General features: G+C 44.9%; 17 protein-coding genes, 2 long non-coding RNA genes and 1 other non-coding gene across 42 annotated transcripts; 8 read left to right on the forward strand and 12 right to left on the reverse strand.

Moving 5' to 3' along the window:
• The first annotated feature begins 535 nt into the window (after positions 1-535).
• SLC25A43 (solute carrier family 25 member 43) lies at positions 536-19,255 on the forward strand. Its single transcript, XM_057425161.1, has 5 exons — positions 536-837; positions 3,753-3,994; positions 4,967-5,139; positions 17,295-17,429; positions 18,656-19,255. The coding sequence occupies exons 1-5, from the start codon at positions 566-568 to the stop codon at positions 18,857-18,859; spliced, it is 1,026 nt and encodes a 341-aa protein (XP_057281144.1). The 5' UTR covers positions 536-565; the 3' UTR covers positions 18,860-19,255.
• A 1,876-nt stretch (positions 19,256-21,131) lies between these two features.
• On the forward strand, positions 21,132-23,521 carry SLC25A5 (solute carrier family 25 member 5). The gene is given in 10 exon segments (XM_057425152.1): positions 21,132-21,245; positions 21,247-21,300; positions 21,303-21,362; positions 21,364-21,571; positions 21,574-21,669; positions 21,672-21,709; positions 21,800-22,287; positions 22,391-22,527; positions 23,128-23,193; positions 23,196-23,521. Coding segments are annotated over 10 exon segments (1,350 nt in total). The 3' UTR covers positions 23,285-23,521.
• A 4,865-nt stretch (positions 23,522-28,386) lies between these two features.
• On the reverse strand, positions 28,387-31,822 carry STEEP1 (STING1 ER exit protein 1). Its single transcript, XM_057425163.1, has 7 exons — positions 31,619-31,822; positions 31,382-31,499; positions 31,199-31,240; positions 30,453-30,591; positions 29,860-29,949; positions 29,619-29,711; positions 28,387-28,849 (listed from the first exon to the last, which is right to left on the reverse strand). Exons 1-7 carry the CDS (start codon positions 31,740-31,742, stop codon positions 28,787-28,789), a joined length of 669 nt encoding a protein of 222 aa, XP_057281146.1. The 5' UTR covers positions 31,743-31,822; the 3' UTR covers positions 28,387-28,786.
• Positions 31,823-32,870: 1,048 nt separating this feature from the next.
• Positions 32,871-40,638, forward strand: UBE2A (ubiquitin conjugating enzyme E2 A). The gene is made up of 6 exons (XM_057425134.1): positions 32,871-33,078; positions 33,363-33,443; positions 33,563-33,588; positions 38,866-38,955; positions 39,944-40,032; positions 40,450-40,638. Exons 1-6 carry the CDS (start codon positions 33,035-33,037, stop codon positions 40,576-40,578), a joined length of 459 nt encoding a protein of 152 aa, XP_057281117.1. The 5' UTR covers positions 32,871-33,034; the 3' UTR covers positions 40,579-40,638.
• On the reverse strand, positions 35,525-40,527 carry LOC130607748 (uncharacterized). The gene is made up of 2 exons (XR_008974324.1): positions 39,800-40,527; positions 35,525-36,109 (listed from the first exon to the last, which is right to left on the reverse strand). It is a non-coding gene; the product is annotated as an uncharacterized LOC130607748 (long non-coding RNA).
• A 4,027-nt stretch (positions 40,639-44,665) lies between the features above and the next one.
• Positions 44,666-52,810, reverse strand: NKRF (NFKB repressing factor). Its single transcript, XM_057425153.1, has 3 exons — positions 52,555-52,810; positions 49,134-49,255; positions 44,666-47,025 (listed from the first exon to the last, which is right to left on the reverse strand). Exons 1-3 carry the CDS (start codon positions 52,746-52,748, stop codon positions 45,038-45,040), a joined length of 2,304 nt encoding a protein of 767 aa, XP_057281136.1. The 5' UTR covers positions 52,749-52,810; the 3' UTR covers positions 44,666-45,037.
• A 1,383-nt stretch (positions 52,811-54,193) lies between these two features.
• Positions 54,194-80,876, reverse strand: SEPTIN6 (septin 6). 11 transcript variants are annotated; one of them, XM_057425103.1, is made up of 11 exons: positions 80,714-80,875; positions 74,193-74,307; positions 66,872-67,067; positions 65,784-65,970; positions 65,400-65,561; positions 62,936-63,032; positions 62,513-62,681; positions 61,888-62,020; positions 61,044-61,234; positions 59,199-59,242; positions 54,194-54,288 (listed from the first exon to the last, which is right to left on the reverse strand). In XM_057425103.1, exons 1-10 carry the CDS (start codon positions 80,738-80,740, stop codon positions 59,239-59,241), a joined length of 1,281 nt encoding a protein of 426 aa, XP_057281086.1. In that variant the 5' UTR covers positions 80,741-80,875; the 3' UTR covers positions 54,194-54,288; positions 59,199-59,238. The 11 variants fall into 11 exon arrangements, with proteins under 11 accessions (XP_057281086.1, XP_057281084.1, XP_057281087.1 ...); XM_057425104.1 differs by lacking the exon at positions 54,194-54,288 and adding an exon at positions 55,607-55,829; XM_057425096.1 differs by lacking the exons at positions 54,194-54,288; positions 59,199-59,242 and adding exons at positions 55,885-56,930; positions 57,762-57,817 and having other exon boundaries at positions 80,714-80,876.
• Positions 80,877-82,362: 1,486 nt separating this feature from the next.
• SOWAHD (sosondowah ankyrin repeat domain family member D) lies at positions 82,363-84,177 on the forward strand. Its single transcript, XM_057425219.1, has one exon. It carries the CDS (start codon positions 82,794-82,796, stop codon positions 83,796-83,798), a length of 1,005 nt encoding a protein of 334 aa, XP_057281202.1. The 5' UTR covers positions 82,363-82,793; the 3' UTR covers positions 83,799-84,177.
• A 3,952-nt stretch (positions 84,178-88,129) lies between these two features.
• Positions 88,130-157,744, forward strand: ATP1B4 (ATPase Na+/K+ transporting family member beta 4). 3 transcript variants are annotated; one of them, XM_057425196.1, is made up of 9 exons: positions 88,130-88,139; positions 148,002-148,162; positions 150,778-150,940; positions 153,519-153,647; positions 154,470-154,574; positions 154,820-155,016; positions 155,208-155,264; positions 155,915-156,010; positions 157,353-157,744. In XM_057425196.1, exons 2-9 carry the CDS (start codon positions 148,100-148,102, stop codon positions 157,512-157,514), a joined length of 972 nt encoding a protein of 323 aa, XP_057281179.1. In that variant the 5' UTR covers positions 88,130-88,139; positions 148,002-148,099; the 3' UTR covers positions 157,515-157,744. The 3 variants fall into 3 exon arrangements, with proteins under 3 accessions (XP_057281179.1, XP_057281181.1, XP_057281180.1); XM_057425198.1 differs by lacking the exon at positions 88,130-88,139 and adding an exon at positions 147,815-147,902 and having other exon boundaries at positions 148,098-148,162; XM_057425197.1 differs by lacking the exons at positions 88,130-88,139; positions 148,002-148,162 and adding an exon at positions 150,474-150,577.
• LOC130607789 (60S ribosomal protein L39) lies at positions 88,585-99,545 on the reverse strand. 4 transcript variants are annotated; one of them, XM_057425190.1, is made up of 10 exons: positions 99,260-99,533; positions 98,978-99,084; positions 98,767-98,873; positions 97,163-97,261; positions 96,167-96,277; positions 95,480-95,523; positions 94,638-94,826; positions 93,996-94,147; positions 92,995-93,307; positions 91,116-92,150 (listed from the first exon to the last, which is right to left on the reverse strand). In XM_057425190.1, exons 1-10 carry the CDS (start codon positions 99,437-99,439, stop codon positions 92,004-92,006), a joined length of 1,449 nt encoding a protein of 482 aa, XP_057281173.1. In that variant the 5' UTR covers positions 99,440-99,533; the 3' UTR covers positions 91,116-92,003. The 4 variants fall into 4 exon arrangements, with proteins under 4 accessions (XP_057281175.1, XP_057281176.1, XP_057281173.1 ...); XM_057425192.1 differs by lacking the exons at positions 91,116-92,150; positions 92,995-93,307; positions 93,996-94,147 and adding exons at positions 88,585-88,930; positions 90,570-90,673 and having other exon boundaries at positions 99,260-99,545; XM_057425191.1 differs by lacking the exon at positions 92,995-93,307 and having other exon boundaries at positions 99,260-99,545.
• LOC130607825 (small nucleolar RNA SNORA69) lies at positions 89,372-89,504 on the reverse strand. Its single transcript, XR_008974370.1, has one exon. It is a non-coding gene; the product is annotated as a small nucleolar RNA SNORA69 (small nucleolar RNA).
• Positions 99,600-100,430, forward strand: NDUFA1 (NADH:ubiquinone oxidoreductase subunit A1). Its single transcript, XM_057425199.1, has 3 exons — positions 99,600-99,780; positions 99,994-100,083; positions 100,333-100,430. The coding sequence occupies exons 1-3, from the start codon at positions 99,679-99,681 to the stop codon at positions 100,351-100,353; spliced, it is 213 nt and encodes a 70-aa protein (XP_057281182.1). The 5' UTR covers positions 99,600-99,678; the 3' UTR covers positions 100,354-100,430.
• Positions 101,512-106,387, reverse strand: NKAP (NFKB activating protein). Its single transcript, XM_057425200.1, has 9 exons — positions 106,125-106,387; positions 105,492-105,572; positions 105,000-105,073; positions 104,662-104,778; positions 103,886-103,928; positions 103,354-103,469; positions 103,159-103,234; positions 102,582-102,731; positions 101,512-101,894 (listed from the first exon to the last, which is right to left on the reverse strand). Exons 1-9 carry the CDS (start codon positions 106,370-106,372, stop codon positions 101,720-101,722), a joined length of 1,080 nt encoding a protein of 359 aa, XP_057281183.1. The 5' UTR covers positions 106,373-106,387; the 3' UTR covers positions 101,512-101,719.
• ZBTB33 (zinc finger and BTB domain containing 33) lies at positions 106,462-113,781 on the forward strand. Of its 3 annotated transcripts, none has more exons than XM_057425186.1 (2): positions 106,462-106,536; positions 111,318-113,781. In XM_057425186.1, the coding sequence occupies exons 1-2, from the start codon at positions 106,509-106,511 to the stop codon at positions 113,348-113,350; spliced, it is 2,061 nt and encodes a 686-aa protein (XP_057281169.1). In that variant the 5' UTR covers positions 106,462-106,508; the 3' UTR covers positions 113,351-113,781. The 3 variants fall into 3 exon arrangements, with proteins under 3 accessions (XP_057281169.1, XP_057281172.1, XP_057281171.1); XM_057425189.1 differs by lacking the exon at positions 106,462-106,536 and adding an exon at positions 110,237-110,258; XM_057425188.1 differs by lacking the exon at positions 106,462-106,536 and adding an exon at positions 110,436-110,545.
• Positions 119,511-145,469, reverse strand: TMEM255A (transmembrane protein 255A). Of its 2 annotated transcripts, none has more exons than XM_057425195.1 (9): positions 145,307-145,469; positions 140,885-141,027; positions 136,602-136,664; positions 130,562-130,651; positions 128,629-128,691; positions 127,693-127,781; positions 124,977-125,136; positions 123,550-123,693; positions 119,511-119,979 (listed from the first exon to the last, which is right to left on the reverse strand). In XM_057425195.1, the coding sequence occupies exons 1-9, from the start codon at positions 145,362-145,364 to the stop codon at positions 119,821-119,823; spliced, it is 969 nt and encodes a 322-aa protein (XP_057281178.1). In that variant the 5' UTR covers positions 145,365-145,469; the 3' UTR covers positions 119,511-119,820. The 2 variants fall into 2 exon arrangements, with proteins under 2 accessions (XP_057281178.1, XP_057281177.1); XM_057425194.1 differs by having other exon boundaries at positions 124,977-125,139.
• Positions 157,745-161,365: 3,621 nt separating the features above from the next.
• On the reverse strand, positions 161,366-175,149 carry LAMP2 (lysosomal associated membrane protein 2). 2 transcript variants are annotated; one of them, XM_057425093.1, is made up of 9 exons: positions 175,017-175,149; positions 173,880-173,998; positions 173,145-173,358; positions 172,345-172,506; positions 171,367-171,584; positions 170,722-170,841; positions 170,370-170,448; positions 169,244-169,411; positions 161,366-162,102 (listed from the first exon to the last, which is right to left on the reverse strand). In XM_057425093.1, the coding sequence occupies exons 1-9, from the start codon at positions 175,120-175,122 to the stop codon at positions 161,960-161,962; spliced, it is 1,329 nt and encodes a 442-aa protein (XP_057281076.1). In that variant the 5' UTR covers positions 175,123-175,149; the 3' UTR covers positions 161,366-161,959. The 2 variants fall into 2 exon arrangements, with proteins under 2 accessions (XP_057281076.1, XP_057281077.1); XM_057425094.1 differs by lacking the exon at positions 161,366-162,102 and adding an exon at positions 166,602-168,075.
• Positions 175,150-182,744: 7,595 nt separating this feature from the next.
• On the reverse strand, positions 182,745-208,457 carry CUL4B (cullin 4B). 2 transcript variants are annotated; one of them, XM_057425249.1, is made up of 20 exons: positions 207,452-208,456; positions 204,736-204,851; positions 200,186-200,289; positions 199,215-199,284; positions 198,652-198,725; positions 197,217-197,379; positions 197,027-197,116; positions 196,661-196,743; positions 195,497-195,564; positions 194,340-194,458; positions 193,347-193,539; positions 192,214-192,318; positions 191,864-191,974; positions 191,064-191,149; positions 190,170-190,277; positions 189,804-189,917; positions 188,726-188,831; positions 188,478-188,650; positions 187,799-187,951; positions 182,745-186,524 (listed from the first exon to the last, which is right to left on the reverse strand). In XM_057425249.1, exons 1-20 carry the CDS (start codon positions 207,981-207,983, stop codon positions 186,429-186,431), a joined length of 2,664 nt encoding a protein of 887 aa, XP_057281232.1. In that variant the 5' UTR covers positions 207,984-208,456; the 3' UTR covers positions 182,745-186,428. The 2 variants fall into 2 exon arrangements, with proteins under 2 accessions (XP_057281232.1, XP_057281233.1); XM_057425250.1 differs by lacking the exons at positions 199,215-199,284; positions 200,186-200,289 and having other exon boundaries at positions 207,452-208,457.
• A 2,545-nt stretch (positions 208,458-211,002) lies between these two features.
• On the reverse strand, positions 211,003-211,640 carry LOC130607765 (uncharacterized). Its single transcript, XR_008974332.1, has 2 exons — positions 211,307-211,640; positions 211,003-211,182 (listed from the first exon to the last, which is right to left on the reverse strand). It is a non-coding gene; the product is annotated as an uncharacterized LOC130607765 (long non-coding RNA).
• Positions 211,641-211,926: 286 nt separating this feature from the next.
• MCTS1 (MCTS1 re-initiation and release factor) lies at positions 211,927-219,174 on the forward strand. The gene is made up of 6 exons (XM_057425154.1): positions 211,927-212,083; positions 212,778-212,930; positions 213,628-213,725; positions 214,799-214,932; positions 215,933-216,000; positions 218,073-219,174. Exons 1-6 carry the CDS (start codon positions 212,073-212,075, stop codon positions 218,152-218,154), a joined length of 546 nt encoding a protein of 181 aa, XP_057281137.1. The 5' UTR covers positions 211,927-212,072; the 3' UTR covers positions 218,155-219,174.
• A 2,031-nt stretch (positions 219,175-221,205) lies between these two features.
• C1GALT1C1 (C1GALT1 specific chaperone 1) lies at positions 221,206-223,652 on the reverse strand. Of its 3 annotated transcripts, XM_057425164.1 has the most exons (3): positions 223,037-223,083; positions 222,920-223,006; positions 221,206-222,497 (listed from the first exon to the last, which is right to left on the reverse strand). In XM_057425164.1, exon 3 carries the CDS (start codon positions 222,490-222,492, stop codon positions 221,536-221,538), a length of 957 nt encoding a protein of 318 aa, XP_057281147.1. In that variant the 5' UTR covers positions 222,493-222,497; positions 222,920-223,006; positions 223,037-223,083; the 3' UTR covers positions 221,206-221,535. The 3 variants fall into 3 exon arrangements, with proteins under 3 accessions (XP_057281147.1, XP_057281149.1, XP_057281148.1); XM_057425166.1 differs by lacking the exons at positions 222,920-223,006; positions 223,037-223,083 and adding an exon at positions 223,537-223,652; XM_057425165.1 differs by lacking the exon at positions 222,920-223,006 and having other exon boundaries at positions 223,062-223,187.
• Between the last annotated feature and the right edge of the window lie 56,806 nt (positions 223,653-280,458).

A 280,458-nucleotide genomic window follows, 5' to 3' on the forward strand; every position in this document is an offset into this window, starting at 1 on the left:
CAGTATTAATGTATACGGAAGTTTACACCCATTCACTGTTGAAGTTTATATCCATTTACTGCTGTTTTGAAATATTCCTTTAAACAGTTTTTTCTCCTCCATGGCGATTAACCGTTTTCTTCCCACCAAGCAAATACGTCATTTCCAACCCAAACCATTCTACGATTGTACGATGGTGTAATACTGTGTGAGTCTGAATACACGCAGGAGCAGCGAGCACTGCGGCTCTCCTCCATGCTGCTACGGCCCAGGCCCGAGGCTCGCCGGCCCCTAGCACCGTGCCAGTGGCAGCTGTGTGCCCGGCTGCAAGCCGCCCCTAACGCCGGGGCGCTCCCGGGCGGCAGCGCTGGGCCAAACGAAGCGATGCCAGCACCGCCCGCCTTTCCCTTCCGCCTCCAGACAGACAGCGCGCCCTGGGCGGGGCCTCCCCGCACAGCACCCGAGCTGCGGGTACCGCCCCCCGCTCTGGCCGCGCCCGCCGGGCCGGGCCGGGCCGGGAGCCGCCGCCGCGCCGAGCGGAGCGGCTCCGGTGCGGTCTGGGGGTGCGCGGCGCGGCCCGCGGGCCATGGCCACCTGGCGGCGGGACGCGCGGGTGACGGCCGTGCAGCGCCTGGGCTGCGCCGCGCTGGCGGGCGCGCTGAGCCTCAGCCTGACGGCGCCGCTGGAGCTGCTGACGGTGCTGGCGCAGGTGGGCACCTGGCACTGCCGGCGGGGGCTGCGCAGCGCCGGGCCGAGCCTGTGCCGGGCCGAGGGCGTGCGGGCGCTCTGGAAGGGGAACCTCACCGCCTGCCTGCGCCTCTTCCCCTACAGCGCGCTGCAGCTCGCCGCTTCCCGCCGGTAAGCGAGGGGTCTCGGACCCGGCCCCGCCTGCGCTCTCTCGCCTTTCGTGTCTGTTGCAGAAGAGGGGTTGGAAAACGGAGAGCTTCGTCCGTAGGGGCTCTTACATGTCTTAAGGTTGGCTGACTGGCTGTGTGTGCTCTCACCCTAGGACAGGTACTCTGGATAATGACGTGTTTAGTTTATTCAGCACGCAGCAACTCTTAGGGCCTGGTCAGCAACTGCTTATAAAGTCATAGGTGTTCTTCAGAAGGTGAAAGGTGGTTAGATAGTCTGTTGTCAGATTCCTTCAGAAATGAAGTTACAGTGCTACCTACAACTGACTGTGGTGGCTGCTCTTTGCAACACTTTAATATGCTCTCAAGTATTTATATTGTCTGTATCAAAGAAAATAACGAAACCATTATTTAAATCTTCTTCCCAGTTATGCAGGGGCTGTTATGCAAATTTGACTTGGTTTGAAGTTCATACGTGGCATTATTTTCTTTTAAGACCTTGTTTTCAATAATACACAGGCAAATTAGGGTAAACACTGGGAGGAATGCGGCAGGATCAACATAGAGCAGTGCTGGCTGAGCTCTGCCAGCCCGTGCTGTTTCCTAGGATTCCCTGTTGCTGCCAGTATCTTTTGATCTGTGAAAGGAGTGCCCGGCTGTTGGCACGCACCAGCGTGTTTTGCCACTTCTTGTTTTGTTTCGGTTTGAATTCAGGCCAGCCGTGTGTACGGAATGCACTTGACATTTCTGCCCAGCTGGGCGATGCTGGGCCGTGCTGGGTGGGAAGAAGCATGGTCTCAGCCTGTGCTGGCCAATCCGGCGCGCTGCGGCTGCCACCCAGGCTGACGCTGTGGGTTTGTCATTCATCTGCCTGAGCAGGAGTTGTCCTCCCCGCTCTGCCAGTGCCTCTCGGGAAGTGACAGATGGATGAAGCAGCCCTGGAACTGGGCAGCTTTGTTGTGTCCTGCCTGTAATGGGTGCAGTAGTCACACGAGGGAGGGGGCATCGTGGCAGTGGGGGGCAGAAACAGTGATTTAAAGTTCCCATAAGAGCCAGGGTGATGTACGTTTATAAACCAGTTGATCTTGAGCGAAATAGCTTACTTTATTCAGCTTGAAACAGTTTCACAAGGCTATAGTTTATCTCTGGTTTGCACTGAGTGTTCTTTTGAAAAACAAATGGAAGTAGGTTACCAGAAAATTAAATAAAAGCCACCTAGGCATATTGTTCGTATATTATTTGTGGATTTTTGAGGGGCTGTATTTTCTAGTGAGAAAGCGGTGTATGTAAAGGCAGAAAACACAGAGAAATGTTACATGGCAACTTCAATAAAGAGTAGTGGCACTTGCAGAAGGACCTGGGCTGAGCACAATGGCAGGCCCAGGCACAGCAGTGGGGTTTAGCTGGCTGCACTCCCTCTATGGTTACTGTGCACATACTCCCTCTTCCCATGGCAGTCTTCAGTGTTACCTGGGTAGTGCCCAGAGACACCCCAGCACCCTCCCCATGCATCTGTGCACACACAGGAAAATCAGGCTGTGTTGCGTTAGGGACTGTACAAGACACAAAGAGAAAAGGTTTATGCCCTATCGCTTCTGCTCGGCTGGTCTTTCTGTGCTGGGCTGTCTCCAGGGCACGAGACAAGTAGATGCAGGGACCTGTCATGCGGTAGAAAGAAAATGTGCGATCATGTGAGAAAACATCAACTGAACAAGCAGTGACTTGTAAATGTTTGCAGATTACTTTGGATGTGGTAACGTTGTGTAGTTTAAACGTAAATCTGCTGTTCAAGCAATTCATGCTTCTAAAATAGAATAATAAGTTTCTTTACCTCCAGCTAAGATTGTCCTCTCAAATCTTTTTACTTGCTTCTTGCCGCCCCCCGTGACACTTCTCCCTGATGTAGGAGTGCACTGTGTACACAGGAAAGTCCTGGGTGTCACAAACGTGTGAGTTGTAGGTTAGTCTTTAAAACTCTGTGCTCTGTGAAGTCCTGGGTGTCGCAAACGTGTGAGTTGTATGTTAGTCTTTAAAACTCTGTGCTTCAATTTAAAAATTTCAGATTTAGATTTAACCTCCTGAGCATAATAGTGCCATGACAGATGTCTTCTCTAGTGATGTATCCCTGTGGACCTTTCTGTCCCAAAGTAAGCAACAGAGAAAGGTTCAATTGCTCTCAGAAGGCCTGTGATGATGTTATCTGTGTATTTCTTCATACATGATAGCTTTGCCTGGGTGTGTGTACCGATGTCTCTGATGATCAAACGATTTCTTGCAGACATGCTTTAAGTCATGGTAATTTTCATCCTGTGGATGGAAATATAAATGAGGATTCTGAGGTCAAAAATTACTGTAAAAGTCTCTTGCGAAGCAAACAAGTTCTATCTTTGAAGGTCTTTCTCATTGTTGAATTGGTGCTCTGGGCCTCCAGCATGGCTCCACAGCTCAAACTGTGGGAGCTTCATCTGTGCTGAGAAGTGTGGTGTAGGTAGAGCTATGCAAGCTGCTTCTGAAAAAGCTCTTTCAGGTACTGAAAGTATTTTAGCTCAGTAAAACCAAAGCAGATTGCTTTTGCTGAGTTATATATTCCAGTCCCTGACTTTGTTATTAACTGTACCTTTTTCATTTCTGCACTTCAGTGCAGCATGGACTTACCCAAGTTCTCTCTGGGCTCTGAGACACATTTTTTAGACTGCTTATGCTTGTCCACTCACATATTCTGTTTCACAGAGGTTCTGATGTTTGTGTGGGGTTATATATAGCAAGGTCTTGGATGAAACACATGTTAAAGTTTCAACTCCTGCTGCTGAAGGGGCTTGTGGGCAGAAGAACAATTACATCAAGAATAATCTACCTTAATTTTTCACGTGTTGTGTTCATACTGTCACTAACAGTACCTCTTCTTTGTGTTCACTCGAGACTTGTTATACTTTTTACTGATGAGTTGGGTCATATTTCCCACTGGAGAGCCATCATGGCAGGAAGCCTGGCTGGCATGGTTGCAACCATCGTGACTTACCCCACGGATGTGATTAAAACACGGCTCATTGTGCAGAACCGACTGGAGCCATCTTATGAAGGAATTGTTCATGCTTTTTACAAAATTTATCATCAAGAGGGACTCCTTGCACTCTACCGTGGCGTTTCACCAGCTATATTAGGTAAAATAATACTGGGGAAGGATCACCTCATTGCACAGTGTTTAGTGCAGTGTGTACTGTGTTCATTTGCTCACTTGATTTCAAAAGCAAATAGTAATGTTTTTCTGTAGCCTTCAGAAGAAAGGTTTGCAAGCACAACAACAGTGATTGCTGCAGCTTTATTACTTCTAATTATGACCAAGTGCATAGCATTTTATTTATGGTTAAGTATTCAACAAAATATTCTTTTCCTTCTTCTCTAGATGATCTAGTTGTGCTCTGATGCAAGGTTTGCACCATTCAACTCTTAAATAAATAAACACACACAATGTTCCTAATTCTTGTCTGTGTGTGACAGTGTTCCCTGATTGTTCAGTGAAACCAGTATGAGCAGTGATGTATAACTGATGTGAAAAGTGATGATTAGTGATATCCCCTCTTCATATTACTTTTCACTCTTCATAGCTTTTAAAAATGCCATTTAATTTTGAGTCCACATTTCCACACTGTGATATTATAAAATAATAATAACATCAACAACAATAATGTATCATTCCACTACAAAATTGATGAGACCATGAAACAAGCAGAAGAGGAGAGAAGTATCCCTGATCAGCTTTGACTGAAGAGGCCACTTTGTGTACCTGTACAGCTGCCAGGGTTGGGATGGACTGGAGTAAGAGCTTGTCCCAAAAGAGAAACCTGGTGAAAGAGCTGACCTGTCATGAGACTAAAGCAGTTAATAATTCTGGCAACATTTGCATTTTACTATGTAAATGTATGCCCCTGTCAGCACATCTGTGTGCTACATGGGTGTTTGGTGGTAAAGCAGTGACTAAAAAGTAAAGTTCTTCAAAAATACTCATCGTGTTTGAGCAATGTGGGGTGCAAACTGTCAGCAAATTTATCCTGTCTTTCTAGATTATGTGATGAGCAGCTCTGTTTTTTTAGTGTACAGTGTGTTGCTATAAACCTGTCTGGTTTGCTTTCTAGGTGCTGTCCCATTTTCTGCTGGCTCATTCTTTGTTTACATCAATCTGGACAAAATCTGGCAAGAACCCATCGTTCATTTCACTCCTCTTCAGAACTTCATCAATGGCTGTGTAGCAGCTGCTGTGGCACAGACACTTTCCTTCCCCTTTGAGACTGTCAAGAGGAAGATGCAGGTATAGAGCATTCGTGTTTCTAGTACTTTGTTACAGGTGTTTGTTCCAGACGCTTTGGACAAGACTAGCCAGATGACCATGAGTGCCACTGTATTTCTCAGTGGGCTACAGAGACTTTGGTTTAGGTTGATTGTATTTTACTTTGGTTTTGGTTTGGTTTGGTTTAGTTTAGGTCTGAAAATCATTGTTACACTTTTAAGGTGGGCTCAAGTACTGTCATTGGATATATGTATACTCTCAGGCTCTGTGTCTTCAGCTTTATTTAATTTCTTTTTCATAGCAATTCCATTAAATTCTCACAGTTCATAATTGGCAAACCTTTAATCAAATACAGGAATTCAGTCCCGGTAGTGGTAGGCAGGATGAATAAGATCCATATCATTTCCAAAGCCTTTGTGTTGCCATTTATGCCTGACTTATGTACTGGCAGTCGCAAGAACAAGCACAGCATGTATTAAGTCTGAAGGATCAGAACTATCCTTTTCTTATTTCTAACTCCTCTTGTTAACAAGTGACTTCCCAGTTGCTGGTGATGCTGCTTTCCTGGAGCATCAGCAACATGAGAGTTACCATATCATTTTGTATTATCAGCGAATAGCTGTTATCATCTGGTGGCTCTCTGGTTGGGGCATACGAGTTTGCTCTTTCAGCCTAGTTCATGGGACTGCAGATTTGTGGGAAGCTTTTGTGATCTTACTAAAAACAAACAAAACCCAATAAACAGACAACAAAAAACCCAAGCAAAAAACACAACAACCAAAAAAAAAACCCCAGTCATTTGGTGTGGCAGCATTATATAGGTCCCTGTCCCCTTTGTCAAGTAGGGCCTGGTTTGTAAATCACAAGCTAGCAAAAGGTCAGTGAAACTGAATTCCACTCTTCTGCTTCCCAGGTTGCCTTTTTCAGACAGGGTTCAGATCTAGTGACACAGGAGGCTTCATTGCACTCTCTCAATCTTGTAACAGAGGACCTCAGCTGGAGAAGTAATGTCTTTTATCAGACCAGCTCACGTGAAACCTTAATCTGAGCCCTTTCATCAGGTATCTCATAAAATGTCTCAGGTGAAAAAGAGATTGTCAGCATGAAAATTTGATCATTTTTTCCAGCTGTATCAGTGGGTCTAAGAAAACCAATTGCCCCTTACAAGTCCTCTTTTTCTTTATATCCTTAAGCTCACACCAATACTGTTGCCCTAAAAAAATAAAGGAAGACAGGGATTTGTTGTTCTGTTTCCCCTTTAATATTTTCTGTCAGTGTATCAGTTAGTGGAACATTCAGGTTTTGTAATCCATTCAGAAGTAACTTTCATTTGTAACTGGTGTAATGTCAAGTTCTGTGTCATGCTTTGTCTCGCCAGGCAAGTAGAGAAGTGGAACAGGGGCCCATCTTTCATTTTCCTGCCACTAGGCTGTACTCTTTCACCAAAGAGATGCTTAAAGTATTGGCACTTCTAGAAATAAGAAGCAAACTGGATTTATTGTCTAAATATGTAGGAAGTGGATATACTAAAAATACTTGGGGTGGAAAAAGGCCCAGCAACAGAGAGGATTTTTTTCTCATAGGTGCATTGAAACAACTGAACAGTAATTTTGCAAGCTCAGGGAAACACCTGTTCAGTGATTTATTCTGAAGGCATGGGAGAAGGCAAAGGTGTTTCAGAAGAACTAGCTGCCTAGTGTGAAAGCCCATAATCTGTTTGGGTCCTGAACATAAGTCACAGGAGCTTTTCCAAAAAAGAGACCTGTTGATCACACCCAAGCTGATAATTAAGAGCTCACTGGAACTCATGTAAGATCATCCAAGAAGTTTGTTTTTCATAGTTAGCACCAGGGTAGGGCCCAGCTTTGTAGGGATCAGTTCTGCTTTGTGCTTACTTGCTGGCCTGTTCAGTTTGCAGGGTGGTGGTCAGAAGAGATAGCACCACCAGGAAAGGTATCATGCAAAGGGACCTAAGAAAGGGGGAGAATAAAGAAGGGGAAAAAATAGCTTCAGGACATTTTAGTGTTCTGTAGGAAAAAGGGAAGCAGATATTTTCGATCACAGTTTTTCTCAGACGTCATATTCTGATCAGTCTCCATTCAGTAATTCAACTTTCTAGCTGATAGAAAGAGGAGAGCACCAAAGCCTCAGCTGCCCCAGGGCTGCTCTGAGTGCTCTGCAGTGTGTGTAGGGAAATAACTGGCTTTGTTTTGAAGCAGTGAACAATGGTTTCATGTATGAGGAGGAACCCAGCACATTGCAGAGGTCAGTATCGGATTCCTTTTCCTTCCCTTCTGTCACACTGATCTGACAGATGAAGGTGGTAGTATATTGCCGGAGAGGACTTTTCCAGTGAACCCATTGGTGATGGGGAACCAGGGAGTTGTAAAGTGGTCTTAGGAGCTTCAAAAACTGAGAAACTAGGACGTAAGCTGTCTTCTGATTCTGCGATGAAGTACAAGCCTGAGACCAGAACATCCAGTTCAGACCTGACATGCTAGGCAGTCTTGGAAGAATTAGCTCCATATATCTTCTCATCTAGCCAATGCTTAAATTGTTCTCACAGGGAGGAAGGATAAGGTTAATTTCAGTTGTAATAATGTTGATTCATCATTTCTCATTTTACATCTCTGAATTCTACGATTCTGACATGGGCAGCTTCTGTCACTGACATCTGTGGGGGTAGGAATTGTCAGTGAATGATGCTTCCTCTGTGTTTCAGTGAAGATTTTGATGCCAGATTTGCTCTGTAACCATGGCTTCTTCCCCCTCTGCTATTAGAATTATCTTTATCACGTTTATCTTGTTGTTTTTTTAACAAAGATGCTGTGTTTGCTGAATATACTTGATTTTTTGTAATGTTTTTCTTACAAGAAATGTTAATTAATATGAGTGAATCTTAACTGAATATGTGAGTCCTCTATGTTCTGCTTATCCTAATTTTATTCCTTTATCTTCCTTTTCTCACTTTGCTCCTGATGGGTATGTTAGAGAATTAAGAGGTACTGTATGCATGTTTCAGCATGGAAATACGGCTTTTGTTGTGCATCTGTAGAAGGGGGTTAGTGAAGGAGAGGGTTATTTAGAGAGATATCTATATCAAATGCTTTCCTGACTCACTCTTGTGCTACATCAATTTCTGAACAAAGACTTACTGATCCTTATTCATATCTTGACTGTTATTCTTGGCTTTCCTTCCTTACCTCATAATCCTTGTAATATCATATTCTTTGTTAGAGCCAGTATTGAAGCAACAGTACTGTACTTTTACCTTGCAGACTTGCATACAAGAACACTTCATTCTTTTACTTTAAACATGGAAATACCTGCAATGAATGAGCCTGGTTCTAAGGGAAGCACTGGTAATATGTTTCCACTTCCCACATCTTTTTTGCCTATGATGTCCTTCATATATGCATATTGGACTGAGCTCTGGCGTTTCAGTAAGGGAAGATTAATTTAGAGCTGTTATATGCCATATGGAAGATTATTATTAGAATGACACTGATCCCAGGCTATGTGTAGAATTGAAAACCTACAAACATGGAAACGGTCGGAGCAAACGTAGTACCCAAGTTTGACGCTTCCCTCTGTGCACATGACCCTCAGAGGCAGGCTCAGAGACTCCTGGCTGGCACTTCTCAGCCTTCCTTCCAAATTAACCTGTGACTTCAGCAGTTTTGTTAGGAAAAATGCACAAAGATGACCCTAAAGTTTCACAGCTCCTCCATCGATGTACAGTTACTCCTCCTGCTTACATGAACAAACTTTGCATGGTTTGCACAAGTTTGTAAATTATACCATATTTTGATGGTATAATTTAATTTCTGTAACTAAAACTAGTCTGAAACTCTCATTCATCAATAAATGCTACTAAGGTGTAACTTTACCATCAACTCCTTGTAATACAGGATAAGCATACTTTTAGTATACTGCAGGATTCAGCACAGTTTTGGTGTTGACTGCGCAGCATCCTCGAGTTGTGAGGATATCTCTCTGGGGAAAGCATTGCTTAGTAGTGATCCTTTTGTTTTAAAATCCAGGCTTTGAATTCGCTGCACTGCCATAAGCAAACAGACTCGCTGTTCTTGGGTAGTGTAGACTGTTGCCATGCATTAGCCACGAAGTGGCCTCTTTTCAGTGACAAAAGTGAATGGATTAGGCCTCAGCTGCCTATAACTCTGCAGTGTATTTTGGGGGTCTTGTTGGAGGGGTTTCTTTTGGTTCTTTGGAACACAAGATGCTCTGCAAGTGTAAAATCTGTTGTAAATAGTGTAAATGCTATGACTTCTTAGTGACCTGGAGAAAACTAAGCAGTCATTCCCTTTGTGAGGTAGCCTGTTTAAAGTAAATGCAATTTTATGCCCTATTGGCACATTTCTAGTCTGAAGTCAGTTAAAGGAGATACAGAAGTCTCTTTTTAAAAGTAGTACTGTTACACAAGTATTTATTTAGAAGTCATCCGCTATGCTCCTCACATGTGAAAGTCAGTCTAACAAGAGCCCTGTGGCTGGGTTATAAACAAAGCTTTGGAAAGGAAAATGCTAGATGTTCTTTAGAACAACTCCCTGCTGAAAGGAGGAGACAGTGCTTCTGTGTTATTTAAACAGGAGTCATTTGCAAAGAGCATTCTGTCATTGGAGATGGCCAGTAGGGCTGGCATGGCAGTCTCTGAGAACTCTCAAGCTGTGGTGTTGCTGCTGTTTGTCAGATCTGTGTTCTTGTCAGCTGGGAATATGAAAGTTATTGGAGTCATGACCCGGTTTAAAAATAAGAAATGCTTTTTGGGTCATGTGGTCCACACGACATCTCAAAAGCAGACGTGCTCTGAGACTTTGTGCACGGAGACCCTTGAACAGTGAGCAGCATGGGAGCCTGAGCCTTGAAAATTGTCAGACACTGAGCTGTTTGACCACAGACTGGCAAATTCCATAGTGTGGAAGCAAATAAGGAGCTTCTACTTCTAGCCTGGTTTCTTGTGGAAGTAAGGTTTATGTTGTTGCTATCTATTCTGTCCTTGCCTTTTTAGCATTCTTAGTTCTCCCTGTGATCTCACGCTCCCCTTCTTCTTGCCGTTGCTATTCAGGCATCAGACAGGACCCCATGCCCTGGTGGTACTTATTAGCGACTAGGTAATAGGTGTCATATTCTGGGTTTGGTAAAATCCCTTCCTTCCTTCTTTTTTCCCTATGCCTAAATGCTCTGAGCTACCAGCAATTTCTATTGTTTTGTTGATGTTGCTATAAAGATATTTTATACCACTTTCTCAGGCTATTGCAGAAGAGTGCCCTGATGCTTTGAGAAGTATTTGGTCCAGTAAATGGTTGAGACAATGCCTGAAAAAAAGGTGTTGAGCGTAACATGAGCTTCGCCTTCTATAACAGCTTTGATCAGCAATCTGGATGATTTTTTGTCTAAACATTGAAGTGGCCACCATGCTCCTAGTCCTAAAACTTGGCAGTACCAGCTGCCATCGGCCTCTTGCAGCCTCCACAGCCCTTGAGCAGTGTAGTGTGAGCGAGAGCTCTTTCATCTGCTTTAGGGCAAATCAGGTTAACTCAGCTCACCTCTTTACACTCTAAACTGGCCCAGCTAATGGCCTGACACAGGTTAGGGTGTGCTGCTGTGCACACAACTGCTGCAGCTGTAATTTTCATCAGGGAGACTGTAATGTCTCAGAGTGACAGCTATCCCTGTTATCTCTAACATGAGTGCTTTTGATCAGTTGTACAGGAGAGCCTTATATCCATTTGACTGTGCTTAGAATGATGTGCCTGTGACATGTAAGGTGATGAATTATGCAAAATATTCCATAAACAGGAGCTAAAACTTCATGGTCACTCTTCCTTTATGTATTTTTTTGATTTGATGTAATTCCTTACTTCATCTGCATAAGGCCAATGGAAAGATGATCTCTGTCAAGTCACAGTCCTATAAAACATTAATTTTCTCCTCAGTTCCTCTACAGACAGCAGGAGATCCTAGTGTTGCTATTCACTGTGTGAAATGCAGGACCAAGCTAGTCTGCTCAAGGGTTTGCGTTAAATAAACAAGTGCTAATGTGCATGAAAATGGTGCAGCCGTTTGTAGGGATTGAGCTGACCCATTGGGAGGGATTCAGAAACCATCCAGAGGTGCCCGTGTAAGGGGTTTGCTCTACCTTGAAGAAAAGGCCTCTCTGTGCCATAGCAAAGATTTTTTCATACCGCAGGTGTTAAAAGCAGGGAAAACTTAGCAGCAGAGGAGGGATTCTGCAACCTACCATGAAGCCTCAGGGTACAGCAGCCTGGCAATAACACATTTCGAGCCATGTCAACCTTCTGAGCAAGCAGTAAACAGTTTGGTTCTTTGGTGTCACTGATCTCAGAAAGACGAGATGCTTTGGCCCCAGTTCAGGCACAGAGGAAAGGACAACGTGTTCCTAGAGTGCAGGAAGCTGGAGGTCAGCTGTGCTGCAGTGCTGTTCTGGAACTGGTTGCATCCTCACAGCCTGTGATCGTTACCTTCCTACATACCTCTGGGAGACCTTTGGGTGGACTTTAGCCAGGGGTAAAATCAGCTTTACCAAACCACTGACACAAAGATGACTACCAAGTAAGGCTGTCCTCCAGAGGAAGGAGTGATTAGCCCAAGTGAATACATGCTTTTCTCCCCAGTATTAGCACTTATTTACATTTTAATCCTTTCTTGTGAGTGAAATTAAATACTCCTTCAAGCATTCAGCCTTCACTTGAGCAAAATTTCTGTTGACTGTTAGTGGCATTAGCTTGAATGTAAACTCCAGTCCTTGTCCTTCAGTTTCCTTTGACCTACAGTTACGCTTGCGTGTTGAATGTGTCCTTATTAACCCAGACAGCAAAGACTTCTTATTTTAGCTTCCAGATTAAGAGTGTGAACTCTTGAACTGTGTTGTAAAGTGCCTTCCTGTACTCGTTGTTTTTAATTGGTCAGAAGTCTAGGACACCTGAATCTGTTGAAAATACATAAATAACAGGCAATTTTACTGTACCTTCCATCAGGGTAGCGTACCACCCATGGAAGCCATTCACTGTTAGTCGATTTTCATACTTTGTGCCAACAGTAGAGCATGCTCAAAAAATTAATAAATAGGAAGGCTTTTTACAACAAACTTTAGGATCAGGGAATTTGGGGAAAGTACATGAATTATATAAAGGGCTGAGAAAGTTTGGGCTCTGACGGAGTCCTGTTGTTCTCAGGCTCTCCTGTTTCAGCATATTTTCCCAAGGGAAACAGCTCAGGTGTTTTTTAGACACGAACACGAGGAAATAAAACCGGGTTCATAGGGAACTGAACAGGTATTGCTCACCTCAAAATGATTTGGACCCATTTGGTTGAGGAGCATGTCCTGCTTCAGACTGAGGCTTTGAGCTTTGCTAGTGTCAGAGATGCGGAAACCCAGCTCGACTGGACGAACGCAGAAGACTTCCAGAGAACACGTTCCACACCTGCTTTTTGCAAATCAGCTCAGATGGTCAAACCATCTCGAGACAATCCACAGCTCTTACCCGATGGGAAAGTTCACAGCTCCTTCCCCGAGGGTGATCGAGTGAATGACTCGGCTGGGACATGGTTATGGGTATTCAGTGCCTTCTGCTACTGCAAACCTACCAGGGAGTTTGGCACTGAAATCCAGGAATTCCTTAGTGGCATCCTCACTGATGAACTTATTTTTCAAAAAGGAGTTTAAAGTCCCTTTAATCCTTTATTTCCATGCTGAAGTATCAGAGTAGTTGCCACTAGGGTTGGTGCTAGTAAATTACTCCGTGCGTATTTTGTTTACGGTGCCAACTATCAAGGAAGTAATGCCTGTACTGTAGCTGTCCACTGGGGTAGAGACTAGAGGCAAAAGTTACCATTGTTATTTTAGTTATGGGTTTACTTTTAAGGCCTCGAATTAGCAAAGCGTTTAAGGAAAAAGTTTACTCATCCAAGCGTTTTAGCATATACTCATGTGTCTAGCCAGTGACAACAGGTAATGTCCTTGGATTTTTGTTGCAAGTTACTTGGCTGAGGAATACTCGAGCTCTTCTAGCCCCCAGTAATTCATCCAAATAGGGAAAATGCAATTTTCAGTTGGACTAAACCCCAAGACATTCAATAGTTTTGAATTTAGAAGAAAAACGTGGATACTGTCAAGTTGAAATGTTTATTCTTGATTTTATTAAATATCAGTACAGATTGATATTTGATAAAAGGAGCACATTGCATTTTAATTGTGAACATTTCAGCTCAAATTTGTTTTGGATTAAAAATCCTGAATTTGGACTAGAAGATGGTGAAGGGAAATGTTCAACTTTATTCTCGGTTGTAAAAGTTCAAAGTCATTGTTATTATTTGCTAAGTTGCTTCAAAACTTAAATCTGTCACAGCTCCTTCCTTCAGTCCTAAGAGGATGAAAGGGGCTTGGGGAGGTCATTAAAGTGGAAACCTTTATAAGGGTCTGTGAGATTGGTTCCCAAAATGTTGTTCTAGCGGTCACCTTGTGATGGAGACAATGGGGGAGATGGTGTCTACAGAGTCTTCAGATAACAATTAACTTCAGTTTTATCATGACACTTCACCCTTGTTTAAATAATTTGTTTATATAAAAAAGTGAGTGAAGGTAATTGTGGGGTTTGGGTTTTTTTATACCCATTTCTCTATTGGGTTTCTATTATAGAAATAGAACAATGCTAGCTGGGGGTGTATCACTGACTTGGTAGACTTGGTGGCCTCTGCATACTTTAAAATCGTGTTTGTGGGAGAGCATATGGAGCTGATTCTGCATTTGATGTGCTTTAATCATTTAGAGAAGCCATCTTCCATCAGCGGTAAAAAGATTAGCAGCTTAGTCCCACTACCACTCTGAGTAACAGCTTGGCCCTCTTAGCAGCGCAGTGAGCTGTACTGTGTCTCCAGCCTTCTGCAGCATGAGACAGCCTTAACTAAGGGGAGGTGGGCAGGAAGTCTTTAGAAATGTTCTTAACAAACAGGTTTCCATGCAGCAGCCCATAGTGTCAAGGGGTGTCAAAAGAAAGGAATTCAAGCTGTTTTGATGGTGCGTGGCATGCAGTGTCTCTCAAGCCTGATATTTTTGGTACGAGATTAGCTGTTTCAATTGTGTTGTAGTAGGTTTCTGCAGGAAAGTTAGAGAAACCGGTTTGATCTGTTTTGTTATTCCATTTTCTGGCTCTGGTGCCACAGGGCGGTTAGGAGGATTGCAGTGTTGTAGACATGCTTAGATGATGCAGAACCACCCACAGCTATTTGTTTATTTTTCCATTAAAAACAGTGCTAGATGAAACACTTTCCTGTTGTTTCCATTAATACATTTTAACTTTCGCTGTGCTCCAAAATACTGAAGTTTTAACTAAACACTGATAGAGTTTTCAGTTTTCCTTTTGCAGTAGGTGATTCTGAGACTCTGCAGATAATTGTTACTGAAAGAGTGTGCATAGGGTCCTAGAAACACAGGTAAAGCAGAAAGACTGGCAAAGCAAACTGCACCCCTCAGACTGAAGCCTTGAAAATGGCTGTTATCTGTGGTGAATGTTACTCTAAATAATCCTTCAGTAAATCTCTTGAAGAGGTCAGTGTCTGTGGGCAAATTAGAAATCTGGGGTTTGCATTATCTGTTCCTTTTCAACTGTCTTCTGGATGTGTTTACTGCATGTAGAATCTTACTGAAACCTGCAGCATGCTTGTGGCCTGTCTTGGTGTTATAGACAGGAGAACTGTCATCAAAACCCCCTGATATGTGTCTTTGCAAGTTACACAGTAATGAAGGAGATTAAGTCAAACATGCAGTTAATTCTGTCAATGCCCTGTCTAACCACAAAGGGACTTAAAAGGAGGGGAATTGCATGTTAACAGCATTCCTGCTTTCCTGAAGCATTTTAGAAACCTGTCCCTCTTCACTGCTTGGCTATCTATTACTTCCTTTTCCAAAAAAAGCCCGTGGAAACTGGCTAAGAGTCCAGAAAGCAGAACAGGGTTTTGAATCCAACTCTCCTATAACTGCTGTTCTAAGCATCGCTGGTGCTAATACCACTATTCTTAGTGGAACTGGTCCCTGAAGTCTCAGTTGCAGCACTCAGTATCTTCTGCAGTACGGTCATGAGAGTCTTTGTGCAGTGGTTTCTCAAGTACTGTGGGTTAAGGCTTGAAAAGTTATTTCTCTCCTTGTCACTGTTGGATTTAGCTATTGCTTTTTAAAACTATACATCCTTTAAGTAACAGAGCCAAGCAGATAGCTGAGCTTCCTTCTAGCAGTGAGCATTAAGTGAAGATGTACATGACCCTGGGCTACCGGACTACTTCTGTTACCTTGAACTACCTGCAAAGGCAGGGCTCCAAATACTGTAAAATCACAACAGTTAAATCCCATAACGTCAGCCTCTCTGCATCTTAAAACAGGAAACCATGGGAGCTTGCACCACAGTTAGGAAACAGCTGTAGCCCCATGGAGTTAGCAAGGCCAACAAAGACATAAAGGGGATGAGCAAGTAGAGCAGTTGAAATACTTTCTCCCCCACAAATGTGATCCCTCTCTTACAAATCAGGTGCACTGTTGAGAAAGTTAAGAGAGAAGCAAAAGCTTCTGTTCTCTCCTGCTTAAAGTGTAAAACACTATGGATTAAATCCTCAGCCCTACTCTCTTCTGGGGTAAAAGAGCCAGGACATGTTAAAGAAGATCCAGAAGACAACAAATTAAGATGTAGTGGAAGCCTATTGCCTTCTTTCTCAGTGCAGACTGCTGCTTTCCCAAAATCACCTCCAAAAGTCCTGTCCATATAGGAAATTACATGGTTTTAGCTGTTACCCACCATCAGAAGTATTTCACATGCATTTCAATCATGCACAAAAAAAAGTGAGGGAAAAAATCATAATATGTTACTTTATTTGTAGCTAAAGAAGACTGTGCAGTTAGCGTGAGGAGTGTTTAGGGCATGGCGTTTTTTGTTAGCTTCTCTAGTGTAGCAGAAAACTTGTCAGTAATGGAAGAGGATGCAATAGCATTAAAACTATTTGATTAGCAACTTCCCTTATTTACTTGGAGTATGAGTTTTGATCTGTTCCCATTTCCAGCACCTAAGTTGCCAAGTATTTTAAATGCTGTGGCTGAGGCATCTAGAAAATGTCATCACCGCTTGTTAATTTATGAGAGGCTCTGAGAAGCTGCAGGGCAGTCTGGCCAAGGAGGGAAAAAATGCTCCACCACATGGTGTTCCAGATCAATGATGGTATAATGATATCTGTATTCACCGATCAGTGAACTGTACAGGTCCCATTTTATCAAACTTCTGCCCTGTGGTGATCAGCTTGTACATAGTGATCAATCTGTGTGCTGGGGTCCCCACACACTCCTAACTAAGAGGTGTCATTTGCCATGTGTTTGAGTGAAACCCTGATTTCCCAATGCAAAGTAAACCCACGACTGCATGTGCACAGACGGATGAGGGTGGGATTATTCAAGGTAAGGTTATCCTGTCTGTGCTAACACAGTAGGAGACTAATGAAGGAAGGATTTTACTGTTAAAAATGACACACTACACTTCTGTGTGCACAAATACTGCGTGTACTGCCGTTGGAAATGTAGTTGCAGTCCTTCAGGATGTTCCCAAGCTAACTAACTAGTATGGATCAACTGACCATGCAGCAAAGATAACAGCACAGGCATCAACTGCTCACCTACAGCCCTTAGTGTACTTTCTACTGTGCTGTTGCTGCTCAACCTGTACTGCAGTTACCCTTCTCACTGCAGTGTAGATGCAGCCTCAGCAGCCAGTGCCAAGTCCTCACACTCTTCTGTTTTGATCAGAATTACAGGAAGGCAGAGTGGCATCTGGGGCCAGCCCCAATCTTCCCCCTCATAGGTGCTCCCCTCCCAGTGATGTCAAATACCTCATTTCAGTGGTGACATGGCACAAAAGGAAGTGCTGTGTGAAATTACTGCTCTCTTTCTCTTTTGTACGTATCAGAGAATGAATTCCCTTCCTTGTTAGTTTGCATTTCAAGGCAAAATAGCTGACTCTTTTGGGTTGATGGAAGAATCCAGATCAGTCTGGTGAAACCTGGCATTAAGTATTCCTTATGTACCAGAATGGAGAAAATTATTTTAATTACTTTGGTTTTCCTTTGCTTGTTCTAAATCCCCCTGCATGTCTCTTGAACAGGCCCAGAGCCCTTGGCTTCCCCACTATGGAGCAGTTGATGTCTATTTTACTGGCATGGCTGACTGCTTCCGGCAAACTGTGAAGAACAAAGGTGTGCTTGGACTTTGGAGAGGGCTCACACCCAGTCTGCTCAAGGTGAGGTTTTGCTTTCATCCTGAAGAAATCAAGATACACATTTGGGCACTTGGGTTTTAAAGTTTATGGTATGCCTCTGTACTTGTTAGCAGTTTATAGATGAGAGGTATAACCTCAGGCAGTCTATAAACTAGCTTTGGAATTCAGACTGAGTCATATTTCCCCCAGTGTAAGCTTGGTTTCTAGATGTCACTACTTCCAAGTTCATTTGCATGTCCTCAGAGAAGTGAGTGCTGCTAACATACAAGGTAGGGTACAGATGGAGGATTCCAAATGAACCACTTACAACAGCTAAACAAGTTTTACTTCTCAGGTGAGCTCCAGTAATTTGACATGTTGGACTAAGCTGTAAATAAAATTGCCCTTGTGTAAGCCATTTCCCCAGAAGTCAAAAGTAGTACTTTGGATCAGCTGTTTCAGGACATTGATCGCTTGAGATTGACCTAGGAGATGACAGTCTTGTTCAAAAACATCCTGAATGACCAAGCAGCCTTTTTTCCAACTGGATTTGCCTATCCCACATTGCCCTCTTAGTCATCATTGCGCTTGTAGTAAGTGTGGGTAAAGCTCTTCCCGAATCTTCATTCGCGAAACCGAGCCATCGATGAGTCAACTGGTTACTACAGTCCTTGATGAGTTGAAACCATAAAATAAAACATGATAGCTTAAACAGAAGGTCATTTATTTTACATAAATACATTTTCTAGTGCTGTGCTGAGGATTGCCTACACGGGGCACTACAGGTCAGCTACTGAGTGTTAATTGAATGAGTGTGATTGATTGTAATGGCCTGCATGTGCCTGGCCCTACCTCAGCTGGTGTAAAGCCACATGGCAGCAGAGCTGCTCATCCTGCAAAGGGCAAAAGAAAATTGTACACTCTGCTTATGTAGAATAAATCCCACATTTCCTACTGGGATTTGCTGAGGTTGCTTAGGATTTGCTTAGGTATTTGACAAGTTGTGATAAGCTAGCACAGACCTTGTTCCTCCCAAATCTGTTATAATTAGTTATGTACCAATAATAGAACTACTTTTAGCATGCTGCAGGTGCCAGCCTAGTTTCACGTGAGAGTGACTATATAAATAAGTACAGCTCTGTTAGCAAATCAGATTTGAAGTCCTAGAAGTTTCCTGTTTTAAAACATCTCAGCTAAAAACGCTACTAGTGAGTCTCATCTTGCCTCTTTTTTAATCTTACGTTGCTTTTTTGTCATTATTTTATCAGATTGTCCCATACTTCGGTGTTATGTTTAGCACCTTTGAGTTCTGCAAGCGGGTCTGTCTGTACAGAAATGGTTATATTGAGTCTCCTTTAAATTACAAGCTAACCCCTGGCGTGGACCAGAGTTTACAGCCACAAGAACTGAGAGAGTTAAAGCGCCTCCGGAGGGAAAGTTTTGAGCCAAGGAAATCAGCTCTTGAAAACTGACATCAGAGTGTCTGTTGGAGATACACACACTGCCTTTTTTAAGGAACTTTGGAAGACAGGCACGCTCAGCCACAGGTACCAGAGTTTCAGCGGACTGTGTGGTTTTAATACCACGAACGAGTAAATCTTGTCTCTCATTTGCTGAACAGACACAAGCGATATGAATAGCAAGCACAGACTGAAGAGGAGAGGTGCAACTAGTCTGAAAACACTGTGCTATTGGAACTTGAACTTACATTACTCGAGGTGCTTTACAATACAGAATAGCCATTTTGAGATAAAACCACTTGCAGAAAGGCAAGATAACTGAGGTGAGAGTAGAGACTGCATCTTAAAAGTAGTTAGAAAATTTAAATGGATATTTTTTAAGTAATCTGAAATACTGAGTCGGCCAAAAATTATGTACAACATGCAGGAATTTCTACTGAAATCTTTTTTTTTATAATACTGTGTAGATATGGCATTCTGTGGATGCAGAATTAGAGTCAGCTGTCACACTCCAGAATCCCCTCTTCAGTTTCTGAGACTTAGTCAAAGATAATAATTTTGAATGAATTTTTGGCTGAAAATATGCTGCAGCAACTGGGCTTTTGCTAAGAGAGAACTGTAATGTGCAAACAAACTGTAATAATCCGGAATGACAATCTTGAAAACTTAAGTGCATACTAGAAAATCTCCCTCCCTTTCTCCTGTGTTTTTACTGTGCATATGTGATTGTTTCAGGCTTTGAAAAACAGTTTTCCTGAAGCTCTCTATTTCCTGAAAATGTACATGTGTTGGGTATTTCAGAGCCATGAGCCTTGTCACGTTGTTTTGGTATTCTGAAAGCTCTATTTTTATATTGAACTACTTTTGAGTTCCTGCGCACAGACCCAGGCCTGCTTTGCTGCTCAGAACTTGTCAGCAGGATAGCACTGTGAACACAAGTTGTGGTTTTTCCAGTTTAACTGCTGCGATCCAGGAGCCACAGATGGTTTCTGCAGGCAGCAACCTCTCTGCAAGACCACTGGGTTATTGCCAGCACTGATGCAATTGATGATAGGCCTCTGAGCAGTCTAGTGAGCTTTTGGACAGTAAAAGATCATCTTGGTATTATAGCTGAAGACCTCCAGTTCCTTTGTAGAAGTACAGCTATGGAACAGCCCCGTCCTAGCGCCTTCTGGTAGAAAACCTTAAACCCTGTGTCTACGTGGGAAGGCTGTGACATGCCCACTTGCCAGGCTGTGGCAAGGTGTGAATTACAGCTGTTGTGTTCCTGCCCTGGCTGCAGCAGCCTGGGCTCACACAGGATTTGCCTGCTGATTGGTGTGTGGTTTTGTACTCTTTATGTCCCTGCTGGGTGGAAATGAGTAAATCTCAGAAACTGCTTGGTTAGACCAGGTCACAGCAGGGTGAGGTAATGGAGATTGATGCAGGAACAGCCTGTGACCATGGCGTGAGATGTGCAGAAGGATTTATGATAACTAAGGCCTGGCTTGCACCTAGAACCTGACACTGATGTACCCTACAGCTAAGGTCTTGCAGTATCTCCCTTAAAGAGCCTGCTCAGTTCTGCTTCAGAATGCTTCATATTTGTTTTCTTCTCAGAGAAGAAATGCAAACATTGATAGCAAAAAATTAAGATGGTAGAGAGCAGATCTGGTGGCTCATGCATCACACTGTACATGCTTTTGGCTCTGTAGTCAACCTGCCTACTGACTGTGTTTATCTGGACCTCAGTTTCCCCAGCTGCACAGTGCAGGTGATAATGGTGAGACTTATTTGAGATGCGTGAATAAGGAGATGTGACTTGTGTTGGGGATGATCAGCTTTCTGTAGAGCCCCCTTGCCTTGTTCAGGCATACCTGTATGTTTTTTACTAACGTTGTATTTCTAAATAGATTTCAAAGATTGGGTGATGGGTGCGTGTGAATTTCTGATCAGCTCTTCAAACTTGCTAAGAGTCAAGTGAGTCCAGAAGGTACCTCTAATTTGTTTTGGATATGCTGATAAACACCTTTGTATTGTAATGTACTCCTAGGACCTATAAATCACTGACTAACATTTTCCCAACGAAGCCTCTGCTTTGCATAATCACATCTGTGCAAGAGAAATCCCAAAAAGAGAACACTAAAATATTTAGGACAGCATTGAAACAAAGCGCTTTAGCAGTGGGTCACTGATGTGTAAAACGGTGTGTGATCACCAAGAACCAGCTGTCGCAGGGACAGCCGTTGGGCAGGTGAACTGTAGCTCAGGTGATGTTTGGGTGCAGTGGAGGTTGGAGGGGTGCATGGTGGGGTACAGGTCTGAGCACCTCATCACAGCTGGGCTCAGGGAATACGTACAGTGCCTGGAGGTCCGTGACTCCCTGAGCATCCGGTGTGCAGGTGACAGTACCGGCAGAGGGGTCGGGGTGGGGGTCACCCAGGGTGACACTAGTAGAGTTCTCTCAGTGGGGTCTGAGCCGCAGCGGTGCTGGGCTGTCTTCATGACAGCGCTCAGGCGGTGCAGATGGGCTCGGGGGGGACGCAAGGCCCCGCAGGGGCAGCCCAGCCAGCGCTCCCATGCTGGGCATTGGCGGTTCGCGCCCCACCTGAGGTTGCCAAGCCAGCACTGTCCCCCTCCCACAGTAGATGAGCGGGACGCGGCGGTGCATACCACCCAATGTGTCCGCCGCCACCCCCTATATAAGGCGGCCATTTCATCCTCCGCTGCAGTGCCGCCTCTCACCTCACCTCGCCTTCCACCGCCTCTCGCCATGACAGATGCGGCCCTGTCCTTCACTAAGGATTTCCTCACCGGTGGGGTGGCGGCCACCATCTCCAAGACCCCGTCGCCCTTATCGAGAGGGTGAAGGGGCTGCTACAGGTAAGGGCTGGGGCTGCAGCACGGACGCGGGTGCCGGGGTCGGGGGGCTGTGGGGCAGTGGTGCTGATGGCTGTGTCTCGCCCTCCGCAGGTGAAGCACGCCAGCAAGCAGTTCTCACCCAATACGCACTAAAAGGGCACCGTCAATTGCATGGTGTGCATCCCCTGGGAGCAGGGCATCCTCTCCTTCTGGTGTGGCAACCTGGCCAGTGTGATCGGGAACTTCCCCAGCCAGGCCCTCAACTTTGCCTTCAGGGATAAGTAGAAGCAGATCTTCCTGGATGGTGTGGACAAGCAAATCCAGTTCTGGCGGTACTTTGCTGGTGACCTGGTGTCCGGGGGTGCTGCCGGTGCTACCTCCCTCTGCATCATCTGCTCACTTGACTTTGCCTCAACCCACCTGGGAGCAGATGTGGGCAAAGCCAAGGCTGACCAGGAGTTCAGTGGGCTCAGCGACTGCCTGCTCAGTGTCTTCCGGTCGATGGCCTCAAGGGCCATACAGGGCTTCAGTGTCTCTCTCCAGGGTATCATCATCTACAGAGCTGCCTACTTTGGCATCTATGACACTGTGAAGGGTAGGTTGACCAAAATGGCACTAAAAAGGGGATCCTGGGCTGCATCAGGCCTGTAGTGATGTCCTGGTGGCTCACCAGCCATTCTCATCAAAACCTCTCTCCCACAGGCTCCCAGACCCAAGCAACACCCCCATCATTGTCAACTGGATGATCGCTCAGACCGTCACTGCTGTCGCTGGTTTCACATCATGCCCTTTTGATACTGTCCGTCATCGCACGATGATGCAGTCTGGTTGGAAAGGAGGTAAGTTTCTTCTTCCTTGCATAGAAAGTATCAGGCATCCCTGAATCAACAGTTGGTGGTGGAGCTGAGGTGAAGGCAGAGTGGCTTGGCTTTCACCAAGCTGTGTAGGTATCTTCACCCCTTGTAAGCTGGGGGTGTGAGAAAGGCTGCAGAAGTGGATTACAGACAGGGTGCATGAATGGCTTAATCTCCACAGCATACCTGTAAGGTGGTGTGCACAAGTCAGGTATATGTTCAGTGGGTAGGAACAGCAGAACTTGCCCAGGGATGTTGCAAACTAGTGTCTCTGGGCCAAGGGGAGCCATTCCTGGGAGCAGGCGTGGCCTGGCTGATTGTGCAATGGCTTTGGGGTCTGGAAATGTTGGTGTCAAAGTAAACAGCAGCTGCCTTCTGCTCAGACTGTTCCTTCCCGTGTCTCCTAGGGGTTATGTAGCAGCAGTGTATCTCCTGGGCAATCTTGTGCTCTTATGTGCTAATACTGGAGAAAGTCAAGAAATGGGCTGCACTTGAGTTTATGAAGCTGGAGGATCTTAGGCCATGTTGAACCTGGATGTCATGTGTCATGGGCATCCGATTCCTGATGCTGTCTGTCTCCTGCAGCTGACGTTATGTACATGGGCACCCTTGACTGCTGCTGGAAGATTGCCCAGGACGAGGGCTCCAAGGTGTTTTCAAAGGTGCATGGTCAACTGTACTTCGAGGAATGGGTGGTGCTTTTGTCTTGGTCCTCTGTGATGAAATCAAGAAGTACACATAAGTTGCCTTCTGTTGTGAACTGGCATGTTGTTACATATAGTCCACGACCGTTCATGGACTTGTGTGAAAACCATCTAGTTACTAAACAGCAATGGCTGATGTTTATACAGGTTGGCATGGGGCAGGAGCAACTGCCTGCCCTGCCTTTATCAAATTGTTCTCCCTGATGGGACTCACCATGGTTTCTATTTCAGTCACTCCTGCTTAAAGAGTACAAAGAAATAAAAATCTGAAACCAGCTTTCCTCATCTCATGTTTGTTCTTACAGCATGAGGGGGGTGGGAGACTGCAGTGACTATAGAGAAGGAGGAGAAGGAACCACGTCAATCCTGCATGCCTCGCTACCTGCTAACTACCTCCAGCAGGTAAACACAGGGCTGTCTGCCAGAGCTCTGCAGTGTTTCCTGCCCAGTGGTTCCCTGCCCAGGTGTGGGCTGGGGTGGCCCATGTGTGCTGGCTCTGTGCCACCGGTCCTGTCTCAGGCCTCTCTGCTCCCTGAAGGGGATGAAGCCTTGTTTTGAAGGTGCCAAGTGTCCAAGTCTTCTTCTGCAAAGCACAGCCTTCCCCATGGTGCTGGATGCCTGGGAGGCTGGAGGGAGGTATTTGTTGCTGTCTGGAGGAGCAGAGCTGGCATCATGTACTCTAGCTTAGAAACTGTGCTGTCTACTCAGGCATGCTAAAACCCAGCCAGAGAACCTAAGTGCAGATAATTGCTGCTCGTCTGTGGGCCTGCTTTGCGCACGCATGGGATGTTGTGCTTTGGGGGTGTAGAACTGGCCATAGCCAGCCAGCTCCTGAGGCAGAGCTGCGCTTGCCAGGCAAGGAGTCACATCCCCAGGCTCATCTCTTACCACTAGAAGTTAAGCTTGTCGCAGCCCCAAATTCTGGGGCAAGGGGGAAATTCCTTCATGCTTCTGGGGCGATGTGGGGCAAACACTGCAAGGCTGGGCAATGCGTGTGGCTCAGCCTTTACCCAGAGATCTCTGTGGGTCTGCGAGCATGCCACAGTGCAGCTGCCGGGTTTCTGACTGGGGAGCTGGTGTGGTGAGTGGATGGTCTGGTCCTCTGACCTTCAGATGAGTGAGTCTTCTCGCTGCCTCCATGCCTTTGGTCCTTTGGCTGTCCAGGCCTGCTCAAAGCAGTTGATCGCAATCACTGACACCAGGCTCAACCACTGCTGAAACAGCTAAACAATCTCTTGTGTTGCAAAGTGTAGTAATTGTTCTTATTGCTGAAATCCAAATGGAGCAGCTGGGCATGAGTGTGCAGCACTGTCCCACTGAAGGCGGCGGGACATGTGACCCTGTGAATGGCCATGTGTGTTCATGATGGGGAATATCTGCATGTTGAGATTGCCACGCTGCTGAGCCAAAAGCCTTTGCTGATGCTTTTCAATTGCCCCTGGGCTCCTGGTGAGATCCCCCACTGCCTGTGATCCATGGAGCAATGCCACACATGGCGGGCAGCGTGCTGAGGGCTGAGGAGAGCAGGCAGCAGGCTGACAGAGGGTTGCGCCATGGGGCAGCATTACCAGGAGCCCTCTCCTTCTGCACAAATGCTAGCTGATTAACGAAGGGCTCTTGGGTCTTACTGCTCCTGCTGCTAACATGTTCCAGATTTCAAGGGCTGCTCTGAAATGCTGCTGGTTGCTGAGCATGGCGCATCCTTTCCTCTCCCTTCTACAGTGGATGTGTGGCTGGTCCGTTGGCACACAGGGGTAAGTGCATCATTTCTTCTTCCACACGGTGGTGGGTGACCGAGATGCTGAGCCAGGCTATTGTGTTGGGCTGCAAAGGAGCTGAGTTAGGGGACACATTAAGTCCTCAGCCCTACAGCATTTTGCACTGGGCTTGGGGTGCAGGGCTGGCACTGAGTGAAATGAGTTGTAACTACCCAGGTTAGTTACTGCATTTGGGACTTGGGAAACAAGCACTGGGGCATGGGAGATGAGGGGTAGAGCCCTCAATGGGTTTTCCCTGCGCTGTGCTGCTGGGAGCATGGGCTGGCAGACCCCTCTGGCCTGGGGCTCCCATGGGATTTAACCTCCCTCTCCCGGCAGCTCCGCAGGAGGTTTTATCTGGGGAAGCAGGCTGGGGATTCAGCTGCTGTGTTTGCCTGGCACAGAAAGATATTACAGAGGGATTAAGGACTTTGTTCTTGTGGGGAAACGGAGGACGGGAAGGGGCCTGGTGCCAGCTAGTGGCAAAGCACTGAGACCAGGCTGTGCTGCCCTAAGATGGCAGGGTGGGTTTTCCTTTTGAATACAGTTCTCCCGTGGGTAGTGCTGAACATCTCATAGTTCAGAGTTTCCTCCACAGGAGCCATGCCCACCCTGGCGTACTGGCCCCATTGCTGGCAGGGAAGGGTGGGCAAGCGCCTGTATCGCTGCTTTCATCTTGGCCCCTCGTCTGGTGGCCATAAATCCCAGGCTTAGGAGCTGTTGATACAGCACGGCTGCACATGGGATTTGTGTGGAGCACTTGTCAGTGGCCGGGACAGGTGATGAATGGCGCTGGGTGTCTGGCCTTGCCCCTTGCCAGCTGTCTGCCACTGGGACCTCTCTGCCTGGGTTTGAGGCTGTGGGATCAGCCTTCATCTGGAGTGCCAGGAAAGGCAAGGCAAGGGCTGCCACCCTCTTGCTAGTGGGATTTGGGAGGTGCTAATGGCAGCAGAGATGGGAACAAGGCTCTGGGACTTGTCCCATATGCAGGAGTGATGGCTGAGCTTCCTTCCTCTCTCTGCTGGTGATGGGTGCAGGGCCAGGCAGTGACTGGGAGGACTGTGTGGGGTTTTTTTTGCAGGTTATGAGGAACAAGGCATAACCTTGTAGAGCTACTCTGACACAGTAATTCATACTAGGTTCTTGCGAAGGTGTCTGGAAACTGGACTGGACTAAGCCATGAAACATGTAAAGGTAAGTCTGGCCATGTGTGGCATTATTATTGGAATAGATCCCCTCTTCTACTTCACTTTCACTCACTGCTTTGCTTTGGAATACCTCTGCATCCAGACAAGTTCTTACATACAGTATAGTGCTCGGTTACACAAACAAATCTATCACTTGCCTGTATCTACAGATTTATAAAAACTAATGCTGGCTTTCACAGTAACAGAAAATCTTGGCTCTTCTTTGCTCTGAACACTGCTGCAGATCACCCAGCTGCTGCCAGGATGTGGGAAGCTCTGCAGAACGGTTAGTTTTATCTATTATAATAGACATTTAATCAAGCATTTGAACTAGGTGCCCCTGCTTCCTGTTGATACAGTCAACTACCATCTTTTAGTTCATTTAGATCTAGAAATGAAAAACCCAACTTGATTTAAATTGTTGTGAACTAGATCTGGTCAGGATAAGTAATACATAATAATGTATTGGATCAGAGTCTCTGTGGAGATGCTTCAGCTGTTGACTGCATAACTAGAGTGTGTTAAAACTATCTCAGGGACTGCCAGTGGACGGACTACGTACTCCCCTTTCTGACTGAGTCCCTGAGCAAGTCCTGAGCCAACTAGGCAGATCTTTAATGACAGGAATGAAAACCACTGAACATGGCCTGGTCTAAAAGCCAGAATGGAGGAGTGCTTTTACCATGAACACTGCCTCCAGGCTCAAGGTGTGCAACTGAGGAAGTTGATGGCAGTTGGTAATGGCTACTTTGGACAACTTGTGCTGAGCTCTGCACTCCCCAAATCTACTTTGTGCTTCAAAAACCTACAGATAGCCCCAGCCCCCCTGGCAGCCCCTTCACAGCTCACATCAGCTGAAGCTGTGTTTTGTCACTCCCAACCTTAATCCTAACTGTAAATCACTTTCCCTGAGCTTTTGTCTGGGTGTCACTTGAAGTGGGATTGTACTTCATCCTTTATGACAACTGAAGTCTGCATCCCAGCTGGCCTCGCAGGGTTCAATACCCATTTTCAAATTTCAGTCTTTGACTCCTGCTTGGAAAAAACTTCTTAATGTAGAGACCAGCCTGTGGTTATTTGGTGCTTGGGCAGCTCCCCAGGGAAAAAACAGAGGCTTTGACCTGGCTGGACTCTGCCACCACACTTGGAAAAGGTGTTTGTGTAACAAAGTTGTACCCACTCATTGCTCCTACCCTTCCTAAGTATCCTGTCACTGGACACAGGCTTCTGGAAATAGGCTTCAGATTAACAGATGATCAGCAGTGAACTAGATCAGCGCTGCTCAGGTTAACCGTCACATGCATTTACCCAGCTTGGCATCACATTGTCACACGACCAAGGGACACATCCTGTCTGCCAGCTCTGGGGCAGAACTCACTGCCTCCCCCCAAAAAAAAAAGGTACATCCTTAGGCTAAGCAGAGCCATTTTCCCGGTCAGGGTTATAAAACCTTATAAATCTTTATTGATTATGAAGTCTTCCATAATAATTGTGGGGGATGAAGCATCGTGGTCACTGTTCAGGTTATTTTATAATATCTTGGTAGAGTAAGAACATCCTAGGAAAAGTATTTCAGTTCAAATCCGTAACATATTTAATCCCAAGTAAAGCAACAAGGACTATAGAGCACTGTTACTACATCACACAAGAGACACAAAATACTATTTCCCAAACAAGGTCCTTTATGCTCCCATTCTTAACGTTGTCTTCATCCAAGTCCTTAGTGGTCAGCGCATTCAGAACAATTTTTCCTTCCCCTTCACATTTTACATCTCGAAGTACTGATTCTGGTTTACAGAATGGGTTAGTTCACACAGTGCAGTTATATTCTACTTTAAAGGATTGTACAAGTAACCTCCAACTGCCTATCTGTACTCATACGATTATTGTATAACAGGCAGGAAGGTTTTGGTTTCAGTAGTTCAAAACAGGGTTGGATTTCATTCTCTTGTACCAGGCAGTTGTCTGTTGGGAGTGCAATTCTGTCAAACTGCAGCTTTCCAACGTTCAACAGGAGCTGAGGATTAAGAGCTGCAGCCAAGCCTCTGACAGCCTGTCTGCTGCTCAGGGTGAGCAGCAGCACTGTCCCCAGCCTGGCACCCAGTCTTCTCAGACTGTGTGTGAATGGCACATGTCTCCACCTGCTGCACATTTTGGACACATTTAAAATAACAAAATGAACAACAGGCACAGAGCTTACTTTTGTAGCCATTTCTTTGTTGTACAGTTGACCTATAGCTCTAATACACTTATGCAAACCTTACACATTTGAAAACTACCAAAATAAAAAGGTGGGTATTTGAACTCAGGAAGGCACCCAGTGAAGATTTTCCAAAAGTAAATATTCTGGAGGAGCAGCTTGCTCCTAACACTGCATCTGTAGAGAACTGCAGCTTCAGCAAAGTCTCCAGTGCTGTTGGAGTTACTAAAATTGGTACCAGAGTATCAGTTATGAGAGAGAGTTACTCATCCTCCAAGCTGGCTGGATGCAGCACACTGCCCTTGAACACTGTCTGTTATTTCTGCTCTGTTGACAGATCTCTGATAGCTCCTGGTAGCCTTCTGCTCTCTGAATACTCAGCAGATGTGCAGCATTTCACTTGAACTGGTTATCAATCAGGGTTCCTTTCATCTTGGCTTTCTTGGCTTCCAACTCAGCCTGATTAAGAAAATTAAGACAGAATGAAATAAAGGCTGGATATGTTTCCCTTCCGTGCTCCAGTGAGGTTTGGTCATCTTGTCTGACCACTGGGCAAGCTTTCTCACACCAGGAGCAAGAGTAGCTCAAGTTCTTTCTGGCTCCCTCTTCCCCTGATGTACAGGACAATGACCACCTTTAAAACCACAAAAAGTCCAAAACTAACTGCACAGGAGACAATTTCATCCCTTCTGTCTTCAGGTGGAAGCTACAAATTTCCCCCCTCCCCTGCCATACTATACTGTCACAGCAGGGAAGATCAGCTGTGATGTTCTTCCCATTAATTCTTCAAGTGACCCTTTAGGTAACAGCTGAGCTGGCAGCTCCTCCAGCAAGGAGGAGCTTGGCCTCAGCTTGCCTGACATCTCCTGGCAGAGACCTGCTCTGGCAAACAGGCTTGACAGCACAGCATTAGGGGGTGCTCTAGTTGGCAAAGCCATGGCCTGGTTTTCCCTTTCCTTGTTCCTTGACCAACACGGAAAGCCTCCTGGCAAAAGCTCTGCTAGGTGCTCTTCAGTCAGTTCTGTTCAACTCCATACAATTTTAAGTTCAGAAGGACTAGCAGAACATCTCTATAAAACCTGTAAAGGAAAGGTCATCCTCACAATGCTACAAGTTAGCTAGGACTGTACAAGGATCTTTAGTCCAATCTGCAAGACAGCTTTTTTTTTTTTACAATGACAACAGATCTCAGGAATTCGCATTGAACACCAAAAAAAAAACCACTCACCAACTCCTGTAGCCGCCTTTTGCTCATGCCTTTGCGTTCCAGCTGTTTCTCAATCACTTTTGCATTCTGTGCATAGGAGTCTGCAATCTCCCTCTGAAACACACACAGTGTCACTTTGCAACAGCAAACCCCAAAGTAACACCACCTCATCCAAATGGTGAGGTGATCACTGGCTCTTATCAGTGTTCAGAACAGCTGCTAGGTTCAGATGCAACTGCCACCAAGGACAGACAAAACTCACCGCTTCAATCTCCTCCTCCTCTTCATCAATTGTGGAGACTGTGACAGAACTGAACTTGCCCATGTCTTTGGTCCGTTTGGTCATCATCACCTAGGTGAGAAGTGGAATATTTCCTTAAACCTTGGCAACAGCTCTGCCACTAGGGATCACTCCCCCTCCGATGCTTTTAAGGCTTCTTATGCAATTTGTTAGGATTACCTAAACTCTGTGGGTGGCAAAGGAGAATTATCCCCAGTGATTTCAGGGGATAGAGCTGTCATTATCAGAAGCAAACTCACTGATACGTAACAGATGTGTCATATTTTGAGAATCGCTGTGCAGACCTAATCACAATGGAAACTTTCTGGCAACTGAGCCTAAATGTAAGGCACAATCTAGATTTCCCAGGTTATTTTGCTTTCCTGTAGTGCTACAACTCCAAGATGCAGTTACCTCTGTAAAGGAAAACTTAAGGCAGACAGAACACACCAAACTGAGCTGTTGTTTCGAGGTCCTTTCTTTTTCTCCCCTTTGCGCCTGCCATTAAGTGGTTTTACTCACCACACCTTATTGAAAAGCAGAGATAACCTTTTTACTTATCTAAAGCTGATTACCTTTTTGGGAGGTTCTTGTTTCTGAGTATATATGTTTGTTTTCCCAAAACCCTGGCCAAATTTGACCACAGCACCGTCAACAATGAACGTCACAGGAGCATTTTTCTGTTGGTGTTGGTAAAAGAGCAGCAGTCCACACCTGGAAACAGAAGCATAGCTAGCTGTGAGAAAACACAGATTCTGGAGTAAGGTCTTCAGCTTGGGCTCCCAGAATGTGAAGGCTGTGGACCTGTTGGAACAAGTCCAGAGGAAGCCACGGAGATGCTCTGAGGGCTGGAACAGCTCTGCGCTGGAGCCAGGCTGAGTAAGCTGGGCTTGTTCAGCCTGGAAGAGAGGATACTCTGGGGAGACCTAAGAGCAGCTCCCAGTGCCTAAAGGGGCTACAAGAAACCTGGAGAGGGGCTTTTTACAAGGACATTTAGGGATAGGACAAGGGGGACTAGCTTTAAACTGAAAGAGGGTAGAATTAGAGATTGGGAAGAAGCTCTTCACTGGGGAGAGGCACTGGGACAGGCTGTGCAGAGAAGGCGTGGCTGCCCCATCCCTAGCAGTGTTCAAGGCCAGGAAGGACAGGGCTTGGAGCAACCTGGTCTAGTGGAAGGTGTCCCTGCCCATGGCAGGGGGTTGGAACTGGATGCGCTTTAGGGTCCATCCCTTCCAACCCAAACCAGTCTGGGATTCTGGATTCCTACGTTACCGCAAAGCCAGGCTGTCAAAGTCACTAAAGAGCCAACACGGTCACTCACTTGCCACACTTCTTCCTGAACTGCCGCTCTATGCCTTCGGGTCTGGGGGAAGAAGGAAGAGGTTAAGAGGAGCGTGCAGACAGCAGGCACGGTGCCCTGCTGAGGGACCCCATCAGGGTGAGAGCACAAGGCCAGAGCAGGGCGGCCCTTCCGCGGGCCTCGGGAGGCAGAGCCGCGGCCCACCTGCGCAGGAAAACGCTCTCCTCCTCCTCCGCGTTGCAGAACTTATGGGCGTGCTTGGCGGCGTCCATCACCCGGGCGCGGTCCCGCGGCCGCATCGGCAGCTTCTCCAGCTGGCAGTCTGCGGAGAGCGGCGGGGCCTGGCTGGCGGCGGAGCCGGCACCGGCGCCCCAACCCCTGCCCCCCGCGCCCCGCCGCCTCCCTGGCCCTCAGCGCTGCGCGCCCACCGCCGCGGCTCACCCAGCACCAGCACCATCTGCCCGCACAGGCAGTAGTAAACGTGAAGCGGCTTCTCCCCATCGTCGTACTCCTCGCGGTCGCGGGTGTCGGAGCACACGACGGACCTAGACACCACCTTGGGCATGGCGGCGGCTCGGAGCGGCCTCCTCACACCGCCCAGGCCCTGCTTCCCCGCCTCAGGCCCGGCCTCCCCGCGGCTCCGCCCGCTGAGTGTGAGCTCGCCAAGGTCTTCGGAAAAACAGCGTCTGCTTCCGGGCTTCCCGCGGTGTTTAACTTCCACACGTTCCCAAGGCACGGTGGACTCTCCCCAGAGGAGAGACGGGTGTGCGGCGGAGGGTGAGGCACAGTCAGGGCAGCACCAGACCTGCGTTAAACGTGCGCTGCAGCGGCAGATTTGAGACCTTGGGTCATTTCACAAACTGGCCTGAGCTTGGCACGGGAGCGGGAGACGGTGACCCCGTCCCTTCGCACACTGTGCCAGCTCTGTCCGACTGCACCCCCCGGGAGCTCCTGCAAGTGGGGATCTCTTGTGAACTGGATCTTTTGTGAGCACAGGTCCTTGTGTAACCAAAAGCAAAGCACTTAGTGGAGCCCCTTTCGGACAAGCCCCAGAAGCTGATGCATTTCTTACTGCACAGGCTGCGTCAGGGCAGGGATGGGAGGTTTTCAATGCAGCCAGGACAGCAGTGGTTTTGTTAACTTCTGTTAAAATAAAGGCAGAGTCTCCTCTGAAGCCAGCTCCCCAGATGGCTGTATTACATCGTTATAAGTGACAATCAGCTGGATAAACAGGGCCTATCCTGTCTGTTCCAGACAACTGCAGAGAGGAATTCTTAACTCCCAAAGGCTATTGAAAAGAGGTAGAAAAGAGATTATTTTCCCTTGGAAAGCTTTCAGAGGAAGCAGGAAATGCAGTGTAACAGGAGAAGGAACGGGAGCGATGGCGTCACTGTTGTGGAGCTCTGCTGTCCTGGGGATGGCTGAAGTGAATTAATTCCGTGCTTGGCTTTGCTGCACCCATTGAACTGCCTTTATCTCACTCCCACCCTCCCGCTCCCTCCCCGTTCTCTCCCAGGGGCACTGGGAACGAACCGCGGTGTGAGCCGAACCACAGCGCAAACGCGGGAAGGGTCACGCAGACTGCCGCCGCGACCGGACCGCTCTCGTGACGTCACAGGTCAAGCGATATCCGGCTCCGCCTTCTTTCCCCGCGCCGTTGGTACGTTCCGGGATCGGCCGGCAGCCGGCGCAGGAATCGGTGCAGCCCGGGCCCCCCTGCGTCCGCCTCAGTGGTAGAGGCCGCGATCGTTCCTGTTCGTCAGCGCTGCCGCTGCCTCAGTTGGAGCTCGTCGCCGTCTCCGGGCGCCCCGTGCTCCCTCTGGCATTGTATGAGTGATCTATAACCCTGAGCCCGCCATGTCCACTCCGGCCCGTAGGCGCCTCATGCGGGACTTCAAGAGGTACAGAGGCCGCCGGCTGAAGGGAAAGGGGAGGGCGGGCGGGAGGAGGACGAAGGGCCCCGCTCTGCTGGGAGAGAAGGGGGGCAGCACAACATGGCGGCGGGGTAGGGCGCGCTCCGCTGATTGCGTAGCGTCGGTCGGCGCCGTCTGTCTGCGGGTTACGCTGTTTGCGCAGGGGCGTGTAGTTACCTGCCTGGGTTACGCGAAGTGCGCAGAGGCGGCCGCCGGGGGAAAGCACTGGAGGGGTAATGGGTCCGGCGCATCAGCGCTCCCTGTGCCCGCAGGTTGCAGGAGGATCCCCCGGCCGGGGTGAGCGGGGCCCCGTCCGAGAACAACATCATGGTGTGGAACGCCGTCATCTTTGGGTAAGTCGGGTGGGGGCCGGGGGCGGCAGGCGCGGGGGCCGCTGCCTCTGTGTCTCCCGGCGGGGGACAGGGCCGGAAGCCCACGGGTGACACTGTGCTCTGCTTCTTCCCTTTTCTAGGCCTGAGGGGACCCCTTTTGAGGACGGTAAGTGCGGCGTGCGGGCCTGGGGTTTGGCTTTGTCGGGGTTAGCTGCAGTTTGACATGGCCTCGGTGTGCGCTGCCCTGACTGGGCAACAGGTGGGGGCTTGGGGACGAGAAGGATGTGGGTGCACGCACCTGCGTGCTGTGCTTGTATAAACACTATTTCTTTTCCCCTACTCCAAGATGTTGCTCTAGATTGCCGTGTTGATTTACAGAAACATACAAAGTAGCTTGTAGGTGCTTGCTTGTAATCACTAAATCTGACTATGCTAAGCCTGATTTACTGTACCATTTCAAGGATCTCCAAGCTTTTCTTTTGAATCCTGGATCATGTTTTTAGGGACACTCATATTTGGAGAACCATCAAAAACCTGGTACAGAAGTGTTGTCATTTGTTTTGAGCTGTTTTTTCTGATGCTGGAAGTGTTTTGCGAGTAAGTTCCAGTGTGAGTCAGCTGTAGTAGGAAATGGGCCGATTGCTTGAGGAAGCTCAGAACAGATATTTTGTTGGGGGTTTTGTCTTGGCTTCTGCTTCACTCTGCTGCAATCAGTATCGTTCAGGGTTAAAGATTAAAAGTTTCTGAATGTTAAAAGGTGACTAAATAAGTCCTTGTAACATACCTATGTCCTGGTAGTTTACACCTGGTCTCGTTGTCTTCTGCCTTTGCTGGTGCTGTCCGAATACTTCAGCACCCCTGTGAAAACTTGTTCGACATGAAATACTGTCTAACTGAAATCAGTGATGCAGTTTTTTATTATTATTTAAGATACTTTCAGTGCAGGCTATAATTAATTCTAGATCTGCATGACTCATGGCAAAAGCATAGGAAAAATTCCTTCACTCTTATGTTGTTCTTGGCTCACTTCTTTGTCTCTGTTTATCCTTGGAGGTAGCACCTGTGGGCATGCCTGTAAAGTGCAGGTTATTTTGATTTTTCCTCCTGTGAAGATTTTGAAGATTTTAAATGTTTCAGTCCTAAGAAAACTCCCAAGACCCCAAAATTCTTCTAATGTATTTGATCTCTTAAAAACTTGCTATAGTAGCTGCTTCAGAATTCTGATGTTTCAAACTTGAATATTCTGTATCATTGCATAATAGAACAGATTGACTAAATGTATTCTGTTATGTCATCTTGTAAACCTAAAAGAAGGGCTCCCTTAAAGTTCTGTTAGGGTTGCTAGATCTGCTTAGTTTCTTGGTGCATTGCCACTAATAGTGATTCACTGGTGGAGCAGAAAGCCACCTCCTTCCAGTGTGCTAAAATGTAGGTTGTTTCCACGTTCAGGCTGTTCCAGCTCGGTGTGAGGTTAACAGATGCTATAAGGGCTTTTTTCCATACATTTCCATTTAGTTGATGGAGGTTGGAGTCTGCTTTTGAGAGCTTTGACATATTGATTTTCTCCCTGCTTTCCACTGTGGCAGCATTGTGTCTTTATCTGGGGTACTTAGGACGTGTTGTGTTTGCAGCAGTTTGAAGTTCAGACATGCTTGAGTCTGCTGCTGCTGTCCTGCTGCTGTGGCTGGTCTCATAATATGATCTTGGTGTGTGATGGATTGCTCTTTCCATAGCAAAGTGTGTGTGCTTTCACAGTGTGTGCTCAGGAGAACAGCGATGTCCTGTGTTGCAGGATCTGCTTATCTCCTTCGCGCTGAGACATATCTTAAATTGTGCTAGATAACAAAATACTAAGCAGTGCCTGTGTATATATAAAGGTATATTGGTGCCTCAGCTGTGCTTTTCTATTGAGCAGGGTAGCACAGTTCAGATGCGGTTTAGCTTAATGTAGGTAAAATTAAGGGAATTCTTTATTTAACAGTATTGAGTTGTTACTTTGGGTTCTTTATAACTGTGCAGGTCCTTGTGAGTCAGGTACACTGGAGCTCTGTAATCCCTCTCATGAAGCCTTTGCAGGGCAGCATTCCTCATAAGTCACTTTGTATTTTTGTTCTTAGGCTTTGTCACTTTCTGGTGATAATGTAAGACTTCAGATACCTTAGTTCTTGTGAAGGTAGCCCATGAAGTTCATGTATTTATTTGTTGAACTAGAGGTGTAATCATGTCAACATTGTGAGAATTACTGTTCTTTATCCTCCTTCTGGTGAGGCTCTTCTCCAGTCTCAGCTTCCAAGGTTTCTTAGCTTTGTCTGAACTGAAAACCTGAAGTTCAGACACGTTTGTTTACCTGCTGTGCAGCATAATGCAGCTGAAACCCTCCTGCCCCTCCACCTCCAGACTTCAGAGGGTGTTTTCACAGCTCAGTGTGCAGGCTGGCTTGCCCTAGGAGCAACTACTAATTTAGAACAGCAGCATAACTTCCATCTTCTGGTTGAAGAGGATTTGATTGCAGGTGTCTGCAGTAGGACCCTGGGGATATTATCCTGCCCTTCACCATATTTCTAAGAATCTCTGTGTGTGGCATCTCAAGTGGTAGTGCTGTCCCCATGATGGAAACCCAGCTCTCCCAGTCCTTCAGACCCATTTCTCTGAAACTGGATGATGATTTTGTGGTTAGTGCAGGATTCCTGGGTAGGAGAGAGTTAAAAATAGCACAGCTATTGTAGTATCCTGCCTTGCTGCTGTCAGAGAAAGCAAGGCAGCAAGGTGTTTGCCTTCTGTGTGGTTTGTTCCTTGTTTATGGGATATGGGTTCTGTATCCTTATGTGGGAGGGGAGGAGATCCTCCCTCTTTTATGGTCAGTGGAATAGAGGGGGCTGCTCTTGCTCCCTGCAGCAGGAAGGGCCTGCCAGGAACATGGGTGCTCCTCTGGCAGGGGTTAATGGGGGCAGTGTACAGTCATGGAGAAACCTCCCTGTTAGCCATGGTAGAGTCTCATGTCCTGAGGTAGGAGAGACAGATGGAAAAGGTAGGAGAAAAGAGAACGTTCTCCTAAGATCAGTGATGGTCCTAATATGTCATAATAATGACAATGAATATGATATTTTATGTTTTAAAACTGGCTGTCCAGGCTAGGTTGCAAAGAATATCAGTTGAAAGCTTTGAAATTACTGGTAGAAGAGTCTAGACACTGAGGGCTTTGTCCCAAGCAATGTGTCATGATACCTGCTTGACTTATGTGGCCTTTCCGTGTGAGTGACCCTTGGACATTGGTTCATCAACTCTCTGGACTTGTCCTTTATTAAAGCTCAGCAATGAGCTGTTGGGTGCTGTGGAGCTCTGTCAAAGAGCTATTGGTACCCTAGGTTTTTGACTAGGAGATGTGAGTAGGTAGATGCTGCAGCTGGATACTGTCTGACCACTTGCTCAGGTTTGTTTTCAAAGTGATGCTCTGGTGGGGCAGATGGCTTCCCTTGCTCTCAGTAGTTTTAAATGGATTCTAAGATCAAACTGCCCCTGTTACTGATTTTTGGCCATTTTATCTGTTCCCTCTGCTCCCACTTCAGTCAGTGTTCTAGAATAGCATTCATTTTCTCAAGTATGCTTGTTGAAATCTACTGTTTGATGGTTTGTGCTCAGTTTACAGCCTACTGCTTGCTTAGTCACTCTTCCACAGAAGAAAGTGCCTGCTTTCCTGCTTTGTAAGGAGGCTGCTGAGAACCAGAACTGGGGCAGGGAGAGCTGGGAAGTTCTAAAATTTAGAATAAAATCCCAAAGGATTTGATTCCAGAGGGCCAATACTGCTTGGGATTGTCATCATGTAGGGAAGGAAGGGTAGACCTGAGCTGAGGTTCACAGCTGGTGGAAGTTGCTATTAACTTTCCAGTGCTGGATTCAAGCTGATCTCAGATCTGGCTCTCTGCTTCTGGATTAGCTGCAGTGAAGCTTGGAAGTCTCCACTGCACACTTCTGCTGATTTGAATGATCTTAGCTATCCGACCCCTGTTCCTTTTGTTTTGCAGTGAGATAGCACACTGCTGGCTCTCTGCTCTTTGGATGTTAGGCTGCTAATAAAAGCCAAACATGCAAAACCTTATTTTTAGGATGTTTAGACTTCCCACTGCTGTACAGATAGCTCTGAAGCATCTGTACTGTGTCTTCATATGCAAACTGGAATGTCAAAGCAATGACCTTCATTTATTGCAACTCGATGTTACAATTTATCTCCTTATAAAGGAAGGAGTCCCTGGGAAATCCCGCAGGTCCCCCCTGATCTGGAAAAAGGAAAGGGACTGAAAATTCTGTTCTCTGGCTACCAGTTGTTGGCACATGTTTGTCAGCCAAACGAAGGAATACATTAATGATATTAGTGCTGGAAAGCTTCCTCACAGTAGGAAGCAAGGTTGAGCTTTACATCTGAGCCCCTGAGTTTTAATTTGGGCAGTGAGTGTTGGGGGGGATGGACCTGTCACAGATACATGAGGATGCCCTTTCAGAAAAGGTAATGTGTCTGCCCTGGCAGGTTGTTCCAGTTGTTACTGTAAGGCATGTTCCTCTTACAGGAGAGCTGTATTTTGATATGAAGGTGCTTCCGATGGATGGATCTCTCTGAGTGTACCCATAAACCGCCTCCCAGATGGGTTGCTGAGGTGATAGCATGGCAAGAGCAGCTTGGAGTGTCTAGAGGTCCTCAGTTACTGCTCTGACTCACTAGCAGTGCTCAGTCCCTTGGAACCACATTTATGCAAATTTAATAGACAGACTTCTTATTCTCAGACTGTCACAGCCTGAGAAGGGCTAAAATCACTTGTGTTGGTGCAGGCTGGTAAAGCGATTGGGTTAATTGCAGAGCTTTCTCTTCTTAGTCTTTCTCGGATGAAGACTAGTTAGTCTGAAATAACTAATCAGGGTTTTCAAGTGTCTCATTTGGATGCTGCTTTCAATATTACTTTTCTGCAATAGGATGTGATTACTTACAGTTGTTGATAAAAATGTATTTTCTTGAAATTGAAACAGGAAATAACTAAGCAGGTCCTTGTCATGATGCATATTCCCACCTCTAGGACTTACTAAATCATAGCCTGTTGCACAGATGGTTATACACCCACTTGTGCTGTTTTTACAGTGCGCTGAGATTAGGCTTTGTGAAAGGAAAACTAAAGGGAAGATTTATTTCCTAACACAAACCCTTTGACTGGGGTAGTGGGTTTGGCAATAAAAGTAATTCACAGGAGATACTCTTGTACCAGTGTTGGCTGAAGTCAATGATTAACTCCAAAGAGAGTAGGAGAATTGTTGTAGGACTGAGCAATCTGTATTCCCTCTCCAGCATGTACATACCAGCACAATAGCACCAGTTTGTGCTTGTAGAGGGATGCTACTTATTCATCCCTTGTGTAAATTCATTCTGAGTAAAGGTTACTTATCTCTCTTTCAACTCTAGGAACTTTCAAACTTACAATAGAATTCACAGAAGAATATCCGAATAAGCCACCCACTGTTAGATTTGTCTCTAAAATGTTTCATCCAAATGGTAAGTACTTACACAATACTGCTTATTTTCAAGTTCTAGCTTTTTATAGTGTTGTAGAAAAAGGTCTATTTATTATCAAAGTTTCCACTGTTTAGTAAGTAAGCAACATTCCAGTGTGGTTCTGTGTAGGTTTAGTAAGGATGAATACGTGAGCAGTGATCAGGCTTGACATGAAAGGGGCAATAAATAGAGCCTCTGACCTTTCAGGTATTACAGCACAGTATCAAGACACTTCTCTCTCAACTGCCTGTTGTTAAACCTTATAGTATAGGTTTAAGTATAATATATTCTTAAAGAGCAGTGCCTTGGTATTCTATTCGTATGTACTGTATATACAGCAGTATGTATGGACACTGAATGTTTGATGCTGTTGACTGCAGTTGTCTTTTATCACTTCTCCAAAATGCCAGTAAGAATGACATACCTCAAAATGTGGTGCTGGTTACCAGCTACAGGGAGTGACAGATCATTTAATTAACCCCCTTCTCTGGTAATTAAAAGTTGTAGCTATATTCCTTGTCTCCAAGTACTAGCTTTGTGAAGGAATACTAGAAACTTTCAAATGTAGCAGGGTAAGTGAAGTGCCCTGAGGGAAGGTTCTTCTAAAGCTGCTGTGAGCTTCAGAATACAAGTCCCTGACTGTTGGAGATACTTTCTGGGGAAGCCTTACCTATAAACAGCTCTTGGCTTGTGTTCTTTATTTGGTTCACTTGTGGGTAGCTTAATTTTTTTTTGTCTTAAAATCTATTAATGGTAGTTGCAATGTCACAGAGAAGCTTGATGCTAAAGAAAAAGCAGGGGTTGAGTTTAAATACCACAGGCAGCTGTTGGTGATGAGCTTCACCTGTTACTTCCTACAGGCTTGTTTGCTGTCAGATGCTATTGTAGTGTTTGTCAGTACACAGGTTTTTCAGGAGCAGGCAATACTAGGACAAACTGAGTGCTGTACAACTTCTGTGTTAAGCCATTCTTCTTGAACCTTTTCTAGTCTATGCAGATGGTAGTATATGTCTGGATATTCTTCAGAATCGTTGGAGTCCTACTTATGATGTCTCTTCCATCTTAACATCCATACAGGTAAAATGAACCCTGCATGAAAAGGCAGAATGAAATTAGGATGCTTTGACAAAAACAGCTCAGGAAACACTTTGTTTTGCCTCCTGCTAGCCAGTATAGCATCTATACCTTGATATGTGCTAAGGTATGAGTACTTCCCAGGTATAAGCTAACAGTGACATCAGGTGGTCACTGAAGGGGCCTGTCCTGTGATCACATTGCTTGGGTATTGCTGCTTGGCTGTCAAGTTGCAGTGGCACCTGCACTGCTGTAAGAGTGACAGCAAGTGCTTCCAGTAACTTACAGCTGGAATAATGCCATGTGCATGACTGTATGTAATTAACCTCTGCACTCTTATCAGTATGGATAGTTTTATGGAGTATGTTGGAAAACCATGCATACTCTCCAGTGCCTAAGAATCTCTTTCTCTTTGCGCAGTCTCTATTGGATGAGCCAAACCCCAACAGCCCAGCAAACAGCCAGGCAGCTCAGCTATACCAAGAGAATAAGCGGGAATATGAAAAACGGGTTTCTGCAATAGTAGAACAGAGCTGGCGTGACTGTTGACCCAGGATGATGCAAATGAACACTCTGTTGATGAGGAAAATAAACAAAGTGTCTGAGTCATCTTTTTCCTCCTAGCATTTACTTTGAAAGCAGAATAGCTGTTGTGCTGTTGCCACCCTCCCTTGCTGAAGCTTCTTCTCCTTGGACATCAGAAAACACCCACTTTGAAGTCAAGTGTTCTGTACTTGGGTTACTTGCAAAAGAGTTACTGATGCTGAATCCATTTCCTGTGCCCCCTCTCCAGTCTTAGGGCAGTATTGTGCATTTCTGTAGTGTACACTAAGCTTTTAATTGTAATTGTGTTATACACAGTGATGCTTATGTGTAGCTTGATAAAGGGATGTTTATATACATACACATTTTTTAACTGGTATTAACTAAAGTGCTGATGTGTCCAGGCTGGTCATTTACCTCTACTACTGGTTTAGACCCCACTGTATTTGTACGTACAGAGTGAAGAAATAACCTCGTTTCCCTTCTGTATTGGTTTCAACTCCTTACTCGTGGTAAAAAACAAAACCCAAACAAATTGATTTCAATTCAAATACTTAGGCTGTGGACTGCTAGTTACTTCTGCACTTCACACGCAGGATTTATGTACAAGTATACATAAATCACTACAGCTGTGGTACTCTGACCTTTGCTTAGGGTGACAAACACCCCCCCTTTTTATTTTAAAGGACATGCCTACAGCGAGCGCTTCACTAATTTCTATAGTCCTGTCACTGAGGCATTACTGGACAAGCCCAGGTAGAGCTGTGGTACTCTGAGAGAAAGACCTTCCACATTAAGGAAGAGATAAAACCTGAAGTATTCCAGCAGTGGAATTACTCCCTCAAGTGTCTTTCACCTGTCCCTTACCTTTAGCTGAGAAAGACAAGTCCTTGGGGAGCCAACTTTGCCTTGTGGAAAGTGTGAATAAAGTACGGGTGGGCACTTGAGTCTCTGCAGTTTCTGCTCTTCATAGATGATTGTGGTTTGTGTGAGCTGCTGCTGCATGCTTGAGTTTCCCTTCAGTTTCATGGAAGTATTTTTTCAACTCTGAAAAAAAAACCAAACAACAAACCAACATTTGTAAGTCCAGACTCACTTTTTTGGTAGGGCTGAGTTTGTACGTTTGGATACAGTACCTTAAGCAGCAGGGTGGGACGGAGCTTACAACTGTGTTGTCCACTGTTCCCGTGTCCTTTGTGTGCACATTGGTCTGTTAGTTGAGAAGTACAACTTTGCACAAGTAACCCATGTAAGAAACTGTACATTTTTCAAAAGTTGTAAATAAAGTGTAACCTTAGTGCTTATTGTATAAATAGGCAAGAGGTGTATAGCTGTGGTTCTTTTAATGGGGCTGTAGGAGGCTGCTGCGGGACTGAGCTCCAGGGTAGACCCTTAGGGCAGGGCTGAGGAGCAGCAGTGCGATGAGCACTGTGCCAGCTCTAGTGCAGGGATTGGGACTTGCCCTTCCAGCACAGAAATGAGCAAACGCCAGCCACAGCATAAAAAACACTTGCAGGAAGCTCAATGCCTGTGAATGAGCCATTGACAAAGATGATCATGAGTTGGTTTCAGCAACTGAACAGGCTCAATAATGAACGGATACAGGAATCATACTTTCCTCCCATCTTACAAGGGGGAGAACAGGATTTAAAATGACTGACACATACCAAAAACTGGTGCTGCTTTGCTCTGCAATTAAGATAGAAGCTGCCAGGTTCTTTCAAAAAGGGAAGTGAGGATTATTTGTACCTGCTGTGACACAGCTCATTCCACTGAACAGCCTTTTGCCATTGAAGTACCTGAGGTACACATACTCCTCCTAATGGACAGTGTCTTAACTGTCATCACAGCTGCATCAGGTGTGTATGGAATGAATCTACTTCAAGTAAGTGTTTTTTTTAAGCAGTCCCTGTGCAAAACTTCCCTAAGGCAGAGCCAGTCAAGCAGCAAAGCCCTTTGTTACACCAGGTTATAGAACAGTGCAAAAACCACCCCAAAACACCAACCCAACCCCTACTTGCACCAACAGGGGTGACTGAAGCCAACCACACGTCCCTTAACCATGGCCCCTGGCCTAGCCAGAAGGATTCCTGCATGCTATTGCCAGCAAAACCTTTCTGAATGGCCCAAGTCCTCATGGTGCAGAAGCCCCCGTATCAGCACCTCCAGTTTTGTATTTGTCTTGACAGCCACTAAAAACAAATGAAAACCCAACCACCACACCAAACAGCATGGAGTGGGACTCCTAAAGCAGGAGGAAACAAGCAGCACAGAGCTGCAAGAAGAAACAAACCCTGACCTTTATACCCCTTTTAGCATGGCCTTCATTCACCAATTTAATTCTCAAGCAGGTCCTGGCTCTCCTGCCAAGCTTACAGTGCTATAAACACATCAGCGACAGAGGTTCAGCTCCAACAGTAACACCCAGACAAGTCTACAGCCACTAACAAGACAGAACAGCAACAGGCGGTCCTGCCGATGGAACTGCACTCAGCAGTGAACAGGGGTTGGAGCTGAATGATCTTTAAGGTCCCTTCCAGTCCAAACCATTCTGTAGCTGTGCTAAGATGGGTAGCCAAGTCTCAGCAACAGGTAGAGCAAGGCCCTGGACAGCTGCCCCTGCTGAGGAACTGTTACATTTCGCCTGCTCCTGCTCCCCCAGACAGGCATTTCTCATCCCAAATCTTGCAGCGGGGCTCTTGCTGTCTGTCTCAGTATCACCAAGCCTACAAGACCTGCAGCATATCCAAGCTAGGGAGGGGGAGCAGCACGCCTGCCTGCTGCAGGAATATCTGCCTAGAAAGTACCACTCCTACATCACCATCTGCTTCAACCCAGCGTTCTGAGAATTCAGCAGTACAGAGGGAATAACACATACAATACCCCAAACACCACCAAAACCCAACATACATTCAGAATTAACTGCCACATTATTTTGCAGCAGCAGCAGCACGTTCCTGTTTCATCAGTCCCAGCCAGTGGACGCTGTGCTGCAGCCATCCAGGCAGCTCATGCCCTTCCCAAGACAGGCTTACCTGCCTGCTTCCTGCTCACACTGCGGGGCTGGAAGTGCCTCTGACTGCATGTCACCAGGATATTCTGCTGCATCAGTGGAGGTCAGTCACGCTCTCCTCTGTGCTGTGAGGATCCAAAGAGAAAACAGGAGGTGGGGAAAAAAGCTAGAGGAGGATGTAAAAAGAGGGAGAGGCAGAAAAACAAAAGAGAGAGCTGAGACACAAGGCAACAGACAAAAAAATACTTCATTAGGACTGGGTTTGTGCTCCTGATGACAGAAAAAACAGCATCTCACTCGTAGCTCTTCCAAGGTCAACGCCTAACCTCTGTTTTGCAAGCATGAAGCAAGCAGTCCTCCAGAGCTCATGAAGTGCCATGTCCTGTGGTAGAGGCAGAGATCAGCCTGCTTTCCGGCCCCCTGCATCCTAGAGAGACACCACGCTCGCACCACATGGCAGAGCTACACCGGAGTTCAGCTGTGACTCGCCCCTGACACACACCGGCACAGGTACAGTAACAGAGCAGAGGAATCCTCAGACACAGCTTTGGTTTTGCTCTGGATTAAAGAGCTCATATTCAAAGTAAAAAACTCAGTTGCATAACAGTGCCCACGAGCCGCCCGGAGCGTGGGCTCTGCAGTTACCTCCACTTGTGCTTCACACCTCACATGGTATTTCATCTGCACACGTCAAGCAGAGCTCCAAGGTAAAAATGCCCCTGGATTATCTCAGTCTGACATGCTGCTGATGAAAGTGCATTTGGGAACTCACTCTAAGGATGGGAGACTCAAGGTAGAAAGCTATGAATTAAAACTGTGGTTAAACTGGTTCAGGACATCTCCATACAAACATACACAGCAGAGACAAGACCTTGGTATATATAGATATATATATATGTATATATTTCTCAAGAATAAACACAGATTTCACACATTATTTTTGTTCTTTACAAAGTGTGACAAATCCTGGGCTTTTTTTTCCAGAAATAAACCTTTATTTTCATTAATGCCAACTTGACATACAGGCTTTATTCCCCCAGACTGCATTTCCTTTGCTTTTTGCAATTTTCTTTTTTATTTTTATTTTTTTTAAAAAAAGGGCTTTTTTTTTTTTTTTACTTCCTTGGTCAAGAAGAAGGGAACCAGAATTTTAAATGATGTCAAATTCCTCCTCGTTGGACATGTGGTTTTGCTATTACAAAACTATTAAAACGTGAAGGAACAAGTAATATCAAAGACACATACAGTGACAGCACTACTGCTTTTGGGCTGTGCTAAGATACTTGGAACAGAACTCGGTCAGTTCTAAATGTCTAACAATGTTTTAGAAATGATAGTAACAAAGTGAAGGACTTTTAACATTGATGTAGCCCATGACAGGAAAAATGCAGCATCTCTTTCTCTCACCGAGTATCCGGGCAGCTCAGTCTCTAGTCAAAGGGACACATCCCCTCAGTTTGCCTGTGGCATAATCAGCTCATAGTGCCCAACCTGGCCCTCCTGTTTCAGCTGGTCCAACAGATCCTCCTTGCGCCGCTTCCTGCTCACCACCAAGTACCTGTTGTGCCCCTGCCCATGAGATTTACTTTTAAGACCATATTTTTGGGCTATCTGATGGATCTGCTTCCTCTCATCCATGGTCAGTTCTCTAGAGAAAGTCAAGTCAATGTGGCTCTCTGAGCGTGCATAGTTCCGAATGATCTCTTCAATATCTCTTTTAGCGATTTTGTTGACCCTTTCCACATCAAGCCCAAGTCCTTCCCTTTTAAACTGCTCCTTCACTGAAATAGGCTCTCTAATTCCTTCCCCGGCTTTCCCCAGGCCACCGCCTGTCCACCCCATTTTCCTTAATATTTGATTCCCAATGTTGTCTTCTTTGATCTTCTGTTTGAAAGCCTCTTCAGCTGACCGACCCCGGATCTCGTTTCGGGAGATGACGTCTTCGACGGTGCCTTTCTTCAGGTTATTGACAACAGTTGGCTGAGTCTTTTTGAGGATTTTCACAGCTTCCTCTGCTGCCTCATGCTTGACAGATTTCTTCACTCCAACTGCTTCTGCGATGAATTCGTCTTCAAGCAGCACCTTGCACTTCCATCGCATGCCAGTCATCCTTTCAAAGACATACTCCACCGTCATCTTGTTGAACTGGGCAGTGTCATTCAGCGTGCACACCGGGTTACTGGAGTTCTCATAAACCACGAGGTCCTTCAGGTCCTTCTTCCTTCCAGAGCCCCGTGATGAGCAGCCCACCTTCTGAACCTGGGTCACTTTGATGGCTGCTATGTTTGACTGCATCTTCTGCAGGATCTTCAGTGCCTCCTCAGCGGCTGCGTGCTTGCTGGTCTTTTTAGTGCCAAATCCCTCGGCGAGGCAGTGGTCCTGCAGATACACCTGGCAGCGCCACGAGCGGTTGGGCATTAATTCATATTTATATTCCACAGACATTTTGTTATATGAGGCAGAATTGTTAAGGATTCCTATTGCGTCACTGGCGTTCTCGGTGAGGACGAAACTAGTCCAGTGTTTGTTGGTATTAGCAGAACCTTTCATGGATTCAGTACCGGGCTGCATCGGGACACAGTCCCTGTTGGCAGCTACAAACTCCTCGTGGGGTTTGAGAGCAGGAGGGAAATCCGGGCGACTCACGCCTGCCTCGCACACCACCAGGTCTTCGTGGTAGGTGTGCTTGAACTTCCGCTGCACAACTCTCACTTCCACAGCCTTCTTCAGCAGCTTGACCGCCAGCTCCGCCGCTCGATCCCGGGACCCGTTTTTGCTGCCGGCGTACCCGGTGGCCAGGTAGACGTTCTGACACCGCACCTCGCAAGCGAAGCCATCCGTTAGGAGCTTCTTGCTCTTGGGGAGGTCAGCGGGGGCGATTTCTTTCAGAGGAACATAAATATATTCGGGATTTGTCTTGCAGGCCTGAATTGAACGTGTCAAAAGATAGGTGAAGTTAATTTTGTCAGTCCCCGTGCTCGCATCTGGGTTAGCAAGATTTTTCCAGACAGCTGCTGACAGTTTCTCAATAAAACTCTGCTTCAGCATTATAGCTGATGGAGGGAAAGTCTCTGACACAGGTTGGACGGTCGAAGGAGAAACAGAAACCTGCAACGTGCTGTTTGTGGTAGAGTCCATGCTATTCACAGCCTTCTTGGCTGCTGCTGCCGGGCCTGTAAAGCCAAGCCCGGCAGAGTTGGAGAGCTGTGGATCTACATCCCGTGCACTCACAAAGGAATTGGTGCAGTTTTCAGCTGGCTGTGCTATGCTGTTTGTGTTTGCCTCCTGGTTCACCTCCTGCATTTGGTTATCCAGAGACTCTTCCCTCCTGTCATCCTTCTCAGCACTAGTAACAAAGTGTATGGGTTCAAAGCGTGGTCGCACCCGGAACCTGGGGGCCATCTTTTTGGGCGGCTCAGGAACCTCTTCCAGCTCTGGACCTACAGGGAGGAAGACAACGACAAGATTACCAATACATGCTGTGACAGGGAGACAGTGTTTTCAGAGAGTGATCTCCAGGAGGAGCCTGCAGGCTCTGAAACCAGGATTCCCTCTTCTTAGCCACAAACAAAAAGGCTTCCTTCTGAACACATTCACAACTGAACAAGTAAGACCACATGTTCTTGTGCAGGTCACTATGCTGCTATTTCCAGCTCCACAAGCTACCGTACAAAAACGTTTAGCTACATGGATTTTAGGTCCAAATCACTTGGTCTGCCCCACAGCATTGCCCACTGAACCCATCCAGTCAGTTCTGAAGCTCATCATTCAAAGCTACTACACCAAGTAAAAACCATGGCCAGTAAGACAGAACACCAGAGCAGGACAGGAGCCTCAGCTCTGCAGGGCTGTGGAGTGATCTCAGATAAACTACTTCATCTTCAGGTGTTCTCATTTGACGGAGGAGCACAGTGATACTGAACCCTCCCTTTCAAAACACGCAGGGCTCTTAATGACTGTTAATAGAACTGTTTTCTGGAGTTATAACTACTGTTAGCTAAAGGACACCAAACACAGAGAAGTCTGCCCCAGCCTCAGCTGACAGCTGCAGTGGCTGGGGGGGGGACCATTACACATTACTGGTAAACCTCTTGTTTCTTAACCAGATGAAATTCAAATGAGGCAGAATGCCCTGACATGCAAAGCTACTGCAGAAAGTAAGAATGGAATAGCTGGTGAGTTACATCTAGAAGATGGTTATACAAGACTTCTCCTGTGAAAGACTTGGCCCACAGCCACTGAAGTGGTACATGTATGTAATTTCATCAAGGTTCAAAAAGCCACCTCAGTGCCTTGGAATGAGCTGCCTAATGCAGTGCCAATGTGTGCGACTGCAATATAGGTCAGACAACACATCTGTCTGGACATCACACTACCACAGTGTAGTTATCACAGCCTAGTTCACTGCAGGTAAAAAACCCACATTAGATGCAGCATAAACAGACCTTCCTGTTTCAATCAGGTGACAGAGCTCTTACACACAAGTTAAGTCCTTCACTCGTCAGTTTTAAAGAACTATGGCAAGGTTTACATTTCTTGCTCAGTTTGGTATTTAGATGATTGCACTGCAGCAGCATCTAAAGGCTGTCGGCAGGAGAACAGCTCTTTATGCTGCCTGTGCAACGTGCAATCCAGAACCCTTCCTGCAGAGCTGCTGCCTGACAGACAGACAAACATGGAGCATTCTTCTCAGTTTTGCGGCCTGTCCATGGAAGCACAGGAAGACTGCTGAGTGTCAAAGCAAGGGAAGAAACCTTGGCAGAGCCAGGGGTTATACCCAAGCCCAGAGGAGCCTGTGCTGCCTGACCATTTTGGCTTTAAACAGCCAAACTGCCTGACGCTGCTCACAACACCAGGGCCTGCCCACTCACATCCATGGCCTGCACATGGGAACAGTTCCTCTGCCCTCCCTCCAGAGAGGGCAGGGAGCTCCGAGGGACTGGAGAGGAGCTAGTGGCAGCAGTTGAACTGCAGCCCTCTCTGCCTGCTACATTTCCACCCCTGGAAAAGCTACAGCTAGAACATGGATCCCTGGGACCATGGGGCCGAGCTGGCTGTGCAGGACCCTTCCAGGTCCATAGAGAGGGAAAAAATACATTAACCCCAGCCTTCACCCCCAGTGCTCTAGGCAGGTCATAACTCAAAATCAATAAGCTGAGTTTCCCATCTCCATGCAGGTGTACAACCCCTTCTCAGCTGGAACATGACCCCTCACCGCAGTAAAGAAGGGCAGACATATTTCATTACACAGATTCCCTAACACTAGCACTTGGGAAAATCAATTACCTGGCAATTTCAATGAAAAATTGTATTTTCTTAAGCAAAAAGAGAATTCTGCCTTAATTACTTACACCCACAACATGGCAGACGAGGGAAGCTGCTGCAGTCCAGCAGAGTACATCATGGCTGCTTTCCTTCTGTTTGCGGAGCCGGCTCTCTTGAGGCAGCCCCATGGCACACTGCTCTCCCCTCACTCCCACTGGTGCTCATCACACAGTGGCAGGGAAGAGTGTCTCCTTCAGTGCACAAGCAGATAAGATATACTCACTGTCAGATGGAGAGTGGCATCTTTTTAGCTTCCTGCTAGGAACCAACTCGTATGTTCTCATCTCCCCGATGTCGATGCCTTCAGCCATCTTGAGAACCTTCTCCATGACCTGCATGCCGTATCTGTGTGGATTCAACAGCAGAGTGGTTAGAACTTGTCCCACAGAGGCAACATGGACACACACACAACCATTTATTACGCAAAACGAGAAGGAAAGCTGCCTAAGACACAGTACCTGATGCAAGAGAGATACTTCCCAATTTTGCTGGAGTATTAACACAGGACCAGGACCAGCCTTGTGCCACAGCTAGCTCAGTGCTGGCACACAGCCTGCACAGCATCTCGTAAGCCACCTGGCTCTAAGTGAGCCCATTTGTGAACAACGAGCCACCAAACTGACAGGGTTTTAAACTTCAGTACATTACCTGTCAAAATACACCATTTGGCAGAGCTACTGGGAACACCGAGGAGGACAGGGGTGCGCACAAGGAGTCTGTGGGCATCGCAGTTTCAGTGCACAGGAGCAAGTGAAGCTTTGTGGGGTCAGCAGCTGTCAGACAGCACATCACCAATCCTGCCACTGTGGATGGCAGATGACAAAGGCTCTGCTCAGCCCCTATCGACCACTCTTTAAAAGGCCACACTGATTTCTAGCATTGTGGCTGTAACTGAAATGTCGCCAAGCCCTCAGCATGACAGAGGTGAGGTGGCTGTGAGGAGCTCTGTATAAACCCTGACCCTGCTGCAGCACGCCAGCAGTTCCACAGGCAGCACACACACTGTACATCCCCCACCAGACACGTTTTCCATTGCTCTGGGGGGATCTCTCGTATGTTTCTGAGCCATGTGCACACTGAAGCTGAGCAAGAAAAAGCCCAAACCTTTCTAACTAAGGAGAACCTACAAACATGACCTGAAACTAACCTCTGACAGCTTCACACTGCGGTTCAGAAAGAAGAAAAAGCAATCTTGCATGTGTTCCATGGTGTGCTCACCTTCAAATGTCAAGAAGCATCAGGTCACAGCACACGGACAGGAGCCCACAACTGTCCCAGCAGAGAGTGCTGCAATAACTTGCACAAGTTTTTAAATACTACTGTTCCAAGGGCTCTAGAAATCCACTCAAGAGATGCCCCTCCTGTTCCTGATTTAGAGAGCTAGGCAGAAACCAGATCCGTTTCAATTACTGGGTGAGAACTCTGAACACACGCTACTGCGGTCCCTGCTTCACCTGCAGGTACACAGCACAGCTCAGCCCCAGCAGAGGCAGTGGAAATGTGCACAGGAAGAAAACGCCAAGAGTGATCAAAGGGAAGCGGACAGTGGTGATACTTTCTCCTGCAGCCAGGAGAGAAGGGTGGGAATTTCCTTTCTTCTCTGGTTTTCAAGGAGAAGGGTGCATTACCTGTGATGGGAACATGAAGGACAATGCCCTTTTCCAGCAGCATGCAAGAACAGCATTAGATTTGACATGAGTGTGTCACTCTTCTTCACAAAGGACACAGATGTTTTGAGCTCAGATTTCTGCCCAGGGGAGATCAACCTGTCCCAACATGTGTCTCTCTAACCTGGCCTTAGAAATATCTGGCTGTGGAGACTGAATATGGAGGCATGGATCCCATACCTCCAACACCCAGAGACTGGTGTGACTGAAATATGTTACCTCTTATCCTGATCCCAGTAGCTCTGGAGCACAGTGCTCCTCCTCCTCACCCTCCTTTAACACATCTTAGAACATACACATCTCCCCTCATCCACCCCTGGACTAAATGAATCCTGTTACTTAACTCCTTCCTCACAGACTGTGATTTCTAAGCCTTCTGGACACTCTCCAGAGCATGCCCAGCAGAACACTCCCTCAGAGTTCACCAGCAAAGGCTCCGATTTGTATGTACCCTGACAACAGGTTGTCTTCAGCGAGCAAGTGTCAACATAAAAAACACCACCAAACCCCCACAAAAAGCTTAAAAAACTTCACCAAACCAAACCCCAAACAACAACTTGAGAGAAAACTACAAAAACCCCACAAGCTTTGAAGCTGTTAACTTGACACAGCAACAGCAGCTCTTCCCCAGCAGCAAAAGGCAGTTCCAGAGAGAGCTGTGGGTCCCCACCCTTCCCCAGGGAGCTCTCAGTAAAGCCGCCAATGCTTTTCAACAGTGCAGCACATTCACTGTGCCCGTGTCGTGTGTCCACACTCATGCACAACACAAGCTTTGGGGGAACATCCTCCCCATCCCAGCTCTGGACCACATTATGCCTACATCTACCACTCATGTCTCCCCTAAGAGCTCCCGCAGAGACGTTCAATCAGGGAAAGTGCGTGCACAAACAGGCTTTAACTGCATCATTTTTTAAGGACTTGAGATCTTGCCATGCAGCTCCTCACTTCTGCTATCAGCACCCTGTAACTACGTTATCGCACTGGCTCCTCAAAGCACTCTCACGAAGAAGACCCTCCATTAAGTCAGCACATAAACACATTAAGATGAGCTAATGGACCAAAGAGAAGACATGCTCAACTTTAACATACTACTCAGACTCGGGAATTTGAAGCTGTTTCAAAACTATGTTCAATGCTGGTGCTTGCAGAGCAGAACGGTTTAGCACTTGGACCAGAAAGAGCTAAGAAAACATGCAGAGCTGCACTCGAACATGTTGCTTTGGCTCTATACAATAAAACATTCCCCAAAATAGCTTCGGGATAGTAACATTAACAACCGCCAAACTATTTGCCCTTCAGTGGTTACAGGCCCTGCTGCCCTTGCGCTGCTGAAGTTGGCGGCTCAGCAGTTGCTTCTGTCTTTAAAGCCTTACGTCTGGTTAAAAATAATCACCCATCAGAAGTGTCAGTCAGGACGCGGTGACGCTCCCGCTGCTGCTGGTTACGGTATAGCGATTCCTGTGTGTCAACAGTGATCCTGAACGAGTGAAACCTCTTCCTTCCCGCAGCCTGCTTCCCTCAGAAAACCTGAGCTCTCAGAGGACTCTTCAGGCTGCTTCATGCTTACAGGGATGCTTTTTTCCTAGCTTGAATTACAAAGCGCAATGCCAGACGGTATTGTCCCAGGGCTGGGACACCAAGAACTACTCTCAAAGCACATACACTTTGTCGGCAGCTCGCTCCCCCCTGCGTTCAAACACATATTGGAGCAAAGACAACTGCCCAGGAACCGAAGTTCTCCGGCCCCGGCTCTCCCGCGGTTACTTTTGGATACAGTTGGGCCGACGCTCAGCCCAGCAGCACCGGCACCGCCGCAGCCCCTCCTCCCCGCCAGGCCCTCCTCCGTCCGGCAGCTTCCAGCTTCTCCCCCAACTCCTCCAGCAGCCCGCGGTGTCCGGGACCCCCTGACAGGCCGGGGCACCCCCGCCTGACCGCGGCAACAGGCCCCGGCCTCAGCCCCGCCGCACCCCGCCTCACCTGCAGCCCATGAAGATGTGGTTGGTCCAGAGCACGGAGAGCGACAGCAGCTGGTCGATGGCCGCGCCGGGATAGCCGCTGAGGTGGCGGAGGATGAAGCGGCGGCGCAGCTCCCACTGCCGCTCGGTCTCGTTGTACTGCCGCCACTGCTCCAGCACCGCCTCGGGCACGCTCTCCGGCTCCGGCGGCGCCATAACTGGCGAGGGGCCGTACCCGCCGGTGGGCACCGCAACAGCCCAGGCGCGCCAGAGCGGACCAGGCCCCACGTGCGGACCAGGCCGCGCCTTCTTACGTGTTACCGGGGAGCCCCAGCCCGGCCCGGACTCAGCCCCCCGGCCCCGCCCCGCTCCGCCCGGCCCGGCCGCAGCGGCCCCACCCGTTCCGGTGCAGCGGGAGCCCCCCCCCACCTCAGTCGCGCCGAACGGGGCAGAGCGGCCCTGCCGGCGTCGCGTCACGTGCCCGCCCGTCAGGAGCTCGCGAGACGCCGCGAGAAACGGCCGCCGCTGCCGGACAGCGCCGCGGCTCTAGCGCGACCCCTGGCGACAGTCGCGGGCGCAGCGCAGCTGGGCCTGGGCGCCGGCAGAGGCCTCCGGGGACGCCGGCCCGCAAGCTCCCGCCGGCCCGGCCAGCCCCAGCGGACACCCCCACCCCAGCAGCTCCTCCCCACCGGGTACCGGATCGGAGGAGCCTGAGGTCTTTCACCTGCCTCAACGAGGCCAAGGCTCCCCATGACCTTTGCTGACCCCAGCGTCAGGCTGCGTTTTGGTTCCCGGTGGCCGCACAGAGCTACAGGCTCAGCTCGCTGTGCCGGTGCGTTCAGCCGGGTCCGGCAGCACACACGGCAGCACGCCGGCTGGCTGTCCCGGTGCTTTATTTAATTGTGAAGCTAGAAAGGTGCGAGGCGAAACACCGCCCGCTCTGCAGTGCTTGCTGTGTGAACACGGAAGCTGGCGCAGCTCCTGCACGCTGCCACGTGTGGAACGGAGATGAACGCGGCAGGAACACATGCGGATGAGGCAGTACCCGTGCGAGGCCGGCCCCAGCACGCTCCGGGGTACGGATGGCTCAGCAGTGCTAACGCACCAGCCCCCTGCATCGCCTCGCCCTCATCTCCTCTCTTCTAACAACAAGAGGAGGTTTAGTCAGGAAAACAAAAACCGAGTACCACTGGACCCACGTCCACTGGCCGAGGGAGCCTGTTTAACGTGCTGAGACACAGGAGGACACCAACGACAACACAGAGTTCTTCTTACTTTATTTCTTTGTTAAAATTAAATATTTCGTGGCTGCCAACAGAGCAAATCGCACCCGCGACCCTAATGCACAGTTCCCCAAACCAATCAAACAACAGCATATTGAAAATACTCCTCAGGCTTCGCCCCCCATGGAAGCCCGCGACATTTGTATTATTAAAGACAGAACTAGAAAAAAAATAAGCCCATAACAACGTTTGAAAATGTATTCGCTACATCGTTAGTCCCAACCTCCCATTTCTGCTGCTCTTCAAACTCCCAAGTAAACAACCAGCTCCCCGTACTACCCTGTCTTGTCACACAGATTACAAGACACTTCAATTTTAGGTATCATGCAAGTCAGTAAAAGAGCTTCTTTCCGAGACACTAACACTGAAGATTTGTTCCCCCCCTCCCCAGGTGTAAGACCCTTAAACTCTTCTAGAAGTGGCAGTCTTCTCCCTCAGACCCAGTGCAGCTGGCGAAAACAGATTAAAAAAAGCTACAGAGAGAGAAAAGGGGAAAAAAGAGAAAAAAAAAGAGGATTAGCAAAAAGAGAAAGGCATTCAAAAAGCAGGAGAGAGAGATGCAACACGGAAAGAGCTGACAGAGGAGAGATGGCACCTCCCTGTGGTACCTCTGATACTTCACGGAAATCACACAAGTAAAAACCTTTTTTTCATTAAAGTCTCTAAGAAGACTTTACAAAACTTTAAACATTCTAATCACACAGATGGTCAGGAAGAACAGCCAGTGGCCTGCAGTAAGGTTTAACCCCCCCCCCCCCCCCCATTAAATGGTTCTTTTAGCAGGCAATCTAGAAATCATAGAATGGTTTGGGTTGGAAGGGACCTTAAAGATCACCCAGTTCCAACCCCCTGCCACAGGCAGGGACACCTTCCACTAGAGCAGGTTGCTCAAATCACTGACAGACTGATATGGATTGGTTTGGGGATCAGGCCAACAGTCAGCAATACAGGAAGAAGTAAATATTCAAATGATTTTAACTTGCTTTGAAAAACCAAACCAAACCCCAAACCATCAAAGACTTACGGGAAATAAAACTGTATCAATGGTGCAACAGAATACCTGAGAAAATACACTGCAATCAGGAGTTTTAACTGCCTGACTGCTGCGCATGACAGACCATTGCTGGTTCTGGGTTCCTGCACATGGTGTGCTGCTGCTGCTGTGCACAGCCAGCTGGACTCATGTGCTGTACGGACACTGTTCACGAGGCTTCCGCAGCCCTCAGACCACCCTTCTAGTGAAATGCTCAGCACTAAACCCAGCATTACCTATCCCAGCTGGGTCAGATGTGTGCCTATCATCTGAAAACCTTGGGTTTAAGGGATTTTGTTGAAGCTATTTGGCAACACGCGGCCTGATCTTTCAGCAGGGTTGGGACATGTGGGTTCACCCACTTACAGCGAACTCAGCCTGCACACAGTGCACAAGGAGCAAGTCTGAAGTGGAAATGAGGATTACATGCTGGTAATTCAGGTAGCATGAATTAGCAAAAGAAAAAATAAAAGCAAATTAAAACAGACAGATGATGTCATGAGAATGACACCAAGTATAAGGAGAAAAGAGTTTTTTATCCCTCAACTATGGGATAATTAAACTAAAGTGGTGTTATTTAATGTCACCAATAAATAAATTTAATCTGTGCTGTTATTTTGCCAGCAAAAATAACTCACAGAACTTATTTTGACATCCCTTATCTATCTGGGAGGAGAGGGACCAGGAGAAAGGGGAATCCATTAATTGTAGGGGAAAAAAAAAATAGTAAGATTTAAAGCTGCAGCATCCTAAGCCTCTTTAGGACTAATTTTACATTGTTTAATCAAAGCAATAACCACCAGTACATAGCAAAGCCAAAATCACAATGAGGATATAGGAGAGAGCAAGGGTAACACCATGGAAAGGTCACAGCTGAAATGCTGTCACGTTTTATTAGACCCTCCGATTTAACAAGTAAATGAAGGTCCATTCCAGCCCATTGTATTCAGGGGTAATTACTCAGTACAGAGCCATGGGTTACTGTAAAAGAAGGGCAAAGAAAACAAAAAACAAAAGAAGTAAATGTTAACCAGAATTCACTGTCTGAAGTCTTTATTCAAAAACAAAACTCATCCAGAAATACACAGTGAAGACACCTGCAGGCAAACCATAGTTGCACTTGGCCAGAGTGGACTCCTGGCCCCAGTGAGCAAAACACCCTACTTTTTAGTGCAAATCTTGCAGTAAAACAAGGCTTTTGCTGAATAGAAAATAAGAGAAGCAACCTGCCAGCACCTGTACACTTCTAAACAGATGCCAAATAAAAAAAAAGGTAGTAATTTTTGCATTAAAACCAGAAATGGTTGGAAACACTGAGAAGAAAGTCAAACGTCATCGTCTTTCTTCACCAACACTGGTATGTACAGCAAGGTGACCAGCTTTCCCTGAGATTGGATCCAGGATGTGCATCCAGGCCAGCACACTGAGAGGGAGACAAGGCAAGAGATCCTTCGTGACCCCTGCAGCATTCAGAGAACACTTAGTTGCAGACCGTGGATCCAAGTTTGAGATTCCCTCAAGGTTGGGGACTAGAGGTTGGGACTCAGGCCCCCACTTGTGAGGATGTCAAAAAGTCCTTTAAAACTGAGTCACACAAGGCAGTGCAGGGGGTAATGAGGCGTTAATGAGGCAAATTAATAAGGGGAGAGGGCAGCCAGTCTCTGGAGACAGCATGTCCCAGCCCATGGCAGCATCAGTCCCCGGAGGTGCTGAACGCCCAGCACCAAGCAGCCACGCTCTGCTGCCATGCAGCTCTTGCACATGGAGGAGGAGAGGCAAAGAGCTGAGCAATGAAAAGAGGGGACACCAGCTCTGTGAGCCTGCTGCTGCCCAAAGGGAGCAGGTGTCAGCAGTGAGCATCTCTTGCCAGTTCCACGTAGGCTGTTGCTGAGTTCTTCACAAGAACAACCATAACCCACAACAGCCAAGGGTGTGGACTTTTGCTTAAAACAAAATGGTGAGCGCAGGAAGGGAGCAATGAGTAAAGGTGAGCAAACAGGCACAATGGCATAGCTGCGTGTTAACCAAATGTGGGGGCATTCGCTTCTGGTGTGAAGGGAAAGGATCTACAGGAAACCCGAACTGAAAACGAAAGAAAAAGGCAGATTAATGGTTTTATGGATTAATGACAAAAACAACCCCACCAACAAACAAAAACCACAAACAAAACAAGAATATAAATGTTTCCTAACACACAAACACACAAAAAAGAAATGTTGCTAAGTGTTAGTAAGGTTTAATTTGATTACAAAACATGCTTTATGCAGACACACACATGCACACACACTCAACAATGGGATGAACCAAATTTATCTTCTAAAACAATCCTTTCACAGTTTTGCATGCTACAGGACTCATCAACTGTGCCCTGTTTGTATCCTTGCAAAACAGTGGAGCCCTGCAATACTTTATGGATCAATATGGAGAGTATTTTTCTGAATGCTGGAAAAGTACCATATATACATATTTAATTTAGCGATGACAAACACCCATTGAAAAAGGCACTGTCTGCATTTGTATAGTAGGAACAAAGAACTTCATTTGATTTAAAGCCCAGCACACAATAGTGTACAGTTCTGAGGACTGCCAAAAGCAATCCAAACCCAACAAAAATCAGTAATGTTCACTCTAATTGCACTTTAGCTGTGCCTTCATACCCAGCACCAGAATGAACACTGTTATTCTTTGAGCTTATTTTTCCACATTCAGAGCCTGATAAGCAGAGGATTGTTCTTTTCATTGTTTTACAGTTACCGTTGGCAGCAGAGACATTCATTCAACCAGACTGCTCAAGACAACTGTAAGCTCCAGTTCGAGCCCGTGCAAGACCCTTCTGAAGCTCTTCTGTTAAGTGGAACATCCCATTGAAATTAAATTCAAATGCCTCTCACTGACAGCGTAATGTTTACTTGCTTTTCCATTTCCCTTGGTAGGGCAAAGAGGGAAGGAGTCCTGGAATTGGCTTTTCCCTATTAAAGGGCAGAGCGTAAGTTAGTTTGGACCATGTCCTGGAGAGAATGTAAATCCTGGTTTTGTCTGCAGGGAAGGGTGGACTTGAGGCTGAGTTTTCAGGGTGTTTTATAGTTAAGTGCTGCTGTTCCAACATGTTCCTTCTCTGAGAGACCTGCGCACCTCAGCTTGGGTGTGCTGTTACCCTTGCCTTGGTTAGTAGAAGCAAGACATTCCTGTGAGAGCTTTCTTTTTCCTCTCACCAGAGAATCAACAGCAAATTAAAAACAATTAAACACACCCAACCTAGTTGTAAGTAGACCACTGTCATTAGCAGTTGAACTAATAACCCTAATGAGGATGCTGTTCTCCTGCCAGGCAGGTGCATTTCTTACACATCTTAGTTTAAATGAACTTTCATTTTACAATGGATGCTGGCACTTTGTACTGCAGACACTTGCTTGTGGCCAGGCTTTTTAACCCTTTCAGGTGGCCTTATATCCTTATACAGCCCTCATCTACTACTAGCCTCACCCTAGCCATGGGCACTCTTGGCATAGATCTATGTCTGTCCAATACAATTGAATGTCCAGTCCATGAGTTACCAATCTGACTGTTAAAAAAGTCTCTCAGTTTATCTTCAGAGCTTTCATTATCTGCTAAATGCTCAGCCCATCATCTCTCATGGTTTTGGACAATCAACTATAATTGGTCAGCAAGTGAATATTGGTTTGGTTACTCGGCAGTAGCTTCTTTAATGCCCCTTCATACATACATACTCACACACACACTCACACACACACACAGTTTGGTGATTCTCTGGTGCTATAGGACAAAGAAAAGCTTTAGGTATGTCAGATTTTACCATTTGTTAGCATGTGGAGGGGAGGATAGAAACTAGTCTTGCACTGTAACCACAAGTTAATACTCTAGCTTGAAGGGGTGGGAGGGAAGGAAAAGGGAAAAACATTTTCATGGCTAGTTGGGTTCTGTCATCAGCACCACATCTCCATAGCAATTGTTGCCATAGCATCAACATGGCCTATGGGATTAAAAAATATCATTTATTTGTAAGGGAGATTGAATATATAAAACAGAGCCAACAAAGTGCTGGGATGGTTTAAAAGGAAGAGGATCTAATCCTTTTTTTTCCCTGTGTTTCATGCCCTAATACTTCATCTCTCTGCATTTTACTTTGCAGAATCTTTACAGACAAACTTCACTGCAACCTTTTTCCACAACGGCATTATGTAGAGAGAGACTGGTAGAGCACTTATAGTAAGCGTGCAAGCAGAGGAAGGCACAGATAACATTATAGGCTTCTGGACTTGCACAGGGTCTGCTTTTTTAGGAACTGCAACTGATCCCATTGTGAGGTCTATATTAGTTAATGACGCTTACCAGAACAATGTGCCTCATGCACCATGCAGCCAAACAGCAGCTAACTGTAAAACAGCATATGTGTAAGAGCTAATCATGATGATAATGATGTAACAAACAAACAAAAGAAACTAAGTCATGATTAGTGCAAATTATAGAGCTTGGGTAGCTTGGGTTTAGAAGAGTCACCTGTGAAAGAAAAAGGCCAGTGTACTGCCAGCTACTAGTAAACAAGATAAAATTAAGCTACAGCTTGTGAAATTTATGGATTGTTAGAGATATTTATGATCTAAATACTGAAGTGAATTATTAAGGACAAATGAAGAAGCTACAGAGTACAGAGAACAGCACTATTTCTGACAGCTATTTTCCTGGAGGAGAGAGAAGCCCCCTAATACCAAGCCTTACTCAAGCACTGACCTATCTCTTTCATGGCGTTTTCTGGCTTTTCAGAATCCTAAACTGACACAGATGGTACCATGTGAATGTGCTTGGTGTCAAGGAGCTACTCCAGAATCAGAACTGCTTCTGGGAACAAGAGTGTGACTTGGGCGCAGTGACTGATTGCTTACACTACAGGGCATGTCATCTCCCTTTTCTGCATTCCTTACCCTGACTGACTTAAGTTGTGTATTCCTTACACAGTCCAAGCTCCCAGTATGAAAAGATAGTAAAATCCCCTGAAGGTAATTCAAAAGAGCAAATCAAAATCCACAGTGGAAAAAGGAACAGACAAGTGAGAAAAGGGCAGCACTAATTGCTCATCACAAAAGAATGTTGACATTGAAGCAGCTCCAGCTCAAAACTGGAAAGACTAAACCAGGATCTCATTCTGGTTATTGGGTTTTTCCTCTCCTGTCTTGTTTGATTCCAGGCTTAACGGCCAAGAGATATTTTCCCTGACAAACTTTCTGGGCATGTGCCATACTGTTCATATTAACAGCACTTCTCCATGTACTTAAGACCATGCTGTGCAGGCAAAACGTATTCTGGATTTGCCTCAGGGATGTGCAGAGAGGGGATTATGGCAGTGGTACAGAAACCAAACCCTTCTTTATCTGTGCACTGCTCTTTGCACACATGCTAAGGTGGCACAGCACTCCATTTTGGGAAACATACCACAGTGAGAAGGAACTGCTCATTGCTGTGTGAACTGGGAGAACTGTTTCACCTGTACTCCTGAGCAACTGAAGAGCATTAGGAGCCTGGCATGGGCACTGCAGACAGCACAGATCACAGGACCCTGACGAGGGGCTGGATACTGTCACACCAGTCCCTGGCATGGGGATCTCCTGCTAAAGCCATGCAACATCTCTCATTGTTTCTGTGGAGGGCAAAAAGCCGCTTTAGGGCTGGAGAAGAGTACGAGCACTAACAAGGAGTTATGACCTGCCCCCTCATTTTGGAGATTCCAGAATTCAAGACTATTAGTTGCCCTCATAATTTCCACAGTATAACCTTTCTCCCATCCTAAACAAATAAGACCCTGAGACAGGAAACACTCCTCTCTGAGGATAGCAGGAAATCCCTACTATCCACACCCTATCCTTGGCAGCCAATATTGTTCCACTTCATTACAAGCACTGTCAGACCAAGGGAGGAGCCTTGAAATCTTGGGGAATAAAAACAAGTTAATCCTCTCACATGCTGTCAGCAAGCAAAGGGGGAGGTCAGCACTGCTCCCTACTCTTCAGGATGACAGCTAAAAGTAAAATGCTTCCAGCTACTGCTCAGCCTCACCAGGGACTAAATCTGTCTGCAAACCTTCCTTTGATAAGGACTGGCTAGGTTGGGAAACAGAGACACCCAGAAAAATAGTAAAGGAGAATCATTCCCAAAAGCAAATACCACAGGTTACCAACTTACTTTTTCCTTTCCTTATCTCTTTTAAGAGTTTGAGATCCTCCAGCCTGCTGAGCCTGAGATTGGAGCAATTCAGCTGCTGTCTTCCTTTGTTTAAATGCATTTACTTCATCATCCAGAGACTTTTTCTTATCCTCTAGCTTCTTTTTTTCATCCTGATGTAACTTTTTCAGGCGATCAAACTTTTCGTGCAGCTGGAGGAAAAGGAGAGAGGTGAGCACAACCCAGCACTACCAGATATTCTCTTCACAGGAAGAGAGAAAGATGGAAGGATTCCGTGAGACCTGAACCTGCAAGGCTCCGCTGGTCTCTACATTGTTTCTAGCCCCCTGAGCTGACATTGCTTAGAAAAAGGGCAGGGAAAAATCTCCTTCCACAACAGCTTACAGACTAGGCAGTGTTCTAGTGATGCACCACTGCACAGACTAATGGAGGATTGGGAGAGTATAATGGTAAAAAAATATTTAATCCATTTCCAGGAGCCTTATTCCACTTCATAAAGGCTAGTAAATTAATGGATTTTTCACAATGCTCAGTGTATTTTTTTATATAAGAAGTTTGTATCTGGAGCTGTTTCTCTCCTTGAATTTTGCCACACTGCCACTCTCCATCAGAATCAAGACTATGCACTTTCATGGCGCAGTGAGTTGTACACTACAAGCACTGTGATCTAGTTTTGTCCTACAGGATGAACACCTTAATGTCCCATGATCCCAAGCTGAACTTTAGACTTCTTGGTAAGGAAGTCCTAAACCACACTCTGCAGAAAATACTTTGGCAGCAGCTAACTGCCTGGGAGTAAATCTATCACTCATAACCATGAAGAGACAAGTAGTGCAGTCTTCACCTCTTTTTCAGCCTCCTTCAGCTCCGCTTCTTTTTCCTTGACCCTCTGGACAAACATTTGCCTCATTGCCTCTTCCTTTTTCTGCAGTTCTCCCAGAAACTCGTTTCTTTTGGCTTCATAAGTTTCTTGTAAGCTAAAAAGAAAGGGAAGTCCAGTGACGTGACTTGGGACAAACACTGCTTCCTCTGAGACTCTGAAATCAGGCCCTTACCGTGAATACTGCTTGTCCACAGCACATCTGCTACTCACCCACCCACATGTGCCTGAGGCCACCTTTATCCAACTTTTTCTGAGGTCTGTAAGCTACTGCCCTTTTCTGTTTGTTGAATGCTGGGCAATTCAAAGAGGCCAACTGGCAACAAATGCTAGTTCAGGGGGACACTGCTGTATCCCTACAGCACAGACATTTCTATACCTGCAGTTTCAGAGTCAATCCTGAACACGCTCTCTGGGTTTTCACCTCTCATTCAGCCAGCACCTTTGCTGAAGTCTGAATTTATCTGACCTGGCAGGTATTCTTGCTGCACTGGTTCTTTACATGCTCTCTCAAGGTCACGCATACACACACATGCGGTGCATCCAACAATGCTTCTCTCAAGCTCTCCTGTCTCCTCAAGGATCCTACCTGAAGGGTTTGCTGTCTGGATCAGTGTCCTTAAAACCCATCTCTTCCAGCTTGCATCGTCGGTACAGCTCATAGTGGCGTGTGTGGGTTTGTTCACGAAGGTCTTCCATATTTACACGGATCAGCATCTCCCGCAGCTTCACAAAATCACAGTGAGCTTCATTCTCCACTGTAAGAAGACATGAGGATAAGATGGGGGCAGAAACAAAGGTCTTTTCCCACCTGTCTACTCCTCCAATAGGGTAACAGCCCTTCTGAGCAGAGAAAACTGTCACTACAGGCCTGACACAAGGATTTAAATGAAGGATAATTCCTAGAGACACATTAAAAGTCCAGCAGAGCCTTGTTCCTCTTACGAGTGCCCACTGCCTCCTGGCAGAAGTGTCACCATTCATGCCATGAAAATCCCAGGGCTCAACTCACCTTGCACAGTGCCCCAGGGGTACTGACGAGCTTTCATCATTTTGTTTCCTATTTTCAGCTCCTCCGTGCTCCCGATCACTGCAAATGGCAAGTGGGCCTGGAACACATTTAGTGATACCCACGTCAGTCCCTCTCAACTCTGGCTGCCTTGCCAGCACACAGAGATTAGCACAGCCACTGAGCACGACAGTCATTATGCACACGCTAATCTCAGGGAGTCTAGTCACTGACCACTAGCCCAAGACAAGGAGGGAGAAGGGAGGGTCTTTTTTGGAAACCTTGTTAGTGCTACCACTCTATATCCTCTACCTGGCTGATCCTCCCAGCCACGGGGTCTCAGGTGAGATGAGCCAGTGCAAGACTAGCATCAGAACAACAGCTCAAACAACATGCTGCGCGGCTCTGACTGCGGTGCTGTCCCAAGGGCTTGCCGTAGCTGAGGAGAACATCTGCACAAGCACAGAAGCAATAAAAGAGGTCTTGGAGCCTTCTTGATTTTATCCCCTCACCACTCCCTCAGCTCACACTGGAGCACAAGACACATCACTCTATTGGATCATGAGATCTGTTCTTCATCCCCAGAGTAACAGCTCTTTCCTCCCACTTGCTTCAGCTGTGGCAAGGAAGGACTGAACACAACCCTGCACGGGGTCAGCCTCCATCCATGTCCATGTATGCCCAAAGGTCTGCTGCAGGCTGAGCTGGGAAGGACTCTGCATTCCCTGGGGCTGTGCTAAGCCTTCCCCATACTAACTCCATAATCTCATGCTTCCTGCAGCTGAGTTGGGATCACCCTTAGCACCCCCCCCCTTCAAATCCCACAGTGCTCAAAACCAGTTCTGAGAAACCCAAAGAAATGCCAATGGATTTACAAATCCTCCTGATGTTGATGCTATGTGCAGCCACTGCTAGATGGCTGCAAAGCCAGGGGACAAAGGGGGCCAAATCCACACCTAAGACACTCACCCAGTGCAAGCTCAGCAGAACAGAAACACCCCCAACACCTCTCTAGGCTCAGAAGACCACACCTTACACTCATTCCCCATTCTCAGGCTGCCAAGCAAACCCCCAGACACTGCCATCATACTCTGCTGCATATATGTTGTGCAGTAAGTGAGATCTCTCCCCACCTCCGCTTGCTCCTGGGAAGTATACTGCATCCTGCCAAACAGCAAAGAAGTCAAGCGCAAGGCTTCAGCACTTAAAAATAAAGTTGCCAACTCCCTGCACCCACCTCTTCTGCTGAGTTTTGTGCAGTGACATTTGTTGGCTACGATCTTTTAAAGCAAGCTGATCTCTGGGCAATTAAAAGGGCCCCAGGATATGGGTATCCCCAACTATATGAAAGATCAGTGACCCTGGACAGCTCTCAAGAGCAGGTAATGAAGTTTTAATTCCACAGGTTATCTGAAAACTTGGTCAAGTTTATAACAGCTGGTATAAGCAAGAGATTTCAGAGATTATGTTTCCTGGTTTTGGAGTGTGGCTCATACAGTCAAACCTTAAATACTGCAAAACTGCCTGCAAGCACTCCCAAAGATGGGCTCTTCAGCTCTCATTCCTCGGCCTCCCAGCTCTCGCATAGGACACGTAGAGTAAGTGGGGCTGGTGGTCAGTCTGATGGGGCCATGCAAAGGCTCCGTGCAATGCAGCCTTCTGGGTCACTTCCCATGCTGAGCTACCTCTGAGATCAAGCTGACACCAGCACCTGGAAGGACACATGCCAGCACAGAGCTGAGCCTGCTTTGCAGGAGAGGGCAAGCAGCAGGAAAAGGAAAGTGGTCTTCCAGGTTGAAGGAAGCTGATTTTCAGCAGAAGGCTGTCTCATCGCAAAGGGCAGGGCGATACAAAACACTGGAGGGGAAGGTAACAAAGCTGTCTGAACTGAACAGCCTCCATACCACAACATGGGGAAACTCCCCTAGCCAGCTCTGAAAGGAGTAATTTGTCACCTTATTTCTACAGCTGTAGTTCCTCCTGCCTTCAAGACAGACCACACACTAGCAGCAGCACCATCCACAAACACTTCTGCACATGTGGTCAAGAAGGATTATCAGTGGTCCCTGTGGCAAGGAACAGCCACAGGCAAAAGAAGACCCCTGGAAGCAGGGCTTTTCAGGAAACATCAGCCTAGGAGAACAAAGACTGTCCTTGCCCTGCACAGCCTCACTATCTGTCTGATTTCCTACATGTCCCTCAATAGATACACATTAAGACAAGGAAGGGGTTAAAAGACTGGGGGTGGGGGGTGTCTGACTAGAAAAGCCCATTGGAGAAGCAATAGCCTACCAGAAGGCTCTGATAGCCTAGGCTGACACTACAAGGATTGGATGCCTGTGCAATCCTCTGGTTTTAAGACACAAAACAAGAAGGAAAGTGGATTTCAGAAGCACCCCAATATGGGCCACCAACCCCTACAGCAACAGCGCTGTTCTGGGAGAAGAGGAAGCACTAGGTCACTTACATTCATTGTCCCATTTATCTCCGCCACTGACTCATCATCTGTTGGGAACTGGTAGATCTGAACCCCGTTACTAACCAGTTCACTTGTGATTTTAATTTTAAATTTGGTCAGCTCACTCTTGGAAATGGCATCAGATTTGGCAATGATGGGAATGATGTTCACCTAGGAAAGAACAGAGCGGTAAGAAGCCCTCAGCTTTGCTCCAGGTTGCTTTTCCAAGTCTGCAATACAACTTACAAAAACTTAAAAGTGCTCCATAAACACACAGGCTTTATCTGCCAAACCAGTCATGTCCACTGGTCTAAGGGCTATTCGAGGAGGGGAGATGTGCTCTGAAAAAGCAGCACATGGTGAACCTGCTCAGTAAGAGTTAAACAAGCCTACCTTGCTGTCAAGCTTCTTCATTGTTACCAAGTCCAGGGATTTCAGCGAGTGGCCTGTTGGAGCAATGAAGTACAAGCAAGCATGTATCCGGGTGTCATGGTAGTTGTGCAAGACCCTTCTTATCTTCAGCTCTTCTTGCAAGTAGGCTTCAAACTGAGCATCAATGAATTCAACGATGGGCTTATAGCTTTGATGAAAGGAAAAAAGAAAAGACTTACACATCTCACAGTCGAAGAGGTAAAGAGACAGTGCTCCACTGCTTGCTTTCAAGAATCAAGCTATTTGTTAGATTTCGCTTCCCAAGACCAATTGTCTCAACCTCCCTTCCTCCTCACCAGTAAGGAATTTTAAAGCTGCACAAGGAGATTTGGTCCTATAGCAGATGCCAGCAGCCGGTTTGACAAAACATAGTACTGGAAATTCAGCAGAGGACAGGAGACACACCATGGACTCTCACGCTTTGAAATGTAAGGGTGCAAGGCCATCAGAAATACAGAGCCTGTCACATTCACAATGTAAAGGCCATCAGTGCATCTCAGAACTAAAGATACAGTGTAACAGACCCACAACAAAGCAAATCCCATCCGAACACCCTTTGACCACCACGCTCTAGCCATGCTGGGTCATGAGCTGCCAGAGATACTTCCCCAAGGTATCTCAGTGCACATTTATCGTGCTTCCTCTGGCAACATGTAAGAGCTCTCCCAGAAGTGGCTGTTAAGCCAAGTGGTTTGCTTGGCAGCTTGTGGTCAGCACAGCACAAGGAAACAAGCACAGATGCCCTGGAACTCTCCACTCTTCCCACCAGATGAATTTGGGCAGAAGGCTATCAGCAGGGCAGATGGCTATCAGCAGGGCAGATATTGATCTGACAGCATGAGAAAAGATGCTTTAATAGTTGGAACACTGCTGGCACACCACAGCCTCTGCCCGCTCTTCTACCTGTCCCATCCTAAAGAGATGACAAGGACAATCCATGAGAAGGAAAGAGAAAAACCTACTGCGCAGTCTGACCCAACTAGGGCATGGGGAGAGACCCTGCATGAGAAAATCAGGTCCCGATACAGCCTCTCTCTCCTTTCACTCACCTGTCCTCTTTATTGATCTGATCACCAAAGCCCACTGTGCTCACAATAGTCAGTTTGAGGTTGACATTGCTCTCCTGCAGGTCGTAGGTACTGGATTTCAGCTGGACCCCAGGCTGTGAGTGAGATGCTGGGTCACCTTCAAACTTGGTATTGAAAAGTGTGTCCATGAGGGTGGACTTGCCAAGGCCAGTTTCCCCTATTTGAGAAAAAGAGCATTGAAATGTTCTGTTGAATATTAACATGGCCCAGCCTTTCAGCTTCCAAACATTACCAGGGGTAAAACTGCAGCAGTTGAAAGCAGATCTCATGCTCCAAAAGAATCGTCTGGCAAACAGAAAGCTGTGTACAATGGGAGGTCTGTATTCCAGGCAAATTACATTTCACAGTCTAATGGCCATTAATGTCGTTAGAAAATACAGATGAAAAGGGAGAGGTGAAAAGGCAAAGGGGAAAGCATCATTCAGATCCTGCATAAACCCACAATCACACTATAGAAGATGCTGTTTTCATTAAAAAGTAGGGCTTATTGCCATTTCCAAATAAAGATGCTCCAGATCAATGTCTCTAACAAGCAGCCACTGAAATAGCCTCCTCCTGTGCAGAAGCAACGAGAACTGGTTCTAGTCCTCCAGCAAGTTGTGCAGTTTTTCCTGTACTCACATCAGATTGAGTGGAGGATCAGCCTTCTAGACTGGGAGGGGACATTTTCTGTACTATCTGGTTTCCATACTTTAGGAGCTACATGCTATACGACACTCCAAAATCTGCTTCCAAAAGCTCTGCAGCACTAAGCTGTTATTTGGATTCCACCTATCAACAGAGAACTATTTTCTTGTCTGTAAGGAAAAGATAAATCCCAGTCTTAAATTTGTTTTAGATACATCCCAGGAAGAACAAAACACAACCCTCCATGCACTCATTCCACAGGGCAGCCTCCCTTACCACGCTCCGACATCAGGGCCAGCTTTCTATGCTCCAAGGATCTGACTTTGTGAGCAGCCTGGCCTGCTGCCCTGGGAGGGGTGCTGTGTTTGGGGAAAACGGGGATTTCTGAGCAGCCCAGCTGGCTTTTGCTGGAACTTCAGGATAAGCAAGTGAAGGCTGCTGCTCCAGGCCGCTACAGGACCACAGGGAGCCTGTGTCTGGCTGAAGCAGCCTTCCCCTCCCTCCCCAAGCCCTCAGCTCCCAACCAAGACAACTTCATCATTTTCCTACTTTGCTCAGAAGAAAAGAGCTTCTTATTTTTGTAGGTTTAGAGCTCTGCAGCAGATCCAAACTTGCATGAAATGCCCAATTCAACAAGGGGAAACTCCTCCCCATCCTCCCCTGTCCAAATCTCAAAGCCTCACCCTGCAAGCAGGCAAATTCCTCTCTCTTGGCCCCAGAAGAGACTTTCCTCAGTCAAGGCTGAAGTACAGGACAGACAGGGCAGGGAAAACATCCTCTGCTTTGGGAACTGAGCAGTCTCTGATTGCCATGATCATATATCAGGTATCTTTCTAGAGGCAGCAAGATCCACTAACATTTGAAAGTCAATGTACACCTTGAGCTATGCTCCACCACCAAATAATGCCAGTTACAGCCAGAATAGGCACAAGTCCAGTTGCTCTTTGCACCAATCTTGTTTGCAAAAAAGAAGACAGTCAGCACCAGGAGCTGGAATCGCTGCAATCCCTTGTGCTATGTCAATGCATCAGCCAATTTTACACCACCACAAACAGAGAGCACCAACACAAGGGACCCAGCAAAGCACAAGGTTATCTCTGTCCCTGGAAGACTGAGCTGGACCACCCAGAAGACTCGTGGCTGATCATGTCAAACCCTTCACTGACTTGGAATCTCATGCTCTGGGCTTTTCGGGTACCAAGTGCCCCAAACAGGGAACAGGTCACAAAGCACTGCCCCAGTCTGAACTGAGATGTTGAGGGTTAACAGCAGCCAGCCTGCATGACCTGCCAGGCCCTTCTCAAGGATGCCAGGAAAAAGTAGTGTAAAAAAAAGGCCAAAATCTAAACAGGCTGAGAGGGCTGCAGCATTTCCAGAACCCCTGCCAAGGGATGGGTGGGACAGAGCAGGGAGCTGGCTGCTTGCCTGGGAATGCCAGGAACCCCAGTGGGGCATCTCAGGACAGGGGAGCTTCAGTCCTGAGGCGCAGGAGCTTCACCCTCCCACTGGCCTGAAAAAACTCCTCTTGTGTTGCTGCCCCAAGTTCACCTCACAGCCTGGTGGGCCCCGCAGCAGGCTCAGATCCAGCAGCCTGTGCCCAGGGCTGCAGCACAGGGGAGCAGCACTGGTGATCAGGGCAGGGAGCTGCTCTCAGCAGAGGGTACACACGGTTGTGTGTAAGTCACACTGGCTTCCAGGCAGACAAAACACCCTGTAAAACACCTCGTTTCTGCCTTCCTCCTTTTCGGTGAAAGGGGTTCATATGAGGCCAAGCCTATTGTTTAAATGCATCCTGACCCTGCTAACGGTTGCCTATGTTAAATCAATCTAATGTGTTGTTTCTAGCATGAGTGACTTTAACTGTCTGGAGGGGCAGGAGAAGTGCATAAGAGACACAGGCAAATTTTTAAGACAGAACATGCTTTTATACTCCATCTCATGCCAGCTACACAGGGCCAGCAACAGCAACTCGGACTTCACACACTTGGGGTTTTCCTTGTGGATAGGGAAGGTATTTTGCCATAGGTGGGAGCTGCCTACCAGAACCCCTACTACTTCATGCTTGAAACACAAAACACCCAGCCACTAACATGGCATCTCAAACGTGGAGGCTGCACACCAGAAATGACATTGAGCCAGCAGATACACCCACTCCCCACACTGTGTGACCCCACTGACACAGCATGGGATGATTAAAGCCTGCCAGGGAAGAGGAAGACTGGAGAAGAATTAACTGCCTCAGCTACAAGACAGATGACGTTAACACTGACAGAGCAACATGAGGTGGTAAAAGACTGAAGATGTCAATAAAGTGCTTCACTGTGTTAAGTATGACCAGAGATAGGGAGCAGTGCTATCTGAAGGGCAGAACGACAGAAGGGAGGGTTTCTGAATGTCCTTGGAGTTTCTGCCTCACACAGAGGCAACTTTCTGCTGGCTGGAAGATGTAAATGGTGCCAACTGCTTCTTGCACGGACAGAAGTCCAGATGGAACAGATGGTCTGATGAAAAGGACAAGTAGTCTGTGCGTGTTCCAGCTGACAGTGCCAGAATCTTCTCCAAAAAGCAGAAACGATGAATGGGGATTAAGGAAGGCAGAATCACCGTGGAAAAGGCAGTGGTGTATGCAAACCGACTGAGAGGCATCCCTGGCAGGGAGATTATTTCCTGGTGTCAGGCTTATAGCACACATGTGATTAGATCTCAAAACTGTACTTGGGGATTATGCAACTCAGCAGTGGTCTGCTCTCCTGCAGCAAGGCAGACAAAGTGCTGTGGCGATGACAGGGCAGGGAGAGTGACCTTTAGTGAGAGGTCTGCACCAGGACGCTCTGACAGCTACTGAAAAGCTGTCAGAGCCTTTCATCATGAGATGGATTTTTGCTCTTAAGGCTCATGATTTTCAGAGGCATGATAAAAAAAGTGGCAAGAGACACCACACCAGCGAGGCTCTGGACACACACCAACCCCACACCAGTGCCCAGGAGGCACCATCCACTGTTAACACCCAAGAACCTGGAAGGCTAGAGACACTGTGCTGGGCTCCCCGCACCTCCTCTGAGTCTCCCGAGACAGGCTCCCTGCTCCAGTGCACATGCACATGGTGTCTTCAGTGCTCTACAGAAGCAGTTCATCAAATCTCTCATTGAGTGAGCAGCTGGGACAAGGGCCACTCTCTCCCATTCAGTTACTGAAAGTGTCTCTGACACTGGCCAGTAGCTAAGGTGGAGGAACAGAAGCAGCTGTGCAAACAGCAAATGCTTCTTCCTGTGGGAAGTTCCCAGCTTCCCAAACCAAAACAGCTACCTTTGAGCTGATTGCACCTTCATGGCTTCTTGCTTCCACAGAAATTTCAGCACCCTAAGCACCCTGCAGCAGCAAGCTGAATTATAACCACAAAAGTTGTGCTGCCTTTTTTGTGCCTGCTGATTTAATTTGCTTTCCTCCAGGACATGTTAAGTGCGAAAACAAACAACTGGTCACTGTCCCCTACTCTACATCACTCAGGATTTAAGAAGCCCCAGTCATATCATCCTCAGTCAGCTCTGCATGAGGACAGAGGAGCCCTTGGAGTACTTCCCTGTTCAAAGGCATGAGGCAGCTTTCACGAGAGTGACCTTTCACATGAGAGCAACACCCATCCTCCATGAGATTAACAACTGTAGCTCCAGATATCAAATAATTCAATCTTAAAGGAAATGTATATGCACGGACAGCCCTTTCATGTGAAGAAATGGGAGCTAATCCAACGTAGCAGGTTGATTGAGACAAGCCCTGAGGCACCTTGGCCTGATAAGGCCATCTCTCACTGAGAGGAAAAACTGATTCTTTTCATCCAACAGGCATGCAAAGACACTCTGTGATTCACCCATCAGAAGGCAAAGGCAGTGCTGCAGGGGCAAGAGAAGCAACATGGGCTCACAAAAGATGCTGAAGCACCTCAGAGGACTACCAGGCTCCCAGACACCACTGTCCACTGCAGGGGACCAGCAGCGAGAGCTAAGGAGTCCAATGGCTTCTTGGTTGGAGAAACCCTGTTCTCTTCTCAGCTGGCTGCATTAGTGACCAAACCACCAACCACTGGGCAACTTCCAGGCTGAACAGCTCACCACCCCATGGAAAGCTGCCTGCTAGAGAGCAGGCAGCAGCTCCTCTGCATGAGGGAACCTGTGCTCATCCCTCCCTTCCCCAGCCAGTGAGAGCTCTCACACACCAAGGGGAGAAGGCTCACTCATTTGGAGTGAGGGACCTCAAGCAGTTGTGGTACAGCTCATGGGAAAAGAAAGAGCCGCCTCAAAATAGCCATTTCTCATTGCACTGAATAGACTGGTTAGAAATCCCCCTGCAAATGCCCCGAGAGAGGAAGGAGAAAATCCTGCTTATAATGGTATTACCAGTATAATGCAACTACAATCTACCCTGGCCAAAACTGAAAGAGCTTACATTAAAAAACATGTCAATCTTTTCTTCCTCTTTCTCTCCCCCATCTCACTGAGAAATACAGGCAGCACAGAAGGTCTCAGCTATTAAATGCTTCTCCAGCCTTTGCACTGAACATTTTATCATGGAAGCTTTTGGAAGAAAATGGTTGTGCTGAGGAATAAAATATCAAAGAAAACATCCATAATCCCTCACTTCTTATGAAAGGTTTGCTCATTTATTCTATCTTTGGCTCTAGTCTCAAAGGGGAAACAGCTTTTAGCATTAGAAGAGCTAAAAATTGCTCCCCTCTGGACGTGCTGCTAGGAGGCATTTCTGAAGCTTTCTTTGGCTCTTCCACCAGGAGCTGGAGGAATCAGTGGCTCAGATGCAGTGCAAAACTGTCACTGTGTTTTTTCCCCCAACAGACGCCACACACAGCTGAAAAACAGGGGGCAATAAAGTGCCTTTCTACCATGCTTAGTGGCCTTATTATGGGATCAATTCATCTACTTGTTCTGTAGGCTCCAATCCTCATTTGCTCCCTGTTCTTCCCATTTTCACTCCAAACTCCTGCTGCACAAGTGAGACCCAACAGAATAAATGACAGATGGATTCTGGGAGTTCTTATTTCTTTACGTTAAGAGTTTAACTTTGTTACCACAAGTTAACAGAGGCACCAGACAACTCTTACAAGGCATTTTGAAGCCTGACCTCCTCAAATCAAGATTTGTGTATCTTCTCCCAATTAATCTTATTAATTTTTTCTATAGTTTCTTTATTTCAAGGTTGACCATGTCTGTGTTATTACTATTCATAAAAGACTGACATTAATAACTGATGTACATTGATCTTGGTGAGTCCTTGTTATTCACATCAAAAAGCAATCAATGCATTCCATTTCCATTCTGCAAAGAGGAAAGCAGAGGCATTCAGTTCCTCTCCACACATCAAAGTGAATATATATCACAGGAGGCATCCACTGCTACACCTATAACTTGCAGAAAAAAAATCCCAGCACAACAGCACAATAAATGCAAAAGGAAATACTTCAAGACTTCAGTCTTTAGGATGAGAGTTTAACTAGGTCATATCACATTCATGTACTGTGGAAAGCACCCAGCAACTCAGCCTGACAGTGACCTCCACTTGTCAGCAAAGTTTATCATCTCACAGGAATGCCATTGTCAGGGAAAGTTTTCTTCTCAGCTCCATTTAACAGGGCTCAGCTCCCCCCTCCTCACTCTACTCCTCTTGTCTCAGACTTAACCCTGTCCTGGACAAACACCAGGTCCATACCATGAGCTGGATTTGTCTCAGAGGGTACAGACAACCTTTGTGTGGGTGCAGAACTGCTCACCAGCTGAGTCCCCAGGAGGTGTCCACAGCTGCAGCTCTCCCCTCTGTCATGCCAAGCACAACTGGGAGCATCTGCAGACAGGGCATACCCTGAGCAGCCATAGCCACACAATATCCTCCTGCACCCAGATGCAAGGCACCATCACCTGTAAACCAAACTAAGTGTCCTGTCACACAATTAATTCCCTATTATAAATTTTCTTATCTACCCAACCAAACTGCTGAATCAAAGCCACACAAGATTTTACTTCTGTCCCCTAGGAGGGCCTCTGAGGAGGGACCATTTGGGAACCTAACCCTGGGGAAGACCTGCGAGACAGGCAGACACTGCAGGGACAGACACCAAGTCCTACTACAGCGCCAGGCCACAGCTGAGACCCAGACCACATGGCAGCCTGGATAACCATCTGACCAGCTAAGGCTTGGCCAGAAACTATTTTAATTCAAGTATGCACAGAAGGAGGAGGGAAAAAAACATAGCTTTTAGTGACTGAAGAGGAGCATGACTGGTATTTTGTTAAAATAATTACAATAATAACCCCATACCCAACCAAACAAAACCTCTGAACAAAAGTCTCTGGCATGAGTACCTATTTTCTTTTAAAAACATGAAATTCCAACATACTAGGCAAATAAAGATCATAATCAAAGCGTGGGATTTCGGGTATTTTATTTCTATGGCTCCCTGCTTGGTAGAAAGCCATACTGCATAACCCCAGCAGGGATTTCCCAGGGCACCAGTAAATCTTGTTACTGAAAACAGTACAGTTGGGGAAATTTAAATCCAAGCTACCTTGTTAACTGTCACCTACAAGCTACATCGAGCTGCAGAGAAGCCCTTTTCAGCAAGAGAACTTTCCAAAATGGAAATACTCACCCACACACAGGATGTTGAAACAAAACCCATGATTAACTGACTTATTAACCAGCTGGTCAGGCAAACTGTCAAATCCTACGTGTCCGGAAAGCGGGACAGTACGACAGCCTTCACCCTGAAACACAATGAAACAGTTGTGTCATGTTCAAGCAAAACACACTTATCTGTATAAACCCTTAAGACCTCCCAAGTAGAATCAACTGCACAGTCCAAGCAGAGATTTGCACGTACACTGTAAATTGTGTCACTGTGCTTCCCTCTTCTCCAAAACTAATCCAGGCAGCACAAATAGCATGTTTCATCTGGGGCACATTAGAAGATAGCCCTGTCAGAAAAACATTAAACTGTGCAAAATAAAACACAGCTGCTGAAATAGGAGCAGCAAAACATTTGTGTCTTGAGAAATTACATAGACACACAAGTTTCACACTGAAAACAAAAAGAACCCCCTGTGCAAAGGAACGTATTAATGATACCTCCGCCTATAAACATATTGCAATTCACTTAATGCGAACTGTAACTCATATATAATTCACGTGCACAGCTGCAATTACAGAATCTAGCTAGAAACAGTGAGGAAAACTGTACCTACATCTAGGAATTGAACAACCCAAACAGTCTGTCTCTGCAAAGCTCAAGTGCTGTAGCACTGGAACAGCAGAGAATACAGTCTTCAAGCTATCAAATGCAGTGATATCTCCTATATTGTTGCAAAGATTAAAATCTCAGACTGCAAACAGGGGCCTGTCCAAATCTATAAAATGGCCATTAGCACCAGAAAATCGGGGATTGCTGAAGGAAGCTGCACAGGCAGGAGGCCAGGCCACGTAAAGCAGCAGGTCTCCAGCTCTGAGTGCTGGTATCCAAGTTTTAGAGCACATCTTTCAAAGCAAGGAACCAAACAGGAAAAAAACATGCAGCCCCATCAGAAGGGAGCTCGCATAGGAGCTTGGGAACAGCTGTACCCAAACTGCCTGCTTGGGGGCACAGTCTGCTCCTGCACAGCCACCCAAAGGACTTCATGAGAAGCTGCTCCCACAACCTGCTCCTTCCTGTGCCCAACACCACTAACCCCATCCTCCAGCCAGGAGTCCCCTTTCTACCCTAGGGAGCAGAAGAGCCAAGCTACAGCTCCAGCTGTGCTCCACATCCAGCACAGATGGTTGCTTCTGGAGGGGCAAGAAGAAACTTCCACCTGGCCATTGCACAAAGTCCTATCTATGTATGCCAAGGCACTCCGTGTTCCGAACACGCACAGAAGTAGTAACAAACCATACACAGAAGCTTAACCTCAGAAATAGCATCATGTAACATAGAGAGTCAGTGCTAGCCCTGCATATTTGTGTGTACTGGGAAGTTCCCCTCCTGCAACTACCCAATAACATATTTTGCTTTCTGGAGCAAATGTATTTTAGTGTCAAACACAGAAAATTCCCCACTGGCCTTTCAGGAACATCACTGGTTTCCAAGAAACACTACAGCCAAAAGGCAATAGTTTATAGGGTGTAATTTAAACTTACTCTTTCAGAATCATGTTTTCACATATCTTGAAAGCCTGTTTATGGGGACAGACATACTGGTTTTCCTTCTTCTGCTAAAGGCACTGGTATTTTAAGTCAGGAAAACATCCCCAAGGACTGCATTTCCTACAGTAGCCTGCCAGAGTATGATTACTTGCCTCATTACTGCTTTCCTGATGAGGGCTTTTTCCCCCCCAAAGAGGCTCCAAATACACTCCAACCATTAACCATACTTACCACTCTGTGATGTGTAAATATGTTTTCCCTTAGCCATATTTTGTGTATCAGTCTGACTCTTCCTGCCAAGATGTTCACCAAATATGGTGCTTTATTAATTCCTGAGCACCATGCCTCCAAACGACATGTTCATCAGGAAGGTGCTCGAGTTCCCCAGCAGGTTCTGGTTTTGCCTTGTGAGGATGCAGCTCCAAGGCCCAATAGTTCACAAGTAAACAGCTAAAGCAGAAAAAAGGGAGACTGGCAGGCATGCAGATCTTGTGATAATACAACCTCTCTCAAACTGCTTTCATCAAAACAAAAACTCAGCACTGGAGTATCTCATGGCAGTGTTTGATCTGCAGCAACAGCACCATGGCCCAGGTGAAGAACAGATGGGTGGGCAGAGCCCACAGAGGCATGAGAGAGAACCTCAGGCAGAATGGGAAGGAGAAATATCAAGCGTATTTTTAATACTCAGCCATAAAACTGCACCATTGGAAGACTGAACACTACTCTCCCCAGGAAGTGTGGGCAGGAGTGTAGGCTCTCATTAAGAACAAATCTTTTCCTCATCCCTAAATATAAGTGTGATCCAGATGGAACAAAATAAATGGTAGAAGTTAAAGCCACTCTCAGCTGAGAGGAGGCATTTACCGTCACACAGAATTCAGCCTGCAAGTAATTTCCTGTAGCCTCTTTTTCTAGTCACCTGTGGTTTTAAAATGCAGTTAAACCACAGCTCACATCTGCTACAGACCAGGAAACAAGTACTGCAAAATCTTATTTCCAGCCACAGCAGCTGAGCCTTCATGTTACATACGCAGCTAGGAGGTAATATTCTGCTCCTCTGGCTAAAAACCCAAAGCTGCTTGGCCAAGGCATAAAGAGATCAGATGTAGTGTGAAAAAATAAGAAATAATGTTTTAAAATCAGACTAGTTTTGACACACATCAGAAAGATGTCAGCAATTACCAAACCTGCAGAGAGAAAAACATTTTTTACCTGATCCACCAAGAAACAGTGCAAGTCATCAGTCTTCATGCACCAAGTGGTGGCAGTATCCAGAACACTGCTATATATAAACAGCATCACCATAAACAACATATGAACCCAGCAATTAGTCATCCTGACTGTACATAAAATGTGGATTTGGATCACCTTGTTCAAAACTGAAGGAGAATATGTCAGGTTTATAAGCTTTTTGCTGATAAAGTGCTCAAGAGGGATCTTCATTACTTATGTTCAACAACAGTCTTTCAGGTCAAATGTAAAACATATAAAGAGGTACCAACAAGGTGAGCAGGGCTGAACTACTGTATGTGTGAAGGCTTTTCCCAGAAGCATCAGTAAGCACTGGATGGCCAAGAGTCTTTCCAAACTCTTTATTTTAAAGTTAGCATCTCCTTGGAACTAAGACAAAGACAGGATCTCTGGGAAGCCAATGTGAACACTGGCACCACACCAAGATACCAGATGCCTCTTTATTTCTCCCATATACACAGTGACACCCCCCCACCCCCCCGGGATAGAATGGGCTGTTGTTGCTTGAGAGGAAGCAAAGCGTGTTTGCCACAAACAAGATTAGAAGAACAAAAAGAGCAGCATGCTCTCTTGCTGCATTACCAGGCAGGGTTTTTGCAGAGTGAAAATAAGGAACAGGCTCTTGAAGAGGTTACTTTATTTTTAATCTGTCGTTGGAGGATTTACACATCTTTTGTTAGGGCTTCTCCACACCACAGAAACCATTGCTGCCACTCTTAATTCTTAGAGAGAACTAATCAAATATATGGAAAATACAAAGATGTTATAATAAATTACTCCAAGCCTGAAAGCACTACACATTAAATATTAGTTTACATAAAATGGGCCAGATTTAGACTCCAGGAGTTTGGATCATTCCAGGGTCCTTGGGATGAAAAAAAAACCCCATGATTAGAGGAAAATCCTGCTGAATGTGTGTCTCTGCCTTGATCTGCTTTACACAAGCAGGTATAGCAATGTCACTTCCTGATGTCCTCAGAGCACTAAGAGGCTGTTACCACAGAGCTTGCTTCCCAAGATATGCAATGGTGCAGCTCATTGCAAATCTTAACACTCCACATTCAGAACAGTTTCTGGTGGTCTGGACTAATGGAACAATGAGAAAGGACACCATGTCAAAGAAAGAGCCTCCACCGGGTGATATTCGGGCAGAGCACAAACTGCAGTACAATACTTCTGCATATTACTGGAAAGACTGTTTCTGCTTAGGAGACTGACAACTGACATTTCCTACTTCTGACACAATTTCCCACCTCTACCCAGGTAAGATTCACTTCAAACGCTGAGGCCTTAGAAACTCCCTGCAGAGGATTTCTAAACAGCTGCAACAAACATAACAGCACCATCCTGCAATGAAAACAAATCAAGCAATGCTTATGGAACTCCATCACCACTGACCATGCTGCCAGCTGCCGCTCCCTCCCCTCTGCCACCCCAAAAGCTGAGGCACAGGGTTAACACCTATGCCTGAGACAACTCTTGCACAAGAAGTTAAATGTCAAATCCCAAAGCAAGGCACAACCTGAATTCAGGCTTCCGCATTATCCTTAAGCCAGAACACCACCAGATCCCTTCTCACGCTCTCAGTGTTATGGCATCCACTTCCCCAGACTACATTTGGCTCTCATTAAACAGCAAATTACAGCAACACTTGTACCAATTACTTCTCACTTGTACAAGTGTGTAATTCTCTTATGCAATGACACAATTATCCAGCAGACAAAATAAATATCCTCCACAAGATAAATGCAAAGAAGGAATGTAAAGTGTAGAGAAAGACTTAGTATTTGTTTTCCTCGCTTGGCTGATAACGAATTGTCAGGGTACATATAAAAGAACAGAAAAGTGGGAGAGAAATATTTTTGCATCAGCCACCATGGAAAGCAAGAAGCATCTCACCAAAGCTCCTGACACTGACCACCCTTTTCAGGCACATTGATTGCATCATTCAGACATTCAACATTCACAAACGGCCAAGTGCTTCCAAAATCTCGAATTCTGACAGCTCTTAAGATTCTATTTCTTTATGCCCCTGCGAACACCACACTGTCTGCATACACTCCCAGAAGAAGTCTCCTCCAGCAATTAAAATATCATATATTTCTGACCTGTACTACAGAGATACAGAGTTAGACAGTGGCCTGCGAGCCGGTCCTCTGCACCCATGGGGAGTGCTTGAATCCTGCACCCTCCATGCCGGCAGAGGACAGGAGAGGGGCCTCAGCCTGGCGGTGATAGGATCGCCCCAGGAGGGGGCTTCACCAACCTGACCTGCAGGTTAGATCAGGGGTTTTCCGGGACAGGGGCAGGGTGGTGACCACAACATCCCCCCATACCCAGCCTCACCTCTCACATTTAACCTCACTGACAGCTCTTACAGCTGCTCTGTGCTCTGTGAACCATGGCCACAACCAGATGCCCAAGACCTGGGCTGACAGGTTGTCTGTCTGCACAAAGACATTTCCAATTTGCAGCACACTAATTTCATGTCCAGCTCATAGCCAGCTTTCCCTTTTGCCTCTGAAGAGGCTGTGCTGTATCATAATTCATTCCAGGCCATGAGCAGACATCTGAAACTCCTGTACATTATCTTAGGGAAGCCTAACGCTCAATTTCTTTAAAAGACAGGGGAGCAACTGAGTCACTTTACATACCTTGGCAGTCACATACAAGGCAACGGGTATGGCCAGGAGGAAATAACATCACAAACTGGCAAGGAATGGCTACATCTACCCATTCAACAAGACTGGGTCCATGCTAAAATGTACTGCTTTGAAGACGGAACAGCAAGCATTCACCTCAAGTATTATTTGTGTACTAACACAGGCACACCAAAGTTGGAAGCCCATCAAAACACAACAAAAAGCTTCCAAATGCAAAAAAAAACCCCTCCTTAGCATTACTCTAACAAAAGCAGAGGTGGCCTAACTCCCTCTGCTCCTCTTCTGGATAATTCTCTGCAGCACACAGCAAGCTTTGTGCCACGCTGGAAGGCTGGTGAGCATCAGCAGTGGAAGGAATGGCTGTGGGCAGCAAAGATGACACCGCAGGGGGACCCCTGGGGACACGGCGCAGCTAGGATGCGGTGCCAACGTACTGTGAGAGGTTCAACAGCTCCTCCAGAGCATACGGTGCTGGATGGATGGATGTCCTTCCCTGCAGCACTCACTAGCAGGCACAGATGACAGTTTCTGTGGGAGGAGAACAGCATCCCTAGAGAAACAGGGATGCCAAGGGGCACAGTGCCCACTACCACCCTCTGGCCTGGCAAGCGGCCTCCAGCCCTGGGTACGCGTGCAGGGCGAGGCCGCCCCGGCACGGCAGTCCGACCCACCCCGGAATGCAGGTCCCTCAGTGCCCGCGGCGGGGCCCAGGGACGCAGATACCGGTAGGGCAGGACCCCCGGGCTAACCCTGGTGCAGGCAGCCCAAGGTCGCCGGGCTGGGCGGCTGCCCCACACCCAGCGGTGGGGACCCCATGCGTCTCCCCGAGGTAACCGCGGCTCCCCTCGGCGCGGCTGCCAAACCACGACCCTCCCGGGAGGCCGCCGCCGCCGCCCGCGCCGAGCCCCAGACCCGCGGGAAGCGCCGGGCCGGTGTCCCCGCGCCCAGCCCGGCGCCCCTTGACTAGCCCCAGCGCGGTCCTACCCTCCCCGCTCCGGCCAGGGGCTCCCGCCTGTCAGCCCATCCGTTCCCGGCCCGCTGGAGGCCGGCGGCAGCAGCGCCCGTGGCCCGCTCTCACCTGCCGCGCCACCTCTGCCGCCGCCATCGCTACGAGCCCGCCACAGGGCCCGCCCCAGCCGAGCGGGCGGGCAGGCAGCTCCGGGCGCGCCCACCGCGATGCCACGCAGGGGAGGGGGGGGAGGAAAGCCGATCCGGCCCCGCCCAGCCGCGCGCCCCTCGCCCCCCGCCACCGACACCTCTCCCCGCCCTGCCGACACCCCACCCAGATCGGTCCCGCCGCCGCCGCCCGGCTCCGGGAGGCACAGGGCTGCCGGTCCCCCCCCGCGACCGCCCGTGATGGTGCAGCCCTGCCTGCGGGCGGGGCCGCGGCCACTGTGGTTGGGAGCGGCGGGCGGAGGGGGGCGAGGCAGGCGGCAGAGGCGGGTGGGGAGAGAGGGTGCGAGCCTCGGGCCGGCTCCGCGGCCCCAGAGGCACGGCCAGGCCCGCGGGGACCCTGCCTGCAGCCCGCTTGGCGGAGTTTCCCCCGCACTGACTCCTCTAGGGCCCGGGGGGGACCCGCCCGACTGCCCTGTGGCTCTTCTCTTAACGTGGGCCGCGGCATCCCACGGCTGTGCACGTCCGGAGCCCACAGAAGCCACCAACAGCCAGTGACAAAACCAGGCGTTCCAGAAAGGGAGCAAGGGGACAATTAGGCTTTCACAACCAGTCATTTGGGCTTTATGGGATGATACCAGATCCCCACACATCCCAGAAAACCTGGTCCAAGTGGTTGGAGAAAGGCAAAGCCACTTAGGGGCTGAAAGCCAGCCTGGGGCAGGTTGGAACAAGGATAAAACTTAGGGAACTAAAGGAAAAAGGGTTGAAGGGGCTGGTGTGGTTCTGCCTGACCAGCCCTAAGACCATGTGGTGACAGTTCAGCCACGCTGTGGGAGTCTGAAGAGTCAAGGATAAGAAAGGTCTTGGGAGAGACAGGACTGGAGGCTTCCAAGGCAGAGGAATTTGTCCTGATTCCTAATAAAGCTGGAGTACAAACTGCTGGTGGCTGCAGCCACCAACACCACCGGGCATGGGGCCTTGCTGGGAAGTGAAACACAGCAAGAGAAGAAGGCCAGAATGCTGCTGGGCTGAAACATTGAGTGGCAAGGGGCCCAAATCACCATGCTGGGCTGGGTCTCCCTTACAGCACGGAGACCCACCCCACCACTAGCCCTTTGGAGCAGCAACCTTGTCCTTCCTGAGTACAGCAATAAGGAGAAGCATTGCAATGGTGGGGAGCAGTTTGAGGGGGGCTGTACTGCAGGCGCCCTCAGCAAGGCACCTGGGACTTTGAGATACTGCTGGGGCCAAAGGAGGCGTCCCCAGGACCAGTGTTACAGCTTTACACATACCAGTCACTGCAAAAGAGAATGACAAGTCCAAGTGACGGTTTCCTATTAGTCTTTTAATAGTTCTTCAGTCACAGCCGGAGCTGGGTGCCTCCAGAGGGGGATCCCCATCCCAATTCATGCCTCCCAATTATACCTGTTCCACAAATCACCCCATCCCCAAGTCCAATCACTTAATTCTGGTGGCTGGTCTTTTGATTTCCCACTGGGTTTCACAGTCACTGGGCTGGCTTTCATCTCTTTGGTCCTTCTTCATTCTGCTTGTTTCTGCTGAATTCAGTGAGTTCTGTTAGCAGCATTAGTTTTACCAAGCTTAACTGCTGTCAGCTCTTGCAGCCGAAGGCTTCGGCTACTTTAGCTGCTAACGCTAAGCCACGAATGCCAAACAGAACTATGTAGAGAGAAGAACGCAGTTAATCAAATTTCCTCCGCAACAGCAGCATTGGGCTGCCCAAACCCGCTGGTCCCGCGCACCCTCCTGCTCTCCCTCTGTGTCACCTCAGGTGAGGAGCCCAGAGGGACAGCCAGCCCATGGCTGTGGCCGTGCCCGGCGCCGGCGGCAGCCACGGGTGCAGCGTGAGCAAAGGTCACTGCGCCGCCCCGGCAGCGCAGCAGCGCCGCAGCCGTGCCCTCCCGCCCTGTGGAGTTGGTTCCTCCTTTGCCTAACGCCGGGGCAGGAAGTGTGGGGTGCGAGCTGCGAGCTGAGCCCTGCCGGGGAGCGGGCTGCCGGCCGGCCACGCGGGAAGCACCGACATGGCCCGGCGGGAGCAGGGCTCGGCTGAGCCAAGGGCAGCTGGCATTGCCCAGGCATCCACCTTCCGGGAAGGCACGCGGGCCAAAGCGGGGAGCCTGGCCCGCATCTCCCATCTCTGGCCAGCCACCACAGGGAGCAGGGAGCGTTTCCATTCGCTGCAGAGGATGGACACCAACAGGAGCGTCAGCCAGAGCAGCCAAGGCCTGGGGAGCTGGGGCAGGACTGCAGGCCGGCTCTCTGTTGGCTCCGGCAGTACCCGGAGGAAGGAGCTGAAGGAAATTCTCCTGCAGAGCAACAGCCCCAGCAGCACCATGCGGTTTGCCACTGCTCAGAAGACATCCGATGTCAGCAGTGTCCTTGCAGGGACACACCAAGAGCAGAAGGCCGAGCAGAGCCCCGAAGTACTGTCCCTTGCCCTGGATCCCCTGGAGCATGAATGGCTGCTGACAGTGGCCCAGGGTGATGCAGACAACATCATCAGGCTGCTGGACCTAGATCCCAGTCTGCTGAACAGGAAAGACTTTGTGACAGGCTTCACCGCTCTCCACTGGCTTGCCAAGCATGGCCACTATGAGAGCTTCATCCAAGTCATCTCCCATGCCCAGAAGAAGGGCTATCCCATCAATGTGAACATCCCTACGGCCAGCGGTGGCTTCACCCCCTTGCACATGGCTGCCCTGCAAGGACACGAGCTGCTCATCAAAGTGCTGGTGGGAGCTTATGGGGCAGACACCAGCCACAGGGACCACAACGGACGCAAGGCTTGGCAGTACCTGAGTGCAGACACCTCCCAGGAGCTGAAGGAGCTGGCAGGGGCCTTGGAGGAGGACTTGGTTCGGCTGTGCTCTCACAACACCAACAACAACTGTAAGTCATCCAGCGAGGCCAGGGCAGGGCAGGACTGTGTGGACTCTAGGGCTGAGGGGAAAGCCCAGCGCTCCTGGAGCATGTCAACCCTCCGGGTCTTTGTTCGACAGGCATTTACTTTCTTCCAAGAGCGCTAAAGCTCCCCTGGCCCTGTTCTCCTGCAAACCTGCGCTGAATAGTAGCTGGAAGAGCCTGTGAGGGGCTGGGAACTGGGCGAGGGTTGGCACTTGAAATCCCAGCCAAGCAGGGATTGACCTCCTGCATGAGGGCACTTTGGCCACCTGGGTCTCACGTGGTCTTTCGGGGCTTGTGCAGGTATTTGTGTGTGTGTGGCAACCATGGCCATGGGGAGCACTGCCTGTGTCCAAAGGGGATTTTTCCCCCACCCCTGCTGATGGGGATTCCTTGCCACAGTCCAGCAGAGCCCCACAGTGGGGGCTCACATGCTGGCATTGCTGTGGGGAGCTGCTTCTATGACACCCCGCATGCCTGTGTGGGGATGCTGACCCTCCATGGAAGGTGTCTTGTGCTGGGGTGGATGGCTGGGTGCCTGTCCCAGGCTGCCGGCAGACTTTGTTTGTGACTGCAGGAAGGTCATGCAGCGACTTGGTGTCTTTATTGTCCCACCTATAACATGAGGCTGTGTCATGGTTTAAGCCCAGCCAGTAACTCATAACCACACAGCACTCCCCTGGCTCCAGCAATGCTGTAAAGTTGGACTTGTCATGGCACCTCAGGTGCCTGGACAGAGACACTGGCAGAATATAATCACATATTTCACAAGAACACTCTTGTGATGCCAGAGGCCTGGCACTGGACTAACCATGGAGAAGCAACTATGGCTTCAGAAACAACCCCCCAAACACTTTTTTATGTATGGTTTTCTGCTGTCAGGGAGAGTGGGTACAGACAAGCAGGCTGTGCCTCCAGCCACACTTCCAGTTCCCTGTGAGGTTTCCAGACCTCTTCTACATGTACCTCCTCTGGGTTGCTGTTTGTCTTTGACAGCTAAAGCTGTTTCTCAATAAAGTAAGAACTGCAGTGCCCAGTAAAACAGAAGGTTTTCAAAGTGCAAGACAAGCCCCCCCTGGCAGCTCCTCCCTGGGACCCCCATCCAGGGGGGCCTGAGATGCTCCCCCTGGAGATGGGAGGAGGAGTGGAGGAGGCAGGAGGGACACCCAGTAGGGTAGCATGTGGTGGCTCCCACAGGGACTGGAATTGATGAGCAGCTCTGGAACGATGACTCATTGCTCAAAACCATGGAAAATGTACAAAGGCTGAGAGATTATCTTTGTTGCTACTGAGGTCATGCTCAAAAATGAACCTCTTGAGAAATGTCCTCATAGCAGTATAACCCTGTGTGTATGTACTGGTAAGTTCATTAAACAGGCAAAACCTCTGCTCACTTGTTTGTGTTTGTTTCACCAAATGGAGCTCTTCCCAGCTGATTTCAGCTTGCTTTTCACATTCTCAATAGCCAGGGCTGCTTCAAAATATCTTCAGAAAACAACTTCCCCTTTTTCATCAGCATGAGACCATTTCTACCCCCTTAAATAGCAATCCCATTTGGGAAGTGGCTCTCGGACAGCACATGAGGAGTTTCTGTTCCCCATTACAGTGCAGAAGCTCTTGCAGAGACATCACTCCATTTATATTCAGATTGTGAAATGCTGCTCAGACACTGGAATAACCCAGTCTGCAGTGGACAATACATGGAAGAACATCCTCCAGATAAGCAGACAGTAATCTGGTGACTGGATAGTGACAGGTGACAGTCACCCAGGTGACAAAGTAGACACATAGATGTATATGGACATCTTAATCACCAAGGTCAGCAGCAGAGACATACAAAACACACAGGGAATGAATTTAATGCCTGATCTACACTGGGTTTGTAATGCTTTAAGAGATTAAGGACTATAACAACATACCTCCTTCCAGAATCTCTCTGGCCACATCCATACCACAGGACAACAGGCTAGCTTCCAACAAGCCTGGCCACAGCAGCACAAACTCCATGAAAAGCGCTGATGTCAGAACACCAGCAATCTTTAGTTCTGATAGCCACAGCACTGTTGGTAAGACAGGTGGGTGCATGTCTGTTGAAGTATTTTTTGACCCATTAGTCCTCTCTCACCCTTTCACAGCAGCATGCTGTTGAGCAGAGGGTGCAGGACCACTCTTGACATTCTTCTCTGAGTCAGGCAGAGTAACCAGTGGAATTAGTGAGAATTTCCTTGAAGGAGCGGTTTCCTTGGCATTTGAAACTGCAGCTTAGTCATGCTGCACCCGGAAACCTGGACTTCCATTGGAAAGTAAAATTTAACTGGCAAATGCCACACTTAAGTAAGTAACAATTTTTAGTACTCACCTCCCCTTGACAGCTATCCAAATCACCTACAGGCAGCTTCCCAACCATCTTTTGGCCATGGGTTTGAAGCCGTATTCTGCTCTGAGGCAAATTAGGCAGGCACTTCAGAAGGAGCAAGACCAGAGCCTGGTGTTACAACATACTCATCAATGCCACCCCTGCCTTGCCTGCACTGCAAGGGAACCTCTCCTCAGAGCAAATACCAGTACCCTTTCTGCTGCTGTGCATCGTGTTTGCCCCAAACACCACCCCTCATTCACATGGTTTCCTTTCAGACCTACAGAGGGGAAGTCGGTTTGCAAATACAGACATTTAAAAAATAGGTATATAATCTTTGCACACTTTGCGTCTCACTCAAATGAAAGCCTATCCACAAAAATGGAGTAGAATATCGTAGTTGGGTTTTTTTTCTTCTTTAAAGCTTCTGTTGATGTCTTAGTTACTGTGCATTAGCCCAGTTCTGCAGAGATACCTGACCACCCTCACAACTTGCAGGGAAGGAGAGGGTCAAAAAGAGCTGCCACAGGGCAGCAGACATCATTCACATCCAGAGGTATTTGTGTTGGTTAAGGTTCTGAAGAAAACTGAGTTTAACCCAACTTTAATTTGTAGTAAATTTACTTCATGCTATCCCTTCACATCCAATTTGAAAAGCAGTCAAATGGAGAAAAATATTATGAGGGGTTATTTTCCAAAACAGCTCCTTGGTAGAAGCTGCTTCCACCTAATAAAAATAGCACAGTACTGTGAAACTATCTAACAAACAGTAATAAATAGTTAAATCTATTACTTAGGAAAGGCTTCCCACAAATGCTATGGAGCAAACTTTTTCCATTCTCAAAGAAATTACTTTTCTCTCCCTCAGCTAGGTCCTCACAGACACAAATTAAGAGAAACTCTGTGAGCAGCTCTACCTGCCAGCAGTGGTGACGGGGAAAGGCAGAGGGCTGTTCACAAGGCTCCAAGGCTGATCTTTGACCCTCAGCAGTGCTGTTACTTCCTAAACACTTGTTTCAGAGAGAAGAGCACAGAAGAGATTTAAAAAACATGGGGTAAAAGTGTTTGCAGCACTTGGGCCTCTGTTGAAACATCTCTAGCAATGCTGTTTGCTGCTTTCCTGTTGCACTGACTTACTGCTTCCCCCCGATAATGAGGTAGAAACTAGACTCTTAGACAGGAAAGGGACTAGAAGTTACCTCTGAAGTATCCTGAAAATTGTAAAAATCCAGCCTTGCTCTGCTGTGCTCACAGAAACTTCCAGCACACCTTCCTTACGAAGAAGACTGTCCATCTATTTGTTATGCATTTATGCGTGCTCAGCATATGCTGCTGCCTAGCATCATGTGCTGTAAAACAGAACGTGAAGGAGATGTATCTATTTACCTTCACATGAAAAGCAGCAACACAGAACATATTGCAGCCTAAGGCTTCCTCAGGAAGCTGCCACCCAGGAACTGAGCTACCGCAGCAGTCTGAACCCAGAAAACAGGACCTCAGCATCAGGATGGGCTCTGCAGCAGCCACATTCGAGAACACGTTTGCACCTTCAGTTATTTCCTGCTGACCAGAGCACCTATGTCAGGTCTGCACTGCAGAAGGGAAAGGAGCAGCAGGCACACACGACTTGGTGCTAAGCCACAGCTTCCTTCTCCACTTCCCTGCAGTATAGGTGACATTGCACATGGCCCAGCTGGGGAGCTGGAGTGATGACTTCTCTGGGCAGTTTAACTCCTTCCTTTGCCCCTTTTTTTAAACAGGTACTAACTCTTCTTTTACAGCAGCATCTTCAGTTACTAATGCTCCTGCTGAGAACATTAAACACCTTTGGCATCAAGACCAACCTGATCAAGTCAACACAAAGCTCCAGACACAACTCAGGTCGTCATTCTAGGGAACATGCAGCCATTATGTACTACAGGTTGTAAGATTGTGGCATTTTGTAGGAGCTAAATCTATCCACTGACTGTGCCCTATTCATCCCCCCTCCTTTCCCATTTCTTTAGTGGAACCTTCTTTCACCTGATTATTCCACTGCACTCACTCTCCAGCCAGCATCTTAACCCCAGACTCCATGGGCTGGCCTGCACCCCATCCTACCTGAGAGCCAGCGCTCCAGGAGTGGGGCCAGGCCTCCCCCGGGGATGGAGCTGCCGGGGTATGAAGCTGCCCGAGCACAGGCTCATGAGGACACGCAGTGCTCAGGGCAGCTTTGCCCATATGCTGCTTTGTGAGTACCACTGATCATCTCAGCCCCATGCTCTCACTCCATGGGCAAGTGTTCTTACAGCACCTGCGGGCACATAACATTTTAGCATTTGCCAAGTACCATGGTACCCTTTCCCACGTTAACTCCTTTAAAAATCAGTTCTGATTTTTACTCTTTCCTTTAAAGAAATGGCATGCTTTGCTCCAAGAGGTTTACAGTAAGTGGAAAGGAAGACATGGCCTGCTCTATCTGATAAGGTTTCTCACACTGAGATTATACTCACAGTAACATTAGTTTTTATTCTGTTACTATCCCACCATATATATATAAAGTAATTTCAACCAAGTCATCCAGGTCTGTATTTATTAGTAAACCTGTACACTGTCAATACTCATGATGATGCCTGAAAGAAAGAACACTAATAGAACACAGTCTTCATGTTTCAGATGCAAATTACTTCCAAGATTTTCCCAGTTAACATAAATATCCCAGACTAGCTTACAAAAAAACCCAACAAAACACACGTTTGGGGGTGCAGTCCAACACTACAGAGGGAATCACTTGGGGGTGCCAAACAGCCACAGGTGTATCAGTCTGACGCAGAAAGACAAGTGTTATTAGAGTTCCCAGGAGACAGTCCCTCTTACAATCCCAGTTTGGTCCTTCTCCAGTGCCTCCTTTTGGAGTTGTACCTAAGACAAAAGCAGTGTACATTAGCAAAGGGCACACACATTTGAGGATCCAGGTGGAGTAAAACCACCTTAAATTAGCTGAATGGTAAGGAACTGAAATCTTTCTTATGTGCTGGAGTGGGAAGCTGCCAACAATCAGCTGTGAACTCAGCTTAGAATTTCCATCTCATCACTAAGCAGCACATTACTGCAACAGAATCTAGACATCAAGGAGGTAAAGATGCCTGCAGAGATGCAGCACTGACATGTGAACATCTTCCCTCCTCCTTTGGAGACAAGGCCTGTGATCTTGTGGTGATTGTCCAAAGATAAGAAAAAGCTACCTCCTGAACGTAGTTCATAATCTAACACCAAAAGTATCAGTTTTCTTCAAAATCTGAAAAGCAGAGCAGCATATGGAAAGGCTATCTTCCAGTCAAGTATATTAATTTATCAGTATGTACTTGTACCTGTTAAGAACATATGGTTTCACCACTGTACAGGTGAAACCAAGGAGACTTGTTAACAGAGACTCTCTCAGCAGGACAATGGCAGTACTCCCACAGGAGGAAGCACTGCAATTGCAGCCTGCTTTAGCACAGGTTGGGAAAAACTGGTGACCAATGTACTGAAGTGCCGTAAGACAAATCAATTTTCTCCATGATAAAAGTATTCCAAAGTACTGCAATTAGGTCAAACAGAACCCAACTGCAAGCTGGTGTCTGGAAGACAAGGATACAGTTTGGGGCACACAGTACTGATTCTACCTAGAAAGAAACAGGAGAAGCACAGAACGTGGCAAGCCTGTGCCCTTTTGCTGCCTGATCCAGCCACTGCTACTGACACTCTCCTCACTACTCAGGACAAAAAATAATCTGGGAGAAAGAATCCTGTTCCCTTAAAAAGTTTAGACAAGGAAGTGTATGAGGTAAAAAGCCAGAGGCACAGCGTAAGTGAACAAATTACACTGGCTGAAGCTTTTAAACCAGAGGGCTTAGATATACACCACCTTCTGCATGCCTCACATTCACCCAGTATTTTACAGTCTGCTCTTACTGCATTTTTTTAAATACAATGCTTGAAAACAAACACTATGGGCAAACAAAAAGGAACTGTTGCAAATCAATTCTGCAGTGATGTACCAAGGATCTTACACTGTCAATTTTATCTCATATACACCCAACAAGCCCTTCGCTCCCTTACAATCTTCTGTGTCTCGTAACACCCCTGCTCAGTGAGGTACTGTTCTTGAGATGCAGGATCGCAGAGGGACAGCTCTGAGCGAGGGGAAAGGTGCTGGTAAGGGCAACATCAGCAGCAAAGGCTACCAATTCTGCAGTAAATCATCCACAAGTAAGTTCATGTCTTTAATTTATGTGCCACGACCAAGCACCTGTGGATCCTTGCACAGCACTGGCATGAACTGGACTGCTACAGAAGAAACTGGCATGAAAGCTCCACACTGCCTCAAGAAAACAGGCCAACAGTACCTGGAGTTGTGGGTCTGCACCAGTGCTTCTATATGAAATTCACAGCCACAAAACTGCACTGCTGCTTGCGTAAACCTTTTTTACACAACCAGCTTCTGACTTCAGCCCAAGCGGCACACGCAGCCTAAGCCTGGGTGGCTGCAGCGCTTCAGAAAGCAACAAACCATTACCTGATCTTATTGCCAGTCTTCATGCGAATCCACTGCGGGATCGGCCGGTTCTGCTTCTGCTTCTTGGCAAGGAAGCGTTTGATCTTGAACGTCTTGTGAGACGACTGGAAGAGAGAGCAGCCGTTATGCCCACACATCAGCCACCGCCTCGCAGCCGGGCCCGGGCCGGCCGCCCCGCGGGGGCTCAGCCGCGCCAGAGCAGGGCACGGCGGCGGGCAGGCCGCAAGGCCTCAGCAAGCCATGAGCTGGAAGGGAACGTTGAACCCAAGGCCTTCCCGCCGTCTCCCGTCCCGTCCCCCCCACCCCGGGCTGCGGGGAGCGCAAGCCAACCGGCAGCGGCGAGAGGGGCCCGAAATATCGCGCCCCGGCGGCGGATGGCGGCAGATAGTCTCACCATGGCGCAGAACTGCCAGGCGTCCCAGCGATGGCGGCGACGGAAGAGGCGGAAGGGGCAGGGGGAAGCGGCGAGAGAGGCGAGGGTTGCGCGGCCGCAGCGACCCCTGGCGGCCCGGCGCCACAGAGCGCAGTGAGGGACGGCGGCGGCAGGAGTTTGTGCGAGTTTATTGGGTTTAGTACAAAACAGCTATGGCTAAAATTCGCTAGCTTAGGAGGAGCTGCTACTGGTGAAGTCTCTTTCTGGGCTGTAAAATAACAGTTCAAGTTATGAGGGAGACCAGGAGTGCGGTAACGCTCCAGACGGTGAAGGGAGAATGCTGCAAAAGAACAGGATGTCCAAACCAGCTACATTTGATTAAAAGTAAGCGTTTCAATGTAGGTAGACTTTACATGACAATTTGTCAAGAAGTATTCCAATATTAAGCCAGCTTATTCATACACTCCAACTTAGTTACTTAATATCCAGAGAACCAGGAAAGAGGAAGGTCTCTCCCTCCCTAGCTTTATCACTGACATGCCAGGCGTTCTCCTCTTCGAGACTCCTCCTCTTCATCGGCACCTCAACAGCCCCAGCCTGTGTACCTGTCTCTGTGCCAGACTGACATCACTCAGCTATCACTGCCACACAACACCTGTGTTAACTCCGGGCAACTTCAAGCTTGCTCTGCTTAAGCACATCAAACACTGGCTCCCATCGCCTTACAGTAAAGCTCTGGCTTCAGATCCAGGTGTCATCTCCTGACTGCGTGACTCATTTATTATCACACTTAAGGCCATAAAGTCTTTCTACTTTGCAAAGATTCTCTTCTCTGATGTAGTTCAGATGCTGGGAAAATAAATTCAAATAACTGAAAATACAATGAGAACACATTTCAAATTCCAAATCTACAGCTGAGGTTCTTTAACCAGAAACATCCAACAGCACAATGCCCCCTTGTCTTCCTTTGTTCCTTCTTCGCTTCGAAGGCACTTCTGGATTGCGTAGTACATGCTCTTTGGCTGCACAGACAGTCAGAACACATAAGGCTTGCATGCTAGTCACTCCTCTTCCTTCATATTACTCGTCTCACTTTCTTGTTTCTTATCCGCACCCTGATCTGCAGGCTTTGCAGCACTGTCTTCATACTGACACAATCTGCTTCGGCTTCGGGCTCCTGGCTGGTACAGCTGCATTGCTGGACGATCCTGAAATAAATCAAAACTATTTAGACTCTTTCATAGCCCCCAGCCATCATAGTTATGATGGCATCAGTGATACTAGAAATGGCTCAAACTTTTCACGGTGTTCTAAGTTAAATTATTCCACCATGTTTGCAAGGTAACTTCAACTGTTTCAAATCAAGGTTGTCTCTGTTGTGAGACAACACCCCGGTTCAAGCCACAAACACCACTGCGCACAACTGAAGTTATCTGTAAAGAGCTTCCTCCTGAGATGAGTTCAACTTGCCCTCTCTCAGAATAGAGGCCAACTTCAAGCTTCTTCAAACCCCCGAGTTTCATTTGTATCCGAAACAGCCTTAATTGACATGGAAAACTTGCATACAACAGATTTGCAGGGTATATAAAACTATGCCCGAGACATTCTTTCTTCAGTCTACGGGAGATCTTCTGTCATATTCTGCATGTAGCAGTCTTGTCCCCATTTGAGGGAACCTGTTCAATCACTCTCTCACTTCAAGATGTACTTTCAGGCATATATAGTGTCAGCAAGAGACACACGCAGATTACTGATGCTCTGCTGACACTTTAAAGATACAGCCTAAGGCGTAAGTCAGCAAATGAAAAGAAATCAGTGTCTTTACAATTTAGCCCATGGTATCATGGCTTAATTCCTATACAGTGACAAAGAGTTTAAGCAAAATTTAGTAGACAAACAGGCAAACTTTCTAGCAATGGCAGAGTTTGTTACCAGAACAGGGAGAACTTTCAACAGAGAAACCACACGGTTCTCTCCTTGAAGTACTTTTACCCTAAAGCCCACAAACTGGTCCATATGAATCAGACACATGAATTTAAAGAAATCCAGCACCTTGTTTCTGATACGATCCCTCTTAATTGTATCCTCTTTTTTATCATCTTTGGTTACTTTCTCAGATTTGTCCATGCTGCTGGTAAAGTCTGTAAGATCACTTTTCTTTCCCTTTTCTCTGAGTAAGTCTCTCTCCTTTTTCACCTCTTCCTCTTTTCTTCTAAAAACCTTCTCTTTCTCAAAGCGCTCTTTCTGCCTCCGACGCTCCTCTTCTTGGCGCCTCAGTTTCTCCCTTTGTGCTCTCTCATATTCTCTGTCTCTTTCATAATCTCTATCTCGGTCCCTGTAGTCCTTTACACACTCATCTTCTGATCTGTATGAAAACAAAACTGAAAATTAAGCTCAAAAGATTCATCAGAGCTGGGAGATCAATGTAATACTGGTGTAAGTTTGCAATATGAAGATGACACACTGGTAGGTTCTAGGGAGCTTTTGGGAAGCTGCATTAACTCAAGTCATGCATGAGAACCTGAGATGATGCTGACTGCTGGCACTTCCTAGGCTCCTACTCACACAGCTGGCCAAGTCTCCTCTGGCTCTGGAAAGCACCTGGATTTCTCTGTCTTATCTCTATTTCTCACATGGCAGAACTGAAACTTGACCAGATCACAGAGCTGTTAAGAATTATACCTTCCACTTTGATATTTTACAAGACTTAAAAGGACTAATAACTGCAGCACACCTCTCCTCTTGCCACAGCTCTAATTCGCCAATCGCAAAGACAGTGCTCACAGCCTGCTGCAGGTCACCCACACCTGGGCTTCTTTTGCAGAGTTCCTACAGTGAGTTGAAAAAACATCAAAATTTGTCCACTAGTGAAGAACTAGTCAGGTAATTCACACAGATTTCTGCAACCACAGAGAACACATCCCATGCCTTCTATCAGAAGGCTAATTGCAGAGGAATTACTAAACAGTCATTGGCAGAGCAGCCTAAGCCTCAGTACGATCAGGAAACAAGTTATATATACATATATATATTTATAGCAAGTACTAGAATACTTTTTTGCCTTCTCTTCTTTTGTCTCCCCATCAGATCGTTTGGCAGATGCACTACTCGCATTTTTTTCCTCCCTCAGAGACTCTTTTTCCAGTTTCTTGGATTTTTCTTTTCTCTCCAAGTCTTTTTCATCTTTTTCAGGCTTCTTAAGCAGCTACAAAGAAAACAGAAGTCTCAACTAAAAAGCTCACTTTCATACGTATTGTCTGGCACAACACCAAAATCGCAAAGGAACCACAGTCCAGTAAGAAACAAACATTAAAGTAATACTACTGCAAATCGTAGTATTTCTAAAAGCTGGAGTGTATGAGTAAGCATTATCCACAGAGCAGACTAGTAATTTTCTCCTAAAACAGGCCAGTTTAAAAAGCTTAAAAAGTCTCCATTCCATAGTGAATTCACAGTTTTGTTCACCATAGCATGTACAACAGTCACATGACAAAAGCTTTAAATATTACTTTGAAGCATTACAGGATGTAAAACTTAACAACGCCTAATATTGAATATTACAAAAAAGTAGTAATCTACTAACACCAAACCCATGTGATTCTTCACACAATACTCAAAGCACATTCTGAGAGACAGATATACAAATAATAGGGGAAAGGGAGTGTAACAGTTTATAATAAAGAACTGTTCTAGACCTTAATCTTTGGTTCTTCTTTTGATCTGTCTCTTTCTTTTTCTGGGCATCTGTCTACCTTCTTCAGTTTTTCTGCTTCTTTTCTCTTCCTTCTCTCCTCCTCTTTCCATTTTCTTCTTTCTTCTTCTCTTTGTCTTTTTCTTTCCAATTCTCTCCTCCTCCTCTCCTCTCTTTTTTCTTCTCTCAGTCTCTGTGTGTTTAAAACCAAAGAGAAACAGTGTCTTTCCAGATCTAGAAAAGATCCCTTTAAGCCTAAAAAGATACGGTGCCACAGTGATAAAGTAACTCGCCTCAACCCCACCTCTACTGTAATAGAAAAACAGTCCTGTTGTCTCTATTATTCTGTTGTGAACCTGAACATGTTACAGCAGCATTTCATCTTTTCCCCTCTTTCATGATCCTTAACTTGTACTATCTTAAAAAAAAAAAAAAAATCAACCAACACACACAAGAGTAGCCTCAGCCTTTATAATTCTATTTTTAATGAAATCTGCCCCACCTGTTATTTCCTCTGTTGCTAAAAGTTAAAATGTTATTATGTGCTGGCAGAAAGATGATCTACAAAGACGTGAGTCAAAACAGCATTGAAAAGGAATCTAGTCTGACAGTACCACAAGCAACACTTAGCTGTGACCAGAACACACACAAAGCACCACCATTCCTCCAAAGGCCAGTGTTCTGGTAGTTTCAAGTATGCGAACCAGATGTTAACAAGTTGGGTCAAAAGCTTTTCTTCAAGAGGGCAGAAACATATCAACATACATGCTGCAATATACACACCCATGCTTTAAATGAGCCAATTGGACTTGCAAGAAATAAGAAGATTCTGGAGATAAGTCTTACCTGTTTATTTTTCAAGAAGTTCAATAATGGAGTAGTCTTTTTAGCTAGAGAATACATAAAACAAATGTAAACAATCTGCCTTATCCAATACTTCAACAAAACCCTACATGAAATGAAAAAGCCTTATGGATTTTCCAGCCTTTCTCCTCTCACATACAGCAATACAGCAGTAAAACAAGTCTTCCAATCCTACCCCTGAACAGTGGCAACTATTAGGATTCTATAACCTTCTTTAGTGATACACAGTATACCTCTCTGTAATTGGACATTCAGTCTGCATTAGGCTTTTCCCAGATTCTCTTGTTTTGAAAGAGCATTCTGGTCATTTTTGTGATATTTTACCCAACCACAGAATGTCTTAACTTCTGCATACATGGCACATCCCCGCATCCCACTGAAATGCAGCCACTCCACAGCCTAGCACGGCTAGCAGATGTGACTAGCATCTTAAAACAAGCATAGACATTACCATATAAAACTTAAATCTATAAAAGAATTTAGACCATGACAGCAAAACAAAGTACACTGAGTAGTATTAGCCTAAAGGTTTAATAAATACCTAACAATCACACATAAGAATTCAGTCTCCTGAAGGGTGAAAAAAACCCAAAACACAGCTTCAAATTACACCACATACATTCCTTTGTGCTCTAGGAAAATGTTGCTGTAGTACATAGATTTCCATACCTATGAGCTCTTTGTTTCTTGCCTCTATTTCCTCCAACAAAGTTTCTGGAGTGGAAGTTAATTTTTCATCATCTGCACTGTAACTTTCCAGAAACTTCTTGTACTCTGGATCTACAGGGAAGGGAAGAAAAAGAGGAAAAAGGAAACCACAGCATGAAAAGAATTTCCCTTGTGCACTGCTGGAATTCTGGGTTAATCTGCATAAGCTGTGGTGCTTATGTCACCTGTTCGTAAATTGGCAGCTCTCAAATGAGCTGCTGCGTTATGTTTGTCTGGAACAATCATATTTCATAGATTTGCAGCTGCCCAAGCAGTGCTAATAAGCTATAACTAAGCAAATATTCTGTCAATAAACTACAGTGTCACAGTAAAAATTTTTGTTCTGGTTTCAGGTGGGATAAAGTTAATTTTATCCCTAGTAGCTGCTGCAGAGTTGTGTTTTGGCTTTAGTCTGAGAATAATGTGGATAATACAGTTGTTACTAGCAGTGCTTACCCTGATAAAGGTCTCATACTCTGATCAGTAAGGAGGGACACAAGAAGTCAGGAGGGAGCAGAGACAGAACACCTGACCTGAACTAGCCAAAGGGGTATTTCCATACCACAGCATGTCATGCCCAGTATATAAACACGAGGAGGTGGCTGGGAGGCACCGATTGCTGCTTGGGTTGGTCTGAGTATTGGTCAGTGGGTGATGAGCAATTGTATTGTGTATTACTTGTGTTTCTTTGGGGGTTTATTCCTTTCTTTCTGTTGCCTCCCTTTCCATTACAATTATAATTTACTTATTACAATAATTAAACTGCTCTTATCTTAGCCCACGGGTTTTAGCTTTTTCTGATTCTCCTCCCCATCCCACTGAGGTGAGAGGCAGGGGGAGTGAGCATCTGTGTGGTGCTGAGTTGATGGCTGGTGTCAAACCACAACACAGCATATTCAAATTACTGCTAGGGATTTCAAGTGCATACATGCAAAACAAAATAGCCAGCAGTTATACCATCTTCAATGGTTCCAGTTTTTGCATCCTTTTTCTTACTCTTCTTTTTTGCAGCTTTTTGGAAAGGTGCAAACTCAACTATAGCAGCATATTCCTGACCTGTTAAGAGGAGAGGGAAAATTGCATTAAAATAGAGATGAACCAGATATAGAGTATATTATCCATGTCTACAGCAGGAAGATAAGCCTCACAAGAAATATGCAATACTAGAAGAGACTACTTGGAAAGCATAAAAAAAGTCTTGTATTGTGAAAGACATTTAATAAAAAAAACATTTTAGAGACAGCAGAATTCATGAACTAAACACTCATAACATCAACAAAAAGGCAAAGTAACAGACTCACAAGATGGAAATACTAAATTTAAGACTGCCCATAACTGTCAGTTCAGCCACCTCAGCTATACCACACCACACAACATCCTCATCCTACAGGCTCTGCTATCATTGTGCAAGTGCAAGATAATGTTTTAAGTTAATGTAACTGGGGCAAATCTCAATTTTTGGCAAAATACAATACAATGCAACACATTACAGTCAGGCTTTAAAGTTTCATCTTTTGACTAGAATGCCACATTTATGGCTGCATAAATCAAATGTTGCTGTTGGATATGGCAAATACAGCATCCTGTTACACTGCAAACCAGGCTATTTAAAAGAGGTGGGTGTTATTAGAACCTTGCCATGCAACCATTCTAAATGAGGGAGGGTCTTGTGGACAGAGCTTTGTGTCACATAAAGCAGCTGGCTGGATGAAAAGTAAACCACAAAGTTCAAGGTGAAATCCTCAGCCTAATAAAGCCAACAGGAAGACTCTTGGTAAAGGTTTTGCTAAATTTGTAAATTTAAGGTTTTTCAATGACAGACTAAGATGTTTTAGCGCTACGTGATGTAAGTAGGTTTGAAATGCAAAATTTAAGGACATGAGGTGTACTGAATACCTAACGTGCATTCAGAAAAAAAAGTAAGTGGTGACACAACTAAATACTTGGATGTTTAACCAATAAATTAAACAACATATAAACTATAGATGTAGGTCTCCAGAGACCAGTTGCTTTTACAACTTCAGGCTGCAAGAAACAAGCCACTCCTTTTACTGAATCAAGATGATCCACTCAGCTGTAAACTGGATCAAGCAATAATACGGATTAAAAACTGACCAAAAAATAAGCTGTTAGAAGTGTACAGAACAGACAAAGGGAGCAGTGGAGCAGGGCACCATTAACCTCAGCTTTGTTTAGCTTGGACAGCAACACCACCCGCCCATTTTCACTTCTCTGACTTCCCACTCAGGTATGACAATGCAAGTATTAACCTTAGTAATGCAACAACTGGGTTTATCTGGAAATCACTATCATCTTGATGTATGTATACTTTACTGGGGTTTACACATAACACTATAGGATCGATTTAGAAATACAGAAGAAAGTCTTAAATTAGCTTCCACAAAGCATAAGACTTTCTTCTCTGAAATACTGCAGAGCATTCATTTAAGGCACTAAAGCCAAACAAACACCAAGTGGCACACTGGGCTGCTTACATTCATCCCTCTACAATACAGCTCTCACACTGCGCAAACCAGGAGAGACGCACATAGCTCACTTGCCTTTGTGGTCGACAAAAACATAGCCGTCAAAGCGATCCCTGAAGAGGACTATGTCTTCCTGGTTTTTGAAGTTGATGTAGGCTCTCGAGAACATGTGAGGGTACAAGCTGCACAAAGACAAGACCCACACAGCCAGGCTCACTGGGCGGCCCGGCTGACGGCAGCAGCGGCTCTCGGGAGCCGCCCCGGGGGAGGGGGCCGGCGGCCGTACCTGGAGTCGTTGGCGAAGAACTCGAAGTAGTCATGCTCGGGCAGGGGCTGGAGATGCTCCTCCAGCTGTTCCTTCGTCAGGCTGGGCGGCAGCCGCCGGATCACCACCTGCGGCACGGACACATGGGTTGGAGCGGCCCGCAGCGCTCGTTGCCACCACCACCCCTCACACCCCTTCCCGGGGAGGACCCAGCTCCTCCCGCCCCACAAAGGCCGCCTCCAGCGGCACCGGGCGAGGCCCGTTCCCGCGGGACTGGGGGGGATCGCACCGCGCAGGCCCCACCTTGCTGAGCGTCTCCTTCTTGTCCTTGGGCCGCTCGAGGCGGTCGAGCTCAGCAGCGCCGGTCCTGCTGTCCCCAGCGGCGGCGGTGGCCGTGCCCGACCCCGCCCCCAACAGAGCCCCCAGCCCGGAGGCGGCCCCGCGCCGCTCCTTCGGCCTCGCGTTCTCCTTGTCCTCCTTCATCCCAGGCCACCGCTTCTCCCGCGACTGCGCCTTAAAGGGCCACGAGCCGCGCCCTCGGCCAAGGCCGCCCCGCCGCGGCCCCGCCGCACTACGGCTCCCGGCGTGCCCCGCGCGGCCCCGCCGCGCTACGGCTCCCGGCGTGTCTGCGTAGTGACGGCGGCGCGGGGTCAGCTGGGAGCGCTCGCAGGGAGGCCGGTCGGCGGGGCGAGAGGGGGGCACCGCAGCACGGCAGCGGCGGGATGTGGTACGAGATCCTGCCCGGCATGGCCATCATGGGCGTCTGCCTCGCCATCCCCGGCCTCTCCACCATCTACATGCACCGCTGGAGTAACGGCGGCAAGGTCAGTGTGGGGGGAGGACACTGGGCCGTCTTCCCTCCCCTTTCCCCGGCGGCCCCGCCCGTGGGTCGAGATACTGGGGCTGCGCTTCCGCCGGGGCTTCCTTCCCCACACCTTTTCCTTATGGGATCTCTTCCCTCCCGTGGCCCCTTCCCTTGAGATTCCCTGGGAGCCGCTCCCCCGGGGCCGTACAGGCAGCGCTGTTCTCGCCTGCAGGAGAAGAGGATCGCCCGTTATCCCTACCAGTGGGCGCTGATGGAGAGAGACAGGCGGGTGTCGGGGGTCAACAAGTACTACGTGTCCAAGGCAGGTGCTGGGGGCGGTGGGTAGGCAGCAGTGGGAGGGGAGCAGAAGCCCTGTGCTGGGCTCTGAGCAGGACCCTGGTTGCTCAAGGCTATGTGAACTTACTCTGCCCCTGCAGCCTGCCGGGGGCATCTGCATTTTCTTAGTCATGTTCTTAATTATTTTTTGACAAAACCTGCATTTTCAGCTGTGCCCTTCTGCAAGTTAGGGATAATAATGGTGCACATACAAATGATACTGTTTCTTTTTCAGGGTCTGGAGAACATAGACTAAGGTGATGGCTCTTCTGAAGAATCCACTTAACCTATATAAAATGATTTAACTCTAATAAAGACATACATGTATACAAACCTTGCATCTGCTGCTCTTGTATGGTGACCCCACCTGGGTGCCAGATGCCACCAAAGCTGCTCTGTTAGTCCCCTCCTCAGCTGGACAGAGAGAATATATAAGAATGGATGGGTACAGCAGGACAGAACAGAGTGTAAACAGGAGGAAGCCAGGTGGGCTGGACTTACTGTTTGCACACACCTGCAGAACTCCAGGCCAGAAATTACAGGACTTTTATTTTCTTTATACAAACATACAGGACATCTCTCTGCTGCCAGAAGTACAACACAGAGATTTAGGTGAACAAAACAACCATCTAGAAAACACTTTGGTTTTAAAAGCATCTGAGAAAAAGGCGGCTCAGGGCGTATGTTTGGAAATATGCAGTTGAATCACAGAAGCACTATCCAGAGTAAGCCTCCAAGTACAGTTTAAAGAAATGCATATAATACTGCTAAACCAGACCAAATTAAAATAGCAGAGAAATTAAAATAGGATTTTACTATAGACACTTCCATAAACAAAGGAATTTCAAATAAATTGAAAGATACATCCTTGTTACCACCTGTGTACATCCAGGGGTTCCAATCACTGCACCTACTGCTCCCGATACCTATGTATGACATAGGAGAAAAAGAAGCAAGCAACTTAGTTCTTCACTGCAGGCCTCCATGGTTATGTAATACACCTAAGACACCAAGTTGCAATCTGCTTGCTTTAAAGTAACTGAAGCCCATCTGTATTAAATTACAAATTCATTTCTATTTACAAGTCTAGTTTGAACCACAAACTAAACAAAATTGTGTTGAGTTAAAAAAACCAAAACCAGATCTAGATCAAGTGGAGAGACTTAGATCTTAAACAGGAACTTAGGAATTCCTTCATTTTTGCTACTGTTTCCAGTAGCTTGTTAAAGGTCTTTTGCAACCTAAATTATTCTATGCTTAATCAAAACAAATGGAAAATCTCACTTATCAGCATTAGGTAAAAAAGCCCTCCCATGGAATCCTTCTACTTGTCTGATTCAAAGTGAGCTCAGAACATTGCACCTTTCATCTTCCCTGCCTGTTCCTGCCTTCCCTGCCTTTTGTAGCCTTTCATTTTACAGGCATTCCTTGTGAATGGAGAGCAAACCATCCAAGAAAATCTGACAAAAGCAACTCTTTCCTTGATCCAAGGAATCCACTCCTGAGGCTTGACCCTGTTGGGTGAAAAGCACTGCAGCACTGGAAGGTTTTTTGTCAAGTCACAACTGGAACAGGTCAGCTGCTGCTTGGTAGAACCTGTGGTGTCCAGTCCAAATGGAGAATTATTTTTCCTCTTTGCCTTTAGTCTTTCTATAGACCATCTCTCGGAAGCTTGCAAGGATCTTATTCTCTCGTTTTCTCCTCTCCTCCTGGTTGAAGGATGCCAGAGCTCTCTTCTCATCTGCACTGTAAATCTGGTTCTCTTTACGCAGACGCACAGCTTCCATTCGGCGATGTCTGCAGAGGAGAACATTGTGTACTTCAGCATGAACAGAGGGAAGTAATGCCCCATCACGATTTACATCCCTCAACTGGGCTGAATGTTCTGAGTGGCTTATAAAGATATCTACACTAGAGCATCCAAACTGCACACAAGCCTTCCCGTGAAGGAGCATGGCAGAGCAAGAAACTGACTTCTGGTGGTGGCTGCTCTCAGGCAGTCAGCCAGAAAGCCCAACCTACCCCAAGGGTGTCAGCTGCTGCCTTATCAAAATTTAAGGGAAATTCCTGTTGGACTCAGAGAAAAAAGCACAGCCAACCTCTCACCCTTGAATTATTCTCCTACTGAAGAGCCAGCCATCACCACTGCTGTGCAAACACACTGCCTTTGAGCCACCTGACACTAGAGTCTCCTCATTTGAAAACTAAGATAATTACAAGTGTACTTACCTAGAAAGTGTAATTATCTGTAATTAGCTAGAAAGAATTTTTGTTCTTGAGGAGGAAGTGTTCTTCCAAAACCAAGTTGGATAGATATATCATCTATCTATAGCAAGATCGAGTTTAGTGTAGATTACTGCAAGCACACAGAGCACCTTCTCTTCCATGCTTTCAACCTGAGCTTGGAAGCAGTCTTCTAACCAGTTAGCAGCAGAAGCAGCTCTTTAAAATCTCACCGAACCATTATCATCATCAAAACAATACCTGCTGCCACTCATGACATAACCAGAGCTCTCAAACGACGCAATCTCTTCACTGGTCAAGCCGATTTCACCTCTCCGGGGTATACGTTTTCCTGCTTTTACATATTCTGCCATTGCGGCACCTTCACCGGGCAAGAGGGCATGTCCATAGCTTAAAAAAAAAATAAGTACTGATTTCAGTCTCTAATAGAGAGAGAAGGAGCTAAACATCCAGCTTTTTTCCCATTAACTGGCCTGTTTTTCCTTATGGCTAACACTAGCAAGAAACTCTTAAATTAATACATTCCGATTAAATGGTAATAAAGACACTGTAAACTCACAATACTGCAGAGCATTAGCATAAAGGCATCTTAAAATTGATTTCCTGGGAATCAAGGCTAAAAAGCATAAACCAGACTCTTCTACCTGGATTTAGGTCAGCACAAAGGCACACACCACTGCTACTTGTGCCTGTGAGTTTCTGGCACTGCGTTTCTCTCTGATGCATGCCAGGCTCTTAGAACAGCCCTTTTGAAAAGTAACCTTCAGGCTTCATTCAGTTGATTTAATCAAAATACTGTTAAGAGCTGGCTACTCACTTCAAAGGCCTGTCATCCTGAGATGCATGAGTTTTGGGAGCTTCTGGTCCAATCAAGCTATCAGCTTCCATATTTTCTGCAGCAATCAAATAATGAGGAAGATTAATTTTTTGTTATCAGAACAACATCACCTAATAAAAGTCACAAAAGGAAACTAAGAAGCTTTGATGCAAGTTTAAAGCCAGGTGAACCTACTTGATCTCTCAATCCAGAGATCTTCCCCTTGAAACATTTCTTCATCAGAATCTTCACTACTCGAATCACTGGATTCCTTCCTGCTCTTCTTATTTTTCTTTTTCTTGTACTTCTTCCTGTGATAAAGTCAAAGACAGACATGTTATTTCCCAATATCTAAGATGAAATAAAGTGCTTGGAATCATATTCAAGTCACCAGTTTCTTAACGCAAGTTTGGGGGGAAGACCTGGTTTGTCTGCATGCAGATCGTTGTTGTTTCATAGAAGAAAATGACTTACAGCAAAACAAAGACAACATATACACTGTTACACATGTCATATAGTGTTAGAAAGTTGCTCCCTATGCTTGCAGTGAGTCCTCTGCTGCGTGGTTCTGCAGATTTAAAGAAAATCCATCAAATTAAGATTACTCAACAGCATTTACAGCCCTAACAAGAATGCTCACTGAGCCTTCCTCACTATCTGCTATGAAAGTGGCACTGCCCTCTGGCCAAAAGCAGGTAGAATTACACACAACCACCCGGAAACTTACTTTCTGTTCTTTTTCTTCTTCCTGCTTTTCTTTCTATCTTCATCTGAAAAAAAGAAAGCATGTATATTATCAAAAAGAGATGATTAGCTATAACTAAGTAGTTTACTGCACTGTGAATAACCACCTCCACCAGAATGCCTTAGTACACAGCTGCTCAGACATGATTTGCTCAGGTACCAAGTAATACTGCAGAAGTACAAGTAGAGAGCTACCTGCAATACTGTTTGATATGAGAACATATCAAACATATTTCTGGCATGGGGTGCCCAATGGGTGCTAAATTTTACAAGGGCAGGTAGTGCCAGGGGGAATGGCTTTAAACTGAAAGAGGGGAGATATAGATTAGAAATTGGGAAGAAATTCTTCATTATGAGAGTGGTGAGGCCCTGGCAGAGGTTTCCCAGAGAAGTTGTGGCTGCCCCATCCCTGTCAGTGTTCAAGGCCAGGTTGGACAGGGCTTGGAGCAACCTGCTCTAGTGGAAGATGTCCCTGTCCATGGCAGGGAGGTAGAACTAGATGATCCTTAAGACCCCTTCTAACCCAAACCATTCTAGGAAATTCAGAAATCCTATTTCCTAAGGCCAGACCACAAGCACTCAAGGAAAATGCACTGCAAACCCAGCAAGATGATGAAAGAATACCAGATTGGTGGTGCAGCTCTGTAATTTCTGAACATTTTAAGTGTGCAACAAAAGCCAGAAGTGTCACTTCGCATTCAGAGGAGCAGCAGAAGAGCTCTCACACCACATGCATTAGCTGAAACCCTCTCTTCTTACCACTGGAGTCCTCAGACTCTGACTCGCTGTCGCTGTCCTCAGAATGTTTTCTGCGTTTTCTTTTGGATCCCTTCCGCTTTTTCTTCTTCCTTTTCTTCTTCTTTTTCTTTTTTTCCTCTAGAAGGTTTTTAAAAGGTAACCTCAATAATTAGGGAGCAGACAAAGTTCATCTAGCTCCATACAAGTCTCAATCTTCCGAATGCAACACTCTCCTTCAAACTGGAGCCCACCACACTCACTTCCACCTATCCAAGTTGGTGAACCTCTTGCAAGCAAGAGATTCTAGACTTCATCAGTTTCCCATTTTCAAAACAAGCTGTGTAAGCAAAACAAAATACCTTCCGAGCTGGAATCTGAAGAACTACTCTTAGATTTTGCCTCTTCGTCTTCTACCGGTGTGTGCTCATCAGAACTGAATGAAAATAAGAAGTTGGCTATTTACAGTCTGTTGTGCAGGATTCAAGATCAAATGTACACATGGCCAAACACACAGTTGCAGATTTTGAGTCAGTGCTGGCAATAGAGCAAACTATTAAACAGCTGATTTACACCACAGGAATTGGCTTCAGACCCACAAGACAAAGATTGCCTGACCTACAATAAATCATGTCTTGCAAAACTGGCAGTTGGAATTAACTGGGGAATTATTTCTGGGAAAATAGCGGAAGCTGGGGAAGAGGAAGTAATGATTTCATTATGATGGTTCAGAAATGAAGTGACTCACATGAACTAAAAAGGACTAGTGGAGGGATAAGACATTTTTGTAAACTGAACTGACATATAATCAGTATCATAAAAAACAGAGGAAAAGAAGAAAGAATACATCTTACTCAGGGTCAGGAACCTTTGGTGACAGTCCCCAGACTTCGGGTGCCCCCAGTTCTCCAATCCTCTCTCTTTCGTTGAGTCTCCTGCAATGGAGAATGCCTTCACTGACCAAGATCAGATGAGATCGGGCATTTTCAGGGTGATAAGAGCCTACAGCACCCAGGATTCCCAGGCGGTCTCCCATCCAAGCACTAACCGAGCCCGACCCTTCTTCAAAAGCCCAGCTATTCTAGAAAAGCTCTAAAGCTTTCAAACGCTTTTACTGTCATCTCAGAACTGAGAAAGAATAGAGAATAGAGCTAGTGAAGCTCTAGAGGCTTTTTCATGTGAGGTTATCATTAAAATGTCAGAAAACTAATCAAAAAGGACTGGGACGGGGTTGGTACCCTTGTGGTGCTTTAGCCGGGAACCGAACCCAGGTCAACTGCTTGGAAGGCAGCTATGAAAGTGCTACACCCGGCACGTCAACGCTTTAAGCCTGATGTTCTGTTGCCGTTTCTAACCACCCAAAGCACCTAAAGCGCATACAAGGCACACCCAAGGGCCGCCGCAAGGACAGGCCGAAGGGGCCGAAGCCCCGCCAGGTCGCGAAGGGACCGTACACAAACGAGAGGAGCCTCTGGAGCGGCGCTCACCTCTGCCGCAGGATCTCCTCCTTCTCCTTCTCGTAGTACTCGGGCCAGGCCTTGCCGTGGTAGTAGCCGTGGTGCGCGGCTGCGCGCGGCCCGCCGGGGGTGCGCTCGCGGGAGCGGGACCAGCTGCGGCTCCGCCGGTGGTTCGGCCGTTTCAGCCCGTTGCGCTCGCGGGAGCGGGAGCGCGACCGACGGCCGCGGCGCTCGGGGCTGGCGGCGGGTGGGCTGCGGGACCGCGACGCCGGCGCCATGGCGGCCGCGGCCAACGACACGCTTCCGGGCGGCGCGCGGCTTCCGGCGCCCTCCCGGCTGGGCGGGGCGGAAGCGGGACAGCTCCGCGGCGCTCCCGGTGGCGGCTCGCTTTGTGCTGCGGGGCTGCCCGACAGCATGGACGTGCGGGAAGAGGCGGCGCCAGGTACGGCGGAGCGGGCGGCGGGGTAGGGGTGGCGGCGGTGCAGGCCGGGAGCTGTCCAGGGCTGCCCGGGAGCAGTACTGCCCGGCGGACAGCTCACGGCCCCGCCGCCGAGGGCAAGATGGGGAGTCCCCGGAACCCGCAGGGCTGCGGGCGCTGGGACTTCCCTTTTCCCCTTGCACCGGGCCCCAGCGCCGCCCGGAGCCTTCACGGCCGGTGTTTGAAGATATATCAACAGGGCACTGCCCAGACCGGCCCGTTGCTGTTGTGGCCGCCGGTGGCAGCATGTGAGGAGCGCCCGGAACAGCCGCGGTTTGGGGAGAAAATGGTACAAATCAGGAGTTCCGGGAGGCCGCTCTCTGTCCCTCCTCTGTGCGCGCCCTTCCCCACAGGTGCCAGGTTTGAGCACCTTCCGGCGGTGCTCTTTGGAAAAACAAGTTGCTCCTGCTCTGCCCTGGAACGCGGCGTTACGCTGGTGGGCTCCTGCGAGGAATAGGGACATAACGATATTAGCAGGGGTTTGTGTATGTGTTCGGTGTTACTGTACCCTGTGTCTGGCTGAGGACGGCCTGGTGTCTCCTCTGTTTTCAGTATCAGGGATTACGGCTTGTCCAATTAAACTAGACAAGGCTGTCTTTTAAAAGGCTGTTGTTTTGATCGGCAGCCGAGTCATTTGAATGAGACAGCCGGAAGCCTGCAGCGGCTGAATCCATACTGCATGCATTAAGGCTCAGTGACTTTGTCTCCCTGAGCTTCCAGTCTCAGGAAGAACTTGAAACCCAGAGTGATCCTAAGACTGCTGTCCATAGCCACGCTCTCCTCACAGATTGCCCAAGCTTGTTTACCCATGTGGTGTGATCAGATGTCCCCAGGAGGAAGTCCGAGTCATTATGTGCTCCCAGCACTGGTTACAGGAGGTCATGGCAGCGACTCATGAGAGGGATGGAAGCTGCTGAGCCAGACATGTAATGTGGGGACCTGTCTGTGTGGCAGGTAAATGCACCCTGAGGCCTTTGAGGCATGTAGCCCTCCCTCGCTTTTCCCCTGGGATCTCCCACAGCCAGGACTTGGAGCAGAAAAGGGGTGGAAGACCCTGAAACGTGGCTGGTGGCAGAGTGCTGTGTGCTGGAGCCTGGGTTTTGGGGCTGAGAGGAGAGCAGTGTGTGTGTGTGGGGGGGGTCGGTGGCGCTGAGCACTGCAGTGGTCGTCACAGCTGGATACAGCAGCTTGGGCAGCTCCTGTGGTCTGGCCTTGCACGTTGGCACCCAGGGTCTGCATTGGCAAGATGGTGACTGAAACTTCTCAAGAGCACTCTGCACCTCTGTTACTTCATGTAGGAAAGTGATCAGAAGTATTTTTCTACATAGGCTGTACAATGCACATATATACAGTATGTAACAACAGCATCTACAAGTACTGATATCAATAAAAAGTATCACTGGACTTTAAATTCAGTTATATGAGGTTTTATAGGTAATGAGATTGACAGGAAAAATACTCTGAAAATTCTTTGATACATGAATGGTAGAAATTAATATTTTGAGAGTCCTTTCAGAAGCAGGGGTGTTTGAAATTCCACAGTGGAATGGTATTTCTGTCCCTAAAAATAGTCTTACTTTAATTTTGATTTCACTGCAGGCCATAAGGGGAAATTCACTATTCTGTTTACCAAGTTTAATTTATTTCAGTGTAAAACACATTTTTCTTGGCAGAAAATGCTGCTTTTTCTCAGAGTTGTCTTTTAAAGAATCTGTTCCCACAAACCACATTTTTAAAAGCGAGATCTTCAAATTACTCAAAACTTGTCACTGTTTTGCAATGGGGGTTTGTCTTCTCACAGAAACCTACACGTGATTCTGCGAGTCTTTAAAGTTGTGCTTTGTATTTTCAGAGCCTCCATCCCAGAGGATCACTTCTATGCATCAAAATAGAAGTTGCTACTCTGTCTCAATTTTCTCATTTCCAAGGACATTACCCAGGTTCTAGACATTTCTCCTCAATATCTTAGATAAAATGGTTCAATTTGTCACTATCTTTTAATTTTTTACGTGAGTCAGCTCACCAAACACTTTCTAGCCTTACGTAAAAATAAAAGGGGAAAAAACCCCAAACAAACCCAAAACTAAGAAGTGCATGGTAGACAAAAAAATATTTGCATTGACATTCTGTGTTCAGGTGCAGTGGGACTGAGTTGCAGCTTCAGTAAAGCATTAGCTCTGTCCTGTCTGTGACAAGGTGAATATTATACATTAAGAATTAAATAAATGTTATTCTCATTTAATATAACCCCCTGTGTAAAGATGTCTGAGAACCTGTGTCAAAGGAGAAAAACTGAATTGAAGGGTTGCATGAGGAAGAAAAGCCAATCTTTTCCTCAGTTATTATTTTCTATTATTTATTATTTTCTACTCTCTAGAAAACCTGTAAATAAGGAGAAAACAGCTTTGTAACATTTCAGATCTGAAGGCTGGCTTCAAAAAGGCACTTCTGCTACTAGCTATACAATACAGGGAGCATGGCAGGTGATTTTCTTGCTGGCAGGGTGCATAAACCCAGGCAGGACCATTTTGCTGCTGAAACGTGCAGTGAGGGATTGCAGTCGTTTGTGGCACTGACTGTGGCCTGTTAATATTTCTGGTTGAACTTGATAGGAGGACAGTTGTTCTTGGCAAGGGTTTCGAATCATGAGAAAAATCACAAACTCCTGTGGTTCAAGTCATAAAATCCATAGGGGAAAAAAGAAAAGATTAGTAACTGAAGATGAAAAATATCTTTTATGATTTTGGTGCTCTTTGAGTGTTCAGGAGCAGTGACAGTTCTGAGAGTCCGCATTGTGGGTACGTCACTTTGCTGACTGTTGATGTGCCGAGAGCTGCATTTTGTCAAGGGACTGCACAGTGGAGTCTGATCAGTGCCACCATGGTGCACAGAATACAGAACGGATGCTCCTGCAGCATGAGCCTGGGTGCTCGGGTTTGGGTTACATTGTCAGGCCAGGGTGCCAGCTGCATCAGTGGTTGGCAGAGCAGCGCTCAGCCTGTTTCCTTCCCCCGGGAAGGAACTGAGCCGCTGTGGTAAATAACCCGCTGCCAGCACAGCTCCCCAGCCTTATCCAACATGGCCAGAGGTAAGGCAGGTGTTGGGGGGGCTACTTCGGGCCTCCCCTGGGGCGAGGGGAGCGCTGGGAGCCAGGCAAGGATTGTCAAGGCCGAAGTGAGGCCCGTGTGTTCGGCCCTCGGCTGCCCAAGGCCTCCTGCAGAGCAGCGCCGGGGACCGGCGGGGCGGGAGCCTTCCCCCCTCAGCTGCCCAGACACGGGGTCTTGTGGCCTGTAACCGGCTCTCGACAGCAAGGGGCGGGAGAAGCCGCGGGGCCGGAGGCTCCTGGCAGCCACCGCCCACCTCAGCCCGCCCGCTGGGGAGGAGGCCGGGCCGGGGGAGCCACCCCCAGCAGGGGCACGGCACGCCCGGGCAGCCCGGCCGGAGCCCCTGCTTGCGGCGGTCACAGCCCCGCCCCGCCCTCCGGTCCCGAGCGCGCTCGAAGGCTCCCGAGGCCGCTCGGATCGGGGCGCACCGGGGCGTGACGAGCGCGCTCGGGCGGAGCACGGCGGCCCGCGGAGGAGGGCAGAGCTGCAGCGCTCTCTGGCGGCCGCGCAGCGGGGCGGTGGAAGAGCAGCAACGGGGGCCGTGGCTGTTGCGCGCGGTGGGAGCTGGCGGCCGCAGCGCAGGTAACGTGGATCCTCGTCTTCCTCCTGAGCGCCGCGGTGCGGCCCTGCTCTCCCCCTCCCCGCCGCCGGAACGGGCGGGCCCTCCGCTCGCCTCTCCCGGAGCAGGAAGCGGCGGCGGCGGGCACGGCCTGTCCGAACGGAGGCGGTGGAGGGGCCGCCCGTCAGTTCTCGGGGCCCGCCGCCTGTAAGCGCCGCCGACGCCGCTGCTCCCGCGGGAGCCCGCGGCGTGGCCCGCGAAACGCGTTCCGCGGCGGTGGCATCTCTAGCTCGAAACGCTGGTTTGCATGGTAAAGTTCACCAGGGGCAGCGGGGGAGGGCCGGGGGAGCGAGGTCTGGCGGCGGGGATGGGCTCGGCCTCCTCATCTCACCTACTTCAGGCGCACAGAAATAAAGTTTAACGAGTAAAATCAAGGACTGACAGCTCTGAACTCACCGTTCGTGTATGTGAATGTTGTTTTGTTACCGTGCTGCCACAGTGTCTCGGTTTTAAACACAAAGCAACCTTGCAAACCTGTGAGGAGGCATAAAAACAGAAGTTTATTTTTCTGGGGAAAAAAAGGAGAAGTGTCAGTAGCATTTTCATTAATCTTTGTTGACTGGTAGTGTATTGATGCACAGATTTTGCTGTCTGGCCTATAAATAATGTGGATGTTACCAGGTTTTCTCATAACTATTTATGGAATATTCTCACAATTAAAAATAATTCTCTAATCATGTTTAAAGTCTTTCAAGGGACCTGAATCTTGCGTCTTCTTGGTTTTCAAATTTACCGTATTTGCTCTTGAATCAGATACGCAGTTGTTTGTCTTTTCCTCGCCTTGTAAGAGCAGAGGGTATACTCAGAATTGCACGTACCTTGTGTAGAAGGTGAAGGGACAAATAACAAGAAACAAATTTAGAGAGTTCTATATATAGCATATAAGCCTGTGAATAGGATGTCAGATTCGTTTTTGGTTTTCAAAGGGATGAATAAACAGTAAATGTCGGACCTTTGCCATGCAGTTAAAACCGTAAACCTCTGTTTTCAGTGGTTTGATGCCTTTTACTTTCTCTTTGTAGGAATGGAGGGGAAAAAACTGATTTCAGCAACAGACGCACAGTATTCCAGTGTGCTCCTCCAGTCTTTGAATGAACAACGTGGCCACGGACTTTTTTGTGATGTTACTGTCATTGTGGAGGACCGGAAATTTCGAGCCCATAGGAACATCCTTTCAGCCTCAAGCACTTACTTTCACCAGCTTTTCCCAGTGGCTGGGCAGGTGGTTGAACTGAGCTTTGTAAGAGCAGAAATCTTTGCAGAAATTCTAAACTATATTTATAGTTCCAAAATAATCAGCATTCGATCCGATTTGCTCGATGAACTGATTAAGTCAGGGCAGCAGCTGGGTGTTAAATTCATAGCTGAGCTGGGCATACCTCCGTCTGAAGGAAAAATCATTACAAGTGAGGTCAAAGATGGTGCTTCAGAAACGTCATCTTCTAATCCAGGACAAAAAGATGCTGAAACACAAGTACCTGTAATAAGGCCAGAGAGTCAAGAGGTAACAGATGGGATGCCGGTTATAACACAGTCATTCTCTTTACGTGGCATAGAATATGAGACTACAAAAATTACAGTGAGTGATTCAGATGATGAGGATGATGATGTAATTTTTTGCTCTGAGATTGTTCCTCCAAAAGAATGTACTAAAGATAAAAATACTGCAACCCAGAACCAGCCTTGCCCAAGTCCAGCTGGAGTTTCTGACCCAAATTCATGTGGCAGTGGTGGCTCTCCCTATTTGATGAGCACCACAGCAGCTCAAAAACTTGCTTCATCTGCCAGTCAGCTGAGCCCAAACCAAACACAGTCAAGTACCGAATCACTTGTCTCTGCAGCACCACAACATTTGACTCCTAATATCATTGTGCTAAATAAGCCTCTTCTGAACGCAGCACTCAGTGCCAGCTCCTCGCATCAGACACATGTGCTCCCCACAATTAATTTAGTTGAGGAGAACCAGCAGCCACCTGATAATGGCTCCTCAACTAAAGCGGAAACAACTGCTGTTGATGATGAAGTGGTTGTTGAAGATGATGTCGATGTCATTAGCTCCTCTAGTCCTGGTTCGGTCAGCAGTAGCTCTTTGGTTCAGCAGCCTTCTGTTCCTAAGGCAGCAACTGCTGAAGGATCAGGTGTACAGAAAAAACAGGTTTCACAAGAGACATCTTCTAAACCTGGAGAAATTAAAATAAAAATCTCAGATGTCCTTGCTGGAAAAAACAAGGAATTCAATTCAGGTATAGCATCAAAGCATGCGGCAGAAGGGCAGAAAATCATAACATTAGATACAGCAACTGAAATAGAAGGCTTATCCACTGGCTGTAAGGTTTATGCAAATATTGGTGAGGATACATATGACATCGTCATTCCTGTAAAGGGTGATTCCGAGGAAAGCAAAGCCAAGCCCGATGAGAAACCTAGAACATCTGGTGGTGACTCTTCAAACAGGAAACGCATGAAAGTAAAGCACGATGACCATTACGAGCTCATAGTGGATGGAAGAGTCTACTACATTTGTATTGTGTGTGAGAGATCATATGCATGTCTGACGAGTTTACGGAGACATTTTAATGTTCATTCCTGGGAGAAGAAGTATCCGTGTCGATACTGTCACAAAGTCTTTCCTCTTGCAGAATACCGTACGAAGCATGAAATCCACCATACGGGTGAGCGAAGGTACCAGTGCTTGACATGTGGCAAATCCTTCATCAACTACCAAGTTATGGCCTCCCACATAAGATCAGTTCATAGCCAAGACCCTTCTGGAGATAACAAGCTTTATCGATTGCATCCTTGCAGGTCGCTGCAGATCAGACAGTACGCATACATTAGTGATCGCTCCAGCAATATACCAGTAATAAACGAGGGTGGAATTGTTTATCGGGTTGGCTCAGGGAAGGACGGCACTGAAGGAACACCATCTAACCCTCCAGCCAGACAAATTACCTGGGATGACATTTTTGTTCCACAGGCAAATGAAGCAATTTTTAAACAGAATCAGTCAGAGGGAAGTACTGAATTTGAGTTTGTTATACCAGAATCCTACTGAAATACATCAAATGCTGGAGAAACGATTCAGTGCGGAAATACCTGCACTTGTATTACATGAACTGTTAAAATTGCTGTAAATCAAATGTTAAAGTGAAAACAAGTTAATTTCTTCTACCAAGTAATCTAATGGTAGAACTTAGATGGATCATTAGTAGCTGCAAGTGATTTGTGGAAGCAATTTACCTGAAAGTTTCCTTCTGTAGAGAGTGATAAATTTCCAAGGAGCTGGCAGTTTTTTTCTGATATGTTAATTTTTATCCAGTCGTGGGGATTTGTAGTGTGAAAAGGTACAATTTCTTCAAAAGAGCTCAGAGTCTTTCTTCTGAAGTAATAGTACCCATGCTTACTGTGTAAACCCTTTCTTTCATGTTGGCACTTTAATGCTGAATTCTGTTGAGATGTTAACCAAGAAAAGAGTAAGACTTTTCATCATAGTCTCTTGAATGTGGAACCATTTTAAAAAGAAATCCCACAACTCATATTTATTTTTGTGAACAATGCATTACTGCAGGGGTCCAAAATAACTGATCCAATAGTTTGGAGTAGTATATTTTTGAGATAGAATCTTAGTTTACTTTTATGAGCACTATGAATCATCTGTCTTCATGCAAATAGTCTTGGCTCTTGAGAGATACTCAGCTAGGGCTAACTTTAACAAACTTTATACATACTTGGCAGCATGGTGAGCAGTGTCTGGACTGTTACATTTTACTCTTTGCAATGGGAAAAAAAACCGAAATGCCCACAAAGCTCAATAGTGAAGGAGCTTAAAACACTTCGGAAAGAGATAATTTTGCCTTTTTAAATCTTGAGTAATGTTAGGTTTTCAAAAGATGCCAGTCATTTGGAATAAAGCACTGTTCCTTTTTTTGCTCTTCAAGAAGAGTGACATCATTCTGGTATTAAAAAAACAGTAATACTTTTTTTTTTTTTAATTTAGCTGAAGGCTTTGAAATTTACTTCTCAAAACTATGAAATAATGTAAGTGTTGTGTCAGTTTTAGTACTGAGACAGCTGAGGGTCTCCTGTGCCCATTTGGGTAGGTCTTTTAAGTGAAACAGCGATTTGGATTCTTTTCTTCACCCCATTTATATGGTGTGGAAGCATGAGGACTAAACAGTCAAAGAATACCCTCTGTCCACCGTAATCCAAAGTATCATTTCTCTGCAGTTGCCTACTTGTCACAAACTCTCAGTTTGGGGTTTATTGTATTGTCCTTTTTCTTTTTTCTCCGTGCAATTGGTCCAATTAAGCACTCAGAAGATAAATTAGATGTCCAGCTTGAACAGGAAGTAGTCCATCTGAGAAAAACAAACAGCTATTTACTGGAGTCATAGTTTAGCATTTCAGATTTAGTGATTTGTGGTATTTTTGTAAATGGTAATATGAAAACTGCTCAAGTTCTAGAGATGACTGAGGATTGTTGTGCATAGTACTAGTTATCGTAACCTTTTGTTGCTTAAATTACACTTAGAGGTTTTTCTTTTTCATGTTTTAAGTAAGCATCTTGATCTTATCAAGGTTTTAGTGTGTAGCACTCTAGACAGGATAATGTTTAAATAGTAAATGGTTCAAATACAACTTGAGCTATAAAAAAAGGGTACCGGAAATCTGTATGAGGAACAAAGGGAGAAAGAGGATTATTTGTTTACCTTATGCATGTAATTCTCAGCGCTTAAGTTTTGTAGGCCAGGAGCACGATATACATGATTATTTCCAGATCATATTGCAGACCCTGGTGCATATAATGGGGTATGCTTTCAAATGCTGAAAGTTGGATGTTACCCAAGATGGCATTTCAGCAGTGTCCTCACAAGATGTAAGTTCTGATTACCTGTTTTAGCACAAGTAGCTCTGACGGAGCTGGCTGTGTGCTTTATGGAGACTTCCTGAACTTTTTGACAAGATAAAGACAATGTTATTTTTGTTACTGACATGATACATCTGGAATTAAGCATAGGTTGCAAAGTGTACATTCAGTAATAACTAAACGTAACAGCTATCAATATTTGCTGCTGATACATTTAAAACCTTAAACTGTGCCTAGTAAAGGTCTCTTTTTGGAGGAAAACTGGAAAATTAGGGCTGTGTAACTATTTTTGCTAGAAGACTCGTGCTTGCATGTGTCTCAGGGTCTTCGGTTTTCCTTGGAAGTGATTTTTGATATCCAAAGTCCAGAGATTATATAAAGCATTTTTTTTTATTTCACTTTCCAGTATTTATTGGTTTGGAAACATGTTAAATCCATTTGTTTAAAACTTTTATGGGGCCATGAGCTTTCATATTTAGATTTCTGGCTATTGCACTTACATTTGTTCTGGTTGGTTGTTTTGTAAACACTTAGCGTCCACTTTATGAAAAAAAGTATGTAAATATTAAGAAATTGGCTTTGGGGTAATGAAAGAAAAAGATTGAATCTGAAAAAAGCATTTATATTAAATTTTAAAAATTGAACAGAATATGGTAACAAACCTCACTGTCATTTATATACAAATAAAAACATTAACGGTCTGCTGCAGAATATGATAGTGGTGGTTGCATCCTCGCTGTGTGTTTCTTTGGGGATTCATACCATAGCATTCCAGTACAAGAATTAAACATTGAGATAACAATTGACTGCTTATTTATTTTGTACTGTTTAAGGCATGCAGCTTATAAAAAGATGAAGAAGCTGACAACTATATACACTGGACATCAAATTCTGGAGCTATTACCTAGGAACTGTTCCATACAAATCATTTTGTCGTTTTTGCCAGATCTGTAATGTATATAGTTGTACAGTCTTTCCTTAACATACTTTTAAAAGTTGTTTTTTCTTTTCATTAATCAAAACTTGATATTAGTTCGTAGAGCTTTCTATGGCAAAATAATAAAACCCCTTTAATTCTAAAGATGGGTGTAGCATGTTTCTTTTTAATGACAATTTATACAGCATAACATGTTAGGTTATGGTAGTTTGTAGCTTCTTCTTCCTTTAGGAATAGCAGGGAACTCAGTGGTGGGAGGGGAGGTGTTTCTATTTAGGCTTAAATTTTTTCGTGTTTGGCTGGGGGAGTTTGATTGGTTGGTTTGGTTTTGGTTTTTTTTGGGGGGGTAAAACACTTCCCAAGAAAGCAAATTAGCTGAAAAACTCCACTGTATATTGTAAGCTGAATGTGGTGATACACACCCTCAGAACAGTAATACTGTCATTGCAAATGAGCTAGAAATCAAGAAAAACATAAATAGTACATTCATATATATATATATATATATATACATATGTATACAGTGACCAGTGAACTGCATTTCAGCTAACTCGTGGTTAGGGCTCCTCTTACCGGCTTGCAGATTGGGAAGAGTTAGATTGTTGGTGAACTGTGGCTAATGTGCAGAAAACGTAGTTACTTTATGCAGACATCTTAATTACAGGTAAGGAATGCAATGTAATAAGTAACATATCACATGATTATTTATATACCTTTATCTCCTTGTCACAGGGCTTCCACCTACTTTTGCTAACATTAAAGAGCAGCTGACAGCATCAGGACAGAATAAGGCCCATAGTAATAGAGTAAACATGAAAGTAAGAGGAGACACTGATACTGCCCTGTCTGGGTTATTTGCCTCTGTATTAAGCAAAAAATCAGCAGCAATGACAAGTCAGTGATTGAAGTTAGGGCACTCTGTTATGTGGGTAGAACTGCAGAATGATGAAGTGTGGGAGGATCTGGAGCATTTAAAAACAGAACTTAAAATGCGTCTCTGGCTAATCCTGATGGAAACACTGGTTTCCAATACAGCATTTTTTTGTGAGTGTGTGGGTTTTTTGGGGGCTGGGTTTTGGGATTTTGTGTTTATTTAATGCACAATGCTATTATATAGGAATTCCTCAACTAACATTCAAGATGCTTGTAAAACAGGAAAGTTGCTGAAATGTAAAATGCAATTTATAAATGTTTACAAAAGTCACACAATTTTATTTAACTTTGGTAAAGTAATAAAAGGGTACATATGAGTCACAATCTTGACATTCTCATAAGAAATGATGAACACAGTGCAGAATGTTGCATTTACATTAAACAGTTTTACTCAAGCAGAAGGAAATGGGTAATTCAACAGAAGATCCCATTGGTAATCATTTTAAATGCGAAAATGGACTTCTCCTTTTACAGCGAATTTAAAGCAGCAATGTCATTTTTGCTTAAATATTCCTTGGGAAAAAAGTGAGAATTTGGATAATTTCCAAAGTTTAGTCTTTGCCAACTCAAAACTATCAATACAATCATTTCCTAATTGTTTCTCTGCCACTTATTTATGTTCCCTCCATGGGCTTCTTAGTCCTGGCCTGTAGTGTCCCCTAGTCCTTCTAGCCCTATTTAGCTGACAGGCACAAATGGTAGAGTATGTTGGTCAGAAATGGGACACGACTTTTATTTCAGAGATGTAGCAATTAATGTTTTCTGATATAATATTAACGTGCCTTTCTGATTCTAGTTTTGTGGAGAGTTTTATCAGAAGTACTGTACAATTTTGAAATTGCCCATGATCTCTTTATAAAGATTTAATTCAGGAAAATGTACTAGAAAATGGATGATGCCCTAGGATACAGATTTATTTCCAGTATGCAAATTTATAGGATTTGCACTTTGACAATCTATAGTAAAACAAAATGTCACCAGGAGATGTTCTGCGTACACTACTGCTTTAAATCCCTTGAGTTGTATTTCTCCAGCTGTTTGTTACTGAAGAAAAGTTACACTTGCTTCGGATAAACTTTATCATCCTTTAGCTTATTAATACACTGATTGTTACTTGACAGTGGAAATGATAAGGGTAACACATAGCCCAGCCTGAAGGCTTTGCAAACAAAACCAGCATTACAAAGTGTGGGTGTACTTTGAGAAGTGAGATCAGAGACTTCAGTGTTCATTTTCCAGGTTGACAGTATTTCATTTTTTATTTCTACATTAAAAGTAGATGCCACAGTTTAAAATCCAACCCCCCCACCACCCCAGCATGTATTCCTCTTTTAGATTACGAAAGCCAGGTTTAGATTTTAGGTGCCTTTTTGCCCCCATCAGTTAAAGACAACTGTGGGTTAGCATCAACGATCTGATGCCAAGGAAATTAAAGTAATAGGAAATAAGGAATAAAACATCGATACCTTATTTTTATCCCTGCAGTAAGTGGTTGAGAATGCTCAGGTTGAGCAGCTCAGATCTGAATGCTGTCATCTGAAATCACTTCCTGGAGTAGAACCACACTTTACAGGACAGTGTGTCACATAACAAAGCTGACCTTCTTTTGTTATGCAGGATGCATGCAACATCTGTTGGAATCTAGATCAATCAGCAAAGTCAGCAGCTGAAGATTAAATGAAAGTCACAACAATAATTGCGAATTCCTATCAGTTTCATCCTATATTACAGGGTGTTGAAATTTATCCATGTGAGACTCACATCCTGGACAACTAGTGGTGGATATTCCTTATGTGCAGCCTGTTAAGACAGCTACTAAACCAGTGCTTATTCAGGGTGCTGATTCAGTCCATTAGAAAAGTTAAAAGTACAAGCTTGAAAAAAAAAACCCAAACCAAAAATACCCAACCAAACAGAAAGGGGGTGGGGGATAATAATGTTTGCGCTGCACTGTTTCAGTGTCCTGTGGACAGTTCCTAATGCTCTTCATAGGAATAAAAGGAAGATTGAGGCAGTACAAGCACGCAAACCGTTTGACTTCATCATTAACTTACACAGAACTCAGGGAGAGACAACTCCGTTTCACCTTCCATCTTAAGAAGCACACTGAAATACAACCAGCTTGCTACTGAACATTTTTCCCTCAAAAAAAAAAAAAAAAGCAATATTCCAACAGTTTTTCTAGACATACATGAAAATACCCTGTGATGTATCTCTTTGCATTAGCATTGAAGGTTGAGACACTGCTGTGGTTCATCCCAGGATTTTTCCAGTGTGTAAACCAACAAGTGATGTGAGCTGCATTCTGTGGCCCCAAAAAAACTCAGCAACTGGAGCCCCAAGGCCAAACAAAACAAGCATTAAGTTGAGCTGTCTGCAAGCACCCTTACCTTAACAGATTGACACTCTTCGGCAACTGTCGATCTTGGCTACCTTTACTTCAGCTTGGCACAAGATGGAGTAAGGCAGACCAGAATCTATCTTCTGTGTTGTATCGCTTTATTAAAAACCAAGGACTACATGAACCTCGGGGTAAAACAAGGAGGCTGGAATTTAGGTCACTCACTACTCACCAACACTGCAAAACATCAGCAGTATGTCCCCTTCCTCATACTCTGTTCTTAACCCCCTGAAATAAGTCTCGCAAGAAAGAACAGTCCAATCTAAGATTTGTATTTGCAATTATCTTCTGTATCTATCCTCCTGCTCCCTCCCACAGTAAAATATAAATACAAAATATTCACAATTATTTCAATGGCAAATATTTTTTTCTTCTTTCCGACATTCTTTATGGTGTATAAGGAGGTGGCTTTTCAAAAGGTGGGAAATACGGTGGCGAGTAACGAGGCGGAGCATTGGAGGACCACATATAGCTGGGAGATGGCGACATTGACTGGGGGTCATCAGAGAGGCCAGAAGGAGTGGAGGCTGGAAACACACTGGAATGCTGCAGGGAGACAGCAAGAAAGCTGTAATGTAAACACTTCTTCATGTAAAGGACCCTGGCAAAGCAATGCTTCACTAACAAGCAGTGCAAAATTAACACTTCAAGGCTCACTTCTGCAAAACATATGCACACCTACGAATAAGTTTTCAAATAACTTGTTGCATTCAAGGTAAGCACAGCCTGCAAGTAGCACTTTTGCATAACGAGACTCCTAGAAGGCATTTAAAAACAGCAAACCAAACAAAAATTGCTTTCTCATCACTTATGTGTACCTGCTGCATTTCACAGAGGCTGGACAACATTGAACTGATGAGTCGCTCTCAAATCATGGGTTTCACACATCAGCCAGTAGCAACAATGAACAGGCTGCAGATAATTTCTTTTTATACTACTTTTTCTCTTAATCACAACTAAAACCTGCCAGAAATTAAAATAACTTCCTCGTTCAGTAAGCAAAAAGCTTGAAAAGGTGGAGAAACAAAATCTGTACATGCCTGATGGTTGGCATGCATAGAATCTACTCCACCATGGCTCCCTAGGCAACACAACATGCTATCCTATAGGAGCAATGGAGGGTGGAGCAGAGTGGAGACAGCACAGCCAGGCTCTGTTGTACTCCCTGCAGGAGCAGGAACGTGATGGTACCATACAGCTGATAAGCCACATAGCAGCTGTCAGATGGGAAATATAAGACATGTCTGTCGCTGAGCCAGCAACCATAGCAAAATGACTTCCCTTAGGTGAACCTTGCTCCTTATAATCTCATTATAATATTAATGCACACCTCCATCCCAAAGTTACCCATCTCCAGTGCATGACTGCCCCTCACCAAGCATGTGCTTTGTATTTTTACTGGCTATATCTTTAAAGAAGAAGTGAGAGAATTTTACACCAATCAATAATAAAAGAATGAATGACTGGGTGACTCAGGCTCCACCTAAACATACAGAAATAGTACAAAAATAAGTTGAGGATGGAGGAAAAATCAGGGAAGACTCCTATGTAACTGCTGGGATTGGTCAATGGGCTGAACCTGTCTTCTCCCTCATAAGGATGCTTACTGGGTAAGATTTACACTCTCTGAGTGCTGAATGCTTTTATTGGAGATTAGAGCCTGTCTGAATATTGCTTTAAATATGTTTTTGCAGTCAGATATCATCACTGGCAATCCACGAACCTTAATTTGTCATGATTTTATATTAATAAAGAGTGTTATTCCATAAACTGTTAGTGTTGGTCCTTCATGGGCACCAGCAGTCGCTGGCAGTGGGTAACGTATTTGAATCATAGTGGGCAGAGGGGACCACTGAGGGGTCCTTCTTATGCTGTTGGCATGATTCCCTGAACAAGTTGGTCAAATCACCCTCCAATCCAGTGGGAATGTGCAGTGAAGGGTCCCTATAACAGGACACTGACAGACTGGTTGGGCACAGTGGTCTCGGCTTTCAGGTCAAACACTGGGATCGAGAAAACCTCCCCCTGTTGTGTGACAGAGGACCTCACAGAAAGCCATACAAACTGTCCCCATTTCAAACAACACAACAGCTCTTCCATCACACCCTGGGCTCTTGCAGGGGCACAAGCTTCCTTAGAAATTCTGGAGTGTTGGTGTGTTTTTCCTATGAATATGTGGGATGACTGAGAAGCACCAACTTGGCCAATTCTTGCTCCAGAGGTAGTGCAGCCTTTGAAAGGGATTTGAGAGGCAAACCTGAGCTTGCTCCATACACTGTAGAATGGCCAGGGAGAAGGTGCAGGGTGGCACAGACACTGCTGGGCTCAGGGTATCTGTAACACCAGTATCTAGTAATCTAGAGCAACTCGCTCTTGCTCAAGGCAAGGCAAGTCTCCACAGCCAGAAGCTTCAGCTAATGCTTTCATGCAGGTCCTCAAGTTCCCTAGAAGATAAGCAAGGCTCAGACTTGTAATTGCAGTTGAAAGAGAGAGTTGGCTATTTTAAGTATAAATTACCTCAATTTATGCCCTGCTTTTGTGCTGGCTCCTAAGCCAACACCTGTGCTCACAGCAGTGAGACACAGAGAGACTTTCATCCATCTGGCCATGCTGTAAGTGTTAGCAGAGCCGCAGCAGCACTTCTGGTTGAAAAGCAGGGCAAATCCACCCATGCTGAGCTCACTGCCGGTACTGTGGCTGCACTACAAATAAACCCTGAGTTAAACAGCACTCAATACCAGCCGAGCAGCTGAGAAGAGGACTTTGCAGCAGAGCTGGTTTGGTACGTGCTGAGGTTGGCATTTTTGTCAATGTAAAATGTTAATACACCACTAATGACTGTCCCAGGTTGTGTTAATATAAAAAATTACTCACAAATATGAGTAAATAACTCTAGAAATTCTGCTGTAAGTGTTGAGGCATTTCTAGGAGGCCCTGACAACAGTGTTGTCTAAACCTGGTACTAGCAGTAAAACCATGAAGGTCTAGATTCACGTTACCTCTAATGGCTCTGATGAGGGAGATGGTGGCTATCACAGAGCAAACCTCTAAGCTGGTGTCTAAGATCTTAAGCTTTCGTCATAAAATAAGTCTCCAGCCCTGATGGTTACAAAGAAAACATCTGATACGTTAAGTTAATGTCCTGGTTTCAGCTGGGATAGAGACAATTTTCATCCTAGTATCTGATGCACTGCTGTATTTTGGCTTTAGTCTGAGAACAGTGCTGATAACACACCGGTGTTTCAGTTGTTGCTCAGTGTTTACCCTTGCCAGGGACTGTTCAGTCTCTCATGCTCTGCCAATGAGGAGGGACACAAAAAGCCAGGAGGAAGCTGGTCAGGACACCTGACCTGAACTAACCAAAGGGGTATTCCATACCACAGCATGTCATGCCCAGTACATAAACTGGAGGGAGTCACCCAGAAAGGCCAGATCGCTGGGTTTAAACCATGACAGTTGATATCACCACTGTGGTAACATCCACCTGAAGGAAGAGTTGAGTAGGAAGTATCCTCATCTGCTTCAACAGGTGAAAGCTGATGTTTACAGGGGAGTTCATGTGCAGTCACACACTGCTAACAGCACAGCTCCATAACTCAGAAGAGGAAGGGAAGTGTTACAGCAGAGGTGATGTTTGTAGGGAACATTCTTAGACCAGCTGCAGCATGTGGAAAAAACCCATAACAGAATAGCTTTTCAGTCTGTATGTGTCTTCAGGAGCTCAAATAGCTTGTTTCCAAAAGCTCATCTGTTTCTCTCAGACATAGCAGTTGGCCTAATGAAAACTAGCACCTGAACACCCCACTTTGCCTCTATCCTCAGAGCACTGCAGTGCCAGAGGCAATGCCTATTTTTAATGTGGCCTCTGAACAACAGGGAAGACAGGCAGCAAGCTCTGTTGCCTTCTCTTTCCAAGGACAGCCTTCAGGAAAACACTGCCTTTGTAAGAGACAGCACTGCTATGGACCAGTGCCTAGCAGGAAAGATTTGATATTCTCTGCAGGAACAGGAAAATTAAACTGTGTGGATGACAGGAAGACAGGCCTCCGGAGTCCTCCAGACTGGCTGGATTTAACCTTGCTGTTAAACAAGAAAACAGCCTGTAACGTTCCCTACCTGGAAGTCGTATGCAGAGTAGGGAGGCAGGTGAGGAGTGCTGTGGTAGTAGGTGTTGTAAGATGTCACTTGTGGCCTTGAGTAATAGGACACCGAAGGGTGTGCGTTTTCAACTGCACAGTTCAGCGTAGGGAGGGAAGGAGTCTGTTCAAGCAAAAGGAAGAGAATCTCAGGCTACTTAACCAAGTCACAGCAAGCTGACAGCTAAATGAAAGCAGAAATGATTTAAAGGTGCACTGTTTGGCTCTAGAGCTCAACTCTGTTGAATTAGCAACCAGCAATCCTGTTCCCTCTTAGGCAGCAGGTAAGCCCCAAGGTCATTTCATTCCTCAGCCACCCATTATTTCCTCTCAGATCCCACAGACCACGCTGGCAATACCCGAGCCCACACCAGTACTGTTCAGACTGCATCTTCACAAGGAGGAAAAAGAACCCATTCATTTTGATTACTCTGAGATCAGCATATTTCAACTCCTCTTGCACTGCTGCTGCTCACAGACACTTCTATTTGCAGAGGTTTACAGGCTGCCTGGTGTGGGTCACATCTCAAAGGCCACCGTGCATAGCTGGGAATGCGTCCTCCGTTTTGTTCGGGAAGATGTTGGTGAGTGAAGGTCTGTGAAGACTGCAGGAAGGTTCAGAGTTCTGAAATCAGGCACACTTAGTGCAGGGCCCAATAGTTGTTTGTAAAATAATGTACTACAAATGCTCTTTTCTGAGGGTCTCATTTTGTATTGTTCTGAAGGAGTCACAAGAGGTTGAAATGAAAAAGCAACCCAAATTTATCTATTGAATGTTCAGTTCTCCCCATTGGTTTGTCCTCTGCAGACAACACTGTATGGAAGGTAACAGGCAGCCAGGTTAAGTGGGGGTATTTCAAAGCTCATGCTGTAAGAACAGCATTTTTTTTTTTCATTATCTTATGTTTGCAATCTTTCACCTGGTTCTGGTCTCCAGTTCCTCCTCTCAGATTCTGCACCAGAAACCAGATGGAGAGTTTCAGCCTAACATGGCTGTTTAAGCAGTCTGTAAAGCTCAGAAGCCTACTACTGCTATAAAACCAACAACTCATGAGCAACCACCACACATTTCCTTGTAGAAGGTCAGTGCTATGAAAAGGAAGATTGATTTTTAACGAAGAGCTTATTTTTATTCATCATCCTGGTACTGCCAACACCTCTGAGAAATTTCCTTAAGAAAATGCAATCTCCTGATTTTGTTCACCTTTTCCAATTGTCTTTGGGTGGTGACACCAGATCAGAAAAGTAAATAATTCCCAGTTTCTCCTTAAAGTTATTTCATGACCCTCTTTCCAGCCTGATTGCACTGATGCACAGACCACCTGCACTGAAACACCACCAATTAATTTTGAAAGGCAGTTTGCCTGATTTGTCATGTAACACACTGAGAAATTGGTACCATCTTACCATGTCTTTAAAGCCTCCAAGTATCGCTGCTGTGATGATCCCTAGGAACAGCCCCACTATGTTCAGGATCGTGGCTGACCAAAGCAAGTGGTAAAGATGGATGATGTCCTGGCAGCTGCTGACATCAATGTATTCATAGTAGCCTCCAGAAATCTCTACCCTGCTAAATTAGAAAAAAAAAACAACAATAATGATAAAACAATGCAATGTATCATAAAATCTTAACACTTCTGCTGGACGGTAAAACGCATTCTGCAATTTAACAATAGCCTGCATCTAACTACAGAGGGAGTAGGGATAAAGCCTGCTACATCCCATGCTTGTGGCATCTGAGCTCTCCCTGCACGACAGTGACAGAAGATGGCTTGATCTGTTGTGAAACAAACAAGTCCTTCAAGGTCTGCAAATACCCAGATGACCTTGGGTCTGAATCTGCCTCTTATTTCTATCATCTAAATCTCCACAGAGCCTTGGGAGGCTTCCCAAGGACAAACTGATCTTGGAATTAATTACCCAGGGAAATCAGTCTGTGCTCCTCACAGCCAGGAGCGGCTGGGTGGGATGGGCACAGGACAGCACAGCACCAGAAAGCACGGCCAACTCAGCTGCCCACTGCAGCTCCACAATGGCACAGGCTGGCAGACAGAGGTCTTTCTGTTCCCATTTTTAAGCTTCTCCACATGCAGAAAAGAGATGGAGGAGACTTGGCTAAAACCACTGAGGTCATTATTTTGGAAAGGGAAGAGTGGCTCCTGCAACATGTGGCCCTGCAGGTGGGATTCTTCAGTAATGACTTCTGTCACTTGGGGAACAGGGTGGCCTTCAGCATAGCTGACCAAATGTAGTGGGCTACAGCAAATTCCCCTTAAGAAAACATGTTTATCAGGGATAAACAATATTAAGGGCTTATGAATGACTTACTTATCTCTGAGCTCACATACAGGGTTAGGCTCAAACTGCATAAGGGCCTCAAATAGGGAAGAGCAGACATATTTAAGGCCAAGAAGCAGGAGATCCAGGCTCAGTTCCTAAGCAGACTCTGCAAGGGCTGCAGAAACCTGCCCCCTTTCACAAGCCACCCTCCATCCCTCATTACTCAACTTCTGTTTCTTCTTTTCCTTTTTTCCTTACACAAAGCAGGCAACGGTAGAAGACATTGCAACAAGGAGACAGCGATTTCAAGTAGAATCAAGGAGAGCGTAACCACAGGTTGTAAAAACCTGTATGTTAGCCTGCATGACCTCTATATAACCTGAGCACATACTGTGACTGCTTTTAACAATGCAACCTGTATGTATTGTTTGCAGGAGCTCGTTCCTATAGAGATGTGTGAGAGTGTAAAGCTTTCAGCAAGTCTTGGTTTACCATGGAGAACATTCAGCACTTCAAGATAAGTACAGCATGTACTTATCAATGGGAAGGGGCTGGCCTGATGCTGCCACAGACAGGGCTCCCAGCATCAGGAGGGATGCAAGATTGTTATCATGTTTTCTATAATGTCCATATTTACTTAATATGAGCTAACCAGCCTTGAGTGTCTGTGCCTTTCTTATTGAGATCCCAAAAGGATCAGTGCAGTGCAGAACACAGGTATGGTACTGAGCAAGACTGAGGTGGTAACAACTGGTATCTTAGGAGATGATGGGTCAGAGGCAGGACCCTGAACCAGCCTGACTGGAGAAAAAAACCAACAGCATAGGAAAATAAAAAAGCAAACACACAAAAGTTACAAGTTTTTCTATTCCAATCACTTCCCTGTGTATCGCTGTCTTCAGCAAGTAAAAAGGGATCATGTTCTGTAAACTGTCAAAGGAAAATGTGAGCTTCACCCCTATGCAAAGGCTTTCACAGAAACAAAGTCCTGCAGAGACCAGGGATTATATCCTTTCCAGCATGTGGAACCACCCTCTCCAACAGCAGCTTTTGATCTTCCTCCACCATCACCAATAATTTAAATGAGGGCCAGCCCAACTAAGTACTGTGAGAAACGCTAAGCCTGAAACAGCCCTAGGCAAGAGCCAGCATTAAAAAAATCAATTTATTAATTGCTTGATGACACACATTAGACTCTCCAAATGATAGAAGCAGTGCATGCTGTAAACTAAGCTGGCTTAGGCACAGTAGCCACATTTAATGGTGGTGTGATCACTATGCAGGGGTTCTTGATTGGTAACCACCCTTCTGACTCATCTTTGCACAGTGCTGTACACCTTCCAGCCTCTCGGGACCATGCAGGATATTCACTAGGCAGAGAGGACACTGACTTATGAACAGGCGGGTGGTACCAGCCTGCGAATTCTCCTCTGTTAGCAAGGTGACAAGGCAAGGAAGCACTGTGCCCCAGTTTCTGCATCTTCCATCTTCTAAACCAAAACAAAACGCAGCAAACAAGGGACACTCAGTAGAGGAAAATCTGGGGAAGGCATCAAGCATGGAAGTAATGGAAACTCCTACCCTCTTTATTTTTCCACCTGGGCTGGCCTGGAGCTCACCCATAGCTGGCATGGCTTCAGTGTATTTCATATATCCCTTTCCTTGGTTACCTGTTGCCTGGGAGCCCTTGTGGCTAGCAACCACAGCTCAGGATCCCTTCCCACAGCAGCTGTCATTAAGTGATGTTTTGTCCCTGCCCTGTCCCAGCCTTCAGACAGTGCAAACCAGCATGACCACTGCTCGCCCTCCCCACGGCCAGCAATGGTATCGTCAGCTTACTCACTTCCCACAGTTGTACAGGTCACAGCAGAAGCAGGTGTTGGTTTTAATTTTCGGCGTGCAAGGTGCACGGCGCTGTGGGTGACAGATTGCCTGTGTGAATGCAGAAAAAACACATCAAGCATGTAAGGACATAACCACCAAACATGGTTTCCAGTGCTGTCTGGCCTGCTCTGCATGCAGAGTTTATGCTGATCTCCAGATGAGCCCCAGGAAGATTTTTCTTCCCTTATCTTGCAGCACAGCTCCTACAGAGTACACAGTTATACTGGAATAGAGACATGCTAGACTAGAACAGACCAGCATTTCCTTTCACCATGGGGAAGTCACAGATAAGCACATTCCTGCAAAGGAAGGGGGTTGTGCAACTCTTCTACAAGTAGCCAAGACCTTGCTGAACTAACACTCCTCACCACACAGCAACTCAAAGTGTTGTCAATAGCATGATACAGTCTGACAGAAAGATTCCCATACTGGTGAATGACTAATGTGGTTAACTGTCTGCCTGTGGGTAGTAACACCCAAACTCACATGGGTGGTCTTTGGGCTGAAAAGAGAATGGACCCCACCAATGCCACTGGGTAGTACTTACTTTGCATTTTAATTTGGAATACAGTGGTTATTCAAAACTACTTGGGAACTCGTGAGGAGATCTGATTGATTCCCAGTGCACAGCAAAGGCAGGAAAGGATGTTCACACACTATCAGTGTGTGGCAGGAACATCCATCCCCAATGGGATTCTCTTTGAAGAAGACACTAGACAGCAGAGGTGCAGAAGCTGTTACGTGTTGTTTGTATCCTCCAAAATTACTGCTGGATGAACTCTTAACCCACCACCCTGCTCCTGTTATGAATGTGCAGCTGAAGAACTGGAGAAACTGCTCTGTTTTCCTATCTTCCATCCCTTCACGGAGACAGCAGAGCCAACCCTGCTCTCACCTCAGGTGGAGTCGTGCTCTTGGAGTAGTACTGACATCGCCCTGCGTACAGCGGCCTCAGATCCTGCCAACGACAAAGCACCAGGCTTAGCATTGCATCAAAATCAACCTCAGCTCACTGGTGTGGGAAAAGGCTTTAGAGAGACCCTGCTCTCGCATCAGCACCGCAATACAGTGGTGTTCTGCAAAATCCACACATACAGCAGCTCCCCACCCAGCCCCTGAGCCCCAGATGTTGCTGAACCCTGGTCCTTGGAGGCATGTATTTGTTGCAGCTAGCATGGGAGGCACACGCTATTAAGCCAGGCTCATTTGCGTGAGGGCAACCCACCCCGAACTGAATGATTCATTCCTCAACCCCTTTGCAGACACATCCCAGGGCTGCCTGACGTGTTTCTGAGGGTTCTTCATGCTGAATCATAACAACTGCTCCTTAAATTGATGACAAATTTGTCTTTCTGGGCTCTTGACTTGCGGGAAAGCTCTGGAAGATTACCAATGGCTCAGCCTGCACACGTGCATTAGCGTCTCACTTTGGGGCAGTCTGGTCCCCAGGGCAAAACCTTGGGAAAACAACGCTGGATGCATATCCACACCAGGGAGACCTTCCAAGGAGCAGTCAGACATGCTCTCTGGGGATCTGATCCAAAGCTCAGGGTGGCAGGGCAGCGGCAGGCAGAACGCTATGTGCTAGTGTGGCAGGGGCACGTCTCCAGACAGACAGTGACATTTCTGGACCGTTCAGGGGTGAAGTGAGGCCAAAAGCACGTTAGTTCATCAAGAGACAGAAACCAGAGCCCTTGCCATCCCAGCTGCTCAGGTCTGGCCACCTCAGGCATGCAGACAGCCCCGAGGACAGCCATGAGCAGGTGCCAGCTCATGCCATCACCCAACCCATGAGGTCAGCATCCCAGAGCCAGTCTGCAGGGCTCTGACCCACCCGGCCAGGACCAGGAGTCAAAGGAGCTTCACCATTCTATCAAAGCTAATGCCTCACATGTCCTCATGATGGGGGTCAGAGATGGCCAGAACTTGGTGGTTGCATGCAGACAGAGACCTATCACGCAGCTGAGCAGAGCTGCCCATTGCTCTGTCAGCAAATCCTGCTGTCCAGCTGCCGTCTTTCTACCACTGGAATGCTCAGAGGCAGGAAAGGGAAGCCAGCTTTACAAGGAGAATAATGAGGAGTTCCCACTGCAGGGGTAATTCTGACCGTCTGAAATTCCCTTCCATTCCGATCACAAATAAACCCCAAATCTGCCTTTTTCATCCCATTTTGCCAAAAATTTAAACAAAAAAGTCATCAAACCACAGAGCTGCAAGACAAAAATCTGTTTGCCAGTGTTTCAGTAAAAAGTTGAAATGGAATTGTGGTTTTTAATTTCTATACCAATAACTGAAGCTTTTGCACATCCCACTGTACTAGCAATTAGTCATGACAGCAGTAGCTCGTACTTTTTCAAGTCATCAAATGGAAACTGAGAACCTACTGCAGTGCTTCCTGTTTACACTGTAACACTTTAATGAGCTTTGTATCAAATTGCTTCACTCTACTACAAGATACAGTGGTTCAATTAGCATTAAGAACTACCTCTGCTAACATTTTAAATACAACAGATGCAACTGCTCAGATATTGTCCCTTGGCAATAGCTGTAATTCACATTACCTCCCATAGTTCTGAGACTCGGTAAACACATAAAGCATACACAAAAACCCCTAAAACAAAGCTCTTAGATCTTAATGCTTGCTGTTAATTTCAAAATATTTTTTAAAAACTGATACATTTTCCTGATGTTTATGATTTAAACCAGCATTCAGCACATGATGCATATTCACAGACTCTGATGGCGCCTGATATGGGGTTATAGCCACCATCACTTGTTTTCCTTCAGCAAAAGCATTGCAGGACCTGTGTTTTCCTGGAAGTACTTACTATGTGTCTGGCAGCAAAGACACCGTCTACTATGGCACAGCAGAACGCAGCAATGACGCCAAAGCTGATGAAGACGATCGATGCAACCAGCTGAGAAAGGAAAACAAAGCAAAGTATCATCCACCTCTCCACAACCAAGCGTTTCGTGCCCTCTCCACACAGATACGTAAACCACAGTCAATAAGGCTTCAAGCAATCAATGACCCAAATGTTTGCCCAGGCTGCTGGTCTCATTGAAGGCAATGGGATGTGCATCTCCAAGGAGCGCGTCTGCTCCTGCAAGGCGGCAGCAGTAGTAGCGTTGTGCCAGACTGGTACTCTGGGGACTTGATATTGTAATGCAAGTTCTTCCACGACTCCAGCTAAACTTAGGCCGAGGATACACCTCCTTTTCTGGCTGTGCTCTCTTTAACTCTTCCCTGGAGAGAAAGGAGGGGATTTCTTCTCTCCCTGTCCTGGAGAGCTGTGGGGCGCTGCTCCTATGCACACTCCCCAGGCTGGAAGGCCATAGGAGACCACTGTATGTGACTCTCTCTGGTGGGACTGCACCTTCTGGAAACAATGCTTTAATGCAGGCATTAAGGATGAATTCATGAGACCAGAAGGCAAGTGATCAGCCTATGCCATCGGTGTTATACACCCTCACAGCAGCCTGGCTGAGCTTCTTGGTGCCCACAGGCTTGGGGAGCTGCAAGGAAAGAGATATCTGCCTTCAGCTCAAGGAGGGAATTTAGACAAGTCTGATCCAATGGGTGAAGGGAGGTGATTCTCCCCCTCTTCTCTGCTCTAGTGAGAGCCCACCTGGAGCACTGTGGCCAGCTCTGGGGCCTCCAACACAAGAGGGATGCGAAGCAAGTCCAGAGGAGGCCATGGAGATGCTGCGGAGGCTGGAGCAGCTCTGCTCTGGAGCCAGGCTAAGAGAGCTGGGCTGGTTCAGCCTGGAGAAGAGATGGCTCTGGAGGGACCTTAAAGCAGCTCCAGTACCTAAAGGACGACTGGCAGGGGGTTGGACCATGGCAGGGGGTTGGAACTGGATGAGCTTTAAGACCCATTTCAGCTCAAACCATTCTGTGATTCTATGATCCTCTTCCACTGGCCACATCCTTCCCTTTCTTAAAATTAGGGTGAAAGCATTCAGAAGATAAACCAGAAACACTCAACCTCCCACCCAGGTACGAAAAACAGTCTCCACTCCAACTACACCACTTTAAACACCACGTCTGCCAAAGTGCTAGTGCTCAGCTGGGGGACCACGCGTAAGTGCTGATGCAACCCTTCTCCTCACTCCTGAGCAGCCGCTCAGCCACTGGTAGCAGGCTCCAGACCAGCTCATCAAACACAGAGCTCCCAGTACCCACCTCCCTTGCCAAAGCACATCAGGGATACGGACAGGGCTGTGGAGGGAGGGGAAGTGTGGCAAACAGGTTCACAAAGACATAGCTTGGGGAACAGCAGTACTTCCACTTAAAGAACTGGAAGCTTAAGTGGGTTTTTCCCTGGTGGTTTTCCACTCCAGTGATCACAGCCTTCAAGTGTTGGCTGCTGGCAGGAGTTAAAAACTGCCTTTCTGCAAGTACAAAGGCAACTCTGATCATTGGGAGCTTTAGGCAATAATAAAAATCACTAACAGCACAAATACAAAAGTAACAGTTAGCTTGCCCAGCACTGACAGGTATCTCAGATCTCCTGGCATAGGGATGTTTGTTTTAAAGCTCCAGGTGCTAAGTGTGCTCAAAACGCTTGGTTCCTGCCACTGCACAAGTATCCAGCTCTCAGAAAGACAAGCCAAACCCCTTGACAAACACAAGCCAGAAGGATCCTGTATGTATTTTTAAAGTATCTCAGGATTTTTAGGTTAATCACACTGGTTTTACCTAAACCTCTCTCAGTGAAAACAGACCTTCCTCCAGCAACATCCATGTTCAGACCAGATCAGCTTGAGCAATGAGTGGAAATGCAGGAGGGCTCACTCAGGACAATGGAAACAGTCACTGTACAATTGCTTAGTTCTGTGAGCTTCAGAATGAGAGAAAATAAAATGGTTTTCTAAATGAGACAAGTATTCAAGACATGCAGGAGTAGACAGAGGATACTGTGAAGTTAACCCAATGACCATACCAACAGGTCACCATCACTAAGAACAAGCTATTACTGGACCATTAGATGCTGTGCCGCAAAATACTTGCAGATGGCAGCAGGTGACAAGTTTTCCAGGATCAAGTCCTGTGAAGGTCCCTGTTTCTGTCAGCTATGAACCCCAGCGTTTCCTCTCCACTCAGGCCCATGCCATCTCTGCAGCTGGATCACAACTTGCACTATCCACGACAGCAGTCACGCTGCTTCACTACCACAGCCAGTGAAACCACACAAGGGGAGGAAGCACAGCTTCTTGCAGTCTTGGTGGAAGAAATGGGGTTTATGGCTTAGGTTATTTAGTAGCAAGTTTAGTCTTCCTCTGTATTGTCCTTTGTTTCATGCATACATGAAAGAGGATATTCTCCCTAAATAGCATGACCCTTAGAGATGGGAAGAGAGCCAAACACTAAATATATACAAGCAGGGTATTTGTCGGTCGCCCCTGGTTGCAGATAGCAGCTGCTAATACAGTTATTTAAAATAAAAGAAGGCTAATAATGATACTTCCCCAACAGCCCTACTAGGATATAAGGATGAGGTGTTAGAAAACAGCTTGCTCACTTTATTTACACCATTTTTTCTCTCTCAGCTGGAGAAAGAAAAGCCTGAAAAACAGACACTGAGAATTTATGATAATCAAACAGCAAATAAAACCATACAAATTAATTTAAGCACACACCCCCCATGGTTTTTAACTAATCTCATTATTGCCAACAAGATTTTTGATTTGGGGTTGACAAACCTGTCACAGCAGCAAGCAGAAGTCCCTCTTAAGAGCTGTGTGACAGCAGTAATTGGTCTTTGCTCATCTAAATGCTGCTGAGGCCAGCCACGACAAGCAGCATTCGGACAAGAACAAACTGGGTTCGTATAGTGCAGGACATGAAGCAGGAGCATCCTGGGCTGAGATTCCCTTTGGGCCATGGTCCAGGGACACAAGGGCTGTGAAGCTGTCGGTTATTACTTTTCCATGGCATGTCTGACTGCCACAAAGGCATCTGAACACTGACCCCTCACTTGAAAACTGCTGAGCGCAGCTGGGGTGTAAGTGAGAGGTGCCAGCAGCGCTGGCAGGCAGCAGGCAGAGCTGCTGGGCAGCTGGCCCTCCCTGAGGCATGAAAGCTCTCCCTTACCTCGACAAGTGGGAAATGCAGACGCACGGCATGAAAGCTGATACACTGGGGTAGGAAAAATGAGAGAGGTCTATTCCTGTCGGCAGGCGGGAGAGAAGTGAGAAGTGCTGCTTCAGGTTAGCTCTAGCCCTCAGCCACGCTGGCTTGCTCGACTCCTCATGCTCCACAGCCATGTTACGGGCAGAAACACGCACAAGAACATGGCAGCATAATCCTGCCATCACTAAAGAGCCACTGCGTAACAACCAACACCAGAACTGCCTTTTAACAAACCAGGACACTGGGAAATTCACACAGATAAAATAATCCCGCACTGCCAGTGGAATTATGGAAACATGGAATGGACAAAGCTGCTCCTGGGCAAAGACAGGCTGTGCCTAAGGCAAGGGGACAGTAAGTGACAGCTACTGCATGTCCTCTGTGTGGTCAAAGCAGACACTGGAGCTGCCAACTGCAGCAGCAGTGACGCAATCCCTGCAGAGCTGGGTCATGCATGCTGCTTAGGACACAAAACAATAGAGAGAGGAAAAGAATTAACACGGGTTATTCAGGGGTCAGAATGAAAAAGTCAATCAAGCCAGAGCCCCGCTGTGTCACTCACGGGCACTCCTGCGAAGAATGCAAGACTGGCATTTCATGGCCATTGCTCAACCAGACACTGACATGCTGCTAGGACAGAAAGAACCGGACACGCTGTTCTTCTAGAGCCAGGGTGAAAACAACCAAAAATATCCACTGGGAAACCCACCTTCCCTGCGCCCTGTCTGACTGTGGGAAAGGCAGCTCTGCCCTCCTCAAAGGTCTGCCTACCCCTCTCCCTACCGCTCTGCAGGGAGCACACTGTTCGCAAGCAAAGGGCAAGGCAGCCCAGCCTCTGGGTTAGGACAAGCACAGATTTCTCCCAAATCCTTCTGCAGCTTGGCAAACGTGCTTTAGCCTTGCTCAGCAGCACACCCTGCTAACCAGATCCCCATATCCCCTCTCCATTCCTGCAAGAGCAGCAGCGCTGGGCCTGCGGGACAGGCTGCAGGGACGGACGATCCCCCCTTAGTGCTGTGCAGCCTCACATGAGGAAGGCTGGAGGGATCTTGCTACCAGAGCATGGGGCAGTCACTGTGGGGGGGATTGCAGCCCCTCTCCCTGGAGAGCTGAGCAAGAGAAGGAGGCAGACATACCAACAGGATGCTACACGAGCTGGATTGACCTCCCCATTTGCTATCTCTCATCAGCCACATGTGTCACACAGAGAACACAGGCTGTCAATCTCAGTCTTACTTGCCGCATCAGGTACCAGCCTCTTCTGATCTCTCCTCCTTTTGCTAAATTCTCCCAAAAACTCCCCCCCCCCCCCCAGACCTGCTACTGACACCTCCAAATACTACAGCCCCTACCTTCAGGCAGTGGCAGGAGGATGAGAGCCTTGTGAAACAGTGTCTGCAAGACAAGTTAAGAGGCCATCAGAGACCCAGCCAAGGCCACGTCGCTCTCCTGCGCTTGCCAAAGTGGGTAATCTGGGCCAGCTCTGTCCCCACTGCAGAGAGACCCCTCAGACCCCAGCACAAACTTAGTTGTGATCATATCGTATCAGCAGTGGTGGTCTCGCCTGATTTGTGCTATCTACATGCTCGCTGCCCACTGCTTTCTTCTGAACGTTACTCCCACGGGATCACAGAATCACAGAATTGGAAAAGGTTGGAAAAGACCTTTAAGATCAAGCTTAGTTTAAGTCCAACTGTTCCCCCAGGACTGCCAAGTCCACCACTAAACCATGTCACTAAGGGCCTTGTCTACACAGTTCTTGTACATTTCCAGGAACAGCGATCCCACCACTTCCCTGGGAAGCCTGTTCCAATACCCGAAGGTACACTAGAGACCTGCCTAGACAGTGGCTGCCCAGCCCCAGCACACAAGAGCCTCCTTGCAGTGTAAGGAGGGAACCAGAGCGCTGTGGTCCACACACCTGGTCTAGCCAGCATCCTCTGTGCTTCTCAGGTCCCCAGCTGCTATTTTACAGAATGCCAAGTTTCTTGGCCTTCCTTCCAACTTGAAGGTGTTTGAAGAGGTGTTTGGAAATAAGGATCAACAATGCCTGTGTTAATCAGCAACACCAGAGAAGTTGGTTGCTTTTCAATTACACCAATCTTCGTGCTTTCAACACGCTGATATCTTGAGTGACTTATTCTCTAGACATATACAGAGCAGAGAGCTCTGTACACTCCTGTCCTCAGGATGGACTTTCTGCTGGGCCCCCTAAGGGATTTTACCTCTGGCCTTTGGGCTGAGTTATACTACCTGCTTGATCTTCTTCTCTAGCCTTTTGTTAGGAAGAAGCCAAAAGCAATTTTTGTAGAGTCTCTAAGAATTTACTGAATTTACTTTAAAAGATGACAAATAAATGTATTATGCTCATGTTATTCACCATATTATGTATCCCATACTGTGCCAGCTCAGCAGAAACAAAGCACCGGGCATGAGTCTGTGATGCACTGTGCTAGAAACTCCAAACATTCAATTTCAAGCCCTTTAAAACAAAATCCCACTGAGTTCAATGAGACTGTGTAAAGTCACTTCGTGCTTCCTTCAGCTTTTCTCTTTATTTTCATTTAAAAATATCAGGGTTAACAGCCTTGGTCTCCTGGCCTGCTAGAAACCATCTCTAGCTCTCAACAGATAAGCAACACTACCTGGAAGAGTACAGGAAAACCAGTAAAACTCTTTACATGCAAAATTTGAGCTATTTGTTAAAAAAGAAGATTTTATAATGAACTTACCATTTGCCTTTTGTTTTCTATCAAGTTTGATCCAATTATTCCAAGAAACGACCCAAAACCAAGCTGAAAAACAACATATTGTTAGCATTTAGATCAGGAGAATAGACAACATATTTTACATACAGACAGAACACAACTAAATCCAGAAGCAGCAAAAGAACATACTGGGGATGTGTGAGCACTCATTCTTCAGCAAGGAATCAGTGAAGTCTCTCACTAGCAGGAACTATCAAGTGTATCCCTTATATGACACTAAAAGCACGTGCAGAAACCAAAAGGATGAGCTCTGAATTCTATCCCCTTCCCAGTGATGCTGAGAAATGGCTGATGGATGAGGATATGCTTTGCTGTCTTGGAACAGCCCTATGAATGCTCAGGAGCCTCCAGATACAAACCTAGCAGGACCACATCACTAGCAATTGAAGGACCAGGCTTTTTTAACCTCACCAAGGGTGTGAGCAATCAACTAAGTTTTCAACTCAGAGAGTTTCTAGATAGGAAGCATGGAATACAGGAGGATTATACTTGGGACGATTTAGCAGTTTTCTGCCTTCTTCTACTCTTCCCTCATTTCCAGGGGTGGGGATGCATCAACCAGGGTCTTCTACCAGAAAAGCTCCTGCCAGCCCAGCCAACAGAATAAGTTACTCCAGCAAAAGCATCTTTTCCTGCTGCCGTAACTGAAAACACTCCTCTTATTTCAGCTCACTGAAGTCAGACAGGAGTGCAATTTCCCCCCTCCTTTCTCCATAGTCTTAACCTATTTAGCTACACTAAACAGAAGTTTCTAGGACAGAGCAGACCTCAGCCAGGCCAGAAACAGGGATGTCAATCAGGAATCATGGACTATGGGGGGCGATGCAGAAGTACTTCTGCGTCACACTGAGAAAGGTCTGATCGGTGTCAAGCATATCCTACTCCGCTTCTAAGAGATGGCAAAATGAAAAATGCCAGAAAAGTCCTATAGTTGGAGTGGTTGTATGAAGGAGATAAAAATCTAGTCAATAAGCTAGGGAGGCAGTGAAGAGCTGGGTGAGAACGCCAAATAACTGGCTAACTCCTCAGGAAGCAGAATAAGGCGTGAGACAAGCTGCAGTGATTCAAGAATGAGTCAACTAACCTGGAATCCGTATTTTAAGATCCAAGAATAGAAACCAACGGTTTAATAAATCCAATACTAACAAGCCAAGGCACGTGCAGAGATTAGCAGACACAAAAGCGATGAAAATTTGGGCTTAAATCTTCACCCGCTCTGCTTAAGCCCAGAAACATTTGGTGCAGTGCTGTGGGCTGCTAGGGCTGCTGGCTCAAATGGCAGGGCTTAAAGCTTCCTGGCTGCCTGCCTTCCACTCTGAGCTCTTGGAGACTGCTGTCCCCACATCAGAGACAAACTACCATGGCAGAAAGCACAGCAACAAAGGCAGGTGCTGCTTAACACTGGGGCAGCAGGTAGGCAGGGTAGAGCCAGGGGCCCTGCTGAACCTCCCCAAACTGATCTGCTAGTGCTTCATGGCTTTTTACTTTGCTCAAGAAGAAAAACGTTCTGTGCCCTTTGAGCTTGATCTGACACATTTAATAGTGTTAATTTCACCCCAAAGTTGAAATACTAAAGATAATCCAAAAAGAAAAAAATAGAGCAAGTCTGTACATACAACAGGTGAGGACCAAATAAATCAGTGGATTTCTCATTAATTAATGGGAATTTTCATTGCATTAATATGAAAACCACTAATTCTTCTATGGATGGCACAAAGAAATCTCAGTAATCTGCACACATTGCATCACTTATTGATGGTGATATGATTCCCTGGGATGTTTGTCTGAAAGGACAGGACACAAAATGAATGTGCTTTTCCAGAGTAAAGCCCCAAGCCAGCATGCTTGACAAGGAGCTGTTACAGAGTTTTACCAGTCAAAGCCTAAGAAAGGTCAATCACTCGCACAGATGCTGGAAGCTGGTATAACCCGGAGACAACACATGTATGTCAGCTTCCACAAGGGTGCTTGCCCTCTGCACCTGGTTGTTACTTTTGTCTGCTGAGCATCACTGTTACTCTGGGCTTCCCAGGCCCAGGTCAGATATCCAGCCATGGGCAAGGGTATTTCATACAGAGACACAGCCAAGGTGTTCGTAGATGTAGTTGTGAAGGTGTTGGTGACCATGGAGGAGGGTGAAGGCAGCCTGGCTACAGAACAGGTTACTGCAGCCTCTGGTTGTGTCAATGAGGAATTGCACTGTCTGGGGAAAAAAAAAAATCCAACAAACCCCCACAAAACCACAACCAAACAAAATGCCACTGAGGCAGGGAATTCTTCAGTGCCTTGTTCTGTCCCTCCTTGGGAGCAGAGGCCTGGGAAGCTAAACCCCTCATCAGACAGCCACTTCTTTGCACGTCTCCTTGCACAAGAGGCGTTTGCACAAGTGAAAGGAGGAAAGACTGGTGTGTTAGGCATAGCACTGATGAGACATCCAATGTCCCATGAGATGATCCCATCCATGGATCTGGTCCACGCAGTGAGAAGTCACCCAGCGCATGAAGAGACTTCTGCTCTATTCCTTACCGATGCAAGGTACTCAGGGCAGAGAAATCCCGGATGGAGATGCACACAGGCCTCACATTTGTGTCAAGTTCTGGATGACAAGACCTGCAATGAGCTGCTTCTTCAGGGCTGTGGAAGGCCTCTGCTCGAGGACAACTCACCAAGTACTCCTGCACCACAGCAAGCCCTTTCTCCACAGTAAAGGGAGAAATCCCAGCTTGTTACGAAACACCAGCTATTTTAAGCACCTGCTGAAGCATCCAGCAGCACACTGAAACGTTCTCCTGTGCAGGGAGACAAGTGAGGTCGTCACGCATTTCTATACAGAAGATTAATGAGGGGGAATTTGGTGACAAACAAACTGTCAAGGGTGCCTCTGAATAAAGTAACTCAACACCCTTCCCAAGTCTAGGAATCCATTAATTCCTTGAGTAGACTGAGTCTTACAAAAGCATAAGGGTTGCTGATGCTCCTGGAGCATAAATAGCACAGGAGATGTCAAGGAGATGGGAACAACAGGCTCTACCCATCTGCGTCAGTCTGCAGGGCCTGCTCTGAAGCACGAGGTTCAATTCAGGCTGACAGAGCGTAGGCTAAGTGTGGAGAGTTTGAAGCCATCCTGTCACCTTTCTTAACACCTCCCTTCTATACTTCTCTTTAAAAAAGATCAGGACTAAATGCAGGAGTTATTGAGACAAGACAGAAACCACCAAGGAGACCCAACACAGTCTGTAACAACATTCCACATTAATGGCTGTAAAGGGACTTTCTTCAGTCATAGAAGAGCTTATCCACAGAGAAGTATAAACCTCCCCGAGATCAGCAATGTATGGCAAATAAATCAAACTGTAACAAGGCAAGAACAAGTATCTACCTAGTCATCTGGACTGGCTTTAAGTCTCCAAACCTGAATGCATAGCACTGCTCAGCTGTTACACCAGGAGCCTCTGGCTGGGGGGGTGCAGGTACACTCCACCTACCAAGACACCTAATTCTGCAGCTCAGTCTCCTTGTGCTTCTTTTTGAGCATGTCTCAGATGGGAACAGACCAGGACTTGCTTTCCAGCTTGTGTTAGACCTCTCCTCATGCAGGGAGAGGCACGATGTACTTGCCCCTTATGCTTCTGCAGGAGGTTACATATCTGCTGTCGAGAAAGCTGGGCACCAGTGGTCTTCTCTAAATTAAGCTATTTGAAGCTACAGGACTGTCCTTTACCATTGGCAAAAGAGAAGAAATTGATGTGCTACCTGCTTTGATGTGCATGCTTGCCTGGCAAGCTGCCACAGCTACACTAACGTGCTTCTCACTCAGGGACTCCAGATTAAACACTTCTGCAAGTGAACTTTATGACCACGAGTCCACGTGAACAGTATTTCAAGACCTGGTATCTCAGCTGTTCTTGGCACCTATGGTCCTTCTTTGCCTTACTTCTACCTGGGGTTAATGCGATGTGTAAAAACAAAGAAGTTCTAAGGTTGCTTTGACTGGCATAAGACCTATTGATCTGTCTCACAGCTCAAAAGCATGTTATTATCTAAACTCAGAGAAGGCTGCCACTTGGCTGGGATTTTTGCATGGGAATGAGCAGTAGGTGCAAAATAATAAAACAAATAAATCAAATGGCAATGAAGTAGCTGAGCACAATATTCAGGACAAGATCACCCTTTAAAACACTTGCAGCATTACAAGGGACTTTGTAGGCAATAAGTTTTCTAGACCTACCTAGGAGTTCTATACTTACAATAACCCCTGGGTAATAACCTCCAACAGTCACATTTTGGGTTCTTGTTGTAGCAGCTAGGCCCACCGTTAGAATTAATACTGACACAATGAGGAGAGTCACAGTTACGTAGAGGGAATTTCTTTTTCTTCTATTGAACGACCCTAAAAACACACACACAACAGAATTTGCTGATTCCATCTGGGGACAGTCACGGTACCGTCATTTTGTCCTCCCACCGCCAACCACATTGTGGTGAATTTTCTTTCTTGAGAATATTTTTGGGTTTGGCTGTCACTTTTCACCTTCACTAACACACTTTATCAAGCGTTACTAGGGCATCTGAATTCACATTTACTTATCATTGCTCTGACGTTGATGAGGAGAGCTTTAAGAACTGTAACTCTGCAAAGCTCATTTGGATACATAAGGGCCCCCCAGCCCCTCTGGCCTGAGGCAATTGAGCTGATGAGAAATATTACCATGAGGCACTTCTGTATTTTCTGATCTGTCTACTTACATCAAAGTTAATAGCCGCACTGTACACCACTTGAATTAAGGGGGAAATCTTGGCTGTAATTATATTGCATCCACAATTTCCCATGTAAATGAGCCATCACCAGTAACAGCCACTTCTCCCTCTCCTGTAGTATCATCCTCTACTTTCAGCAAGGACCCAGGTATTTTTAGATGCTTGAATAATGGATTTGTGGATTAGTAAAACTCATCTACAGCTGCCTGATTATGATTTTTTTTTCTTTTATATATTTATAGATCTCCCAAATGAGCATAAGTATAAAATAGTGATTCCATCAGCTAAGAGGCAAGCTGGCTGCGCCGTTACACTCAGCAACATCTTTAGGCATGTTTGTTCAGCGTGTGCTCTGCCATCTTTACATCACTTTGCAGAACAATCCTTTTGATTATATTTCATACATTATGTAGATATAACCCGGCATCTGCAGGAGTGGCTGGCAGGGTAACAGATCACAGGTCCCCTGCCACGCTCCCTGTGGGCTGCTGGACCACCCTGCATCCCATCCCTGCAGCCTGGGGATCTCCAATGCACGCCAGGAACAGACAAAGGTATTTCCCACCCATGAGGCTCCCAAGTGATGTGCATGCTACCAGGCCTTCTCAGAGTGTTTCAGAGAAGGGCAGGGATGTTGCCCAAGAGCAAGGAGCTGCTTCCACCATCACTGAGTGTGTTCTCTAAAACAAACCATGTTGGAAACCCCCATCTGAGGTGTCCAGCCAAGCCTTTATGTGGTGAGGTAAGACAGCTGCATAAAGGCTGGGAGGAAAGACTCAGCCAAGCTGAGCACAACCCCCTTGAGAAAATTCTCCAGGGAAAGGAGCACACCAGGCCTTGCTGGGCAGTTTTCTGTCTTGAAGATGTGCCCACAGGCCCTTCTTTAGGGTCTGTGCACATCTAGGGCACAGCTAGAGAGATACCTTAACAGCTATACAGATGCAGCCATAAGGACACACACACCGGTACAAGTTATCTCCCTTCCTCTTCAGGGACAGCTCTCCCCAGGGAAAAGCACAGCAGCTCCTGGCTCCTCCACACCCAGTCCAGCCATGCTGCTAGCAGAGGACCTCTCCCTTCTCCATCCCATGCTCTGAGCTGGCACAGCTGCCATGGGCACAGGGCTGGATCATTTCACCCACACCCAGCTGAGCTTGAAATCACAGACAAGTTCTAAATTTGGGATTTAAAAGGCCAAATCGCAGAGATTAATAGCCAGAGAGTTTTATAAAGAAAAGCAACATCCTTTTTGACAGACCAGTGTCTCTGGATGGAAAGCTCTCCACCCACAAACCTTCTGGTGTGACTGTGCCACTGGGACATCGCTGGGTCTAACAGCAAGGAGCCTGGCAACTGTGCTAGTCCTTAGCAGGAGTGAATAGCTAGACTGACTGGAGTGAAATAGAATGAATTTGCTAATCTCTAACAAAATGAAATTAACTAACTTCTAGAGAACCCTAAGATCCAGACAGGATCTTTAATTAGTGATCCTTACCTTTTCATGCCATTTTTTAGAGGATGGAGGTACAGGTACCCAACTGTTTGCCGCAGGTTGCATTGGGGTTAATAGGTTAATTTTTTTATTCTCCTAAATATGCTAAATAATTAATAATATAAACTCTGGCCTTCTAAAGCCTTCAAAATTCACCAATATATCCGGCCATTCTGTATGTATTGCCTCCCAAATACTACAGTTTGTGCCACACTCCAGTTCCAATGTAATAATTTAAATGCAAGCGCCACTTAAACATCTTAAAATTCCAAAGTACCTGGGACAAAGGTTTAGCTGAACAAAACTTTAGAAACTGGAGAAAAAAACCTGCTACTTTTTACATAGAAGTAGTTCTGAAAAGAGAGAAAGAACAAAACTGTCTTGCTTACATAGTAGAGTATCCAGCTCCCGGTTACGGCTACAGTTGGGCTGGCAAATGAGCAGAAGATAAATGAATCCAGCCATATGTTCCTTACACAGCTTAAACTCTTCACGGTTAGGCTGTGTGGGTGTGCAGATGTTTGTGTGCTATGCAAAACCATCCTGCAGAGCAGGGCTTAGAGAGCATTGTGGGTACACAGGTGCGGAGTTTACACATACAAACCTGCATTTTCATCACGGATGCTTCATAAAGTTACAATGAAAAAACCTTGAAAATGTGTAAATTTTTTTTCTCAAAACCTAGAGTATTTTGTAACTGAATTCTGCAGGAAGAGAGTTGAAGCAGCTTGAAATGCTGCTTACGGACTCTGAGCTTGTTTCAGAACCACCATGTTTTCCGCTCTTATATGTCAACATTGTTTCCCAGCTCACAACTGGCACACACCAACATGCAGTACAGAAGTGAAACAAAAGGTTTTCACCCGGAAAACTTCCAAAAGCTTTTCAGTATTCCTTAAAAAAAGCTTTTATTCCAAGTCCTGACAAAACCAACCATGATCCTTTACCACAATACTGGAGAGAGATGGGAAACAGAAGATAATGCGATTACCTCCACTTCAGCTCTGTACTGAGACACTAATTCCATTTTTTCCTTCTCTGAAAACCCATTTTGTTAGGTGTATATTGATAAAATTGTTTTGTACTTCTGTAGGGATGCCTGCAGCTGCTTCAACATAGATGGACTCATACTCAGCATATCCAGTGAGAGCTGCTGATGGGCTGCCCTAGCAAAATCCTCTCTCAACATTAATTTCTGCTGAAAGTATTTCCCATTAAATAATTTTCCTCTTTGCTACTTGGTACAGATTTACACACAGAAGTGGAGCTATGACAGCTCTGCTATCTCTGCTTTTTAAGAGATAGTAGCAGCTTTTTCTCTGTGATTTATCCAAGTTAGATATTCAAAACTTGCTATGCTTACCTCAGCATACATACAGTTGATTTGAAACACTGTGCTTAACTCTGTGAGGAAGGTGCAAGGACACTAATGCTATTTGCAGCCTGGCTATTTCTCTTTGCTAAAATGGCACTCCGAATGTGGAAAGGCTTCAGAAAGATCATTTTTATTTTAAGCCTCAGAAATACCCTCTCATTACAGTTGCCATATATAAACTCAATCTAGAAACGACATTGTAGCAGTTTTTTCCAGATTACCTCAAAAGTTTGCAATATAGATCCTTGTACTGCCCCCGATTTACTTGCTTTTTTTGTCTCCTAATTAACAGAAGAAAATAGACAAGATGGCACAGAAACATCTTCTCCATCTTGTTCTTGGGGGGGGAAGCCAGGAGCAAAGAATAAGTGCGAAATAGCACCAGGAAGCCAGCTTTAACTTTTACCCTGGGAGAACCGGGGGCAACCGGCACGGAGCTGTTCTCCTTCCAAACCCTTCTCCTCCTCCTGTTCCACTTCTCTGCTACAACAGTGTACGAGATGCGACCCTCCGGTCCCATGCAGGGCCCTGCCCGCAGACCACGGCGGGGGCTGCGGGTGTCTGAGTGTTTCATCTCCCGCTTGGGCGGGTGGAAGGTGGCGAAACCGCAATTAGCAGCGGGCGCGGAGCGGTGCGAGGGGCTCTCTGACCTAATTAGCGCCGTGCAGGAGCGCTGCGAGCAGCCGCTCCAAAGGATGCTGCGGGGAGCCCGGGCAGCCAGCGCCCCTCGGGGGTCTAGCTCTGCCGCAGCCCCGTACCCGGCCGGTGCGGCCTCGAAGGGGGAGATACAGACCGTGTCCCTGCGGCTGAAATAGCGCCCGAACAGCGGCGGGGTCGGGCGGGGAGGGAACCGGGGCAGGCAGCGCCCGGCAGCGGCGAGGTCGGGCGCGTCGGGTCCCGGTCTGTCTGATGCGACGGCGGCGACCGCGGGGACCCACCGCCCAAAATGGCCGCAGCGCCCCCGGCCCCCGCGCACCGCCCCGCAGCGCGGAGCATCCTCCCGGCCCGGCGGGACCTCCCGCCGCCGCCTCCCGCGGCACTTACCCACAGAGTCGGGCAGGGCAACGCCGCCCGGGCGCTGCTGAGTCAGGGACTGCCGCATGCTGCCGCCACCGCTGCTCCCCGCCGCAGCCCAACGGGCCACGGCGGCGGACAGAGCCCCGGCACCGGCTCCGCCGCGCCTGCGCGCTGGGGTGGGAGCGGAGAGAGCTGCGGGGCCGAACCGCCCCGCCCCGCCCCGTACCCTACCCTACCGTACCGTACCGCACTGTGTGTACGGTACCGCGCTGTATGTACCGTACGTACCGCCCGGCGGCGGGTTCGTGTATAACCGGGAAGGACCCTGGCTCCGTGCCCTTCCTCCCAAAGCACTGCGCGCCCGTCCCGTTCCTCTGGAAAGCAGCGGAGAGATGCGCCCCAGAGGGTGTTTTCTGGGAGAGGGGTAGAGGTCCTGCCCCATCCCAGGAGGTTCCCGACCACGGACCCTTTCCGCAGCCCGGCCGGGGCCCTCACCGCCCTCTCCCCATCTTTCTTGTTTGCACCCCAGCAGCTCCCAGGCCCTCTCCAGCCCCGCCGCTTCAGGCCGCTGTCCTTCCCCAAACACCTCCCTGGCACCTCTCTGTCCCCCATCCTTCCCGGGTCCCTCCTCATCCCTACGGTGCTGGTGGCAGTCCCAGGTAGCCACCGACACCGCTCTGTGATCCCTGCTCTGGTGGTGGCGCCTGTTGCTGACTGTGCCCGGTCCCATGGCAGCAGAACTTCCAGGGCACCTGCAGGATCCCTGCATCCCTGGCCAGGGCAGGCCCTCAGCCTCTGTTTTCCATATCGTATCTATAAAATGGGCATAAAAACATCTTCTCAGCAGGCTTCATAATTGCTTGTAAGTCAGCCCTGGGCTGAGAGGTGCTAAGTGCAAATCATGTAATTATTTCAAGCCAAAGTATATTTCATCAAGTTAAAAGAAATGAATCCTATCTCTGCTTTAAAAAAACCCACACTTTTATTGGATAGGAGGCTGATTGCCAGCTGCTCCCAGGAGAAAAGAAAGTGTGCACTGACAGTAGCACAAGAGGCAAGTTACAAATGCCCAGATCAATTAATGGCAAAGAACACGTCACCTCCAGAGAAAACAGTGGTTATTTACCTCGGATGAACTAGAGGAGCCCTGCAACCACTGCCTGTGTGGGGCTGGCACTAGTCCCCTCCTGCTCGGTCACCCCCACTCCATGTCAGTGACGGAGGGGACGGGTCTCAGCTCCCTTCTCCGCTGTGTCAGGGCCAGGCTGCGCGGCAGCACAACCACTGCCATGGGGTGCGTGTGCTCCTGGGGAGCTGCTGCTGCCCCGCGATGGCCCAGGCCATGTTCAATCCCTGTGCCCCATCCCAGCTCCCGAGTTTTGGGCAGCAGGTCTCCATCCCTGGTGCCCCACCCTGGCTGTGAGCACGGCTGTGAGCACGGCTGCCTGCCCCCGTCCTGCCGCGGGCCTGGCTGCCGGTAGGCACCGGTGCCGAGCCAGCCCTGCCTGCATGCCCAGCCGCAGGCGTGCGGCAGCCCCGGCCAACTCGGCGCAGACCGGGGCTGCTGCCAGACCTCTTTCCTTCCCGCGGCGCCCATTTATTAGCACAGCCGGCGAGCGGCTTTCAGCCATGCCCAGGAGAGGAAAAGGAGAATGGTGCTTTGCTGGCTTGGACAGCCCGGTGCTGCCCCGCAGGAGCCGGAAACAGACGTCCCCTTGCCGCTGGGCAAAGCCCCAGCAAGGGGCAAGGCAGCCTTTTCCCTTCATTAATAGGGCCTGGCTCTCCTGTGAAGGGAAGGGCTGCTGGCCCCGTTGGAAACGTGCCGAGGGAATGAGCTGGTGGCTGGTGCTGCTGGGACAGACGGTGTAAAACAAGCCCCACTGTTCCTCGAGAGCTGCATGGGGCACAGCCAGGGACAGGCAGTCCTTGCACACTGCCATCGCACCGCTGTGTTTTAGCACGGCTGGCCCGACACCAGTGCCCCATTCCCTCCTCTCCCCAGCACTCCTACCGTGCCAGCCCCTGACAGGGGCAGGACTCAGCATACACCCCTGTACTCCTAATGACCATCCTGTGCCTGTAATTCATTGATGTGGGAAAACCTGATACCCTGTCTGCAGGGTGTCCCAGCAAGGTGTCCCTCTGGATTTTGTCTTGGTAGCTGTGACTGGCGCTTACAGCCGGGTCAGGGAAGCCGATACTGTGCTCCTACCTCTAAATCCAAAGGGATAAATATAGACCTGTCCCCTCGCACTGCTCCTTCACTGCAAAAGCGATCTTGCAAGCATTAACCACAGCCCCGCCGTGACTGACAAGCACATATTGACAGACACATGTGGCCATCAAAAGCCCTAGAGATTTCCTAATGTTTATTAACAGCTACACGGTCTCCCTGGGGCAGAGAACCCCGCTTCCTTCCCTATGTAGGGCGCTGGCTGGCACAGGTCAGGATGCTGTGAGGGTGCTGCAAAGGGCACCAGATGCCAGGGGGCTCGGGGCAGGATCCTGTTGCGTTGAGCTCCCCCCGCTTAGGAAAGGAAGTTATTTTTTGATCTGCTCCCTCACGCCAAAGTCCTGCAGCGTAGGGAGGGAAAGCAGTGTAGTTCCCTGCAGACAGCCAAAGGTCTTGGTGCAGCCGCGCTCACTCAGCCTTTTGGGGGGGAGCTGCGGGGCTGGGGAGTTGTGCTGGGAGGGGGCTGTGCCTGCAGGTCCCCGCGAGCCGGGGCAACACGGCACCCATGATGGGGCTGGTGCTGCTGGGCTCAGCCCTGCGCTCCGGCGGTGCTAACGCTCACGTTTCTCTGTGTTTCCCACCCAGGGATGGACAGGAACAGCAGCGCTGGGGCCACGGAGGGCCAGCACAGGAGCCCCCACCGGCAGGTGGTGAGTCTTTTGGGGGCTGCTGGCCACCCTTTGAGAGGCGAGGTGGGGGCTGCTGTCAATGGCCTGCTTTGTGAATGATAAATATAGCTACTTTGCTCTAGGGAACGCTGCTTCATCCCTTAGGCAAAATGTAAGCACTTTGTACTGAGGGGGGAAAGGGCTGGCTGGTGGTCCTGGGCAGTGAGGGGGTCTAGGAGGGTTGTGGACATCTGCCATGGGCCAGCCTCTGCAGACCTGGCTTTCAGCAAGAGCAACCTCCTGTTGAGATCTGACCTGGTCCAGGGAAATCCCCTGGCACCCCCAAGACACCCTTAACCATCAGCACAGCATGATCCCTACAGGGATGAACCCCAGCTTTGCTTTGCCACCCAGGGTCACCCCAGATGCAGGGCAGGCAGCAGCCTGGGGCTGCACAGTGTCCTGAGAGGTTCCACTGTGGCTGTGCCCCCTTTCTGCCCCAGCACGCTCCTGCCCCAGCCCCTGATGCTCTTCCTGTCCCTTCTCCAAGTGCAAGGGACTGCTCCAAGACCACCTCTGGTCTTGGGCTGCAGAGGTGAAACACCTTGGAGGTGTTGCAGTCCAGACCTAACCTAGCTCCCCAGCACAGGGACCTCTGCCAGGGACTTGGCAGTGGGCTCATCCCATCTTTTCACCTGCTCCACACAGACTTCCCTCCCTGTGGGAAGAGGTTGGGACCTCCTCAGCCTTCCCATGCCCCTTGGAGCCCCTGTGGTCTCTCCCATTTACCAGGATGGGACTCTTCACTAAGTGCTGGGTGAGACATAGAAACTTTCCTCCTTGGAAAAGGCCTCCACAGAGCAGAGCTGTGGAGTTCCCAGGGTGAAAGCCCATGGGTGGCTGTCTCTATGTCCCCGCAACAGTTCTAAGCATTGGTAGCAGCTTCTGGGCCAGGGCTCTGCATGCAGCCCATGCACTGCTCTCACTGCCTCTGAGCTGCAGCTGGTGTGAAATTCAAAGGTCTTTTCCTAAAGCAGCACTAAGCATCGGTGCAGAGTCCCTCTGAGGAGCCCCTGCTACCCTGAGAGTCTGAGAAAATGCTTCCAGAACAGCTACCCATAGCTCTTTAGTTTAGTGGGAGGAAGGAGAACCCCTCCTGCTCCTCTTCCATCACTTGCTCATTTGCGGGTGTCCTGGCAGCCGGCAGCTTCTGCACTTCTCTCCCATTCCCTGCTGGCCACTTCTGCTGGGGCTGCTGCTTCCCCACTCCAAAATGCCCCGGTTTCATCAGCTGTGCATGGAGCAGGGCTGTGGCCATGCAGGAGCTGGCTCAGGACAGGCTCCAGCCCGGGGAGTGGGACCTGGGCCAGGCATTGCCTTTGCTGTTCGGGCAGCAGCAGCAGAGCTCTGACGCAGGCGTGCTCCCAGCAGAGCCCCATGGGGGCTTTAACCAGGGCCGATGGGGGCAATCAGTGGGATGATGGCGATGGTTTACAGCCCCCCTGGGTCTGACCTGGCCCTCCAAGGCATGAATTCGGGCTTTGGAGTCTGTCCTTTCCCCCCATTCTCACTGTTTCACAGTGTTTGTGTGTCTCAGCAGAGTTTAATCCCCCTGAATTGAGGGTGTTTCCAAGCCAGACTTTCTGCTAAGCCATTGGCCGCTTCCCGGCTCCCCTGGCCTCCCCTGGGGTGTGAATATCCTGCTTGTCAGCCCTGGGTCCAACAGGTGCCTATGGCTGGCAGGTTTCCATGGCCCTTAGTGCAGACATGGGATGATGGTGCCAAGTGCAGCTCCCGTGGGGCTCACAGCAGGCACAGTGCCCTCGGGGAAATGTGGCCAGGGTGGGCGAGGGTGGCTCTGATCCAGCCAGGAGAGGCTGAGCCCTGTGGCACAGGGAGGTGATGAACTCACCCCGACCTCAGCATCACCCCTTGCCCCCAGCCCTGCCCTGAGCCCAAAGCGAGGTCTGCACCGTCTCCCAACTCACTGCCTGCTTTTGAAGACACAGAGCCTGCCCAGGTTCAGGGGTGGTTAGGGACATCTGCCATGTCCTGTCTCACGGGACCCTTAGCCAGGCCCAGGTACAGAGAGATTTGTGTTCATGAGCTCTGTACAAATGAGTTTTCACCACTGAGGCAAAATGCAAATTCTCAGCACCTGGGGAGATGCTTTTCCATGGAACGTAGTGCAATTAAAGAGTAACAACACAGGGATTTCTCCAAAGGCTGAACGCTTGCTCACACGCCAAGAAAAACAAGCTGGGTGACCTCAAATAATGTCGCCCGCTGTCATCTGTGGTAGCACGGAAGACGTGCACTTGAGCTCAGAGATGTTGCAGAAGCGTGGGAACAACCCCAGATCACAGGTTTTCTTTGGTCATGTTCACACAGGTGGAAAAAGATGAGTTTCTGTAAATGCCAGGACAAGGAGACAGTGCCCGGTGTGACGGCAGTGACGTACGTGTCATGGAAAAATGGATGCTGGGATCTAAGCGATCTTAAGTTACAACAGCCAAATCTGCCTCTCTTTAACTCAAGAGTGATGATGGGAAAATGGAAATTTGAAACATTTCCAGCTATTAAGTGCTTTTGCATTTATTTTTGGCCAATGAGATGTTCAGCTTGGATGTGGGGGTTGTGTTCTGTAACTCTTTCAGGAAAATAAGCAGGACGAGGAGGTCCGGGTTCCTGACAGAAGAGAGAACGAGACCAAGGCAGACATGGGGAGCAAAACCTGGGCAGACCTGGCTGGGGAGATGAAGATATTCCTGTGGAACCCGGAGGAGAAAACATGCCTGGGGAGAACGGCCAAGAGCTGGGGTAGGTCCTTGCTCAACCACACTTTCGGGGATCGTTGCCTTTTCTGCTTCACAATGGATGCACTTGCCTGTGAAAGTCCTTGATAGCTTGGACTGACCACCCCTGTCCCACATTTTCAGGGTAGATGTTTCTAACAGGTGCAATAAAGAACTAGTGAGGAGGACGAGCTTGGGAAACTTGGGTAACTTGGGAAAGTTACCCTTGGTCTGGATGTTAATGTTGACTGAGAATGTGAAAGCAAAGATTTCGGGCTGCCCAGACCATGTACTGGGAAGGAACTAAGAGGCTGAGCAATCGCAGGGGCTGCAGGTCAGTCTGTCACAGCCATGCGCCTCTGCTGCTGCCAGCAGCCTGGCTCCTGCCTGTGTAAGTCAGGAACCTGCGGGGAGGTGGCTTTGGGGCCATCAGTGTTGGTGGGGAAAGAGCACCTGAATCACAGGGCAGGTGCTGTGGGGAGGGTGCTCACTGCGAGCCCACACAGCCCTCAATGCCTGTATGTGCTCTGGGGCAGGAAGGGCCGGTTGTCACCATCACCCCACAGCTTCCCAGGGCATGACGTGGTGCCAACAACAGGGCCTGTGTGTGCTGTTGGGGATGGTGTCTGGGATATGACGTGAGGGTTTTGGGCACCCTATTTGATCCATATCCGTGTGGCCTTCAGAAACTATAACTGAGCCTGGAGGTGCCCGGGGAGATTAAGAGCAGCCCGTGGTGAGCTCTGCTGCAGGCTCAGTCTGAGAGCACACTGAGGCCATCCACTTTTGCAGCTCCATTCTCCTGATAGCACATAGCCCCCACAGCAGTGAAAATCTTAGCCCTTAGCATCATGTGCACATACGTATCTGCTCAGCCTTTGCAGCCCTTGTTGACTGGCACTGGCAATGAGCTTGCAAGCCCCACAGCCTGCCTGTGCCCTGGCTGAGTGCTCTGGGTGTCCTGCAAAGCCTGTGGTGGCAGCCAGGAGAAACAAAGGACCCGTAAGCATCACAGAGTCTGAAAACATGCAGGCATGAGCCTGGGGCAGAAATCCACGTCTGCTCCTGTGCCCTTTGCTGGCCGTGGGGGCAGCTGGGTTTTGCTGCTCCTTTGCTGGACAGGAAGGTGCAGACTGGAGTGTGGGAGCAGTATGCGGGTGAGAGTCTTTAGGGACGTGGGTTTGGCTCTTCCAGGTGCCGAGAAAAGCTCTGCAGGAGGAGTGGATGTGGCCCCAGCTGGCTATTGCTGAAAGTTATTTATTTACAGCCTCGGGGAGGGTGCAGGGTCCTCCTGCTCCTTGGAAGCATCCCGGTGTGCTATACAGCCACACTGCCCTATGGACACACATACCGCGGCTGCACACACGTGTGTGCTCACATGCCCGTGCAGGGGGGCAGGAGAGAGGCCTTGAAGCTACTGTGAAAATCCAATCTTCTTTTAAAATGAGAGCATTTGGAGGTGAATGGAGCTGAACTTTCCCGCTCTCATCTCACAGGTGAGGAGGAGGGAGTTGGACCAGCCTGGGGCTGCTCCCCTGCGCTGGCCATGAAGGTGTTCCCCAGGGACAGGGGGCTCCGGGGACTCGCACTGCCATAATGCAGGGAGCCGGCTGGCCACAGGGTCAGCACTGGAAGCTGCAGCCCCTGGGAAAGGCTGCACCCCCGACTCTGATGGTGACAACGCTTCCTGCTGCATTGCAGGAAACTTAAGACAGAGATGGTAGCAGCACCATGTCCCAACAAGCAGGGGCTCGGCACCGGCAGCAGCTCCAGCTCCACCAGGCTGGCGTAGAGGCAACATCCCAGCATCATTGTGGCAGGGTTGGACATTGTCCCTGCTGTGCCACCAGCAGCAGTGATGGTTCCCTCTGCCCCAGCTTAGCACACAGCAGGACACGGCCCCGCAGTGGTTCCCAGCACCGTGGCCCCGGCAGAAGCACGGCAGGAGAGCACATCTGCGTTCCCAGGGCTCCTCTGAGCTGCCGGCACGTTTCTCCTGGGAAATGTTTCTGTTAGGGCTTCACTTTGCTTTCTGAGCCGCTGGGTTTTATTCATAGGCCGTGGCCTCTTGAGACGTCCTCAGCCATCAGCCTGGTCCAGAGGAAAAACAAACCCATTCCTGAGATGTCAGGGCTATGACAGAGCCAGCGGTGCCGCAGCCCCTGAGCGATGCCCAGCGCTGGCGTCCCTGCCATGCAGGTGACAGGAGTCAGGGCAGGAGACAAGCAGAAGCCGCTGGGTACATGTTATCATGCCAAGAGGGGGTGGAAGGGCAAGAGCCAAGACTGGGTCTGTCTGTCAGAGAGAGCTGAGGCAGGTGGGCACGCAGACCTGGCCCTGACCCAGTTCTGGGAATGGCCATGAGGCAAAAGGGGTCAGAGCAAAGCAGCCGCTGCCCCAGCCCTGGGCTGAGCAGGGAGCATGTCAGGCACCCAGAAATGCCGGGGTCTGTGTACGGAGGAGGACTGTGAGCTCCCACCTCCATGATGGACTCGGAGCTGCGGAGCATGCTGTGCTGAGCACGGCTGTGCATCCCTGCGGGATGCTCCCCGTGGGACGTGCTCCAGTTGCGCTAACAGCAACGTGCCCTCTCTCTTTCGCAGGCTTGATCTTGCTGTTTTACTTCGTTTTCTACACGTGCCTGGCGGGAATGTTTGCCTTTTGCATGTACGTGATGCTGCTCACGCTGAGCCCCTACACACCGACATACCGGGACCGTGTGTCTCCACCAGGTACGTGCCCCCAACCCGGCCTCAGGCACCTCCCAGCACCAATGTACTCCTGGAATGGCATGGCAGGGACCTGGGTAAAGCTCTGATGGAGCTGTATGCTCCCATGGGCAACCAGCCCTCTATAACAGGGTGTTATCACTTACCTCAGGGCACTGAGAGTGCTGCAGGTTCTCTGCAGAGGATCAGGCATCTTAAAGAGCCCCATGCGAAGCATTCATTCTAATGATACTGTTATTCCAATTATGCTAATTATTGTTATCACTATTCTCAAGGTAAATGAGAATGAAATTCCAGTTTTAAAGGTTTGGGCCTTTCATAGGTGATGTCCATTCATTACAGCTGCTGCCCCTTTATACCTCATATCTTCAAAATAAATTGCAAATTAAGGTTTTATGAATTATTATTTTGGGGAGTCCTGGCAAGATAATGTTCAAAACTGCTTTCCCTGTGTCAGAAGCAGCAGTTTCCCTGTGTTTCCCCATGTTGGTGGGGAACACAAGGCCCCTCACCCTGCTTCCTGTCTGGAGCCTGGACCGCTCAGCACCTGTGTGCATACCCAAGCCCATCACTTTCTTGCAGTGCTACTGAGATCCTCCAGGTCCCCCATATTCCCTGGGATATTCTGTGCTCTCTGGGTGTGAAATGGATGCAAGGGATCAGCTGGTTTAGGAGAGGGTTTGTGAGCTGATGCTGCCGCTCTCATCCTGTGCCCAGCCCCGAGCCCAATCGCAGTGCATCCAGCCCCAGCAACATGCACCCCAAGTCCATGTCCACCCCAAGTCCACATACATTTGATCTAACAGGGTCTGTCTCCTTCTCCAGGAGTAATGATCAGGCCGTACTTGAATGGGTTCACTATTGCCTTCAATGTCTCTCAGCCCAGCACGTGGCAGCCCTACGTGGACAGCATGCACCACTTCCTAGCAGGTAAGCTCTTAGTCACCCCAGGGTCATATTGGCAAGCTGTTTGCATCCGTGCACACAGGCGCACAACAGTGCAGGGACCTCCTTGTGGGCATCTCATGAGTCTAGAAAGAGGCTCCTAAAATGGTCACAGGAGCCTTGCCTTTCCGGGTGGGACTTTCTAACTCCCTTGACATGCGGATGTACTCTGAGAGTGTGGCTACGTGCAGGTCTCCAGAAATGTTAACAAGTCTCTTGGTCCCCGCCAGCTTACGATGACAAAGTTCAAGAGGAGAAGAATATCGAGTGTGTCTCAGGACAGTACTTCATCCAGGGGGGCAATGAAAGCGAGGAGAAGAAGGCCTGCCAGTTCAAACGCTCCCTTCTGCGGAACTGCTCTGGCATTGAGGACCCAACGTTTGGCTACTCTAAAGGCCAGCCCTGCATCCTGCTGAAGATGAACCGGGTACAGAGAAAGCTCGTTATCTTAACTCCTTCCTTCAGTGCATGGGGTGGCAGACCCTGCTTCTAGGAACACAGAACTCCTGCCCTGAGTAATGTGATCGGCGTGTACAAGAGCTTAAGCCCTGGAGAAGGGAGGCTGCACATGTTTACCACTGCATTTCCTACAAGCACGGGTGTCTTTTGTTTTTGCAGATCATAGGCTACCGCCCTGGCGCTGGGGTCCCTGTGAGAGTGGACTGCAAAGTGCAGGTACTGCTCTCATTTGCGCTTGTCAGCATGGTGCGTAGAAGGCCAAATTTCTCCCTCTGATGGTCTCCACCAATATTCATCCCCATTTGAGCCTCAGTCACAGGACCCAGTGCTGCAATGTCTCTGGGTGCAGTGCACCAGTCTCCTGCTTCCCACCCTTGCCCTCCACGTGCTGCCAGAGCCAGGCTCACCAGCAGTGCCCTGCTCAGCCCCTGAGGGCAGTGCTGGGTGCTGGGTACCAGCTAGAGCCTGCAGCTCAGGGGGCAGAGGCAGGAGATGCTCACATCCATCCCCACTGCTCTGCAGGACCCTTGGTCCTGGGAGTGCCTTGCAAGCTCCCAGCAATAGGGTAAATGAAGGGCTCCCACTGCCTGAACAGAGAGCGGTACAGAACTAGACAAGTGCAGGGAGGGATTGACAGGCACAAATCCTGTAACCCTGCCTGTGTCTTCATAGCACTGTTATGCTCCACTCACTGCAGCAGCAGCTGGCTCTCACAGCAAACTCTGCATGGACGCAAGTGCAGCTGAGCCCTGACAGAGATTTGCAAGAGGTTTCAGTATTAAAGCTCCTTCACACCATCCTGAAGGGAGCTGCATTCCGTGTCCCATGTGCTATGTGTGTCCCTTTGGTTTTTTTTCCAATCACAGAAAGGCAATGAGAGCGATCTCAGAGCTGTGGACTTCTACCCTGGAAACGGGACATTTGATCTCATGTATTACCCCTACTATGGCAAGTTCACTCATGTAAGTAAGGACTCTGGCATCTTTGTTATGTCTCCTTGGTGAGGAGAGAGCAGGAGCTGCTGCACAGGGTACAGATGTGCTTTCTGGCTATTTTGGGCAGATGCAGGCAGGAGAGAGGCCGCGGGCACTGGGATTACAGTGCTCTATTTCTGTCTCTGACAAACTGAGGAAAATCCTTGGGGATTCTGGTTGCCCCTTGGCAGCAACGGGAATGATTTCATTTCTCATCTGGAGACTGAGCCTGTGCTAACTCCCAGAGAAGGTCTCAACACTAGCGTTTCCCAGGGCGTTAGGGAAGTCAGGGGTTAAGTGACAGAAGAGGAACAGGATGGGGCTTCTGTCAAAGCTATGTCAAAACCACTTCAGGCTGGGTTTAACTGGTTTAAACCAGTCCAACACCAGCGGCTATTTCTGAACATGCCATCCAACACTGCTTTGGTCTGCGCTGAGCTGTATCATGATAGGAGGTAACACACCTTCACAACAACAGCTGAAATGGAAGGCAAGGCAGGCGCTAGACTCCTGTTCATAGAATCCTAGACTAGTTAGGGTTGGAAAGGACCTTAAGATCATCCAGTTCCAACCCGCATGCCATGGGCAGGGACACCTCACACTAAACCATGCCACCTGAGGCTCTGTCCAACCTGGCCTTGGACACCACCAGGGATGGAGCATTCACAGCTTCCTTGGGCAACCCATTCCAGTGCCTCACCACCCTTACAGGAAAGAACTTCTTCATTATATTCAATTTAAACTTCCCCTGTTTAAGTTTTAACCTGTTACCTGTTGTCCTGTCACTACAGTCCCTAATGAAGAGTCCCTCCCCAGCACCCTTAGAGGCCCCCTTCAGATACTGGAAGGCTGCTCTGAGGTCTCCACGCAGCCTTCTCTTCTCCAGGCTGAACAGCCCCAACTTTCTCAGCCTGTCTTCATATGGGAGGTGTTCCAGCCCCCTGTGGTCATACTGCAGCTGGCTGAGGATGAGTAACAGCCCCAGTGTGCATGTCCTTCCAGCACACAGATCTGAGGAACACCACAAATGTCTTATTACAAGCCAGTCAGTTTTTTAGAACAGCAGGAAGTATTTAAGAGTCCCTGTATCTGGTGATGCTTGCCCTGACTAATCAACCCAAGAGGCATGGTGCAGTGCAAAGCTGATGTCATCACATCCCTCTGAGGTACAGGCACAGAAAGGCTCAGCTTCAGCATACCGAGGACCAAGCAAATGCACTTGGACACCTGGGAACCATGAACCCATTACCGGGGATTTTTACTGCACATGAAAGCACTGCCTGCTTTTCTGCTCCCTCAAAAATGACACTTATACCTCTCTTCGTTTCAGGTCAACTACACATCCCCACTGGTGGCTATGCACTTTACAGATGTGAAGAGGAATTATTTGGTCCCTATTCAGTGCAGTCTGAATGGGAAAGGTATTATCAATGACCTTAACAGCGACCGCTTCCTGGGCAGAATCATCTTCACACTTAGTATTGGAAAGTAGCCACTGCAAACACTGGGCACTTAGGTTAAGTCAATCAGAGGCTTTTTCCTTTCTAAAGCATAAAGCCAGCATTTTTTTCTTCTAGGAAAAACAGGCACATGGAGATTTTTGTTAATTTATTTTTGTTCATAGTTACAAAACAAATGAGATGCAATGGATGTGGAAGCACATTTTTCACCATCTGATGTAAATCATTACTGGTAAAAATTAAAAGTCATCTGGACAGACAACCTGCAAAAGCATTTTGGTTTTGATTAAAAAACCCCCCTCTGGTATCTGAACACTTATTTTCATAAGGTCTTTTATGGGTGACTCCTGTGGAATGCATTTTTCCTGGCTCTACATTTTAAACTGTACCATACTTTTATGTGTATTTCTCAGGCAACAGCTACCAAGAGAAGAGTTTATTATAGCACTATCCTTGTTAAAATAATAAAGAGCAAAAATTCTGGATTATGCCTGCAAAGACACGGTTAAAAGGGGAAAACAGCAGATTTCAAAATGCCTCCTAGGATGTTGAGCACTAGGAGCATTTGACTGCGGCATTTCACACAGCTTGTTCAGCACACCCAAGGTGTTGGAGCAAAGGTCATGTAGAAAATCATTTGCCCTTGAACCTTTCTAACTGTTCCTTTCTGAACTGGGAAGATTAAAGCATTTCCTCCTCCTCCTCCTCCTCCTCCTCACCCAGTGCTTCTCTCTGCCCCAAGAATCCTCATTAAGTTTATAGGCAGGGATGAGCGAAAGGAGCCCTTCTCTCTGTCATGGTTCACAGGTTGATGGCACCTCCTTCCACTGGCAAAGAAGTGCCACTGAAACACGTTAGACCCCTGCTCCCCAAATATTTCAGGCTTGTTCTCCCGTGTTCCAGAGAGTTTGCAGCTACAATGCTGCAGAAGACCACAGGGAAATACTGGTGTTTAATGTTTACGAGGTCAATGCCGGTAAGCAAAGTCATCAGCTGATCACCCTCAAAGACCTATGGAGCACATGGGCCCCTGTCAGAGTGGAGCGCTGCTGACCTGAGCAGCCTCACCCTCCCTGGCCTGTGTACCCTTCGCACCCAACAGATGAACTACACTCCATGTGCTAGGAGCGATGAGAACGCGGCAGGCCAGGACACCTTGGGATAATGTACTAGTTGCAGAGCACACTTACTAAAATTACTGACTGAACAAGAGCATTATGGTATGCTTGTCCTACATCCTAGTCCAGGTACCCAACCTGCCATCGTCTCCTGATCTACATAAGTCCCTTAAGAAGTCATTTTTGTATTAAAAATAAAGCGACTCCATTAAAATTAACTCCATAGTACCATTCTTAAAACACTGGTGTAAGAGATGCAGTTTGTGACTTTAACATCCTGTACTGGCCAGTTAGGGACTGAATTTTAAGGCAGTATATAATGTGATCCTTGAAGTTTGGGCACTTAATTAACTTTCTAGGGGAGAGTTCAGGAGCCCAGTACGATAAGACTTACTATATGCTAAGTATCACAAACAACCGTTGGGCAAAAACTAGTAAGAACTGTTAAAAACCTAAGCCAGAGGTAGTTTAGGCACTAATTTTGCTCAGATGTGGTTATCCACATGACACTGCTAGAGCTAGGGCAACACCATCATTCTGCCTGCACAACTTATCTGAAAGGGCATGTTCTGACCAACACAAATTGGCTTCTGCCAAGGAAGGTGCTGCCTTGGTAGCAGCTCTTCCTTTGGCATCAGGAATAAGTTAAACCCGCAAACATTTCCCTTAGTGCCAAATGCTTTAGTTCTTTTAAATCATTCATATTTCTGTAGGATCCTTCGTACTTCAGGCCATGAAATTAACAGCTCTCCAGCTAGCAACAGGACAAAATCCTATTTATATCTATTCCCTACCTGCCTATTGGAAGGATTCTTGAAGCAGCTGGCTCTTTATCAGACACTGGACCCATGTTTTGATCCAATCAAAGAAAGATCAACTAATTTGGCTATAAATGTGTGAACAGCTTGAAAACAAAAGTTTCTCTTTCCCCATGAACATCCAGATCCAGGGACATTGACAATCCCATTGGAAAAGCTCTCAGAAATGACATGCAGGCCTACTTACACTTAAACAAAGCTTTATAAACACTGTAGTTAACTTTATTTTCCAAACACATAGTCAGCTTTCAGCATGTTTGTACAGTCATTTCGGGATTTGGAGAATTGCATACACCACTTCTCATGCTACAACAACCTTAAAGTGCTGACTCAATTTTTGACTTCTAGTGAAGCCCAAAATAATACTTTGTATGTATCTATAAAATACATATATATATATAAATGTGTGCATCTAGGAAATTACTGTATTTGACTAAAATAACCTAGCAAAAGTGATGCAAAACACTTGGATCTGCAACCTGAGCATGAAACCATCGATGGAATCCATCTGCTGGCAGCAGGGAAGCAGCACACCCCGACAAGCTGGTGTTACTCAGCTTTGCCAGTCTCAAAATAATTCACCACTTACCACTCTGGCAGGGAAACAGAGTATTGCGAGAGCAAAGGTACAACACGAGACCAAGGCAAACAAACCCAAAGCACACAATCCAACACACAGCATTAACCTACAGTCCTAAAAAAAACAAAGACAACTTGGTTCAAGAGCCCCTTTGTGGTACAAAAACCAGTTTTGCCAGATTCAGGCAAAGCTTATCTTTGGTCACAGTGAGGACAGGGATGATTGAACGTACAGGTATTTCTCAAGCACAAAAGCTAACTCTTTAGAAATCTCCCTTCCCTAAATATATAGCTATTGCAAGTTACTTAAACATCAGTGTTGACCATCTCCTTTGTGCATGTGAATTATTGAAGGTACTTTCCCTACCACGTAGATAGAGGTTTAATACACAAAGAGATTAAATATTAAAGCGGCTTAAGCAAACACTTGCTGTAGAGGACCGAAACTCATGTGTCGTCAGCTCTCAGCAGACCTGGCAGCTCTTGAGCTGTCCCACAGTTGGAAACTAGGGTTTACAGGCTGCAAAAGGCTTTTACCAAGGTGGACTAAAGACACAGAAAGAGTAAGAAGCTCCTTTCATCTTATCAGCGTGAACCTGATAGGAATGAAGCAGAACACAACCACAAACAAGTAGCTTCTACTTTGGGACAGTTTAGATATGGAACATAGAAATAAAAGTTATAGCACTAATGACAACGAAGAATCTTCAAACAAGATGATGCTCTTACTTCTTTGGAAGTCACTTTCTTCACTAAATGTGTATTTTAGTTTCTGCTTTACAATCAGCATTCCTCATAGTAGAAATCTGTGCTCTTACGGTATTCAACCGTTGTGAGATGGAGCAATAATTAGGAGGGTAAAAGCAGATTAATCCTATCAAAACAGACTGGTTTTACCTTCACCTGCATGCCTAGATCACAGCTGTTCAGTGATCCCCTATTAACCTATGAAAGCTGTCCAAAGAAACTGCAGGAATCACTGAACAATCTGTGTTCTTAGTCAGTCTTTGAGAGCTCTCAAAATCCTCTTGAGCCTCACATGAACCAGTGCTGAAATGCAGTGTAGTTCCTTTTATGTGCACAGAATCAAAGCCAAGACAAACTGCAGCCAGTGAAATTCCAGCCTTCCACTCAATTTCACAACTGAGCTCAGAACAAAAGGGAAAACACAAACAAAACAGCACAGGACATATTCCCTTCAGCAGCCTGTTGGCTTTGCTGAGTAGCACAAGTTCTCCAGGACTGAGCCTTATCTTGGTGAATAAAGACAATAAGACATCATGCTGGTGCTAAGCTATTTAACATACATTAGCTGTCAACTTCTCCATACCGATGCTAAACAAATGAATTTACTAAAACCATCAGATGTTCTTACACTCTGTTAGTTTATTAGTGAGGTCACGGACTGCCTTACCGTTCAGAAGGGATAGGAAATTCAGACTCACTCACAAGAACAAGCTGCTAATGAAAAAAGATAACAGCCATGTGCCAAGTTCCCAGAAGTCTGTTAAGAGCTTGGTATTCATTTCCCAAAGCGTGTAGAGTCCCTTTCCACACAGCATTCACACCTTGAATTATGGTTTTAGCTTTAGCACTATCTGAGATGAGCTGTACTCGACTAGAAATTTTCTTGTATAAAAAGATTAAACAACAGAAATTAAGTTTGGTAGATGCCTTCTTTACTCATAAGAATCACATATTCTCACGTAGACACACACCAGCCCTACTCAATTCTATGGTCCTTGGCACACTTACTTTCTCAAAAATCATACAGTAGCTTCAGGTAATTCTGTAGCTCATCTTCAGGCCCACAGCAAGTTATTCTGTTGTGAAATGGGTTTGGGTTTTTTTAATAAAAACCCTATGAATTCATTTGTTTTTCTTCTTCCTAAAGGGGCAGATCAGGGAGTCTGGGAGAAGAAGAGAAGCAAGGAAGGTGGCAGCAGAGGCAGAATTAAGAGGTTATACAGACTGATAGCCAGTACGACTTTTTCTTCTTCCAATGAGATAAGATATAAAGACAAGAACGATAAGGAAGCCAAGTGCCATGCCCACTGCGATGGGAATAAGAAAGTTCAGGTCAGAATCAGCCAAGCATTCTTCAGCTGCAGAAAGAAGAAGAAAAAAAAGGCAAGGGAGAAAAAATTAGTAAAGGAAACCAAGCATTAGAAACCGAAGCAAGCAAGGAGCAGACACTTTTGAGACCTTAACACTGGATTAGATACAGCAATACATATAACGTAAATTAGTTGAATCAAAAACTGAGTAAAGAGTTGATAAAGACTGATTTCTTTACACGCATAGATTACACATCATTTGTATTCGTACATTTAATTTCTTCCTGCTCTAGCAAGCAGTATACAAAACAGCACACATCAGCTGATCACACCTGAGTTAACAGCAATATAACAACAAAGAAAAAGACAGGCTGGTGTATCGCTGCTTTGTCTAGGGACTTCCCAAACCTTCAATGTTCTCCAGCTTCTGGACACAGAGAGAACCAACAGACAGCACACCAAGCGACAAAGAGACAGCCAAGATACATATGCTGAAAGCACTGAATGTAAAATACTGAAAGACTTCTCTCCTTAAGTAACTTTATTTAGTTTCATTCCAAGTACAAGAAAAGGGTTATTGGTTTCAGCTGAAAACTACACAGACTTTATTGAAATCAACAGCGAGACAGCTGTAATGCTATGGTGGCTTTTAATCCACAGGTTATAAAATATGTGATGAACTCCTTGCTGGTACAAACACTCATGCAAGAATTCAAACAACACTGGGAACCGATTTCCAACTCAGTGATGCACCCTAGGCATGGAGGCAGGGCTTGGCCTTCTTCCTGTTTGTAGAGAGCAGAGCCCCACCTGCGTGGTGCCAAGATGAGATGTTTCATAAGAGATGACAGTGTCCGTGTACTGCTTCAGCACTGCAAGGGTGCTTGGCTTGCATGCTTTCAACAAAGCAGAGCTCCTCATAAAACTTTTTGCTTGGGTTTGTATTAGAGCAGAGCATCAGGCACACTTTCAATGCGTTATCCAAAGTTATTGTTCTAAGTGAATATTTAAGCCATTTGAGCCTCTGACTGAACCAGTGTTGGTTATGGGAAATTCATTGTTTTGATTTAGCTCACTACAGTGCAGTACCCCTTCACGAACGCACACTGGCTAAGAGGAAAAAGCACACCACGGGAGGTTCAGCACCTGAAAATGCTGAACTCAGACAATCTGAAGGCACCTACAGCCAGTAGAGCAACACTGGGAAAGGGGGAAAAAAGTGGAAAGGAAATACATACCTTACACAGTGAGCTATTCCAAAATATTCTGATTACTGAGAAAGTGTGCAAGTATCTTAAAAAGAGAACTACATTTGATATTTAGTCATCTTTGTTCACTGAAGATCAACGTACACAATTTAACTACTAAATGTGGTATAATGGGTTGTCAATACTTAAACATGAATTAATTTCCTAAGGATGAAAGGTGCCCGAGCAGGCAGCAACAAGAAATTCCCTCTCTTCTTTAAAGGAAGGAGATTGCTGCCATATGCGTCACACTATGGCACTGCTACAAGGAATTCCCAGGATAAAAAGGGCTTAAAGTTTCATACCAGGAACATTCCATCCTTTACCTCTCTCCAGTTTGCCACTGCTGCTGGCACACGTCTGTCCATGTGCTGTTATGTACAATGCTTAGAAGGTCCACAGCAGTATCTTCAGCTGTACAACCTGGTAACTGTGCACCCCAAGCAGCAGACTCCACATCCAGGCCAGGATGAAGGGCTTTTTCCACGTGTTTGGTTGTACATGTCTCCATTTAAAATAACCAGAAATTTTCACCCCCAATATTTTAACCTTAGCATAAAAGCTATCTTCCCTTTTAATTCCAATCATGAGACACAGCCAATGGCCCCAAATTTTGTGGTTTTATTGGTATACCCCGCACCATAGAAAACACTGTGGCAGACTTAAAACTTAGAGATGTTCATTGGCTGGAAAAGCTTCTTTTGAGGACCAGAATTATGGATGGCGCCTTTAAGCTAAAAGAGCAGAAATCTTGGTATCTTAGAGCACAATTTTAGTAGTCAGTAAACTGTATATAAGGCACAGTCAATAGTAATCAAACCAAACCCCAGTCTATGATAGTTTATACACATTAACATTCAACACCCACAAGCTCACACAAGTCAAATGCTGTTTCCACAGACCAGAACAAAACTATTTCTTTCACGTGCCGCTGCATGTCTTTAATATTCTGGGTTAATGTGCAATAGTTTGGCAGAAGTGGAACTGATGAATCAATAAGTTAGGAACTACTAGTTGTCACAGTTTATGTTTGAACCTAACAATGCTTTCTTCTAACAACCCATCTGCCTGGCTCCACAAGCAAAGCATCTTTTGAATTCTGATTATTTTTCAAATAAAGTTAAACTTTTCCATTTAAAAACTACTCATATCCAACATTACAGCAAGAAAGTAAGCCAGTATGTACCAGGATAACTAATCCTCCCAAAGCTGTTCCTACTGCTGCAGGCACAGCTAAGTTCTCTGCCTCTGGGCTACAGACCTCAGCTAAATAGAAAAAGGGCAAGTCTGAAAAAGAAATGCATTTGAATAGAAGAATTTAACACTATCATCTCCTTCTAATTATTCAGACCAGTTGTGCCTTTCCCCAGCAGGACATCAGCCAGCCATCCACAGAGCCCTGACCTCCTCCCAGAACACAAAAGCAATAGCTCCCCTTCCTAAACATCCTAACAGACTCAAAATTCTGTTACATACAGTCTTGAAAATGACAGTAGTAACTCCTGCAGACTCTTGCAGGCTGACATGTACTGACAATTTGATGTCTGCAGTCCCATCATAGGTTAAATAAACTTTGATTTGCATTCTTAGGAGCCCCACTGCTAAGCTCTTTAACAAGAGCCTATTAAAATACTTGTGCTCTTCACAGTAAAAAAAGCTTCAGCTGACACTTCAGGAAGGTGCTAACATTATTTTGACCTTGTATAGCAGATAAGAAGGTAGCTCCAACACAGTGATTATATAAGCAGTGCAGGCTAGAACCAAGAAAAGTGTATAGGATTAAACTGCACTTTTTCCCCTTGTCATATGGCCGTAGAATTCACAAGGTAGGCTAGAAAGAGATACGGTACAAGGAAGACTAGTCTCTCTAGATTCAGAAAAACAGTATGCAGTAGTACTGTCACCAGAAGAGCTGGCAGCACAAACAGGATCAACACAGCCTCCATCACAGAGGATGAAACTCCTAGCCAATTCCCAGGCAGCTCCCTAAGGCTTTCCTACTTCTGCGGAATGCAGAGACCAATTCAATTTTCCAGGGCAACTGCAAGGAGAAACTGAGCTGTTCATAGCTCACCCATTTAAGATGGCAAAAAAAAAATCAACCTTAAAAACATCCTGCCTGGATGTGAAGACAACTGACACAAAAAGCTGACAAGCAAATTTCAAATGTTGAACCAGATGTACAGTGTCTCAGTCGGCTCCCCAACTGTCTTCTGCCAGTGGATTGGGCCAGAAGGCGCTGCAAAACAAGGTATTAAGACACAAACAACAGAGGACTCTTTGAGGAGCACCTTCACCAGCTACAGAACAGACTCTCTGATGCAGACTGACTGAAGTTGACCTTACTCATTTAGTTTATTTTCTTTAAAAAAAGACAGTACAAGATGTCCTTTTTCAAATTGGTTAAAAAACATGACCAAGTTTCCTTAAGAAATAGAACAATCTTTATTATTTAGAGCACATGTTGAACAGGTTGACAGTTCTCTATGGAGCAATACATACAGGAAAACTAGTGGTTTTATAACAACAGGCATTCAGGTGAAACTTAGATGTTTTTTGAACCAGTTATCTGCACATCAGTCTAGGAGTACTTGAATCTCTGAGCCAATATACTTGCACGTGAAGAGTAAGTTGCAGGGCTTAGCAAAGATACTCCTAGTATCGTTGTATTTTTGGAGCAGTCTGCACTAATCTTCTCTATTGGAAACCGTGCACAGTCCAAAAATTTGCATGGTCAGATGAGTACAGTGTGGTAACTACTCCTTAACAGAAATGCATGTGTAACTGGTGCCACTGCACATCAGTCACAAAAATGTTAAAAATCTAGATGAACTTCTGCATTTCAGGATATATTAATATGAAAATCATTAGATCCACTTTTTTTTAAATTAAAATGGTAAGTCTTGAAGCCTGTTTCAGAATTAACCTTATAGCAGTTCCTCACTTTCATTAAAATGAATTTCAGTAACTGATGCAAAATTCAAGCTGTAGGCTACAAGCTATAGTAAGCATTACCCACCCATACTTGCTTCCTTGGCTAGTATCAGAGTAAACTGTTTTTACAAAAAATTAAAGAAATTACTGAAAGAAGTGTGTTTTATGATTTGTATACAAACATGCCACAGACATCTCTACAACCCTAGGAAACACTAATAAAACACTAAACCAGCTCTGATGCAGGCTAAACTCATTCTAAAGAGGGAGGCAACGTTATGTTCATTAAATAACCAGTTTAGGCAGCTCATGTTATGACATACGCAAAAAAGCCACACTTACCTAGAAGTCTGAAAACTTGGGGTGTTTTTCCCATGCAGTAAAAACTGTATTAGAGCACACGGAGGCCAGAGAGAAGTTGTGCAGCAAGGGTTAGTCTCTACAGAGCTGCAGTTTAAGAACAGTCCAGTTGCACTGCATTTATTTGTTAAGCTAGTTATACTTTCCATACAGCAAGGAAAAACAGGTTTTGTGGGTCCATCTGAGACTTGTTTGGCTTTTCCATTCTTAACATTAATAAACGCTACACAGCAAACAATCAAACACAAAGTACATTAAACATTCAGAATGCCAATGGCGGGCCGCTGTAGTGTGAATTTTGATTGGCAGAGAACCAGTCAAGATGAAGATTTAAAGACAGCTCAAGCTGCAACAACAGATACTGGCTCATTAAATGAAAGCATCTTTAAAAAATGGTCATTCAAAGCAACAACACAGACCAGTTCTGTGCAGAGTATGATATAAAGTTAAGTGCACTTTAAGTTCTGGAATATTTAGAAAGGTTATTCCCTTTAAACTGATGCCAGCAGAAAAGCTTGCATTAATTTAGCAGAACTCTGCCTCAGATGAGTATTTTAGATGACTGCCAAGGTATAATAAGTGATGAAGAATTCAGTGCTTAACAGTAATTTTCCTTTTTTCTTTTCTGAAAGCATTTGGAAACAGCACTGAAGTCTTCCTATATATCCACCATTTGGCAAATACAGGTTACCCATTTTGTTTGTACAGACAGGGTATAGGAATGATTCCCGAAACTACACCAAGGCAGGAGTAAAGTACTCAGACTGTCAAAGCCAAGTAAGTTACTGCTGCCACTTCAAAAGATCACTTAATCACCAGCCTCAAGTTCCATTCTATGAAAAACAAAGTTGTTACTGGGCATCGTACAATCCTTGTTAAATACTATACAAGTCAACATAGTGACTAATACTGCCAGCTTAACCCACAAGTATGACAACAACTAAGGAACGCAGAGGAGAGAAGCAAGTACAAATTCTATGCTATTCTGGGAGTTGCCCAATGCACTTTAGTTTAGAATGTATCCTTGTTTCAGGCTACAGTTTGTAAAAAGCAGAAATAAATCCTAAACATTTTAGGGTTTTTGCAAGATAAAATCCTTAGCCTAACAATTCATTCAGTATTTGACATCTTCAAAACAGCTATGAAACCCATGTTGTCTTCTTCGAGCAGGAAGACTAAAAATGTAGTTCTGCTTCATCTGAGAGAAGCACTCCCTCTTTGTTTCTCAACTCCAGTTAGCTGTGGCTAGTAATTACTCCTAAGTTTTGGGTCTTTTTTGGACTTCAGAACTTGCACTTGCTTTGTTTAGAGTGAAATCAGAACAGGAATCACACTTAGATTCACAAAGTTTGATATCCAGCATAGCTTTTTCTTCTGCCAATTATGTAAGCAAGCACTATAATGGCAATCAAGCCAGCAAGTGCGGCACCAACTACAATTGGGATTAGAATGTCGTCATCATCCAGCGAACACTCCTGGGCTGTAGATGAAAAAAATGTTGCAACAAGGAATAAATAAAGACAAAATACTTGCCAAGTGTGGTATAAAAATCTGAAGGTTCATAAAGCAAGTGCTATTACATCTTTGAACTAAGAGAGAAAGAACTGCAGAGGTCTCAAGGGTACGTCTAAGCATTGTAATCACTTGGAATGTTTGACAAACTATAGTAACCTAACAGTGTATGAGTTTTCACATGCATAAGATCTTTACTAGAGAAGAGAGTAGCCATTCTTCTACTTTTAAAAGAACAGAACCAGGCTCATCTACTTCACAGTTAAGGCAAGACTGGTGCTTTTACTCATTAGGAATAAAGTGACCTTGATTTGGTATCAAGAACCTACCCAGGATGGAGATGTGTTTAAGAGAGATGAAATAACTCTAATGAGGAGAAGGAAGCTATCTGCAACTTGAACTACAGAGTGAAATGGGGCCCTAACTCTACAAGATGCATTATGATCAATACTGTTTACCCTGCATGTGTTTGGGGAGTTAAACTTACCTCTACCAAAAAAAAAAAAAGGAAGTGAAAAAATGTGCACCCAATCTATGTGTCTACAGATTAGCCTAATAAGACTGTAGTGCAAGTATTGTCATTAAGCACAAACACCAGGTTACTAAAAATTAAGAAACAGGTCACTTAAACCATTCCAGTTTTCCCCACACAAGACCAGGATAACACAAACATTTCAGAATCTTTCTTTAGTTCTGGATATTCAAGACTGCTTCTGAAAGAAGCTTTGTTTATTCATTTCCCCCCTCAACACTCCTGTTCCTTAGACTGACAGGTAAAAAGAAACTAAACACCTAACAGTGTTACCAAAGTCCACTTGTGCTGAGGTTTTGCCCCATTTTCTTATATATTCGAGCTACAAAAAGCTGTATGTCAGGATGGTATCAGATAATTTCTAACCTATACTGCAAGGCAACACTTAAGTCCCTCTTAGTTAGAGGGTCTCTAACTCCTTCAAGTCTTATGAAGGAGAACCAACATACGTAGCGGATATTTTTTAAGTGAGAACAAAGCTTTCCCTGAACTTGAATGTCAGTCTCCAAACTCCACTTCATTCCATGCGTAAACCCCAATGCTGGTGCTTTTTTGCAAGTAACAATTTTGCAAGTATTGCAAGAATTAACAAAAGAACTCTTACCTGTAGAGAACTTATTTTCCTCCACAAGGAATGGCTGAATCCATAGATTAAATGTATGTATTTGAATATTGTCACTAATTTCAAGAGTTTGCTCTTTTTGGCACATATAAGAAGTACCAAGGAAAGCATCCCACTTGCTGAAATTGCTGTTATCTGCATTTGAGATGACTAAACAAAGAGGAAGGAAAAAGAAAGGAAACAAGAAATTTGTATGCCCACTTCAAACGCAAGAATGTTGCTAATACAATCATAAGACTAAGGACCTGAATCTAGAGGGCTCAACTTTTCAACACTGACTACTCTGAAAAACAAGGTAGTCTGAAGTGCAACTGATCTGCTTAACCAAGAGAAATCAGGCACTGAAGTTATTATAGTACTTAACAATATCCTATTCTCCACACAGGCTTTTCTTGTGCCTCCATTCATCCCAACACTGTGTTGGGATGCCCTTTTAACTGCAACAGACATGACAAGCAAATTTAAAAAAACCCATACTTTCCATTTGGAAACAAGTATGCTTTTGTTTTTACAGCACTGGTCTCTTTTCCCAGTGAGAGCTAAGTAGAAGTGGTTGGAAGATACAGCAGCATCTTCAGTCAAAGACAACAGCTGGTTTAAGTATAATAAAAAGCTTCATCGTTGGTACAACTGTATTTCACACCTCAAAAGTCTGTTACTGGAAACATTATAAAGAAGATCTCTTAATTTCGTAAGATGGTTTGGGTTGAAAGAGACCCTAAAGAGCATCTAGTTCCAACCCACTGCCACAGGCAGGGAGGGACATCTTCCACTACACCAGGTTGCTCAAAGCCCTGTCCAACCTGGCCTTTAACACTTCTATGGATGTGGCATCCACAGCTTCTCTACTCTAGTGCCTCACCACCCTCAATTTGTATAGACACACATTAGCAGAAGTTTCAGGAAAAGGGAATAATCCCACACTGATGTTTAAAGTAGCTTACAGCTATTTCTGCTTACTGCTTTTGTTCCTACTAATGTAAGGCTTAAAGTAGGAAGCAACAGTAAGCATAAACAGCATTGGAAAAAAAAAAGTTGGAAGTATTTGATAAATACAGACATTAAATAAAAGTTTAGACTTGGCTTTAAGGCAGATACAATTTCTTACCAGAACCATTCAGGCGATTGAGCAGTGTAACATTCACCTCTTTCAGGTAAAATTTTTGTGCAGTTTTGCTTACATTTTTCTGTTTAAGAAAAAAGAACCAAGTGTCAGTGTGCATTCTGTAGTTTTAACGTTAAGAACACAGGCTTTACAAAGGCTAACATATCTACCAGTGTCTTACAGCTGTTTCTACAGCTTTAAGCCAGTATTTCATTTGTCTTGAGGCATTCAGCTAGCCAGCTCCGCATTCTATATGGGAACAGACTACCACTAGCAAGTGACTGAAGGGTTTACTATTATTGATCATCATGTAATGCTGTTGGAAATATAGTTTAAAGTAAGAGAAGCTACTTACAACAACAAATGTGAAACCTATCAATGTGCTATTTCCATCATTCAATTTCAGAGTAGCTGTTGTGTTACCACAGGCACCATCTGCGCTAGTTGTCTTTGGGTTGATGTTGATCAGAAGAGGCTGAAACACAGACACACCACATCAAGGCCATTCAGCTGCCATCAGGAAGACACTGTTTCAGTCAGCAGCAGTCTTAGACTAGAAGAGCTCGTCATGAAGATGACCACAGGAAGATTAAGCCTAGCTACTACCAAATCAAGGCTACTTGAGTTAAGTTTACATGCTGGTAATGCTGAAGCAAACGAATTGAGGTCCTGTTTTGTTGCTCCAATACAACAGGTTAGCTCTGGCTCCCTCTGTGGAGAAAAGACCGTATCTGCAGGGACCAACTGCCATAAAATTAAGGAAGCTCCAGGCTTTTAATAACTTTAGAGGTACTCCCAGCAACAGGTTAAATAGAATCCATATAGGGTTTTAAAGCTAAATACTATGCCACAAAAGTATTCTGATGTCAGAGAGATGTTATGTACAATATTTAGAAGCAGTACTGGACAGTAAGCAGCATACAAAGCCAATACCCTGCACTCAGATTTCATACCAGATAATTACAACCTTTGTACTTTTCTAAAGATAGAAGAGAAGCACCTTGTCTTGGGAAACGTTCAGCTGCAGCCCCACATTAGCCAGAAGACAAGTTTTATTTCCACTTTTAAGAGAATAGTTTCCTGTTTCTGGATTCTCCACAGGTTTGGGAGCAGTAGTTGGAGCAGGTGACGCAGTGGTAGTAGATGCAGTAGTTACATTGGCAACAGTAGGAGGAACTGTAGGTGCTGAAGTAGGTGTATCCGCATGACACCTAGACTCTGAAAAGAAATTTAATCATCATTTTAGTGCTGAAACTGTATTGAACTCTTACAACTCAGAAGTCAGTTTAATGCAGATAACCAGTTTCTCACTGGGGGCTGCTAATCAAGTCACAAGTCTTAAACTCAACACTATGGTGCAGTATTCCAAATAATTTACAGCTATTGTTTTTTCTCAGAAATTCTGTAATGCTCTCAGTTTTGAATCCATGTAGCATATGCAATACTGCTTAACTCTGACCCACAAAAGTGAAACACACAAAGACAGATGGTTGTGTGATATGTATTTGCTGTAGACAAAATAAGCAACCCTATTAAGTTATATGTAGCAGGATCACATGCTCATCTCTTGATAGGCTCTGAACTGTTTAAATGAAAAAAAAAACCCAACCCAAAACAGAGGCTACCAGTGAAAATGGAAGACAGTCAGTTAAAAACCTTGAAGCTCAAATGATCTAGTCAGCAACCATAGTTCTAAAGTGCTTATTTTTAATACCTCACTAACTGGAATATACACTTTATTACACTATCTCCTTGGCATGGGAACAATCTACATGACTATGTATCAAAAACCCCCAAAACTAAACCTGTCCTACTTATCTGTTTTTCCAGGAACAAAGAAAGATGTACTAAAGGATATTTACATGAATGTTAGTCGACACAGCACATCTTAGAACTGGTGGATTTTTTATTATGGGGCTTTGCTCCCTGCCCTAAGATGCAGTACAAAGAAAGCTCATTCACAAATTGAAATGCTCACCTTTTTTACCAATTGTGCCATTCTGAACAAACGCCTGCACAGTCACATTCCAGAAAATCTGTGTTACACTTTCTGCTTCAAGGAAGTCAGTATTATGACACACAAAGACGTTATTCAGTTGAACTGGCTGCATAGTATCCTTTACAACAATAGTAACTGGTCCTACAAATAAGCACAAATATTTTAATGCGTTATGAACTACAAGAACATTTATAAACACTGTTATGCTTTATTTGATAAGACAAAAATATAATTAATTAAGTTTAGCAATCCTAACCTCTCTTAAATGTTTTACCTATGGGTCCTGACCTGAAGTGCTAAGTAATGCAGAGAAGTAATCGTGCTTTCAGAACTAGACAAGCCATTAGAAAGGTAAATCCTTTAATCTAAGTTTTTAATTTAAGGAAAATAAAACCCACCCTATTATTAGTATGTATTAGTCCATGGAAAGCCTAACACTGTATCGCTTTGCTAGGAGGAAGGTCAAGTAGTGCACACTAAAATGAATCTTCCATGTGCTCGTTGTCTATGAGCAGCACCTTATTGATAAGCGCTGTTCAAACAGTTAACATTCCTCTTTCATTCCACTTCAACAAATCACATATTAGTGAAGCTAACTAGTCTGTACTCTTACCCAACTGGCAGGTATGATGAACAGTTAGGCAGTGCATGGCCACATAAGTTATTAGATACATTATTAGTCCTTCTCACTTTGAAAAAGCCAACTGAGGTCAGGGACGTAAGATCTGACACTTGCAGCCAAAACTGTTTTGTAAGAAGGATTCTGCACTGAACATTACCTTTTCTTTTAGCATCAGGAAATACAGTGGTATCATTGGTGTTGTAGGTAAATGTGATGAAGTCCCCCTGGTAAGTTTCATTGGTTTTTGTGAAGTTAACACTCCAAGAGTGACCTTCTCCAAACTGTACTGCCAGAAGTGCAGCTTTTGTGTCATTGCCACAGACGCTTCCATCATGTGTCACATTGGATGACAGGTTCAAGGTTGTGTTTTTCTAGAAGAGGAGGGTAGGCTTAAATGTTTTCACAGACAGAAGTTCTTACCATGACACTGTTATAAACCTGCTGGAGTTACACAGGACCTTGCACAAGATCAGCAGGATTATTTTAAGTTGTTCTACAAAGTTAAGAAAAAGGCTCCCTGATATGTGACTAAGAAAGGAGTCACAGCAGGTTCACGTGCAAAAGTAGAACTCCAACCTGTCTATAAATCTTGGCTGTGCTGAGCTGCAATCTACATTTACTATCTAGGCTAAGAACATTACTACAGAGATAAACAAAACCCACCAAGTTTGACTGATACATCAATTAAGTACAATAGGGCATTTTCAGTTATTTGTATTATTAATTGGGAACTTATGCTTTGTTTTACAATGAATATTTAGGAATAGTCTTAACAACTGACTTAGTAAAAAAGGGAAAAGTAACAAACCAAAGGCCCTCAGTGACAGTGTACTTAAACTTTCACCTGGGGCAAAATAACAATTGTCAATAAAAGTTACCTCCAAGTACTTACATAATCACTACTGTTTGTTTCATATGTTATCAAGAATTTCATCATCCAGTTTGCATACAGGCATGTAGCATTAGCGCCATCCTTTACATCTACTTCCACTGCATCAGACTGGAAAAAAACTATAAAATATGATTATTAGCTACTAAGACATTGCTTTTACTTCATTTTCTAGAATTACTTAAGAGGGCAGCTCATTATAAAGCAGCGAATTATTTCAGGGCTGGATTCAATTCGCCAAACACTGCAAGAATAGCTAGAGTGCTAAAAAGTATTACAACTATGAAGCACACCATAAACTTATCAAAGCTAGATAAAAAAAAGAGAGAATGTTGTATAGTTTATTTACCTGACAGAGACTAATAACCTAAATGAGCATTAATTTGTGCTGACATACTGAGTGCATGAACATAACACTTAAACAATATACTGCTGGTAGGCCAGGGTCTTCCTATTATCTATCAGTGGTATGGCTCAAGCTGACCTCTTAAGCAGTGGGGTCAGGGTGCCCGCATTGTTTCCACAATCTCTCTCTCTGCACACAGGGATGTTGAACTCCCCTCACGTTTCCGGATAACTTTCCACAGTGGTTGGATCGCACCGCTGTGAACCGCATCCGCGGCACTCCCCGGGCAGCGCTACTGTGAGCGGCGGTGGCCGCTGACCCCACGGCCCGAGCCAGGCGTAGGTGAGGAGAGCAGGCTGCCGACATCCCCGCCTCCAGCTGCCCACCCGCCGGGAAGAGCCGCGCCGGTGGGCCCGCAGCGAGCAGGCTACACCTGCGGGCGGGCCCTCGGCTGAGGCACACTCGCTACCACCCTGCCCGGCCCCGCGGCTCTCTGCCACTGCGGCGGCAGTACCAGCAACAGGCCCCCGCTCCCCGCCGCGGCGGCAGCAGCGCGCCGGGGCTGGCCTGGGGCAGACGCCGCGGGGCTGGATGGCCCCAAGGCCTGGTGAGGGCCGCGGCAGCACCGCGCGCGACCGACCGTTGCCCGACGCGGCGTCACGTGCGCGAAAGGGCGGGGGAGGGGGCGGCACGCACCCGCGGGGACACCTGCCCCCCCCCCGCCCGTCCGTCCGTCCGTCCCGCCCGTCCCTGCCGCCACCGGCTCCCGCAGGACCGGGCACGGCCGCGCTCACCGGAGGTGCCGAGCAGCAGCAAGAGGAGCGGGACGAAGGCGCACCGCGGCCCCATGCTGACTGTGGGTGCGCCGAGAAACAGCGAGAGCGACCGAGCCCTCGACATCGGTCATGTGAGGGGAGGGGCGGGGCGGGGCGGCGCCGCCAATCGCCGCGCCGGGGCTCGATTCCATGGGTCGCGGATGGGTTGCGCGGCGCGTACCGCCTCGGGCGGGCGGTGAGGGAGCGGCCGTTGTGGGCCCAGTAGGAGCGCGTTGACGGCGGTCTGGTTCGTCCCTCGGCAGCCGTTGCTGTCTCCAGCAGGGCTTCTGTAGGTTGAGAAGAGAAGGCTGAGAGAAGATGCGCACCCAGAGAGGTTTAATAGAGGCCTTTGCTGCCACAAGTAAAGCTCTTTCCCATGCTTACAATCAATAAAAAGAGGGAGAAACGAACTAAATTGAGCTCAATGTTCAAGTCAGCGGTGCAGGAGCGGCAGAGCGGTGCAGCGGGCTGCCATGCAGGGTCATGGGGGCTAGGACATGGCTCTGCTCAGCCCTGCCGTGGCTGCGGGTGTCTCTAGGTCTGTCAGGGCTGTGTCCATCCTCTCGGTCAGAGATGTACTCGGGTTCTCTGGAGGCTCTTGCCTCCACCGTGACTGGGCAGAAACCCTTCCAGCTATGGGCTCCGTAAAGCCTCCCTGCCTTACGGAGGCCGGCACTAGCTGGCAATAGCACAGGGGACTGGGACGCTTTGCTGTGTTTTAGCCAGGCCTGCAATGCAAAACGTGGGACGGAAAATGGGAGAAAGCAGCTGCCTGGTGCAAATGAGGGAGAAAGAGGGAAGGAGAGAGGGAGAAGATGGCAGTGGACAGGAAACATGGTGGATCTGAGACTAAACGGAGGTGTAAAGTGTGGTGGATGTTGGATTGCAGCCTGGAGATTATTGATGAGGGAAAAAGAAGCTGGCTTGGTAGAGAAAAGGGAGACGGGAAGAAGAGATTGAGGCCAAGCGGAAGGAGGGAAAATGGCGGGCAGGTGCTCAGCTGCCTGAGGAGACTGGAGCTCTAGACTCAGTGAGGAAGGGCCCTCATTGAATAGCATATTCCTGGTTGTGATGCTGGGGGATATCTGCAAATAGTACTTTGAATAATCAGGCATTTAGAGATATCCCCAGTCATGGGGGGAGGAAATCTAAGCTCTTGAAAAAGACAGTCAAACACATTGACCTGATTGAGTGGGGCAGGTGGTGTTGATAGGAAAGTGGTTGTGAAGTGTTGAGGAAATGGAAATAATGCAATTTGTGATTAAATGTCAGTTAAATCCTCTCAGCTGTATGCTTGCAATAGTGTACTTTCCCAAAGAGTGTCACAAAACCAAACCTGGCAGGTCAGGACCACCACTGGAACCAGTGCATGGTACTAATGAGGCTTCCACACACAAATGCTTGTGTGGTCAGACGCGTTCACTGCTTCTTTGCTTTTGTTTTTGTGCTTAATAACTGCACTAGAACCAACTTACCTTGTGTATTATATACCCATACATGCATCTGTTTGAGCATTGTTGCATGTGGAGAAATAAACTTTATATTTAATAACTGAGCCAGCACTTGCTGTAGGCTGTGGGGGAGCATCCAGTAACAGCAGCACAGATGAAACCACAGATTCGGAAGGCAGCAAGTTGTCTGTCTTCACTGTGAAGAATGGGGCATTTCAGAGGCCAGGGAGAGTCCTGCTGCTGGGGCTTTTACATCTCCTCAGGCTTCACTGTTTTCGTACAAAGTCCTGTCTTTAAAAAGTGATCTCTCGGGGAGTTAGAAGCAATTGCATTAAGAGGATTTCACTATTAAGAGAAAGACATTAGGAGAAAGAGCACAGAATAAAAGTAGCAACTGATGTGGTATTAAAAGAGCAGTATAGTTTATGTAATTTAGCATAACGAAAAATACATTGTTTTGCATCAGAAAGGTCATCATTAACATCAGAATACAGAATTCTTTGTTTGCATCTGACTGCTTTGCCCTCCAGGTATCTCCATCCCTGCCTTCCATGGGCACTTTGTGGTGTTACAGCATCTTACTGTGATCTTCGCAGGTGTACGGCTCACTTCTTTTTTGCTGTATCAGTAAAGATAAAAGAAAGTGCAGTTCCTCCCTTGGAGCTGTGTAAAAACAGCGTACACGCTAATCCTGCTTTAAGACAGTGTCAGACTGCTATAGGAGTAGCTTAATGAAAAGGTGAAGTTGTGTGAATTCAGAGACACTGAACTGGTGGTTTATTTTCATTATCACACGGTATCGTAGGGGACAGTGATGTGCCTGTGGTATAGGTATGTCAAGGCTGCCCCTAGCGACAGCAGAGGAAGTGATGAGATGGCCTTGTGTGGGGTCCCTGGGGAGACCAGGGGATCAAATTCCACCGCAGGGAGCTGGTACAGGCACCTCGCAATCACATAGCAGGATAAAGTTTGCCCTGCAAAGCCTACATGCTGCAGTGGTCTGAATGTGTTAAAAGGCTGTTAAAAACAATATGTTTTTGCATTATTAGCACAGTGATAGTCTCTTGCACAGCCAACTGTCAGAAGCTCAGTTTTGGCACTGTTCTTTCTAGATGGAATTTTTTTTGGGGGGGAGGTCCCAAAGACTCTCTCCTGTTTGTAGCTCTGCAGGGAGCAAAATGGAACGCTGTTCCTCTTGTGATTAACAAATCCTCCAGAAAAAAAAACCACCTAGTGGTTGGGTTCAGATGTCTGATTCCTCTGGAATTCCATGGAAAGCTATGATACTCAGTACTCATAGGATTCAACCTCAAACAGTGTTAACACTGCGTCTTATTTATCGCAAGTAATTTCTTTGTGGACAGTGGCAGTCTTAATGGTAAAATTTATGTGACAGGAGAAAGTGTGAATGGTTGTTACCATGATGCAGAGAAGATGCTTCAGCCTTTTCCTTACTGGAGAGAAATGATTCTGGTGTGATTTTGGGAGCCACTGATGGATGGCAAGCTGATCGTGCTTTTCTAGGATGTTCCTTATGTTTATTGCTGGCTGTGAAAATGAGGACTGAATGTTTCTGTATGGCATTACATTTTTGCTGCATGTTATACTTAGTCTGGTGTCAGTAATTTTAAGAAGGTGATTTGTTCTCATGTACTGAGAACAAATACGCAAAACCTTGTGATTTCTTTTTAAAGCTTTGGTTCATCAAGGAACATAAATTCGTGCCTGATTTCAAATGTATCAGCTGTTCTGTGACTGTCATTCACATCATATTTTTGATGTCCAGCATATACTTAGTCCTTTGTGAGCCCTTCAGCAGTTTCAGTTGGTTAGGTACTGTATCTGTAATCAAATTTTCCTTAACCCAGGGACTTGCAAAAATTGATGGATGTGTGGGGTCAGAAGCAAAGTGTCCACTGTTTAATGAAGCACTGAGTAACTTCATATTTCTGATCGCTGGTGCAGAAGAGTAAGCTTGTGATTAAAAAGAAGGAAGAGGAAATAGCTAGGACATGCAGTAATCACTATTTTAGTCTAATTAGTTTTATTCATTCTTTTAGATGTCTCTTTAAACAACACGGAATTTTCTGTATTTTTCCAGGGACAAGATTATGGCAGAACAAATTACTCCTTTCCCGGTGGCAGAGGACGGGTTTGGTACCATTTCACATGGGAAAGCCGGAAAAAGGAAGAGATTAACGTCTGTTAGACAGGTCACAGATTCACTTGGCAGGGAAGGATGAACCACAGGGACCTTCTTGGGATCGTGCCAGCAGCTGTGAGAGTTACAGCTATGCACCTTCTCATGCAGACCGTTTGTAACCTGGGGATTTGCACACCGTAACGAAGCCCCTGCTTTGCCCAGCACAGTGTGACGCCTGCAGCACTTGACCTGTGTGTGCTGCTGAGGGATGGTTCCCGACAGCTCTGCTCCGCTGGCTCTGCAGAACGACTTCTCTGAAGGGTGTGAAAGCTGCGGCTCGCTGCGCTCGAGCAGATGGCAGCGTTTCTGAGCTGGCCGGTTTCTGGAGGAGGTGGTGGTAGGAAACCAAACCATTAAACGCAGCCGCAGCAAACTGCTGAGTCAAGGCTGGGGCAATCACGTGAAATACCAAAACCAGCAGCGGTGGTGGGGCCGCGTAGGGCGGGTTGCTGCAGCCACAGCGGGCTTCCTGCAGGAGCGCGCTGGAGGCCGGTGTTGCGACACAGCAGGAGCAACTCAGTCCCAGCCGAGCAGGAAGAAGCCCAGGCACAGGCGGCGGTAGTTCGTCACAAGCCTGTTACACAAACACCGCTCGCGTACGTGCTGTTTGGTTTGATCACACGCTGGGTGCCTGGGGAGGTGGCAGCGGGGCAGGAGCTGGTACAGCCGGTGCTCCTTCGCTGACCCACACGGGGACAGCAGCCCGTGCTGCAAGGTGCAGGGTTGGGGTAGGTTGCTGCGCTCAGCAGCGTTTCCAGCTGCTGCTGCGTGCGACGTGTATCACGGCACTCAGCAGGTGGGTTACCATGTGGCAGCTGATGAGATTTATGGGTTTCGTGAGTCATGCCAAACTACTTCTAGATGTAGATCTGTTTAACGTGGGAAAAAAAATCGTTTCACTGACAGCTCAACACGTTCTTTGGGCTTGTAACAGCAAAGTACAAAAATGTCAGTTTTGTGACTATCAACATACATTGCTAACTTGCTGGAGATACATCTGTCAGCTTCAGAGCAGAAGTCATGTGAGAATGGCTCTGCTCATGAGCCACCTCCCACTTCAACTCTTACCAAGGATGTGTTGGCTGTAACTGTTTTTGAGAAATCTCAGCAGCAGCAGAAGTTCTATCTAAAATACAGGGCTGGAAGGGAGGCTGTCTTATATAGTCATTTTAATATCTGGATATTTTAACTGCAGGACTGCAGTGCTGTGACCTAGAGTAACATTACCTCCCTTTTACAGAGAGCACATCAGGGCAGATGATATATAAAATAACCATATATGTAATTAACCATATATGTAATTAGTCTACAGTTTCCAGCTCTGACAGAGATAGAAAACCAGGTCTGGCAAACCCGTTCATTTCATTGTCCTGAGCAACAAAACTCTTCCAGGGAATGATCTCACTCCAGTTTGAGGCTGCCTGTCTGCTTCTGGAGCTCGGATTATGAAGCAGCAGTGGTGCTGTAGGAATAACAAGAAAGAAACTGAAGGGATACTGTTGTAGATTAACCCCAGCCTGCTAGTAAGTGTTCTCAGACTGAAGCCAAAATACAGCTCTGTACTAGTTACTAGGAAGAAAATTAACTCTATCGCAGCTGAAACTAGGACAGATACGCAGGATTGCAGCCCTTTGGTTGCAGAACCAGTTCTCCAGAGGATGGAGCCTGACCTACCCCCTGGTCGCAGCCTACAAGCTTTACCTGCACGGTGACAAGGTTTCAGCTCACCTCTGCAGAGGCTTTATTTTGTAATCTGTTCCCATCTCATGCCTGAAAGCTGTACCTCCTCCCCAGCACACACGTGGCAGAACTCGGTCTGCACTGTGTCTTGTCCAGGTTTTAATCGTAATTAGTAGAGCAGCCTTGCTTTGAGCCTTAACCTAGCACCAGCTGAAGGATTTTCTTGATACCATTAAGGGACTGCTTTTGAGAAAGGTATCTGCTTTTGACCATAGTAACAAATTGTTCTCAGATACACTTCAAGTTTTGCAGACTACACAGTGGTAAAACAGAACATGCATTGTGGTAATTCCATATGAGTTTGGTCTGGGAGGGGAAAAGAGCTACATACTAAGTGAACATTGTACTAATAATCCAGCACTGATACTTCATGCTGTATTATAACTACTTCCCACTCCACCTGGTACAAAGAAATCTATTTCATGTAATCTTGGATGCAATTTGCTTTGCATACTCATCCCTCTCAGTTTGCAATGTGATAGTGATTGTTTTAAGGAGTAAGTTAAAGAACTATCATTGATGTTGCATACTGTATTCTCTCTGAATAGTTTGGCATTAGTAGCTTGGCATTAGCCACTAAAGCAGCTGAAGCCTTCGGCTACAAGAGCTCACCAAGTGTAAACTGTTGGTAAAACTAATGCTGCTAACAAAGAACTCTCTGTGTGCTGCAGATATAAGTGGAATGAAAAAGATAAGGACAATTCTGAAAGAGTGAAGTAACTTCAGGAGGCGGCCAGCCCACCAGTGAAACCCACTGAGAAATCAAGAGAAATCACTGACAAGAATTAGGTGCCTGGACTTGGGGATGGGGTGATTTGTGGAACGGGTATAATTGGGAAGCATGAGCTGGGGTAGGGACCCCTCTCTGGAGGCAAGCAGCTCCAGCTGTGACTGAAGAACTATTAAAAGACTAATTGGAAACCTTCACTCAGACTTGGCATTCTCAGCAGGATCCTGCAGTCAGACCTTGTTATGGTGCCAGCTGTGTGTAAAGGTGTAACAATAAAAATTTAGTATTTACTGGATGTGAACTCCTTTTCCGAAGTTTAAGGAAAAGGTCTTCTCTATGGAGCTGCAGTGTCTTACTGATGTTAGAACATGAACTTTCAAAGTTACTTTTCTTCTTGAATTCTTATCTTAATGCTTATTTCCCATAAGCAGCAGCAAGACAAACTGTAAGTCATTTTAAGGATGACTCTTACAGGAGATGAGCATGTATCAGGAAGCAGTTAACCAGAAGAAAAACTTGCTCCATTGTAGGCTGATCAACATCCACTGCTCCTCTTCCCAATTAACTCTGTATTTTACAAGATACTCTGCATAAAGTCCAATGTCTCAACCCCTCAAGTAAGTTTTCAGGTGCTTGTTTTCTAAATAGCACAATATGCCTACAAACCCTTTCCTTTTAAAAGGAAAAAAACCAACCCCCTAAGCAAGGCAAATCCAAAGCTATTGCCTTTAATTTGGCAACAGTTTCTCTCAAAATCAGGAGAAAGAACAGCAATGCATATTGGACTTCATACAGTAACAAAGTATTTTCTGCTCTCTGGGAATCTGCTTCTGTAGGATTAATTTCTAACAACAAAATTCTGTAGGATTGTGAAGAACATAGGAAATACTCTTAAGAAATTGTTAGTGGAAAAATCATCCCATGCATTTAGATGCCTCCACACTTTAACAGAATGCACACATGTGAGCAGCATTACTGGAAGACATTCATCGTTCTGATTCAAACCCACCACACGATGGGTTACAGCAGTGCTGTGCAAGGTCAGCCTCCCTGCAGCATACATGCCTTCAGGAGAGATCAGTTTGGAGCATCAGCTCTTACTTTGCCATAGCTCTCCCATTCTCAAACTACCCCTCCAGAGCTTGGAAAGCAAGATCAGAACACCCTGACACCCCTCTCCACAAAGTCCTCAGAGCACCTGCACCAGGAAGGACCAGTCTGAAAATACCCCTGACAAATTCTGGTCAGATTTAGGCCAGTGGTTCCAAATGGCTGAAGAAAAATTAAGAATGGCCCAGTTGGTCATCACCAGTAACAGAAACAAGTTCCTTGTCCAGCCCTGTCCTGTACTTCAGAGTAATCGTGCCACAGCCATTAAAAAAACCTGCTAGCTTTACTGGGAAACAAGGAAATCATACAGCAGGAGAGAATCCTCCTGTACTAGCAACGAGCCAGCAGCTTTGGTAGTGTTGCACCATTTCTGGCACTTTACACATTCAGTTTGTAGGATGTTTACTTCCTTCCTCCCCATTAACCTGGTAGAAGACTTGGTAAAAAAAATAAAATTCAGGAATGGAAGCCACTTAGAAAACTCAAGGGATTTTAATGACTGAATAAAGGAGGAACTACTGATTATTATACTTAAGTAGCAAACAAGTATTTTGCTATCAAAGCACAAGCTAAAGAATTTAAAGAAGCCACAAACATTAATAAGCCCAACATACAGAACTTTAAGTAAGAAGGCATTTTACACACAGGGGTTTATCAACACAAAACTGTTTTAATATTTATTAAATGACACAAAATACCTAGATAACAGACTCACTCTCTGAAAGGACATGTATTTACATTATTTACCAACTTAAGAAAGACTCTCTGTACCCATATCAGACTTATGAAACATAAAAAAGGTTTTGCTGCTCTTTGCATCGAAGGATGCAATGGTGATACATGCCCCATTTGCAAGTCTGCATAAACTATAACTTTTTGATGCAGTGAAAAAGCACAATTTCATATCCTGGTAGCCGAGGGAAGAGGCTTCTGAAAAGTAACAGGGTTAGTTTTCTCCCCCACTCCAGACACACTCTGAAGAACTGTTATACAAAAAGTATATTACATTTTTGAATGCTGCTGTACTCTTACAATTTTAGTGTAACGTTTCAAAGAAAATATTCTTCCTACTATATGAAATCACTAAAAAAGTGGTATCTGAACATTTCTTTAGATGCACTTTTTTTTTTTTAATTTTTTTTTAAAAGCATTGGGCAAATGATATGTCTGGGAAAAACTGAAAGGCTGAAAAAAAAAACAAACCAAAACCAACCCCAAAAAAGAGCAGAGACCAAAATTCGAAGAACAGCTAAAGCAATGCAACAGTTTGCTTGGGTTTGGGGGATTTTTATTAACTATTTACTTTGGCACCTTTGTGTAAACTATAGAACAAAACAACACTTACAACACATTTGCAATTACAGCATTTAAACAAAATGGTCACTTTTTAAACCAGCCAAGACAAAAAAATAGTCCATTTATGGGTATAAAGATTAAAAAACCTAAAATATATATTTCTAAGAATAAACTGCAATTTCTTATGAACAAGGTGCTATAAACTGCATGCAAGAGTCAAGATTAAAAATGTGTGGCCAAACAGACAAGCTGTGTTCTAGCCAGATGAGCTGTGGTCCAAGCCCACTTTCATTTTTCTTACAGAGATATATATGGCTCAATAGTCAGGCACATGATCCCAGCAAGAAGTTGCAGAGTTGTACGGCTGGACAGTAAATCTTGGCTGCAGCTTTGTCATTAACCAGGAATAAGCGATTCCTTAGCAGAGATGAACAAGTTCTTGGGGAAACCCCATGCAGATACAAGGAGAAGAGTTCTCCTCTCCCCTCGTTCACCTCTTCTCTTGGCATAGCCAGGGCTCTCAAAGTCCGTTCTTTGGGTTGCTTTAACTAGATTGCCGCTTAGGGTCTGCCTCAGATTGTGAACTCTGATGAGATTTGAGGACACTTTCTATGCAATATTTTCTGCATTTAACTTACTGAAATGGATGGGATAAAAAAATAAATAAACCTTCAGACCTTTCTGGTTAGGTTGACTGACTGCAACACACTTGTGTTGCAATGAGGGAGGAGTTTACCAAAATAGGTGTTTTAAACATGTAGTGGTGTTAGATTTATATGCTACAACAGACTGAATGGAACCACTTCAATACTGATAACTCATCATTTCGTGTCTCCCAAACAGTTAAGTTTTATGCTCCTTCTCAAAAACACCTTTTTAAAAGGAATCTTTTATTGGCTAAAGATACAAAACACATACAACAAAAAGGAACACTGAATGCAAAATACAGAATTTTCTGGGGAGCTGTTCTTTCCTCCCCAGTGGATCTCTATCTGAACTAATACTTAAAAGATTTGCAGGAGCAGTCTTCAAGTTTCTTACCAGATAACTCTACTGTTAGTATTTTTCTTGCAGAGGCAAGGGTGGTCCTGGATGTTTACCAGTGGTTATGCTGCAATAGTGTCAAAGGATAAGGTAGATTTTCTGCAGATCACAAAGAGCTGTATGACAGTTAGTAGAAGGTGACAGCAAATAATTTAGTAGGAGGAAAAAAAATCCATTTGCATCATCTGTCAGCTGAGGGCTGCATATAAAAGAGCTTGAGAGAAAACACAGCTGGGGGAAATATGGAATTTAACAGTAAATCAAAAAGCAATAGGGATGGGATGTGTCAGATACAAAATACACACACGTACACACACTCACCCTCTCTCGCACATGCACACCCCTGAATGTGGAATCACAGTGATAGAAGTTATAGATCATAGAGAGCTAACTTACACTGCCACTAAACAAAAGTAACGTCTTGCTTCCAAGAAATATCTGGTATTCCCCAGGACTATCAGTGCCTGAAAGAGGATGAGGTTTTTCATTGTGCTCTGCAACACAGCTGATGGTAGGTCTAAAGCCTGCTGGGTAAGGAAGAACTGTTACATGGAGGAGTTACCTTTTCTGCTGACACTCCCTCCCCCCATATATTCCTGGCACATGCTGCTATAGCAATAAAAATAATGCATCTTGTTGAAACAAAGCTCTACATTCAAGTGACTTAATCTCCCATGTCTTATAAAGATGCAAAGAATGCTCTCTGGTCATCTAAGAAAATATATTTTAGATGCCTTATAGCAATACTTAACTTTATATATGAGAGGTAGGCTTCTGGGTTCTAGGAGGCCTGCCACATCTAGGGCTGAGTTCTTAAAGCTTTAAGTTAAAGCAATCCAAAGCAGGGCAGACTTTAGAAGAGCTGCCCTGTCTAAACCTTGAGGTTAGTTCAAGTTTAGAATGTTGCAAAGCAAAACAAGTATTAAAATCCATTTGCAATTTTTGTTCTTACAGCTTTACCACAAGAACAGCGTGGCTTTTCATAGATACCTGTAAATAGATCTGCTTTTCTAGAGTATTGCTGCCAAGAGGTGAAGGCCTCCTACCCATGACTAGTAAAAACTGTCACTTTTTCCATTATGGCTGTTTTATGCTTAAAATTCCCAAGGGTGAACACTAAGTCTTATAGGCAAGCCATATAAATCTAATCTGAACTTGTTTTGTTGGAGCACTTCTTCAAGAATGGTGTTTGCTTATATACAGTATGTATGCCCACACTGCAAACTTTATACATTGTTTTATATTGGTACCATTTTGTCCTAATTATGACCAAGAATATTTTCCATTACATCAGCAATAAGCATAGCTTAGCTTATTCCCTGTTTTCCCTCCCTCAAGGGAAAAACCCAAGTGTGGGCATCAACCAAACCAATGGTATGTTACTAACTGAAATGCATTCTGTACAGTAAATTAAAAGTTTGCATGCAGTTTAAGCATTTTAAAGGCTATTTTCTTATATTAACCTCCTGTTTCCTTTTAAAGGTGTGAAAGACATCTGTCATCTATCAAGGGACTCCTCTTCAGACCCAGAGACAAATGGAATCACAAAGACCAGGTACTTTCTTTCAGCTTTCTGCACATCTTACTAAATAACATGCAAAGAGTTCAACAGCATTCTTCTTAAAATGTAAATAGTACTCTTTAAATGGGCATGTTAACCACTGAAAGAAGTCCACTCTACTATACTTTTCCATTACACTGCTTTCATTCAATCATCGGTAGTATAAAAAGTCAATTAACGGGATCAACAGGCTAGTTTATCCACTGGCAATTGTGTATGACACCAAGTGTGCAGTAAAACAAAGGCCAACATATGTTTATGCAATATAGTTGTACTGGTTGGGGTTTTCTTTATCTCTTTCCATGTAGTCCCTGTCAATTAAGGATTCTATTCTCTTCTTAAGGTCAGCAGGCTGTAAAATAAAGCAGATGTCAGCATTATTACTTTGCAGTCAATGTTTCTCAGTTCGTTCTTTCTACTTAAGCCCAATATCCTTCCTATTAAAGATGGCTGAGGAAACGGGAATTACAGTTGGAAAAAAACCCCAAACCCTTAAAACATCAAAGCTTCTAAAGTCTGCAATGTATAATTGAAGAGAAAGTAACCAAATTAACTTGTCACTTGCAGCTAAGCAACTTTTATAGCAGGTAAAGATATTTATTGCTGTTTAAACTGAACTCTAAAGAGCTGCAATTCATGCACTATGTACCAAAATGTTTCTATTTCTGACTTTTACCTGGTAAAAATGGCACCAGTTTCAATTTATCTTGATGTGAGTGAGCTTTACAATGGTTTTGGTGCCCTATGAATTCGATGGGTGAAGGACTTCATAACGATATATCATGATAAGAGTCAGAGAGTGCATTTAAGTCTATTATAACCCTGCAAAGCCCAACTGCAGTTTATGCAATACTTACAGGACTGCAGGGACAAACCCACAAAATGAGATGGCAGTACTTTTAATCTTGCATTCCCATTGATAGGAAGCACTATATATTTGAACTCAAAAGAGATACATCACTGTATTTGAAAATACATTTCTATTTGTACATAATAGGCTATTCATTTCATCTTGCAACTGTGGGCTTCATTAGCTTTGAGACATTTACCAGTATCTAATTTTCATTCCATCTATATGTGTGTGTATATCTATTAAGCAATGTCTGAAAAATGCACTGAACATTTACTGGTTCCTAATTTATTAGCAAGCATCAACCAAATTAAGAATCAAAACCAAGTTTTCAAGGCCAAGTTGGACAGGGCTTTGAACAACCTGGTCTAGTGGGAGTTGGACCTAGATGAACTTTAAGGTCCCTTCCAACAAAAAACATTCTATGATGCTATGAATTCTGCATTACATATCTGAATCACTTTCTCCTTGTCCCCAAGAACGCATTGCCAGAACACTTCCAATACAAGAACAAGGAGAGCTAGCTTCACAGTTACTGCCAACACATTCTGCTTCTAGAAGCCTTTGGTAATAGGTTTTATTAACTCACTAAAAGCCTGAGGTAATTTTCAGACAAGTGAATGCACCTGGCACTTTAGGAAGTCTGAAAGCAAGTATTTGTCTTTCCCAGTAGTACAAAGGTGGATGTTTTGGACAGAAGCGCTGTTCAACTAAAGACAGCCAGGGAATATAAAAAGTAATAAAATGTTTTAGAAGAATAAAAGTCAGTACTACACCTTTACTGGGAATTTAAGCTGGTTGTAGACCTCCGACACAAGCAGGTTATGACTCAGCGTCTTGCGCATCTTCATGATTCGTACAATTGCAGCATCAATCTGATATTGCCTGTCCTGGAAAACTCTCTCTGTAGTGCTTGCCTGTTCCTCCACCTGAAGGATCCATTTAGAAAAGTTTTAAAGGGAGCACTAGAACTGTCAAAACTATTCTTCATAGATCTAAGACCGTAAAATGTCTGTTGTCAAATATCTGACAGAAATTCTTTAAAAATATGAAGACTGCCTGTTAAAAAAAGCCCTTTTGCAAGGAATTAAAATCTTTGCACAGATTTTACACTGAATGGCTGACAGGGAAAATTCACTGTGAACTTGTTTCTATGTTCACAAATCATTCAGTAAAGCTCCAGCGAATGATCAGGGGTGAAAAGAACATTCACTAATTTGAACTTCCCTTTAACAACCTTATTAGAGACACCTAGAATCACTGGTGTCTACATTGGTATGGAAGTACACATTTAAATCAGCAATGGTAGACACATGCTATCATCCAAATGATGTGTAATTTACAAAGATATCAGCATGTATATTACAACCTAGAGGAAAATGAAGCATGTAAATGGGCAGGCAATAAGATACTTAACCCAAGGATTTAAACCCCAGAGGATTAAAATGAATATACCGTTTCTTTCATCTGAATTTGGTTGATCTTTATCCTGAAGAGCTTATGTCTGAAATCATCATTACATGTGAATTTATCACCATCTTCTACATCTTTGCCTTTGGGGCTTTTAGTCAGTACTCTGGCTTTGCCGCAAGCCAGAGATTGAAGTGTCCTTCTCAGCTCTCCGTCCTCTAAAGCAGAAACAAGTTGTTTAGGTTTTTTTAAGAAAGAATGCTTGGAAGTAGTCATCTGTTTTCAATACCAACCTATCCCAGTGGCTTGTTTTATCTCCTCTAAACTGAACTCCTCTCCTTCATTAAACATGAGCAGCACCAGTGTCTGGAACAAGGAGACCTGAAGTTCTTTTTTTCCCTGTCACAAGGGAAATTAACAGGTATCACTAGGCTGGTTTTAATTTTTTCTTCTTTGAGGGTGGGAGGGGAAGGGAACACAGCAATAACAATGACACAGACACTCCCGCACGTCAATTATTTCACTTAAAGGATGTGATTTAGTTTTTCATATTCTCAAATGGATAAAGAGCTACTGGTCACCTTGTATTACTATGAAATACAGAATAAGCTAGAGGTCAGAAAGTTAGACTATCCAGTGACAACACTCACCCAAGACATGCACCAACTTACTCAAGGCAAATCGCAAAGCAGTGAGTGCTTAAAATTACAGTTTGAAAGACTTTTAAATCAATGTGCAACAAAAACATTAGTTTAAGAAATACAAGTATAAGATCTTTGAAATAACTAAGTTTGATAATATTTGTTTTACCATTAACATTTTAATAAACACCAGAACTGGTAAGCATTCCTACTCCAAGATTAATTTTCTTGAAATATATTTATGCCCATAAAGAAATGCTGAAGGGAAGTAACTGGCAGCCCTCTGCAAACAGTTGTGTTCTGGTACAATCCAAAACTTTTCTCTGTTTCAGTAGTGAAAAGCTTACTGTAAAGATACTTCATGCTGTCAGTTGAATTAAAATCATCTGTGGAACACAGCCTCCTCCTTTTTCTTCTCCCCAGTACAAAAATTAGTGCTGTCTTTAATATGTAACTACACCCACTGGCTATTTTCCCCAAGCAGTAACCAAGAGCCTTCCCCTCCCTCATTGATAAGAGATCAGATCTGTCTTCTTAGACCTTAATACATCTATCCCAGAAACTACCAACTCTGGAAATGATAGCAAAAGGTCAAAAGTTGAAAGTAATTGCAAAAACAGTGCTAAGTTTTCTATCATGGCACAAAAAAACTTCCAAATATATCCCTAAGTTACAATTTATACTCTGAATCAGCAAAGCAGCAGGAATAAGAGAAAGAAAACACACTCACCTCTTTAAATTCTGCTTTTAGTACACAGTGTCCTAATGTTGACTGCCACTGAAGTTTCCTACCACTGTGTTTTCCTAAATAAAAGGTCTTGAAAATCTCCTGAAGTTTTACCATCTAAAGAAAGAAAAAAACCCAAAACACTAACACACAATTTCTACTCCAAAAGAATCCTTCCCTCTGCAATCAAATGAGCCATAAGCGAAGGCTCAGAGAGATAAAGGGAATTGCAAAAGAAGAAAAACTATTTAAAGACACTTCTGCGCTTCTTTCTAGAGAATACATGCATATTTCAAACCGAGCTGCAGCTGACATCAAGATGCATTACTGATAGGCTGATAGGTGGTATAATATGTCTCTATTCATTACCTCAGGGGGCAAATGGACCTCCATAGGCACATAGGTTGGCCAGTAACCCATAGTCAGAATATTCACTGTCAGTTCAATGTTGCCAGGGACATTCTGATTTTGCATATACTGCAGAAAGAAACAAAGTAAACTGAAATAATTCAATGCTTACTGAACATATTTCAGGTAGATCTGAGGAGTCAGAGCACAGAAGAGAAGTAACCTTATGATGTCTTTGCTGTACAAACTGCAAGTTACATACGTGAAAAATAAGATTAAGAAAAAGCACTTTTCTGAAGTTCTAAAGGCACTTCCATACAGAAAGAAAACAGCAAAACAAGTGTTTTAATAAGCTGATGTGAAGATGAACCCAGATATGTGTGAATGGATGAAAGAATGTTAAAATTTGCTTGTAATCAAAACATTACAGAACCAAACTTACTAGACAGTTCATCAGATATAGTGGTGTATAAAATGTTTTGTAAGTTTACAGTTCTTTCATTAGGGTTGGTGATTTGGAAGTGTGTGGGTGTTTATTTATTTCTCTTTTATAAGAAACTTCTGGGGTCAGGTTTTTTGCTTCTTTGCTCATGAAAACCATTAATAAATGCAGTAAAACATTAAAAAGCACAGGCAGCACAGAATTAAGAGTAGATTCTGACTGATTTTCAGTAGAGACTGTTTTCCCAGTTGGGCTTTTGTCCGCTGTTTTCAAAAGCTATCACCTACAAAGTCTTCTTCTCTTTAGTGTAAGAACATTACAGGCAATGGGAGTAATTCGAAAGAAGTTTAACTTAATTGCAATACAAATGTACACAACTGAGGACACCCTGTACGCTCTCATTAGGCTTTCTGAGAATAACTAATTCAAAAAGCAAGTAAATGAAGGCGCCATGGCAGGCTTTCCCACAGTACCTGTTTAAACTGAATCATTATGTCTTTTGAAAGCTCCATATCTTTAAACATTCCTTCAAGTTTGCTGGTGAAAGCAGCTCCACATTCTATAAAAGAGAAAATTTAAATCTTAAAAATTAGTCTTCATTTTCAACGCCACAGAGTAGCTATTCTAAGTATCAGAATATACTTTGAAGCAAGGCTACCTATTTCAGTGTATGTTCTTACCTTAAGTCCTGGATTCTGATTAAGATACAGAACAAGGTTATAAACAAGGGGGGAAATGTTTTAATGTGGCAGCTATTTTGCAACCTGTTTTTTTTCCACATGGACATGATGGGTCATCCTAGGACTCCACCTGCAACCTGTCACTTAGACAACAGTTTTGATCCTTACTCTTAGAATAAGATCAAGTTCTAAAAATCTTACTCTCGCCACCCAGAGACACCATCCTACGAAACAATGAAGACCAGGCTAGAAGATCAGTAGCTGGCAGCTTGATGTTTCAAGTCCTTATACAGAATGAGTAACAAGCAGAAGTCATAAAATTCTCTGAGCACATCACTGACTTACTCAGCAGGGAACCTCAGCTCTGTCCCACAGGCCAAGATACACCATGCACTTTAAGCTCCTGACTTTTGACTACTGCTGCTATAATTACAAAACTAAAAGCAAATGGGTCTCTTTCAAAATCCACCAGTCATTCAAGATTTGCACACCAGCTCATGTAAAAGGGAATTACCAACAGCATTTCTAGGAAAGCCTGTTTTTTAAAAGATGACTGTTTTTAAAAGAAAGCAAACTGATAAACAGACATTTACCATGTTTGAGTTTGGAAAGCATGGATTTTTCGGCATCCACTGATGCACTCTTCCCAACTAATAGTCTCTTTGCTAGATCTTTTTTATAAAAGGCCTCAAAGACATCTTTTCCTGCAAAAGATAAGATTTGACAGTCATCACAAATCATTGTTTGTTTTATACAAACCTTACTTAGCCCCAGTTCAAAGCTCAGTAAAGCTAACAGTAACCTTAAACAGCGCTATACCAGCAAACTGCACCTACAGAGATTGAGCACTTGAAAATGCAGACAGACTGCAAAAAATATTTCAAAAATACCTTTATGTTACTGGTTAAACAACTGTACCCCCACAAAAAACCCCACAACTTACCATATATGAATCTAAATATGATCATAATTTTATCCAGCATTTTTTCAAGTTCTTCATCAGTAGCTTCTTTGTTGCCTGCACGAAGCTTTGAATCTACATATTTAGCTAAAAGTATTGAGGAATAGAAAATTTAGCAAATGCTGAGTATCATAATGGAACAATAATTTATTTTTTCTACATCTAATATTGTAAAATCTTTTGGAAGGGTAAATGATCCTGAAATCACCTTCAAATCAGTTTCACTGCAGCTAGACTGATATATTTTAATAGAGGTTATAAAGTTCTAAAAACATTACAGCCTAATCTCTTTTTTCAGATAAGCAATTACTCTATCATAACTTTATCAGCATACATAATGTTAAAAAAAAAGATTCCTGTGTGTATAAAAAAAATACGTCCTGGTCCATATTATGATCTCAAAGCAAAAAGTCACCACTGGTATAGATTGACACGGCTATAACAGAAGCAAAAAGATCAGAATTAAAATATGTAAACCAGTTACTTAAATGTGGAATTTCTCTAGCAGATTACCGTTTCGTTTAATTTCAGATGGTCTGGTAAGCCCATTATAGTTAGTGAATTAATTTTAAAAAGGGAGGGCAGAAAGCATTACCCCACAAGCCTAACAGCACAACAGACTGCAAGGTATTATTCACTGTGTGGGGAAACCATTAAGGTATTCAAAGTGCAGACAGCCCTGTAACATGAGGTAAAGGTCATCCTCATCCCTCTTCACTTTTATGTATTAAAACATAGCTATGTAGAGTCCCTCATAGCTCTGTGCACATGTGCTGGTAGCACAGTTATGTAAGCTTTTGAAAAAGTCAAATTACTAGCAGTATGCTTACATCTGGACACCAGTCAATTGCTGGAATGCTCAAATTCTAATGTTCTTCATTTTTCCATAGCCTAGCCAGTGAACTGCTGCACAGAGCTTGTTCTTAATGTTTAACGCTATTCTATGAAATGGTTCACTTGCATAACAAGGCGCAGTAGTTCCCCAGTTTGACAACGCGCTGTGCATCATGTGTTTTCACACATAACTTCATCATATCCCATCTGTAAGCTGCATCAGCAACTCCCTCTTGTCCCCCACCCAAATTCTCACATGGAGAGAAACTGAAGAAAAATACCTATGAGTTCAGCTGGCTTATTTGGTCTTTTGTTAATGAATGTTTCAAAGGCTTCTTTCATGGCATTTACAAACTTCTCATTCTTGAGAAAGCAAACATCAATAATATGGTCAACTTTGTCTTTAAAATCAAGTAGTTCTTGGACCATGGTTTTGTCTTTTTCTGGATTAATTACTATGGTGCTACCAAATGCCTGCAAAATAAAACATATCTTTCAATTAGCCTGAACAATGAATTTAAATTACAAGACTTTTAAAAGCCCAAGTTATTTTTGTAATGTCTTGTTTCTGGTATTCATATTAGTTCCACTGGCACAACATAAGTAGTTTACTATTATTTACTTTATAATCATTTCTAGACCTTGTATGTTGATTCAAAACCGATCTGAATAAGCGAGCAGATTCAGAACTGCCTGAAAAAATAAACTTAAGCATGATAAAAGTAACATACCATTTTTAAACATCTCTATCCTCAGGTTTCACACAGCTAAAGCTCCCACTGAACTCAGTTTTATTTAAGAGTACTGCTATGCTATTAGCGAGCCTTCCTTCACAACCACCATACTTTCTGTGACAACATTTCCACTAAGTGATATTCAGGTGCTTTTTGAACTTGAAATAGTTGGTAACTTAAGCTACCACTCATTCTACCATGAAATTTTACCAGGGAGAAGACAAACATTCTGCCATTACCAAAATATCTACTGGAGAAATACAGTTGCCCCCCAACTAACTATATGCCATGTAAAACCTCCAAATTTATTTGGAGTTCAGTAGTTCAACTGAATGTTCAGTATTTTCTTCAACAGGGCTAGAGCAGTTACTGTACTTTTCCTAGTACAGTTTCAAAAGCTGCTTATTAAATATATGTTTATAAGCAAGTAGCCTTTGCTTCTTAGTAAAATGCAACAGTTCATCAAGATGACTCAAGTATCTGTGTATAAACCCCATCGAGACAGTAGCAGTGTCTGTTCCAGAGTTCTAGGAACAGTACCTTTATGTACTCAATCCAGTGTTGCAAGAGAACCTGTACTCCACCTCTCACACGGCTGAACAACTGATACAGAAGAGACAAGTCCTGAATCCGGTTTTCATCAAGAAGGTGGTTTAAACCTGCACATGAGAGAATTCCAGTAAAAGTGAAAACCAGAGTAATTCAAAGAAAGTGCAGCATATTATTTCTGAAGGGGCCTCTTCAAAGCTAGTTTTATTTTAATCAAGCAATTAGTGGTTTTCTTTTATTTTAAGCTACCTAACTGCACTGTGTATCTTAGGCTACAGGTACTTTACATACACAATACCTTTGCTTACTTCTGCTTTACTATTCCCTGAAGATTTGAAACTTTTACACTAGTGATCTGTATGAAAAGTTCCTTGGAAAGACAGAGCTCTGGGTCTCAATTCCAGCTGTAAAATAGATTTGACAGATATTTGAAGGCAGGCAGCTTCAAGAAATAGCTTCATCTTTCACTTAACATTTGGGAAGAGAAAGCCTGATGCTCCACAGCAAGGTTCTAAGAAAGTAGCCAGATAAACATTGCAAACTTGATACTCCTCTCAATAAAGAGTCTGTTACAAACTTGCAGAAGATGCTCACAAACCTGTCTCATCCATAATCTGTCTAGTAAGGACTTTATATTTTATTATTCAACCTTTCCTGCACCCATATCTATTTCCAGACTATTCCTCAATGCAACAGAGGGCTACCTGACTCCAAGACTATTGCAAAACAGAGGCAACATACTTCATGGCTCAAACTGTATTAAATTTTTAGAAAAAGCTGCTTTTTGTAAGCAGGAAGTAATCAAATGTTTCCCCATCATCTGAAGGCTACTCCTTTATCTCCAAGTCTTCAAGATGCTATTTAACACACTGAAATCAAGAATTCCCTGTTACAGTTTTTCTTTTGCTTTGCTGCATATCTGAAGACAGCACTGTCTCTCTTCTGACAAGGAGAATGGTATTTGCCCTCTTGCAAAATGGTCAATGCTATTTCATGAACTGAAAAGTTCATGAGTAGCAAAGAGCACTAAAGAATGGCATAGCTTGTGTATTCCCGCAGCACCTTGATCTGCCTCTTTATTTTTCAGCACAGGAATTGAAAGCCCCAAAGCAGTAATTAGAAATGTTTTTATAAAGAAGAAAGATTACCTTTCTGAAGAATGGCTGTTAAATGTTCACCTAGAAGCTGCTTTTCTACAGTAGCAATTAGTGGCTTCCTAAAGAAAAAATGTTTAGAGTTATTTTTCCTTTTTCCGTTACTGACAGTTTTAAATCCTTTTTTGAGATTATGTTAACTACACTTGTCATTGGGAGTGCTCTACTTATCTGTGGCCAGGGACCTAAAATGATTATAGACATATTTATCCTTTTTCCTCCCCAGTAAGCAATCTTTCTTCTCTTTGCTGACTGGCTGTTTAGTTCACACAATAAGCCTGTTGTATGTGACCTCTACGGAACTGGACAGTGATTCCATCAGTCCAACTGATGGGAAAAAAAATTGGGCAAAAGTCTGACAAAGAATTTATCATCTGTTCTGTGGGAGGAGACTCATGTCTTGGGAGACAAACCAAGGAGAAAAAAAACCACCTCATGAGTCAAGAAGTATTAAAACAAAACAGGGAATTGGCCACGAATAACAGTGTGGAAGAAGGAAGCCACTAAACAGGCCAAATGTTTTTAACAGCTGAAGGAGGAAGGAAACAAAAACGTATGAGAGGATCATTTCAGAGAGATCCTCTGTGCCTGCTCTTTAAGCTGCCACCACTTGCTCAAAGAGTTTTGTTCTATTAGTGACCTACATTTTCTCTCAGACACAACAGCTATAGCTTTATATCAGAGAAAATTTCTCATGTCCTATCAGTCATGACCTCCGCTTGACTGTGTTACAGGAAATCCTGTCTCTAAGTAGGAAGACTGAAGACTGACGTTACTCAGTAATTTCCCAACCTCCATAAATAACATGCAAATATTTTAATGTAAATATTCAGTCTTTAGCTTTAGAATTCTCTGTCCCAGGTCCTATCTTTTTCGGATAGGATGGTACTTAATTAATTGCATTTCATCACAAAAGTGACCTTTGGACCGGGGGTGGCAGCCTGTTTTTTTTCCAACCAAATGACCAACAGCATTTATGTCAAAAATAGAAGGAAAGGATATTAGCTGTGTCAGCCAATACAGTGCTTCGTTGTAAACAACGAATTGTCGGAACTGAGAAGCATCTGATGGTCAGTCAATAACTGAAATAAACTGTAGCTATTAGATGGCCCTCAACAGAACAGCCAAATGGCTTATACCAAGCAAAACTGCACTTACTGTGTGCTCTGATCTAAGTACGTGATTATCCTGTCTGCTTCTTCTTCCAAGCGCTTGTTGACATGGTGAAGATATTCTGGAACCTGAAAATACCAGAGTAGTTTTGTACATTAAAAAAAAAAATTAAAAAGAAATACATCAAGGTGTGTGTGTGGGAAGACAGTACTGGTCTGACAGCAGCAGTTCTAAGCAGAAATCATTGGCATTGTGACTGAAGTCTGCATGTGAATTTCCTTTTTCAGAGTACTATAAAACATAAAGGTCACATTATTGCCCGGTATACTGGCTAATGCAGCAAAATAGTTCCTTTTCCTGACAAATACTTGGTAATTAAACATAACAAATATTGTTAAACATTCAAAATACCTCTCGTTCCTGCATAAGCCTCTGTCCCTCTGCTGCATACAGACGGTTAGTCTCTTCCAAGAATCTATGTTCGAAAGAGTCTTGATAAATCTAGGGAAACAACATGATAACAATGCAGGGTAAAACTTAATGAGCACTAAATAAGAATCTGAGCTCTTTACCAGTCTAAAAGTGAAACAAGTTTACTCACCTGTAAGTCAGAAAGCATGCTTAGAAGGCTTCGAAGTAAACTCCTATCAATAGCCTCACCATTTCTTTCCCTCTCAATCAGGAGAAGAATGCCATCAATAGTTTTGTTCTGAACTTTCTGATCACTGATTATATGAGTTCTGAACAATTCTAGACCCATATCCCTAGAAAGAAAATACTGTTCAATAAACTGCATAAGAATCAAGCCGAATATATAAAATTTTATCTGGATCAAATAGAGAAGCCAATAAATGCTAGCATTCTTCAAATTTTAATTCCTCTTCCCCCAAATGACTCAAGACGCACACATAAACATTAAAGTAAGCTGTGACAAAGCATCAACAGTAAGATACAGATTTTAAAGACGAAAGCACATATTTTTCCCTAAATGACCACCTAACGTTCCAGTGTCTTTATTTCTGAGCTGGTTGACAGGATGATGGAAGCTGAATGGACAGCACCCTTCACAAGAAAAGGATAATGTCACCCGAGGTCCCAATTCCATGGTTAAGGTGTTGGATAATTTTCTTTGTCCATCCCTTTCTAATCTCTAACTCTTAGGCACAGCTTAGAACTCAGTGATGTGAAAGTCAAGGACCTCTGCTTTGTGCATCCCAGTTAAAACCTTCCATTAATTTGTAACTGTGAGCTGGGACACTTTTAGGAAAAGCCAGAACCTGCATCCTCCATCTCCACTCCTTCAATCTCTGGCAAGGTAATTCAGGTAGTACCAAAGGCACTGTAGGGCACTTGCTAGTTATTAAAATAGCGGGGGGAGCAGCACAGGGGTTGAGTCGATACAAGAGTAACTTCTTTTTATTCTAGGTAACTTCTTCCTTTTCAAAGTATTTAAAGAACTTTGAATACTGTGTATGTTAAAGCCAGTAACTGGTTAACCCAAACCCTTGCACTTCAGTTGTTAAACACACCCTTTCCTCTAAGTGTACGAAAGGGAGGTTGACATCTACCTAGCTGAAATTTGCTATCACAGCTATTCTAGAAGAATTCTGTAACTCATAGAATCATAGAATGGTTAAGGTTGGAAAGGACCTTTGGATCATCTAGTTCCAACCCCCCTGCCATGGGCAGGGACACCTCACACTAAATCTTATCACCCAAGGCCTCGTCCAACCTGGTCTTGAACACTGCCAGGGATGGAGTATTCACAGCCTCCCTGGGCAACCTACTCCAGTGCCTCACCACCCTAACAGGAAAGAACTTCCTCCTTATATCCAGTCTAAACTTCCCCTGTTTAAGTTTTAACCCATTACCCCATGTCCTTTCACTACAAACTCAAGGCAAATAAAGTGGTATCTCCCTTTGCAGCAGGCATGTACACATTCACCATTTAATGTACAGGTCACTATTAAGAAAATCAGCAGGATACATGTGATAATTTAAATATCCCCCAGTAATTTTATTCTTTGTGTTCTTACCAAATAGACGGCAGCATTGAATTCTGAAGTACGTAAGTTCGGTCCAAGAACAAAAAGATACTTCTAATCATAATCTATTATGAGAAAGAATAAAGAAACCCCACAATCATTTTACTCTTGAAACTGAAAAGCAACACAGATCATGCTCAACAACAACAAAAATACCCACTGACAAGTTTCAGGCAGTGCTTTCTTAGACACTGCTGATTTAAGATATTCTGCCAATCTCAGTGAGATGATCTGTGTGACATTTATCGTCTTTCTCTAGCAAAGAACAGCTCCTTTTATGATAGGCATAAAAGGAGACAGGTTTGTATAGAAACAACAGTTAGGAGCTGGGGGTGTGTGGGTCAAAGATCAGACCAATGTGTCAAAAACCACACTACAGACAAGTATTTTCAAGGCTTGATTTCTGACAAAACTAGATAGATTTGTATTTCACCATGAAACCTTATGTAAATTTAGAATATTTCAGAAGCACAATACATTTGTAAAGGAAAAAAGTTAAGCAAAACATACACTGACTAGTAAACTGGTTTTCTTTAAAAGGACAACAAACTTACCATTTGTCTGCAGTGATCTTGCCAACATTTGTCTATTTTCTTTAGAAAAAGGACACTATCCAATGAATCCATGAAGAAATAATTAAGGAAATAATGATTAACAGGTAGTGTTAGCAATGGAATGAACCAACGTTATTATTTTTTTAAAAACACTTAACAGAGCACAACAACCTCACCTACTCCCAAAAAGGATGTTAACTTCATGTAACGTATTTATTTTTAATGAGAGCCCTTAAGAGTGAGAAATCAAAATGATTCAAATGTTGTAATAAAACAAGGATTGAAATACTTCTGAGTGCTTTGTCTAAGCCTCCATCCCCGAGGAGTGGAACAAACATATATATCCCCACACCTCAATTACCAACAATTCACAACAGATTTAAGAGCCACCACTACACAGCTACTGCAGCATCAGCTCATGTTAAGAGATAACCTTAAGAGATAAATTTTGTCCTCGAAATTTAACTTTTACTCAGTTCATTGCATAGTTTTGGTACTATTAATATCCACTTAATGGGATCTCAATATGATGCAACTCAAAAACTTTTGAAAAGAAAACATTTTGATTCTCAGACTCTCTAACACTGTATGCTGCCAGACCACTAGCACTTATCAAAACCAAAACAAGACTACTTGTTGGAAGACTTTCCTGTTTACCTGAGCATGGCAAGTTCAGCATATATAAAGACATGAGGTGGTAAAGCCAATACAGTCTTTTTTACCCTTGCTCTAAGTTTAATATCAGCTTCTGTGACAAGTTAAGTGTTCTACAAATACCAATGAAACTTTCTCAGACTTTCTCACAGCTTACAGACATAAAGGAACTAGTAGTGTTCTCTGAAGTCTCACAGAAAAATAAAACCTGATCTAATTATGCAAGAACTAGGAATTCAGAACTAGTCAAAGAAATCCATCACCACAAACTGGCAGGTAAAAATGCTCTGGCTTGTCAACAGCTGAAAAAAGGATATTCTCTGAATTGGTGAATTTGTGCTTTAATGTGGTCTTCACAGATCTGTCTCAATTGTTTGTACAAGTTTGCAGAGATCTTGTAGGAGCAGAGATTTTCAACAGCCTGAAGTAAAGAGAAACAGATACTAAAAAAACTGTTTATATGATGCTTATACGTGGTTTTACAAGGAAACAGGAAAAAAGAAAAACAAACCAACCATGGAATTCTTTCTGCTTCTCGCTCAAAAATCTACCAGCTTTTAATTATAACAGAGTTAAATGCTGCATGCAAACCACCAGATATGGAACTACAGTGGTAATAAGAGACAAAGGAAGGCCATGCCCTGAACAGCTTACAGTTTATTAATTTCAGTTGGAGTACTGATATCCCATAAGGAACTGCAGGGCTTGTGTCTCTAAGAACACGTTTGTTAGTTTAATATGTTCCAGCAGCTTGCTGGGTTTCATACTTCAAAGCAGACACTTAAGGTCTTAATTTTATTAACTGCTGTGCTCTGCAAATCACACTGATACTAGCAGAAAAAGCAATACCAGTGTTAATTCGTTTTGCAGTTCTCTCCTTGATTAAGCTTCCCTCATCCCCAAAAGTACATATATATACACATATTTTATATATGTATATCTCCATCCATCAACCCCTTGCCTAAATAAGTTGTTGTACTCCTGAACAATTTTTATACTAAAAAATATTTTTGGAAAGGCTCATATTTAGAACGACATTCCAGATGTGTGCAGTGACAAAGCTCAGATTTCTAGATCATAAGTAAGTATTAGAAGATTTTTTGCTGTGCTTCACAGTGTGAAAGCAGTGTGAAAAGACTTTTCCAAAATGAATACAATTGCCCAGATTTGGAAAGGAACTTTTTGCAGACTGATGAAAGACACATTATACAATTATTCTGTAAAATACCTGTAGAAGCTAGAGAGGAAAAGTATAATGCCTTTTGATTTTACCTATTTATTTTTTTTAACGTAAAATACTTCAGTTGCCAGTACAACCAGCTCACGGGAAGAAAAGAACTGAAAGCAACTGCAGGCAGCCATGCAGGGACAGCATAGTTCAGACATATACAGAGCAGATCTACTCCATTACACTGAAGTCCCTCAGAGTATTTCCCAACAGTCCAAAGAGGAGCCACCAGCAAACAGTAAGCAGCCATCACTAGAAGCATAGCAAGAATCAAAACAACTGAACAGGAAGTTCCTCAGTTTATCCTAGGATATCAGTCTCAGTATCAACAGTACACAACTTTCCAGAGCAAGTTCACTACAGCTAATACTGGCTCTAGGACAAGGAGGAGCCAAAAACACGTAACAAAAAAAAAACACTCCACAAAACCCAAAACCCCACAACAAACCAACCCACACAACAGAAATCACAAAAGAAAACCAACCCTGCATAGGCTTACTGTCAGAAACAAACGAATACAGCAAGAAAGTGAGTATGCCAGTTAAGACTAAACCAGGTCTGAATGATGATAATTAAGAAAGCCAGAGTTATCACTGAAGTGTACATGTCTTAGTATTTGGAAATAGCAGCAAATTCAACTCCAGCCTTAATACTGTAAGAAACTCCAAGCAAATACAGTGATGCTATAGGAAAACATATTCTACAGCTCACTGTTCAGAGTAGGTTATGGACACAGCTTAGCTCTGTTCTGCTGCTGTACCCACAGGGCCAAGCTCTAGATGCAACAGCAGCAAAACCAGAAATAACCACTACTCTCATGGAGTAGGAGAAAACGGAGATAAAACCACTACACTTCAAGAGCCTGATTATACCCCAGTAAGTGCAATAAATGCATTTCTTCTTTTCTCCCATTTGATTTGGAGAAGCCGACTGAGAGCTAGGAAGAGTAGTTTAGAACTTGCTGGTTGCCTGTACAACCACAGCTCTCTCGCTTCTACCTATCAGCCCTGGACACCAGCAGCCACTTTGCCATACTTCATCTGTCTCAACTACCAATGTTTTTGTAACTGCTGTCTATCAAGGCAAGTACTATTGACATATACTGCTCCAAATCCTTAAAAGGATTAGCCTCTGCACTGCAGATGGACAAACGCATTCCATTAACTCTTAGCGAAGCAAGTTTACATCTATTAATATACACTTACATTTATGTAGTGATCATATAAAGCTGTGCTTTTTCATTTGCATATCAGAAACTCCCTAGTGTTAAACACACATCTGCTAGTATTGAGTGTTTGAACATCAAGTGCAAAACTTCTGCATCTTCACTGGTAACATCCATAGAAATATTTTGTGAATTCTGCTTAATTGGCACTTTTTTTTTTTTAAGAGATTAAACTTTCTGAAGACACTGATACAAAACCTTTTACTAACATTTGCTCTGCGCGCATAACGCTACTACTGCAATATTGTAACTTCCAAATTTAGTTACTGTTACATAATAACAATATATCAAAAATTCCCAAGAACTTTAGGGGCTCTAAATTATCTTGTTCTGAATTAGAGGAACAAAGGCTTCTGATCAGGGAATCTGTGCCCTAAAGATGGTCACAGCATCTAATGGCAAAGAATCATATTGCTTTTGGGTAAGATATATTCTGTTGTTGGGCTTTTTTGGCTGGCTCTCTATCCCACCGAACAGCGGCATCCACACTTGGGTTTGTGTGCTGGGCAAGAGAACTGAACACAGCTTTGATTGAGAGCAAAAGCAGAAACTCCAGAAGTATTTAACTCTCTGATTAAAAAAAAAAACCCAACCAAAATGAACAAAACCAAACAAAAATTAGGGAGCTGGTACCAAAGATCTGGATCTCTATTTCCTCGTACTAATTTAGGGAAAATTATTTTAATAAAGAAGCTTTCAATCCTGCAGCACTTCAACCACTCGAAGATGTGTATCACTTCTCTAGCTGAGAAGGAAGAAAGCGTGTATGAATCTAGTGTCCCACAAAGAAATAAAGCTTCAAAATGTTTGCCCCGTGTGATTTTCCAGCACAGAGCAGAGTTAAACCAAACTCAAGAAGTTTAATTCCATCAAAAAACCCCTAGTATCTCATTTTAAGGTGTGCAGTACAACTTTTGCAATTCCCCTCTACGTCTGGATAATGGTGTCTGCCAAGGCATATTTGGCATCAGATCCATTTACCAAGCAGCTGTTCAGAAATGACATTAAATAGCATTTAAAAACATTAGTGATTCCTATTACTATTTTTAATCAAGGCATTTATTTTTAGATTTATTGAAAAAAAATATCTAATCTGTTTGCACCCTATTTCATTGAAAAGGAAGTTACTGCAGTCTTAAAATGAAGGCTGAAAAGAAAAAAGTGCTTTTTTTTTTTTGAGCACAAGCAACATAAAATTAGGCCTGTGGTAAAAGCAAGCAGCAATGTAAGTGATTATTGTGAAGCAGAAGCAAGACTTTCAGTAGAACTTTGTATTTTTAAACAATTTTGGATATCCTTCACATATTTAATTATCAGTTATTTGTTCTGTTGCTCAATCTAAAGTAATTTACAATACCAGCCAATACAGTGGGTTGCAATTTGTTATTAGTTTTACAAGCTTTGCAGAACTAACAGTACTGTGCATCATCCTGACAAACTGTTAAAAGTTAACATTATAAAAGATTATTATGAGCTCAGAAACGTACTGGACTGACGAACTTGGTTCCATGAGAAATGGCAATTTATCCTCCCCTAAGTCTGTCCCCAAACCTTGGCAAACACAGTTTTTCTTCCCAGCTTTTCTGAGAAATGCAACTTTGAGGACAGGGGAGGAAGAGACACTAAAAATAGATGGAGAGAAAGCTATATACACACAGAGGAACAAATCAAACAGCCAACCAGGCTTTAAAAGTACAGTAAAAAGTGTAAGTGCTTCTTAATACCTAACTAAAGTAGTACTGTTGCTAGGTCACTAAAACCACAAATACCATGATGTTAGTAGGGAAAAGGTGAGGAGGGGGAGTCTTCCTAACACATTCAGGTGAAAAAGCAGAAGTGGAGCTTGTAAAAAAAAAAGTTAGGAAATGCGGTTCAAGTCTGATGACTTCCTGAAACATTTAGGGCCAAGCAATCACAGCTGTTTCTGGGAATAAAATTTGACTCTCAGTTGTTAGAATAGACAGAATACTGATTGATAAGAAAATCGCAACCAAATCAAAATAACACAGTTCATGGAGAAAAATGGTCTTCTATTTACTTTTAGGAATTAAAACATTTCAGTTTCTAAGTGTTTTATGATCTTCAAAAGAGAACACACGTTGCCTTCAGAAAGAGGATTAGATTTTAATATAAAAATCATCTTTTTCTTACCTAAACACCAATGTTTTAGGATTTCATATTTCTCCTTTAGCAGCTACACACTATAGACCCTGAAACAGTAAGGGAATACAGCTCCTTGCCTTATTTAATTCTTGTCATCTGTTGCAAGTGAAACCATCTCTTGGACTGTGTTTGACAAAAGCAGCTACGAAGCAAAATCTCATATTCTTAGCACTGTATCAAGCCAAGAAAAAAAAAAAAAACAACAACAAAGCAAAAAGCTCTACCCCAGTGCTCTTACTTAAAGTACTTACCTGATAAAGCTCCTCTAAATTGTACTTAATTGAAGTACTGTTCTGGATAGCTTCTACTGCTTCTTTCAGTTTTTGCCAGGTTTCATCTGTGTAGTTTTCAGGCAATTTGGGTTTATCTTTAAAATAAATGATAGAGAGTTTGAAAATTCTTTAGAAAAAGCAGATGCATTGAAAAAATTCAGCACTGTTCTTCACATACACACCACGGCATCTGTAGCCCAAACAGGATGCGTGATTAATAAAAATCACAATACTGTGTCTGAGCAACTCAAGAAGGGATAAAGGCTAAAAACCAGCAAGAATGATCTACACCTTCATTACGCTTTTTCTCTACAAAAACAAAACAGCTAAAAAAAGTTGAAAATGATGTGGGTTAATAGATACAGTTGTGTATAGTTGCCTTTTTTCTTTTTTTTTTTTTTCAATTTACTGCTCATTAGCTCTACTCTGTACTAACAGTTGGAAAGAAACCCTTGAGAAACACACATGGAAATACTGTAATTATAATACAGGCTTTAGGGTGGGAAGAAAAATCTTCCTACCTACAAGTAATCCAGTTACATCTCTCTTGCCTTTGGTCAGCAAATTTTTGTTAAGAGTTAAGCTCTCTTTTAATGTTCAAATAGCTCAAGCTTCACAGATTTGAATCTTTCTATTATTTTTCTCAGGCTCTCAGAGGCATCTCTAGAGATGCCCCTGCTATGCAGCAGCATCAACAGGACTAAAACATTTACAACAAGCTAAGAAAGATTCTCCAAGTCACAGCCACAGCATACAAAGACTATTTTAAAATTCTCTGCGTTCTCGTAACTAGCTAAAATGACTATTTTTAATTCTAATAAGCATGTTCCCAAACAGAGAAGGAGAAAATTTAGGGAGGAAGGCACATTCATATCCATGCCACCAACAGGTAAAGTGGCCCAGAGTTTATACTCTATTGAAATTGATTTTTATATACCTGAAGGTAAAAAACAAATTGTGAAGCTTTACGATTTCTCTAGAAGTAACAGAGAGAGAAGTTTGTTGGGTTTATTTTTATCCCGTCAAGCATTTCCCTACAGTATTGGCAACATCCCAGCATTAACTGTATTGTAAGAATCTGGAGAAACCAACTACAAGTAAGACTTGCCTGTTTTTACTAGCAGCTAATGACTATGCTACTCAGCAGTAAATACCATGATTCTGCATTTTAGGAAGTTATTTAAGTTGCAAAGGATGTTGCTGCTATCACTAAGATAAAGGCAACAACCATAAAATGAGTATTCAGTTTAGCATTTGAGAGTAAATAAAAAGCAAAGCTGGTAAATTCCTGAGACAACCTTTTTAAGCAAGTGATTCAAATACCAATTCATAAGTGATGATGATCACAGCACCATGCAATCCATAACATTTAACAAATACTTTAAACATGAAAAGTTGACTTCCCTTATAGATAACAGTGTACAAGCAACAGAAGAATGGACTCTATTTCTCACTATCATGCATCATAGCTATAAAATTTAAATTAATAAAATTAAATGATAATGACATAATGGGCAGACAACATTTCTGAGGACCTTAGAGCAAAAAGTTACACTGTGATCATGAATTGCTGTAAGACACAGTGGGTAAAAGAATCCTAATCCTTAACTTGTGTGATGTCTCTACCAAAAATTTCTATCAAATGTGTATTTAGAAATCATTTTTAATGCCAGTAACATCTTTCACCTGACCCCCTTGTCTCACACCCTCCGCCAACCCCAATACAAGGGGAAAAAAACCCTCAACCCAAGAAAGCAAGCTACCAAACTATTTTATAAGATAACAAGAGGCAGGAAGTAAGCCTATGATTTCCTCATCTTTATGGGGAAAAAAACCGACAGAAGTTTAGCCAAGCTTTCTGCCTATTTGCTAGAAAATGAAGCAGCATCACCACAGAAAAGTTTAACTTCTCTGCTTCAGCTGGTCTCTAGTAACAATATTTGAAAGTCTCAAACATCTTTTGAGAGAATTTATAAAATAATGTAAACTTGTAAAGTGAGAGTACGTTAAGACAGAAAAAACAATAAAGAGTTAAATAATAAAAATCACAGCGAGGATATTGCAAGGAAAATACTCAGCAAAAATCTGAGCTACCTACTTTAACGGCAAGTGGGGAAACCAGAAAGGAAACCCGCCATAATAGCCTGATAATCACCTTAGTTTCACCATTTAAAGCTAAGCACAGGCAGATTAACCTATAAACAGACAGCATGGATAGATGCAAGGCATCTATAGATTCAGGCCCAGTTTCAAAACAAAGCCCCCACAGTCTGTGCAAAGATTTATCATACACTGAGCTAAAATACACATATATATATACATATACTAAACCCTGAATTAGGATTACTAGAAAAGAAGAATCAAACATTGTAAGTCTGAATAAAAGTAATTTACACACTTAATGTAGTAAAAGCTTTCGTTTAACAAACAAGTTAAGGCCTCCTCAAGAGACAGAGTGAAAGGAGTCTGAAAAATAATCCCAAACAGCAAAGTGCAGCTCAGGATGTATACATGACTGGGCAAGTATGTATCATAAGACATTATTCGCCCTTTACATAAGCATAGAAACATTCACCACAGAAAAGCATTTCCTGTAAAACCTGGAGCTATTTGAAAGCCAACCGGTTCTCACGTCAAAAACAAAACACGAAGGTGAGCATCAGCTCCCCATAGGTTGTGACAAATGGCCTGTTACCTTTAAAGTTCTTGATCACTAATTTCTTAGCGGAGCCAGGTTTACTGTTGGCGAAACTGGAAACAGTAGAGGAGGCAGCTTTGGTCAGGCCATTCGCATGGTGCCCCACAGCCACTGATGAAATTAAAAGGCTTTTATTTTTGAGCTGTTGTTGGTGCTGCTGTTGAGAAGAGGCAGCAGGAGAGGAGGATGAAGAGGACTCTTCAGCCATCTTCACATCGAGTCCAACAAAATCCACGGAGTCCTCAAAGCGCAGCTTCTTCTGGAGGTGATGGTTAGAAGAAGCAACTCCTGAGGAGGAGCACGAGGAGGTGGAGATGATGGAAGAAGATGATGAGGAGGTGTTCTTGGAAGGAGAGGAGGCGCAGGAAGAAATGGAATCAAATTCCTCTCTTTCAGAATTGCTGTTGCTGCTGTTATTTAACTTTCTCTTCTTGCAGGAGGAGCTGCTGCTGGTATTACCATCAGTGGCAGGTCTGACCTCCTGGGCTGCAGCTGGGGGGTTGGGGGAAGAGAAACCTGTGGGAAACATGAACACACAGAAGTGAACAGGCTGAGGGGCATCAAATCCTTGTGATGTGACAAAGAGAGAGAGAGAGTTTGAGTCAGTCTCTGCTCGGTGTCTCTCGAGGGGATCTTTCAACTCCTCTCTCTCATCAGTATAGTCCTTCCGTCTTCCCTCTCCGTCGCTTTGTTCTTTCTCGAAGGAATCAGTTTATCTTCTCTCTTCCCCTTTTCTTTATTACTTGTTTCTTCAGGTAGTTGGTCTCTGCTTTCTTGCTTTTACTCCCTTCTCAGCGGAGCGTCTCCTGTTCCTGCCTCTCGCCACCCACTAGTTCAATTCTTCTCTCCAATACCGGTATCTCCCCGCGGCTGCCCGCTCCCCCGGCTTTTCCTTTCGCTCCCCTCCTGCTCCGGCCGCCTCGTCTCCTCCGAGCAGCAGCGGGGAAGGCTGAGCGCGGCTCCCTCACGCCTCGGCTCCAGCCCCTCGCCCCACACACCTCCCGCTGCCCCGCCGCCGCCCGGCCCGCTCTTCCCCCGCGGCCCGCTCTCCTGGGGCTCCCGCCTTCCCCCCTCGCTGCCGCCTGCTCGCGCTGCCTGAGGGGGGACGGCCCGGCCCGGGGCTTGTTATTGTCAATACACGGCAGAGAGGGAGCCTAAAGATGGCGGCATATCCGGTCGCCGTGCATGCCGGGGCGCGGCCGTCCGGAAGCGCGGCCGGGCAGCCAGGATAAGGCGGCGGATCCCACCTCCGGCGCACAGCCCCGCTGCCGCCGCCACCCCCCGCTGCTTCCCGCTGCCCTCTGGCCTACCGGAAGTGATCATAGTTGCCGGCCGCTCCTAACGGCCGCACTCGTTACCGCGTCCCGCAGGAAGGGGACGTGGCTGCCGCGCTTCGTGTGGCGTGAAGGCGGAGGGGGCGGGGCCCGGCGGGCGGCCGCGGGGCGCGGGGCTTGGCCCTCGTCGCGGTCCGTATCGGGAGCTTGGGGTCCTGTCCCCTCCCTTCCCATCTGTCAGCGCGGCGGGACACGGCTGCCGCTCCTCTGCCGGTGACCGCTGCTGTGTGCTGCGGCTGAGGTAAATGCGGGGCCCAACCGGGTCTGTCAGAGCTGAGGCCGGGATCGGAATGGTGGCGGCGGCGGTCTGCGAGCTGGTCCTGGGAATGGTTTTCCTTACACTGCTATGTAACCGATCGTTTAGCATCAACTTTTAAACATGAATTTAATACATATGTGGACTTGCACTGCGCTAAGGCCTGGGGTGGTGGTTTCTGCTATTTACTTACTTATTTTTAAACGTCTGGAAGCAAAAATAGAAACCGTGGACCTTTAGTGGCTCTTCCTTGATGCTGCTGTATCTGTTACCAAAGGAAATGTGAGCTTTTTGAGAGTGTTGGTGTGATTCAATGGCTATTGAGAAATAACTGCAGAAAAAGTAACAAAACAAGTGATGACGTTTTGTTCCAGAAGGGATTCTCCAGGGACTTTGGCCAAGAGCGTCCCCCTGCCCTCTGACTGCAGAGCTGCTCTGGAGAGGCTGCTGTGCCTGTGTTCGGTGGAAAACGATAGCGGACTTGTCCTGACAAACGGTGGTTCATGGAGGTGTGACAGTAATTCTGCAGAGGTTTTTCTGTCTGAGTAGCTGTCAGGCAGCTCCTGAGGCCTGAAACACAGTGCTGGTGATAGAGAAGCACATCTTTAAGAAGAAACCAGAGCCAACCAGACCTTCAGTCTGGTTGTGACTGGCTTTTGGACAGGATGCTTTGTTCAGAAGTTACAAAAAGTAAGTTACTTTCCAAATCAGATGTAATAAAAAGAAACAGGTTTGCTAAGGAAATCTGATACAATTATGCTGTCAAGTTTTCCTCTATTACCAGTAACTGTCGTGTTCACTCAAGCCAAGTAATGTAAGAGGTGTAGGGATGTAAAAGATCTTAAGTGTCTACAGTTTTTTGCTTGGCGAAAACAATTGGACTATGAAAGAGGAGACATGAGGAGGTGGAGAAGCAGGAGCGTTATCCTTTCATGCTGCCCTTCAGGTGGGGAGGTGTTGGCAGCTGTGTCCCATCAGTCAGACTGCAGCCCTGGGTCAGTCGTGCTCTGGGATACATGGAGAGGGGGTGAGTCAAGGTGGAGCACTGGGGGATCCAAGTGCAATGGATTTTGCCCTTTTCCCACTGAAACATGAGGAGAGAGATTTTAATCCTTTCTGTTTTGCATATGATCCTAAGGGGTGGTTTCTGTTGGGGCTGTAAAACCATTTGCTGGGTGTGATACCAAATTAAATTAGTATTTCACTGAATATAGAGACTTAGGGCTACAAGGATTCTTAAACTAGTATTTCACTGTGTGTAGAAGCTACAAGGATTCTCAAGATAAGGAGAGTATGCAACAAGAGAACCAGATATCTTCTCTCAAAACAATGTAGGCTTCCTCCTGTTGATAAGGCCTGAGAAATAGGTTGCAAAAGGAAACAACTCAAGGAGCCTCTCAAGGTCGTAAATTAGCCCAAGCAAGAACATGTAGCTAAGTTAACTCAGTCCTGGAGGAGCCAGTGGTCCAAGTGCTTTAAGGTAGCAGAACAGAGAAAAGAGCTTCCTGAAAATTAGGAAGTAATGTTGCTGTTTTATGCTGTGGTTCAGGTGTTTTTTCTTCAGTGAGCTGTGCCATATTCATTAGGAGTCCCTAAGGGTAAAAGCTTACCTTGTAACACTCAAGATGGGAATGTGATGAATACTTCACTACAGCTTTAAAAATGGGAGCACACCTGCAAGGATTCTTTACTTGGCAAACTATTATTTCATAGAAGTTATTCTGAGAAGCACAAAACCAGTGTGGAGTGGTTTGTCAGTGTGACAAACTCCTGTTCCCGCTTTCTAATCTGGGCATGAGCAATGATGCCGTGTTCCAGTTAAAACTGAATTCCTGATTATAGCTCAGTATTTTTAGTGATGCTACAAAATAGGTGGAGGTGGCATCCACGAGTTAAATGCCAGTTAAGTGTGTTCCTGACTGTGTATTTCACTATTTGAATAAATGATACCACATACGAAGGCTTGGTTTTACTTTATTTGACCGACATAACTCTTTAAATACTAGGTTTTAATTATTTGTTATAGTATCAAAGCTTATTGTTTTTTATAGAAAAAAGAACTTGGTGCTTAGCATAAATGCTGAGGTCTTTTACATCCTCTCCCTTCTCTTCATGCTAGAGGAAACATTTCCATTACTCTGAAAAGAAACAAGGCGGTTGCTTCTACATGTGCTTATACAGTAGGTACCTGCCTGAAGAACACAAACACGCATGTCTGCTCTTGAGACTCAAGAGGGAGTATGGTAAGTGCCCTCTGTCCACCTTTGTCTGCTGGTGATTCACAGTTCCTGCAGCCATCACCAACCAAAACCTTATTTGATTCAAATAACCGCCATGTAGCGCAGTCATCTTCACCAGACCCCATCTCTCTGGCTGGCAGCTGAAATCTTCACTGCGAGACAGGTTTCTTCAGCACCTTCCCTTCCTGTTACTGGTTCCCGCCTGGCTCCAGTCCTTTCTCTGTTACAATAAATGCCTTGTTGGGTATTTTATCCCAAGCGCTGTCAGCAGGATCTCATGTCCCGTTCTGAGCTGGGTGGAGGAGGAGGGTGGCTTCTGCTCTGCTAGTTTGAAGGTGGCCGCGTTTCGTCCTGTTAAACATACATTGTGTTTAAACGCTGTTAGCAGCTATTAGCGCTTCCAAAGGATTTTTTCAATGCAAACGGATGTGTTACCTGGGAAAACAGCGCGTAACTAACGGGAAGCCCCGCAGGCGGTTCGGTAGAGCCCACGTGTGGTGGTCGCTGTCGAGCGCTCGGGAAGAGAAGGGGACCTGGGGCGCGCAGTGCGCATGCGCCGGGGTGCCGTGCTGTCCGCTGGGAATTGTAGTCCCCATCAACACCAGCGATGCTGCGTGCTTTCCGTTGTCATGGAGCAGCGCGACAGGCCGTAAAGCGGACTGCGCTTCCGGCTGGCGCGGAGGGGAGGGCTGGGAACCTCGTGTGAGGGAGCGTGGAGGCTGTGGGTGCCCGCCCGCCGGCCCCAGGCACCCGCCCGCCTCGCCCGCCCGGCGCCCACCGCCCCCAGGATGTTCAAGAAGTGAGTGGGTCTGCGGGTCGGCGGGAGGGGTGAGGGGAAGGGGAGGGTCAGGATGGGCTCGTCAGCCCCCTCAGTACCAGGACTCGGCCTGGCCGGGCCTTGCTCGGGGGCTGGGACTGGAGCGGCCGGCCTCTCTCCCTGCCGGTTGCTGGGCCCTCCCTGGGGCACCAGGCGCTGCTTCGCCGCCAGCTTTGCCTCCGGGGGCGCTGGTCTGGACCGTTTGGGCACTTGCTTGCGAAGAGACAAAACCCTAGACAGTGAGCTGAGTCATGAACTTGTGTGAGCTTCTAGGTGGTACAGAGCGCGGTTCTGCGCCTGTGGTGAAGGTTTCTTACAGATACGTGTGAACAGGGCCAGAGGTGTTTGTGTTACCAGCCATGTCTGCTGTAGGGGTTGAATGAAGTAATGCTTTGTGCTAAGGTGAATCTGTGAGACTAAAACCGTGTTTTGTGGATTCATATAAAGTGTACAAACAAAGACAGCCTACGGGTGGGGGCCCCCTGCCTTTCCCCAACCCACTGTTCCCAGGGGATAGTTTATGCCTCGTGAAATCCTAGGTTTGAAGGTTGGGCAAATGTGATACTGTTAATGTTTTTCAGCAAATTTATAAATGCTTCTGAAGAGTCTTGCTGAGATATGGCATCTTTTGGGCAGTAAACTCTGCATTTCTGAAACGTTTTCACTCACTTGACAGATTTGATGAAAAGGAGAATGTATCAAACTGTATCCAGCTGAAGACTTCAGTTATTAAAGGAATTAAGAATCAACTGATAGACCAGTTTCCTGTTATTGAACCATGGCTAAACCAGATCATGCCAAAGAAAGACCCAGTCAAAATAGTAAGATGGTAAGTTTCTTTTCTCTTAAACGTTTCTGCCAAGGTGCTGGGGTTTCTTCCTTTATATGTTTGCTTTGTATAGTCCATGAACCTGGTATTCTTGAAAAACAGTTGTTGTTTCTTAACAGATAATGATATATGTTGTGTCCAAACCAGACAGCTTCTATGTGCTCATCACACTCTTGAAGGTACTATTGTTTGATGAAGACAAAAACGCTGCCTAGTAGTGAATGTGTAACCTATTTAAGGACTCTCCACATAATCAGCCTGTTGTTGAATAAAGCATTCAGCTTTATGGATATGGAGGCTTGAACTTGTTTGGATAGTTTCCAGTACTGTGTGTGTTGGGTATTTTTCATACTGTCTTTGGGCTTCCATATATTATCTGAAGTATTTTCTTTCATTTTTTATTTTATAGAGGTAGCGTAGCTTTGGTGATTCTTTCTCTTTGTCCTCTATTGCATTTAAAACAAAGCGAAGAGCTGAATATTTGTCTGTAGATTTCTTCTTCCTTTATTAAGGGGCAGGCAGTGTGCAGGGGCCAGTGCTGAAGAACAAACCATTACAAAGTTTAAAATTTTCTTGCTAATTGACTGTCTTGGTCTTCAGATGCCAAGAGAGAGCAGACTTTGTGAAGTGAAATCTTTCATTTAAACTCTGAAAGGGTGAGGCACCTATTGGAATAATTTTTTTCTTAACCTTACAGCCATGAACATATAGAAATCCTCACTGTGAACGGGGAGCTGCTGTTCTTCAGACAAAGAGAAGGGATTTTCTACCCAACACTAAGGTTGCTTCACAAATGTAAGTTTCCTGAGGGTAGGAGGGGTGGGGAGAGGAGCAAGAGCGTGATCTTCTGTAGAACCCAATTAAAAAGAACTTACTGCTTACATATTTTATATATGTATCTAGAATAGATCTTAAAGATACAATATGCTTTCTCAAGTGTAATGTATTGATTTGCTATTTCAGGTGCCTGTATGGATTGTTTTCCTCATATTTGCTGTAATGCTGGATGTTAAACAATCTGAAATTTGATATCTAAGAATTAAATTGTGCAACGCTCTGAAAAAAAACAAAAAAACAACTTGAGAGAGGCTTCCCTAGGACAGAGATCTGAATTTCCTTTTGTTAGTTCCTGTCCTTGTTCTTTCAAGTCTTCCTTTTCACTTCCTTCTTACTAGAGTACAATTCTTTACTCATGAGTTCAATAATGTAATATATACTTGTCTCCTTTAAGGATTTCTGGTTGCGTGATTTTTACTTTTTACAATTTACTCTTGCATTATTTTTCTTGCTGTCCTCATTGTTCTGCTTTATTCTGTTACTCTGGTTTTGACTAGGGTAGGTATCCTTAGAAATGTTGTTCAGTCAAATCTCAGTATTTGAAATACTTGATGAAGGTGTGTGCACTTGAAGGCTGGCTTGGAGAGCCAACAATTTTCATGAATTTTGTCCATCTTTGCCTTTTTTTGTCCTGTTAATGTTGAACTGTTTCATGGAAAGGCATGGTTGTGTAATTTGAGGGGTTTAAGAGCCCTTAGTTTTAAGACCTCTTAATATGTGGGCTCTTGTGTGGTTGTTTTCACTGGGGGAACTTGTTCAAATTGTTACTCAGTGTATGAATACTCAGGAGGCGTGGGCTCAGTGTTGGAATCCCCTTTTGTTCTTGGATAGAAGGTGTGGTCTGCGCGAGCATTACTTGTGTCCTTTTGGGGCAGCACAGACAGACAGGACCTTCAGTAATTGCTTCGCAAACTTCTTACCCTCTTAGCACATTACATATCTAATTGCCACATCTAAACTGCCTTGATAATGAGTTATTCATGTTATCATTTTACCATGTTAATTGTGATGCTATATCTTTCCCCTCCTAGACCCATTTATTCTACCACATCAGCAGGTTGATAAAGGTGCCATTAAGTTTGTACTAAGTGGAGCTAATATAATGTGCCCTGGCCTGACGTCTCCTGGAGCAAAACTTTACCCTGCTGCCATTGATACTGTTGTTGTATCCTTCTTTAACTATGAATTACTGCTTGCTGTGAGATGAGTTAAATTTATGTTCTTCTGTTCTCAGCTGCTCATAATCTGAACTGCTGTTTATTTTAATGGTGTTTTGTGGAATAACTAGTAATCTGAAGAGAGCTGCAGAGGTTCAGATATTACTTGGCAAGGTTAACATTGACCTTAATTTTTTTTTTTTTTTTACTTACTGTGATGTTCCAAACCAAATATCTAGTCCTATTGTGCTATTGGGTGGAATGCTGCTCCACTAATCTAATTGATAAGTGGAGCTCCTTTGAGTTTAGGCAGAATTGTAAAAACAGATGAGCTACAGTTTAACTTGTCCACTGCCTTCTTAATCTTGTATCTCCTTCAGTTACAGAATTTGTTCCTGTTCCTAGGGAATTTGGAAAGATGTCTATGATCAGCTTTGCTATAGTCAGGACTTACTCTTAGGTGATTGATGAAATTAGCATATGTAAAAAGAGGAAAATGTGCTAATTCACTCCTGTTCATTATATTACAGAGAAAGGAACCCTGAGTGCATACAGCATTAAAACCACCAAGCTGTGCTGCTTTTGTTGTTAGATGCTATTGGAAGATATCAGTAGTTAGCATCAGTGTTGCTAAGCTTTGAAAAGATGCATCTGATTTCAGTACTTCTGCTCTTTTTAGGTTTGTGTCTCAGTTCCTCTGGAATCTAAAATGATCCTACAGTTTTGTTTCAGAAAGGATGAGGCCATCAGTGTTACGAACAAAGGAGTGTAGTGTGGGAGATCTTTTCTGTAACTGCTGTTCGAAGTTCCTAAATACATGCTTTGTTCTACACACTGTGATTCAATTGTTAAATGCAGTGCATTGTTTTTCTTACCTTTAAGAGCTGGAGCTCTAGAATTACTAAAAGTTCAACACTGGGTTTTGAAACTTTTGGGAATTTGTTTCCTCATACTGCTTTTCTGAAACAGTTTTAAAACCAGTCTGTTTTCCTTAGCGGTAATTTGTAGGCAATAATGGCAGAAGGAAAACAACATGCATTATGTGTGGGAGTAATGAAGATGTCAGCTGAGGACATGTAAGTGTGTTAAAAATTGAAATACAACTTGCCCCATGTCATTATTCTTATGCTAGTTTGAAATATAAGCACTACTGTCGAGGCTACTGCATTGCTGTTGCAGCATATGTTGTTCAAGTACAGAATTTGTTAAGATTGCATTGTGTTGATTAATAGGGAAAGAGCAGGAGGAAGGGAATAGCTTCCCTGCTTATTTGTTTACTGACTGAAATCAAAATAGTTCTTTTCACGTAAATACGGATTTTTAAGATGCACAACATTTGTACTGCCAATGAATGTCAGTATTTCTTGCTCTCTAATCATACTTTATCAAAGGTCTTGCTGAACAAAGAAATACTTGTATGGAGTACTTACTGCCTGGGCTGGGCAAGAGATGTAATTTGGATTTGAGGGGGTTGAAAATAATTTTTTGTCTGCAGGGACAGCAGAGACTAAAGTTCTGCTGGCACTTGGTTGACAGTTGGGCTTTTCTCTGTGACCTTCTCTTTTTCTTTACCTTGAGCTCACACGCAGGATTCCTGCTTGATGTCGTTGCCAGCTTAGATGAGCTACTTGTGAAATGCAGAAGCCTGTTCAGGGAATAAACATCAACTGAAAAGTATTTGAGAAGGAAAAGAGACAGAAAATAGTAATGGATGTTAATTGTTTGTAGCGTTTGGATAGAGCTAAATCATAAGTAGCTGAACCACTTTTAGTTCTGTAATAACCTCACAGCAGGTTGTAAGCTGCACCTGCAGGTTTGGGCTGCTGTTGGTTCCGGCCCCATCTAGCACTTGTGTGTGGGAGGAAGCTGATTTTGATGCAAACAAGTTGCTCTTTCATGTGGAGACAATTTGCAGCAGGATCATCATCTGTGCTGGGTCCCTCTATGGTCCTAAGAGCACTGGGAAAAGAGGTGGGAATGTGTTAAGAGGGCAGGGATAGAGTGGGACTGCAGCAACCTGGATTTGGACCTCCTGTAGCTGTTGAGGAATTACATTCCTTAGGATTCTTTGTAATGCTCTGGGAAGTCTCCAGGAGCAGTGGAAAGAGTAGCTGCTTCTGTCCCAGTCCTATATCTGCTGTGATTGCTGCAAATCAAGATCATCTGTATTCCTAACCCTAACTTCAAATTCAGCAGCCTTGCAGCTGAATATCCTGTTCCTGTGAGAAGCAAATGGAGAGGAAATGATACTGATCTGTGCAGCCTGTTAGTATGGAAATAGTGCAATAGTATGATTTGTCACTTGGTGTGACTACCGTACATGATGTGTTGTTGCAATTAACGTAGTGGTATTTTCCTCCCTGATTACTTTTGGACAAGTTGTGTAAGTAATGGGACACTTAGCCTAAATACAGTAAATTATATTCTCCAGGGGAATGAAACTTGTCTCAGTCCTAGAATGAAGAGATTTGTCTTATTTATGGTGACAAAACTAGATTTTTTCCTGTGGAATAAGGTACTGGAAAAAAGATGAACACAAATCCAATTCAGACACATAAACCAATCATCTTTAAAAGATGACCTGACTCAAAAGAGGTAGAAAGATACGTCTGTGGCATGCTGCAAGTCCTTGGAACTTAAATGTAATATTTGTAACACTTTTTTAAGTTGGTAGATGTCCACAGCCATCAGTGAAGCACCTTACTTGTATTTGATTATGTCATTGATGCACCTGGAGCCAGAACTTGTCAAATTCCACATGCTAGCCATGTTACACAACTTCCTGTGCTTGGAGGAGAAGAGTCACTTAAAACTGCTCTGCTACTTTCACAGGGAAAAGCTTAGAATAAGTAGCAGAAGTGCTGTCTGAAACGTGCCTCCCATGAAGAAGTAGTTAAAAATATCGTGGAATGTTTGTTGAGAAAACACGGAAGGCAAATACTGTCCTCGTGTCATTCAGCAAAGTGGGTACATGTCATAGCAAATACTGTTTCTTGTCTACCTGCTGTTGAAGATTATGACACAGTGGATGATAGCTTCTGCCCTTCCAGTTCATAAGTGTTGCATCTTCTATTTGAAATACTGTATTTTGTAGTGCTGTAATGTTTAACCTAGCTAATACTTTTGTACCTTTTCCCTCCCCCTGCAGTGAGAAGGTCAACAAAGGGATTGGTATCGAAAATATCCACTATTTAAATGATGGCCTTTGGCATATGAAGACGTACAAGTGAAACAAAAAGAACTGTTACTCCAAAGGAATGCACTTAGATTAAATGTGGACTGCTTTGTAATTCCTTATTTTTAATGTGACTGAATGTACAAATTATTTTGTTCTGTGGCTATGCTAAATAAATCAAGTGAATGCAAAAGTTCTGTTAGGCTACAATAGTTTTCTAGATTTCTTTTTATTACAGTTCTTTTGTCTTGAAGTCAAATCTTCAGTGACTGAAGATAGGTGATGGCAAGATTCTGCATGGACTGTGAGTAGACTATTTCAAACAAAAAGGAGGAAAAAGGCAAGAAATGTTTACATTTTTATACTCTTCTAAAAGAGTAACAAAGTGTATGTGAAATGTAATTTAATACAGTTTATAAAACCTCTGAAACATTTCGGTTCTTTTCTTCTGATTAACATCTTTTTAGTCTACCTGGTTCTTGAATCAGTTTTTTTGTCATTATTTTTTAACTTAATTTATTAACAGCATTTATTTCAGTATTTTACATAAGGATTTTCTCTTTTTAATATGCATTTATCTGTATAGGATTTATGAATTAAAGACTGGTATGTGGACTAGAAATTTTCATGCTAGTTCATATCTGAAGTATATATATATATTCAAGTTTCTACCTGCCAACATTGTTTGATATCTCCTTATAGTGTTCTTAGTAATGTGGACATACTCCAGGTGGAGTGTGTGCCAGCCTGGTGCCTGATGCTGTACTCCCCGTTTGCCGCCTTATTTTAGAAGCAGAAACAAAATCACTGTTTAACAAAGGCACAGTAGCAAAACATAGTTATCAGTGTAGCCAGGAGTAAGTTCTTCAGGTGGACCTTCAAATGAGATCTCTGCTTGTTCACACTGCCACGTGTATGTACACCTACAGAACGGGTTAAAGAGCACTGTGTATTTGTCTGGATATGCCAACTCTTTGTTCAGTGACTGCACACCTAAAGCTACATCTATGGAAAACAGCCTGTGCTGTGGAATCATTTAATAAACTAAAAAAACTTTAAGGTCTACCACTTGTAACTGTCTCTGGAAGCATTTATTAATAATTCAGGTGTATTCTAACACTTATATAGTGGCAGAAGGTAATTTTGTATGCAACTGCCTTGTGTCAGTTCTGTTCTGCATGTTGGCTTCCCCACACTAGGACCTTTACAGAAGGTAGTGGCAGAGGTGGTATCTGTCTGATTCTAAAGTCAAGTTGCGACATTAGGAATGTGCTTCCTAATACATGCTACTGTAAGTAATTTTACAGGAGAAATTTGAAAGATCATACTTGTGAAGATGACTGTTTAAATCTGAAACTATTAATGTAGGAAGACAAAAATTAAGGTGATGATAACAGCAGTGCTGCAGAAGAAAGTTTGGTCAGACCTTCCCTTCAGAGTGCTAATGGACATTTTTATCCATCTTAAAGACTGCTGTAAATGTGTACTCATTTTTTGTTAGTGCTTCAATGGATCCTTTTTTTTTTTTTTTTGCCTAAAACAAGCTAGTCTTGAGTGCTGTGGCTTGCTTTTCCCTTTCCGTCTTGTCTCCTGTTGTATTACAGTACTTCTCAACTCTGTGATAAATGGGATTTATGGTAATTCCTGTTTTTTTTTCCTTGTTTTGCCCTATGACTGCCAGTGTTGCAGTGGGGTCTTTACTATCAGAAACAACACCGAAATAAAAATTTTACTTCATCTGCTTTGTCAGTATTCCCAACTGTGGATCTAAGCTTTTAACAGTGATTCTGTAGAAAAGATGAGTTAAATCATGCTTGAATTAATTTGCATACCAGTTTCATAGAACCCCAAGCTACTGATTTTTCTCTAGGCTTTGGCAGCAGTCATGTATGTGTTTGCCTTGATGTGTCAGCTGAGAGTGTGCAAGAGGTGAGATAAGCTGCACTTTTCGAAACAGCTGAGCTGTGGTGTCCTGTTCGGGGCTCTGAGCAGTTGTTTTGCCCTTCCTGTCAAAAATGAAGGATCTGATGCTTAAAAAAAAAAGTGGATGTTTTCTTTGGCTTTCATGCAGTTGTCATTTCCCCACCTGCCCCTCACAGCTCAGGACAGGCTGAAGTATTAAAAATGGCTTGTTAAAGAAAGGGAAAGTAACATTCTCTTTATCAGGTCTTTTATGGATGTTGTAGTACTAACAAAGCTTGTGACAGTCTTAGATGTACTAGGTAAGGAAGGTACTGCATCTAAGTCTTGAAACATCCAGGTTGGGTCAGTGAATTCTAAATGGGATAAACTGAAGTGCTCTTTATCCCTTCTTGCTGTGGCTGGAAGGGAGTGTGAAAGTGTGACCTGGTAACTTGGATAAATCTGACTATTGTGTAAAAAGCAAATGGAAACACCCCCCCCCCGCCCCAAACCAAACAAATGCAAACCCACAAACAAAATCACCAGTAAGAAATCCAAAGACCACTGAGGAGTTCTGCAGGTTGCTTGTTGCATGTGTAACCTGTTTTGCTAATATTCAAAGAAAGGGGGGCAGTGCAAGCACATGTTGTTCTTCCTGCACCTTGGTGTTTAAAAAATCTGTAAATGTGTCTATATTTGTATTGATATTTAACTAACTTCTTCCTTGTAAACGCTATTAGCACCATTAACAGGACTGAAAATAATACTGAACCTTTACTCTTAATATGCTTATCTATGGAATGAAACTTCAAATGAGCAATTACTCCTGTGCTAACAGGCTGCTTGACCATGGTAATACTTATTCAAATATAGTCACCGCTTTTGTCTGCTTAAAACCAGCAGTCCAAAGGTCACTTGGTATTTTTCTGCTGCAATTTCCTGACAGATCTCTTGTTGGCTTGCTTTCTGCTAATTCCTGATGGGGCTGGGAGGCTGTGTACGAAGCAAATAGGTGCTGCGTACACAGCACAGCTCAAACTGTTGTGTATTTAGTGTAAAGGAAATGGCTTAAAATTAGTCTTTGAGATTGCAGCTGTAGCCAGTTTTATTGGTATGTCTTGGTACAGACTGGTATATCTAGAAAGATATAAAGACATTCTAGAAATGCCTGGAAGAATTGAAAGAATCAAAGTCTTGCAAAAAATATAACAGTAGGCTAAACTTCATTTGGGTTTTCATTAATAAATATTTACATGTACAAACCCCCCCTATAAACTTAATTTCCTTTTATTATAAACATTAACTATTTATTTATCATTTCATTCCAGCAGTGTCAAAAGCCAGAAACATTTCTGTATAAAAGATTTAGAAAAAAGTTCTCCTTCCACTTTTAAAATGAAGAGCTTTACCAAACCTCAATGTGCAAAAAGAATCTGTACACCAGTACCACCAGGTACAAAATGAAACGTGTCAGTACAAACGTATGTGGTGAGAAGAGCCATCTCTGTGGTTCCAGGTCTGTTTTGAGGACACATCAGTCATTGTCTGAGCCTGGAGGTGGCAAGAACACCAGTGCATCGTTGTACGTGTGGCCGTAAGGTCGCAGCCTGTAGACACCATACATCATCACGTGCATGTGGTTTGGGGCCAGACCACTGAAGGTGATGGCCATATCAGAGCAGCAGCCATCCACCACCTGCTGAGGGTGAGTAGACATTGCATCCTTAATGAGAGCATTGACTGACTTGGTGTTGAAGACATCTTTTCCTTCTGAATCTTCTGCATTTTCAGCAAACACTCCAGTGTACTTCAGGCAGATTGCCAGCTGTTTGTCCTCAGCAAGCTTCCAAATCATGCCTCCTTGCTCTGGGCACTTGTCAGAGTCTTCAACAATACGGGAGAATCGTCTTAGTGATTCAATGCTTAAGACAATTCCTCCCTCACCATCTACATACTCAAGGTCACCAGATTTCACAGTGTGGCCTATATAAAAAGGCTGTGAGGGGTCTTTTTTCAGTAAGAAATATTTGAGGTTTTCAATAATAGCAAATGTTGTTGGGTATGCAAGGAAGAACCAGCTGAATTCATCTTTATAGTGTTCGTATGTTATCTTGTAAGCTTTTCTCATCATCACCCACATGTCATTTGTGTTGAGGGCTACAGAGTCAAACACTTTGACATTTTCTGAGCTGTAGAATTCCACCTTGTCGCAGTGCTTGCTCCACGTCTCTCTGACAGCAGCCCAGTGCCCCAGATCTTTGGGTTTCACAAGGATGATACAATAAACACGGATACTTTTACTAAGCTCCATGCGTTCACCTTCTGAAAGGTTTAGGACATCCTCTTTGTTGGGAGCCTGGATGTGATGATGCTCGTGGCGATGGGCTTTAGTCCCGTGGCCTACCTTCATGTGTCCCAGGAGTGTGACCAGCATGCAGAAGGCTCCTCCCAGCACCACCCCTTTCACGAAGGAGCTGCTTTCGGACATCATTTTTCCTAGAAAGGAGACACGCTGTGAGAACTTCCAGCAGTAACTTTACTAGGGCAGACCCCTCACGATTTTAATGTGTTCTTCCATTTCTAACCGCGGGTGCAGTTCCCTTAAGTCACAGACACCGCCGGCGAAAGAGGCGGCAAACCCAACGAGTTCCGGTCTCTTTCGCTGCCGTTACCAGCACTGCAGAACGCCACCCTGGGCTCTCGTACACCGGACCTGCCCCACCGCCGTGACCACCCCGCTCCGCCGCGCCCGGAGCACCGACATGCCGCAGCCACGTCACGGCCCGAGCGCAGCGGCGCTGCCCAGCGGACCCCTCCCGGAACCAGACCCCATCGGTCCCGCTCCTCGCCGTTCAACCACGCTCCCTCCCCTTCCCCCGTGACCCCGCTCACAGCGCCTCGCCCCGCCCGCCGCAGACCTCCGAGACAGCCGGAGCGCCGGCGGAGCCTCACGGCCGCTGTGGCTGGGGCCCGTCCCGGTCCCGTGCCCCGCGTCCCCCGGTGACAAGGACCGGACCGGACCGGACCGGACCGGACCGGACCGGACCGCCCGGCGCTTACCGGTGCCTCCCGTGACAGGACACCGGCACCAGATCCACCCCACCGGAAGCGCCGCGCGCTGCCCTTCTAGGCGTCGCGCGCTCGCTGGTGCGGAGGCGCCACCTGGCGGTGCGGATGCCAACTCGGAGTGCGGTCCCGGTGCCGGTCCCTCCGCCCTCTCCCGGTGCGCATCGATCCCCGCTGCCCGCCTGCCCCCCCCCCTTCCCCCGCGCCGTCCTCGCGGCCCTGCCCCTGCCTGGCCGCGACCGTGGCGGCCGCTCTTGGCGCGCTCAGGCCGGTGCCTTCAGGCAGGGGTTCGACGCCGCGCTGAGGTGGCCCCGCCATGTGGTGGGGAAGGGCCGGCCGCAGCTCCCGCCGCGCTGCCGCTCGGGGTCTCGGCCCGCTGTCCCGCCGGGCAGCACCATGCGGGAGCGGTGCCGGGGTCCGTTACATGTGTTCACTGTACTGACCTGAGCCGCCCTGGGAAGGTGTTGACCTGACCAAAGGGGGAAGCGGTGTGAGTTTCCAGCACAAACTCTCTGCTTTTAAATTAGAGCGTAGGTGAATGGGGACAGCATGGCAAAGGAAGGGCAGAACCCGCCTTAAACCATTGCCGGGATCGAATCTGCTGACGGCAATGGGATATTGCCCTATATTCAATTTCCACATCAATACAATACACTGTGCTGGAAGCATGGTACATCTCAGTTGTTTCCTCCGGCACAGAACACAACAGACACACAAGATTAGTTAATAGAGAATCCCAGAATGGTTTGTATTGGAAGTGACCTTAAAGCTCATGCAGTTGCAGCCCCCTGCCATGGGCAGGGAAACCTTCCACTAGACCAGGTTGCTCCAAGGCCCATCCAACATGGCCTTGAACACTGCCAGGGATGGAACAGCCAAAGAACTTCTTCCTTGTATTTATCTTATTTTTTTAAAGAGTTCAGCCAATTTTTCTACTAACGTAACTTTTCCTTTGCTTTGGTGATAATCATTCCCGAGCTCCACATTGAAAGATGTAAGAATCACTTTCTACCCATCATCTCTCAGGAAGGTAGAATTGACAACCTGATCTGAAGGAGCATCACTGAACAGTGATTTGTTCCCTTTTCCACAAGCAACTTGGATAAAAAAAGGTTTTTATGTGTTTTATCTATTAGCTGATCAAAGTATACCCTTAGGCCCACATTGTGGTTAAGACACTGTCCTATATAGGTTTTCCCTATATTGTAAGATATGCCCCAGTTGGATGAACTTAGTGGGTTTTATTTAAGTCAGTTTACCACTGGGCTGCTCTGGATTCTCTGGCATCTTAACTGGGTTCCCCAGATGCCTCAGTTATTCAGGTAAGGGTTTTTTTAGGCTCATGGCTGTACTGTAAACGTCAAACCTTAGCAATGTTATCTTCGGCAAAAAAGATCTGTGAGAACATGGGCTGATTGCCTGTTCTGGCCCTGGGGAACCATTGCTTGTGGTTCTGGTAAAAATGCTACAAAATGGTTATTTTGGTTGGGTTGGTGTATGTGCAGAACGGCTTCATTTGGGGGAACTAAACCTCAGTTACACACTGTGATAGGAAAAGACTGTTAGTTTGTACATTCAGGTAGTTCTGTTACTGAGGGCTCATAGCTCATCCTATCTTTTCCCACCTGCCTGCTTTTAAGGCACAAATAGGTGAACACACAGGTTGTTACTACATACCAGAGATTGGAGGTCAGTTCAAAGTTTCTCCTGTTTGCAGAATCAATTGTCTTCAATCAATCAGGTCTTCAGCAGTTGCTTGATGGTGTGCTATGGAGAGTTTTGAATGAGTTGAGACTTGTTGCTTGGGCTGATGCTTCAACAAATTGTTTTCCTGCTTCACTTCAGAGAGGTTCTTTCCAAGACTCTGACAGAATGACTAATGTCACACATCTTGACTGTCACTTTAATATGTTTTCCACATTGCTTTATCCAGCAGCAGATCAGTGAAGAAACAGTTTAAGCAACATGTAGTGCATGTTACAAACCCGAAGAGGCTTTCCTGGCTTCTGTATTGCGTGATATTAAAAGGACTAAAATAGCATAGTTGTAGAATCGTAGAATCATAGAATCACAGAATGTGGTTTGCGTTAGAAGGGACCTTAAAACTCACCTAGTTCCAACCCCCCTGCCACGGACAGGGACACCTTCTGCTAGATCAGGTTGCTGAAAGCCGTGTCTAACCTGGCCTTGAACACTGCCAGGGATGGGGCATGGTATTGTATAAGCTCTCACAACAGCCATTAATGAGTGTTTTGTGGCAATATTAGAGCTCATTTAGGCACACATGTACTCCTGTAAACTATCCATCTCAAATTATTACAAGAAATGTTTTAAAAACTGCAGGAGATCAGTGTTGGAAGTCATTCTGCCCTGGGCTGGAACCAGTCCAATGTCCTAACTAAGGGAGAGCCAGCCCTAAGGTGGAAGTTAAGTGAGGAGAGCGAGGGGAGATGCTGGGTTACACAGTAGGAATGAACCAGGACTGACTCCTCAAAGATCAGTGCAGATGGCTGTGCATTAGCTTTGTATTAAAACATGCACTATGTCTGCATACAGACTATTGACCAGATTTCAGCTTTGAGTGCTGACTTGCTGTCCACTGTATTTGCCAGCTGCAGCTTCACCCCTTACTTCCTGCTGATCCTTCATAGTATCTGTACCACCCTATCAAAGAACAGCAGCATTTGAAACTTTCATACCTGTGCCAGGATCTAAACTGATGACAGAGCTAAAGAGCTCCACGGTTGGTTGCTTGTCTTGACAGACAGCTGATCCCCTGCTGTTTTCTGTTTGTCTTTCCTCCCTGGCTGCAACTGCGTTTGCCTTCTGATGCTCTTTCTTGCCTCCAAGGAAAGCCATCAAGCATTATGTTCTCACTGTGTGGTCCAAGAAATCCGTGAGAGATTGGCTATTATGAAAGCATATTTGATAGGAACTTTGTTCCAATTAATGCCGAATGTTTTAGCTGACACATGAGTTGTTATCTTTTACAGTAACTGCTTGTTAATGATCACAAATGACTGTCCACTCTCTTGGAAACAGACTCATCTGTCTCTCTGTTATGGAAGTGTGCAGCAGAGAGGCTGGTGTAGAGCAGTGCAGTGACATTCAGAATGGGTAACTGAAGCTAGAGGTGAGCTATTGCAGACGTTTCTGGGTGGTTAAGACACCAGCTGCATTTTATGCTGTGTAGAAAGAAGCCCTAATCAGAAGATGCTGTTGAAATTATGAGAAATGCAGAGGTATGGTCGCACTTGGACATTTGACTTTGTTGTCACGTTGCACATGTGTATATAGTGCTGAAGCTATTGGGAAACATGCAAGTTCCACCCCTTCATCTGACTCCATCAGAAGAGGGGGTCAAGTGTGGTTGTGGGCTGAAGGCTGCAAACTCTCATCTTGAGGAGTTGAACTCCCACTGAAGCCAACAGAGACAGTGCAGGAAAAGGGCTTTTATGAAGCCCAGTTATTACTGTTCTGTTACATGCCTGCTACTTCCATTGTTTCATTCAGCTCATAACGTGCACAGTTGAACAAACATGTCTGTCAAGGTTTTTAATCCTATTGTTGGAAAAGATTTGGGAATACCCTTTTTAAAGTCATAAAATAGAGAGGTGGAGAGTCTGGTTTGCAGGTGGGTAGAGCCAGACTTCTTCATCCGCTTCACAGGGAGCTGCTCAACCCGGCATTCCTTTTGTAGGAGGATGGGTTCTGGAGCCAAACTTTAGCCTCCTCTTATTAAAATTTTGCCCTGCATCCTCTTCTTCACTTTAGTTTCCCACTCAAAATCTGAAATCTGGGAAGATATGGATAGACTCCTTGTAGTCTGCATCCTGGGAAGTGTGCACAGCCACGTATGACAAGAAGACCTAGACACAGATGTAGGCACTGGACTAAGGAAAAAAGCTTTAAAGCCAAGAGGAGATACAGTGTTGTATTTTCAATACTAATTTCAAAACACAGGTTGAAATATTTACCTCTGAAAAAAACGTCCTCTCCAATTGTTGGACAAAATGCTGGAATTACAGGGTGAAATTTTGTAGCCCATATTTTATAGCAGATAATGCATAAATACAATCTTCTAGCCTTGAAACGTGTGGAATTGATTAGCTATGTTCAACAATAGTTTTAAATCACTTTTATCACCGCTGTCAATCATGAGCACTGTCAAGGAAAGGCTTGGCATTGAAATGACCATTACTTAAATGGTGTCCTCAAGCACAGGATGGTATATGAGAAGCAAAAGATGAGTGACTCCAAAAGGACTTACCAACTTAGGACTGCTTTATAACTTCTTCAGTTTTTAATGCTGTAGCTGAACGCAAACCCCACCTTATTCTCTGGGTATGCTGAATCAGTCAAGAGAATGCTAATGGTCCTCCTAGCTCCAGCTGGAATTAAACTAGCAGAGGCAATGCCCCGAGCTGAGCTGACATCATTGCGAATGGCTCCGATGCACAAATACAACAGGAAGAGAATAAGAACTAGACATTTTAATGTCAACTCTCTTAGAAGCATAGGAAAAAAAGAATAATCATTGATCGAATAGAAACAGAGAAAAAAGAAAAAGCAGAGAAATCTTATTTTTCAGGCTCCCAAAAAAAAAAAAAAATTGGAGATGAAAATAGCATTCTATCAGAAAGAATGGGTTCTTAATAGCCCTTTAAAATAAAATGCATGAAGCAGTGATGAAGTGATTTTGCTGCATCTTTAAGGAGCTTGCTTTTGTCAGATTGAGGTTATTTGAAAAAGGCCGTCTGCAGCAAATTACAGTTTCAAATTATGGTTTTTCAGGCTCAGATTGCACAGGTGAGAAGCACCACTGTGAGCAGTGCTGGCAAAGACAGCCCTGTGGCACACGGAGAAGGCAGAAGGGGAACCCTGCTCTTTGGGCTCTGCCATGACACGATTTTCACACAGTTTGTGGAGCCTGAGCGCAAATGAGGTTTGTGTTTTGGTGTAACAGGAGTTCTGGTCCAGTGACCTAGGAAGTCTTTAGACAATGCTGTGGTTTGGTTACCTGAAACTTGGAGAGACACAAAAGCTTCTGGCATGGTATTTGTTTTAGCAGGGGTTGTGGTGAGTAAATAGTTACTGTTACTAGATGGAAAGATCTGTAAAGTTCTGTTGATGTTGACCCACTAAGAAGAGGAAGAAGAGGAAATACGGAAGCAGCAGAGTATTTGATAGGCCTGAATGTCTGTAGCTTCCATGAGATGCTTTCTTGTACCAAATGTTGATAATCCTTCATTTCGCCAAGGATACAGATTCTGAAGTATCAGGCTCTTCAAGGAGACATTTGCTTTCCTATACTGATGTTGAAATAGGAGACTCCTGAGCTGTATGTGCAGAGGCAAAACAAAGATGTCTGCTAGCAATGTTTGCAACAAACTGGAATTACTAATAATGTTAGAGCAGCGACTCACAGTCCTGTACTGCTCTTGTAAATCTGTGATTTAGCAGAGAGGAGATGTTCTGTGAACATTATATGCCTGGTCGTGGGGCAGGGGAAGAACTGTTTCATTATGTGCTAGCTGAGGACCCATGAAAGAGAGAGCTTGTCCTGTGTAGGAGGAGATGCTGTCACTGACACTGCGATCAGATGCAGAAGCTTTATGCTTTCTGGTGAAGCAGGGATGTAGGCAGAGCTAATAGTGTGTGCATGTCAGTAGGCAGTAGCACAGACTGCAAGCAAAAGAGGAGAGCACAGAGGGTCTGATAGCTGCACTTGGGATCAGTTGGTGTGTCAGATTTTAGCCTCTTTCTCTTTCAAAGAGATATTGACAGTGTTGTGTTGTCTCACAGGGGCTCAGCTTGGCCAGTCCTAGCATGCTGTCTGGTTTCTTTCACCTGGGTTTGTAAATAGTGGGCTGCATTGAGACTGACCTGCACAGCCTTCTGCTACTGCAGCTACTGCACTGCAGCCTTTAGCAGAGGCACTGCTGTCAGCGACTGAACCACAACGCTCCTCTGCTCTGCCTTTTATTGGCCTTTATGGATTCTTTTAAAATATACAGAAATGTAAAGGTGCTCCTTAGCACTCTGGTAGTATCCACAGTGTGCCAGAGGCTTCACTGAATGGGAGGGGGCAGCAGAAGAAAGGCATCTGGGGGATCTCTGACCCTACAATGCTCAGCTCCTGGCTCCCTGCAGTGCTGGCACTGAGGATGGCAGTGGTGCAAAGTGAATATTGGTTCTGGTCACACCAGCCACACCTCCTCTGATGGCAGGGAGCAAGCCACTGTCACTGCTGCTTGGGGCAGCAGGTACAGATAAGATGCCACTTCCCAATTCCCAAGGGAAAGAGGTCCCAGGCAGTAAATGCAGCGGAGCCTGTTGGGGGGCAAGGGAGGGGATGCTACATACTGCATAGTCTTCTCTGTTCTCCCTTCATTTCTATAGAGCTTCCATGTACTTTATATTCTCTATGTGGGACTTATTTTTTTTGTTAATATGTGCAAATGGCATAATTCTGAGAGTGCCCTAGTAGTTTCAGATGTTGATGTGCAGATACATGGATAATGGTGCCTTAGCTCCCACTCATATCTAAACATCTTACCTTAAGGGAGGAATAAAGCCATAGCTGATTGTTCCACCTTGTTTCATCTGGGCTTAATTTTGCTATCTCATTATTCTGAGGATTTTTTCTTGAGAAAATTTATGCATGTTTGGGTCAGTTCTATCAGTACAAGAGGCTGTAAAGCTGCTATGAAGGAACAGAAGAATCTCTTTAGGAGTGTGAATTGTCAGTGATGCACAGTATCTATTCACACTCCAAAAGATTGAATTAAAAGTGATAATTATGTGCTGTTTTTGCTGCTTAAGTGGTTTAATGCCATTATGAATGTGATACTTAATGGAAAAGCTTTGAATCAGACTAGCATGGGAATACTAAAAATTTTAATGGATTTCTGCTCAAGTCATTTTCCCTATTAGGAAACAAACCCACCAAAATATGTAACTAGGTCTTTGGATTCAATTATTAATCCTCTCTCCGAATTTGAAGAGCAAAATTATCACTTAACAGCAGTTCTCTGAAATAGAATTTTAATGATACTAGTCATCTCGTAGTTGAACATGATTTTTCCTGATAAGAATAAAGTTAAAAGATTCTCAGTGCTGAATCAGTTTTAGTTATTAATCCTAAGCAGTTAAAAAATACACTTTTAGCAGCACGTCTTGAACATCCTTCAAGAAACTGCCAGTTCTTGTGTGTTACCTGGCTTCTCTGCATGAGGAAGAGGCTTTGGTACATGGTAACTGGAAGGGGATTGTAGAAAAAAAATACATAGGCAGACAACTGTGCCATACACTTGAAAGGATACTTACGGGCTGATCCTGACATTCTGTGGTTCTGAAACAAATCTGATGGGCTTCATCATAATGAAGGAAGGAAAGGAAAGTCCTTCAGGTGAGGTGCTTGTTTTGACTGTGAAACGAGAAAAGGAAGCAGGTAGAAGGCTGAACCATTCTGGGTCATCCTTTTATAATTTAGTGCTAAAGCAAATGGATTGAGGTATTGAGGTGGTGTAACTTGTGCTCCTTGAGTGTGGATGGAGATACTCATGGTTTATAGGGAAGTGCTATTGCAACTGCTATTGCAAACTGAAAATCAGAAATAATCCCTTGTAGAAGCTTTGCCAAGCTTGTCTTGGAGGAACACAGGTAAATGTGGGAAGACACAGTACAGAAAACCATTTCTTTTAATGATTAGCCACATATTTCCAGTTGTTCATTCATCTGATTATTCCCTGGGATTTTTTACATTCCCCCTGAAGGCTGTGTAAACCCAGGGGAGAATTTTCCTCTGTGGTGTTAACTACCGACGCTGGTTTATTCCCAGTGTCTCATGGGAACTCTGTGCTTTTTGATTCCTATCCTGGAAAACTAAAGTTAGCAATTATTCTACAGAATGCCTGCTATCTGGGACAATAGTAATTTGCCAGGAGCAACTTCCTGACACATCTGAAGATCAAGTCACCTCCTTGGAATTATAGAATCACAGAATGGTTTGGGTTGGAAGGGACCTTAAAGCTCTTCTAGTTCCAACCCACCTGAACACTGCCAGGGATGGGGCAGCCACAGCTTCTTTGGGCAACCTGTGCCTGTGTCCCACCACACTCATAGTGGGGAATTTTTTCCTAATACCTAATCTAAGTCTGCCTTCTTTCAGCTTAGATGTCAGTACTTTCTTACTGCTTGTGTTTTGGTGCATTATACAGCTTCAGGTTAATACTGATCAAGTTTGTTTGGCCTGTTAGTAGTAGTAAACTTCTGGGCATTCATGACACAGCACCCAATATTACAGCTTGCCAATCTGTTTAGATTATTACATATTTATTTATTTTCCATGTATTTGTATTTTACTTTTCCTCTTTCCATGCTTTAATGACAAATAAAGAAGTGTAACAGACTCATGCGGTATCTTCCCAAGGTCCTTCTGATGGAAGTGTTGGCACTTCTCTACAGTTGCACTCAGTTTTCCTGACTTAGCAGGACAACAAAGCAAAGTCTTACAATTATGAACAAATATTGTGAGGTTGCATTTCTTTCCCTTTGAAACTGAGAACCTGATACAACTTTGACAGAAATGCTCATAAGCAAGTGAATGTCCTGAAAGGCTGACCCTGAGGTTCACTGATGCTATTGGGATCAATGGAAATATTGCTGCTTCATTGTCTGCTATGATCCCTAATTTTCTGTCAGCAGTATCTAGGCTAATTGTTGGAGTTTTCTTCTTTGGGGATTTTTCTGGTTGGAAGCCCATCAGGAATACCACCACGACCAACATTAATATACGTCTGAATGCCACTCCTCTTCCTCAATTTGAAGTGAAAGCGATGTTGGAGTGCAGGATCAAGCTCTTAATTTGTTACTTTTATTTGATTTGAAGCTTGGTGTCCAAGGTCGAGCTAAAAGGGTAACAGAATAACTTAGTCCTGTGAACAACTCATCATGTTAGACAGAAAGCAATTCAGTCCAAGGTACAGCATGCTGGAAGGTTGCCACTTCCTTTCTCTTTCAGTACTGTTTTGCATTCTTATGCAAACTGTAAACAGTCTCTTCATCCCTTTCTGTGAGTAACTGGGCTTCCTTCCTGAAACCTTCCCAAATTCCAACTGCATTTGGCCATAATTTTGTATTTATGTTTGATACAAAAGTTTTCAAAGGAGCTTCACAGACACTAATCAGGGTAAAAATGCAAATCTAAAATCTGTCTTATTCTAATGTTTCCTTTGGAAACCATTTAATTTCTTACAAGCACACTTTGGCAGATGATGTGGCCCTTATAGTAATAAATCACAGGAACATAAGACACTTCACTGCAGCTGCAACATGGCTAGTTAGGATCCTATTCAAGAAAAAGGCTTAGGCAGTGTATTTTCTTTCCTATACTCTGCTGTACCATTTCTCCCCTGTATAGATCAAGTGAAAAGGCTCTCAGAATGCTCTTATAATTGTCTCCTTAGAGTTATAATCTGCAAATGCTTTTTTTCTAAAAGATAAAAATACCCAAATCTTAATGGAGTCTATTTAAATGGCACATCATTAACTCTCCAGCCTCCTTCATGGTTTTGTAAATCTCTTTAATAAGGGTGAGAAGAAGCTTACAGAGGTCTCTTTGATTAAAGGTTTGACCTAGAATTACTTTGAAGTTGTATTATGGAGTCAGCAGGTTTACTGTGGTAGACTTAACAGAGAGTCTTTTGAAGTAGTTTGCAGGTAGAGCTGTAAAGAGAGTAAGTGTTATATAAAACTTGCTAAAACCCCAGCAGGACACTGTGTTGAAAAGCCATCTCCACAGAGCACTGGGAACAAGCTGCCTTACTAGTTTAAAGCCTGAATTTGCAAGTCTTGTGAGTGGGATTATATGGCAGAATTTCAAGCAAAGGAAGTTAGATTCAGTGATCCTTTAGCCCTATGCCCAGTGTTCCTGCAAGCTTATAATCACTAAAAGAGTAACAGTTCTAAGAAATTACTCCAATCAGCAAAGAACACAGCCGGGACAGTGAGTGATAAAATGTTCTTCTCCTCCTCTACAATGATAGCACTAAAGACATTGCAAGTGAATTATTTGTCTCTGGTGTATGATGTGTGCATCCTACCCCAGAACTTGGTGGCTGGATGTAGACAGATTTCTCTGCAAGAGGTTCAATGGTTTTAATCCCTCCTGAGGTTAATGGCAGAGGAGGCTTCAGCTGTTATCAGAAACCCTTAGCGTTCTCTTAGAATAAGCCCCATTTCTACAGACTCTGGGGAAACCAAGTGCTGATCTGTTTGGACTGATTAGGTAGCAGCAAGGCTGAAATACTGTTGAGGGAAGCATTGCTGCAGAGCTACTTGAACACGAGAAATATCTGAGGTGATCCCACAAGTAGCTGGTATTCAAAGCACAGCTCAGGTGAGAACATCCAACACACAGAGGGTAGAGGACATGGTAGAGCACTAGCAGTGATGCATTCAGAGAGCAGTGCCAGGTGCACTATGGGCTTCCTGAGTGCCTGAGAGGTTTTTGATATTTGAAGTTTTGTTACTGTTCCTTTAGAAGAAAGATGATAGATATAAATTCCTTAAAAAGCAGTAACGTACCTGCCTCCAGCTGTGGCCAAATAGAATGTTTCAGCAGTAGACTGTACAAAGTAAAGCATTGCACTGATTTTGCTGGGATGCATTTCCTTTATGACTCCCCAGCAATCTCCATGCATCCTGCCAGAGAGAGAAGTGATTATTCCTGCCTGTAACAGCCTAGCGTTTTGTGGGAATAGTACTGCAGTATTTAAGTTTATTCAAATGCTGGATGACAGGAGTCAGGACAAGACCTTGGTTCTCTGTGTAGTGCTGATGTAACTGTTGGGATGGTCTGACAGTAATGAGATGAAAGGGCTCCAGGTCACAGTTGCCCTTTGTCTATGTGGGGAATGCTGTCCTTCATCCTGGGTTTGATCCAGCTCCAATTACTATGATGTAAAAGCTCCCAAAAACTTTTCTATTATAATCTATATTGGTATAAAGAAAGACCAGATCCTTAGTGTTTGTTGCTGAAGTACATGGTGTTACTTGTGCATTGTCTTCACAGACATGACGAAGAGCAGAAGATGATAACATCTTGTTAGGAAAAACTCAGTGTCTGGAGAAACTAACATATATCTGCGTGGACAAGCCAGAGGCTGCTTGAGCCATCCTGTAGTCCCCAGCTGCCTGTAAGATCAGGCCTTTGTAAAAAGGAATACATGGACCCATGGATGTGGCATCGTGCAGGGCATCATGAGAGTATGATGGCAGTTTGGGACTAAGCATGCACTGTTTTTCCCATGCTGCGCATAGCAGAGTTAACTTGGGCTAAGCCTTCTCTCATTTCTGTTATGGAGTTTCAAAACAGCAGTGATGTTTCTAAAGGGCTAATGTGAGGCAAGTCCAGCTGTTTTCCCCTTTCCTGTTTTAGGCACATATTTGATCATCTGAACCTCTGCTGGAAACACCCCCCTCTTTCACTTTGTATTCTCCTTGGGGGGAATACAGGCTTCTATCTTTGGATACCATGCTGAAACCGAAAATAGGCTCTGTGTGTGCCCCTTCATGGACATAAAGCTGGAACAGGAAAAATATTACCTTCTATTCCTTGGAACTCTGACAACTGTCTCCTACTCTCTGATTTTCATACTATGCCATTTCCTCATCTATTTTACTGAGTGTGTAGGAGCCTTTATTGCTTCCAGTATTTAGATAGAATGAAAACTGTTGCTGAAATGAATAGCTCCTGAAATTGTTTCCTTGCTGGGAATCATTAATATGCCACACGGATTCAACTCATGTATCTGAGCTAATACTGCACCCAGAACTGCTAAAACTCTTTCTTTTGAACCCTTAACCCTTTATTGGATAGGAGAGGATGATTGTTTTTCACATAGTAGCTGAGGTCTCAAATGTATATATGCTGCAGTCATTCAAGATGTCACTTTTAGGCATGAACTTCTCCTGGAGTGTTACAGATCTTACTCTTTCACCAGGGATCTCAGGATATTCAGCGAAGTTATTCTCAATTCAAATGTGAGGAAAAGGAGGCATAAGAAATACCAAAATGTCTCTTGCAGAGCTGAGAACAGAGCTGCCCTCTGGCTTCCTAGGACACCAGGCAAGTCTTTTCATCTCCATGTGCTGGTGGTCCATAAACTGGCATTGTACAGGAATGCATCTCTTTCCAGTACTCAGAGGCTTGGGAAATTCAGCAGGAACTGGCTGGAGTAACCAGTGTTGGGAGAAACTTTCCCAGCTGGGAAAAGTCTGAAATGAAAATGTGGAGTAAGGACAAGAAACTGCAGTTGATGGAGATTTGAAGGCAAGCGGCTGTAAGTGGTTGACAGTGCTCCCTCAGCCTATTGCAAATGTGGAATTAAACATACTGGCTTTAATCACCTTCCTCAAGCCATTCTGATGTTTACCTGCTACATGCAAGGAAATAGTCACTCTGGCTCAGCTGACAAATGGTAGTTCATTAGGATATGGTAATTTGATTGCTTGTCCTTGTCTTTCTCTGCTCTTAGTATCTGAGAAAGAAGAGTATTCTAAATGGTAAGGGAAATAATCTGTCCTGATTTATGGTATAAAAAAAATCCCAGAGGAAGGTTAATTCAGAGAAACAAAAGTGTCTATTAACATAAATGACTGTTAGCTATAGTGAGCATTAAACTTAGACATATCTATTCTCTCCATGTGGTGCCACAGTTTTTAGTGTAGAGGCTTGAGTGCTCCATTAAGCTGAATGAGGAATAGTGGAAGCTTTATAGCTCAGCTAGGCACTGAAACGGTACTGGTTTGGAAAGCTTCACAGATGAGACAGGCTTGAGAAAAATAGGTGAATCAAAGTTGTAGTTAGAAAACCAACTAAGGCCCAATACACCCATTTCTCCTATGGTTTAGTAACGATACTTCTGTTGATTTACTCCCCTCACCCTGTCTAAGGAGATGAGATCTATAGCAATGATAGAAAGCTCCATTTTGAACTTACGTGAACTCACTCAACAAGGGGATTAAAATTGGATTTCAGTTTAGTAGCTCTCATGTTGTCTAGCATCAGGAAGTGTGTTACTAGCAGGATAGATACCCTGCCTGGTGTGTGCCTGTGTGTCCTTGAGTACTCCTGTGCTACGTTTTTAGGGCAGGGTTGCTCAGGCTGCATCTTGAAGGCCTGTTGTGGCTGAGCTTATCCCTCTGTGAGCTGTTCTCAGGTCAAATAGGTTGTGCTGGGACCAGCCTGCTGCACTACATTGGCTCTGCAGTAAGCCCAGCACGTTTTCCTCAGCTGGGTAGGCTACTCTTCTGTGCTTGCAGAGCAAAGCACATCTGCTTAGGAGGTGTCAGGGCTGTGTGTATGTACAGTCAGCCCAGCATGGTGAGAGGAAACATCGCTGTGGTCTCTGGCTCTTCTCTGGGTGAGACTGGGGAACTGACCCAGCTAACCAAAGACAGCGTAGTTGTGTCCATGCTGCAAGGTGGAGCAGCCCTGCAAGGGGACTTTGCATGTTGAGCTTTGTTATCTCCATTTACATTGCTCTGGCAGATTGTGCTCATGGTGTGTTAATGAGTACTCAGATGGGTAATGAGGCTTTACTGCAGTACTACTGGTTGTGTTAAAGGAAATGGGAAAAGCAAGGAAAATACTTGAGATAAGCACATGCAATAATGCCACAGTAATCCAGACAATACCAAAGGAAGTGGTGACTTCCAAAATTATCCAGCTTCATTTATAAGGGTGAAAGAGTCAAGATGTCTTGCAGATGGGTTCTGAAAAGGATCCTGGAGAGGCAAGGATACAAAGGTGTCTGTACTAGGAAGTTAAGGCTTAGTAGAAAAATCTAGAGCCTACTTCAGCGGTTTCACAGGCAGCCATTGGAAGAAACTGAGAGCTGGGGACTGTTTCTGATCTAATGAAATAGATCCTTCCTTCAGGATTAACTTTGTGCGGGCAAGTGGGTCAGTGACTTCCTTCTATGGCTGCTACAAAATCTTCAGCTAGATGGTTAAATGGTTGCCTCAGTTGTCAATCGTGGACCAAACAAGAGGCCTGGTATTTTATTTTATTTATTTATTTAACCTAAAGTGTCTTTTGTCTTCATATAAAATGCATGTGAGAATAGTTCTTGAAGTATCTTGGAAGATAACTGTTAATAGCAGCTTGTGCAGAAAGGAATAGACTTTTACTCTACTAAGCTAGATCCTGGCTTCAGCCCTTGCTTGTTTATTATTGTTGGAAATACTGAGTAAAAGTAAGGAAAAGTTTACATCATTTGGTAGTTTAACTTCATCCTGGTAGGAAAAAACCTAGATGAGGCTGCAGAAGAACTGCAGCAGAGATAGCAGTGTCGCTATTGGAAAGCATCTTAAAGCAGACTATATGCATTCACCACAACTGGCAGAACTTCAGGAACAGAAGTTCCTTGTCTTGAAGGTAGTCACTACTGTACTGAAATATAGAAAAGAATGGTAGAAGCCAGTGGCCAAACAGTATGTTCCTGAGGCTATTCCATGTATCATCCTTTTTACCATTCATTCAAAGGCTGGCAATTCTCTGCACTGGCTGTAGCTGATTCTGAGGGATGTTTGTTTCTGATTCTCTGCACTGGAGAATGAGGTAGATATGTAGAAGACTTGTTACTGAATCTGCTTTTAGATAGACTTGGAAACTGAAGAAAATGAAACTTTTCCTTAAATTGAGGTGAAAGACTAATGTGGTGGGAGATTGCACGCTGAAGCAGAGTTGCTTTCCCTCTGACAGACTGGTCAGTACAATGGTGTCTTGATTGCATTTGTTTTTAAGCAAATATCTTTCTGAGGGGGAAAGTAAAATAACAGCCAGCTAGCTTCACATCAGTAAAAAGAATGTTGCTCATTCCCAAGCTTGCAGGCAACACCACCTCTTGTTCTGAGCCAGCCCCAAGGGCTAGATGAGTTCACAGTTACAAGCCTTTACAACATACAGGCAAAACGGACCCCAGGAGCTGACTGTGTTTTGGGAGAGAAAGAACTATCTGAAAACTTCATCCTTTGTTAAGGTATGGGTTAATCTACTGCCTGTTGTATTTTAACTCCAGTTGCCCTTCAAGCACACGTCTAAACTCTTGTCAGTAAGAGGTCTTGTAAGCTATATAATTCTGACTGGTTGATAATCTGCTGTTGAAAGATTGGTCATAAAATCACATGCATTAAATTACACTGGGAAACTAGCAGCATGATACAGAATAAACTGTGGTGTTTTATGTATATGGCTCATGGCACAATATTTGTCTTGGTCTCTGAGGAGGATTCCTACAAAATATGATGAAATAATGGCTTGGAAGTGGAAAAGACCAGGGCTGGTTTTCTTGATGTAAGAGATTTACCTTAAATCTAGAGGCTGAGTTGCAAGTTGCGTAGATAGAGGGACTGTGAGTGACAAAGGATGATGATATTGGTGGGGCTGTACAGGAGTCAGAGCAAGCAGCTCCTACTGCAATTAACTCAGGGCTTTGGTGGCTCCCGCTGCTCTGGTTTGATCTGGGTGCATTGTGGGGTGGTGTAAATTATCTCCACTCACAAGACACAGTGGAACACAGTGTCCTATTTATTAGGATACATATTAGCTGTACTTACAGTTTTTTGTAAGTATAACTAAAGGACTGAATGTTTGGTGTGGCGCTCACACAAGTCACTTAGTGAAGCTGAAGTGACATTGTGAGCCTTAACTCTCAACAGCTTCCTGGTTCAGTATTATATTCCTGGCCTTGGGAATAAAAATCTGTCTTTTCGAGTTCTGGTGAGCTGCAGGCTGCATGCTGTGTGTCTCACAGCACCCCAGTACCATTGCTCTTTGGCAATGGGATGGGGTGTTAGGCAGTGAAAAGGATGGCTGGGAAAACCTCTCTTGGCCCTTTCTTCTTGCCAGATCGAAGCCTCAGTGACCCCAAGGCTTGGGAATACTGTACAGAAAATAGCTGGTGTGTATGGGTCAAGCCTAACTATTCTAGATGGACTAGGGACTACCATGTTTGAATCAATCTCTCTCTCCCCTCCTCCTTTCCCCCTTTCCTCCTTTTCTCCTTTCCTTCTTTCCTTCTCCTACAGATGGGTTATTATGTTTTGACTTCAGTAATATTCACATCTGTTTCTCAACAGAGGTGTTTGTTTTTGTAACTGGGAGCTGAGGCTTTTTGTAGCAGATGAGTTATAAAGTGCTTAATTAGGAGGATGGAGAGCAGCTTGAAACGAAGCCTTCACCTTCCCAGTGAGAGTGACATTGTGCTTTTCTGCTGTAGAGGCTGTATTGATTAATCCACTCTGCCTTGAAATGTTACTGTGCTTGTTGCCTTAGCTCTAGCAAATGGTGTTTTTATAATGAAGCAGAAAGGAGTTTGAAATAATGAGACACAAAAATAATTACTGTGGTGGAGCAACAGAAAACTTCATCTTCTTAAGAACCTTACAAAGAGTCTCTTCCTGTGTGACTGGTCAGTGCTGTGGTAGAGTAGTACATCACAGGGACTGCTCTGCTCTTTCCATCTGAGTTGATGGGGAGATGGCAATCTCTTAAATGAAAATGAGAACATAGTGAGGGTACTTAAACTACTCCAGACTCCTCGATAAACGTGATGAGCAAGCTTAGACATGGCCAGTATATCAGAAACACATACAGATTGTGCTCTGCTTGAAGAGGGGTGAGAAGGGAGCCTTTGCTTATGCTCCCCAAACCCCACACCAAAACAATGCCAAAACCCCTGCTGGGCTATTTCTTGGCTATTTTGAAAGCAAGCACTCTAGCATGTGTCTAGTTCTAATAGGCTATTTCCTAAAAGGAAACTAAATCTCTTAACATTAGTGGAATAGTTCCATGGGCATCTCTATCTTGTGGCATATCCATTGTAGGAAGAAACTGGGAGGGGGAGGGAGAGGAGAAACAGGAAGGAGACTCTTGTCCTTGACACTATTCTGATTATCTCTGTAAAATAAGTTTGTGATTGAAATATTTATTTGAACTGAATTCAAGAGAGGATGCAAAGGTGTTTTAGGTACAGAGGTTTCATTGCCTTTGAAACAGCATTTGCTATAGCAGCAGAAATTGTCAGCTGGTAGCTAGTATTCTTATTTGCTTTTATATGAATCAAACAAACTCAGATCTCTACCACTTTAATGGCTCTCAAAGTTTAAGTACCATCCTCTGTTTCATACTCACCAAGTAATTCTACAAGCTCTGAGTAACTTCAGCTGCAAACCACCAAAAAGTAATTAATAATATTTGTTCCTTACAAATGGGATGGTCTCAAGCCCAGTTAATTTTGGGCTGTAATCCTCAGAGCTGTTGCATTCTCACATTCCAGTTGAAGACAAGGAGCTGCTTGTTAGGTTGGGTATGGTGCTGTGCTGACACAGGTACAGTCTTCAGCAGTGGAGTTACTGTCTGAGAGCAGGGGTAGAAGACTTGGCCTCTGTCTGCACCTGCATTTTCCAAAAAGCCCTAAATGACTTGCCAGGAATAGAAACCAGGTCTGCGTGGTGGTAACGATCTTTCTGCTTTCTGCGTGTATTTTTGACATGAATACATGCTAAAACCAATCTGGTAGCTATAAAAACCAGTAAAAATGACCCTGCTTGAAATAAAAATGTCAGACCCACTTGTGATTATTTAAGAGGAAAAACCCATCATGAGCTGCGTTAGAGATGAGGCCTGTGCAGAAGAGGTTTTTAGGTTCTCTGTATTCTCTCTCAGTGCAGCACCGATGGCTACTCAGGAGCACAGCTATTTAAAATAACAGTTTGATGGTGCCATTAAACTGTAAGTTTCTCCAATATGAAGTATAGCCCAGAGAGAAAGATTTTTAGTATATCCTTAAAAAGTCAACAGTCCATCCCTTCCTGATGAGTACCCTTGACTGTGGGAGCACATGATGCTGTAACTAGCCTCAGTCCCATCCTTGTTCAAGAGGCAAAGTATTTCTCTAATTAAAAAAAAAAAAAGGAGTTTGGGATTGTCTAAACTTTTCTGTGTAATCTGAATTAGAGAGCTGTGGATTTGGGTCCCAGTGTAATATGGATGCAATTGCAAAAATCAATGCATAAAACAGAGCCCAGAAGAGAATTGTATTTAACAGGAGACAGAAAATCAAAACAGATTCCAAACAAATCAGAAATTAAGACTGCGGCAGCTAGAGGTGAGTTTGCCCTATAGGAAAAGCTTATTAATGTAACAAAGGTGACTTTTTTTTTGCCAGAATTCCCCATCAGTATTATTTGCCCATGTCATGTTTCTGTTCTGTGACATAACACACTTATGGTAGCAGATCAACAACAGTAAAATGACAAGAAGATAATTAAAGCTTCACTTTACAACATATTGGAACTTTAAAGATATTAGAAGGTGCTGACACAAATTCTGAGCACCTGAGCTTCAGCAATATCACAGAACAGAAGCAATATAGCTTTTAGTCTCCAGAAATATCCTGTATTTCCCAGACCTAATAAAGTATATTGTATCCTTAATTTGTTTTAGGAAAAGATCCAAGTGCTTTGCATTTGTTTAACCTAATCCAATCTTGACTGTTGCTAAAATGAAAGGGCTCTGTCTTGCGTGTCACACAGGGAAAGGTCTACTAAATATTGTCGTGGTTTAAACCCAGTCAGGTAACTCGTTCACTCACTCCCCCCTTCTTTCCCTCCCCTACTCCCAGAGGGATGGAGAGGAGAATTGAAAAGAATGCAACTCTCACAGGTTGAGATAAGAACAGTTCAGTAACTAAGGTATAACACAAATCACTACTGCTACCACCAATAATAACAATGATAGTTGCAAGTTGCGTGGATAGAGGGACTGTGAGGAAATAGCAAGGGAAGAGAATACAACACCTCAGCACCAGCTGACCGATAACTCACCCCTCAGCCCGACCAAGCACCGACCCATACCTCCTCCAACCCTGCAGTCTCCCAGCCCTTCCGGCTAACTCCCAGTTACATCCTGGGCATGACGTGCTGTGGTATGGAATACCTCTTTGGTCAGTTTGGGTCAGGTGTCCTGTCTCTGCTTCCTCCCGGCTTCCCCTCCTCCCTGGCAGAGCATGAGGCTCACAAAGTCTTTGGCCAAACCAAAACATCATTGTTATCAGCTCTGTTCCCGAGCTGAAAGTCAAAACCCTGCATTGCACCAGCTACCAAGAAGGAGAAAAATGACTGCTACTGCTGAACCCAGGACAAATATATAGTTTTTGGAAGAGAACGGTCACTTGTTTTTACAATAGTAATCAAACCAGTGAGAAGCCCACCTGTTTTCATATAGGTTTATGTAGTTTAAGAAGCACTGGAAGTCTTCACTAGTTAAAATATTTGTAAGAAGAGAAGGTTCAGAGGAGGCCTTATTGCTGTCTGCCTGATCAGAGAATATGGAGGAGACTGGACCAAACTCTTCTCTTCATAGTTGCACAGGGATGGGATGAGAGGCAATGGGTGCGAGTTGGAACATCATAGGAAATTCTGGTTAATTGTAAGGAAAATCTTTTCTTCAGGTAACCTGTGTTGTAATGGCAAGCATTCTATGGACTCCTCTGTTCCCATGCCCAATTCTGCTGCTTTCCTTCCTGATCCTATACCATCTCTAGATGCTAGCATCCATTACTGAGGAGCTTGTGCTTTTTTATCTTTGCTGACTGGGTTTTTTTTTGTCTGAAGCAGGTGAAGGAGCTAGTACCATGTCAGCTGGTTGTTTGCAACTGTCCAGCAGACCATTAAATGTCTGCTTTGGGTAACTGAGGTCCATGGATGGATAGTTTAGAATGTATTTAACACACTTAAGCACCAGTGCCTCTTTTCTCCCTTCAGTTACTGCAGCATTCTTTATGCCTCCTATTCGTTTAATTCATCTTGCAAAAGAAAATGTCTAATGAGCCCCACTTGGGATTTTCCAACTGTTTGTCTGGCTGCAAACTGTCATTTCCAAAGGATATATTAATGGTGCTGTTACCTGTTGTTCACATCAATGTTAAAGCATGTATGTGCTGTTTCTGCCTTGTGCTCCCATAATTACAAGCCTCTGTCTGGCAAATGAGGATATGTTTGCTTTCTTGATTAAGCAGGTTCTAAGAAATTTTTCCATGCTTGGTAGGACATAACTTATGAAAAGAGCGAGTTTAGAAGAGAAGCCCAGCAGTGGAGATTCTTAGCATTTCCCTAATTTCTCCCTCTGCTGGGCAGAAAGCACTTTGTGAATGCTAATGAAATCAGCTTTGCATTACCCCAGTGAAGTGGCTGTGCATTATTCCTGTAAGAAGAGGGAGGCACAGCATGATTAAGTGACTTGTCTGGATTCAAATGGCTGATGGGATTCCAGCATTTGCTCAGGTGTTGGCTTTCAGCACCAGACCCAGGGTTATAGTACAGGCTTGGTAAAGTGATCTTTTTTTTTTTTTGAAACTGGTATTTTGTCTCATAAGAGCTAAAGTTTAGTTTAAACTGAAATGTCTTTACTTTCTATGGTTGGGAAGTTAATATTCAAAACATGAACTGCGTGTAATCAGTGCCTTATTTCTGCAGTCAGCCTGAAATAATAAATATCAGAGAGAAATGGGCTGCAAGTATTTCTCCACTGAAGAGTTAGTTCAAGTGTTTGTCATGAAGATTCAGGTGATCCTGATGAACCGTTTCTGCTCCAGTCAAATGAGACAAGAAAGGAGCAGGGTGCGAGCATTAATGTGCTAGAAGAGACTGTACCCATCGCATCTTCTGCATTGAAGGGAATGGACGTTGGGTTGTATGTGAATTCCAGTTTCTCTCCACTCCTATCTCTGCTTGGGTCACAAAGTGAAGAGCTGTCCCTTAGACATGATCAGTGGCTCCCCATCACTGAAATTGAGCTGGTGGAGGCCATCTCTTAATGCTTTTTTTTTTATGTGATGAGCCCTCTGAGCCCTCTGATGTCCCTTCACAGCTCTGGCATTGTCAGGATTTCATGTTTCAGACTAGCTTCTTCTACTGTAGCATTTAAAGGGAGCCACCTCGGTATGTTTCTGTCTTACTGAATACGGCTGATTATTTTTCACTGAAGTTGTTTTAGAAGCTGTTGTAGACTTAGTTCTATAACATTATGATATGTCTGTATGGTCTTGAGGATTTTTAGGCTTCTCTGGAGGAACTGGGAAAGTTGGAGAGAGTTAGCTATGGGGGGGCCAAGCTCTTGATGTAGTCATGGACTCCGATATTTAGACTGAAATAAGTCTGGTCAGGCAGCTTTGTTGACACATGGAGATGGGAATATGGACAGGGATCTGCTGGCTAGGTCCATCTTCAGTTCGGGAAAGCTGCTGAGGTCATCCACTGGGTGAAATGAAGACTGTCTCTTGGAATGAGTGGTGCTGGAGCTGATTTACCAGTGCTGAATCCCAGCCAGCTTGCAAGTTGATACTCCTTGATATGCTACCCTACAGAGAACGGTGTAAATGAGAGCCTGTGCAAGGAGGTCAATAAACAGTTTAATTTAATGGTTGGTAAGTACTCTTGATTCCCATGATCCTTCCAGGTTCTAATTCTCTAAGCACTTGTGTCAGTGAAATTGCTGTTAACCCTCAGTTCACTGCCAGTGTTGCTGTGGTAATGTGGGGCTCTAGCAGCAGAGAGGTGCTCATGACCCCAGATATTTCTGAGTGGACAGAAGCAATCAGTTGAGTGGAAAGCTAGATTGTGATGCAAAATGGCCTGTTGTATGGTAAGCCCAGTGTGAGAAAGGAAAGCATACTTAAAAGAGCCAGCATGCTAGCAAGCAGCAATAGGAGTGTGTCTAATCTGGATGGCCTGCTATGGGATGAGGAAAGACAGTAGACGGGCTCTTTCATCTGGTGCTGTTGTCTCCTGTGCTGACAGCAGGCTCCCTACAACCAAAATCTGGAGCTGAGATGATTCCTGATGCTTTGGGAAGGATTTCTGTTCAACAAGAGGAAAGTGAGCAGCTCTTGTCAGAAGTAATAAAGGAGCTGTCTGAGATTGTGGAATGGAGCTGACTGAGTCATTGGGGTGATGTTCTGCAGTTCCTTGTCTCAGGATGGGAGTGCAGGTGGGTGCTTAGAGCCTGTGCCCCAGTGGCTGGCACGCCAGCTTCATCCATCCTGGATCTTGGCTTTGCAGGTGGCTGCACGCTATCCCTCTGCCCTTCCACCTCACTAAGTCAAGTAGCTCTCACATGAAACTGTGCCTGGAGCAGTCAGTCGATTACTGTTCATATAAAAATGGTATTAACAGGCAGGCTTGTGCTTGTGTGTGTGCCTGTGCTGGGAATCAGAGCAAACAGTCCAACACCAGCTTTTGATTTAGGCCTTGGGGATGTACAAGCCTCCACAAAATGTGCTTTATTGTGATAGATAAGCAGTGAGATGCATTTATATGGCAACTATTACAGTACATGATAGAGACTGGGGATAGCACTAAATTTTTTCCTTCAAAGGCAGCAAGCAAATTGCACAGAAAGAGCTGGGAAACTTTTGAATAATCCTCTATGGCTGTGAGTTTGTTTGTGGTGCAAGCTTCTCCTCCTCCTCTTCTCTGGTCTACTGAGTTTAAAATCTGAGGTCAGTTTCTGAAGTCTGAGCTAATGAGGACATGTGCACACACGGGCATTAGGCAGAAATGGGGTCATGTCAGCCTTCTCACTATTGTGAAAATCACCTGAGTAGTATTAGTGAAAATCCCTTTTCTTTTTCCCTTTTTTTTGTGGCCGAAGGGAGGCAAAGAGAGCTCTGCTGTTTTAACAGCCTCACCCCTGCAGGATCAGTTAAAATGGAAAGTTATTGCAGCGTGAAGATCAGAGCAAAGACTCTGACAGAGTGCAGCTGGTTCAAATCAGCCTTGATTAATCCATCATCTATGATTGAAAATTGGTGGTGAAAAGTTGTCAAGGTCACTGCACACAGGCCAAGGCTGATGGTGGTTATTCCTTGAGGGGCTGGGCTTTCACCCACATTTACACCAAGCCCTATATGAATAATACTTAAAAAATGAAGGGAGACAGTGGTGCCCAGCAAAGGCTTACTCCTTCTATCTGAATTTACTTGGGTGTCGATCCTCAGGAAGGCAGATAGCAGACAAGCTACTACTTTGAGGCCTTTAAGTCTGAAGTTATGATCTCTGCATTAACCCTGGAGGAGCCCATGTCTTCAGGTGTATTTGATTTCTGTAGCTACTTGGCTCAGGGAGAAATAAATCACACCTGTTCTGTAAATCACACCAGTGATATAGCTGGGGCTATAGTCTCTCTGAGCTTGTCTTGGTTGTGGCTGCTGATCTAACAGGTATTTGTGAGGGTCTCCATAGGTGACTAGGTTTTTTTTGTTGCCCTGTTGAAGGGGAAAGTGGTATTGTGGGAGGATTAATGTTGTTTCTTTTATTTAGGAAGATTTAGCCCATCTTCTGGATGAGTGCTCTGTTAGACTACGTGCCCTTTGGAGAGGGGAACTGCTGGCTGCTGGGAGGAGAAAGAGTGAGTATGGTGTTTTCTCTTTGGATTTGCAGAGAAATGGGGAATCCTAAGTTACATGAAATAGCAATAAACTGGGGCAGAGAGGAAGGACTGCAGTCCAGGTGGTTTTCCTCTGCTAGTATACATAGAGTATTGTACTTCTCTGTGATCAATGGTTGTGTAAGTATTCCATGTGGAGTAGATCTACATTAGTTGATATGAATGCAGGCATTGCTTTCTGCCCTTTGTCCCAGGTAGCCTGTTGCTAGAGCATCCACCTTGGAGCAGTGTGCTTGAGTTTCCTCTGGCAAGAGGGATCTGAACTTGTGACTTTCTGTGTACTTGGTCCTAAGGTTAGATAGGCTTCCTTATAGCGAGGCTTAAAGACAACTTGTGCCTAGTGAATTTGTAATGGATATTTGCTGGCCAGGTCAACAGCTTTTGTGGTGTTAGTGAAAAATATGTTGTGGGTAGCAATGACAGCTAGGGAAAGGTGTTAGCACAGAGGAGAGGAAAAAAGAAGCAATGTGGTGGTTCAAAGAGGCTTCCTTTTGTTCAAAAAGCTGTGTGGGGAGGTTCATCTCTGCAGCTGAAGGAGAAACTGCTTTGGAGAAATGGGCTTTCTGTGCTCTCAGCACTTCCTGCTGACAACCTGAAGAGGCTCCTGTTGTGCTGTTGGGAGTTCACATTAATTACCACTGGAGTCGGGCTCATAACAATGGAGATCTCTGAACATCACTAATAACTAATAAACCACAGAGGGAAGAATGTGGGAGGGATTGGTGGTGATATTTTATTTCTGGACTCTATTCTGAGTAGTGACACTGGTCCTAGTAGTGTTCATGACAACAACTGGGATATGCTTCAGCTGAAGCTTATAAAGGGTTCTGTGTTTAGTGAGTGGACCTTTGTGGTTCCCTTCTGCAGTGCATTGTGGTGTTTGTATGGTGCATAGGACACCGGGAGTGTAATTCAGATGCCACATGCTCCTTCACAAGGCAAAACAACACTAAAACATGAGGAGCTACAAAACTCTGCTCAGGCATTTTGTGGCTGCTGCTTTTGTTTCTTTGAAAACTGTTGAAAGGACACAGGATTGTAATTAGTTGAGCCTTATTCTCCTGATTACTGCTTAAATGTTAATATTCTGGAAAGTGTGGTGTTTTTCTATGAAAAAGGATGTATTACAGTCCATATTTCTGCAGAACCTCATCCATAAGGAGAAATGGTCCATTACTTAGAATAAGTTTCCTGAATATTTTTCAAGTACTTACTTGCTTAATAGAACCATTAGTATCACAATTGCATATAAAGAAAAATGCCAACTAACCAGAAAAATTCTTTGCAGGTCTCAGGCTGTTCATATGTATAATGCTGCTACATACTTTACAAGCAAAAGATTTTTCTGTATTTATTTTGAAAGCTGGCATCATGTTAATAAGCTAAAGGCTTCCTTAAAGCAAGCCTTTAAGACAGTCGGATCCTACTGAACTTATAATTGCTATTTGTTGGCAGGGTCAGCGACTTTCAGATCCCAATAGGTTACTGAATGGGTGTAAAACTGCTATCCAAATGCGTCTGCAAATATCCCTCTACCTCTCTACCTCTGCTCCACCTGTGCGTTGTAAATAGCTAAGGGAGGAAAACATCAAATGCTGAACAAGAAGATTCCTAAATGACAGACAGCAGTAATTTAACCAATTATAATTTATTTATTCCTTCATTACTCATTGCGCTATGGCTAAAAATGACTGCTTTTGTGTTCTGCTCTTCTCCAGCAGTGTTACTAGAATGAGAGGTTCCTTTTTCTTATTCCTGCAGATTCAATGCATCTACAGGCAACAGTTTATCACAGCAGAGTGAACTAGTTTAGGCTGAGAATTATTCTGCTTACAAAAACCATGGGCAGACAATCTCTAGAGCATTCAGGACACGGGTAAATGTGCTTTTAGTTAGATAAGTAATTACTCACATTGGCCATCAGGAGTTTTATTGTGCATCATTTTTCTTTTTAATCTATAAAATGGCTGACCTAAGCTTTGTACCTCATTCTGAGGAGAACCTGTCTAGTTTGCATAATTTGCCTTGAAAGTGGCTGCTGAGCTCAAAACATGTCACTGTAACAACTGCCATGAAGGAGAGGCAATCTGGCTTGTGGAAGTTTCTATACTTATTAGACAGTCTGTCCATTGCAGCTTAGTATCAAGTAAAATCTAATTTAGTTTATGTCAGAAGCTTGAAACTTGAACAATAAAGAAACCTGAAGGTAGGGTGTTATTCAGGATGCTCAGGTTTCCATAATGTTGCATAGAGGGTATCCAAAAGCACAGGCCCTGCAGCTGATGTATCAACTAATACTGCTATAAAATAACTTGGGTTGGGAGGGACCTCAGGGGGTCCTCTATTCAGAGATGCCCTGCTTGAAGCAGGGCCAGCTTGGATCAGGCTGGTCAGAGTTTTGTCCAGTTAAGTGTTAAAAGTTTCCAAGGATAAAGCTTCCCCACCTGCCCGGCTCCTGTTCTGGGGTTTGATCACCTGCATGGTGGGGGGGAAATGCATGCAAATACCTAATCAGAATTTTAAGCACTGTTCTCAATTTGTGTTGACTGCAAATGGGACCAAATGACTGCAAACTTGCTGAGAATGCTGCCTAGGTCATTTAGAAAAGACTTTAAATAGCATTGGCTTTAATATCCATCTCTGAGGCATGTTACTAGTGGCACCAGTGGGACTTGGTGCTGTTGATCACAAGGTTGGCATTTTTTCACTTAAACCAGATATGCTGTATTTGTAAGATTAGGATAGTAGCTGGTGACTTGCATGTTTCACTGTGTTGTGCATGGTGTGCCTGGATGTTCTTCTCCTGTTGGCCAACATGTTCAGTTCCATTCCCTCCCCATTTAATAAAAGAAAAGCAAATGAAGTGGTGCGACTAGTGTGCCACTCATGAGCACACAATCATAACTCATGTTGATCTAGCTCAGAGAGCAGCCTCTGGAGTTTGGTAATGTTGCACTCTTTTGCAGAGCACCCATGGGAACATGCCATTCTGTGCATTGCGTGGCTTATACTTCAGGAGCAGATCCTGTGCACTTGGATGGCTTTGGGAGTGAAGTGTCGCTAGGCTGCTGCTTTGCCGTGTGTACAGTACCAGTGGGTCAGGTTAGGCAGGCATGAGGCAGGCAGTGTGCCCAGAATACCAGCAGTAATATCCACTCTAGCTCGTGTTGTTTTGACTCATTGCCTTGACTGTCTCCTGCCTTGGTTCAACTGCTAATGATGGCCCTAGGGCTGGTGTTGGTTGTAGAGCAGGGTTTGGAAATAGTTTGTATTAGCAATAACATATTTTAATTACAAGCAAGCAGAGGTTGCTTAGCTCCTGTTAATGTGAAGCATAACTTTACATACCAGGTGCCCTACCCTGGTGGTGGCTAAACAAGTTAGATGCTGGGAGCCAAGGGTGATATGAATCTCTTTAATCTGATACTATATAGATGCTACTGAAGATTAAGAGCAAGGCTTGTTATTTTATAGTGTGGAGCGTTATCTTAGAGTTGATAAAGGGAAGTAGGACCTGAAATTTAATGTGTTTTATCTAGTAACTTAATCAGGTGTGAGATTGGCTGTGTAAAACGGATCGTAGGCTGTTAATGAAGATTCCTCTCATGTGTGAGACCTGAGGTATATTGACAGCAGACAGAAATAAGAGGGAAATTTGTGTGTTTCTGATATGGACTTGACAGAAGGTGAATTAGAAAGCAGTAAAGTCATCCTGTGTCTGATGTCTAGGCTATATAATATTATGGGAACCTTATTTCCAGATTTATATAGTGCAAAAGAAAGGAGATAGTATTTACAGATTGAGACTCAAATCCATAGCCTTCTCTCCTTGACAAAGCAGGACCATCTGTTTCTTGCTAGCATTTGCAAGTGTCAGCTTTTATTGCATTCCTTCTTCCTTGCAAGTGATTTTCCCTGAGCAGCTAATTAATGAGGAAAACCTCCCAGCATCTAATAAATGTAGATATCTTTCTTAAACCTTTTTGACTTCACTGAGATCAGTCTAGTCTTCAGATGGCCAGCCCTTACCAAATGATGGTACATCTCATAACTAGCTGTCATGTCCCTTGTGAGCTTACCTACTCGGGAGAATGGAAACTTGTTTGAATCCCAGATTGCCTTAAGTCATGATTCTGCTACTTTGCTGGCCAAATGGCAAGGCATCTCTTTTGTTCTTACTGCTTTACCACTTTTTTTCTTGCCATGGTACTTTCATACCTGTTGAAAGACTATGAGTTTGTTGCACTGCAAGTGGTTGCACAGTTATTCTTTCCATTCCAACCAGCTCTTTTTTGTTCCATGCAATTATTATTTACAAATTTAGCCTGTTAGTTATTTGCTCTTCCAGATGCTTCAGAAGAATTGTTGTATAAACTGTTATATATATATGCACATAACTAATGATAATCCCTATGAAAACACACTTAAGTATGTCTTTCTTGCTCAAAACACTGCTGCCCAGTGTTGCTCTTTGCTGATGATTTCCCGTTAACTTTAAAACCATTTGACAGTGCTTCTGTCGAAACCAATTTGATCCAGACGTTTTGGTGATTTTTGTGAGGCACTGTAGTGGATGCTTGATGAAAGTCAAGATACTGCTTCTCCTGTGTTCCCTTCAGCTACTTGTTTCTGTAATTCGATCAAACAAAGCAATTGGTCTTCCTTGGCCCAACCTGTTTTATTGGCTATAGTGCCAGTGCGAGCAGCAGCACACAGCATGGGATCCTCATCCTGGATAGAAGAGGAAATGTTTCCCTGAGAGTTACTATTGAGTCTGCCTAGACAGACAGGTATTACTGCGCAGGTGATGAAAACAGAAGAGAAGCATAAATGACAGGAATGCAGCACTCTGCAATATGTCAGGAGTGAAAGTGCTGTGCTGGCTCTGTTCTGAGGTTGCCATGCAGATGCTAAGGCAGTGGTAGAGATACTGTGTCTCAGCATGTGCCTGCAACCTTGTCTTTGTTGGCCTTTCCTATGCAGGCTCTCTATGCCCATTTATTTTCACTGTGTATTTCATATACTGTAAGTCAAGCTCTGCGTGCCTCACAAATGCTTGTATTGAACCACTTTTCTGTGGCCAAGGGGGCCAAAGGGACTCTTCAGAGTTGAAGGAGCTGCTCTTCTCAAGGACTAACAGGAATTAGTCTGGCTGAAAACTAATGACATAATGAGCTAGTGACCAAAATTCAAGATGCAGCAACTTCACAAAGCCTAGGCAAGGGAGCTGCTTCTTATGATTGGAATATCACAGTATGCTAGAGATTGGAAGGGACCTCAAAAGATCATCTAGTCTAATCCCCCTGCCGGAGCAGGAACACCTAGATAAGGTTACACAGGAACGTGTCCAGGCGGGTTTTGAATGTCTCCAGGGAAGGAGACTCCACAACCTCCCTGGGCAGCCTGTTCCAGTGTTCCGTCACCCTCACTGAGAAGAAGTTTCTTCTCAAGTTTAAGTGGAACCTCTTGTGTTCCAGTTTGTACCCATTACCCCTTGTCCTATCATTGTTTGCCACTGAGTAGAGCCTGGCTCAATCCTCGTGACACTCCCCCTTTATATATTTATAGACACTTATAAGGTCACCCCTCAGTCTCCTCGTCTCCAAACTATAGAGACCCAGCTCCCTCAGCCTTTCCTCATAAGGGAGATGCTCCACTCCCTTAATCATCTTAGTTGCCCTGCGCTGGACTCTCTCCAGCAGGTCCCTGTCCTTCTTGAACTGAGGGGCCCAGAACTGGACACAATATTCCAGATGGGGTCTCACTACGGCAGAGTAGAGGGGAAGGAGGACCTCTCCCGACCTACTAACCACCGCCCTTCTAATACACCCCAGGATGCCATTGGCCTTCTTAGCCACAAGGGCACAGTGTTGGCTCATGGTCATCCTGTCGTCCACTAGGACCCCCAGGTCCCTCTCCCCTACACTGCTCTCTAACGGGTCGTTCCCCAACCTATACTGGAACCTGGGGTTGTTCCTGCCCAGATGCAGGACTCTACACTTTCCCTTGTTATATTTCATCAAGTTATTCCCTGCCCAACTCTCCAGCCTGTCCAGGTCTCGCTGGATGGCAGCACAGCCTTCTGGCGTGTCAGCCACTCCTCCCAGCTTAGTGTCATCAGCAAACTTGCTGATAGTACACTGAATTCCCTCATCTAAATCATTGATGAATATATTAAATAATACTGGTCCCAGTACTGACCCTTGAGGCACTCCACTAGTTACAGGCCTCCAACTAGACTCAGCCCCATAGACTACAACTCTCTGGCTTCTCTTCTTCAGCCAGTTCACAGTCCACCTCACTACCTGATCATCCAGACCACACTTCCTCAATTTAGCTGTGAGGATGCTGTGGGAGACTGTGTCAAATGCTTTGCTGAAGTCAAGGTAGACCACATCCACCGCTCTGCCATCATCCATCCACCGTGTTATTTCCTCATAAAAGGCTATGAGATTGGTCAAGCATCACTTCCCCTTGGTGAAGCCATGTTAACTGCCCCTCATAACCCTCTTATCCTTGATATGCCTTAAGATGGCACCAAGGATAAGGTGTTCCATCACTTTCCCAGGGATGGAGGTGAGGCTGACCCGTCTATAGTTACCCGGGTCCTCCTTGCCTTTTGAAGACTGGAGTGACATTTGCTTTCCTCCAGTCCTCAGGCACCTCTCCCGTTTCCTAAGACTTGGTAAAGATGATGGAGAGTGGTCCAGCAATGACTTCCACCAGTTCCCTCAGCACCTGCGGGTGCATCCCATCTGGACCCATGGATTTATGGATGTCCAGATTGCTCAAGTGGTCTCTAACCCATTCCTCATCGACTAAGGCAAACCACTCCGTTGACCTGACTTTATCTGAAGTTTCAGGGGTAAAGGACTCTTCAGGAATATGGTTGGAATTATAACAAACCTTGGCGAATACAAACTCTGTAGTGCTCCTTCTCCCTGGCAGCACAGTAAGGTGCTGCAGCTGGCTCTGTACTGCAACAATTGGCTGTGTTGCTGCTTGTGTAGTTTTGTAGTTTCCCAGCCAGTCTACTGGCTGTTATTTGGAGAAACCTGTAGCTCTGAAAGCGCCCTTAGACCTGCTTCACATCCTTCACTAATGCATGCTTCGGCGTTAGTGCAAGGGGAATGGAGAAAATCAGTTTATGGTTGGCTAAGAAAAGCCTTCACGTGTGGAAATGCTGCAGGAGGAAAACGGTCCAAGGTTATCTATGGCTACTGGACTGAGAATGGGTGAAAGACTTGGGTAGAGCCCAGCAATCTTCTGCTATGCAGCTGGAGCATGCAGGGTGCTGCCAGTGCCCAGCTGGTGTTGTGTGCCAGTGTGCTCTCCTCTTCCTTACCAGCGCTGCTGTGCTGACCAAGCTTCCCTTTATGGCTCTTGCATTTGGAAAGCTGTTGAGAAGCACTTGCTTTCACAGCTGTTGGATGTGCTGCTTCGTAGCAGTGGCCAGGCTGGAGCGCTGTGCATGTGAAATGGTTCCTGCTGGAGCACAAAGCAAACTGCTTTTAGAGGTGCAGTGCCCTGACTTTGTGGGGAGTCACAGCACTGCTGAGGGTAATGTGCTGAAAGAGTGTGTGTGTATATATTTCTTTTCCTCAGTGTCTCTTGAAAGACAGATTCCTGCTTGTGTCTTGTGTGTGCTGCTTAACAACCTGGCAATTCGCTGCGGGAGGACCTACATCACATGTGGAATTTGTGACTGCAGTTGAGGGGTGTATTGATTTTTGTGTACTGTACTGCTCTTCATCTCCGTGGGGGTCAGGATCACTACAGCTGTGCCAAGAGCTCCTGATTTCTTCCTCCTGTCCCTTAACTTGCTCGAACAACCTAGTAGGCAGAGTTTTCTGGAAATTTGGGAAGTAGTGTGGAAAAACCAGCATGTGCTCAGGAACGTGTCACCCAGACAAATGAAATGGGTAATGTTGCCCTGAGCAAACAGGATTTATAGCAATTTCAATATGTGGGTGTGGGGGAAAAAATACAGAGAAGTGTAATAAAAAAATACTGTGTTTTTTCAAGCAATCGTTGTGTAAAATATTGTCCTTGGGACAGAAAAGTTACCTTGATGCTGAAATAATGCACTTGGCCTCTGCCTGTCAGTGTTATATCAATGCCCCAGTACATTTTTAATTCCCCCAGGCATTATTTTACAGCTTTCGTCCTCCATACCGAACTCCATTCATAACATGTATTTATAGCTGGAGTGATCTTTTAGATTCCTCATAATATTTAAAAATGAGGAAGCTGCCACACAATGGCTTTTGGGTTCCTCTGAGACTTGCAAAATAGATGGTGAAAGCAAATGATTTAAAACAGTGATTTTATTAAAAATGTATTATTGCCATTTGTAGCTTTCACAGCTATTCTCCAGGACTACCCCAGGCTTCCAAGGATGAAGTGTGAAGCTTTGTTTTTAGCTTATTTTAAGCATCGAGGCAGCAAATCTGCTGGACCATATTTATGCCAAATAAATGTGTACCAGACATGCCAATAGAGCTTCTGGTTCAGTCTCTCTCTCTCAATATATGTATATGTATATATTAAACTTTGGTTTAATTTCAGTGGGAGATAGTCAAGACAGAGAGAAGCTAAGGACTAGCTGTGTTCACATAATTATGCAGATTGATACCTGGGTGGATTTAAAATGTCCAAGGGAGGTTATGTGTTTCCTTGCCACTAGCTTTGGGAGCCAGTGACCTACTTAGGTCTGCTTGAAAGCTCTGGTAAATACCTAGGTACCATTTAGGAAAATCAACTATGGACCAAAAGTATTTTTCCAGACCACAGCAAGTGGGGTAGAGCAGGAATTCCCAGCTACGTTTCCATGTTCCAGCTGGTGCCTTCCTCTATTTAGAGGTCAGACTGTGCAGCTCTGCTTTGCTGACCTGGGGCCAGAATATGTGTAGTGATCCAGGTCTCGCTGAGACTTTTATTTACTTCCAAATGATGAGCAGGTACCAGACTATATTTATGGTCATTCTGTTAAAGTGGTAAAAGTGATGGTATTTAATGAAGAGGGATTAAATGGGCCAGCCAATGCAGGTAGCAGTTAAGGCAGGTAATTCAATATGAACATCACTGATCTCTGAAAGAAGTAGGAATCTGCCTGATCTTATCAGTAAGAGAAGTGGTCAGTGCTTGTGCCGGTAAGCTCCCATGTCAGGAGAAGGCTATATCTTGGCAAAATACATCTCCACTGGAGGTTTAGGATGCTTGGTAAATGAGGAACGCATTAGTAAAGATGGATAATACTTTGGGAAATGTTATGATAGTGGTGGTGTGTTGTATGTACCTGTGCTGGTCCACAGGCACGTGTGTTATTTCACACAGACGGAGCTCTTGAGTTGGAGATGAAACAGGCCTTTGTCAATGATAAAGAAAGGTTTTGTGTTTTGTTTTTTTTTTTTCCTGCAAGGAGTAACATGGTCTCCTGTCTCTGCTAGAAGCATGTGTGGCTGGGGTGAAAGCATTACAGTCCTGCACAACTCTCCTTTGTGCACTGGTGTGAAGAGCAGCTGAGGGAGAGGTTCATCTTTGCAGGATGCAGGAGAAAGGTTTTCTGCAGTGTTTGGCTTTATGTTGGTTTAGATAGCTCATTTTTCCTTCCTTTCTAACAATTGAAGAGCAAGATAAAATATAAGTGGAGAAAAAACTCTGACAGTTGAGTATAACCTATTGATTAAGTTGACATATATGTCAGCAGTAGAGTGGAAGAAATTCAGCTCAAGTTAGAGGGTAATGTTTGTGCTGCAAACCCGGCTTTGTGAGCCTATTTAGTGAGAGAAAACATCTTTTATCTCTGAAAAACCGACAAAGCTCTTCATTGCTACACCATGGCATCAAGAAATTACATCATGAATTGCTATTTTTGTTGTTAAAGCTGTTGTTTTTTTTTAACATAAGCTTTTATAAACAAAACAAAATGGAGATGTTAAAAGCAGATGGGATGTACTTCAAGGTACTGTCTAGATCACCATTTTTCCACCTCCTGTTTTTATTATTCTTTGCTTCTGGTAACGGTTTCTTTAGAGGAGGTTTTAAAAATGGATTGTCCATGGTGTTTTCAGTGTTAGATATAAATAAAGGAAAAATGCTGCATGTTATTTTGTTGAAAGCGTCTTACAGAGCTATGTAATCAGGGCAATTATAACTTTGCCTGTAGTTTGTCTTGTGGGTTTGCTGTGCATACCAATTAAATCAGTCAGGAATTGAACATAATTGCCTGGCCTTCTTGTACATCTGGAAACTTGCTTGGAGTGCGGTGGTTTCTAAGGCTTATTCCCCTGGATCCTGCATTATTTATGATAGCAGTTTTTCTTATCCCTTCAAATCTATTTTGAGGGCGTTTTGTTCTTTTTGCATTTTCCTACAATTTTTCTCACTTCTTCAGTGTATGGATCGCAGTCACTGGTGAATGATGTACTCTGAAAAGCCCAGGGCTACTGCTTTTCTGTTAATGAGAAGAAAGAGGTGACAGAAGCTGGCTGGAGGAGGGAGCAGATAAGGATGGCCCACTTGGAAAAGCTACAATGCCTAGGACTTACTGAAAAAGCCACTATTCCAGTAAAGTGAGACCGCTGGCATGGGTGAATGTACTTGGATGGGGAAGAATAAGACTTTGTGTGTTCAGACGGAGTTTACTCTGCTTTTCTCCCCCCAGCCTATTGACGATCCTAATTTTGTGAGTGCTCTCATAATCCTCTGAATCTTGGCTGTGCATGGATCATACATCTTCCTTTGTGTGTGGAACTTTGGTTCTCCTTTGGAAATTTTTCCCTTGCAAAAAAAACACCCCAAACAAAACAAAAAGTCAATTTATTTTCCATGCTTTCTTGGGAGCGCAGGCTGTGTCGTGCTCCTCAGAATGGTAACTCTAATGTTCAAACAATTCACCTTATGAATCTGTTGTTTCTCTTGTACTCTCAGAGCTTCCCATCTCCATGCTAGGGAATTGGCCAGTGAGTTTCAGGTGGGAAATTGCCTCCTCGGGCTCCCTATGCCACCTGCCCTGTGCACCAGAGCACATTGACTGATAGCATGCCAGGATCTCTAGGGAATAGGTGATGGCTACTGATGAATGGACAGTTTGAATAATGTAGTAAATTCAGTTTTGGAAGGGGTGCTTGAGGCTCTTGATAATTACAGAATGTAGTAACAGGAAGAAATGAGCAAAGCCAATGAGCCGATGTTGCATTGTTGAGGGAATGTTCATTTCTGAACCAAAAGCCTGAAATAAAACAACGCAAGAAAACAAAAGAACAAGTGATTGTGGCTTCTAAGGAGTTCCCTATGTTACTATTCTTTATTCTAGCACTGGGGTTGTAGGAGTAATGAAGAAAATGGGCCGTGTCTCTGCATATTAAATACTTACATTATGAACTGATTAATAATGATAAAGGACAGTCTTTGAAGAGTGATTCCAGTCTTGTGGTATGGTAGCCAGTGAACATTGAAGTTGGCATTTATCAAGTATATGGCTATGACTCTAAAAGCAGTGAAACTTCTGAATTTTTTTTAATAGATAATTGATTCAGTTGATTTGACATTATAAACACAGCTATATATCTGCCAGGGGAGGGTGGGAATGACTGTCTTGCTTGGTTATCTTATGAGATCTGCAAATGGCTTTTTAATCTCTTCCTTCTCATCTGCAGTTTTGTTTCTTGATTATGGCAATTTGTTCAATATATTATTCAAGGAAAAAATATTTATTAATGGTCTTAAAATGGTGCAATGGGGAAGAGCAGATGATGAATTTTTATCATAGGAATTTATATGTATTGTGGAATATAGGCATTTTGAATAACGTAGCATAGTCTCTTTCCTGCCAAATGTTCTTATATGCTATATTCAATATTAAATACTCAAATTTGGCTACAGTATTGCATAAATTTTGGATTGTATGGCTACAGCTCGTAACACACTTATGACCTGATTACTGTTCAAAATCTAAGTAGAAATGTAAAATGCTAAATACCCTTAGAAGTATGTAATACTTTTACACTTCATTAGGCTTCTGTAAGGATCAGTAGGACTGCATTTTATATATTGAAAAATAACAAATATTTCTGGATAGGGCTTGAGGAGGAGTTAGGATCCTTCATGATTCTGACTGACTTCTAATTTATAAGCTCCAGCATTCAGGTGTCAGTCTAAGTTTTTGATGTGGTTGGTCCTCTACTGAAGAAAGGTGGTTTTGTGGTTGGTTTTTTTTTTGTGTGTGTATATTTGAGAAATATCTTTATTGCCATTAGCAAATCAAAGAACACACTCAAATATAAGGGATGAAAACTTCATCTTTCAAATGGATGCTAAAAGGAATGTGTGAATCAGTAAATATTCCAGGAACGTTTGGTAAATTTAGGGATGCAAGTCTGTTTGCTCACAACAGATTTCAAAATCTTACTTAAGAAAATAATCCCTTTAAGATGTTGTCACTTCATGATGTTTAATTGGATATGATATATCCAGTTATACAATAAAACTTTATTACTTTTGCTTTACTGCAAGAGGTGCTCTGAAAAGGGTTTTATTTGTGTAAAATACCAGTGTTAGGAGAAACCAGGGAAAATGTCAGTGAACTCCCTTAGCGGATGGGGAAAGAGGAAAACCTCTGCTGTAAGGGGCACCAGCAAGGAGGTAATACAATGAGGAAGGGCAAAATGGGCTCTGGGGTGATGAGGAAGGGTAGGTGACTTGATGCAAGGAAGATGTGGCAATCCTGCCTAGCAGTTTGCCTGTGCCCAGGATTAACCTCTTTTGCTTGGAGTGGACAGAAACTAAAAATTGATGTAGTTTCAAGGATGTCTTGACTATATGTATCACCATGGCTGCTAACAGTAATAGGGAGTATTATTGCCTAATGTGCCTGCCATTGTCTTTTAAATACATATAAAAACTAGAAGATGAGTTTCTGTTATCGTGCCATTGGTTTATTGAAACTAAATGTTTAATTGAGATGGAGAAGCTATTAATGATCCATGAGAATATATTAAAAGAATAGGCTTTTTATGGTACTGTTAAAAATTGCTCTTTATTCTAGACCAAGTTATAACTTCAATGTCAGCAACATTTTGGTGTTGCTGTTGATTTGGTGAGGTGAACTCTCACAGTTGTGCTTGTTGGGCACACCTGGCTGGAACTGGAGGGGCTGTTCAAGGCAGCTGCACCAGGCAGCCCTGGGGCAGCTTCCCAGGGAAGGGATGGGCATCTTCAGAGCTCCGGTAATCTCAGTTTGTCCCTTCCAGAATTTCAGGAAAGCAGCAGTAGATGTATTTGGGTTTAAAACAATTTAAAGTATCCTGCAGCATGCAGGCAAAGCAGTTTTTTGTCATGGCTCTCGAGGTCTGTGTTTAATAAATGCTATTAGGGTAACAGTGGGATGTGAAATATCCTGTTGCTTCTTAATAGAAGTGTTATCCATCTGCTGGCAGATCATAATGGTGTGTTAATAGTGTGGCTGAGATGTGGTTGCCACATCTGTTACAAGCTTGGCTGCACAGTCATGGGTGATGTTGCCTTCTGGGACAATACCCTGACTGCTGATTAGACCCTTTATGTGCTTCTAAGCTTAGGTGCAGACAGTGTTTCTCAGATATCCTGAGCAGGACCTTACTTGGCAACCTTCTTAGGATTTGTTTTTGAGACCAAGTGTGTTTCCCCTAAAGTATTCCCAGTGATAATAACTTTGCTATGCATTGCATTTGGTGTGATCTGACTGAAAATGTAACCCCCAAGAGAGACTAATACAGGTGCCACATCAATCATTCTCTTCTATAAACTAGGTGAAATTGCTTCACAATAAAAGCTGAAATATCTCTTGCTCATAAGTTGGAAAACTACTTTTTGGGGGGAGCATGGGAGGCAGTGTCAGAACTCTTTTGCAAGGTAAAATGCTGCATTCTATCCTCTTTCCTTGTTTCCATTAATAGGAGCAAGTCTTTTTATGTGTGGCTTGATTATGTTGGGAAAAGACGGGAAGGGATGTAATAACAGGCTTGAGATCACGACTTGAGACCAAATTTGAGCTCTATAAAGGCCTCTTAAAACATACTTTTGTGTATACTTTTGCTGCAGATTAATGCAACATTGTGTAATTATGACTATAATAGTGTAAAACCTGCCCCTCCCTGTATAAATTATAGTGATACATAAACGCCCAGGTGCATGTTTTGTTTCTTTGAGTGATGATGTATGTAGTCAAGGGACTTGCAGTTAAGAGTTTTCCTCCTCTTATCCTTTGATTGCATTCCCTATCTCTTTGCCTTAGCTGACAGTTTTTGTTTCCAAGGTGAAACTCTGAAAAATAGCTTTCTCTGTGGCAAGATATCGTTTGGTATCAATACTGAAAAGAAACTTGCCTTTCAGCTAGCATGCTAGTGAGTTACATAACTTCTTCAATAAATAGAACCACAAATAGAAGCACAAATCTTAAAAGAACCAATATTCCAATGATTAAAAGTTAAGTAAATGAACAAACTGGTTGTTCTTTACCTGTAGTTTAAAAGCTGTCATCTGCTTTTCTTGCAAACCAGCAGTTTTGCATAAAACCTTTTCAATGCTGTCATAATTGGATTTTACAGTCGGTTATTTGCATAGTCTTTCATTTGCACAAGTGACCCAAAGGTGTGCTTGGCTCCTCCAGTCTGAAAGGACTGGGAAAAGAAAAGAACTCAGCTTCTTGAGGACTTTTCAGAAATGGCTCCTCCACTCAAGGTGTTCTTTTGGTGGGAGAAGCTTCATGCGTGGAGACTGGGGAGTAAGGGGTTCAAGGCTGGCAATTGGGGTGAAAAACCATAATGTATTCCCAAGAAAGTTTTAAGATATTCCATTTCTGAATTTGGTTTCTCTTTGCTCCCTTATCTTTCCAGTCTGTGATATTCTGGGTCAGATGTGAAGAAGATTATTTTGTGAGGCAAAGACTTGAAAGCAGACAAAAAATTGAACTCTATTCTGTGTTTCTGTTTTGAATTAATCCTGAAATATGGCACAAGCAGCCCGATGTATCTATTATTTATCTTAAAGGAACATAACAGAACAGGAGGATACACAGTTTTGTATTTCAGTGGTTTTACAACCTTCTGCAGATTAGTTCTTTACTCTGCTTGCTTTGTGCACCCAGGACTCTGTAGCTGTGTACCTCGGAGCCTTCCTGACATCCCTGTTAATCTTTTGCTTACCATCCAAAGACTTCCATGTGACTTAGCCCAGATGTTACAGTGACTGGTATACAGGACAAAACCCTGTGCAGAGCACAGTGGATGTGAACTGAATTGTAATGTTGGGATATGTGGGTGGACAGGGTATAATCATTGTGGGTGACAACTGACAAGACCCTTTGTCATTAAGAGCAAAAACCGTGAATAGAAAATCACATAAGTTGCAAGATGGAGTTTTCAGGCAAGGTGTTTATGAACTCAGATTTGTCATCAGGTAATAAAAGCAGGATAACTGGATAAATGATGGTGAACCCTGACAGAGGTTGCAAGTTTAAGCACTTCTGAGAAAGGGAAGAGCTGGCTCCAGCCTGAAACACCTAGATCTATTTGATGCTGCTTGACCTGACTGTGACTTGCTCTACTAAGAAGAGTACAAATTGCCAAGAGAGCAATAGTTGTTCTAAATCTAATCAGTGATCATAAGGGTAATGTGCAATAGCATTGTTTATAGAGTAGCCTGGTATTGTATGCATTAAAAGATACTGGTAAAAGAGGATTTCCTCACTCTGAGTCAGGAAAATCCAGTCCACCAACTGAGAGGAAATTAAGGTAATAAACCCCCCTCTGACTGGCAGGCAAGAGAAAAACAATAAAGCTGAGGGTCTGAATGTTGCTTTTTAAATGGAACCTTCCCTAATGAGAATCTTCTCTGAGAATAGATGAGTGCCCTCCAACTCAGCAGAAGTTAAGGGCTTAAGCTCTTCATGGTAGGAGGCTACTTGTAACAACAGCTTACTTCTCCTCATCCATTCATTCATCCATTTTTCTACGCTTTTTCTACTTTTCTAGTCTTTTATGTTGTGTTTCCACATAAGTATTGCAGCTTTTCCTCTTCACATAGGAAACAGAGACTCTAATATGTGGGATGATTTTTTTCCCCTTTCTCTGCTAGTAATTGATTTTGTGTGTCCCTCTTAGCTGTTCCTCCCTGCTGTGTGCCTTGAGATTTCTCTTCAGGTTGAAGAGGGCACAATAAAGTGAGCTCAGGTCACTTTGAAGGAAGTGCATCTCTGAAGGTTTAAAATGATCCTTGAGGCAGCTGATCCTTTTAATGTGAGTGGGCATTTGATAACGCAGGTAGCCTCCACAACTTGTTAAAGTTGTAAAGTAGGTACGCTTTTATTCAGTGCTGAGGCGCATGGGGGATTGCTCCTCCAAAAGCATACGCACCCTTCCTTTGTCTATATTACATATAATGATGACATAAACATGAGATTGCTTCAAGCCAAATACATATGCAAAACTTATTCCTGTCTAGTATTATAATTAGTTTTCTGACATTCGTCCCATTGGTGTGCTTGTGCAGTGCCTCCTGGTGGTGGTCATTAGGGGGTTGTGAGGATGAAGGCCTGTAGTTCCTCTTGATCAGCGTGAGTAACCTCTTGTTTTCATGCAGACTCAATAGGGTTTCGGCTCCTATCCAAACCTCAAGTTCGGTACAAGCTGGTTTAATGTATCTTAAAGCAGAAACTTGTCAAGCTTGCAATTTTGTTACTCTGGTTATCTTTTGTTCCTTTTCTTTCTTTGGATACTATTTAAATAAGAAAGTCTTAAATGTTATGAATCTTATCTACTACAATTCTGCCTAGCAGCTGTAACTCCTACAATTTTGCTTCACCATTCTAGCAACTTTGAGTCCTATGGTTCTGCCTCACTAGGCACAATGACTTGCTTAAACAAGCAGGCACAATGTTGACCCTTTATTCCCTGGTATCACATTGACTGATAAAATCAACCTTAGTATGCATGGATGAAGAGATGGTCTATGTATGTGCAAGCTATGGATGAACAGCAGTATGGTGTCAGCTGTTGGAGTTCAGCAGGAGTGAGTTTGATGTAAGTAATGTAATGGTTGTTTTAAAGGCAAACAGCTGTGAGGGATTTGTGCAGGTTTGGGAATCTGGTCTTGCCTGAGCAAAATTTAAGGCCAAGCTGGTGTTAATTGTCTAATTTAATTTTTCACTCTGGCTGTAATTGTTGTTGTTTCCTTTTTAGAACAAAATATTGTCAAAATTACAGTTGTCATTGATTCAGTTTTGTTTGTTGGCTTATGGCTCACTTCCTCTGCAAGTTATCAGATGAACTTTTTTCCTATTTTAATTGCAATTACTGGTATAATTAATAGTATAATTAGTGTATGTAGTATATATAGTATAATATAATTAAAAACCTCACTACCCATTGTGAGCAGTAGAAACTGCAGGGTGCTGCTTCTTGTCAGAGCGTGCACAGAGCAAACTTCAGTTACAATTACAGATGTTCAAGCAGTATTGAAGAGCCAAGCCATGGGCCTGTTTATTTTCTGTCTCCTCATAGCAGTGCTGTTCTTCTGCACGCATCTAAATTTTGTTGTTAATAGCAAACAGTATTTCTGGCAAGTCTGTCGTGGCATAACCCTTAACCTGCACAACCAGTTTTGCACCAGGTAGTTATAAACAGGAGTTGCCCATTGAGTGCAAGTACGGGGCAATACTTTGCAAAGGGTGCCAGTGACTGCTGGATCCTACTCCAGAGACGATCTTTTCTTCCCAAGACACGACTGTAGATGTCAGTGTTTAACTAGCGCAGTGTTACTGACTGCCCTGCTGCACTAATTTTAAGTCAATATTTGAATCTGGCTTTTCACTGCAATGGGAAAAATGTGCTTTCCAAACTGGGACTTGATATATGAAAAGAGCAGTCTCCTTCAATGAAATAGTGCTTGATTTAAACACCCTTTTTTCCTCATTCATAACAAAATTTCCTCTGTGACCTTGCATCTTCCCACAAAAAAAAAATTCCCTGAGTTACAGACTTGTAAATACGTGCTGTTGACCTGAAGCTCCGGTGTGGGCTGTGTTTTTATGTGACAGGATGCCATACAGTTTTGCCACATGGTATTCATGAGAAGCATAGAACAGTTCTGCATGCTTTTCAATATTTCCCGAGTTTGTAAGTAAGTATTTTTACCAAGGACTTGTATAATTCAATTAATGCTTCTTAATGGGGCAGTTGAAACATAGTGTAGGCTCCCACTGACAGCAGAAGGCTATAACCAAAGAACATGGCAATTTTTGCACAATATATGCAGCTTTTTAGCATCTTGCATAATCTCATTAAGTCCTGACTATGTTTTGAAGTCTGATTTGAAGGTTACTGAGCATCTTAAATTCACTTTTTCTAACCCCCAAAATACTTGTTGAAAGTAAAGGTGGAGTAAAATTATGAAAGTCTGAAGTATCTGCTGAACTGTGGAATTGAATTTTGTGTTGCATGAAGGTTATTGGTTAAAACAAACGACACAAGTATCTAGTTTCCGCATTAGGCATGCTGCATGTATTACAATATGAAACAGTTTATACTCCTGTGTCTGATTTTTCAGGATAATGGGCATTGCATATTATAATGGGCTTCCAGCCAACTGTGCCCATCACTACCCAGTGAAATCTTTCAGCTAATAGAACAATGTGTAAATAGGAATTGAATTCAACACGCTCTGTCAGTCCAGTGCCAGAAGTAAAGCCTGCAGAGTGCATGTTGCTACATTTGGGAGTGTTTCTTCAGCATTTCAGTTAAAATTTAGACAAGTGAATATCAGTCCAGCTGTAATTGAGAGAGATGAGGGTTACCAATAAAATATTAAGGGGAAGATTTCTTGTGAAAGAAGTGAGTTGGTCATCTTCTGCTTAAGAAACTCTAGCAATGTTACTGGGTCAGGTAGGGCAGTCCTTTAACTGGTCTTGGTATTTCTATGTCTGGTTAACTAAAGTTAACCTGGTTGAATTGTTATGTCAAGGGAAATTTGCCCAAACTTGGCCATGCTGTGCTCTCAAACACTTTAAAATCCCCACTGTGACAGGACTCTGCTACCTGTGTCCTGTCCAATGTGTTATTGCAGGATGGGGAGTGCTGTCTAAGTGTTCCCTCCCCTGGCAACCTTACTTTGCTCTTAAGAGAACTGTCTTGAGCGTGGAAGTGGCAGCTGCTGGCTTTGTGTTTGGGGGACAAGCGTCAGAAGTGAAGAAAATGGGGATGGAGAGCCTGCAGGACACCGAGGGGTTGGAATTGGAGAGAATTGGAATATATTGGTGAGAACCGCTTCCAGTGGAGAGCGTAAATGCTGCCTAACAAGAACCTGAATTGATCTCTTCTGGAATATTGTGTACAGTTCTGATGACCCGTTGCCAAGGAAAATAAACTGATGGAAAGAAAGCTTGCTGGTGTGATAAAGAAAATAGAGAGCCTACTTTATGAGAGGAGACTGGAAGAGGTTGGCTTGCTTGCTTAGTGTGGTATAACAAAGGCTGAAAGAGGATATGGTTGCCTATAAATTATATAGGGCAGAGTGAAGACTCCAACTGAAGGCTGGCTAAAGCTTAGTTCCTGGTAAAGGCTGTTGCTGGCATGAGGACAAGGGAGTATAAAACATACATTCTTTTGCTGGCCATTAAAGTGAAGGACCTGGTGTTGCTGCCTGGTGGGAGCTGTAGGAAATGAACCGCAGTGTTGAAAGTGGCGATCATTCACCCAGGGACTGACAAATGAAGGGTCCTATGATCCCTCTGAGCATATTTCAGAAGGAAGCAGACCTGCACTTTGGCTAGATTGTTATTATACACGAGGACCTTCCAGTCTCTGACAAATGGGAATCTTTTGACTTGATCTTGCATTTGTGTTTCTGTTAATATTTGCGGTCTGAAACACTCCTGCCTGTGGCAAGCTGTGTTGGCCTATGTAGATGGTGGCCTAAAGCTTGCCCAGAGCCTTTTAACATTGTTTGCTTCATGGCAGCTTGCCATTTTTGATAAATTTAAAACTTGGGTTTTCTGGAGTATGGGGAAGCTTTGGGGGAAAGCTGGAAATAACAATAGACCAGTTGTTAAGGCACTTGGCATACTGAAGATTCAAATCTTGGTCAGCCTGAACTGGGCTTGAGAACTTTAACATGGTGTCTCATATCTTTGGGTGTATTTAGTCCCAATGGAGTCCTGGTTTGTCCTCTCCCCTACTCAGTTACAAAATAGTTACAGTTTACACATAAATTTCTTAGGAAATGTTATGTGTAAACCTATATTGGAAATGGGGATGTCCTAACCATGGTCTCTTAGGGAAAAGCGTGTTAAAACTGAGAATGCCGTGTGCTCTGGGAGCTGTACAGCTGGGTTTTCCTGAGTCTATGTGGTTATTGAAGGCTCTCAGGCTAACACATCTATCTCCACTAATGTGAGGTGCAGAGAGGTGCAAACTGTTTCCATATAATGCAAAGTTATGTATGTTTACTTAGAGGAGAAGGCAGTTGTTGGTGGCTTTGCTGGGTTAGGTGGTCTCAGAGATCCTTTAAAGTCGGTTCAAATGCTGCGCTAGCTGGACATAAAAAGTGCTGTATTTCATAACATGTCAAACTTTATGGCATATTGTGGGAAATGGGAACTTTTCCTGGCATTTAGTCAACTTCAGAGATTAACTTCAATTCTTTCAGTACTTTCTCATTCAAATGCATGCTAGGCAATGCTTCTTACATCAGTAAAAGCCTGAGGCTTTATTAATGTAAAACTCGTAATTAAATTTGCTAACAGAAGAGATTTGTCATGATTTTTTTACCTTTGTGGAGATACTTAGCCATGGAAGAATAAAGTTGTAGGGCCCAATCTTGCTGTATAAATGTGGGCAGCTCAAAGCAGATGTATGTCTTTTTAAAATGGACCGTGAAGACTCATGGGCTTTCAACACTGTGCAGAGGCTGTTCTCTTCCCTTGCCACTAATTGCCAATAACTTAACTGGGGTGGCTTTACCCTGTGAGAGGACTGTCTGCACAAGACACCGAGTTCTGCCTGCACCAGGATTCTGTCACTGAGAGCCCTTTTAAATTGAAAGCTGGCTTAGAGGTTTGTGCAGAGCAGCTCCCAGGGGAAACACTTCACAGCAAAGAACAATAAAGAGAAAATGCTTTCCTGTGGGAAGAAGACTTTCTGGACTGTATCCAAGCTTTTGACCATGTAGATCCTGTTCCATATAGGAAGCATGTATCCAAATTTCCATGTTAGATTGAGATTTGATTTTAGCTTTAGCTTGAGGGCCTTGTGTACTTCAGCATCTTGTGGGATGATCTTTTTACTTTGTGAAAACATTGCTGAGATAACTGTATTGCTGGAAGATACATCTTGATCATAAAACACTCACTGCATCCTGTTTGCCTTGAAGAATTTGTTCCGCATTTGTGAATCATCTGTGAGAGATAGTTGTGATTCAGCACCTCCTACAGTCACACCTGGTCAGGTCTCTGTTTGCATGCTCTCCATGGCTGTCACTCAGCTGAAACAAGATCTGAGTTAATATAATGCAGAAATCTGTTAGAGTAAAACTCTGTGCCTCCCAGGTGAACTCGAAGGCTCAGGAACCCCATGGGCTCTGAAATTTTCTTGCCTCCTGCAAGAGTTGCTATCCAAAGTTCAGGTAGGCTGTATTATTTGTGAGTTTTTGCAGCAGGGAGAGCAAATGCTCTGTGATGCTACATTAGCATTTTAGCTTGGATTAACAATGTGGTTCTGAAATTAGTCTCCTAACTGTCCTCACTTTGGGTACCTTTGTTTGCATCATGGGGCTGTCTTGGAGTATGTAACCTGGTTTTCTTTTGGATGAAACTGAACTGCAGAATGCAATCTAGGATTGCATATAACGTGCTCCAATGCAGTCCCAGTACAGTACAGAAAGTCATCTTGGGAAGCTAGACATCTTGACTGGCAAGATGCTTAGTGAAAGGTAAACACAGATGTCTCTAATGAAATGGAAATGCAATCACGCTAGAACCCTTGATAGAAGGGTGCTACCTTTCTGCTGACACAGGTCTTCAGGTAGGATTGCACTCCTCTTGAAGTTAGTGTCAGAATTCCTCTGGATTCCACTGAACAAGGCTCGTGTATCCATCAGCCTTTGTCTGATGCAAGGCTGTGTTGCAGGGAAAGTGGTCTTTGCCCCGGTCTCCATGTGTTGCATACAGACTTGAATGTTTTTCCCTTAATGTACTTGCCTACTTTCTCAGTTTTAGATATTTTAGTTCCTTTACTTTCTTATAGCAAAATAGAATGTTCCTGGGGACAGTGGAAATTGGAGACATACTGATTTGAAGCTTTGTGCTGCACTGTTAAATGAAATAATATCTCGTGCTCTAGCAGTGGGTATGTGGGGGGAAATCTTGTGACTCATTGAATGTGTATGTGGCAAAGTCTGAATTATGATTCCTGTCAGTTTATGTGGTGCTTAGGGTTGTTCTGGGGAGGAAATACTCTGCCCAGAACAATCCTAAGATTTGACAGATTTGATTTGAATCATGTCAGATCCTAAGGCCTGTGGAGAAGAGGTGGGTTTGTGTAATTGCAGGGTATTAAGATCCTCAGGCAGGGTTAGTTCAGAATTTGAGAACTCAATTACTTGTTCTGGCAATTACTCAGACAGGCTTTCAAGCTGCACACCACACAGTTTAAGAGTCAGATTCTAAGTTCACAGCATGCTACAGCTTTAGTCATCCTATAACTCTCATCCAGCAGGCTTGTGAGAACGGCCCTATTTTCATTAACTGGAATAGTTTACATTAGGCTCTACTTGGCAGTACTGAGACCTGAACCACAGAGGTTGCATAGTGTGATGTTTTCAGTAGTATGAGCTGATGTGTTAAAACTAAGGCAACTCACTGCATGCTGTAGCTTATTCCCATGCCTTTGTGTATATGTTGGGTCAGCAGTGGGAGATGTTGTGCAACAGTGGGCTATGTGTGGTTCTATTGGTTTAAATATGTCAACTTTGAGGCCTCTTTGTGGGTTTGGTCACAGAGTTTTTCAAGGTTTCTTAGGAAAGGTTTTTCAGTGTTACTGAAAATCTGCACTTAAAATCAGGCCTAAATTTGGCTCTGTTACATGGCAAAAGGTGGCGATTGGTTTGCAAGTGAGTTTCCTGATGTTAATTCCTAGGAGGGAGATTTTGATTTGAGAGCTTTTCAGGGCTTCATAGCTTTGCTGCTATATTCCCTGGTAGCTTGCCTTGCAGGTACATTGGGAAACTTAATGACTGTCAGGTTCTCATCCACAAAACATCCTTGGGCAAAAGGCAGTCTGAGTACAATGTGCATTTTCAGAATGGCTTCAACCTTTTCCATTTGGATGGCAGCATGTTCAATGAGAATCTCTGTGACTGACAGTAGTGGAGTGCCTGCAAGCACTTCTTTCTTGTTATATGCATTTTTACTTTTTCCAGTCATCTGCTGGAGTATAACCAGTCCCAAAGGGAGGCAGAAGAGCCTCTGAACTCATGGTTCTCTTTTCTTTTAGTAGCAAGGTATATGTCACAACAAGAATCCTCAAATGTCTTGGCACATGCTGTGCCAGTGCTTAGGTGCTTCTATGGGGAAAGACTTCATCCTGAGTAGGTGAGAGCTGCAGTAGCCTGCAGGCTGTCTGTTTAAACCATCCTCTGCCAGGTACACCTGCCCTCTGAGTTGCTCAATAGATGTTTGTTTTCAGGTTGTTTATCTGCGGTAAAGAAGTGCCCTTGTTTGGATTGTCTTTACACCTCAGATCCTGCTAGTGGGAGAACATCTCTTCTGAAATTATTCCCTCTGAATCCCAAGGGCAATGCGCCCTTTCCAAGTGATAGGGACAGGCCTGAAATCCAGCCTTAGCCTGACCTGTGTTGCTGGGTCAACTCTCTGGTAAGCAGGACAGCATGATGCAAAGCAGTGTTGACTTGACTTCACATAATGTTTTTGTCTTGGCTAAGCCTGGACAGTACTCCTGAAATATTCACATACAATCTTCCCAGCTTTCTAAAGAACCACAGCAATAACATCAAAAGTTTAAGCTAGTCTATAACTTTAGAGAAATTATGCTGATTTCCATAAAACACCTGCTAATTACAGAAACAATGTTTTGATTTAACCCTGTAGACAAAGGTAGCAACTTGATCTGGCTTGCTCCTAGCTACCTTAGACTTATATGTCCAACATAGGAAAAAATATTTGATCTAATATGATTAGACTTGCTTGCAGTAATCCTTAGGGGTGTGTAGTCTTTCTTTCCATTACATTGATAACACTTTCCTACTAAAGTGCTTTTCTTGAAGGATACCCGTTCCAAATACGGTATGCCCAGTACAAACCCCTGCAACTGCTAATTAAAACAGGTTGAGGTTTGCACCTTCTGTTATAGTCATATTTGGAGTGATAGAAAATGAGAAGTTCTGCACAGGAGAGCTTTCTGCTCAGACATTGCAAATGTCATCTCACCAGCCACTGATTTCCAAACAGCGATAGTGGTTACCTGTTTTCTCTGCCTTTGTATTTGGCATAGATGTGGTATGTGTCAGACATTATTAATAGTCTAATGACTGCTGTGGTGATTGAGAACAAATGCTAATATAATCAGAGTGCATGATGATGTGCAGACAGAAAAGTCCAGTTTAAACATGACTGAACTGTGAATCATTTGAATGCATTCAAGTGCTTCTGAGTTTGTTGCTGATTGTTTGCCAGTAATACTGTAGTAGAAATGATTATGTTAGAAAAACATGGTATGCAGGGGCAGGAGTTATCAACTCGCTAGGTTACCATCACAGTAATTCTCTCTAGAAATTCCCTATCTTAATTTTTTTCCTTCAGAACCTGTGATCATGTAATCTAGTAATATGTATATGCATGGAAAAGGTGGTAGAAAATTGCTGCAAAAGATCCTTTCCTGAAGACTCTTGGAAAAAATTTATTAATCAAAATTGAAAAGCAGGTGTGCAGTTTACTTCATGTAGTACTTGAAAGAAAACGCATAGTTTCATCCCTTTTCAGGGAATAAATGTAGGTACCCAGTTCCTGGTGAATACATACATTCTCCAGACCTTTGAGTACTTCAAGTCCCTTAATTTACAGTGGCTTTTTTTTGTGGGGTGATGAGATGGGGTGACATGACACACCTCTAACAGTACAGTGGCTGGAAGAAGAGCATGAGGAGTATGGTTTCTTGGGGGCTTAGCCTTGAGAGGTAGCCAGCAGCAGCAGCACAGTCGTTATCAAAAGCTATGAATAACTGTTATTCTGGAGGCTGAATGGAAGCATAGAATTATTTCACACTGTCCTAACTTGAGAAAGCTTTGTTCCATGCCAAAGTGAAAATCCTAAACTACTTTTCCTCTAATGCACTGTCCCTTCAGGGTTTTGAGATTTTCTTTTGAGAGAGTGTAAATGTTTTGACATGTTTGTTCTTGCTGATAAGTTCTTACTGAATCTAGGAGCTTACCACGAAGCTGCAGGAAAGAGGAACCATGAATTCACATAACTCTCTGATCCATCCTAGACCTTGGAAACAATACCCATGCCTCAGAAGGTCACAAGTGGCATAGACAGTCTGGTCAACTTTTTCTGTCACAGTAATACTGAGAGTTAGAAACTCAGGCTGAAAAATTGTTTCATTCAATTTTCCCCCTAAAAGAGGGTGCTAAGTCTATTTAAAACACAGAATATTATGTTATCACTTCACTGGTTGCATTTTTTTGGTACAAGTACTTACTGTAGAGTCATTTCAGCAGTGCTCTGCTCTTAACCTCAGCCTTTCTCTACTGTGGTTTTTAAATCGGTCATCAGAGGGATTGTACTGTTATATCTTAGTATGTTTTAGGAACCTGTAGTGTGTTCTCCTGTGTCCAATTTGTGTGTATTTCCATCACTGCAAGGACGTCACTTCTAAGGCTAACTACAGAGGCTGTTGGTGAAATGATATTTTGCATGGTGCAAAAGAAAGCGCCTTATCAAAAAGCACTGCAAGGATTGAGGTAAATATAATGTGGAGTGCCTAATAGTGCAATCACAGCTTGACAGGTGGAATGGTCCAGCAGGAAGTATGTTATGTAGAGCCTAAGTCTGAGTTGCAGGCTTTTCTTTGTAATAAATGAAAATGTGGAATGTTTAGCATAGGTTAAGGCTGAGCCCTGAATGTAAAAACTAATTCTTAAAGCAAATTTTCACAGCTACAGGTTGGGCAGAGAAGCAATTCAGAGCAGCCCTGAGGAGAAAGACTTGGGGGTGTTGGTTGATGAGAAACTTTACGTGAGCAAGCCTCAGCTCTCGTGAGACCTCACCTGGAGTATTGTGTGCAGTTCTGGTGTCCTCAACATAAAAAGGACATGGAACTGTTGGAACAAGTCCAGAGGAGGCCACGAGGAAGATCAGGGGACTGGAGCACCTCCCATATGAACACAGGCTGAGGAAGTTGGGGCTGTTCAGCCTGGAGAAGAGAAGGCTGCATGGAGACCTCATAGCAGCCTTCCAGTATCTGAAGGGGGCCTCTAAGGATGCTGGGGAGGGACTCCTCATTAGGGACTGTAGTGACAGGACAACGGGTAACGGGTTAAAACTTAAACAGGGGAAGTTTCAATAGAACATAAGGAGGAAGCTCTTTCCTGTAAGGGTGGTGAGGCACTGGAATGGGTTGCCCAAGGAAGCTGTGAATGCTCCATCCCTGGTGGTGTCCAAGGCCAGGTTGGACAGAGCCTTGGGTGGCATGGTTTAGTGTGAGGTGTCCCTGCCCATGGCATGCAGGTTGGAACTGGATGATCTTAAGGTCCTTTCCAACCCTAACTAGTCTAGGATTCTGTGATTCAAAGTCTGTAGGAATTGGATCATGAAACCAGACTGTGTTAGCTTATCCTGTAGGCAGGTGGCATGTGTGTGGCTCCATGTAGGTGGCACACCTGAGTAGCTTGCATTGAGATGGTGTAGGTTCCCCAGAGCAGGGAAGGCTGTGCTTTGTATGAACCTGCACCAAAGCTACCAGGGAGATTGGCACTGAAATCCAGGAATTCCTTAGTGGCATCCTCACTGATGAACTTATTTTTCAAAAAAGAGTTTGAAGTCCCTTTAATCCTTTATTTCCATGCTGAAGTATCAGAGTAGTTGCTACTGTTTCCTAGTGTTGGTGCTAGTAAATTACTCCGTGCATATTTTGTTTACAGTGCCAACTATCAAGGAAGTAATGCCTGTACTGTAGCTGTCCACTGGGGTAGAGACTAGAGGCAAAAGTTACCACTGTTATTTTCGTTATGGCCTTCCTTGTAAGGCCTCGAATTAGCAAAGCGTTTAAGGAAAAAGTTTACTCATCCAAGCGTTTTAGCATATACTCATGTTCCTAGCTAGCAAGGGCAGCTGGTGGCGGGAAGGGCTGCTTAGCTCAGGGGAGGGATAGCGGTCCTTTTCAGCTGGATAGCCATGGCCAGAGCATAGGAATGTCTTCTTGAGGAGCACTGTAGAGCTCAGCATCCTCATCCCCCCCAGAGCCAGGGGCAGCAGCCATAAGCAGCAGGCTGCAGAGGTGTTTCCAGGGACGGCAGTGCTTCTGTCAGCAGGCCCTGAGGTGTGTCCAGGTTGAGGAAGAAGAGGGCTTGGGTATCTCCTGAGAGGCGTGACCAGGCTGTGGACCAGGAGCAGGTCCTGCTGCCATGCTCAGGGATAGCCGATCGCCAGCACTGGGGTCAGGAAGGAATTTTCCCCCGGGGCAAATTGGCACTGGTCCCCGGGGGTTTTTTGCCTTCCTCTGAGCGTGGAGCAGGACCACTTGTCAGGGCTCCTCTGGTCCATTCTGCTGGGTTACTGCCTGCTGCTCATGCACCATGAAGGTGGCCCCTCGTGTCCTGCAGCTGTGGGGGGCAGGCTTTTTTTCCCCACGGAGGACCTGAGAGCGTCCCTGGGGTTTTTTTGCCTCCTCCGCAGCTGAGCACAGCCCCTTCGTGGGGCTCCTTTGGGCTCTTGTGGCCCAAAGGCTGCCTCTTGTGCTCCACGCAGGTGGCCCTCGTGCCCCGCATCCGGGGGGAGGAAGCTTTCTGGCCTCCCAGGGTATTGCCTGGGAGTTGCTGCTTGTCCTCTGTAGCATTGAGCACATCCCCTTGCCAGGCTTCCCCTTTGGACTCGGTCCTTGCCTGCTGCTCTTGTACCTCCAAGGCACTCTCGTGAGAGCCCTGGCTCTCTTTGGCTCCATTGCCCAGTGCAAGCTTGGAGCCTTCTACTTCTTCTTGCGCATTAGTGTGTGGTCGGTGAGGATGCTCTTAAGTAATAGCATCAAAGTTTCCTGTTGGATATAAGGAAGAAGTGTCAGGGTGCCGTCAGGGTGCTGAGAACTGGAACAGGTTGCCTAAAGAAGCTGTGTGTGCTCCTTCCCTTGGCGATGTACAGCACGTACCACCACGTTGTACAGACCCTTGGGTGTGATCCTATGGCGACGTATGACACCACGTTGTACAGACCCTTAGGTGAGAGGACCTGGCATGGTATAAGACCAGGCTGCACCGAGCCTTGGGCAACCTGTTTCTCTTCTGAGGCGTCCCTGAAAATGGCAGGGTGGTTGGAAGAAGGTGCTCGTGAGCTCCTCTCCAAGCCTAACTATTCTATGATTCTAGGATGCAGTGATTCTAAAAAAACGTAAACTATAAGAGACCAAACCAAAATCAAACGAAATAATAAAATCTTGGATATAAGAAGTGTCAGGGTGCTGAGAACTGGAACAGGTTGCCTAAAGAAGCTGTGTGTGCTCCTTCCCATGGCTATGTACAGCACGTACCACCATGTTGTACAGACCCTTGGGTGTCATCCTATGGTGACGTATGACACCACGTTGTACAGACCCTTAGGTGAGAGGACCTGGCATGGTATAAGACCAGGGCCTGTAGAGCTGTAGGTGAGATATTCTGGCATGGTATAAGACCAGGCTGCACCGAGCCTTGGGTGACTTGTTTCTCTTCTGAGATGTCCCTGAAAATGGCAGGGTGGTTGGAAGAAGGTGCTTGTGAGGTCCTCTCCGAGCCTAACTCTTCTATGATTCTAGGATGTAGTGATTCTAAAAGAATGTAAACTCTAAGAAACAAAACCAAGATCAAATGGAATAATAAAAGAAAATCCTTTTTGCACATGAAAGCTTTGTGATTTGTGTTCTTGAAAGTGTTTTTGGAGCCGAAAACCCCTGACATTGCAGATAAATCGGTGTCACTGTCATTCATCTCAGGGTGCGTGTAGGCAATAGAACGGAATGAAACGGAACAGAATGGAACAGACCACACTAGATCTGGTGTAGACTAGAATTGGGACAGGGTATGTTACGCCTACAATTATGCATGACAAGTGATGCCCTAGGCCTAGGGCATGCACCCAGGAGAGCAGCTCTGTGCAGTGCAGGTCCCAGAGCCATTCAGGAGACAGGGAAAGGCAGAGCTACTCTGTGGCTCTGTCAGCGACTGACGGCCACGGGCTGAGCTAAGACACATCCTATGGGCCCTTGGCAGGAAGCAGTGAGGTGGGGGTCCCAGAGGAGCTGGGTCCCATCTGCTGAGGCCTTAGAACACCCCCAGAACCCTGGCAGAAGTAGAGCTGCTCTGCTCATGGGCTCTCCTCTAGACACTGATGGTTGGCCACTTTGGGGACAAGAGTATTGGGCCGGGTGGACCTTCTCTCTGACGGAGTCCTGTTGTTCTCAGGCTCTCCTGTTTCAGCATGTTTTCCCAAGGGAAACAGCTCAGGTGTTTTTTAGACACGAACACGAGGAAATAAAACTGGGTTCATAGGGAACTGAACAGGTATTGCTCACCTCAAAATGATTTGGACCCATTTGGTTGAGGAGCATGTCCTGCTTCAGACTGAGGCTTCGAGCCTTGCTAGTGTCAGAGATGCGGAAACCCAGCTCGACTGGACGAACGCAGAAGACTTCCAGAGAACACGTTCCACACCTGCTTTTTGCAAATCAGCTCAGATGGTCAAACCATCTCGAGACAATCCACAGCTCTTACCCGATGGGAAAGTTCACAGCTCCTTCCCCGAGGGTGATCGAGTGAATTCCTCGGCTGGGACATGGTTATGGGTATTCAGTGCCTTCTGCTAGTGCAAGGCATACCTCCCGTATGAAGATAGGCTGAGAAAGTTGGGGCTGTTTAGCCTGGAGAAGAGAAGGCTGCATGGAGACCTCATAGCAGCCTTCCAGTATCTGAAGGGGGCCTCTAAGGATGCTGGGGAGGGACTCTTCATTAGGGACTGTAGTGATAGGGGATCGGGTAACAGGTTAAAAGTTAAACGGGAAGGGACCCTTTCCTGTCAGGGTGGTTTGGCACTGGAATCTGTTGCCCAGGGAAGTTGTGAGTGCTGAATCCCTGGCAGTGTTGAAGGATAGGTTGAACAGAGCCTTAGGCAACATGGTTTAGTGTGAGGTACACCTGCCCAAGGCAGGGGGGTTGGAACTATAAGATCTTAAGGTCCTTTCCAACCCAAGCCATTCTATGCTTCTGTGACTTAAATAATCAGAAGACTTGAAAGATTGCATTTTTTTTTTCTCCCATTCATTTGAATTGATGGTAGGTTATTTGATTTCAGGCAAAATAACCTCAAGTTTTCAGAGGTTCATAAATGCTAGCTCTGCTTTCCATACCTGCACTTGTTAAGTGCTTTCATCTTTAAAATATTTTCAACACCTTGATTTCTAAGCACTGCTCATGCTAGTACTTTCTAGCCAGAGTCCAGCTTCTGCACACTGCAGAGATTTAAAAAAAAAAAAAGAAAAGCAAGCAAATAAGAGTTTTACAGAATGCTCCTAGATAAAGTGCAGGGAAAACCAGCACAGCAGACTGTCCTTCCCTGCCTGTGCACAGAGGAAGAGCTCATGCTGATGAACCTTTTGCCTTGACGTTGCCAGTAGAAGGCAGCTTTGCTAGTATTTCATGTATCCCTGTCCTTTGTGGGTGCTAAAAACAAACAAAAAAGCCTTGTTTGTGAAGATTATGCACTGAAACATCAAAGGAAGGTACTGGGCTTGTATTTACTTGGTAGTAAGCTCATTCTTTTCAACCATGGCTATCTAGTGGAGGTGGAAGGGGGTTTGCAATGTGTTGCTGTTGTGGTCAGTTCAGCCAGTCCTTCTGTCCCTGCTACAGTTCATGTGTCACAACAGGTACTCTGCTGTGAGACCTGCATGAAACTCCTTCTATTTAATTTGCATTCAGAGCCTTCCCCAAGGCACTTATTTTGCCACTTACCAAAAAATGAAGACTGTGTTTACTGGACTTAGTTTGCCCAAAGCCACCTTTTACAGAACAATGTTACTAGCATGTTTTTTACATGATAAAAGCAGCTTTAATGTGCCTGGTGCCCTAGCTTTGCTACCTTTGTTTTAAGAAGCAAAACTGGACAAAATACTATCAGTTCTTTAAATAAGACCATCTTAGCTGAGTCACTTCTCACAGACAAAGTTCAAGGCAGGTGAACAATATCTGGCAAACTTCTGGCTTGGAAATTAAACCTATTACTGGTCTTTGAGAGACATGAGCACTCAGACGCCGTGGGGGAGCTTGGTGACTGTGAGTGATGAGTGAGGCTTCATTCTGTGCCTCTAGTTAAGACCCTGCAAGGCCAGTGCTAACTTTTTTTCCGGCACCCAAGGGCTGTGTGCGCTTATTTTACAGCAGAACTACAGCTTGCAATGAGCTACCTTTTTTTGTTGTCCTATACCTTCCTAAATCTTTGGGACAAACTCTTCTCTGCTGCAAACCTTACATGCTGAGAAGCCTGTCTAGGGGTGACTCGGTGTGTGCATAATAAAAAGGCTAAAAGGGCTAAATTCTATGAATGTTGCTTCAGCCCTCTTTTGAGTTCTGGCCTTGAGGATGAAAGGCTGCCTCATGAAACACCACCTCCTGACTTATTCCAGAATCCATTGTTGCTCATGGTTACCGTGCCCCGTTGACACAGTATTGAATTTCTTCATGGTGTCCAATGTACTTATCTGCTTAGTGCTCTGTGAGGGGTGGTGCTGCTGATGTCCCCAGGACAGAGGAGCTCAGTCTGCTTGAATTGATACCAGCAGTTCTTACTGAAATAAAGATTTAAATCTGGGGCTCCTACTAGGTCAGTGCCCAAACTGTGTGTCTTCTCTTCTTCCTTGCTGTGCCTCCAAATCCAGCTTTCACAGCACCCTAGGTGTGTAGTTCTTCGTAGGTCATTGCTGATCTCAATAATTGTTAGGAAAACTTCTGAAAGAAATAAGTATCTTCAGGCAATTTAAAAAAAGTCCTGTCTCCAAGCCTTGGGGACTTCACTACCTCTTCCTTAACAGCCTGTTACAAGTGCATTTTTGGGACTGTTCAGCTTACACTTTACCCAGGGGACCCTCGTACATGAGGGTGCAAGCATCCTGCTGTCGATATTGGAATGGGTAATGTTGAAAACCGTTTTTAACGTGAGACAGTGCCATTTTATGAAGGAAACATGGTATTGTAAGTATGTTTCTGAACTCTTCTTGACTCGGCCGTAATGGGGAGTCATTTGATCTAGGTTCAGAGACTTAGTCTTGAACAGATAAGTGTCTCTTAGTGTAGACATATGTTCCTAAACAACACAGCTCCTGAGGGATGTTTTTGCTTATAAATACTGAAGAGTATACTGGCTTAACAACATCTTAATATGGTGTTTTCCTGATCAAGTAAGCTCTTTTTTTAAATTTGCTGACTGTAACAGTGGGGAAATTTTATTTCATATCTACATGTATATATTTGTTTCTTTCTTTCTGAGAGGGTTTGTTATAAGACACTTGTGATATATTAAAGGTGATGGGAAGCTTTTGATTGTGACTACAGCATTTTGTGGTGAACATAGAAAAGCACCCTATTACTCACAATATAGTCATGTTTCACTTGCTGATTTGTTGTATTGAGCTTCCTCCAGAAGCTCCAAATGAGGATGGCTGATGAGACTTCACTGGTGGAGTGACTGAGTCCCTACAGTAGCATTAATTATTGCCTGAGGTAACTCAGGAGAGGACAGGAGCTAGCATATTCCTAAACATTCCTGTGGAACAAAAAGAAGGAGAACATAGTTCTCTTTAACATCTTATTGTTTACTTGTAATTAGGAGGGATCATGCTAAAATGACAGTTTATTTCATATTTACTTCTCATTTTCCTGTTCTTGAATTGCTTTAGATTTCTCGTATGCCTTCTAGGGATTTTTAAATGTAAGCACTCATGTCAGAGGAAAAGAATGTGTTATTGTTGTATGCTGTTATTTCAGTACTGGGGAGATGTGAAATATTTCTGGCAATGCGTTGCAAGTACACCAGAGTGGTCCTCTGTGCTCAGTAGTGGTGATTTGTGCTATTTGTTTTCAGAGGAATTTCATCCTTAATTTCTCTTCAGTAGTACTTGAATACCAACTCTACTTCAATATCCTGAAGATCCAATGGAAGAGAGTTCCCCAAACAGCTATGTCATTGTTTATACTGCTAAAAATAGCAGAGTCCTTGTTTAATGCCTGCTAGCTGTACCAAATCATGAGAAGTCATCATGTTCACTGAAGTGCTGACAGGGTGAGGGCTCAATTTTTATACTGGAAGAACTATTTCTGTTTTTTTGTGGTTTTTTTGTTTTGTTTTTTTTTAAAGCCCTATATTTGAAATAGTTTGTGGGGAATAAATGCCATAGTCTCCATTTAGGGCTAATCCATTTGACACACATGGCATGTCTTAGGCTAATCAAAGGCTGTAGATGTTTGTACCACTCTTCAGCTCACTGGTGAAGTCTCTTCTGGTCATGCACTGAAGCAAACCTGTGGCCTGCCTCAGGGTCCCTTCTTGGCACTGCTGGTAGACTACAAAAATGTACAATATCATTCTCT

This window comes from Pezoporus wallicus, unplaced genomic scaffold (assembly GCF_028554395.1).
Source record: "Pezoporus wallicus isolate ANWC-B61680 ecotype Strahan unplaced genomic scaffold, APGP_CSIRO_Pwel_v1 scaffold_6445, whole genome shotgun sequence".
Lineage (NCBI taxonomy): Eukaryota > Metazoa > Chordata > Aves > Psittaciformes > Psittacidae > Pezoporus > Pezoporus wallicus.

Bases quoted from the DNA above. Each gene is read 5' to 3' on its own strand.
- ATP1B4 (XM_057425196.1), top strand. From the start codon at position 148,100: ATGGACAGGAACAGCAGCGCTGGGGCCACGGAGGGCCAGCACAGGAGC. The intron at 155,017-155,207 runs GTACAGAGAAAG...TTGTTTTTGCAG, and splicing joins TCCTGCTGAAGATGAACCGG to ATCATAGGCTACCGCCCTGG. The intron at 156,011-157,352 runs GTAAGTAAGGAC...TCTTCGTTTCAG, and splicing joins ACTATGGCAAGTTCACTCAT to GTCAACTACACATCCCCACT.
- TMEM255A (XM_057425194.1), bottom strand. From the start codon at position 145,364: ATGCGGCAGTCCCTGACTCAGCAGCGCCCGGGCGGCGTTGCCCTGCCC. The intron at 141,028-145,306 runs GTAAGTGCCGCG...GTGTGTTTTTAG, and splicing joins TGCCCTGCCCGACTCTGTGG to GGTCGTTCAATAGAAGAAAA. The intron at 136,665-140,884 runs GTAAGTATAGAA...GTTGTTTTTCAG, and splicing joins GTTATTACCCAGGGGTTATT to CTTGGTTTTGGGTCGTTTCT.
- SOWAHD (XM_057425219.1), top strand. From the start codon at position 82,794: ATGGCCCGGCGGGAGCAGGGCTCGGCTGAGCCAAGGGCAGCTGGCATT.
- ZBTB33 (XM_057425186.1), top strand. From the start codon at position 106,509: ATGGACGTGCGGGAAGAGGCGGCGCCAG. The intron at 106,537-111,317 runs GTACGGCGGAGC...TTCTCTTTGTAG, and splicing joins GCGGGAAGAGGCGGCGCCAG to GAATGGAGGGGAAAAAACTG.
- SLC25A43 (XM_057425161.1), top strand. From the start codon at position 566: ATGGCCACCTGGCGGCGGGACGCGCGGGTGACGGCCGTGCAGCGCCTG. The intron at 3,995-4,966 runs GTAAAATAATAC...TTTGCTTTCTAG, and splicing joins CGTTTCACCAGCTATATTAG to GTGCTGTCCCATTTTCTGCT. The intron at 5,140-17,294 runs GTATAGAGCATT...TCTCTTGAACAG, and splicing joins CTGTCAAGAGGAAGATGCAG to GCCCAGAGCCCTTGGCTTCC.
- UBE2A (XM_057425134.1), top strand. From the start codon at position 33,035: ATGTCCACTCCGGCCCGTAGGCGCCTCATGCGGGACTTCAAGAG. The intron at 33,444-33,562 runs GTAAGTCGGGTG...TCCCTTTTCTAG, and splicing joins TGGAACGCCGTCATCTTTGG to GCCTGAGGGGACCCCTTTTG. The intron at 40,033-40,449 runs GTAAAATGAACC...CTCTTTGCGCAG, and splicing joins CCATCTTAACATCCATACAG to TCTCTATTGGATGAGCCAAA.
- LOC130607789 (XM_057425190.1), bottom strand. From the start codon at position 99,439: ATGAAGGAGGACAAGGAGAACGCGAGGCCGAAGGAGCGGCGCGGGGCC. The intron at 99,085-99,259 runs GTGGGGCCTGCG...TCCGTGCCGCAG, and splicing joins AGAAGGAGACGCTCAGCAAG to GTGGTGATCCGGCGGCTGCC. The intron at 93,308-93,995 runs GTATTCTAGTAC...GTTTTCATACAG, and splicing joins AAAGAAGAGAAGGCAAAAAA to ATCAGAAGATGAGTGTGTAA.
- NKRF (XM_057425153.1), bottom strand. From the start codon at position 52,748: ATGGCGCCGCCGGAGCCGGAGAGCGTGCCCGAGGCGGTGCTGGAGCAG. The intron at 49,256-52,554 runs GTGAGGCGGGGT...GAATCCACACAG, and splicing joins CACATCTTCATGGGCTGCAG to ATACGGCATGCAGGTCATGG. The intron at 47,026-49,133 runs GTGAGTATATCT...TCCTCCCTGTAG, and splicing joins ATGCCACTCTCCATCTGACA to GTCCAGAGCTGGAAGAGGTT.
- NKAP (XM_057425200.1), bottom strand. From the start codon at position 106,372: ATGGCGCCGGCGTCGCGGTCCCGCAGCCCACCCGCCGCCAGCCCCGAG. The intron at 105,573-106,124 runs GTGAGCGCCGCT...TCTCCATTGCAG, and splicing joins GAGGAGATCCTGCGGCAGAG to GAGACTCAACGAAAGAGAGA. The intron at 104,779-104,999 runs GTATTTTGTTTT...AAAACCTTCTAG, and splicing joins TTCAGATTCCAGCTCGGAAG to AGGAAAAAAAGAAAAAGAAG.
- CUL4B (XM_057425249.1), bottom strand. From the start codon at position 207,983: ATGTTTCCCACAGGTTTCTCTTCCCCCAACCCCCCAGCTGCAGCCCAG. The intron at 197,380-198,651 runs GTAAGAACACAA...TTTTCTTTCTAG, and splicing joins TCAATGCTGCCGTCTATTTG to GGATATGGGTCTAGAATTGT. The intron at 192,319-193,346 runs GTATTTTTCTTC...CAATACTTTTAG, and splicing joins TAAGCCAGCTGAACTCATAG to CTAAATATGTAGATTCAAAG.
- LAMP2 (XM_057425093.1), bottom strand. From the start codon at position 175,122: ATGTCGAGGGCTCGGTCGCTCTCGCTGTTTCTCGGCGCACCCACAGTC. The intron at 171,585-172,344 runs GTGAGCATTTCA...ATTTCTTTTCAG, and splicing joins TGGCACAATTGGTAAAAAAG to AGTCTAGGTGTCATGCGGAT. The intron at 169,412-170,369 runs GTAAGAAATTGT...CTCTTTGTTTAG, and splicing joins CAATCGCCTGAATGGTTCTG to TCATCTCAAATGCAGATAAC.
- NDUFA1 (XM_057425199.1), top strand. From the start codon at position 99,679: ATGTGGTACGAGATCCTGCCCGGCATGGCCATCATGGGCGTCTGCCTC. The intron at 99,781-99,993 runs GTCAGTGTGGGG...TCTCGCCTGCAG, and splicing joins GCTGGAGTAACGGCGGCAAG to GAGAAGAGGATCGCCCGTTA. The intron at 100,084-100,332 runs GCAGGTGCTGGG...TTTCTTTTTCAG, and splicing joins ACAAGTACTACGTGTCCAAG to GGTCTGGAGAACATAGACTA.
- C1GALT1C1 (XM_057425166.1), bottom strand. From the start codon at position 222,492: ATGATGTCCGAAAGCAGCTCCTTCGTGAAAGGGGTGGTGCTGGGAGGA.
- MCTS1 (XM_057425154.1), top strand. The intron at 212,931-213,627 runs GTAAGTTTCTTT...TTAACCTTACAG, and splicing joins CCAGTCAAAATAGTAAGATG to CCATGAACATATAGAAATCC. The intron at 216,001-218,072 runs GTAAGTGTGTTA...CTCCCCCTGCAG, and splicing joins AAGATGTCAGCTGAGGACAT to TGAGAAGGTCAACAAAGGGA.
- SEPTIN6 (XM_057425095.1), bottom strand. From the start codon at position 80,740: ATGGCGGCGGCAGAGGTGGCGCGGCAG. The intron at 62,682-62,935 runs GTGAGTTGAGCC...GTCTTCTTACAG, and splicing joins CCCCTGGGGCACTGTGCAAG to TGGAGAATGAAGCTCACTGT. The intron at 57,818-61,043 runs GTAAGTTGGTAA...GCCCTTTAATAG, and splicing joins AGAGATAAGGAAAGGAAAAA to GGAAAAGCCAATTCCAGGAC.
- STEEP1 (XM_057425163.1), bottom strand. From the start codon at position 31,742: ATGCCCAAGGTGGTGTCTAGGTCCGTCGTGTGCTCCGACACCCGCGAC. The intron at 29,950-30,452 runs GTAATCAGCTTT...CTTCTCACCTAG, and splicing joins AACAAGAACCTCCCAAAAAG to GTGATGATGACCAAACGGAC. The intron at 28,850-29,618 runs GTGAGTGGTTTT...TTTCTTAATCAG, and splicing joins AAAGGCGGCTACAGGAGTTG to GCTGAGTTGGAAGCCAAGAA.